General features: G+C 39.7%; 3 protein-coding genes across 6 annotated transcripts; 1 reads left to right on the top strand and 2 right to left on the bottom strand.

The window, feature by feature from the left end:
* Positions 1-4,759: 4,759 nt before the first annotated feature.
* Positions 4,760-24,407, bottom strand: CSE1L (chromosome segregation 1 like). The gene is made up of 25 exons (XM_072350203.1): positions 24,289-24,407; positions 22,492-22,587; positions 21,810-21,952; positions 19,762-19,863; positions 19,218-19,363; positions 18,833-18,923; positions 18,463-18,570; positions 17,477-17,569; positions 16,038-16,205; positions 15,813-15,942; positions 15,093-15,158; positions 13,176-13,378; positions 12,678-12,762; positions 11,910-11,971; positions 11,382-11,518; positions 11,117-11,220; positions 10,569-10,666; positions 9,826-9,976; positions 9,109-9,317; positions 8,357-8,454; positions 8,067-8,152; positions 7,402-7,483; positions 6,964-7,110; positions 5,956-6,187; positions 4,760-5,288 (listed from the first exon to the last, which is right to left on the bottom strand). Exons 2-25 carry the CDS (start codon positions 22,574-22,576, stop codon positions 5,199-5,201), a joined length of 2,916 nt encoding a protein of 971 aa, XP_072206304.1. The 5' UTR covers positions 22,577-22,587; positions 24,289-24,407; the 3' UTR covers positions 4,760-5,198.
* Positions 24,408-26,435: 2,028 nt separating this feature from the next.
* Positions 26,436-58,069, bottom strand: ARFGEF2 (ARF guanine nucleotide exchange factor 2). Of its 2 annotated transcripts, XM_072349962.1 has the most exons (39): positions 57,811-58,069; positions 51,007-51,037; positions 50,121-50,244; positions 49,287-49,433; positions 48,907-49,086; positions 48,284-48,503; positions 47,579-47,650; positions 47,142-47,290; positions 46,639-46,769; positions 46,149-46,383; positions 45,800-45,899; positions 45,431-45,570; positions 44,617-44,725; positions 43,934-44,135; positions 43,346-43,457; positions 42,599-42,804; positions 42,318-42,402; positions 42,051-42,222; positions 40,851-41,002; positions 40,573-40,701; positions 40,200-40,358; positions 39,033-39,180; positions 37,990-38,089; positions 36,943-36,983; positions 36,689-36,858; positions 35,879-36,030; positions 35,583-35,755; positions 34,297-34,457; positions 33,728-33,858; positions 33,510-33,639; positions 32,894-33,029; positions 32,003-32,141; positions 31,850-31,904; positions 31,494-31,608; positions 31,091-31,221; positions 30,499-30,667; positions 29,984-30,122; positions 29,380-29,497; positions 26,436-27,895 (listed from the first exon to the last, which is right to left on the bottom strand). In XM_072349962.1, the coding sequence occupies exons 1-39, from the start codon at positions 57,947-57,949 to the stop codon at positions 27,719-27,721; spliced, it is 5,379 nt and encodes a 1,792-aa protein (XP_072206063.1). In that variant the 5' UTR covers positions 57,950-58,069; the 3' UTR covers positions 26,436-27,718. The 2 variants fall into 2 exon arrangements, with proteins under 2 accessions (XP_072206063.1, XP_072206064.1); XM_072349963.1 differs by lacking the exon at positions 47,579-47,650 and having other exon boundaries at positions 27,020-27,895.
* A 22,348-nt stretch (positions 58,070-80,417) lies between these two features.
* Positions 80,418-212,643, top strand: PREX1 (phosphatidylinositol-3,4,5-trisphosphate dependent Rac exchange factor 1). Of its 3 annotated transcripts, none has more exons than XM_072350010.1 (40): positions 80,418-80,815; positions 143,717-143,788; positions 147,869-147,991; positions 152,843-152,947; positions 156,242-156,343; positions 162,859-163,020; positions 168,047-168,180; positions 171,682-171,797; positions 172,919-173,068; positions 175,995-176,142; positions 180,096-180,196; positions 181,164-181,267; positions 181,973-182,022; positions 183,352-183,427; positions 185,813-185,885; positions 187,152-187,294; positions 188,899-188,991; positions 191,005-191,153; positions 191,856-191,941; positions 192,202-192,338; positions 192,762-192,933; positions 193,664-193,851; positions 194,546-194,707; positions 195,238-195,448; positions 196,497-196,758; positions 197,572-197,778; positions 199,311-199,399; positions 199,761-199,843; positions 200,428-200,518; positions 201,983-202,111; positions 202,614-202,655; positions 204,479-204,696; positions 205,615-205,714; positions 206,230-206,373; positions 206,923-207,037; positions 207,471-207,537; positions 208,269-208,456; positions 209,564-209,666; positions 210,226-210,293; positions 211,532-212,643. In XM_072350010.1, exons 1-40 carry the CDS (start codon positions 80,651-80,653, stop codon positions 211,572-211,574), a joined length of 4,971 nt encoding a protein of 1,656 aa, XP_072206111.1. In that variant the 5' UTR covers positions 80,418-80,650; the 3' UTR covers positions 211,575-212,643. The 3 variants fall into 3 exon arrangements, with proteins under 3 accessions (XP_072206111.1, XP_072206110.1, XP_072206108.1); XM_072350009.1 differs by having other exon boundaries at positions 80,506-80,815; positions 172,922-173,068; XM_072350007.1 differs by having other exon boundaries at positions 80,506-80,815; positions 196,500-196,758.
* The last annotated feature ends 34,548 nt before the right edge of the window (positions 212,644-247,191 follow it).

Genomic DNA, 247,191 nt, shown 5'->3' with positions numbered 1-247,191 from the left:
GTGCTCCGCGCGCGCCACGCTCTCCGTTCCCGGCTGTGGCGGCGGCGCCTCGAGGCAGCGCTGGGCCGGGCGGCGCCGCGCGCTCCTTGTCCCGAGCTCCGAGCTGCAACTGCACGCGTCGCTCCGAGGGGCGGGAGCCGCAGCTGCTGCAGAACGCGGCCCGACGCACGGCACGGCGCTGCCGCTCCTCCCCGCTGCCGGCGGACACGTCCAGGGGGGCGGCGGCCGAGGCCTCGCGAGCGCTGCGGGAACGTAGAGCCGGGAGTGCCGGCCGGGCAGCGCCATTGTGAGCCGGGAGCGGGTAACGGACGGCAGATGGCGGATGGCAGCGCACGGCAGCACACGGCAGCCCATGGCAGCACACGGCAGCCCCGACCCTCACCCGCCGTTGGCAGCCGTGCCCGACGCGCCCTACGGCCCCCGGGGTAACGCGGGCTGCCATGTCCGGCCGTTCGGTCCTGAGCTGCTGGAGGTTCTGCTCCTCAGTCACTGCGGCGGTCAGAGCGCCGTGCAGCTGCTGTGCGGGCTGTTCTCAGGTGCAGGTATCGTAACGGCAGCGCTATCCTTGCCTGCACCATTCCATAACAAATCCACACCAGCAAAGCACCACACCAGCACCAGGCCTGTCTGCCAGGAAAGGACACTGCGAGCGCTTACTGCTTTAGAAACGTTTTATCTTTCCTAATGGTTAAAAACGCATTTTAAACCACAAGGCTGCAGTTAAACCCCGCGGTGTCATTAAATGGCATGCCGCTCATTGCTGCCATTTCCAGAGCAATACAAGCATTTACTGACCCCACAGACGTGACTTCAGCCCACTGGAAGAGAATCACAACCGCCCCATTCAGCAGAAACAAATCAGAACTCAAGAACGGATCTAAAGCTCCGTATCCACGGCTGTGTTTAATACCGGTATGGGTTCCAGAGATACCGTAAAGAAAGTCTGTGATACACATAAAATCAATGGACAACGTGGCATTTACAAACCGTCCTCCAGTACACAGGCATAGACATATATATCCTGTATCACGTTGAAACACCTCCTTGTGTGTTCCTGATGTCTGCTGCATCATCTGTGCTGTTAGAGCCCATTCAAGCAACAGTTAAACTTCAGAAGGAAGTGAAACCTCAGAGTTGCACAATTGTTACTGTAAAGGCTGAATGTTGTCTATTACAGAAACAGCTTTTTGTGCAGCGAGTTGGGGCAAGAGAGAGAAATACAAAACTTATTTTCTCTGCTGCATCGAGTTTCACTACAAGTTCAGTTTTGTTTCAGTTCTTAATGCAGCAGCTGGAGCCGGTCAGGATAGAGGCCTGTTTCCAGCTCACAACTTGTGAGAGCTGAAAGGAAGAAAAGAGACATGAAGGGACACAGCTTTTGGAAATGAAAACACAGTTAAGCTAAATATGCCAAGGAGTTGTGCTGAATCCCCTTCATTCTGCTCATCTGACTCATTGTAGCAAAATAGGTATCTTCGCTTCCTATTAATTACTTCACAATAATGTATTTTCTTCTAATCTCATCTTGAATACAAAACATTAAATCCAGTATAAGCTTCGACCTCACGTGGCTCATTACTCTGAGAGAACACTGGGTAAGCAACTCCTTTATTACCTGATTGTGACCTCTACCTTTTGTGGGTGATCCAAAACTGGTTTAAAGCCATTATACCTGCCGTTGCCTATCCTTACAGCCACATTAAGTCACAGTAAGGCAGTAATTACTTCATTTAAGTGAATAGGGGGAGGAAGCTAAGGGAAAATAAAGCATCTATTCTATTTCTTTTTTTTTTTTCCTCTCTGCTTTAATTTCTTTTCTTTCTTTGGCTGATCTCAGCTGCACTTCTGACCACATGAGGTGTGCAGGCTCAGGACAAAGGGAAGACTGCTTGTCTTCTACAGGGGTGAGCGGACCTGGTGGGAAGGCGAAGAATCTAAACAGATTGCTGTGAGCAGCTCTGAAATCTCACAGGGTGCCTTTCTGGTTGTTTTGTTACCTTGAAATACTGCTCTGACAGCTTGAATCTGGCCGGTCATTGTGACAGCTTTACAGGAAGGCTGTTCTCATTGAAAGGTCACAGAACAAGTGCAGAAGTACTTTCACAATCAAAGAAGTAAGGCTTGGTGGAAGGTACCTTCAAGCAAACTGCTGAGAGCCTAAAGAAAACAATTCTCTGAAAGCAGAAGTCAGCTGTGAGAAGGAAAGTGAGAAGGAACGTGCTCCGGCCTCATCAGGTAATTCTTAGAATGAAACGTCTGTCTGCAAGGATGACGTTTACCTCAGCACATGGTTAAGTGAAGAAAAAAGGAAACGGAACTTTGTAGGTTCTGCTGCCGTTGCAGGAATGCTGGATTCATTCTGGTCCATTCAGAACCCATGCAAAAAGATGATGTAGTGGTCTGGAAGGGTGTTTGGTTTTAACAGAAGACACAGTATTTAGAAACTGAGAACCATAAGTCAGTAGGACTTAAATAGTCCAGGACAGCAGATTAGTTCTGTGGCATCAAGGGATGCAAAACAGATGTCCTTTCACCAATTTTCCATTCAAAAAGAAGTGATATTTTTTCCCTTGAGTACAGGTAATACCGCTATCAGTTACAAGGGAGAACTGGTGACAGCTCCATGATGTGCAGGACTCATCTGAAATCCAAGTAGATGCTCACAGATCCTCAGAAGATCCACAGACAGCAGTTGTTCCCAGCCCGAGCTTTCTGAGGGAACTCGTATCTGTCCAACTGCGTACTAAAGAATACACTGAAGGGCAGCTCAGAGAAGTTCATCAGTCTTCTGAAAACTGTTACTGCCCCGCTTGTCAGTTTCCATTAAAATCAACAGATAAATCTCTGTGGAACATTGTGTTGCTTCCTAAATCTTGAGGACAGGAGATGTCAGAAGTAGCAATAATGTTTCCGCCTGAATAAAGGTGAGGGTTCCGCTATTAACCTTTCCTTGTATGCTGAAGAAGAGATGATCTTTGTGCTTGCACTACACTTGAAAATGTCATTTCCCTGAAAGGTTAAATGTTGTCAATAAACACTCATATGCCTTCTGGAACCTGTGGAGTAATCAGGACTAAACAACATATCATTAACAGTGCCATGGCCACAATGCCTAAGGTAGTCAACATCTTCTGAAGGACAGCTATGCCACTAGCATTCGTTGATCTGAAGGCACTTAATCACACAAGATGTCTGTCCAACAAGAAAAAACCACATCTTGCAGGAAGTGCAATACGGTGAATGTGAAGATAAATTGCTATTCTAATGAGAGAGTTTCCTTGGCTGCTTCTCAGGAAGGTTCTGGCTTGCTGCAGTCCATCTTGAACAGTTCCCTTTCTTACCAGTAAAGTAAGAAAAACCTGTTCACTCTGTGTGCTCAGCAGTGTGTCCCTCAAAGAAACCACACTATAACTGCAAAATGAGGATGATCTGACACAATCAGCCCCTTACTATTGCACTGCACTGAAGAACCCCATTCAAACACACAGGCTGTCTACTTGACCAGATGCCAAAGTGGCGTGTCAAATTACTGTTACATGACAAGCAGTACCAACTTAGTCTTGATTCTTTGAGGTTGATACAAAGAATTGTTCTCCCTATCATCCAAAAGAAAGGCCAAACCGTACAGCAGGCAGCAACCTGAGAGCTTTTTCAGTTTGCAGGTTATGAACATCCCCAGCTCAATTAACACTGACAGTCGTAGGCATCCAGTTCCTTGCAAACATCACACACCTCTCCCAGATGGTTCCAACCTATTTTCATTCTGCACAGCACTTCTGCAAACTTGCAACGCTCATCACAGTCTCACCAGCATTAAGGCAAGTGCTTCTCATGGTCATTGCTGTAGTATTTCATTCTAGAGACTTGCTTTCACTTCATCCCTACAAACAAAGGCAGTCTGACACTGAATTACAGACTAGATTCAAGAAAACCTGTTGATGCTGATTCATATAATGCATTTTTTAGGCACTTAAGCAGTTTAAATTAATTATCTGACAAGCAACTCTTCACACAATAAGGGAGACGGCCAACATGCATTCCCACATGGCAGCCAGATATTACAGAAGAACTGGAAAAAAAGATGATTGTGACTGATGTTTTATCTTCTGTAAATTCAGTAACTTTGATACAATGCCCAGCTTCATCTGGCATGGAAACTTTAAAACCCCAATACTGATTCAAGTCAACTACAGGATCTACGTGGTCAGGTAACTTAAAAAAATACATATATCTATTTGACTTCACTCTTATTCAGGAGTCCTGCAGTCTCTGTAACTCAATGTACCCTGCAGTATTAACAGCATAGCAGTTCAGCACCCAACTACAAGGTAATATGGATGCACTTAGAACTCAGGGCTACCACATCTAATCAGTATATTCATAAGGAGGCAGGGAGAACACCCTGGCTAAACAAGATCAATGTTTCTGCTTCGATACATCACTAAAAATCCACCTGGGAGGCCGATACTGCTGTGAGAGGGTAGGTACACTGCTTGCTTTTGCTGCATTACACTGTCACATCCAAGGAGGAGGGGTGCACCTGTTGATGAATATCAAGAGTAATAGCAGCTCTGGATCTTCTGCCAAGGTTTTACATTTGCTCTCTGTGAACATACAATATCTTTAAGCTATTATATAGGATAAAGAAAAAAATCCTCATATTCCCATTATTTTATATTCTAGTCTATGTTTAAAACACTATCTTCTTTTTTAAAGCCAGCTACACTCTTCCAGAACAGTAAGTGCACAGTGACAGGCATTTTAAACAAGTACTTCTTATTTATTCACAATTTAGATAAAGTTTAAGGAAAGACAAAAGAATTACAAAGGACAACATCAAAATAAAAAGGAATTTTAGTGACCAAAATGAGTTCCTACAGCCAGTGCTCTCCACTCATTTCAAACTGTTACCCAAATGCTGCAGATGCAGATTGCAGACAAACCCCGTAACAAACCGCTGTGAAAATTCCCTTTGAAATTAAACTGGGAATGGAAGTAAACCACCTTTTATCTATGATTAAGCACACCACCGAATTCTTTCTGCTTAAAGCCACGTTTACCTTTTACAAGATGGATGCTGCAATACATTTTCAAAGTAGCATTTTTCATTTTGTCTGAGCGCTGCTATAAAAAAAAGTCACTGTCAACTTCCTGTGTAACAAAACAGCTTTTGATCTTGCTTGCGAAACACACGCAACTCAGAGCAGCGTCACGCTGGCAGCTTGGAGGTATCCTTGGAGATACTGCAACGCTTCTGCATTCAGACTAGTACTCAGCATTGATGGAACCTTGAAATATGACAGAGCAGAAGCGTCAATCTGTGTGTAACTTACAGCACTGCTACACCCTGCGAACCGCCATGCCAATATACAGTGCAAAGTCAAATGACATCTTGTCAGCAACAGGTTTTCACTGAAAATTCCCGATGCTGACAATAGTTTTATGTACTGCTTACCTGAATTATATATGAAAGAAAGTTAGCAAACCATCAGTCATCAAAGCAGAGATTTGGATGCAGCAAACATCAAACCTCCCAGGCAGTTACTTATCAAAAATACTTAAAACGAACATACTTTGAAATAGTTGATTGAAAATAATCAATTTTAACTTCACACGAGTTGCCTGAAGTTTCCTGAATACATACAACTGAACTGCTGAGAAGTGCTAAGCTGTATACCTGCATGTGGAACATTTTTTGGTTGAGAAATGGCACACTAACATTATCATTAAAGTAACTAACATGAAAATATTAGCCTTTCTTAGGCTACTAGGGAAAAAAGCCAACACACTAAAGTGATATTCAGTGACAGTATAATACAAAACAATACTTAGCATTCTGATTAGGACATACTCCAGTCTGCACATCATCATACATAGGCAGAAAACTCATTGTCAAATAAGCATTTCTTCTCCATGCAATTTGGAATCAGCATGCCATGTATGAAAGCCACTTACCCTGCCTGGACATGCAGTAGACAGTTTGTGAAGAGACTGTGCCAGATGAATTCTAGGATTGTTCACCATCTGACCTACAGGATCATGTTCTTTCTTTCCAGCAAAGGCTAGCTGAGAGAATGCAGTCTGATATCCTGGAGTATCTTCTATGTCAATGAAGTGTTCTTCGTCAGGGATAGTGTCGTCCTCAGGCAGCTCAAAGAGGCCGATGAGTGCCTGCAGCAAAGGAGTCCTACATGGAAATACGCAAGGAGAACGTTAGAATGCTGAGAAACATGTCAGGACAGGACAGATTTTAAAGGAATGTTCAAGTTGTTTAAACTCTTCCAACAATCTTCTCTTTGCAAGTACTATCTCAGCTACTGAGAGAGCACAAGCCTAATATGAGTGGAACTTGAAGAGCTATGGATGTGTTTAGTTTAGAAGCATAATGTAGATGCTCATATTAAAAGCATGAATTATGCCTTTATTTTTGATTGGGTAACATAACTAAGAATCTGATATAATATCTGATGTTACATATCTGATGTAACATACCTAGGAAAAAGCATTTGTTTTGTAGATCACATCTTTTCTCTAGTAACATTTTTTCCCCCCTTGTAAATTCAGAAATCAGCCTACCTGACAACATCGACTGCTGGACAATCTTCCCAGATAGCTTTCCCCAGAGTTCTCTGTCACACAACGATCTTACAGCATCTGTCTCAGGTTATCTGCTTGGCTCTCCTGACTAACAGAACAGCTACAAACTAAATCTGTTCCCAGCCTTTCAGAAACAATACAAGCAAGTAATCTGTTTTCTTAAAAGCAGTTCTAGCTAGCCCAGTCAGTGCTATCTCCATCACAAAAGTCTCAAGCCAGTTCTGGCATCTGCTTTGATCATTATTGGTTGAGAAGAAGTGGTGTGAAAAGCCTGAAGTGGTAGCAGGCCTGAAGAAACCACAACAGAATTGAATAGCTCACATTTTCAAAACCAAGTAGCTTCCCTTGGAGAAGTGTTCTACGTACCACAGCTTGGTGTACTCAGTGTCCATCATAGGAGGACATTCTGTTAATATTTTGGTAATGCCAACTGCACAGATTTTCTTTTCAACTTGTCCAGACACTTTCTGTATTTCAGGAATTATGATTTTCTCCAGAACCATTCCAAACATCCTATTATAACATTGAAAGAAGTATTGGAAAGCCTTGTCAGCTTCACAGTGACAACAAAAAAAAGACACAATCATAGTCACCAGGAAAAAGAAAAAATAAGAACTATGAGGGAGGAACTGTGAGCAGCACATCAGAAAAACTGCTCAAGAAAGAGGTGATCTACAGCAGAAGAAAGGTTTGGCAAGTCAGTTTAGTGACAAACATGGTTTGCAACTTCAGCTAACGGAGGCAACCATTTCTGCTTTGATAGATAAAAGCTACAGAGCAGTTTGAAATAAAAGTCATACTCACTTTGGCTGTATGCTGTCAAATATTTCTTGAAGAGCTAATGCTCCATATTTTACACAGTACAAGTTAATGAAGACTAGGAAGCCTGTAGTGAGAAAAAGGTTAGAGTCAGCAGAAAAACACATAACAAGTTTTTCAAGGGAACAGAAATGGTAATCTTTGTAAACGTTCACTTTTAGTGAAGTACATTAACCAGCTACCATGAAGCTTGTCGAAAGCTGTTGACCTTTTTTCATGTTCCCTAACACACTGAAATTTAGGGGTAAGACAACCAGGACAAGGTTCAGCCCCTTTTCCCCGTACAGCAACTATGAAGTGTTAGAAAAGCTACTCTCAAGCTTACGTCACATTGATGACACAACTGCACGGAATATTTAACAGTAATAACACAACTATATACACCATACAGAAGTAGATAGAAATATGGAAGTCTTCCCCTTTGTTTTAATTTCAGTCTTTTAGTTTCAATGTAATAGATGTGCCCCGAGGGGCATCTGCCCTATATACAGACTTTGACTGCACAAATAACTCAAAGCAAGTCACTGATGTTATGAGCTCACTGTTCTCTGTCTGCATAATCAAAGGACACGACTGGACATTTATTTGGTACTGCTTCATGTTCTCAGCTGTTGGTATCACTGAAGCTTTTCATAAAGCAATGGACTTACTTTTAATAAATTTTGTTGTTTTGGAATTCTGAAGTCTTTGGAACAGCAGAATGAAGATCTGTTTCCTGTACTGGTCAACTGATTCACTACAAATTTAAAACATTCGTTATTCAAGCCATACCAGCAATTACCAGAAGTCATACTACAGAAAACATGCACTCAGATTTATTTTACGGACACACATGACATTTTTCAGTTGTTAATTATTAACTTTGAAGTGTACAAACATACCAAGTATTAAAGTTTATACACATTAATTTTGAATGTAAATAATGTCAGCTCATACTCACGGGGGCATATGCTCTATGATACTGTTTAGAAGATAGAATCCTTGATGGTCATTAGCTTTAGAGGCGATCAACTTCTGGAACACACCTAACAGCCCAGGCTGCAAGCAAAGCAAACATAAAACACTACACAGCAGTTCTTCATATATGACCTACCAGAAGGTTGGATCTTATCTAAAACATACGCTGTGGCAAAAGCTTTCACAACCTAAAGCAGTATTCTGTTTCTGCAGGAAGACAGATTTCTCTTGGGACCAAATGATATTCCATTAAGTATTAAAAATAGTCTTAATCAAACAAACAAGAAAGCTAATTTGAAAATGTACGTTTGCTTCATCGCTGGTATTGTGTAATCAGATTAGACTACAGCAGATCACGCAGCAGAATTCACTGATCCCGACATCTCCCAACATTTTAACTCCCCTTTCGTTCACACTTCTGGTGACTCTTCCAAACAGAATCCCTGAGCTTTCCTGACCCACTGTGTTCCCATGCGATGCAAAACAAGACAAGACAACCATAGAAGTTTACCTGCCTGAATAAACTAAGTGCAGTTACATCCTAAATTATAAAAGCAGATTACTGCAGACCCTGCTCCCACCCCCATCCCAAAAGGTTTGTTTTTTTTTAATTTAAAACACAAACTCATACTGCACAAATTCAGCTTTCCACTTGAGGAAAAAGCTCTTTGTAACTTCTCATCTTAAATCAACACATCTGGAGCCATACAGTGCTGCTCCATCAATCCAACTTACAATTTTGTCAGCAGCAGCACTTGCTATTGTGTTGGCACCTCGCTCTAAATAAGCCTGCAGGAGTCGGACTAGAGGAGGAATATTTCCTGTCCTTTCCCATAAAACTGGCTGAAGTAGATGAGGAAACAATGCCATATAGGATGATGGGATCTCATTTTTGTGCATTTCCAGAAGTAGGGACATCACTTGGAACACATATGGAATGAACTCTGCAGAAGAAATCATGACACTTAGAAATTCAGCAAAACCAGACTCTTGTTCATTCATAAGAACCATGGATCTACTGGCTGAGCCTACAACTGCAGGATATTAATACCAAGATTCTGGTAAATAGAACTTGGAGTAAATAAAAGTCATTACTGCAAACATTTGCAAGCACTATATGTATATATCTACATAGACATTTTATTTTCTCTACTGTTTTGTTTTTCAGAACATGAAACATAAGCCACTGGAAACAAGGTAAAAGTAAGATTTAGGGGGTAGCAATTAAGATACTTCTAAAATACAATCTGTTTTTTCAAACAAGATGAGCAATGATGATCCAGTTTATGTACCCTATGGAACAACACAGTTGCTCCCTAGAAGTGCTGTTGAGGACTGAAAACCTTGCCTTCTCACCTGAGTTTCCTATCCTACAGAAGAAAACTGCCGGGATGCAAACAGTGGCAACCATTTACAGCAGAGGGAGCAAAAGAACTACTGGTTTTTACTTACCTTGCACATCATTCTGTAGTATCTCAGTGAACACCATGAACAAAGCCTCCTCAAAGCTTCCAACAGCATCAGGGTTTGCTTTGCATGTTATCCTTATCGACAAGCATATCGATTCGAACATGTAATGGTTAAAGTGAGGTTTGCTTGGGTTCTATAAAACAAGTTATAAACAAACAACCTGAACTCAAAGCCAAGTGAATCACTTTGCAAAACGTATTTATTGTTTCAACTGAAAAGCCTAAAGGAGCAACTGAAAATAAGGACACCACGCCTTACTAATTATGTTGATGAATTTAATTCTGCAGATAAAAGCAAACACCAAAATTTAAAAGCTTAAATGAGTTTTTCTCAATATTTCAAAGCAAACATGTGTTCTTCCAGAAGCTCTACATGAACCAACAGTTCTATGATGTAACAAAAACTGGAAATAAGGAATATCTTTTGTTTGTGTAATTGTCTTGTCAGTTCTTCAAAGAAAAATGTTTATACTTTGTAGCCAAGTTTACACTGCACATAGAAGAAGTTTTTGGGATGGCTGATAAAGGTATTCTAAAGTGTTCCCTAAGTCTATGTTCAAGAACATGACTTTCACTGGAATGCTGCTTTTACATATTTGAGTCAAAGTATTGAACAGCGTGCAGTATTTTAACAGAACACAAAGGAAGTTTAGAACAATCTTTATAAAGATTTATATAAGAAGTAAAAAATGTGTGAACATTTTGCTCATATGGCCCATTCTTTACCTTACTGACAGCCAGTAGCTTCTGTGTAAGCTGCGTGATGACAGAAGGGATGTATGGAATTATGGATTCCTGTAGCAGAGAAAAACTCCTCATGATTGCTGGAAATAAAAAGAAAGTTAGCATCTTCTGGAGCTAAATGTATACAAGGGCAATCAATCCATAATCACAACAAGCAAAGTCTCACTATTCCCATTCTACAGACTGGGCAACCTGTCCAAGATAAAAAGATAAGTCTTCTGCAAATCCTGACACCGTGGCACACTATTAGCCAAACCTCACCCAAACCTCATGCTGACACCGCTCAGGTAGCCATCCTGAGCACCACTACTGCAGATGGCAATCTGACACAATGCAATTACGTTCACTGTTTCTCTTTTGTTTCATGCCTTTATTCAAAGATGACTTAGCACTGCTGGTACACAACGGCAGGCTGTGCATACTGCTTCAGCAAGTTTGAGTAAATTAAGCTGCTGAAGCCCATGGCTATAAGCCTTTACCCTCAAGTTAACAAAGGAACTCTTACAGTGTGAGACTCATTCAGCATTTACCTTTCATTATGTATTCATTTTCTGATGAGCCGGGAAGCGTTAATGCTTTGAAAAGGTTTGTTAACAGCACTTCTACAAATGGTGCCATTTCTGCAGCTGTGATGCTGTAAGAAGAATGCAGGGCTTTAATTATGAAACATATTCACACAATTCAAGCATTTCGCAACAGCATAAAACCACTAAATGAAAGATCCCCTACCAACATTTTATCTGCAATGCTTAAAAAACTACATAGCAATGAATTTACTTCTGTTTGAAAACTTACAGAGTAGTATTGTTCGTCCCTCTCATGGTAAACAGCCTTTCAAGAGCATGTGCTGCATAAGTATGGACCACAATGCTTTCTGCTTGCAGATGATTGATTAAAAGAGGAATAGATAACAACAGTTGCTCTTTAGGTACCTAGAAAATTACAGCAATAAATTATATACTTCACATAGAAATTTATAAATAATACTCAATGTATTTTCTTACAGTATATCACAAATTCAAAGAAGTAGAAGACAGTCTAACAACTAATGCAACGATATGAGCAATCAAGTGTATGGATATTAATATTCACTGCCAGAGCATCTGAGTAGCTCACAGTTCTGAGTACCTGGTGCTCTAGCAGCATATGGACAGCATACAGGCTATATGTTCATCTGATAGTTATAGCTGCACAATCATTTACTTTCAAACCTAAAAAAATCTAAGCACCTGTTGAGTTACAGCCAAGTAAGACAAGTGGCAAGTGGAAACAAATAACTATGTTGTTTATTTATTTATTCATAACCATAGAAGAAAAACTTACTTGGTTTCTAAAAATCATGATATATTTGATACCATCAGCTTTTAGCACTGGAAATTCATTCACTGCAATAGAGAAAATAGGCAATTTTTCATATAAATGCATTTTCTGAGCACATTCTACATATACAGGTGACATTAAGTCATGAATTCCCCATCCCTTGGGGTAAGACAATGCTGTATGTTTGCTTATCCATCTTTGTGTGGGCACTACCCTGTTACATTAAACATACAGTCCAACCCTTTCACATAACCCTTCCCTTTCTTGCTCTGATGTTAACAGACATCAACTGCATATTCCAATACAATTCACTACCCTCCAAACATCATAAGATAATCACTCAAGTATAAAATCATGTTGCTTAAACCTAGACATCTGGAGTCACAGCAACACATGGCTGCAACCTAGACTTCAGTATTTTACCTTCACGAGCATTTTGTATAGCAAAGAAGTTTGCATGTAGTCTCAAATACACAGAAATCAAGTTACTTTGAGTCACCAAGTTAAAGCACATCAGCTAATAGCAGACACGCATGTACATTCTCTGAATTGCACATGGTAATCCACCTTCGTTTAGAAGTTCACTCACTGCTGTCCAAACCAACATGAATCGCCTCCCACGTGCCAGGTGTAAACAAACCCTGTGTCTCAGAGACAGTGCTGATACAGGACCATGTTCTAATTTGTGCTTGAGCCTTAAGAAACAACAGTCTCTGCTAAGGTTCTCCAAACATCCCCAAGATAACGCCTGAAAATAAACAGTAAACTTACCACTGGCTGACTTTAAGTCAGGCTGAATGTGATTCACAAAGAATTCCGTCAGATTAACAAGTTCATTGGCTTGTGTTATTCCATGCTAGAAAAAACAAAACAGAGAAGAATAAAAAACGCACACGCTCATCTTCTGTAATTTGGCCTTACAAATTACTGAGGCACACTCTGCCCCAATACCACACGACAGCACAGAGGTTCTAGGCTGAAGGCAATTTTTCAATGACCGTTTCATACATATTATTAAGACTTGTCAAATGATCACACGTGGTTGTTGACTTCATCCAACCTATCTGAAGACCAGACACCATCAGATTTCCACAGACTGTGCCCATATATTATGGAAAATTTTCCACCTCATCAACATCAAGCTATTACAAATCCAATTATTCTCATTTTAAAGCAGAATTTTTTAAAAGATGCATATATTTTCCAGTCCTCACACGCACTATAATATTTGAATGCATATGGATTGAAACAAATACAATGTTTAACTACCTTCTGTGTCTGAGCCTTGGATGCCAATGACGTAACAAGGTATATAGCTGCATCTTTGTGCTTCCAGTTAACAGATGGATTCTTTGCATATTCCTGAAGCATGGAATTAACGTATCCAGAAAAAATTCCTGTCACTGGCCCTTCAAAGAACTTGCACAAGCCTCTGACTAGATCACAAGCTGCTCTGCGCCTGGTGTCAATATCTGCATAAGAACAAAAGGTTCTTTAGATATGACAAATTGCATAGCTTTTCATACTAATAAACATAATAAAAAGTATCAGTAATTAGAGCTTCTCAAGTTACAGCCACAGCTCAGCTTAATTACTGCAACATTCACAGTAGCGCATAAGAACACATTGAACTTTTTTTCACTTGCTGCAGTAGTAAAAATCATTTGTACAACACAAGGAGGAATGGACATCAACCCATACTGCGTGTGCATTCACAGGTCCCAGTGCCCTCTGAATGTTTCAGTAAGCACAAGGGGGGGAGATTTTTACTGCCTTGCTAATTATGTGCCCAAATGCATCAGTTCTGGTGGTTATGGGTTTTAATTTCTTTACAGCAGTCTGTATGGTGCTGTGCTCTGGGTTGGCACCTTGCTAACACACCAGTGTTTTGGTTATTGCTGAGCAGTACTTACAGCGTCAATGTTTTCTTTTTTTTCCTGTCCTGTCCTCCCAGCAAATTGGGTGAGCAGGCAAAAAGTTGGGAATGGACACAATTTGCACTGCTGATCTGAATGGGTCAAGGGATGTCCCCATGCCATGTAGCACTGCGCTTGGCAATAAAAGCTCTGGGGAGGGGGATCTGGAAGAGGCAGCCGTTGTCTGGGGACACACTGGACATCTACCACATCCCACTTTCCACAAGCAGACTGACTTTCTCTTCTGCTTTCTGCCACCTCCTTTCACTAATTAAACTGTCTCTGTTTCAACTCCTAAGTCTTCTCACTCATGCTCTTCCTACACTCCCCCCCATTCCACTTCAGCAGGGTGGGGACTGAGCAAGCTGTTTTATGGTGCTCAGCTGCTGGCTGCTGCAACAGAACAGTACATTTCTGCAATACATTTGTAAACATTCCCTGTCCCAAAAAAGGGGGCAGGAAAAGCTGGCCTTTAACACAGAACATTAACAAAAGGACACAGGAACACAAAAGAAGTGAATTTAAACACAACAGAGTACGTTTCTGAAGGAGTCCCAGAAGAACATAGATGGTTCAAAGAAAGTTCAAACATAATTTTCCTCTATTTTCAACATACAGAAAGTTCTCAAACCTATTACAAGGCTTCAATCATCTAAAACTGTCAGTCAGTGGCTCAGTGGCACAGAACAGCCCAGACAGGATTGTCACACAGAACTAGGTTTAGTCCATTTGTGCACTGACCTGGCTGAAGACAGACAATCAGAAAATCAAGCAGCTCTGTCAGCACGGCAACGTGCTTTTAGGACAGTTATTGTGTTGGTCTGAACAGTGTCAGCACGCAAAGGCTGCTGCCTCGCTGGCTTTATCATGAAGTTGTATGCAAAACCGGTCAGAGTTTCCAATTTAAACACAACCGAATACCAAATATAGACAGTCTCCTGATGTCACTTACACACGTAGGAAATAAATACACAACTATGGTTACCGCTCAGTGTTGATTTAGAGGCTATGTTTGCTGAAATGAGAATACATGCAGTGCAGGAGATATCAATCTAACTAAGAAAGAAAGTATAAAAACAGTGTTTAAAGCAAAAAGACACTGCAATGGGTACATCATGACAGTAAACTTGATCGAAACCTGGATTAAGTACCCTAGGGAAACAAACCACCAACTTCCAGAGTTCTAAAATAAGTTAAAGAAGCCTCAGTAAAATACTATTTACAGCTATACTTAAAGACCGAGTATTCTTAGTATAAATCTGTGGATTACCAGATCCTTCCAAATCCCTTCTTATATATTCTTCAGAATTATCTTCAAATGCTTCTTCATCAGCAGCTGAAAATATAAAATACACAGGAATTTTAATACTGAGGTCTCTTTTTTTTTATTATTTAATTGATAATGAACCCCCCTTTTTACCAAGTTGTTGCATTTTTCCATAACATTCATAGAAATTATTCAGAACCATCCAGACAGACAATCCTGTTTAGCCTGCAGGCCCACAAACTTCAGTCTTTTATACTCAAAAGCTGATGCAATTCCTGATTTAAAAACCAAAACCATACTCCATACTAAGTGTACTTAAAAAGAGGCTTCCTCAGTCACAGATTTAGAGAGAAGCTTCTTAATCCTATAAGACATCTTCAGTGCTTTTTAGACACTAAGATCAAAGCCTATCAAAGCTTGGAGAAACACACTACAATTCAGTAGGCCATATTATCCATGCCTGGTACTCACTTCCAGCATGAAAAAATTATTGACGGCACATCACTTAGACTTTGTATATTTTTCAATTCGAGATCACAGTAAGACAGAAATTCATGCAACAACTCTACAAAGCCCACAGAACAGCAATTTGCTGCAGGAAACTAGTTTTGAATCTAGAACTAAAGTACATAGGAAATAAATTCTCAACGTTGTAAAGCAAAATATCATCATATTTAGATACATTTTATTGTGTCTTTGAAAACTGAAACCTCATACAGTTACCTCTAAATTCCATATTGGGAACAATAACTTTTTCACAGATGCTTGTCAATGTATTCTGGTCTTCAAACAGGTGCTTGTAATGCGGTCTTTCACAAACCGAGGCCAGAAACTGGATTGCATTACTGACCAACTAGAACAACACACATAAAACACATACAGCTTTAGCACGACTGACCATTTATAGATCATTATTAACCTTGATAAGATTAGTTCATAATCACTTACCAAATCATATTTCACTTCCTGACCTGTTGTGACTAACAGATTCCAGATTGCTGTCACAAAACGTGGCAAGTAGGGCTGAAATTCTTCATCGTATTTTTGAGCATATAAAGCAGCATTATCACAAATTTGAGATTTCAAGAGCTCCAGTAAACCAGCTTCTTCTTCATCCTCACATAAAACAAAAGTAGGTACTTAAACACCCAAACTTCAAGGCTTTAAAATTAAAATTATTTGAAGGAAATATACCATTATTTTATGATGCCTTAAATAGGTCTCAGAAATCCCTCCTGCTTGCCTGGAGCTACTGCATTTTGCCCATGTATACAGGAACTGTACTACAGATTATACATTCATGCTATTATATCCACATTTCAAATGGAAGTATTCCTCCCCTTAAGTGATTTAGACCTGATAAAGTTTAAAACGGAACTAGCTTACAAATGCGATAGGAAAAACATAACACAAGGCACTGTATTAGTAAAGTAAAGAAGCTTAGAAGGCTACTTTAAACTGATAGAGTTGCCAAAAGTAAGCTTTTTTCTCCTTCCCCGTAGCAGCACAGATGTTCATAGAGCCACAAAGTGAAGTGAATTGGAAAAATGTGCTGGAAATTAAAAAATAACACCAAGATCCATCAATGCTCTTTTTTTCCCCCCTCTCCCCTTCTGTTTCAATCCATACCACTTTCCTGAGTCAGCTCAGTATGCAACTGCATGGAGTTTTGTGCTGAGTGACTGCCCACAGGAAAATAAAAGAGCAGAAGAAAAGATGAGCAAGGCTTCTTTTTCTTTTTTAGTAGCAGTGTTAGCTTGAAACCACCACGGAAGTATCAAACAAAATGTGCTTATCATGTCCCCCCATACACCGTAAAGGAATTTATAGTTTCATTGGTTCCACCACCTGGTAAACTACTGTACTGCACCCAAAAGGCAAAAAGCATGTACAGAACGAATGTGAGCTTTGATTACACGGTATGTTTCCGCATGTGAAACGACTGATTCTTACAATTAGCCAGCAGATGGTAAACTAAACTACTTAGAGTCATGGCTTAGATGTCCCAATGTTTCAAGTGCTTTAAAATGCTGTTTTCTAAAATACAGTACACAAACCAGCTGAGAGGTACAGAAAACCCGACTCCTGTGATTCTAATAATCAGGTTACTTCAGCAGATGGCCTCAAAAGAAGCTCCTCATTGATGCGTACCTGAAAGCTGATCTCTGTACACAGCTGTAACCTGTAACTAATACATGACTTCAAGAACCAGGCTCCACATTTCTTAGACAATGGAGCCAGTTCTCTCAACTCCCACTTCCTTTCAGTCATTCTATTTCTTTGTTTACCCAACAAAGGAAACATTGCACTGCTCAGTTAGAACACAACTCCCTTATCAGTCGGCTCTGCTCTGCAGAGGCAAAGCAGGAGGTTTATGCAGTACTTACATCTGTCTGCAGAAGTTTATTATCTAAAGTTAAGAGACTATGAAAATTTGTCATCCAGGTTTCCATGTTATCTTCAAAAAACTCAGGCAAATCCTGTGGAGGAAAAGCACAAATCTACATTTTAAAGTCTGACTGCACATTGTGGGTATCATGCATTCACCTTTTAATCTACAGAGGTACAACAAACAGTGGAAAACGAACCCTCCAAACAAAAAACCATCCCCTTGTCACATCCCCAGAACAGCCACAGAAAAAGTCCTACAGATGGAGATTTGGAAGCACATTTCCAAATATACCAGTTGCTTACACCCTATACACTCTAATGATTAATCTCAGTCTCTCAGAGTATGATAAGAATAAGATAGCACAAGCCTCCCCTTTAGCCCCAGCTTTCTCTTTTGCCCAATACAGAATGGGAAGTCGGAGCAACTGAGTCACGACCATCACACCTGACTCATGCTCATGCTGAAACACTAAATATACACCGCCTCAGCAGTGTCTGGTTTTACTCTTTTTCATACAGTGCGCTCACTTACTGCTAGAAATCAAGATCTCATTCAAAAAACAACAACAAAAAACAACAAATTAAAAAGCAACTCTACACAATACCAGGATTGCTTGCTACCACAGCACTACAGTTACTGAGCTGACTGACTTTTATCTACATGACTGAATTCCTATGAGTACAGGCACATTTAATAAACACAGTGAGTATAAATGAAGGCAAAGGACTCTGCCTCCCACAGCTTGTACTCAACAGTGTTACCCACACAACACCTTCTTGCTATCAGGAGAACTTAAGACTCTCTTCTCCAGCTTTTGTTTAGACAGGGCCAAGCAAAAATGTTCATTAACCCCATCCTTACTGTCAACCTTGAGTTCGGCCATAAAGCATGGCCCTAAAGGCTGTCTCGAATGATCCTATGCAGAACAGCATAACAACTTCGTGCAATCAAAGCAAGAATATGAGAAAAACAGAGAGTCACCTGAAAATTTAAACTGTAGAACAGCTTCGCAATTAGAATGAGAGAAGAAAAGAGAACCTTCAAAGCACTGGCATCGTTTGCATGTGTGCTGCAAAGGTCAATAGTTGCCTAGAAAACAAGAGAAAATTCAGTCAAGAAACTCACACACAAACTGTATCAACAAGAGACACTGAGAAGTATTATTGTTATTAATTTTTAACCAGAAAATACAGCTCCTTTTCTTCCTCTTACTGAGTCTATCAGGTCTCATTTCCTGATTTTAGCTTATGCTTCACAAACAGTTTCAAGAGTTGCTATGTTCTCATTTTGTAGGCATTCACAACCAGCAATTCAGAACACCACAGTTGTTGCAGAAATCATTCAACAATACCTTAAAGAGGTTTGTCAAGGGCAATGCAAAGGCATCAAGGACAAGTTTGATCTCTGTCCATAATTCGTTTGACTTAAATTCATGGCGGTACCTGAGGAGTAGGAGAAATACACAAACAATGGAATACAGCCTTTGCATTTATTCCTAAATTAACTTGCATACAATTGATCCATCAAGATAGGATTTGTTTTGAGGTTCATCAAGTAAACATAAGAACTAAACAACATAGTTCACGGCCATGGAAGGTGCAAAATTTGACAACCACTTAAAGTCTCACTAAGAAGTCAATAAGCCTAAATAGAAGCCACATATGTGAGTATAAACCCAAATTGAAACAAACTTTTCCATTTTAAAACCCACATAACACATCCCTGATTCCCAATACCTTTTAAACAAAGAGTGAGCAGTACGAAGGACGCCATTAATGACATGGAAGTCTCCACTTTGAAAGCGGTTCACCATTTCTGTCAGCAAGTCTGGCCACTTCTGAGGGAAGTCTTCCCGACCAATAATACTGATGGCATCACTTAACTGGAAAGGAAATGTAACCACTGCATGATACACACTACAAAAAACACAGCAGCCATGCCAAATGTTACAAATATCTAAGAATGCTTATTACTCTCGTCAGATTCAAAAATCACTGGGTTAAATATCTACTCTTTTTCATCACAGTAAAGCTCACTTCAAAACCAACGCGTGCCCGCAGTCTGGCTGTATTTAACTGTCTAATGCTAGAATTTAACAATATGTTGGGTATTCTTTAATTTTAAAGTGGGCAGCAGTAACTCAAAACAATTCACTCCGAGTTATTCACATCGAGGTGACATCACTGGAAGGCTACCTCAGCTCTGACAGTAACCAGGGCCTCCAGACACATTACATCATTCTAAACATCTCATGGACACAACCAGAAATCGCCTCATTACCTGCTTTTGAATTTGTTCCGGGCTGCTGAGCATCAAGGGCACTATGTTGGCTTTAATGGCTATCCTGTCTGATTCAAATATTTTGTTCGGTTCATCCTCCACCTACAACAAAAACAGTAATTCAGTCACTGGTACATAAATACACTCTAGGCACTGACTGAGCAATCCCAGTATTTCAGAAGCAAAGTCTGAAACCATTGCATCAATGAGGAAATTAAAGTACCTGCTAAAGCCTACAATGGCTCTCTAAGGGCAATAACTGCATAAAGCTGAAAGAAATCACACAGTTCTGCTAATTTTCTAACTATTTTTCTCCTCCTCTAACAGGAGCAGTAAGGGTGGGTGCATATGCCAGTAATAAATGAGTTTAACTGCAAGTCTATTTCAGCTCCCCAAACCACATCTGTCCTTCTTTCTGCCAACTTCCAAGATTTATTTCATGCAACCAGACCAGAAGGTGAGTGCAGGTGATGCACACAAACTTCACGTTGCCTTTCAGAATCAGCCAGTCATCCTGCCAAGTGAACAGGGCTGAGTGGTAGGTAGTAAATTCTTGTGTCTCTATGGAAGAAGTAAAATAGCAAGGCTTGTCACCAAACACTGACAGCAGGGATAGTCACATCATCAGTGATAACTGCAGCCAAGTTTAAAAACACAGAAGTTACCCAGCAGTCCGGAAAGTAATTCAATGATCTCAACATAGCTGGAGCCAGACAGCACTACTGCCCTCCTTCTCATGTTCTTTTTGATCATCTTTCCATGAATTTAAAAAGAATCAAACTGCCAGAGTAGGCAAAACCATTTTCCTTTCTCTGTGCTTTGTATCAGTCCCAGTGTTGCTAAATTATGCCGTGTAATCTACGTAAGATACCCGTAAGGTTATGTTCATAAAACTGCTTCTAAAAGCTTCGATCTTGGGCAAAATAATGTGTAGCTTCAAGCAAGCTAGAGGCAATCCTAACTGTTCTCTGGATGTACTCAATGCAGAGCACAGCATCTCCGCCTACTCCAACACAATGTCACATCCCAAATCACTTCAGTCATCTACACAGAGGAAGACACACACTCCTCTGTAAGTGACTGGTGTTTCTACTTAAAACACACAACGTACAGAGATGCAGTTTTTGAGGAATGTCTGAAGGCGATACAATGATACTATGATACTATGATACTATGATACTAAGGCAGGACTATCAACACCAGGGCCCAGAAATTTCACGCCAGTGTGAATGTGTTGATTTTACCAAATGTAACCAGAGCGAGGACTGCTGTAGCTTTTCAACACTTGCATGGAGGGAACCCTATGCAAACTCTTGTACCATCGCAAGCTGAGGTATATAACCAGATCATACATTTGACACTCTTTCAGATATAAAACCGTGCTTTCAAGGAGACAAAGCACAAACAAGATGAACTGAAATCTCCCATCACAGGGGAGCTGAACTCTTACATGCGATATTTTACATCATCAGATACATTTCATGTATACTGAAAGCTCCGAATAAAAAAATATGCTCCTGGTACCTTCAAAACAAAGGAGATCAAGGGACAGTATTTCCACTTTATGCCTACAAATACTTCCAGGTGTTGAACTTACAAGGTTTCTATGTCCCAGAGGCATCTATGTGAAAAATAAGTCAGTGCCATCACCTCCAGCTGCAGAGCTGGCTAGAAATGTTTGCAGTACTACATCAACCGAGAGCGGCCAAATAGGTCAGCTCACACATATGGACATTTTCCAATCATTATAACATGAATTAGTTAAACGAGCTGTGAATACTGTGCTTCTTCAGAGAGATGCACACAGCATTAGGAAGAATTCTTCCTTCCCTATTTTTTCACCTAACTTTATTTCTTCCCAATAGAATGGATAACAAGAGTGGAGGCTTTAGTCCCTTATCAATAAATTACATTTTATGTTTGTTTTCTGTATCACCGATCTTCTCTCCCAAAGCACAGACACACATGTATTCTTCAAGGTTATTAAATACTACTGGACCTTAAAAGGATGATTAAACCTTAGCACAACCGCTGCCTGGAATACCTACAATTCTCCAGTTCCTTTTGATGTAATTCTTGAACGTTACCGACGCGCAGACTTTGATGACGTTTTCCTGCGATTTCTCCAGCAGTGTTAAGAGTAGCAACGGGTAATTCTGGCTTCCTTCAACTGTCTCAAGAAACTTTTCCGCTGGAAGAGAACGTGCTAAAGTTAACAAAAAGCTGAGCAGGTTTTAATAACTAGAGATCTATGACTCCTCAAATGTCCATTGAAAATAACACAGACACCTCTTCAGTTTCATAAAAACAGAAGCGCTGGATGAGGAGCAAAAGGTACTCGAGCTTCTTTACTACTAAGCTCTTTAATGCCTCTGCAGTCAGCAAAAGCTCTCAATTCAAAGCAGGCTGTGGAAATATTGCCTCCTCGACACTTTTAAAAGCCACGACCTAAGAGAAGCCAGTCCTGCTTTATTGTTAATAGCACCCCCGTATAAAAAAATACAGTACAAATTTCAGGAAGAAAATAAAATAAGAAAAGCAAATAGGAAATAAATGTATATATAAATCTATCCTTCATTACATTTTGAGGTTTTTTGTTGTTTTTTTTTTTTTTAGAAGGAGGCAGAGAAAAACTGCAAAGTTTTTGCATAAACTGCTGAAGTTTGTTACACACAGACAGAAGAGCTGAGTGGAAACCAAACTTTTGGGCCATATGTGACAACCGCTTACCAGGACGCCTTATTGCAGGATCTGGATCCAGCGTTTTCTTTAGGTACTCAGTTAAGGTCTGTAAATTGGCATCGCTCAGCTCCATTTTGGCAGAAACTACGAGACAGAAGCAGTTTTGTTAATGCAGATCTGTGCTATAAGCTCCACATGCACAAAACGTGACTCCACAGAAGACAGGCATCTGCATTTTTTGGACTGTTCTTCTTCAAGCAGGGACTCGTACATCTATCCAATGAAACAAGCTAAACACAGACCCCAAAACATGCCTCCTGTAGCTGTTGTTGTCTAGGTTACTGAAAGCAAACCAGATTGTACATCCAATGAGCCATTACTCAGGTAAAACCAAAGGGTGATCTCTCACCTTCCATGGCAAGATGAGCTTGCTTTTACAAACTACTGCCACCCAAAGAAACCTATTCCTTGTTGAACAAATGGAATAGTTTGGCCTGGATGAATGTAAACAGAATGACTTGAAGTGCACTGAAGAGCCAAGGCCCATTTACAAATAAATGCTACCTCTAGAAAATTCTCATTTGAAAACAATTTTTAATGAAGCGATGAAAGACTGCGCAAAGCCAAAGGGTTTGTCCAGCCTGCAACATGAACCCAGAGCAGGACAGATGTTCATTCCACCCGCAGTACTTATTACAGAATAACTTTGTGCAAATAAAGCAGATTACTCCTCTCTAGCTACCCTCCCACACATACTCTCATACTTACCGCAGCGATTCATTAACTTCACAGCTTTAATTGGAATAATTAAAATTATACTAACACTGGAATGGTATGAAGACACACTTCAGTGGGCACTTAGGGTATCATCACCTATTACAGAACCATGGGATTACTGGGGTTGGAAAGGGCCCATAAGGCCTCCAAGGACAACCATCACCTTAACACTGCTGAGCCCACAGCACAATATGCTGCCCATAGTCCTCACCAAAAGCACCACAACTCCTTTGCTATATATATACGTATATATAAATAATGAGAAGCCAAATGCTTTTTGTACCCCAGAGTTTCTCTTTATTAAGATAGGCTGAAATTTTCCCAGCCCCATCTTAGATTTAATCTATGTTGACAAACAGAGCAATAGGCACAGCTTCTATTTAAGCACTTTTACAGAGGCTGCGGGTTTTAATGACTGAATTTCTCTCCTATATCTATACATAATAGTTCCCCCTCCCAGAGTTTAAACGAATGTTACTGAACAACCGAGATCCCAAGACACAGAGCAAAAAAACCCACAAAGTTCTCCTGCAACACTCTGCCTTCCCTGCCCCGCCTGCCATCCCCAGCCGACAGCACCCTTACGGAGGGCAGCATCAAGGCACACCAGCAGCATCAAGGCACACCAGCAGCACCCGGCGGCGGCCACTCGTGGGCCTTCAGTGTGATCCCCTCGGCCCGGTGCTGCTCTATGCGGCCCAGCTCCCGCAGCTGCACAGCTCTGCAGGGGCCGCCCGCGCTGCGTGAGGCAGGAGCGGCTCGGGACTGACCCGGGAACCCCGCGCGGCAACGGCCGCACGCAGCCTAACTTGCTACCCCCCCACCTCCACCGACTGGCAGCCGCGGGAGCCAATGAGAAGAGCCCCCGGAAGGCTACCAGCCAATCCCGACCCGCGGAAGGCGGGTGGAAGCGCCCCAGCGTGGTGCGCTGCGCCTCTCGCCGCGCCGCGGGCCCAGCGCGCCGAGCCCGCAATGGAACGGAGCGGCGGCGGCTGCGGGCCGTGCGGACGGCCGGGCTGCGGGACCGCCCTACCCCCGGCATCGCCGAGCGGCGCGGATCAGCCTCACCTGTCGGCCTCCTCCAAGCGGCGGCGGCGGCTCGGAGAGCACCGGCTGCGCTTCACATTCAAACCGCGGTGAGAGGGCGCGGCGGCGGCACAGTGACCGCATCACGCAGGGCGGTGACGCCGTCCGGCCGCCGAGCCAATCAGCGAGCTCCTCCGCCTCGACGCGCCGCGCGTCGAGCCAATCCGTGCCTCGGGTCTCACGTGACGGTGGCAGCCAATAGCCGTGCACTTCCCACAAGGCCCCGCTGCGCGCCGCAGTGCACGTCAGGAGGCGCCTGAGGAAGCGGGGAGGGAAGGAGTGATGGGGCCGGCAATAAGCACTGCTGGAGCCGAGCGCCGCTTCTTCAAACTTTATTGATTTACCACGGCATTAAAGCACGGATATTAGAACAGTATCGTACATCGTATGTTCACGTAGAAAACTTTACATAGGGTTTCGTGTTTTTATAATTCTGCTATTCTCTCTCTCGAAAAAAAAAAAACAAAACAAATGTGTACATCCAGAGGGCAAGAACTGCTCTATATCGTATTAAATGCACTTTTATGGAGCTCCTCGGAAACGTGGGCGTCTTACACACATCCATGAGACACAAACAACGTTAAAGGTGCCATACAAACAAGTTACAGGTTAAAGAGCTGAGCTTCGGGCAGGAGAAGCTGGAAGAGCCCAGGAAGAGGTTCTACAGTGAGCAGCAATAAACCATGCAGCCCCTCTGCTCACCCTTGTAGGTAACACTCTGTTTGCAGCAGTCTAAGAACGGTGGTGTTCTCATTACTCTGTATTGCACGGATCTCCACTGGGAGCTGCTGACACAGAACCCTGTTTCATTCATCATCCTTCCACTGAAGCACACAACTACCCCAGGCAGGTCAGGTCTTATGTCTGCAGAGCCTGAACCAGCAATGCCTGCAGGCGTTTTATGCTCCATTTCAGATGGGCTGTGATCTTCCTGATTGCAAGAGGGAGAACCAACAGCTGATGTGAATATACAATATACAGCTGTTTGTATGCGCTCTGCATACTGCTCTTATTGCTTTAGGATGTACAATCAGTTCCAGAAGGTCATGACAGGATTAAGGCTGTTACAATCCCATTGCATTCCAGTCCCCCTTCTCTTCCATGCACTACAGTAAGTCTAGAATGTTTCTAACGTCACATGCCTAATTTCAGCAGTTTATAAATGGTGTCAATACAATAAAAGCTTAAGTAAAAGAACCTCTCGGAACTAAGGCTGAAAGAAGGGACTGATTCATTCTATATGCAGAAATAGTACAAATGTTGCACATTACAGTAAAGAAAGCCCACAATGCAAATCTAGATATTAAGAGATCTCTTCCAAGACTTGAGATGTGAGGCTTTCAAAACTGCAAAAGAGGCATGCAACTTTAAAGTTGGTGTTCTGAAAGGAGACACAGGCATACATTCAATGAGGCGGTGTCACATTCAAAACCTGAAAATAATATGTACATATTAAAGAAGTATCTAGGACAGGAAGGAAAAATAATGGCTTATTCTTACAAATTTATTACAAATTTAAATAGAATTAAAATAAATACTTCATTTTATTGTAATTAAGTGACATTACCAGGGAACAAGCAAATATACTAAAATGCAACATAAAGTGACATTTCGAATGCAGCAAGTTCAATATTGGCAACGCTTATTTTTCAGACTTTTTCTTATGCTAAAATATAGCCACATATTTCTTATTAAATATTAGCTTACGGATTTAATCTATAGGGTGTTTAAAACTTAGCCTGGCTGTGGCTTTTCTTTGGTTAAAAATAAAAACTTGAAAGCCTTACCAGTACTACTGACTGCAAAACAGTTGCCAAATGATGCTTACATAGAACAGGCTGACTTACTGAAGAATGCCACATGAGCCCTTTGGAAACAGCTCATGAGAAAAAAAACAGTATATATACACATTCCAGTAACTCTGAGGGTAGAATATCCCAACACTACATCAACCATGACTGCCCTATTAGGAAACTCAAAAGGCAAACAAGTTGAACACAGTACCATTCTATTGTTGCTGCTGTTAAATACTGTTATTTCTGAGGTTTGCTGATACAGATACACTTCTGTTTACATGTCTTAGGAAGTGGAACTTCTCCCATCCTGCCATACTTTTCTATTTTTGAAAAGAAAAGTCTCAAAACTTGCAATTAAAGTTAGTCTGAAGGACGTAACTGCACCCTGCAGGACTTCTGTTATTAACTGGTATCATGTGATGGAAACGGCGTCACAAAAAACCTAGGCATGCTGAAGAAAGGAAAATCTCCATGGTAAGCAAAGCTTTAGTGTTAAACTGCATTTGCTTCACATATTCATGTGGTTTCGAAAATACATTGGTAATTGTTACAGCACACGACTGATCTCAAGTTCATTTTTGCTACAGCAGTGGTGGAATTCACATTTCGCAGTAGCAACTTTTGTTCTCAAATTGTAGTTATTTGCAAACAAACAAACAAACAAACAAACAACAAAAAAACTAAAATTGAAAGTCTGCAGTAAAAAAAAAACATAGAAGAAAATTTCATATTAAGAGTAAGACTTCCTAAGCAGACCGTTACCACTAAATACACTAAATACATTGTGCTCAAGGATAAAGAGGGTGGTGGGGTTTTTTTTGAACCCTGTTTTTCATATTAATGTAGATGTTGTGTCCGTGATTTGGACACGAAGTCAATGAGAAGTTTAAAAATTTTCTTTTGGATTTTTTTTTTTTAATGCTTTGAACTCAAGACTAAAGAGCTCAATGGAGCTGGATACTACTGTGTACTCCTGATATAAAACCTTACATAAAAACAAGGAGTCTTGGAAGATGAAGCACTGATATTAAAAAAAGTTGTGCTAAAATGACCTCCTGAACAAGAGGAAAACCCCTTCCCCAAATATCCTACGTGTTACATCAAACCTATAATGCACTGTCTGGTCTAGACATGTGCACAAAGAAAAACCCAGAATGATCTGAGATGGTCATCAGCCACTGCAGCATAGTTTATTATGAGCACATGCTATCATCACAAGGCTATACAGCTGTATTTATATTTATTACTTCCATGGGGAATAACTTCCACTGAGGAATCCAGTTGATTTATAAGATTTGGTTGGGCTGCAAAACTGAACAACTGATAAAAGACTAGAAGAGACAAACTTGATCACAAGGATGATGAGCATGGAAACAAATAGATTTTACATACACAGCACTAATTCTGTAAGCAATAATTTAAATAAAAATTGGTGATAATTTCATAGGATGGTCAGGACTTTTTCCCCCCTTTCCTTCTCCCCTTCCCTCCCCATCGTGTTAAGAGTAACTTGCTGTCCTTTTGATATACCAGCGTCCCATTTCTTCCCCCATCCACTTCAGTCCATCTCTGGAACAGCTTTATGTAGAAGCAGAAGTAACCAGTTCTATTTAGGGCTACCATGAAGGTAAATTTGTCCCAGTTGTCCGTATTTGCTCCTCTGTTATGCAGATTTTGAACACAACACCTATACGCAGGAAAAACTTCCGTAGCACAGCTCGAAGCTCAGGAATCAGGTCAAATTGCATGATTTCACACAAGTATGGGTAATATGTTGAAGCATGTGCCTTAAACTATCAGGAAAGACATGAAAAAAGAAAATTATTCTCTATTCCTACAGGAAAGTGCTGAGTATTTCCACATACATGGCTACACCAACTTATTTGAATGCAAGGTCTTACCAAATCAAAGGCCCTATTTAACAACAGCCATCAAGCCCAGTGTCTATTTTTCACAGCAGCCTTAGTGAATGCTTACAGTTACAGAACATGAAAGCTTGTTTTGTCTTCCTTTCCTTTCCTTTCCTTTCCTTTCCTTTCCTTTCCTTTCCTTTCCTTTCCTTTCCTTTCCTTTCCTTTCCTTTCCTTTCCTTTCCTTTCCTTTCCTTTCCTTTCCTTTCCTTTCCTTTCCTTTCCTTTCCTTTCCTTTCCTTTCCTTTCCTTTCCTTTCCTTTCCTTTCCTTTCCTTTCCTTTCCTTTCCTTTCCTTTCCTTATAATGCTGGGTGTTACTTTTTGAGTTTCTACATGGGCACGCAGCGATAGGACAAGGGGAAAATGGTTTTAAACTGAAAGAGGGGAGATTAGATTAGATATTTTGGAAGAAGTTCTTTTACTCAGAGGGTAACAAAGCCCTGGCACTGCTGCCAGAGAAGCCATAGGTACCCCATCCCTGGAGCTCAAGACTAGGGTGGATGGTGGCAACCAGCCCTGTCAGGGGTGTTGGAACTAGATGATCTTCATGGTCTATTCCAATACAAGGCATTGTATGATTCTACAGAGAAAACTGAGGGGACACTTTTACTGCAAAATCTTTACACTATGAAGGTACTGAGATTGGGTACCAAGGAATCGTTTCTTGCCATTTTATCTACATAGCTAAAACTATTTTCATAACACACCACAGCCACGTGGACATCTCTGAATTGCTGCTATGCGGAGAAACCAAATCACCACTAACACCCTTTCCTTCAAACATCAGTGAGTTGCAATCAAACATATAAGACTAAGCATAAGTGATGTGGAATTGCATATTTTGCAACACAAGGAACAGCTTTAAAAAGGATGTAGTTTAAAAGTAACAAGCAACAAAAAAATACCCACAAACTTAAGCAACCTCTAGAAATGTCTCTGCATGAGATATTCTAGGAACATGTGCATTCAGGTTTTCCTCAGAAAGGCTAAGATTCCAAAGATTATTTTTTTGCCATCACTGCCAAGGAACTACAATTACAGTTATAAAAAGATGAAATTTACCTCTACCATTCTGTGCTGCTATAATACACCGTAAGCACATCCTTTACTGCACACTCACAGTGCTTTATGTGAAAGATCTGCAGTAATATCTCCACACAACTGAACTTCATGGATGCAGTCCCATTTTTACAATGTGAAATGCTTGCCAAAAGAAAGTAAGCATAACTGCTACATTCCAAGGAGAGTACACACTATGTGAATAAGCAAATTAGGCATCTTGTAATATGCATGACAAAGAATGAATTCAACAAAAGCAGAGAAAACACCTGAATGCAAACAGACATGGCATCCAGCCTGTTCTTACCTTTTCATCACTGATTTTTAGTGTTTTTGTTAGAAGCAGCAGCAGGAGATTGGTCCAAGCTTCTCTGTGGCTTTCTGAGTTCACGGTAATAAAATATGCCAGGGCTTCACTGCATACACTGAAGAGATGCCAAGTTCAGACAAACCATAAGGAAAATCCACGTTAAGTTTCTGCTACATGCCCTATTAGTGCTCTCACAGTATATCCTGTTTGCACAAACGATGCATTTCCATGGAAAACTTTTCAATCACATGCAGTAATTTTAAACTACACAAGTTTGTCTGTATTTTCTGTTACAGTTGTCACAGATAGTTGAACTGAAATAGTTTTTATGCTTAAGATTTCTTATCACATTGTGTCTTTGTAATCTGTACCACCACTTTTGTAAATAAAAGTGGGTCAAGCAAGAAAGCATTTTATTTATTTCACATGGATTGCTTTTTTATTGCTATATTTGCTTCTAGTAAAGAGCAGGCAATTGTACAACTCGGTATGCTTTGCATGTCCTGCTCAGCAACTTAAAAATGGAACGCTTACACCCAAGGATGCACTGTGCATATTTTCCTGTGCACACAACAGACCTGAACTAACTTAATTCTCTTACCTAAGCAGACGTTCTTGTATAGCATCCCAGGAGTCTCGGCGGTTTTCATCCACATACATTCGAAAGAGTATTCTCAAGCAACAAGCCAAGCTGCTGGTCTCTTGTTTTAAGAGATTAGGTTTTGATTTACCCTTGAACCCTAGAAATCAGAGAAAGCATTCACAGTTTTAGACACTGGCCAAGAGACAGCCAAGTATCTGTCCATTAACGAACTACAGTAGGTATCTGATTTCTTTCACAGACAGCATTTCTTCCTCCTGGACTTGGACTGACATCCAACTTATTTTTATAAATGCATGTTAAGTGCAGCAGTACTAACTACGCTGCTTTACTTCAATGAAAAATACATACAGAAAATAGAAATAACTCAATAGCAAGGAGAAAAACAGTAAAAGAATACAGTGTCAGATGAACTGCAGAACTTGTTACAATAGTATACTTCTGCAGCTCAATGCTTAAGGCCTGAAACAAAGCTCAGTGCCTTTATGTAGAACCAAACCACACAAAAGCCTCACCTGCTCTCCACAACACAGTTCTTTGTTCATAATTTGAATTAAAGGCTTTTGAAAAAGAATGAGACTCCTGCAAACAATCTAGTAATTTGAAGAGGTGGTGTGAAGACATGTGCTTATACATTCCTTGGTCCTCTGTGTCAATGTGGATGTCTGCATCCAATGCATCTCGCTAAACAAATAAATCAAGGGGAGAACAGTATCAGTAATATATTCTTTTTGTAAGAAAGACTCTGATACTTCATATATCATGTACTATTAACTCTAGGTTCCCAGTGTCAAGTACAAGTGAAACACCAGAGCAACACACTACAGCAGAACTGTTCTGTCAAATGCTAAAGCTGTAATTCCTCTCACTAAAACATTTTCAGGAGAAATTATGGTAAATCCCAGTTGTAAGAAATACTAAGAACAATAAAGTGACTGGTTTTTTTTGTAAGCTATTTCTGCTTTGAATTTAACTACACCATCCCCAAGACACTGCCTGAACGCACTAGCTCCAAACGTCCTGGCTTAGGGCTTCATTAATGTAGACAAATAAGAGCCCACCTTATACTAATCCCTAGAATCAGAATTTTGTGGAGTCTGCTGGTACCTGAGCTGCAGCCATGTGCTCAGCATCTTCCTTCTTGCTTGTTGCTGGATAGAATACTATGTTATCAATTGTCTGTATCAACTCCAACTGTACCACACACTTTATAAGGAGGCCAGCAAACAGTTTCTGGTCTAATGAAACAGAGCAAGAGAAGTTACAAGAAGCAACTTGTAACAATTAATGTACAACAGATTAGCAAAGTACTACCTCACCATTTTCATATTTGGTAATGCTGTGAATTATCTTATAAATAGAAAATTTATCTAGAAGGAATAAATACAAGTTGGAAAGACAAGCTAAGTTTTTCAAATTAATTGTCAAGTGCCCTCAAACTGTCTCTAATTGACTACAGAAGCAAAGTGGCTGTAAAAGTTAATTTAATAAACTTGGATATTATCCTTACTTGTATAAGGACCACCTTTCCAGCTTTCATCTGTTGGATTTGAAAGTTGACTTTGTCCTCTTTCTGAAGCATTCTTATCCACGCTGCTTAAAGACTGGCGATCTAAGTCCAAATCCTAGAACAGAATTTAGAACTGTCCTTACAATTCACAGTGCTATGTACCAACCAGCCAACAGAACTCTGGATTCAAGGAATGCCTGTATCATTCCTTTGGAGTTACTTGATAGCCATGCCAAATACAAGCTAATGTTAATTCCAGTACTTGTCATCAAGCACATCTATTACTTCAAAATATTTCAGAAGCTAAAGCAACACCACCTCTTCAGCTTAGCTTGTTGCCCTGAATTAACTCTTACCAAGTGCTTTTCAGCTGAATCTTCCTCCATTCCTGCTGGCCTCCAAGTAAGCAAGCTTTGCATCAAGATAAAAAAAAAAAAACAAAACAAAATGGTAAATATCGTTGCTTTGAAACAGAGCATTAGTGTGAGAAGTATACCTTATGGACTTACACATGAGGAATGGTAGTTTTGAAGATTTCTAGCATACAATTGCATGTCTGGCCCCAGACTTCTGGGCTGAATTTCTGTCCATTTAGTATTACCAGATTTTCCAGGCAGTTTGTACCTGATCGAGCCAATTGCTCATTTTCTGTGGAAGATATGTTTCATATTTATTAGCTTTAACAATATCAGTGAAACATTAAGTACCCTCAATTACTACTCCATTAAACACTTTTCTCACCATTTTGAGAGGCATGTTAATTCAGCTCAGAGCTTACCTATGAACTATATTACAGTACCATCAAGCTGGGGACCATACTGAATAGAAAACAGTGCTTAAAAATACACCTTGAGAGACTGAAATCCAAATAGGGAAGACGAAGGACAAGAAGGAAGCAGAAAAAGAGCATAGAGTGGAACAAATGAAGGAAAGCAGAAATTTGAAACTTAAAGATTTCACCCATAATCTATGCTAGAAATACAGAAAATTTCAAGCTTAGGCGTCTGAGCCTAAAAAAATACTTGGGAAGACATACCTAGAAACAAGAGGTGACTGAGAGACAGAAGGTGGGGAAAAAATAAAAGGTCAGAGTGCATTCATTTACAGATATGCACGTATAAGATACTCAATCCATGCAGAAAGGCTGCTGGCAAAAGATTAGCAACACATTATTAAAAGCTGTTGCTCTGTCCCAGTAGCACCATAAAGACATTAACAGAAGAGCTGCCTAACTGATTACATAGAATGAGACTCTGGAATACTTAAGATTCTGCTGACATTTATTACATCACACATTCTGATGGCGGCAGTCGTTACTCTTCAAAAATTCAACTAGTTTTCCCCTTAAGCAACGAGTATTTAAAAAATACATTCATCAAAAATGCAAGTGAACTAGTTACCTTGTTTCACACACCAGTGTAACTGTGCAAGTATGTCAGGAAGAAGGATCTCATTCAAAGCTTCATAAAATTGCGTAAATACATCACAGATGGCATAAAGTGCATGGTTGCATGTAGTGGTCATCCATTCAGACTTCTGTGAGGGAAAAAAAAAACAAACACATTTATTTCTACATGGGTTCTTCTGGCCTGATAGAATCTGGCTCATGAATGGCCATTCAAAGAGGAGGTGGCCTATGAGAAGAACTGAATTTAGATAAAACTGGAATACCCCCAATACCTGCTACTTGCCAGAAGGTACTTAGTTGGTCACGTTACTGTTTTGTACAGTACGGGGGTATTACAAAACATGAATGCTTTCCTTGAGAATATTCAGTCAGAGAGAACAGAAAGGATATTATGGCAAGTTTCTACGTGGAAGCTACCAAGCATTGGTCATCTCATACATGCAACAGAACATAATACTACAAATTATCACTACAAATGAAGTTTGTAACAGCATGAGCCGGAATACACTTACAGCAAATAACACAAGCTGCCACCTGGATTGTTCATGTTCTTGAGGGGAAAAAAGGAGATTAAAGTTTGTTGGATTTTGATTTTTTCTTTGTTTTACCTCTGTTTGTTGTTCAGGAAGTTTCATATTATCAAAAATCCGAAACACTATTCTGAACAGATCTTGCCACCAGTGCTTTTCAAAGGTATGGCCATAACTCTTCATTATTTCAAACATCACTGTTAAACCTCTATAAACAAACAAAGATTGTGTTAAAACACGTACCTGTGATCTCTTCCCTAACTGAACGCAGACAAAAACCAGAAAAGCCTTGTTACCTTGTTCGAACATCTAATTTGCAACGATTTATGATACAAGAAAGCTCAAATAAAATGGGGAACCATCCTCTGACCCACACTCTGTCCCCAGGAGCAACATTCATGTCATCACTTGTGTATTCTCTTAATACCTTGGAGATGGTATGGAAAAAGAAGATTAAAAAAAACCTCATTATTCTTCTAGACAGATTAGATACCACTAATGGTACACAGACAGACTGACAGACTTGAAAAATTAGCTTAGTTTCTGCTGTAACAATCAACTCTTGCCAAGTATAAATCTGAGACATATCAATCTGTGTAAGTAAAGGAAAATATATAAAGAAAATAAGTATTTCAATGGTAACAGCTTCAACTTTAAACCAAAAGACACCTTTAACATGTTAACTAGTCCTAGTTCATTACTTATGTAACACCAAAACAGTTCCTAGTTATGAATACACTGAACACAAACTCTTGCTGCTGGGAGACTGAAATTTGAGTCTGAAAGTTCTTAGTTGCAAGAAGAACCTCAGTTAAGATAGGAAGAAGACTGTAAGAATTCACAAGGGTTAAAAAAAATAAAATACCTGTGGTCTTTCTGAAACATATTTTGCACAAAACCGAATAAGTCTAATAGCTTCCATGCTGGTGTCCGGAAATGCAACATTACAAGCAAACTCAGAGAGACATTTTACTGCATCTTGGAATGAATCAATTGCTGCAGGAAAGTGCTGTTGAAAAATATTTGCTGTGAAGAACAAACAAAAAAACATTTCTTATAATTTACTGACAGAAAAATGCACAGATGAACTGACATTGTTCTACTGGAGTCAGACATGGTATATTGCTACCGAAACAACAGACATGAAAGGACTAGATTTTATGGATTAAACGTAATTTCTTTCCTTCTACTCTTCCTTGTGCCATCCTCCCATCCCTAATATATATCTACCACTATCAGAATCTATAAATGTTTTCAGGTTGGGTAACTACTGATTTATAATCTAGGAGTCCTTCACGGCTTCTGTGGCTCACTTTCCTTCCACAGCATATGTCACTAAATCTTATTACAACACCATAAAAAAATAATAGGAGTAGAGTTTGATGCATTTTAACTAAGCTTTAAATTATTCAGATTCCGTAGCAACAGAAGAAGCAGTTAGATTTCCGGTTACGGGACAGACTAAGCACAAACCCAAGCCAGTACGTACCAGCTTTTGAATAGAGTACAACTCTCAATATCTATGCAGTTCAAATTGGACTTGATCTTCATAGCTACCTTTCAACTGAACTATTTTAATTCAAATTAGCAAAAGGTTTCTTGCTATTTGCATTAACACTGTCCACAACTCTTTTCCTCCACACTATTTAATGGGAATACAGCAGGTTCAGGACACTTACAGATGCCACTGGTATTGAAATATTTGAATTGGTTGTCTTTCTGTGAAAGTAGCCATGGTATATTATTTGAATATACTTCTAGAGTAGACAGTCTATATGAACTAAACTTCACAAGTAATCACATACCAGTGTCATAAACATGATCCCTACCACATGATACTGAAACAGCATGGAAGTTCACAAAATCTGTTAATGCAGTTTCCTTAATCTGCATCAATTTACTGATGGGCAATAGAGAAATACTGAATTTTCTCCCAATTTGAAGAGTTCTGCAGCAGGGGATCTATATGCATTTTTCCTATTAACAGGAATTAGGAGACTTAACAGATAAGACTTAGCTGCAGAGCTTAAATGGTTTAATTGGAAGATCTTGCATTTAGCGTTAATGCAAACCTCATATGCGGATCGGCCTTTTATGCTAGAGTTGCAGCAGATAAACTAAAAGTAAGTGCATCTGTGAAGTATTACTTACTAACTATATGTGCTGTAGTTTGAAAGGCCAGTTCCACAATATTCCCATCATGGTCTGATGCTGCTTGGTGAAAAACTGCAAAGATATTTTTCCAGCCTGAGCGAATATTACCAGCTTGAGAGTTCACCATCTGAGCAATACAGCGTATTACCATGTCCCGAATAGTTGGAGATCTTAAGAAAATAAAACAGAAAATAAAACACTACAACAGCCACTTTCAGATGCAAGACAATTAAATCCACACAAAGAAACAACTTTGAAAAGGATTAAATTAAGCTAACATCAGTCCATCACACCTGTTTTTTTTCATAATATGCTCAAAAGGCCTTAAGAAGTCTTTCTGGAAGCGGAAGTTGGCCAGCTCTCCCTTCTCAAGAAATTTCATGGACAGCTGCCTTAATGAGTCTACTGCAAAGATGGCAACATCTTCATTAGGATTACAGCCAACCTAGAAGAAACATATTTTTAAGCACTTACCAGCTAACTTATTACTTATATAAGTATCATATCCATCATACTAATTTCAAATCAGTCCACTGAAAAATCTCAAGCACGCTCTGGTTTCCAGACATTCAGAAAACAGGAGGGCTGTCTGTCTCAGCCATGAGAAATCTAAACAGCCCCATAAATTTTTGCATGCAGAAAGTGCAGAATAATAAGCAGACAGATACTCAAAAACAAAACAAAACACAGGTTAGAAAGGAATGCGGTCCAAGCTCCAACAAAACTAACTTTGTTGTTTCAGGATCACCTGCATATACTGTAGAAGAAAGCTAATTTGGTATTTGACCAAGAGGATAATACAATAGCACAAAGGAAGAAGTATAAATACATAATCATACAATGAAGTGATCCTTCATTATAAAAAGATCCTTCCCATAAATATTTGCATTTTTCTCTTCACATTTTGAAATAGATGCCCCACTTAGCATTAGAAAGTGTTTGCATAAGTAAATGTTAGGATACATATAACCTGCTGAGAAGCCAGAAGACTTCTTTTTCTTTAAAGCCACAACCTGCACCATTCAGGAACATAAAACGATAAAGCAGATGAAAGAAGTCCTTCCACACTGACATATGTTATGTAACCTGGTTTTAAAAAATACCTTGTTGAAGTGATCTCCAATCACTTGCCAAATCCTTGACCACTGCAGCCTAATGCGATTCATGTTGTAATAGGATATCTCCACTATCTTCTGCAGGCTGAACATGCGTGGATGGTGTGGGGAAGCCAGCTCATCCATAGAGACAGCACACAGCCATCGGACGAAGTCAACTGAACATGACAACACACTACTGTAAATTCAGGATGTTACATGGCAAGAATTCCTGTATTGCTCCATATGGTCGGTATACATACCTATTGCGTTTCCATCCAGCCTAGTAGATCCTGTAAATATCCTACAGAAGAAATAAATACGTTGCAGTATTAGCTGCACATTCCCAAGACCAATCAAATCTTAGAGCTGTAAGCAATTGTCAGCAACGTCCTGAAGGTACTTTACAATCACACGTTTTGCTTTCAAATACTCTAAATTGTGGCTATCAGTACAAACAGCAGAAAGACCAGAAAGACTACAGGTTCACCATGGTCCTTTCCTCCCCTTGGCTGTTCAGAGTCTTGAGAGAAGTTCAGATTGCTGATTATGAGGCATACAGTTCACTGGTAAGTACAAACTGTTCCCAAATTTATGATATGGTATATACGTATCCATGTTACAGTAAGTATTAAAAGCCTGAATACACAATTCTACTGACCTGTCATACAGCTTCAATAATTATAAAAATTGCCCTTTTCACCACTACTTCTAATACAAACATCTCTCTTATACAATATTTTAAAAGACAAATGAAAAGGATGATAATTTGAACAAGAATACAGTGACTGACAAATAAAAAGCTGCAAGAGAGTAACTAAATGCTGCAACACTGAAGCTCACGTGACCAAATAAAACTGCATGACTTGATAGAGCAAAGGCATTTATTCTTCTCAGATACCAGCCCACCTTAGACTAACTCAAAATGGGGTTGAGGAAAAGGTCCACATGCACAGATCATTTGCACACAGAAACAGAGGGATACAAAACAAAGATACCTAAATTACTTGTTTACTCCAAGGAAAAGCATTAGAAGCATATGCACACGCAGTGCCCATTCTCCAAATCCACTACACTAGTTCACATTAGCTATTTACACTAGTTCATATTAGCTATTTAATGCTAGCCTTTCTTTTGGTGAGCACTGCATGCCTGAAGCATTATACTTAGTGGCTCCAAAGACAGCATCTAAACATCACCTTTCTCTTGTGAGAAAGAGGCTTCAAGAACAGAAATCCCTGCCAGAGTTTGCAAATAAAGCAAGGTCAGTAGCTTCAAGTCACATTTTCCACAGAACAAATTTTAAGTACCTGTCTACTGCTACCACTACACTCTGGGAGCTGGTCTCTCCTACTGACTCTTGAATGCTCGCCATATGCCGTTTATCAGCACCACTTCCAACAAGATTACCTGCAATAAAAGCCATAAAAACAAACAGTCTTTAGCATCACGTGTCTAGAGCAACCCTAGCTTTATACAAGTAAACAAAGAAAAGCAACAGTAATGTATATGGAGCATTTGGTGCCCTTGTGTGATCTGTGCCAGATTATGACAAATTAAACATGCAGTTAGAGGTGTTCTTTTTACTGAGGGCACAGCATTTTGGTCATTATGTTAATTTAGTTAAGGTGTAATGCTGTTAATATGATTGGAACAGATCAAACATTTTTAAACATTAACTCTATCTGATACAAGCAGCTAAGGTTAGGCAGAGTTCTGCTATATTCAACATCATCACAGAATTATAGAATCATTAAGGTTGGAAAAGACCTCTAAGATCATCCAGCCCAACCGTCCAGCATCCAATCATGGACAGCATTAGCTCCCCACTCAAGTATCACCTTCAGTTTTCCAAAGATTAAGACAGCCTGCTTTCCCTTCTAATTTACAGCTTTCTGTTCCGCATACTACAGAAGCAATAGGAAGCCAAACAGCAAGCCCAAGATGCGGAGATGAGGAATTTCTTTGGAAAAAAATTATCATTAAAACAGTAGAGAGAAACTGTTCACATTCTAATTGTAAGCAGAGAATAAAAAGGAAGAACTGATAACACTGATAAGAAAATTGAAAGTATAGCAAAACACCTTTGAAAACATCACATCCCAAAAATCAATCTGGAGGCATTTTGTTAAATAGCTTCACACACAATTAAAATTATTGAAGTGCAAACATATTTGGTAATTACTAAAATATCTTGAGAGGTTGTGATGGATTTTTTATGCTCCATTAATCTAAATAACTTCCACTAGAAGCAAATGACTAGAGACATTTTAGTATCTTACCACTCTGAGCCCGTAGCCATCATACTTCAATTACATATGCATTCTGTGATGTTTGAGATTATTAATCTTACCTAATCCGAGGCCCATGAACTCTTCCCCTCCAGATGCATAGCCTTTAATGATTCCTTCCTTTTCACGTCCAGCACCAGATAAATACCGAGTTTTTACCCCAGTTCCTGTAAGTTGTGCTAGCTCCAGCTGGCTAATACATTTCAGGATCTAAAACCAAAGATATTTTAAAACATATCTTCTGGATACCATTATGTATTTATTCCTTGCAGGTTATCTAATCTTTAAAAGGACTATGACAACAACAATAACAGTTCTGAGGTAACTTAAACAACAACATTACTAAAGCAACTGTAAATCAAACTGTGCTGAGTGATTCATTCAAGATCACCAGCTGCCATAAATCATTCAACACTGGAGGAAAAAAAAATAATATAGTGCCAAGAAATCTAATTTAGATCTCTAACTACCAGAAATGACCTTTCTCTATATCTCACAGTATTAGCTTTCAAAACTCGAATTGCATAACTGCATTACAGCAGCTGCCATTTAATAATGACAGTGCAGGTAGCAAAAAATGCACAAACTGTCTTGCTATAAAGCATGAGCAGGCCTTTCTGACTCCCCCACACTGCAACAGCCCTTGGATCAGCACAAGCATTTGGGGGTTGTGCTTTAAACCAGGTCCATGCAACTTATCAGCTAGAGCCCCTTTTGGTTCATATTATCACAGTCAAGGTCTAGCACCAGAAAATATAACGCAGCAGGAACATTCCAATTTAACAGCATCACTGATTTAGAAGTGATCAAAGAGTTCTTGAAAAATATACTTTAAGAAAATAAGTATGATTCCTATAGATTATTCTCCCCTTTCCCTCACTAATTACTGTGGACCTAGTTCTTCATGCAGTTGTGGTGTAAAGGCTGCTGAACGCTACAAAGAAGTCAAGAGCTGTGAGTATTTTTTATTGCATGAACAAAAAAGCAGTAGTTTCTGAGTAGAGTTCCATGAACTGCATTGAAATGCAAATTAAGCATAGTTTTAATTATCAAAAGCACCTACAAACACAATTATACACTTATATCCATATTTCAAGCAGAGTTGAAACACATCCCAGGAGCTAGATGTGGTTAATTAAAGACTAGAAATAGTAAGCAAACCAGAAGAACAAAGTCCTGCAGATTTTCAAAGAACAATGCAGTTGCACAAAAATTATTCAAGTTGTTACCTCGTGCCAAGAGTTCCCAAGATAGTTGCCATCTGTGTGAGCGACTGTAATAAGTGTCTTAATGGTATCTATGTTCTTCTGTTTCATTTCTGTAATACTGGAACTGGCAGTCAACAAGGAAAACCGAGCAAGGGCCTGAACATAAGCATCTCGTTCAAGCTACAAGACACAGAAACGTGACATTGTAATAAAGTCCTTGAAGAGGCAGAGAAGGTTACTTGGCCAGTATGCTCATGCTACTTTACTGCATAACTGTCAGTTATATTAGAGCATTTTCCAGGGCAAGAAGAACAGCAGGCAAATTAGCAAGTGCTCTTAATAGGACTCAGCAATAAAAGGCAAGCAGAATTCTTGAGAAAAGTCTCACACAAACCTGCATTCCAAAGATGCAGGCTATTCGAATTGCACAGCGTATGCCTTCCAAACAAAGGGATGCAACCTCTGTGTCATCACAGTTCTGCAAACCAACGCTGTAAGCTGCCAACAACGGAGTCCAAACAAGCTAAAGAAAGGAAGAAATTAAGTTCACAAATCCATTAAGATTTTAGCCTAAAACATTACGCAATAGGGACTAAATACATTTCCCCCACGTTTTTCCATGCTTCAAACTCTTAACAACGAAGACATAACAAGAATTTCACAGACACTCACTTTGAACATGGGCCTGACATGATCCAGATGAGTGGCACTAGTAAAAGGAGCCTTTGCGTGGCTTACTGCCTCCATGAGAGCTTTAGCAGTTTTAGCCATTTGTTCCATCTCCAAGTTGTACAGCAGCCTCCGCTGCTTCTCATTAGCTACACCTAATGGGAACATCACACAGATGAATTGTTGGTTTGCTTTGTTGTTTTTTTCCCCCCCGCATAACAGAAGAATTCGTACCTTCATATTGACAGACATTAAATGAAAGTGCTGACAATGAAATCTGATCTTCCAGAACCATTAGAATTCAGGAGGCTGTCATTGGTTGCAAGCTAGGAACTCCATCAGCAAAATCCACACCCCAATCTAAGACTTGATTCTACACAATATATCTAGATTCTGCCTTTTATTACATACCAAGCACAAGTCAGACAGGCATAGTCTATTAATTTACTCTGCTTATAATAATGGATGTCAGTTTTAGACTGATATCTTCTGTACAAAACAAGCCTTTAACCAATTTAAAAATAAATTACTAACTTAGTGTAAGGATGAATAAACACAAAAGATTGTTTTGTTTCTGTTCTGATCTAAGAAACTTGCAAATACCACGAAAAATACAAAAAACAAAGCACTATGCTGAAGATTCAGAATTAAATGAATGACCGCTGTGTATGAGGAGAGCACAGCTGGAGACACTGCTTTCTACAGTAGACTACACACAAATCTTTGTTTGCTGTGGATGAAAGAAAGCAACTGTAGAATATGACCATACTCTTCAGCATCTCTTTTCTCAAACATTATCATAAGGACAGTGACATTTATTACCTATGAACTGGGACATGCTGCTGATAAAGAAAAAGCACACATCTTATATATAAAAGCAAGAAGCTGATGAAGAAAATAACAACAAATGTCAATTGTTTCTTATCATTTCCCCTGCTCTCATTGAAAAAATGAATCCAGTTTCTAGTGCCTTTCTGCAGTGGAGCTGGATGCACTTACACAGCCATGTTTCCATCGCAGAAATAGCAACATTAACCAAAAACTAAGCCAGTTTCATTCTAGATATCTATATTAGTACACTAAATGTAACTCATATATTGCACAAAGATGTTTTCAAAAGCAACCTGAACTCCACCATGCCATCCTGAAAGTTATGCAATAGTTCAGAACATGTGGTCATTCCAGCCTCTAGATCCTTCTTACTTGGTTTACTACACTTGGTTGTAATTGCATATTCTTTTGTCTCCTTCATGGCAATTTTCTTTCCTTCTATTTCTTCATATATTGTGGATAAATACTCTACTGGCAGGTCTTTACTGTCATTGATTCCTCGATTCATTTTAATGTACTGTTCCTTTGTCATTTTATTCTTTACCTGTAGAAAAGAATCAGGATATCAGGTTTTGAATGCAAATTCTATGGAAATCTGAGCTTCTGCCAGTTTTTTTGTTTGTTTGTTTTAATTTCTACCTGTGGACTGTGTAAATCTGTAGTCAGCATTATGATAGAGTATGCCAAAACATAGGCAGTGTCAGCACTAGCAAACAGCGTTTGCCTAAGAGAAGAAAAAATAAACATGTTATTAGAGACCTAATTCCTCTATCCGTTACCTCCCTTTTCACAAGAAAGAAAACAGACACACCTGTGGAAATACCCAACCTGGTAAGAGTAACAGCTGTACCTCATTCTTAAGGACCATGACCAAAACAGGCATTTTTCAGGCACTTATCCAATACAAAGTTTTGAATTACCGTTGGTTGCACTCAATGTATCTAGCAGCAAACTTCTCCATTAATCTATCAATCTTTTGGGCTTCACCAGGCAGCCGGAAGCCTTCCAGAAATATACGCAGAGCAGAGACAAAGTCTTTCCCACAGAAATCAAGCTGGTCCACATAGGCATACATCACTTCCTTGTTAAACTTGCTGCCTTCCCCAAGAAATTCCCCTGCTTGAGTCTAAAAAAAAAACCAAGAGACAGTTACTACGATGCAATCCAACTGCCAGCTTCGCAAGAAAACTTAAGAGTTGCACAGCATTGAATTCTGTAAGATGATTCACAAAGTCAGCAGAGGAACCGTTACAAGGATGGCAGGAAACCAGCATCTCTAGAAAACAGACACAGCCTGCTTATTCTTGTTTCCCTTATTCCCCCCAAGGTGAAATGTGCATTAACACAGATCCAAGTAAAGCTAATTTGCACCCACTTCATATGCAGCGGAGAATGCTTTGACACTGTGCCACATGAAATTCCTTCACTTGACAAGATAGTGCTAATGCAGATATATATAAACCCTATGCCCCTCAGCACTTCATTGAAAACAGCTACTTCACTAAAACATCTGGGATACTTTATTAAACATTAGAACCCTTATGCTTTTAGTTACCTATTAATTAAATATGAACTCAGAGTGCATACAAAAGGATCAGACAGAAACACTGTAAGAGTACTCTTGTTTTAAAACAATATGAATAATCTTATATTGCCTATAGTCTTACAGAACAGAGACGTTCTTCTTGGTGCAGAAACTGTGCAATGTCTTCTGCTGTACTGCCAAGCATTCCCTGCTCCTGTAGATACTGTATTCCTCTCTTTGGTTTTTTGTTAAACCTATTCAGACAAAAACATGGGTGAAGTGATGTATATAAATTGAAAACCTCTCTCTTGAAATACCAGATATCAGAGAATTTCCATTAAAATGCTGAGAAAGTTCTTCAATTTAATGAAACAGCAATGAACCACTGCTGAGTAAGCACTTCACTGCAACTACTTCAATAACGACAACAAATGGTTTAAAGAGCTGGAAGACAATGTGTCTGCCTACCCAAATCAGTTTCAGTCTAGGTACACGCACACCAAGATACCAGCAAAAAAGGAATACTATGAAACAAGCTCTACTCCACTCAAGAGGTCACTGAATTCCTTCTTAACTACAGTAGCCCCCCCAGTGCTCCCTTCTGAAAGAAGCAAGAGCCTTCAAGATTAAACTGAACAGACACATGACCCTTTACTTGTGACCATATAAGACTAAGAAACAACATGGCTGTACACTATTTATTTATTTTTTTTTCCATTATTGAACTTACAGCTCTATTCCATGTTCAATTATTTCCTTTTGTTGTTTGATGACTTCAAATTGCTCAGGGTCATCTGGGACAGCGGTCTGGGTACCAACACTCCCAACTCCTGATGACACAGTGGAGTCCAATGAACTGATGCTACTTCGTCTCCCTCCACTGTCAAGGCATTTTCCTTCAGCTATTTCCTGTTCAGATGGTTTATATGTACCTATTTATAAACATGAAGAGACTTAAGTCATCCTGTTTTGTAAAAACTGTTAGAAAAACTTCTACTAAAAGTTTATAAGCCAAAATAATAATTTTAGCAGGCTTACTTTTTGCCAGACTACACTGCGCAAATGTTATACTGATACATTTCTAAAGTAGTTCAACAAAAGGAGAGAAAACATCAGTACCTCTAAAGATCTTTCACTTGCACCTGGCAGCTGCGAGATATGTCATACTCATGTTCTACATATGCCAGCTTTTATAGTGTCTGCAATGGCTAAGTTTTAAAACAGACCCTGGTTATTCAAATCTGACATTTGGAGGATCAGCTACTGTAACATTATTAATAACCCTTTGTAAAATACATAAATGGTCACATAAAATCCCAGCATCCACACTAGTGAATAACTTCTGAGCCACAAGGAAAGACAGGAACAAACTTATTTAACAAATTAATCTCCCTATAAGGAAAACAATCTTACCCAAGCTTGTCTGATGGTTGGGGTTCACATAAAGGTCTTTGCTCCATTCTACCATACATTTTAAAATAGAAACCAAACATTCAAGCCCTTTTTTCCTCAGGCTTAATTCCTAGAAATATCCAACAAAAAAACACAATATACTTGTATCCACAAATTTTTAGGATGCTTTACATCACACCATTTAAATCTTACTAAGTTTATCAGCTATGATGATACCAAGTACATTTCTGTCCCTTGACAATTTAGGTTGGACACATCTAGGCCTAAAGCAACCATAACTAGACTGATGCCACATTCCAGCTGCTTTAAGTGCTGGATCTATTCACAGCTGATAAGTACAATCAAAAGGCAATACACCCCAATTCTTAAATGCAACTTAGATGTATGAATGATTACGAACACCCAGCAAGTTTCTATAGCATCAGAGGTCTCCACAAAGACAAGTGTCTCACTACTTTAACTTTACAGTAAACTAGCTCATCCAAACACTGATTCTAAGGTCTCTTGATATTACTTTCATTCTTGGCCAAAGAAACATATGATTAAAGAAGGCTCATTTACTGGCCCACTAAGGGAGAGAGGATCAAAAGAGCACAGAACAAGTTCAGTGTCACAATGCAGACACACTGCAAAACCAAGTAAATCAATCATTCTGTTTCATTATCCAGCTTAAAAACTTATACATATAAAAACTCTAATACAGCTATCTAATAAAAATAAGTAATATCAATAGGTTACAGGCAACATAAACTACAGAAAGTATCAGTAACCTAGAGACATAATTGTACCTCATACTCAAAGCTGTTATCCTTACCTGCAAAGGCGTCATTCCCAATTCATGCCCACTCCGTCCCTGTGCGATTTTGGACAAATCATTTACAAGGCGTTCAAATATATTAGCAGCATTTAAATCACAGTCATAGTTCACATAAATATCCACCACGCACTGGGCATCTTGAAAATAAACGAAAGCACAAGCATTATAGTTCTGTGTGACGGCATTTTTAAAAGTAAATACTCAGAGCAGGCAGTGGGTTTTAATACACACATTCAATTGGAGCTTTAAGGGATCAAATTCATTTTTCCCCAAAGAACTTCTTAAACATGAGATATAGTGTTTTTCTAGAAAATAATTTTCATCTGCTGCCAGAGGAAGAATCTGCTTTTTCGGCAATATAAATACCTGCACAAATTCTAGTTAAAGTCTGAATCACCATCCATTTGTGCTCAAATGAGCTTGAAGAAGTCTCTAAAATATTCAAGAAGATCTCTTTGAAGAACACCTGCAAAATACATGAGGAAAAGGACTTGATCTGAAACTTGTTAGAACTATGTCAAGCATACAAGTTCATTTCTACTCACAATTTCTCTTGAAAAATATAATCTCATGTACAGAAGGACTCAAATACAGAATTAATTTATCAGTATATTATGCAAACAAAACCAAGACGTTAAGTTGCCATTGGATTTTTAATCACTGGAGTGTCCTTACTCGAGAATTAGAGAACAGAAAAATGGCAAAACTTTCTCACCTCGATCTGCATTTTTAAATGAGTCTTAAAATTTGAGAGAAGTGTGAGGAAGATGGCGAGAGAGAGCTCAAACACATCAGGAACAGATGAGACTCCATTTTTAGACAATGCTACACAAAGGTATTGCTTGATTGCATTGATGAACATTTCATGTGTCCTAAAAACTGGACCAGCATTCTGTAGTACTGAGAGAAGGAGCTGGAGAGACACTATCTTAGAACGTAATTCATGGGATCTAGAAAAAAGAATCAAAACAGAAAATAAAGATTTACTGTATCTCCGAATACATACTTGTATGCAGAAATGTTTCGGATACTACATTGTAAAGACATGAATCTAGGACTGACATTTGCTTCATCAAGCAAACTGAAATAAGGGTCCGAGTGATAAATTTTGAATACCCACTTTAGCATACAGCAACTACTTATCCACACCCCCTGTCTCCAAAAGCTACCAGGAGAGAACAGAGTAATTAATACAGTCTCATTACTTAGGATCTGGTGGTCCATCACCCAGTGGTTTCATGGAGAGCTTGCACAGTGACCTGAACACAAGGAAGGCATCCTTTTGCAGAATATGAGAAAATTTGGCAGCAGCTTGATGTCCAGATACATCTGATTCCTAAGGAGTAAAAAATAAAATACTGGATACTCAGTGAGACAAAGGAATAACGCAATTAAGAAAGATTCTACAGCTCTTCAAAGAATTAGTTAATGATTTGCTAACTCATAAATGAAACCTAAACTGGAACCCAAGTGATCTGGACTGCCTTCTCTCCTCCCACCAATACTAAACTACAATTAACAATTAATTTTAGAACAGTCACTTTCAACATCTACTTAAGATGAATTTGCTGCTTCCTCTCTGAACCTAAGCAGGACACGAACATTAAGTCCTCTGTTCCTTGTCTCCTCAAGATCCCACTGTATTCATTAGCATATTTTTTTTTCCTCCTTTCCCATCCATACACAGGCATCCTGTGAAGTTATTTACCAGATTATCAGTAGAGGAAACAGACTGTCCATCATCTGAAATCCCATTTGTTTGTACATTTTCACTACTGGAGCCAGAAAGAACAGTATCTGCAGTCTCTATTGCAGGTAGAGCCTTAGCCATTTCTGTTACTTGCTTCTCTTCAGCTACTAAAGGGGAGAAAGAAAAATACAACTGAAACTTTTTTCAATCCATGACATTTGTGAAGCTCTATAACTGACTGGCACAGAAGCAGCAATAGTAAACTAGAAGATTTTTCAGCTACAAGCAAAAGAAGAATCTGGTAAGATGGTAAAAGGCCTTTTCTTATTGCTTTAGTATGTGTTCTTTACAAGGTACTTAGTAACAATATTAAGAAAGAATCTGTGCTTTTATAACTACAGGAATAAGAATTTTACAATAAACATGCATCTGCTTGATTTCTGAAGATTTGCTACCTTTCACAGCTGACTCAACCACATCTTCCAAGATGCCTTTAACCATTTCCTTTCCTCCATCAGTTGTTTCCTCTGATGAAACAGAGAGATAACTTTGAATTTTGTACTTTTGTTTAGGAAGAAGACAAAGGAAAAAGGGGACAGAGGCAGAAAGGTTAGAGGTAGTAAGTTATCCTCACGTAGTTCTCATTTAAAGCCTTTTCAAAGAAGTCATATGACAATATTCATTCACATTATTTCCACAATTTATTTCCAAGCACTTATATTTTTAATGTAGCATCTTTGTCTTCTGTGTTTATCAAGTGTTATGATTTTTTCTCTTCTGAATACCTTACTTTTCTATTTTGATACAGTACATACACATGATAACGTTCTCATAATACATATTTTTACCACTATCACTTCAGGCATATCATGATTACTTTTCCACTCTCCTTCCCTTCCGTCAAACTAATCAAGTCAAGTTCCAGTATAATTCTATATACTGGAACCAAATATAGTTTCATAAGAATTCTAGGACAAAAGTAAGCCTTTCTTCAGTGGTTATAATACTGCAGGCAATATCTAATAATAGCCTGGATACACTGAAAAGCTGCCAAGAAGATGCGAATGTTATTCGAGCCAATAGCCCCTCTTGTTTCTCCCAACAGTAGTGTAAGAGAGAGTCTTGCAATAGAAATGCAACTGAAAGCAATTCTTGTTCACCTGATGCTGTAGGAACCAAATCCTGCTCGGACTTCATGTTCCCATATCCTGTCCTCTCAGGCTCACCATTAGTTAATTCCACACTTACAGGAGCAGTGCATTTGGCTTCCTGATAGTGCTGCTTTAACTGACCCATCTTTGGAGATCTGGTCACCGCTTGAATTGCAGGAGACTGAGATTTTTGCTGATTTGTTTTTCCCACTTCTCTGGATTCTTGTACCTTGAGAAAACATTGTGAAAAAGAATTATCTAAGGCAGAAAACATAAGGGAAAACAAATAAATACGACAACTGATGTACCCTTGAGAATTCACATACTTATGAGAAACAAAGCAAAACACATTGCTTGGCTACTCCAATGACGAAGACCCGCTTCAGTTCAGGCATCGGAGTTCAAAGCTTATTTGAGAAGCTTTACAAAACTGCTCATCAGAAAGCAAAGTGGTAAAAGCGATAGGCTTCTTATTTCACTCTTAATCAAATTGGTACACCACAGTATGCTTCACTGCAGAATATGACAGCTGTTTTAAGTTACAAATCAACAGATATTAAACTACAATAGACACACAAAAGCATCCTATTAGTTTGTCAAGTTGGAGATGAGCAAAAGTAATAGGTACATACAGATTGATTTTCCATCCGTGTGAAAATGACATTTAGCATCTGTGTAAGGGTAGCTTTGGCAGTTGTCTGATTAATAAGATTTTTACTGGCCAGGTAGATGTTGTAACAAGTTCTAACAGTCTGGAGAACCGTTCCTTCATGAATTTCTATATGCGGAGATGTTACTGCAGTGAGAAGAGCCTGAAAAATTCCAAGAAACAATAGATCTGAATTCAGTAACATCTCTAATGCTCTAAATACAGTAAAATACCTAATGCTGCAAGAAATGGAGAAACTGGATCCTAAGTGGAGTTTCGTGACTACTTTTTCAGCTACAAAAATCAATGATGGAAAAAAGCTAATTAAAATCACACAATCACAAACTGCATCAAATAAAATACCTTAATTATCTGCAGTTGTACTCCTTCATCTGTTTGAGGACCCTGAAAGCAATTGCAAATTGTGTCAACTATCCGGTCAATCAGGCGTTTCCCAGGAGCTCCACTGTCTGGGGCATTGCCAGTGATATGTCCATATGCAATAAGTTTCTAGGTGAAAAGAACACAAGTTAGTTCTATAATTCTGTGATGTAGATAACTGTATACTGTTTAGTAAAATACAGTTGAGTATGCCCTAAAAAGGGGGTTTAGGCAGCTGTAACAGTTTAAAAACAGAAATTTAACATCTTCAGTAGCCTTGTCAGCAAATACTTGTGCTGTTCACACACTTAGACAAAACAAGATTTAATAGGTAATACTGCCACTGGACAAAATTTATTCAGCCTTTGCCTTTGAGCCTTCTCACAACAGAAAGGTTCAGTCAAAATGGCATGATGAAGCTAAGTCACACTTGTTTTTCCTCTAAGTATTGACAGAGGAACAAGGTAGAACAATTCTGGAGTCTGATTTCCCAGCACATCAGAACTACAATGGACACCACGGTAAATATTCTTTTTAAAGCAACGCAGATCAAATATTTTTAAAGAACAATAAAAGAATCCATGAGCTTCAATGAACGTTTGTTTCACTGTAAAACAACAAAACACATGAATTTCTTGCTTCTGCAAGATGAGCCTTCAGCCAAATCTGAAGATAACATACTTTGCAGTTTATGCATTTAAACATCCACAGCACAGCTGTATGTTTTTAGGACAATAATACTTCTCTCTAAGAATGCCAACAGCACACAAAATTTTAACTGCATGTTATTCCATTCCACTCTGAGTTTTAACTTACCTGTAAACAATCCAGTGAAGTACTGACAATGCGGGGTGACTTTGACTGGCAGGCCAGCTCAAAGGGAAGGAAGTACTTATCAGCTTCAATGAAGTTTGCTTTTGGTGGAGCAACAGTGCCTTCTCTAGGTCAGAGGAGAAGAGTTGTTTATTTTTCTGAACATATTATCACAGCAAACTACCCATCCTCCTTTTTCACATTTAAAGCTAAATGGTACACAGAAGCGTACAAACAAAATGCAAGATTCTCTTATGCATACTTTCTTTAAGAAGTTTGATTTTCTTTAAAATCACACATGAAAAATGCAAAGTTGTTTTCATTTTGCATCTGACCTTTTCCACATACTTTCACTACCTGAAATACTGGAGAACAACTTAGTGATAAAACTAAGCCATTCTGAATTACATAAACAGAGCATGAAGTACATTTTTTTTTTTTTTTTTAGTGTATTTTGGAGCTCATTTCAAAATCATTGCACAGTCCTGGAACAATGTTTTAATACTTTAGGTTAATAATAAAATTACATCGGTATTCTTGATCTATGTAATTAAGATCATAGGCTATCAAATTGAAAATTGCAAGCAGCAGCAGCAGGTATGGTAGTAGGCTATATTAAGCCTAGTAATAGGAAGTGAAAATCTAACACCTGTTAGACGTTTTGCAATTATTTCATAGTGAAATTCAGAAGGCAGTTATGGTTTGAGTACCCAGAGCCACAGACATTGTGTAAGAGGGAGATATGGGCCACATCACGTTTTTGGCATAAAGGTGAGCAACTGAGTATTCACAAGTTCACTGCAGTAACTTGGGTGTGCTTCTACATTTCCATTACCAAATTATTCAGTTTGCTGTTTTCTTGCATAGCTTTCAGCAACTAATAATTTACCTTTGTTTTTCCAGTTCTGTCTTTATTTCATCTGGAAGAAAGAAAAAATTCAAAATTTTTAACACCCGACATAACTGACTGACAACAACACAAATACAGAAAGTATCATAAAGCAAAGCAGCTTCAAATCCAAGTCTTACATCTGAGTACTCGCTACTCCTTTTCTGTTACACCCTCAGCCTGACATCACAGACACCACCTACAGGGAGGCATAGCTCTTAACTTCCACATTTAAAAATTATTATTCCCCAAATATTCTTCAGAAGGCATCTTTTAAGAAAATATGTATATATCATATGCTATGTTTATTCTGTGAAAATTAAATAGAGAGCTCAGGTGCGGAGAAGTTTTTAAGCCACTACGTAATCCATTAGTTCAACCTGAGACCCTCCTATTAAGTCCCATGCTGGTTAGCTGACTTCAATTGAATAAACAAAGTCTCACTCAGAGGAGAAATATGAAACAGATACTGTCATCTTGCCAGTAGTTTCTTCTTCTTCATGAACTTAACTCTCTTGGGGATCTTTCAAGAAGATGAAATACAGGAAATAAAAAAGCTCCCGGTTTCTATTAGAAACACTACTAAATCCTTCATATCATAATATGGCTTTGTAAGAATTTCTATAACACATCACCTCAATGTACAACACAGACCAGCCACAGCACAGGTACAAACTATGAACACCGACACACATACCAAGCAGCACACACAGCAAAGAGTGCACAGCTACAGTCAACTGGAACACCACACGGGATCCTGCATCCAGCACATTCAACCTCATACCCACATAACTTGTTTCAACTGCAAATTTGTCAGAAATGTCATTCTATGGGGAGGCACCACTGGACATGCAGAGTTCAAATGACTTCAGTGCTGCCCACAATCTTTAGTCATTTATTTCATCTGAGAAGCATTAATTCTCAAGACAGTACATTAAGAACTGCAATGGATGGATGTTATCAGTTTAAACTGAGAATAAAGAACACCCCTTACAGAGCACACCTTGCAGAGTATACCCTTTTTTTTTTTAGCATTACTGTCACTCCTCTACAGAGAAAGTGGGAGAAAAGTGCCAAGGAAACTCCAAGCTGTGACACACCACAGCTGGGGCTTCCTACTGGTGCCATACTAGTTCCATTAACGAAGGCCACCACAGACAGAAGGCAGCAGTATGACATCCAATAGCAACAGATGATGCAAGAACTGAAGGAACATTATTCACCCCATATTTGATGGAACAGTAAAACTGAAGAGTCACAGATTCTGAGCGGGTCATGGCTCTGTTCAGAAGCCCACCAATTCCTAACCAAGCCAACCATACCAACAGCATGCCTAAAAAAGAAATTCACTAGTCCTTTTGGATAAAAACTAACAAGCCAGCAGTTATCACTTCCACCTACCTCTCACCACTTCCCAGCTCATGAGCTATAACCACCATGAACATTGAAGCCAGGTTTGTTCATGCTTACCTCTGACACAAAACTAGGTACACAAGTGGTTCAAGCTGTTCTTAAAAGTCCCATGTCTGGTTTGTCCCTCCTGCAGATATCAGACCAAAGTTACACACTACTGACAAAGTAAGAAATGCACATCACTGCTGTGTGCAGCCATCAGATCAGCAGCAGTAGCTATCTGGTGCTGGGAAAACTCAAAGCTCACATCCCCCAGAGCAGGAGCCATGAAGGAACTGCCAGACCACCAGCTTGGCAGTGAAGCTCATACCAAACACTTCAGACTCTGATCACTGCATGCTTGCGGTCACCAGGTACAAGTCTGTAATTCCCAAGTGCTAAGCAGATAAGGTTTAATCACCAAGTCTTTGATTGCACCTGGTTCAATAATGTTAACAATAGTTTCCCTAACATCTTGTTTTATGCAAGTGAATGCGAGACAAAAATAGCATCTTTTTCATAAACAGATCAAGTATTATTTAACCAAAACTTGGATTTTACCAACATAAGATAATGCTTACAGCACTTACTCAAATATTTCACTAGTCTCGCATTTTTTTCTTTTTTTTTTTTTAAACAACGGAGATGCTACTTGTACATCTGTCTCTTGGTAGGACTCTCCAGAGACATTTGGTTCTCTTACCAAATTTTCACTAAGAAAAGCACATCTTAATTACAGATACAATCTACCCTAGTAATCTTTCAGCCGAAACCGAAACCTGCTCAGCACCAACTAGTCTGGCCAGCCTATCACCCAAAATTTAGGTCAGCTCATGTAGATGAGCTTTAGCATCCTCCTCTCTGTAGGCACCCAGCTGCCGGCAGAAACAAAGCTGAAGGTCATAGGCGCTGTCTTCACTGTCATGCAGTGCTGGTGGGAGGCCAGCAAGGAAGGCTTGTTGGGAGAAATGCTTGGGGTGGGCTTGAGCTGATTCTGTTTTTTCCCCAAGTAAAAACTCCTCAACCCAACCTTATTTATAAAAATAATAATAATAACCAAGTTACAGTAGAAATATTAAGCAGTGAGTCCTACCCAAGAAAATACTATTTTGTAAAAGGTAATATGCCACAAGAAAACAGGTCTCACTGTTAGGATCTGCAGCTGAGAATAACGTAAGTGCTCAATTCCACATTCAGGGAGTAACCAAGTTATGTGTATTGAGATTCTCTGGCAGGGAAGAAACAACAGACAAATTTTTCTTCCTTTCAAACAAGTCACCTTCATCATATACCAACCACCAGCAAAGCAGCACAGCTAAAGAAGTTTCCAATGTAAATTTCATGAAGATTTCAGCCATAAGAAAATATGACCCAGACCCATCTTAATATTTTTTTATATTGTAATACCTTCACTGTCATTTCTATTAAATCTTTTTTTAAGAAAAAAAGAAGAGTTGTGTTCCTTCCAAGCAATGATAATTTCATTTTCCAAAATCCTCCATACATTTAAGAACCAAATCTAGCAAACAAATTAAAAAAAAATCCCCCCCACAATTTTTTTTTTATATAAAGGATTTTCCAAAGCAGCTTAAAAATGTCTGCATCACAACAACATTTCAGTAAAAAGTGCTGGCAGAAAAAGAATAAGTCAGACAAGGAGAACAAGTTACAGGCATGCTCCTGCTGTTGATTACATCAAGGTCATTTGGAAATGTCCACGTTGCCAGTGCTCATTTGGTGGTCTGACCACCAAAAGTGAATGAAACACAAACTGTTGCCTAACTGAATTCTGTTATGCCAACAGCCACCAAGTCAGACCAGGCACAGCCAGCTTCTAGCAAGTGCCGTACACTTCATCCCACATGGGTGTAAGGGCACAGCTAAGTCACTTCCACAGCTCCAGCACAGTCTGAGTACAGGTCAGCTTAAGGCCATTGCAGGACAAGGCTGACCCTCACCTGATGGTTCTGCTCTCAGAGCTGCCTGCTGCTTTCAAAGCCAGAAGGCACCAGCATGCATCCATCTTTTCAATCAGAAGCACCTCTGACTCCACACCCTGTATGTGCTGCCCACTCAGTGCAGCCTTCCAGCATTCCTACAGCCAGCACAACAGGAGTAGCAAGCAAGGCTCTGCAGCCTTCTCTTCCAGAGCTTCTTGCCACAATGAAAGCAACACCAGGTACAGGCAGAAGGGAACTCCGATACCAGATGAGTGGTTTGCTCATATTGAACACTATGTATTAAAACAAAGGACATAGGATACAACTAACTGTAGGTAGGAAACTATCTTAACAGTCAAGTTCATCACAGTGGAAGCAAACCCATTCGCTGTGCAGCAAATGGCGTCACTTGTCTCCCCACAAGGACAAGAGCAATGTCCTTCCATAGCAGCTCAGAACAGGGGAGAGCAATGCCAATGCAAACACGGAACAGTCCAAACTGCTTTTTGTTTCATTCCATTTTGTGTGAAGTCCACTGCATTGCCTAATTCCAGGTTGCTTGAGATTTAAAACAGCTACAGCAACAACCCAACAAATTGACTCTGATCAACTACAGAAAATCCTTTAGAGGAGGCTGCACAATGGAACAAGATCTTCTTGCTTTAGCCCAGCACTCTGAGCTAGAGGTTCTGAGATAGCCAAGAGGTTGTACTAAACCAACAAACTTTCTCTAGACATGCATCATTTATACCAAGAGATGACTTAAATGCACGCAGATTCCTAAGTGAAGGCATGGATTAAGAGATTTTTTTTTTAAGCTTATTAACAAACTAACTAAACACATCCTGTTGTGTACAAAGCTCCTAGAACATACACAGAAATGCCTAGGCAATCAAAGGTCACAGAACCAGGCTGGCTGCATTGCATGTCGTTAAAAACAGCCCTAATAGGGTAATACAAATAGTTTGAGAGACCCAGGGACACAATTAGCATTTCACCCGCATGAACTGCTGCGATGTGACATGCGCCACGTTCCACTGTAAACCTGTCAGGATACAAACTGTTTCACTACGCTTACCAAGAATCACGTACACCTATAGCTCCACAGAAGTGCTTATTAGGCAACTATTTCTATGCTGGCTGGCTGCTGAAAACCAGTTTTCTTTAAAAAATAAAATAAAAAATTACCATATTCTAGAGCAGAGCAGAACAGCTCCTCTGTTTAGAAGTTCATTTCTCCCCACCTCTCTCGGGATTTACTGGCACTAAGGATACAGGATACAAGTATTACACCTACTGATGAGGCAAGAGGCTGCATGAAGGAATCCATTCAAACTCTGCTTACTCAACATTTGCTCTGTATGCTTCACCGGGGGGAGGTGAAGAGAGCAAAATAAAACCAACAAAAAAACCCCTGAGAACGGGCTTTGTTACCAATCCCAATTTCAAGGACACATCTACCACTGCTTTGGGCCAACAGTGCAAGCTAACAAGCCCTGTACAGTTCAGGAGTAAATAAGCTCTCCTTTCACCCTTCTCATACTTATAACCTATTTGAGCCTATGTTACTTCTCATCGCCATACAGTCACAAAGATATTTTGCAGTCCAAAACTGTAAACTACTGGTTCAGTAAGAAAACATTAGTATTGGAAACAGAAAGAAAGTAGTTTAATGTTATCTACCACCTAGATTTCCCTCTATAAGAATGACAGCAACTGTCAGCAGTAATTTCTCAGCAGTGAAGCACTTCTATAATGTAGATGAAAACAGGACCATCATTCCCACAGCTGGAAATGCATTCTTCCATCTCACCAAACAGAAATTTAAGGCATGTGTAATTAACATAAACAGTACTTCAGTAACATTACAGCAAACTGTAGGAATAGTTGCAGGTTAATTTAATTTGGTAGCTCCAGAATGCACCAGTTCCTCCCTATTTAGAATAAGAATTTACTTATGAATCATGTCTGTGCTTTACAGTTTATAAAAGGTATAATACAACGATGCTCCATTAAAGAGAATACTGTACACAAAAGACAGCACGGTAAACTCAGTGAGAGCTAGAAAGGGATTACTTTAAATATGACAAGGGGTAGAGTGGAAAGAACAACAGCTGACACAGTGAGCAGATCCCTAAAGTGAATCCAATCTGAGAGAAACATCAAGTTACTCGTACTCAGATTTAATTATCAGAGGCTAGCTGGATTTTATTATTACTGGATGTACTGAAGCTCCTTTCTTGAATAACAGTGTGTGTAAATTAAGAAGTCTGGTCTGATTTCCGTAAGTAACATTCTACCTGCACTCCCACATTTACTACAGCACAGGGCTTAATGACTAAGCTAACACTTTTAAAATTAAGTTTTATTTTATAAGCTTAATTACGCTTACATAAACTTCAGTAAATCTGATTTGAGTCAAAAGGAGCTTAATCCACATAAAAAGCTTGAGGAATTTAACACAAATAAAAAGAACTGCATCCATGTTGTCAACTTCAGATGAGGCAACGTTTACCAAATAGTATAGAAATCCTTTAGTACAGAAATCAAAGTGTTGGCAGGCGAGCTGGCCAACAGAAGGTTATCTACTCTTGCTAACCCCTGCGTTAGTCCAGTGAAGTCCATGGACATTCCTTTTCTACCTTTCTCTGGATATACCATCATTACCGTTAGCAGCTACAGAGTTCTTCAGGGTAAGAACTGTGAGTAGGAAAATTGGACAATTTTTCAAGCTTGTTTCTACAGTACATTTGGACGAGTCCTGCATCTGCTCGGCTTACTTACACACTCTGCTCAACTCTCAGTTTTCTGCAAAAACACACTCAAATTAAAGGAAAAAACAATCCATACCACAAGAGATGTCACCTCTATAAAATAAGAAAGGCCACCGAGAACTGCACCTGTGAGAGCTGCACTGCTTCACCTAGTGTTTCCCCTCTACAACATAACACATGCTTTCAGAACTTTAGCAGATACACCTACATAACAAAAGGATGGATTTGTAGCTGCAGATTTTAGAACCAGGCTGCCAAGTTCAGAAGACGTTTCAGTCCTGCAGGACACCACAGCCGGTCTGGGGCTGCACCACAGTTTCTGCCAGCCCAGCCACAAGCTGGAGGAAAAGTACCAGAGCCTATGAGATCAGGACACGAGGATCCCCACACAGCTCATTTCCTATTTGAAAAGCTTGCCATTAATGTTCTCGAAAGCAATCCTAGAGCGGCATACCCAAACCCTTCTGTTCCATACGGAGGCCAGAAGCGAGCAGAGCAGCCAGCAGCCGGAGCTATCCCTCCGCACCAAAGGAGCGCTTCCCCCATCTTCCCTCCCTTCCCGTGTCTCGGCCCACAGACCCCGCCGCGGCACCCCCGGTGTGACACCGCCCCCAGCCCCTGTCCCGCTCCGGGCCCGGCACACAGCGCAGCTCAGGCCGGCGGCTCCCAGCCCTGCGGGTCGGCCCGGCCGGACTCACCCAGCGCCACCTGGCAGGCTCTCCGCAGCTGCCCGTGCGGGGGCCGCTTCGCCTCCTTCTCCGCCAAGATCTTCTCCAGTGCCCGCGACACGAACATGCTCTTGGTGCGGGCGTCCTGCTCGCGGGCCGGGGGCTGCATGGTGGGGCCGGGAGCGCTCAAAACCCATCACCCGGAAGAACCGCGCCTCCTTCAGCAGCCGCCACAGCTCCGCTGCCACGGCGCCGCCATGTTGGCACCGTCACGTGAGTCGGGCCAGCTCCACGCCTTTCCGCGGCGGCCTCCGACCCCTGCGCGGCGCTGGCGGCAGCAGCGGGCGGGGCGAAGGTCCGGTTATCGTTGGTTGGAAGGGACGATAGAAGTTAAATCGCAAGGGCCAGAAATCCAGGCTTCGTGGCCAGTTGTTTCTTCTTATGTCCAGCTGTAGATGTATTTCCTTATTTCCCAGTCACTGGGATTCTTACCCCTTTGAAAGTCATGAATAGACCTTTTGTGCCAAGTTGTCAAGGTGTGCAATTTTTAACCTGAAAATCATTAACAAAGAGTCCAAACGCGAGCAACTGTTCAAAACATCAGTATTATTTCCCCCCTTGTCCCTGAAGGTGTTCAAGGCCAGGTTGGATGGGGCTCTGTGCAGCCTGGTCTGGTATTAGGTATTGGCTGTTGGTGGTCCTGCCTGTGCCAGGATGTTGGGTGTGAGCTGTGAGATCCCCTCTGCTGCCAGAGGGTTTCATGGCTCATCGCTGAATCACAAATAGCTAGGATGGAACCGCCTCAAAGACCTGTCGGTTATATCAGTTCTCTTGCCAATGTTCAGCCTCCCCTAGTATCAGTGAATGTACTGTGTAATAAATGTGGCAGTGTTGGAAGGTTAAAGTCCTTGTATCAGCTGAAGCTCTCATTGGGCAACTGACTTGAACTTTTCTCTACACTGATTAAAATAAGTTTAGAATGGATCGCTATTCTGAGCCAGAATCACTGAAATGCAGGGCTGGGAAGGACTTCTCAGTAGGTCATTTAGTACATCTCCAAGCACTAAGACAGAACATCATGTCTTCTTGAAATGCTCTAATAAAAGAGATTCAGCAGCATTTCACTCTGTTGTCTCCAGAATGTTACTGACTACCCAGTTGGGAAATTCTTCCTAATATCTGATCTGGGTGTTAGCTGCTATCCATTAGAAAATGGAAAGCCTCTATACCATGGTGATGGAAATATCAGAAAAGCTGAGAGAAATAACATAGAAATAGGATAATCAAATTATTTTTTTTTTAAATGAAGATATTTCCAAATCTTGGCTATAGTTTGGATTTTGTTTTCTACTGAATGTCTCATTGTTCCCATATTTTGTTACCATTCCTGGTCTCTTACACAAAACATGTTGATTCCTGTTACTATATGGGTGTGCTGACTTCACTTTTCTTGTAGCCTCAGTAACATCATTGATTTTACAACGAGTAGATTATGCTTCTTGCTGATACTTTGTGTATTAATTTTGCTGTACAACACGGTGAAACTACCTTCCTTGAGCTTCTTTAGTAGAACTAACTCCATTAATTGGTTAGGAAAAATACAGCTAGTGTCAGAGTTGTGAGATTCCCCCTATTTTTCCTGTTGTTTTCCTAGCAGGATTCACCGTGATATAATTTTCAGTTATTCAATTTCATGAGATACTGCAAAATATCCTCTGTGTAAATGCCTTGAAGTTTTAAACCCCATTTGTACATCCTTGTATGTCTGTGATTCCTTAAGTGTGCCATTTCAAGTTGCGCCAGGGCAAGTTTAGGTTGGATATTAGGAAGAACTTCTTTACAGAAAGGGCGGTTAGGTACTGGAATGGGCTCCCCAGGGAGGTGGTTGAATCGCCATCCCTGGATGTGTTTAAGAGCCGTTTGGATGTGGTACTCAGGGATATGATTTAGCAGAGGTTGGTTTTTTTTTTTTTTTTTTTTTTTTTTTTTTTTTTTTTTTTTTTTTTTTTTTGTTGTTTGTTTGTTTGGTTTTTTTTTCTTAGAGATGGGGTACTGGTTAGGCTGCGGTTGGACTTGATGATCTTCAAGGTCTTTTCCAACCTGGATAATTCTATGATTCTATGATTCTATGATTTCCAATTATATCACTTTGGGTGTCAGGTGACTATAGTTTGCAAGCCAGGTAGATAAGTTCATCTGCATTAAAGAATCAAATACAGATACCGTTATGGAGTCTAACAGCAGATTTTAAACATTTCTCCAAAAAGACAGGCCTGAGAAATGTGCTTTTCAGGTAAATGCTGATCCAGTTTGTCTGTGGGGAGGAATTAGGAAGGTGGCTTGCTGTGCATCTCATGACTCAGCTGCCTCCTTTAGTTCCTACTCTCAGCTCTACTGCAGCTCTGCTATATTACAAGCTTTCAAATCCCCTTCACAGGATATCTCACTGACTATCTTAATGACCAGGCAACATCTAATTTAATTTGCTGTGTTCTGAAGGGTAAAAAATTCAATATGAACCTTAAGAGCCCCATTGCTGAACAAAGAAAATGAAAGGAAATGAAAGGAAAAGGAAAAGGAAAGGGAAAGGGAATAATAGGAAAGACAAAAAGGAACAATTCTGAATTTTTGAATTTTTGAATTTCTTCTGTCTCATTTAATTCAGCACATCCAAAATAACAAAAGGTTTAATAATGTCTGTCTATTAGAAAAGGAAAGATGGAGAAGTAGTACACAAAAAAGAAAGAACAGGAACACCTGTCACAGAATCAAGTACTGACAATGAGTGCTTAGAAGTCAAAAGACAGACTGCTTGTGCTTGAACCCAAACTGCTTGTGCTTGGACTGAAGAGTAGCTTCATTTCAGTGCTGAAATCTGCAGTCCAACTATAGAACGTGCCTTGGAGAACATGATGGCTTTGCATTAGGGTCAAGTTAGAAAGGAGTATTTGGATGATGAAAGTAAATCAGTAGTCACGCTACGATGAAAAATAGTCATATAAGGAAGGTGACAGAGAATGTTATAGTTTCCATAGCTTGTTATTTTAAGTAGCAATGGTAGGGCAAGTAAGTGCTGTCTCTTGAAGAGCTACCAGCTTTACCATAACAAGATAAAATGTGAGGTTATTAGAATCAGAAAAGGAGCAGAGAGCCCAGGAGGTAAGGGTTAGTTATTCAAAAAGTGGGGGCTTTCATTCTCAGTTGTGATAAATACTGTTACAATTACCTACATTCTTGCAGAATTGGACCTTTTTATACTTTAAACTCCTAGAATTTGGGTGAGTAGACAGCAACAACACCAGTAAATGTGTAAAATTTATGAAGAAAAAGATACCTCACCTGTGGCATTTGGCTTGTTGTATGGGACAGGAGTTGGAAAAGAGCCACTTACCTTCTTTCTCATTGGCGAACTCATCCAGAAATATTTTAATATCCCTAAACCAAAGGAGTCTTGGAGGATGACAGAGAGTAACACCAATGAGAAAACAAAATGAAAATATAAAGATTTATCTTTCTCAGATAAGTGAATCAGGCTAAAATGCAAATGATCTTTGAGAATGACAAATAAGCCCATAGTCACCCATAGAAACTAACTAAAGGGCTTTCACCCATTTCTTTCAGTTTCAGTTTTTCAGGCTGATCCAGTGGCTTCAGGAATTGCCAGCAGGCTCACAACATCTGTGCCTTTAGTCAGTGACTTCTACCAGAAGTTCAAAATGTACTTCAGTCACAGTAACTTGAGGTGCTGCAGCATGTTTAGTGCGCTCCAAGTGCAAGAATACCAGTAGCTGTCCATCAAATGGCAGTAAATAGTGCTGACGGCACGATGTCATGCAAGGAGGAAAAGGTTTATATGAGAAGCAGTGAATGTCAGGATAGCTTATTTCCAGGCCAGCAGCATTAAATTGATATCCCGGAGTTCAAATTACTGCAGTTCTACCATATTCATCTGTTTCCCTTGGCTGAAGCTAGCTGTGTATCTTACTCAGGATTCTGCTTAATGCTGTATAGAGTTCTAATATTTGTTGAACTGTGCTGATGTATTACACAACCACATGCTAGTATCCTATGATTCTCTTTTTAAATTGATCATTTTAAAATACACTTACAAGCAGGAAAGTGACTGCAAAAAGACTGCCCTAGGAACTGCTGGCTGATCCTTCTTACACTTATGTTCGTTTAAATCAAGGGTAATTCTGTATTTTTTCAGTGAAATTACAGTGATACAGAAGTGACATACCTGAAGGTCCCTGAATCTTTTTTGAGGGGTGCTGACTTAGTTATTGGCAGTTTTCAGGTGCATGTAGCACTACAAATCAATGTAGAATGTGGACTCACCATTGGAGGTAAATTAAATTTGGGCATGAGTCCAAAAGAAGTGGATACATTCAGTTTACAGTAAAATCTAATGGGATAATGCAGACCGTGTTAAGTTTTAGAGGGGGCTGGAGATGGATTTTCTCCTTAAGATTATCATTACAGTAAAAGTTTGGATGGAGATCATTGTTAGTCATTCTGACTCTCCTGAGCATACAAGAAATTGTTCTGAAAAGTATTCAAAAATCAGACATTTACTGGCATTTACTCTTGATGACACTGATGAGCAGTTGTGTTTATGGCTGCTGTAGCTGAGAGCTAACAATGCAGTTAGACTTGTAGCTTGGATTAGGGTTAGGTAACAGATTTGCAAGGGAAGATGGGCTAAGATCAGTCTTTCATTTGCTGAGGTGAAATAAGAGATGTTTGGAAAAGTACTTTAGTTTTGGGGGGAAGGAGGACTGCTTTAGATGATGTAGCACTTAAAGTATCGTTAGTAGCATGCCTGCATTAATTACTAATCTGATTTTTTCTAAAGAGGAGTTAGATGCCCATGCTGAGTAACAGTAGTTTCCATTCGCGCCGTCATTTTCCTTTGAAGTTGTGTTCAGGTTGGGTCGGTTTCCGTTTTTTTCCGATCTTACTCCCCGTTCTAAACAGTTTTTTTTCACTTGAGGGCGCCAAAGGTCCAGTTTCATAACGGCAGTGCCCCAGTTTGTGAGCCGTACTGCTCAGAAGGCACGTGCACAAAAACGCAAACACCAAAAAACAAAGAAACAAACAAAAAAAAAAACCCCAAGCCACCAAAAAACAAAACAAAAAAACCCGACATTTTTTTGACCGCTAAAATGCAAATTATTTACAGTTACATAAACTAACATGATATTTTGAGTGCTAGAGGTGGAAAGAGACTGTTATCATAGAGAACAGACAGCAATGTGTTGTTGTCTGCCTTGGGTCAGAAGATGCCCAGAAGGCATCACCCAGAGGAAGATCATATCGACTTCTCTGTAGGTATCCTTTCCACACAGGTGAGTAGACAGACACATGAATTAGCCAATCAAGCCAAGCAGAGACCTGAAGATTGTGTTTTTATTTGCTTCCATCAGATGTGTACCTAGTCCTTCTTGATCCACGTGTCTGAATTCATAGCTAGCCTTTAGCTCACTTTAGTTCTATGAGTTAATGTTTAATTCAGCAGCAGATCTGGTGAACTCCTGGAGTTAAAGAGTTCACTTCATTTGCATTGTCTTTCTCTTCCCTTTAGCATCAAATTTTTAAGGAAGGGTTGTGTGTGTGTGTGTGTGTGTGTGTGTGTTAATCTAAGTAGTCTTATTTTTTTTAAAGATCTATAAGTAGAGTGTCTACTTTCTGTCTCTTCCTCACAATTGAATTGTCATTTTAACTGTAAATTACTTGCTAAACCCAAAGGGTAACAAAAGCAATATTCCATTGATGTCATAAGAAAAGCCACTTTTCATAGCTAAATCACATATGACTAATATATTTGTCATGCTAATGTGCTGGGTTGTATTTTAAATGTTTCTAATGACATTCTGTACTGCTTAAGAATAATCTGGCAGTTCAGTTGAAACAGTTACATTCTGTTTGAGTTGGCTCCCACCATCAGTTCAGACATTTTAAATACTTGTCCAGGAATTTTTCAATTCTTTTTAGTGATGTCACTAACAATGCTACTGAAATGAGAAGGCAGCAAGAGAAGATGTGTTAATTATTACACATGCAAAATCAGAGCCTGAATTAAGGCTTGCTGTAAACCATGGCTCCTCTTGGTGATGATTTCATTGCTAATATTTTTCATTTACTGTAAACAGTTCCATATTCTACCTGCACCTACTTCCTGAGTTAGGTGCAGGTATATGTCCCAGATAATCTCCTTCCTGCTAATTCATGCTATTATGGTTCAGGCTGACGTCTAGTCAAGGACAAACACTGAGGTCAGCATGTGGAAGAGAAGTCTCCCCTTTCCTTGTGAGGCTTATGCAGTTGCCCATCCTACAGAAACGCAATCTGGATAAGACAGCTTAGTTTCCCACCCACTAGCTGAGACACTGAAGATAGTCACCTGAATTCCCAGTTCTCTCTGAGACAAGGAAAGCTGGCAGAAGATTATAAAACCTGTCAGAACTGAAATGCATGAGGGCCCCGTCTAAATGTGCTTATATGCCCTTTGGCAGGTGAGAGGGTTGTCTGTGCTTTTGACTAAGCAAGGGATCTCTAGTGTGTCTGTGCTTATGTATGGTGATGAAAAAGTATGAAAGCAAATGGCAAGGGAGAGAATGAGCTAAATTGTCAGAAAATCCTGAACTGTCCTGGGTCTCCTGGGTTGAGAAAAGTGAGATACTCAAATAACACACCCTGACATACTGCACACAAGGCAATTAGGACAGCACTGTTAACAGTGGCTGCATCTAGGATATTGATTACAGGGAGAACAAAAGGAGAAGCACAACCTTGCCCCCATTACATGACATGGAAACCACAAAGCAACAAATGAGGCCAGAGGGAAAGCTACATTTCCTTAAACCCACATATCCTTTTTCTGCAGGGTGTCAATATAGTCAGCGTTCCCTTTAACTTCAGTATTGATCAACGAGTTGTACCCACTCACTAATTTAAACTGAGTTGTTGTCAGTGACACATCAGCATGTATGAAAAAAAGACCAGATTTTCGGAAGGTTGTAGATCTGATTTGCATACATAGTTATGGAGGCCACACATGCAAATCATCAGCATTTACCCTCACTGGGTACTTGTGACACACTTGCTAACCAAATGGCATGGGAGAGCCAAACCTGAAGCAAACGTCTATCGGGTACCTTGCTTGGAGAACATTAGAAAGGTTGTGACTCAGGGAAAATAAAAAGGTGAAGCTATGTGAACAAAAGACAGTCATCCATGACGGGATCTAAATAAGTAACCAAAAAAAATTCTGCTTGTAATTATAGATGTAATAAAAGATGAAATCATTCACCAATGTAATATGGATGCTTTCTTACAGTAAACTGCACAAAATCCTTCATTATAAAGGAATTGCTTCATTCTTAGCATATGAAGTGATATAGGTTTTCGTTTCTAGACTTCAACAATTGATTTCTACATAAAGTGTTACTTGATCTGATAATAATAGACATTTAACTTTGAGTGGAGTCCTGTCCAAACCTCTTTCAGATCAGTAAGTTTTCATTGTGTTTTATGCATTATCTTTACAGGAAATTCCAAATGCTTGCAGTGGTTTCATATACTTGTCGTACTAAAACATAGCCCTGGAAATTTAGAAATACATAGGCATATGGTTAAGTAACATTCTACTAAAAATAATAAAAAAGCAGAAGGAGAAAGAGGGGGGAAAAAATGGAACAGCTACTTCCTTTCTGCATCAGCTAATTCAAACAAAGCCAAAACACAACAAGTCATCTGGATGTAGATAACTTAATTGCACTCTGCCCTTCAGTATTGGTCAACCCGATAGGAAATTCCCCGAGTAAAGTGATTTTCACCTACTCAGAAGGTATGAGTGCACTACTATTGCTCTACGGAGATACCACAAGCTGGGTTGCAGTGTTGCAGAACTGTGAGGACTGAGGAGTAGGAGATTCACAATGGTGAGGAAGCAATGTGCACACTGGTTTCATAAGCAATGAAATCCCCTGAAGTTTTATTGGTTGCATTCAGAAGCTGAGAAAGCAGAAGTCTTTGGGGGATTATATGTGCATTTGCACAAATCTATTTTGTCTCCTTTATGCTGAGAGCCATCCAGCTAGCAGAACTAGCAGTACAGCTGCTTTTTGAGGCAATAAGAGGCTGCTGTCATGTAATGTGAGTTTGCCTCAGCTTGATAGAACAATTTCTAGGCTGTGCTGAAACAGAACACATGCTGCAGTACCATCCAACCAAGGATAGGACTCAGAATGAGGCAGGGAGTGGGAATGGTTTATATCAAAAGAATTACTGGCTAGGCTGGTTTAGATCAGGCGCATATTTTATCTACAACCTATAACATGTCTTGGATGACTCTGATAATGGCTCATCCCTATATGTAAATGCCCAACACGCAACAGGCAACATTATCTGTTTTAGCTCTTAAAAGCTTGGATGTGTTCTCCATTTGCCACAAGCCCATACTGATGTGTCAGTCTACAGTTTTTTTACTGCAGGTTAAGGAAGGCAACAAAGAACAAATAAGGTCTCCTATGTGACCTCTCCTCTGACACATAGCTGGAATTTACGTGTAAAACAAACTACAGCTCATATCAGCAGATGGCAAGTTTGTTCATTTAAAGATACAGAAAACAGAAAATGAAATCAGAGTTTCTCTTCCATTCTAATAATGTAATATATATCAATGTTTAGCAAGATATACAAATGTTAAATGCATCCTATGCTTTTGTTTCCTCTGCAAACATGATGTTTACTCAAGAAGTCCTGGGAAGATGACTGTGGTGGATGAAGGTACCCTGCTAGGATGAGAGCAAACCTGGCAACCTTGTTCACTGTGTCTTTTGCACAGTGATAATTCCAAGCATTTAGCAGGAACGTGGCTTCCCAGAACATGAGATTATGCAAGAAGCACAAGATTTTATGCAATCTAAAAATGATATGATCCCTATTAGCTTTCTGATCATAAGGATTCATGTTTTGAAGATATTCTCTGCAATCTCAAAAGCCACGGCTCCACTTCAAATTGAAAGAAGTGCTCTCACAAATCATAGTTACTTTCCTAAAGCAGTAGTAGCATATTTTCAAGAACAGGATAAGTGAAGCTGAGCCTAGAAATAACTTTTTTTCCTAACCAGGATGTCACTCAAAATACCTCTGACTAGTGAGGCTGAATTAGAATGATCTCATCCAGAGATCCCATAAAAAAGTGATCACATACACTTTTTCCATCATTCTACCAACATCTCCGTACTTTGACGAGAAAACAGGAAACACATTTATTTTTTAAATGACCAGAACAGACAGGACAATGTTATGATTCCCACAGTTAACACATATGGAACTTCAGAACAAGTAGGACAGAGAAAACAGCACTTCATCAAAAATAAACATTTATGATCTCCAAAAGGGGAAGCAATAACACGCAGCCTCAAGCTTTAAAATTACCAAGTAGATAACAAAACTGCCAGAAACAGCACTATGAATGTGGCAGACACACATATATCTGTACATGCATATGGTATCTCTGTTTTACAGTAAAGCAAAACATAAAATGTCAAAACAGGGCCATGGAGTCAACCTGGCAATGAAAATTGCCACCAACATGATAATGGTGGTAAAGAGCTCTGCTCTTTACAAGACTAGGGATGGTTTTGGTTAACAGTCTGACATAGTACTAATGGATCACCTATGCACTTTGGTAATTCCCAATTACTTAATAAATACTCAGTCTATAGAACAATGCTTTGCTGAGGGCCACTTTTACCTGAGCACCAAATGAATCTAGGCTTTCCATTGCATGCCATGTGATTTAAATATAATGTCATAATCTTCCAAGACATATAGTTCTAATGTCAAGTCAGATACACTCTGCAAATGCTACAAAAGCAATATAGATTACTTTAACATTACTTTTAAATATAGCACAATGCTATGTACATAATTTAATTGCATCATGCGTATTCATGGTTAGAGGCATACAAGGAAATAAAGCCTTTCATTGAGAACATAAGACAGAAAAGAGAGGAAGAATACATGTGTCTGCATGTATGTTTTTACAAGTGAATTCAGTGCCAGTTACAAGAATTACCATTAAACTGATGTAAAGTGCTAGTTGTAGCAAATATGTCTGTACCACAAGACATAAATCAAGTGCATACAGTGCCTAACAGGTGGACACAGTTCACAGTTTGTGTAAGCCACTTCCTTGGCAAGAAGCTACTCTGGATTTTTGCCCAGGGGCCAGGTGCACCTCACTGATTGACAGGCCTAACCTCAGCACTTCCCCCATCGGCATACTGCTATATATTTTACATTAGGAAGGAAACTTCATCCAAGGAAAGATGCAGCACAGATAGGAATATTCTTGGAAAAACAGCACTGGTCTGCTCAGTAAGCTCAATTCCCAGTGCAGCATTAGCAGAAACTCCCTATAGATCTTTTCACTATTGCTGGTCATTTGAAAACATTTCCATAGGGACCGAGTCTGTTTATTCTGCTTGGCTTCTAGCTTTTGTCTCTGCTGTCTAGTAATGTATCAGTGGATCTCCCAGAGGACTCCACATTTGATTCACAGTCTCAGCTCCTCCAGTTTTATTTTTTTCTAGTCTAACATTACACACCCTAAAGTCAATAGACCCAGAGCTTGGTAACATTACACTTGAGGTAACTGAATTATTACTAAAACAAATTATCAAGTGAGTATCTGTCCAAGAATTCATGTAGTATTAGCAAGACACCTCATCATGAAGCTTAAAAGATATTTTCTCCCACTCATTCCCAGTTTCTTTCAAATCCAGATACCAGAACTTCTGTATTTTTCTGACTAACTTCCTGCCAGGAGTCTTGCTCTGAACTTCCATTCCTACCCAGGAAGGATCTGTATTGAGAAGAGGATACTGGCAAAATAGCTGAACAGCAGCACCGGGCAGTGTTACGATATGAAAATAAAATCATTTGACAGAGCAATATTTGCACAGTGTTTACACAGTGCTGTGCCAGACAAATTATATCAGCTCATATATTGCACTTAACCAATGCAGTGATGCTTTCTCTTCCAGCAAGAAAATCAGACTGATGAAGCTAACATCAGTATTCCTGCAGAGTGCTGATATTTTACTTTTACCTTGCTGTTATACACTGAAGTAATTTACAAAGAACAATAGCACTATGTAGACTATATGAGATTTATTCAGTTCTAAGCCAATCAGAATTAAATGCTGCTTTTCTTCTAAAGCCTACAGGACAGATCAGATTTTCAGCTGCCTCTCTTGTACTTGTAAAAAATGTGCAAAGCTAACATACTGCCCAAACTCCCAAATTTGCATTTCTCATGTTTTCAGCATTTCAAAATAACTGCAACATGTCCAAAGAAAGCAGATACTTCTCACAGCAATAATTTTGTTAAAATTCCATGTTTCTATCAAAAATACATTAGAGAGGATTTCTTAGTTGTTGTTTTGTTTTTACTAGTCCTGGCTGTAGGGGTTCCTTTCTGAAGTCAGCAGTGATCTGCTACCTATGGGGTAGAATATGAGACTCACATGACTTAGTACTGTAAACTGCATCTTGAGACATGCTACAGAGAAGCAGGTAAAGGCAGTCAGTCATGAACTGCTCCATTCACTGACATAATAACAAATAATATATAATAGTAGTAGCATGGTTGGAACCTAATGGCTTTTAGACAACCAGAGACACAATAGAATCTGAAGACCAGATCTTAAATGTAATTGTTCACAAATCCAGATATGACTGTATTCAAGAATGTGACCTATTTTACCTGTACCTAATACTAACTGCTCCCAGTGGCTGACATTAGCATTTGCTTCTTGTGTGTAGCAGTACTAAAACCAGTTGTTTAAAGAAGCTTATCATGCTCAGGCTTCAAAATTTGAGACTATATTCCTTTCAAAGTCTTTCAAACCGCATCTAAATCAGAAAAGTCTACAATTACTAAAATATATGGAAACATCACATACAAACGTTTTTGCCAATCACTGCTCTTGAGTGCAGTGAGAAATGTAACTGAGAGGAAAGACTTGCATGAAATAGTCATTCCCAGCATTCCCAGACCTTGGTGTTTCTGAGAGGTGGAAGACTGGGGGCTGGATAATCTCACCTGCAAGCTTTCCAGTATGAGAGGTGATAATGAGACTTCATTTGCCATGCAAGCACTACCTTGATTCGCGGGTATGTAAGCTGACTTGTTACACATTCTGTCTTGTGCACTGAAAAGCTGTTCTACATTGTTACTTTTCTTTTCATGTAGAGAACACTGTTACTATTCAAATATTCTTCACAGAAAGAATGAAACAATACTATGTAGCAGAAGAACTTGGTTACAATATAACAAAGTTCGGTCAGAATGTCTTAAATTCGAAAGGAGTTCAGTAACATTTGCAGCCTCTTAGAACTTCTGCAGTTCTTAAAGTCACGCCTGAGTCTCAGCCCTGATTTTTTCTTACCAGTGCAATGAACTCAGCCATAAGCAGAGCTATCAGCAGCACTGGGAATTAAACTGTTAAATGACGTTCTCTCTGACCTTTCAGCTGATCTTTGTATCCCTTAATTTCACACAAGAAACTTACAGAATCATCAAAAAATATCTCTGACTTTTACCATTACAGTACAGATTTTACTCACGTGTGTGGAAATCTTGATTTTCATAAACCCATCTGAAGACATTTCCTTGTCTCTTTATTCATATTTAAGAAGAATTCTTAACTTTCCTCTCAGCAGGAAAGGCTTCCTCTCTTTGCTCATTACTGTATTCATTTATTCTTGATTTCTGTTAGGTATTCTTTAGAAGAATCTTCATTTAGACAAAAGGAGCCTTATTCTGGTTTCACCTCTTCTATCTTATGCCTACTGGGCCAGAATTAACATGTGTAACACATCAGAAGTTCTAGTGAGCTCTCTCTAGTCACACTTATTTTATTTAACCTTCACTTTCTTTATCCTTTCCATGTTTCCCAAATACTTGATGAGACTAAATGCTACTGGAACAGAAGAAATAGATACTGAGAAAATTGAAGCAAGTATGTGGGAGAAATCAGGACTTTGGGACCATTTATTTGTCTCCTCTTGGTTCAGTTTATGTAGTGCAAAATGACTTTTTCCTTGCTGTTGTCACTACAAACCTTTCCCCTGCTCATCCTTCTTGAATATCACCTCTTCTTCACAACGGCTTTTCTGGTTTTTCTTTTAAATAAACTACATTTCAGTGCTGTAGTTTTATCCTGTACTCATTACTTAAATTCCCATCTACCAGTTTAAGGAAACTGTCTTTCCAGTAATGTAGCAGCAATACATTGCACTGGCACGGAAGACAGAAAATATAAACTCTTCTGATCTGATGTTAATAGGAAGCATGCTTAATTTGAAACTGAAATCATTCTGTAATTTGTTCAGCAGTTGGAATAGAAAAATAATTTCCATATCAGAGGTCATTCAAGTTAAATGAGGAGAGGAGACTCAGATTTACTACAGCCAGTCCCTGACATCCTTATGCACATGAGTAAAGTCAATGAATACAGTGCGACTATCTATATAATTGCCTTGCAAGCTTAATTTGTTGATGTTGCCTGATGCACATCTAACAGAAATCTGGCCTAAGCCAGAACATCATCTATGAGGGGAATTCCAAAAGTAATTCCTCTTGTTTTATTACAAAAAAATAGCGCTTTGTCATAAGTCATCCATGAAGCACCAGCCATTCATAAGAGAAAGATTTACCTATGCACCCATATGGTAGAATGAGACAAAGATAGTGACAGATATTCAAAAGGTTATTTATGAGAAAAACTCACCAACATGGATGCCTTCACTGGGAAACACTGAGGCAATCTCCACTGAGGAACAATCTCCAAGAGATGCTGCCTTAGTGGTGGTCAGCCCTTAAATGAGCTTCTTAAGGTGCTGTATGGGAAATTGGTAATCACAGCCTGAACCTTTAATTAATCAGCTGAGGTAAGTGTTGGGTCAGCTGTGGGAGCACAGGTGAGAGTAATGTAGCTGTGCTCCCGGAAGGGGTGGAGCTTGACCCCACCTCCTCTAGACTTCATTTAAGGGCTGACCACCACTAAGGCAGCACCTCTTGGAGATTGCTCCTTGGTGGAGATTGCCTCAGTGGTTCCTAGCAGACTGAAGGCTTTCATATGAGTGTGTTTTTCCTATAAGTAACCTTTTGGGTATTTTCAACTGCCATCTTTTCATTATTTGTCACCATATAGTAGCTCATTATCTATATCCAATTCAAAGTAATTCAAAGTAAAAAAACAAACCAATTCCAGCATAGGAAGAAATTCTTTACTATGAGGCTGTTGAGGCACTGCGACAGGTTGTCCTGTGAGGTTGTGGATGCTCCCTCCCTGGAGGCCTTCAAGGCCAGACTCAATGGGGCTGTGGACAGCCTGGTCTAGAGGGAGGAGTTCCTGATTATAGTAGAGGGATCGGAATGATATAATGTGCTGAGTCTACATGGCAATATTTTTCTTTAGTTTGTTAAGGAAAGATTATTTTTTTCATGTCTACTATCCAGACTTTTTACTTTTGGACATATTCACACAAAGTTTTGGCCAAAGTGTAGATTTCTCAAGAATACTGAAATTTTGAAAACAAAGGGGCTGTAGCTGCCATTTTTTGCTATTCTCAATGCAGTTTAGTTGGTAAGAAGAGCTGTAAGAAAAACAGAACTGCCCTTTTCCCTTCCATTTCCAGCCTAAGACGTTCTGTGTGCTGTGTTCTGGACCATTAGTGTTTACACCAAGTTTCATCTTCTGTGGTAAAGAATACTGACCTCCTCCTAACTTTAATCTGTCATTGGCTTCCTGTTGTGTATGATGTTACAGCATTTGTACCATAGTTCAAATGGAAGTCTTTTCCTATTGCATGAATGATACTGTCAGTTTAACAGCATTTTCATTGCTACACTTACTTTAAATGGTTTTCTGAAAAATCAGCATGTAGGGGGAAAAAAGCCCTCGATGATTATATCAATAAGGCAAAACAACCTCTGATTTCTTTCCTCTGATGGGACTGCTGTAGTCAGTTACTATTCTGCTAGAGCTGGGTGTTGTTTTCCTGGAATGTCTTTCTCCTCCAACACTGTGAGCTCACTGCCCATGCACTGATCTTATATAAATGAATATAGTTTCATGGACTGCATCCAGCATTGATGCATGTAGTGGCGTCAGTCCATAGTTTCACAAATTGCTTTAAACTGATTTGCTTTAAACTGAGTTGCTGTCAAAGGAGTCAGTCCCATCTTTCTTTCAACCTTGTCCTTACCATAAGATCTTCCATCTCCACTCGTGCCAGCAGTAGCTCTTAGGGGTTGTACACTGAGTCAGACAGGGAGCAAATCTGTCTGAAAAAAAGGGCCCTTCTGTTCTTTGTCTTCCGGTTAATTTTCAGCTGAATCAGCTGATCTGTTACTGTCACAAAGGAAGTGGTGAAATCATGCAGCAGTGGAGAAAGGGGGGAAAAGGGTTGCCTACACTTAGATTGGCATAAGTCCAACTATGAAACCACAGCCCAAGCTACATGCAGGAGTAAATTTTCCTAATTACGTAAATTCAGCCCCATGAGTATAAATTACATGAAATTACACGCACTACAATAACTACAAATATAGTTTTACTGTTAATACAAGATGTGCAGGGAGACTGCAAATGCAAAGCTATGTGTTATGACAGAGCAATTTATTTTGAGCTAATAAAATATCTAGCCCTCAGAGAAATGTCTTTGGTTTATCAAATGCAGTCCTCCTTTGCTCTTAATATTTAGTGGTGAAGGTTTCACATATCATTTCACAGATGCATATTAGATTACTGAAGTCAATCCATATTAAAGAAAATCACTACGATTGCAGGTGAAGAAAATAAAAAAGCAGAAATTACAGATCAGCTTAAATGCACTTTGAAGCACCGAGTATCAAAGCAATAGCTGATGCAGCACCATGTTGTATGAAGCCTAATTACTTTCACTTACACCAACACAGGAAATAGGCCCTGATATATTCAATCATTTAAACATGATCTGAATCTAAACACATGAATTTGCTCTCATTTGTTCTCAGCATATGCCTTAAGCACCTGTTGCAGTTGAAAGCCAGTGGACAACAGATTGCTGAGCTATTGTCAGTCTCTAGCAACTAAAATCAGGATCTGCATCTTCAGAGCTGCTGAGGCTCATGGGAAAAAGCAAAGAACAGAATGAGGTAATTGGATGAATGGATGGATGCCTGATGCATAGCATGTACTTAATTTATCTAATAGAATTATTTTTATTTAATCTTCAAATTTCTGCCCCATGAGGAAGACTGGCTTTGTTGTTGTTTTTCTGTTTGTTTTTCTAGCCTTAGCTATGAAACTCATGCAAGTTTAGAAGTGGCTGTATAATTCCAGTGTCCACCTCCTCATTTTCTTAATGTACACATTGTTTGTACTGACAAAAAAAAAAGTGGGTGGCTGTTCCTGTAGGAAATCAACAAGACAGAAATGCAGTTAGGAAGGAATAATTCATAAAGAAATAGCTCAGGGCAAATACTTGTGATACAACCTACAAAACCTCCTGTAGCCTCTCAGTACTGCTCAAAACAACAAATTTCATAATAATAATAATTTTTCAGGAAAAATATAAGTAATTGTGAGCTCATATATGTTTTCATATGTGGAAAAAAAATCACTTGGAACAACCCCAATTTAATTTACACCATTTCATCAAAATCTGACAAACCTCCAATTTGCAAATACAAAAATGTTACATATCATATTGCATGCAACATTGCATAAGTCAGGAATCATAAAAATGCTTTTTGCATATCACTTAAAAACTAAACTGCTTAAAAATACCAAGTTATACAAGATCTTTTGATTAATTAAACCAAAACCTCAGTTCAAGAGCCCAATAAGAACCCTTAATCAAATAATTAAAAACTGTGTCAGGAAAGAGCATCATGAAAATCTAATTATGTACTCTTTAGTTATTAGTTTTAAGTAGGAAGGTATGACTGAGTAAAAGAAAAAGGGAAAATATGATAAAGGAGGTGAATGAGATGGCAGAATACTGACAAAAACAACCTTTTGCAGAATGTCTTCAGAAATGTGGTGTCTTGACTTGATTATAGAATGTTTGAAATAAAGTTTGCTTCTTCCTCAGCTAAGCATTTAGAATTTGACTTTATGGTATAAACAAGAAGGCATTCTTGTTGTGATGTCTCTCTGTTAAATGTAACGGTAATAGAACATTTTACAAAATCTTTTGTTTAGCTTCTATGAAATAGTTTAAATATCTCCTTCCTTCTTCTTAAATACTGAATCTCTTTCATCATGCAGTTCTGCTAACCTTTGTTTTTAGTTATGAAATAAATAGGTACATGAGGACTCCAAGGAGCAAAGCAGGTTTCAGGCACTGCTATCTCATTGCACACTAAGACGGTCTGAACAACAGCGTGGTTAAAATGTTAATAGCTGACTGGAAACTTGTGTGACACTGTGGGGCCCCTTTGAGTGTGTTCTGCAAGTCAAAGACAGGAACTGTGAACTCCTGAATTCTGTTTTTGCACATGTTGACACAGCATTCTTGGGCAAGCCACTTCAGCTGTCTATCTCTCAGATACCCCATTTTCAAATGGGCATAATAATACTTATCTTCTTCTGCCACACACTATGCCTCTAATTAAGTGCTTTCAAAGTTTGACTGAATGTGTGTACAATATTATCCTTTAATCAAAGAGAATTCCACCTAGCCCTGCCTAGCAATTCAGTTTCTTTGTTCCCCATGCTCACCCTAAGCCTCTCTATATTTGTTCTCTGGCATTCTGCTGTTAAGTTACCTGAGCATTTTTCTTCTAAAATCATTTCTATGCTGATGGTAAAAAATAAAAAATAAAATAAAATGCAAATGCTCCACTAGCAGTACAGATACCTGCAGAGTGAGAACCTGAGAAATGATTTCTTCAAAGCTCATCACAAACAACCTCTATATATTTTGTCATAAATCTTTTGTAGAAATCTAAGGGATTAATTATCAGCTCGAATAAATCAGCAGTGGCTTTAGTGAAATCACTGAGCTACAGTGAATTATATAGGAGTAGGTGAAAGGTGATTCATGTCCACTATACACAGACCAGAATCTGATTTCAATTATTCTGGTGGAAATCTCCATTCACCATGTTATTTTGAGTGAAGTTTCCAGAATTACTCTGCATATCTACAGATACAGTGACAGGTTTTAAATTAGCTGCTGCCATTCAATAAACTGTGCCTGGAGTCAGAGCTTATTCTCTGCTCAGCAGCAGCCATAAAAGCAAGCAGCACTTTAGAACCTATATGGAAACAATAGACAGAACATCATGGTACCACTGAACAAATCCTTGTCACACATACATCTCTAATGCATTGCAGAAAGCCATTACTACCATCTGTAAGATGATGCAATGGAACCACTATAAGTACAGAGGGGGGCAGGAAGGATTATCAGCCATAGGAAATGGCTTCAATATGAGGAGAGACTAACAGACCTGGGCATTTTAACTTGATGTAGAGACCATTGAAAGGGAACGTATGAAAGGTCTGTAAAATCTTAAATAGAGAGTAAAAGGATCATGAACAGTGATTAAGATCCACTTATCACAGTACTGATGTTAAGGTGCACCCAAGTAAACTGTCAGGTCTGAAATGAAAGAGATTTTTCTAATTAATTCATTTATTTTCATTCAGCTCACTGTGAAATGTGGAACTGATTGCAAAAGAATCCAAGGGTTTAGGTGTGTGAGAGATGATTTAGAAGAATTTGTTGGGTAATAGGGGCCGCTGGTGACTATAAAAGCAATGGTCAACCTACAGCTTCCAGGCTCAAGAAATCCTTAAGCCAGGTAGATCATATACAGGGGAAGAACATCAAAACTGTTCTGGAAAACCACATTTCTACTGACCAGTTTCCTATGTAGACCAACACCTCCATGCTGCTCGGTGAAACTGAGCTAGAGTTTATTCATACACACTGAAATAAACAAAATTACTAGCTTCATATAAATCACATACACAATTTGTATGCAGATAGAAGGTTCACACAGAATGTGTAATGCACTGAATTTCTCTCTGAGTCATCAAGCCACTTTGAAACTAAGCATGAAAGGCCATTTTTTTGATAAGCCAAAAATGGGGATTTGATTCAAAATATCCCAAAGTTAACAGAAATAATACCTGTTAACTTAAGCAAATTTCAGAACATATGCTTTGGTGAATAGTTACTCCTCTCAGATTGGAATAAGAACAAAGGAGAAAAATACCCCCACAAAAACAGTGAGGAAGAGGTAGGTAGATCTGTTACGAGATCTTCCTTGCTAAGGCTAAAAGCTGTAATCTCAATTTAATTAATAAACTCTACAGTCATACTGAATTTAAGTCTTATGCTACAGTGGCCTTACTAGAGCCTTCACAGGGCCAGTACTGCTTTCTTGCACAAGAGGGAATACAGCCAGTATGGAGACAAACACAGCTGATCATTGGGGTTTTTCGGTATTGTGATTACACAGAGACCTTAACACCTTGGTGATACTGTGGTAGACAGTGTATAAATCTAACAGCTCCAAACAATTTACAAGCACGTGTAAATTAATTACATCTTCATGAAAGATTGTGAGTTTCATAGTAATTGATATGTCACTCTCCTGATAATTGACTCCCGGACTCTCTTACAAAGTAGCAGCATTTTTGTTTGGTTTTGAAGTGCTCACTTAAGAAAAACATTGGCAGCAGATTTTCTCTTCAAGACTGAACAGCAGTTGTAAACTACTTCCTTTATAAATATACAAATAAATAAATAAATAAATAAATAAATAAAATAAGCTATAAGTAACAAATTCAGTTGAAACCTTATTCATTCATACAATATCCCTTTAAAAATAAAACAGCTTCCTGGTTAATTACAGATTCTTGTCTTAAAAATGAAAAGCTATGCCAGCAGCTAATAAAACAGCCAGTTTGAAGTAAGGTCCTGCTATACGTCTGAGATGATTTGAAAGGAAACAAATTCAACAGTAGTTAACAAAAAAAAGCAACTAACAAACCAAAATGCACCTTATGGTACCAAAATGATCTTTCTACAGCTTAATAAATAAATAAATAAATAAATAACAGCAAAACAAAACAAAAACCAAAAACTATTTCAAAGAAGAGTAAAAAACTCTCTACTTTCAATGAAAAGTTTTTTCTTAATATTTTAATCTTTCCAGTCATAAGTAGGATCCTGTTAAAAAAGCCGAACATAGTAATGCCTCTTCAACACAGACAATAAGGCTATAAAATGTGTATGTAGATCACACACAACATAAACAAAAAGGCGCACACTAACAGAGTAGTCCAAGCATTGTTCAGGTAGCATCCCACTGATTCTATGGTTGTGTTCTGCCTCAGAATTTACTGAAGAAATGCAGTGATTATGACACTTCTGTAGCAAGCACAGGAGCCACAGTTAAATCATTAACTTTCAAGTTACCAGCTCTCTCCTTCAACCACAGGGTGGGGGCGCAGCTTTGGTGCTGCTGATTTTCCCCTAACAGAACATTGCTATTTAAACTGCTAGGATCTTTTAGCTGATAGCCTTGTCGCTTGTCCCAGGCAGAAAAACCATTTGGTTTTTAAAAATACAGCAACAAGAGACACACTAACTAAAACAATCACAATCACTACAGAGAATAAAAGGTTAAACGTAACCAACTTGAAGTTGAAATAGTGAATTTAGTCTAATCTGACCTGTTCTGAAGTCTTTGCTTCTCCGTCCTTGTCTCGGGCCTGTGCTGTGCTTCCATATCCTATGGTGATCTTCTACGCAGCTCATATCTGTGCAAAACCCAGAATTATCTCCTCTTGCTCCCTTCCCCGCATGTTTTTCCCCCTGACTTCCTACAGTTAAGTACACACGAGCTTTCCAATACTTTTTGTCCTGTTTTGAGCAATTGTGTTTGTGACTGACTCAGAGTGTAGGCAACATTTCTCTCTGTTAAGGTTGCAGACATAAAGTGGTATTACAACATATCATGAGAGCCATGTTTGTGGAGGTGCACATTGTTCACCTTGACCTGAAGCTACATCAAAAGGAGACCTGGCAAGCTGATAAATCGTTATTCCTTGATACAGACACTGTCCACATCTAGGACTGAAAATATCTCAGATACTGTCTTTATGAAGCAGACTTGAAGCCTGTGCAACTATACCTTAGCTGCAGAGCTGGGTTTTCATTTCATGCAATATGATACTCAAGAAGATTAAATCAGTATTCAGGATGACAATTGTGTATGTTGGACTCCATCATTTTCTCTTAAATAGAAAACTTCGTGCTTTGAAGACAGAGATTAGTCATGACAGAAAAACGTCACTGCCAAGTTAAAATACCCTTAAAATACCCGAAGAGGTATTTTGTTTTAGCCTGAGGAAAATTATGATTTATCACATTATTTGTGTTTCTGTTTAAGGTAATAGAAAATCATCTCCATCTTTATGCCACTTAAAGGTTCACATCATTAACTTCATAAAATGTTTTTGTTGAAACATCTCTTCTACTTAATTCAAAAGCCTGGCAGCTTTTCATTGCATAGTGCAGTGAAGACATCTGAGAGAGAATCTCCATCAATTTGAATCAAGTTAGGTTTCTGAGAGTCAGCAGGAAGAACACTGTCTTACAGGACTCTCTTTGCCATCATATGCAATTTATCCAGCTCACCTCTGCTTTTGTCCCTTTGTGCCTTGTGCTAACTTCACATAAGCAGTTACAACAAACCTAAACGTGATCTTTATGATTTCTGGTGCTCACACCAGGCCACATCCCAAGAGGGGTCTGTGTGCATTTAGTATGGGACTGCACCGTATATATGGTGTGTGTGATGTGTGCAACAGTGTGCTGTTTCTGTGGCATGGTATGTCTGTGTTCAGTGTGTGTGTGGGACTAGTGTGGGGGTTGATGTAAATGTGTGATGTAGCTGTTGTTTGAGTATGTATAAGGTGAGAAGGGTCTGAAGCACAGGTGATTATGAGGAGTGGCTGAGGGACCTGGGATGGTTCAGTATGGAGAAGAGGAGGTTCAAAGGGGACCTCATCACTGTCTACAGAGCTCTGAAAGGAGATTGAAGTGGGGTGGGGGTCGATTTCTGCTCTCAGGTAACAGCAATAGGAAAAGAGGTGACGGCCTCAAGTTGCACCAGAGGAGGCTCAGGTTCAAACTAGGAAAAATTTCTTCACAGCAAAAGTGTTGATGCAGCGGCACAGACTGTGCAAAGAGGTGGCGGTGTTCAAGAGCCGTGGAGATGTGGCAGTGAGGGATGTTGTTAGTGGGCATGGTGGGGTGGGATTGGACTTGGGGATGTTAGTGTTCTCTTCCACCCTTAAAGATTCTGTGATTCTAAGTGTGGAGGAATAGAGGTGTGAAGGGTGTATGTGTGTGTGGACTGTGTGTGAGGGGTGCGCGGGCTGTGGTGCTCGCGAAGGCCATCCCGCCCGCCGACCGACCCCCACTCACGCTTTCCCCTCAGCCGCCCCCCGCCGCCGGCCGGGCCGGGCCTCCGGAGGGAGGGCTCCGCTGCCTTCGCCCGCCCCGTCCCGCCCTCCTCGCCCGCCTCCCACTCCCCATCGCTCCCCCCTCCGCCGGGGCTTCCCTTCCTTTCCTCATTCAGCGCCGCTTCCATCGCCGTGCCGCTACCTCGGCATGTCCCGCAGCCGGGCTCCCTTCGGCGAGCGGCCCCAGTAGCGCCTCCGGCCGCGGGCGGGGCGGGGCCGAGGGGCCGGCGGGGGGTGCCGTTGCTCGGGCACCGCGCGGCCATGGGGGGCTCCTGAAGCGGCCGAGGAGTGCAGCGGGAAAGCGGAACGCCACCATGGAGGCTCCGCCGCCTCCTGCTACGGCCGGCGCCCCCAGCGCCTCGGAGCCCGCGGGCTGCCCCAAGGACGCGGACCGCCAGCTGCGCCTCCGCCTCTGCGTCCTCAACGAGATCCTCAGCACCGAGCGGGACTACGTGGGGACCCTCCACTTCCTGCAGTCGGTGAGCGGCGGCGCGGGCGGGGGGAGCCCCTTCGGGGACACGGCGGGAGCGGGGCGGGCGGCGCGGCCTCTCCGCAGGAGGTTCGGGGGCTGAGAGCAACTTGTGGGAAGTGCCCGCGGCCGGGCCCGCTCCGCGCGGGGGGATTCTCTTGTTCTCGAGAGGCGGAGGGCGGGGGATGCCCGCGCCGTGCCGGGGGCAGAGGCACAGCGGGAGCGGCCGCGCTGTGACAGGGAGCGATCCGGGGATGCTGCTTCTTTTCGGAACGCCGCGTCCCTTTTGTTGTTGTAGTTGCTGCGAAGTTGCTCCGCTCTTTGTTAAAAGCTCCAACCTCGTTGCCTGTTATTTGTAAATAAATGTTAGATATATATACTGCTCCAATGGTAAACGTAAACATGGGATCGGGCAGGGTGTGTCTGTGCATGTGGAGGCAATTACAACGCCTTCCGAACGGGCTGGTTCAGAAGTAAACCTCCATCTGGATGTTTTCTTCTTCCTATATAGATATGAAATTCATCAGCATACCATCGCAATCCTGCAGATAACTCTGAGAGCATGCAGTAAAAGTTGCTAGATAACAGATACGCCTTAAAAAGAAAAGAACAAACTATTTGATCTCGCAGAGATCGGCAATGAAAGCGAGGGAAGTCTGTGCAGAGATTTCCATAAGATTGGTCAGGGCAGTAATTCGCTGCGGTGTTTTGCTAGATAAGTGCTAAACCCTGATTCCTTTTAACTGGCTGCAACCCCGGGCTCTTTCTGAGTCGTCTTTCTGGCCGTGTTTGTGTTTGTTTGTTGTTTAAACCCTATTTGTCTTCAGTGTTTTTCAGAATCACCCAAGTGGCAAACTGTCTAGAATAAAAAACAAATGGAAAGGAAGTGGTTGCTTTAAGAACAGCCTCTACTTAAAGCCTCCTTTTCTCTCTCAAGTAGTCGAACACAAAGTCTGTAATTTCAGAAAGCTTCCAATTAAAGTGTCAGTTGGCTTCATGTGAAATGAGGATTCTGTCTCGCTGTAAGGAGACTCTAAAAAAAGCTGTGAGTTGCGAAATGCCCCGTGCTATAGACAAAATAAAATAACAATAATAATAACAAAAACTCAGAAAACTCCTCTGTCCTAAGTACTGAATTTGAGATTTTGTCAACTACAGGCTGGAATGCAGACACAAGCCATGTGTGTTTTCAGCTTCTGCTCCAACAGCTATAAGCAGTCACAGTATTCATAAATGGGATTTACACTGATTCAAAATATCAGAACCAAACAAATCCCTAAATGAAAAAGTATTTGTTGATATTTATCAATGTGGCAGTTTTCATGAGAGCAGTAGTGAGTAATACACCTTAGGTGGTGACAGGAGATCTGTGCTCTCAGGATGGTGTGCATGCAGCAGGGGTTGGCTGCAGTATTATCTCCAGGGGTTGATTCTGATAGTGTTGCTTTACTCCCCCATAGTGTTTCTGTTTCAGTATTTATGTTTGAATAAAGCACTGAGGGATGGGTTCTTTCCTATCTTGAGGCCTTGGTTTAGAGGAGCATTCACAGACAGGGTTAACTCTAAGTGTGTGATGAAAGTTCCTGTGCTCTCCTAAATAACAAGAAGTTTCTTCAATCATTGACCTAGTTCTTATAGGCTGAAACTCTATACAGCCGCATTCAGACAACTGAATGGTATCAACATCATGGAAAAGAGAACGAAGACCCACTGCATTTTGTAGAGGCAAAAAGAGAAGTAGTGGGAAGAAATTTTTAAAAATAAAATATTTCCTCCATAGAAGGAAGGCCTTAACTTAGTGCTTTCTGACAGGGTACCACAACATGCTCTGCCCTGCCTCCCACAGAGGGCAAAGGACATGGCATGCAATGAATAGCATCATCTATATAGTCACTGGAGTTACAGGCAGTTACAGGGCTGAAGTTTTGCCACAGCAAAAGTAGTACTGTAGCTCTGGGTTTCTGTATTCTCAAATCTACTTGTACCTCACAAATTAAACTCACTTTATTCCCATTAGTTGTTTGTTTGGGTTTTTTTGCCTGAGTGCTCTGATGTTACTGCATAGGATCTGCAGCTCCTGCCCCATGGATCTCTTTCTTACTATCTCATGTTCTGTGTGAGTAGCACATACCCAGTGCAAAATGAATGTAAACTATTTCACTTTCTGGGGTACGATACTTGGTTAATGCTCTAACGTGGTTATGCGATTTTGTGGGTTTTTTGTTTTGTTTTTTAATAGTATGAACTGTACTGAAATTATTTTTCCAAAAGTTGTGGGAACAATTTTTTGGCAGCGGTGGAGAAAAGACTGCAGTTCCTCTGTGTGGGCAGCTGCAGTTCCCAGGTCTTACAGAAAGTAGTTCCTGTTGAACACGAGACAAAACATGAGGGCTACAGGTTCCTTTGCTTGAGAAAACCTGATCATTGTGAAAAATAGCAGAAGGCTAAATCTCACATCTTTCAATCGTCAGGGTGTTTTCTTTAAGTAGGATGGGACAGTTGTGCTTTAGAAAATGGTTAGGTGAGGGAGTTTGTGCTCCTTGTTAAATATTTGCTATTGAAGCTTCAATTCTCATTAAGTATTCTCAATAAACAATGCTTTAAAAAGCAAACAACTACATTCTATGGGTTTATTCACAGCGCTGAGCCTGCTTGCTAGCAGAAGCTTCCATGTGTTCCCTAGTAATGTAAAAGAATCTCCTAAGTATTTGACGCTATGCATTTGCAAATAAATCAAAACAACTAAGAGTATTTTTGTCCTTTTTACAAGATCGTGTTAAAAGAAAGGTTTCCTTTTTCTTTTTGCATGCTTACAAGTCTTTCTTCTCTAAGCTACAAAGGAGGTAGGTTCCCTGTGAACACACAGGGACTCAAACTTTCATTTATTTACTTTCCGTAAAAGATGATGGTCTTTATTTTTGCTTCCATGGATTTGTCATGTGGGCATTGGGGAAGTTACAGAATAGGAGGTAGTGCCCTTTTCTCACCATAAAAACAGTGTTAGACACCATGAAAATATTTTGCTGTTGGATTTGAACTTAGAAGTAAAAAAATTAGTAACACTAGTCCAGATGATTACCTATTTAAATAAAAGCAACAGTTGCTAGAATCTATTACCCCATATGTCTAGTAATTATCACAAGAGGAACTGCACCTGGAACGTTAACTTACATGTCTCACATAACTACAGCTAAATGAGGTTATTTAATCTGTTAGGTTTAATGCACCCAGCTCCTTTTCAATCTGCACATTGCTTGTAAAACTTTTTCACTGACTTTTGGACACAAGAAGGCAGTCCTGGTCAATTTTGTTCCCATTCAGTTTCTGTTACTCCTGTGAGAAGTCGCTTTGCAATATTATGTTTCGGAACTGTGGTGAAAATGAAATGCAGTAGCTGTTTGCTGTGTTTTGTTCCAGATGTTGCAAGATGAGGTGATCAGTTCTGAGGGATTTAGCTATTTTTTGAGCAGTCTTGGTTTCGTATTAAAGGGTAGTGTGGTACAGGTATGGTGCTCATCTGCATCATGTGATTTTCATAGTTCCATTTTTTGTAGTCTAAGCCTCAAGTTGATGCACTGTCATACTGAGAAAAGGCAAATGATTTTCTACCAGCCCACAGCTTGTGATCTGACGTTGCTAGAGATATGCACATGCTTTACTGTGACCTATCTTATCTGCCATTTTGTTAGGCAGGTATGATGCCGCAGAAGAAATGCGAGTCTTGGTATTAATAGATAATACTGTAGTTATGCAGGTATGTTGCTAACTTGATTTAAAATGTCCTTATAAAGGCCCATCACACAGAGAGGTTTTTTAAAGCAGCAAGAAGAACTACAGGGAATGGATGCAAACATCCTGCTGCCAACGTCATTAGGAGACTACTGATCTAATGAGAAACAAAGTAGAAAATTGTCTGAAACTAAAGGAACTCGACTAAAAGTTCCTGATGGAGTAAGATAAACTTAAAAGAGATAAAGGCAAATAGTTCTGTTGTAAGTCTCTGAGATCATAAACCATAAGGATTTCAGATCTCCAGACTTCAAGATTCAATTAATCCTTTGCCTCCTTGCAGCCTCTTTGAAGTCACTGCGATTCATGCAGATATGTTTACATCTTGTGTATCATCTTGTAAATATTTCTTCTTTTCTGTGGCAAAACTAAAATAGGTGATGATTTTGTTTAACTGACGAGTCTGATAGATGTTAAAGTGTCAGTTGGTGACATCACTTTGCTAGCATGAAGAGGTTGATGGTGGAGTCTTTGAGTGCTGACGTGTAATGTTGGCACACTGTGGCCTTTAAACTTACCTTTCATCTGGGAATCTGTTCTTCCCCCTGTTGTACAAGGAAAGGAGCTGCAAGATTCCTTGAGGGGGAAAAAAAAAAAGAGTTTTGGTTGGTTTTGAATGCTGTATAATTGTTCTACAGAACTGTGGTCAAATCTCTGATACCGGCATCGCAATGATTAGAGACTGTTTTTCAAGTGGAGAGATGCTTCACACACACTCATCGTCCATCGTTCTATTAAGACAGATTGGATAGTGGGTATGCAATAGTTACATGTCAGTATGTAAAGGTTTGGTATAGCAGTTTGTAGGTGTAATCATATTAAATGCAAGTGAAAGCATAGTAACTGTAACTATCACACTAGCTTGCAGTGTGTTCTGTCACATGCACTTTGTTTTTTCTTTCTGTAGTCCTTTAATTTCATTGTTTTCTTGGTTCTAACTGCATATGCATCTCACACTGCTTTGTCAGGTAATTGCAAGTGTATGAAACCGAAATGTGCTCTGCCTCATATACAAATGTGGCTCTTTCATCTCTCTGAGGACAAACCACCAACTTCTAAATTCTAATATCAGAATGACAGAATGTACTTTGCAATTGAGCAATCGCTGTGTTTGATGGAGGCATGAAAACAGTCTGAAAGTTGAGCTGTCCTTATCAGATGGGTATCAAGTTGGATAACTAATTGTACCAGGATTATTTTTAGTTTGGAATATTTTTGGCGTTTATTTTTATATGAAGATTTGAAGTCTTCTTCCATCTTATCTATTGTGTAAATGTTTCGTTAGGACATGTGCCATCAGATAAATTAACCCACATCCTACAGACTCAAAATATTTGTTATGCTCCCTTTTCTTGCTCGCTTTGTAGTTGTAATTGATCTCGTGTCTCTGGATTTTGCACTCCACCCATCTTGAAATATGATAAGCATCACTTTTTCATATTTCACAATCTTGTTTGCATCCGAGATTAGGGTGCTGATGCTCAGAGCAGCAAACAGACCATTCGTCTCATCTGTAAGGTGTGGCTTCCTGTTCTGCCCCTGTTCTCTGCACGTTTCACCCTCAGGAGACACAGAATACACTCTGGTTCTAGAAGGTGAACTGTGTGATTGGGTGATGATGTTTCTCTGCTAAGAAACAGCTAAAAGAGTAGCTGCAGAGAAGAAGGAGTTGTTTGAAAGACATCTTAATTTGCTGTTTGGTTGTTTTAATAACTCAGATATGCTGACCTATATGGTTGCCTATGATCGAGATTTTCTGCTGTTAGGTCTTAACAACAGGAGATGTTTCTCTTTAAGGCCCAGTTCCTGACTCTTGCAAATTGAGGAAGATGACAGCTTTAAATTTGAAGTGCAAGTTTGCATCCCTTGTGATTGTAGAGCGTGAACAACATCAGCAAACCATAAATGCTCATTAGTTATTAGGTGTTCATGTTATGACTCAAATTGGGCTAGTAACTTTTAGTAGAAGTTTTCTTTTTCAGGTTGTGTGCAAAATTAGCTACTAAAGGATGAAATGTGAGCAGATGAAAAAGTTCTTCTGCTCTGGGTACAAAGAGAATGTGAAGAAAACAGTCTGTAGGAAGTGAAACAGAAGTGAAAAGCAAAACAAAGCAAAGAAAGCTCTGAAAATATTTATTCATCCTTAGGCTCAGAGAGAAGAAAGTCTCAGCTGGTGAAGCTCCAGGGATATCAGTGATGTTGTCAATTTTTTGTAGCAGAGGTTGTTGCTCATAATATTCTGCTCTAAATTAAGAGTTTTATTGTGGAGGGAAGGAGTATGTAATGAAGCACTGCACTTTTCCTTTACTCTGATGAAGAGATTTTTTTTAAAATATATATATATATTTTTTTCCTGTGCATTTTGCAAGTTTCCCTTGCATCCTATGGCAGTCATCTTTCATGCCATTAGTATTCCTATTTCTACATATTTTGAAGATAGGGATCCTTATAGCTTTTACTTTTCTGAAATGCCAGCAAATGATAAGCTCTTCCCCTTCATCATGCCTTTTTCAGTGAAGGTTTACGAACCAAAGGTGTTAGGTGTGCAGCAGATTTGTTTATATGAAAGATGTTATTTTCACACTTCTGTGTAACATCAACAACAAGAAAATACCTGTAAATTCTCTGAGTAGGTTCACCACTTTGCTGACATGCAGGTGAGAACTGAACCTTTCTCTTTGTTTCCTTTAGCTCACTGGGGCTTGGTGTTCATCTGACCCTTGTTATCCTTTATCTCTCTCCACTGGTCTTGTTACATCCTTCTGAATGCAGTGTTTGACCTGACTACATCTTTCTCTCCTCCCAACTGCAGAGATGCCATCAATCAGCCCTTCTGCCATTTGTCCCTCCCTCTCGCATTGGGGTGCCAGTTGTTGTCTGAACATGTGCCGGGATCTCTGGGGGAAGGGAGAGAGTGGCTGCCCTGTGCTTTCAGAACTTGCTTGTAAAAGCAGTCTGGGAGCTGAGTAAGTGTATGTGAAGGACAGAGATGCTGGGCTTCAGTAGAAAAGAGCACATGGATCAAAAAGTGAAACAGGAATCACAGACAGCCAAAAGGATTTGAGTAAATTAGTCTACATGTAGCTGAATGCATGGCTGACTTTCACAGTTTTTGGCTGATTTTAGCAGAAGGCAGATGTATACCCATTAAGAGAGCTCGTTTATCTCGTTTATCCCTAAGCATAGGGGATGGCTTTTCCTGATTCTTAGGTATGCTTACTTTTAGAAACATTACATTCTGTAACATCTCATCTTTGTGGTTTTTTCTCAGCGAGCACAGAGGTGGTTTCTTTGTCTTTTCATCAGTCTCTCAAGTATTTCATGGCTATTATCACGTTTGTTTCAGTCTAGATTTAATTGTCAGACTTTCAAAGTCTTTTCCCACAAACTGTTTAATTTTACCTCAGATAATTTCTCTTCTGTTTGGATTCTTTACTAATCCATATATTTCTCAAAATCTAGTGCTCAAAGCACAGGTACAAGACACAAATCTGTAGCTGTGCTGAGTTCTTGTATTTTCTACAGGAGTATTATTACTGCACAGAAGCATTAAAGAAGGTTTGCCTCAATTTGTACTTGTTATCTGAGAACACCTTGATCATACAAGTGACAGCAGCCAGGCGTCTGCACAGATACACAGGAGCATCTTGATATTTTGATTTAGATACTTCAGGGATGTATTTTGGAAAGGCAACACTGTGACTTCCTTATGGGGAAGAGAGCAATGATGTCCTGAAGCCAGCTTCCCTCTGCTCAGATCCTGGCCTTCCCAGAGGCTTCCTATTCTGGAAGGGTATGTGAAGCCTGAAAAAAGAGCAACTCCCAAGTGCTCTGTCTGCCTGCAGGTATCCAGATGAGTCCAGGACAGATGAAGCTGTCAACAAATTACTTGTTTCTGTTGCGTGCCTATTGTTTCTTTAAGGCATTTGCCTCTCTCTCTCCATTTTTTTTTTTTTTTCTTTCTTTCCAGCTTCAAATTGGATCCTCAACCTGAAATGAGAGTTTTCTTGATAAAGGTCTTGCAGTGCTGTAGTGGGTTTTAAGACATAAATTACTGTGTACGTTTTGATTTAGGTGATGCTTGAAATCTCCGTGCAGTGGCAGTCTACACTGGTGGGTGACACAGAGCACCGCTGACCCACAGCTGCAAAACAGATCCTTCATTACCTGCAAAGACTACCATTATTCTTATTACATTATTATTTGCATTAAGACGGGATTTAGTGACAAAGCCTTACAGAAACCTAGTTTGACCTCTTGGACTATGTTGGACCAGGCCTCTCCAGTGGCAGAGGCTTTCAAATCTTCTACACTTAGTCTTCTTGCTTGAAGCTCTTGAAATTAGGAAATGGAAAAAAATCTTGTGAACTTCTCTACTTTGTGACAATGTTTTATTTGCAAGTAGCAATTGTCATGCTTACAGAAATCTGTCTTCTGCAATGAATCTTTAAAACTGGTCTCAGTGTTTGTCCCTCCTAGTTTTTTGATGTGATGGTAAGTTTCCTTTGGAGAAGTCTTTCAGCCAGATTCTTTTGTTTTCTGCTTTAGATGGCATTGTGAAAGAATGCATAGTTCATTCACAGTTAATGCTCTTGTTTATTCCTATCCTCTTGGTATTGTGATGGGACTCTTAATTCAAATTTACAGAGCAGTATTTCCATTAAATGCCCTAAATTGACAGATGATTTCTTGATTAATGCAATCAGTAAAGTGGTACTGTTTCAGAGTGCATGAAGGCTGTTTGAATTAAGGACATAAGCAGTGGGGGTTGTACTTGTAGCACAGGATGGCTGCTATTTCTTCCTCTGGGGTGACTTTGATTCATTCCCCCTCCTTTCCTCTTCTTTTCATTTCTGTCTCAATATTTTACATTGTGTTTTCAACTTGTGTCAAAGCAACCAGTCCTGCTTTTCCAAAGGATGGAATGGAAACACCATTATCTTATCTATTTGGAAGAGCTCCCATTTTGCAGTGGGAATGACTGCAGCATTCTCAGCCTTTAACAGCTAAAGGCAAAAAAACAAACCGACCAAACAACAACAACAACAAAAAAACAACACTCCTCCCCTGCCCCCCAAACTTGCGCAACAATGTCATTTTTCAATCAGCTACCAAGTCTTCACTGTGGTACAATGAGATTCATGCAGAGCTATCTCATACAGAGTCTTTTGTGCTTTTGTGCCACCTTTTACTTTCATGCTGAATCTAATTGAGGTTTGGGATGGGGATTACACCTAGAGTCTGTGTAAGACTTGAAGAAGATTTTGGACTTAAATGTTGTTGTAGATGAAAACTATTGCTTGATTGTTAAACCTAGCCAAGCCTGATTCTGCACAGATAGTTGAGTCAAGCTGCATTGGTGTCATAGTTTTGTGGTGCTGCTGTCAATATTCCACATCATAACATCATGTGCAGTATAGATCATCCATACTCCAGTTCCGTAGAATAGTAGCATCCCAGGTGCTCAGCTCTCGGAGAAGAACTACATATCCCAGAGGACGCCACGGCCAGAGATAAGTCACGGGAGGAGGACATCTATAATCTCACTCTCAGGCTGGAACTCTCTCTCTCCAGAATAGTATTATACAGAGCACGGTATGCGTAAGCCAAACCCCAAATAATGTTTACCTCCTTAGATTGCTGCTACTGTTTCATTTTCCCTTCCTTTCCGGGGCCCCGGGAGGGGAGGGAGGGGAGGCCCTACGGGGCGGCTGCCCTGTCACAGATACAGGTAAATCTAGATAATCTGTGACAATTGGACATCCAGATCTTCAATAAACCTGTGCTGGGACGGACCTTCAGGGTGGATGTCTGAAGTAAAATGCCTGGTTCCCCTCTTTGCCCTTCTATTGAAGCCACTCATCTGAAGAGGCCTCAGCTCCCTTTGAACTGTGTGTCTCAAGACTAGGGTAAAAGAAAACAGTTTTGTGGGGAGAAAACAGTTCCTTCCCTCTTCCTAATGAGCCCTCCTCTTTGGAAGAATAACCGATTGCTTACACAGCTGATAGCCATATGTCAAGCCACCAGATAGTAACTGCCCAAAACTGAATGGGAGCTCTGATAGGACCCTGCAAACCTAATGGCAGAAAAGCAGATATTGGCCATTCCTGGCAACTTGATGCCGATGTGCTGCTAGCACAAGGACTTGCCACAAACTGGACAGCAGTGCCACTCCCAATGGTTCTGACATTGTAGGCACTTTAATGTGCCTACATTGCTGGTTTGCACAGCGGGTGATAGATTTCTATGCCCTGATTATCTAAAGATTAGGGGATTACTTGAATGATGGGACAACAGATCTGAGTTCAAAGAAATTTTATGTTCCTGTATGGATATTGGACCAATTTTGTTGTTATTGCCATTGCTATCACTATTTCATAAAAGAATATCAGCTATACAAACAACACCGGGCTGCAACCCAGCTGACATCTTGTGATTCATTTGAGTAAGTTTTCTTAATGCTTCATTCCAACTCTCATTTTTTACTTCTGGTTTTTCCTGTGGTCAGTTCTTGTGTCAGCAGGTTAATTTGTTGATTTCCAAACACTTTTGCTTTTAGTCTTTTAGTCATTAAAAACATTCAGATATGCCAGCTATCGTTCAGTTGGCTCAGTAATATTTTAAGTTAAAAATAATATTTTTTATTAGAAGAGCGAGCAGTCTAGTAGGCATGTTACTGATTATGTTCCCCATGGATTCATTAGTTATATAGTTGCCAGTCCTTAAGAGTTACAGCCAACCTTTTCAAGGCTCCTTTGAGTATATATTGGGAAGTACTTGTCTGCCTGTTTTGGGTGTGAAATTTGATGTGACTGGTCTGGGACTTGCTCAAATCAGGTTGCTGATTTAGTTGTGATGTTGCTGCCAGTGATACCAACCACATGTCCTTTCTGATGCATGGGCTAACGCTGATTGCTGGAAGGTCACACTGCTCACACCTCCCTTGAGAGGGCCACTTGTGAAGAAATAGGCCAGCATAGCTCTTTACAGCTGCTGCCCGGACTGCTGAGATTGCCACCAAGAAGCAGTGCCTGTCTTTGTGGTGTGAACAACTTATTAAGAAGCAGCTTTGAACTTGTGAGATTCATTTTACACCGGAACTGCTGGATGGCTGTCAGATGTTAACCATTTCTGTACTTGATAAAGCGGGCTTAAATTTAATTTAAAAATAATTTTTTAAAAAGTGTAATGGCATCATCCTCATCTATTTATACATTTGCTTATCTACAGAAAATCACTTAAGTGATAACACTTCTTCTGTCTTGGAAGTTTTGTCTGCTTCTGTTCCTGTCATCCTGGTGTGAGTAACTTGGAACAACCCATCATAGGATTCATGAGGGAAATATGTGTCAAGAAAGAGAAATCATTGAAGACTTAATTCAGGGATTATTTTGGAGGCCGAGGAAACTGACAATGAGAAGAGTTCCCCGATATTCAGAGTGCGGTGTGTAACTGGCAGAGGGCCTTGGTTTGGGGACAGATGCCTGATAAGAATTTGCATTTTAGTGAGTTCTTATCTCAGATAGGTGGGCGGACTTTAGCTACACTGCAAAGTCTGGTCTCAAGGGACTTTCTGTCTAATCTGACAGCTGCTTTAAATTCATCACCTTGCAGGGAGCCATTTGCTACTAACCTCATCTCTAGATGGCTAAGGAAGCCCCTTTCATTTTGTTTGAAGGGGCAGTAACAGAAGGCTGTAAAACTTCTGACCTGGTGAAATGTTTTGGACCCTGAAACCTGATTCTTAGGCAGAATCTGGGTTGTTGTGGGAACAATGGAGAAGCCTGACATGGATATATATCAGTGGGCTGTGGACTATTTCATATGTAGGTCACAGCGGGGGAAGATATGGAGGCATAACTTTATCTTGTTCTTGTTAGAACTGATCAGTGGTTAATGCCTCACATTGTTAAGCAAGAGACTTAGGATACAGATGTAGTAAACAAAGTAGTGCCAGGCTTCATCCTGCAGCCCTGAGGCCAGCTGTGTGTGTCTGGTCTGGTCCTGTCTGACTGAGTCCTGTTCTTTTCGAAGTAGGATGGCTGCATTCAGAGTGCCCACTGAGAGCAGTCCCTGCCCATCCCAATGCTGGCACTGTGCCTGGGAATTGTTTGGGAGAGCGTGAGTGGTGGGTCCACAGGGTGCCAGGCACTTCTCTAACATTCTTCTAACAGTATTCCAAGGCTCAGGCTGGGGTTCCGGCACTGTTAGCTTTAGGCTAGATGTAGCCTGAGCTCCTACCCTAGTCTGTGGCACAGTACTGGGGTAGAACAGCGGTGCCTGTGGCAAGCACTCTGTTGTTACATGGAAGTTCTAGTTGCTAGGCCAGAAGTGTTGGAAATCCATTCCGCCAGCCTTTCTTAGCTAGTTTCTGTCAATACTGGCTGTTGCTGTTATAGCCTGGTGTCTTTTGTTTTCTTGGTCTGTGGAGGAGTGAACAGAAGAAATGTGGCCTGAATGGGTGAGGGCTGCTCCAGGGCAGTGCAAAGGGGAAGCAGACAACAATTAGCTAATTCTGAGTGTCATTACTGACAGTCGTGAGCTGAGACTGAAAGCACATTGGTCCTTCACATGGAGTACTGCTTGCTCATTTCTGTTTTAGTTAGTTCCCTTTTTATTGTGGAAAATGGGAGGATTCAAATGATAGTCACCAGACATTTGCATGGGAGGTTTTATTGCCTCCTGTCCGTCTGGATGCTGGTGGTTCTGTCTCTGTCCTTCTCTGTCCTCTGGTGGCACTGTGCTCAGAAATCAGCTCAGATAGGAAGCAGTTGTTTGTGAGGAGAGAACGTAGACAAGACAGAAAAAAAGGAAGAACAGCAGGGGAAGATTTCCAAAGAGAGCTATCTCTTAGCTCTGAGCAGTCAGACCTTAGAGGTACCACCCCTCAATAGGAAGAGAAGTAATGAGTATTGGAAAGAAACTTGTTCCCAGAATTTTGTTCCTTTGTCATCTCTTAAAGCATTGTGTGTGCCAGTATCCCTGCTGCAAATCAGTGTCTCCTTCTTTGTGTTGTCGCAAATGTTTTGTTCACATGTGTAATGGAAAAGTTCTGAAAACTCGTTGGTGAGCAAATAAGATTTGGGGGCTGTTTGAGCCAAAGGTGATTTCTTTGATAGAAACAGTTGAAAGGTGAGATTTGCCGGTTATGTTTCTTATAGAAGATGAAAGTACCATTAAATGGTGCAAGGTACACAAAATTATTTGGTGTTGTGGTATTTTTTTGTTTGCTGGATTTTCAGAGGCAGACTTCCATATTCACTGTGTCTGAATTTCTAGTATTTTGTATCCAGACTTCTGGCCTTCACATTGCACCCAGATTCTTGGTTTACTATTATCTTGTTTTGCAGTGGATTGCAAAGCCTTTGCTCAAGGACAGGTAATCTTACTATGCAGTTGTTTTTTGTTCTCTTCTGTGCATTCCTCCTTCTCTGTTCAGCACTTAGAAGCAGTATTTGCCAGAGTAAGTAAATTTCTGAATTAGGGAGCAGGAGGAAAAGCATTTAGAAACAAAAATGAACCAATACAATTAGTATGTAGTGAATCCTTTTGAACTAAATGCTACTGAAAGGAGTATTGGTTCTGAATGGATGGAAGAAGTCAAAATGGACAGCAGTACTTCTGGTATTCGAGCAGTTCCACGCAGACACATTACATGACTTCATAGTCCTTCAGTATTTGCCAACCATGAAGTTTCAATGAATAAATCAGCTCTGGGCAGTTCCTGTTACTATAAATTAAAAACTGTGTACAATTTTTCTTATTACTTTATTTTCTGGTTTTTGGTTGGGTTTGTGTTTTTTGTATGGTTGCCAAAAGAGGCAAGACTTTCTTATTTACTCAATCAGCAAAACGTTCCCTGAAGAAACATGTGTTTTTGTTTCTTATTTGACTATTAATCCTCTTTTGCCTTAAATATTTGATGTACTCTTCTGCGTCTCAGTTGTAACATGGGGAACAGGTCAAGCTGGTGAAACTTCGCCTAGTAGATGGACTTGTTGAAGTGTGATGGGACACTGAGTAGCAGAGGAAAATGAAAAAAGAAAGAATAGTCTAGGACAATATTCTGTGTTACATTATGTCTGATGGAGCATCTTTTGAGGATTCCGCTGTCTCTGCATGCTTCTTCCTGCAGGATATTGAAGTCAGGAAGAGCTGAGGAAGCCCAGCCTGTTCCAGCAGGTGCTTGCACCTTGCAGCATCAGCCTTTTGTGCATAGAAAGTAAACATCACCAACAGCAAGGCACATCTGGAAACTTCACCCTGACCTGTTTCCTTCATTTAAAAACAGCTTAATATGCATCTTGACATGAAACCAAGCTAAAAAGAACAGCCAGGCCTTTGATTGGTTTTGTCCATTATACTGTATATGGGGCATATATGTACATATGCAACATAGGAAATCCTTTTGCACAGTAGAGGAGAATGTATTTTTCTTGAGCAGTTGCACAAGAAAAGCCACAATATTTGGAAAGTAAAGTATGAATCAAAGTTTTACAGCACAAAACCAGAGGAACTGAAATTTGCAATCAGCAAGCAAGAATTAAAAGTGCAGAGGCAGCAGTTGCTGTGTCCAGGTGGTGCATGTTTGGAGGCAAGGCTGCATGACATAAGTTCTCTTTTAATGTGGTTCTGGATGAGCTGCTGGGGCAGCATGGTATCAAAAAACAGCTTAATCCAGTGGAAATAAAAGTTTCAGGCTGTTTTTTTCTCTAGCCTTAAAGAAGAAAACTTTGCTTTGAAGTGCATTAAGAATACAAATACTGGTCCATGATTATGCAACTCTTCTTTGGCTGTATTCCCTCAAAGTAGAAAACTTGGATTTAGCAGATGGAGAAACTGAGGCACAGAAAGACAAAATGTATGGTCCAAAGGTTGCAGAGGAAGTAACTAAGAGAGCCAGCAGCAAAATATCCTGCCTTCATTCCTTACCTCCATTAGGAAAAGACACAGAGCAATAGATATCATGGAAGTTATGTGTCATCCTGGTGGAAAAAGTGCAACAAGAGTTTTAATTCTTTAATTCCATCTTCTGGCAACAAGCTGACGTGTCCTTGGCAGTTAGTGCTCAATGAATTGGTGGTCTTGGCTTGGTTCCAGGGGGACTGTTAGGTGTAACCAGAAGCAGTATTGACAGCCTCTATTCACAGACCAAAAATCAATGAGTATAGATGGGAACATCAATAATTTTCCAGTTCTGGGAATACCAGTGCTGGATGCAAGAGACTGTGCTAGGAGAGTTTTCCTGGTGTAGCCCTCTGATGCAATCATAAAGTGTTGAACATAAGTCTCAGCTCTTCAGGAATTGCCCGTCAGCAGCTTCCCATCACTCTCAGTGAGTAATAAAAATGTAAATAAAGAAGCTACTTTTATGTCTTAGAATTACTCAGTGCCAGTTGTCTGAACAGTTGTGCTTATTCTAGAATCTCAACAAGTGCAAGTGCAAACACTCAGACATCTGGTTGTTTCACGCTTGCCTAGTCTGCTTGTGTGTGTTAGCTGCTCATCTCAATGCTATGCAAAACTACTTTATTAAGCAGTTGGTGCAAGTCTGAGCTCTGTAATCAAGCCTATATTGAGCACAAAGGGTGTAAATGACAGAAGTGAAGTGAAAATGTCAGTGGTTTGAATGTACTGCTTATACTGTCCTTATGTTCACTGTGAAAGGCCAGCCTGTTCCGGGGAAGTACAACTGAGGCCAAACTGTATCTGAGGGGAGATTTGGAAAAAGTTGAGTTATAACTGTTGCTATATACAACACTTCACTCTTGTGGCTTCCTTGTTCTTCTTGATTTTGGCAGGGGGCTGGAACTTCGGAGATACCACAGAAAGGAAGCTTCTTCTCATGTAGTTTTTAGCCCTGGGGTTTAGACTTTAAAATAAGAATCGAGTTAGTTGTTGAATCCTGAAACTCACTGTACAAACCCATGTTTGGATGCAGGATGGTATGTTTTGGGCCTCTGCACAGTTCTGTTCCCATGGTATGAATGAATGTTCAAGATTTCTGTCTTCAGTTTTTATAGTCTACAGGTCAATGTATAAATTCAGACTTAAATGCTTAGTTGTAGGAGATGGTGCTTTAGCAACAGATGCACATTCTGTGCAACCTTGTCTAAGACAGGTGTAACCTTCAAGAGAAAAAGGAACAGAATAGAGTACAAAAATTACGTCAGCCATCTCATTTAAAGTGGCTTGTAAACATGAGTCACAGCCCTCATCCTAAGTGTGTATTAATTAGCATTTTATGGATATCAGTAGAGTCATATTTTGAGTTGCTGAGAATTAAAAATTGTCCATTTTCCAGAAATACTCTAGATGTAGTACAATTTAGGAACACGGTGGAGAAGATATGCAGGGTCTCTGAAACACAACACTTGCCAGCTCTTGTGATGGAGACCTGGGCTGGTGCTGTGTACCCCTGGCTGGCTCAGTGCCATGTAGACATTGCTTTTGTTTGGACTCTGAGAGCAGTGACTATGAGGGCAAAAGAGCTCAGGCACGGTGTTGCTTTATGGTTACTTGTGTGTAGACCAAGCTGGAGTGCCTCCTCCAGTGTTGTGCTGATGACCTGAGTCATTACAATGAACCTCTGGCCATAAGAATAGAGCTTGCTTTCTGGAAGAAGTACTAAATACGGATGATGTCTGAGTGACAGTTTCAAAGGAGGAAGAGAAATGTGCTGTCTTAATCTGCTTCTGTTTTCCAGGCTTATGGGTTTTTGTTTGCTGTGTAAGCAAGTTCCAGCTAAGCTGGTGTAATTGGTATGAGAGACTGAGACTTTTGGGTGAAATGGAAAGACTTTTTCAGTCACATTTCAGCTGTGGCACTAGTAACATCTATTCTTTGCAAAGCTCCTTATCAAGATATTTCTTACATGTCCATTCTAATGTGCATAAGTGTAATTTAGCTAAATGAATCCACTCCATCTTCATTCATTATTATATAAATATATTGTCTAATTTTTTTAAGCCAGCTTGAAGTTTAAAAATAAGAAAGGTTTTCCCAGCAGTGACTTGAACCAAACCAGGTACAAGATGTGTAACCTGCAGGAACATTTGGGAACATGGTACTTAGTCCTCAGACTTCTGTGTCTCCCTGGGGCAGTTCTGATGCTGTCTTTAGAAACTTCTGGATAGAACATTCAATGCCATCCACGGGGAATCTAGCTCAGTTTAGACACCCAGCATCTTTTCCAGCATCAATTTAGTATGAGTCTTTGTAATGTCATGGTTCTGAGATGCCTCTCCAAAGGAGTAGTCTGTTTTGGAGTACCTCTAAGAAAAAATCCAATGCTACATGATTACCTTACCAGCATCCTTCTGAAAACTGGGGAGTTTTCTTTTCTTTGCCTGACGATACAGTCCTTTTGTCACTTTATCCTTTGTGCTTCTTGGTGGGGTTATTCTGTTTGTAGCAGCAAGAGAGAAGGAAGGGATGATATTTATCAATTCCACATTAATTTCCAATGTTAAGTTCTGATATGCAATGAAATCCTGTGGTGTTTTCTCTCCCCACAATTCTCTTTAGTCAGCACCGAAGGGTGATCTACGTGAGATGTTCAGTGTTGGGCATGCCAGTATTTCATGCCCAATAAAGAAGTTCTCATTGGTTTTAGGCATAATGTAGTTCAGGTTCTGTCTGTGATAGAAATATAGGGGATGGTTTTTATGAGACAGAATTATATAAAAGTTTTTCAGCTCAGAGACTATCAAGTAGAAAAGCTTTAAGGGGTCCTGAACTTGAGTGATGTAAAGATCTCCTGTTTGAGAAAACTCTGAGAAGTTGCTATAAGACAGGAATTTCCTGCCTCGGTATTTTTATATATATATATAAAATATGTATGTATGTATGTATATGTATATGTATGTATAGTATTTAGTGTTACTTGCACAAACTCTGTGTTCATCTGTCTTCACTATTCATTCACTAGTATCCTAGTATCTCTGGTACTGATTTTAACCCTTAAGGTGAGAAATAGAAGAGTGTGAACTGGTGAGAAGTATTTCTTCCTTCTGTAATGGTCTCAGTATTTATGTTTAAAAGGGGAATATGCACCAAAGGCTATAAAGAAGATGGCAACAGAGCAGATTAGACAAGTAAGATTCTTAAAACATATTTCAGATTCATCTGTAGTCTGTATGTATGTGCAAGATGACTTTTGCAGGCTGTGTTACCAAAGCAAGAGTGGTGATATTAAAAAAATCACATTTCTGAAGTGCTTTCCTTTGCAGTGATTGGTGAGAAAACAGCAGAAGAGGGAAGGGGTTCAGGTAGCTTTGTACCAGCACAAATAGGGATGTCGCATACAAATAGAGGCCAGGAAGGTACTTACCCAGGAAACTGCCCAGAGTGAGCACAAGATGAGGCTTAGTAAGAGTACCTAAGTGTCTTTTTGCCAGTAAACTGCTGCTAGGTTGGAGCAGTTTCAATCTTAACATCACAAAATAATCATTTGCTTTCTGTTTCTAGAGCTTATGTTAGAATAGTTCCTCCTACACCATATATATTCTTTCTCCAATTATTAACATGGTATACCTTCTAGACTATGATAACATTCTGGGATTCGTGCTTGTTGGTAATGAATTCCTGACTGTTACTGATGCAAATGGAATCTTGATGAGTTTACATAGCAGTCATATCTCCAAGTGCATAATGCACTGATGTGTGGTACCAACTGTTAAAGCATGCATGAGCTGGAAATCTTTATAGGGTCTGCAGCACATTATGGAGGATATTCATGCGTAAAGAGAGTGATACTAAATATTAGATGATGCTGCTCATCTTCAGTAGCTCATTGCTCCCAATAGAGCCAAGAGTAGGCACAGAAAGGCACAGGCACACCCAGGAAAGCAGGAAGAAGAATTTATTGAGGAGAGAAGAAAGGCTGTGTAATCCAATCAGGAGACTCCAGGAACTGAGATATACTGTTTTTTATAAAAGCAAAAGAAGTGCTGTTAGCATGGAAAAAAAAACTGAAATGTAATCTGTCTTGCTTATTTCTTTATATCCTTTCCTGTATGCAAACCAAAGTTGTATACAATAGCATGGCCCGTATGAATTTCCCTGTTTGGATTTGCCACCTAGAATGTACTGCTTGGACACTGTGCTTTGGCAGATGCAGTCTTGGCTCTGCTGCTTAAAAAATGAGCATGATGATCATAGCATTTGCAGAATAAACAGCTGAATACCATCATCTGTTTTTTGTTTATCTGCACTTGTGGCAGACACAATCATCATATACAAGGACAGGGAAGGCTGTGGGAGACAGCGCAGACGCAGGAAACAGAGTAATCAGCTATAGGGCAAGAACAGCTAAGTCCTGAAAAGTTATTTTGCTTAACTTAATGCTTCACTTTTATCTTGCTGTTAAACATCAGGCACAAGTACTAAATTTTCATACTTGTACAGCTAAAACACAGAGAATTCCTAAATTCTTAATTCAGCTATTGAAGTTCTCTGATGAACAGAGTGATGTCTCCTTTTGTGTCCTAGCTTCACAAATTGCTGTGATCCAGCAGAGAAAAACAGGAATGTTCCAAAGCATAAACTTAAATGAATTTGAACTGGCCAGACAGAAAAATGGAAGTTCAACAGGGCATACTGAGTCTTCAGAGTGTATAAAAGAAAAAGTGTTGCTCGGATGAAGGTAGTATAACCTTTTGTGCATCTTTTTGTTGATAGCAGTGACTGAAATACAGGTTAAAGAAATGAGGACGTAGCTTCTAAAAGTCAGGCTAGTGAAGCAGCAAAACAGATAGATAGGGAATGTTGTTAAGCATCCAAAACTAATTACCGAGAATGAACTAGGCAGACTGCAGATGGAAGTGTAATAGATACTGTGCTTCTGCTTTGGGGTAGGGTTAGGGTGGCATTTTGATCTCTTCTAGTCTTGTATTCCTCCCTTCTTTGATTTTTAAACAGTGTAGAGGAATAGGTCAAATGCACTTATTTATTACTTTTAGGCAGCTTCACTTTCTGACTATTCTACCTTACTGTGCATATTCATAACCCTTACCATTTGTTTTCATGGGAAGTTGTGAAGGCTCTTTAACCCACCTGCATGAGCAGTCAGGGGCTTTAGCCCCATGTGCTTCTTTGGTGCCTTGAGCTAAGCTGCCTGATGAGCACAGGAGTAGCTCTCACAAACTTGCTTAGCTGTGGTAACCAATTGGCAGGGGTTCTGTTCTCTCCTGCCTGATTTAGTTTTGTTCCTCACTTGTTTGTTCCAAACCTACCATTTCAGGTTGCTTCCAGCACAGTTCTTTGACAGCAGAGGTTGTTTGTGTTACCAGAGATCTGCAAATAGCATCCAGTTAAGTGGTGTTTCTTCTGTTCAGTAGTTAGATCATTTCAGATTGTGTTTTCTTCTTACAGCATTGAAAGGTTAGCTTAGCGGCTGCTTGCATTTAGCTACCAAGGCACGTAAAAGAGAAAATTATTTGTGCTTATAGCAGCTTTCATCACACTTAGTCATTCCAGGGTAGGCTATGCAAGCACCTTGCAAGTATTCTCATTTAAAACATGCAAAGAGCCCTGAAAATATGTGGAAAGAGGTTTTGAGTCAAGTGACAGCACAATCTCCATCTCTGGTTGTTTGACTCCTGATATGTTCATGGAAATGGAATGTTTTTGTAAATAAGCACAATCATTGAGTTCCATTAAGGAATTTTCTCTTTAAACTGGCACAATGTGCAAATTTCTGGGTAGTCACTTAGATGAAAGGAGTAACAACATGTTGTGTTTGTCTGAAATCTCAGAGTTATAAATCACTGGACTATTTTCAATTGAACCTTCAAAACTTTGTTTTAAATCCTTGTAGAGGATCTAGATGTTGTGAGGTTGGCTTTCTCTACATACTTGTTTCTGTTCTCTGCTCAGAGGAGCACCATAACAGGATGAAGGTTTGCTGTGCAACCAAGATAATTTTGCCCACTGTTCATAAGTTACAGTTTGGCTTCAGAACATGGCTGGCCTCACCTTCTTCCAGTGTTGTTGGCATCATGTCTCATTTCCAGTCATCTTTGTCCTGGCTGGTTCCATTTTGCTGTGAAGTGGCTTCCTTGCACCACTTCCTTAGTGGTACAGCTGTGTTTTTTGTTCCTGTAGACAGCATTTTCCCCTTAGCGCTCTTGCCTCTCAGCCTGATATTCCCACACTTTATAAATACGCTTGCAGTGGTGCCGTAAGTTGTCCCTCCTTATTTATGGATAGAGTTGCAAATTTGATCCAGATGGTGCTGTTTTCTAAAGTCTGCTTCTGAAATCTGTTTGCAGGATAAGATCTGCTTAAGCATATGCACAATCAGCTGCTTTTAGGAGATCTCCTTTCAGGACTCCCTGTGATTTTTCTGTACCCAAGTTGTGATTCCTTACTTGCCTTGAGTCAGTGGGATTGCATGCTTTTTGTTTGCTGCAGCAGCCCAGGCAGACTCTAAAAGCTGCTTAGATTTAATTGTTATTTTGACTTAATTATTTCCAAGAGACTTTGTGCTCTTTGAGCTTAATGAGAACAAAATATTATTTTATGATACATGGTATAATTAATTGTCATTTTACTATTAGTAATAATTACCAGCTTTGTACCAAAGATGTTTGACAGTAGCTCTGACTAGAATAAGGAATATAATTTCTCAGAATGCGTAGCAGGATGCCAGCCATATTTAGTGGCAGCGTGCTGTGTGTTCATGCTGCTCAAGCCCACTCTCAGTTTGTGTGCTGTCCTTCTTGTGGACTTTATCTCATATTGTTCAAGTTGCCTCTTCTCCTTCTTTCTCTCCTTATGTGATTATATTCTTTTGTTGTGAAAACTGAAAGAATATCACCTGTGGGGTGGGCCAGAGCAAGTTTTCTCGGGTATGTGAATCATCACAGAAGGCATTGAGGAAGTTTGTTTTACAAGGTTGAATCTGTGGAGAGCAGACTAAGAAAGCACAGTTGTACAGCGGAGGTCTGTAATGAAGTAGGGTGAAGCCTGAGCTTCAGTCAGATTCAGTTCAGCTTGTGGAATGAACGTATGAGAATCTGTCAGAAGCAAGTTTGCTTCTTTGTGAGCATAACACCAGGTTCAACAGAGAGCTGACATTGGCTGACCATTCCAAATGCTGTCAGATGATGGTTAGGAATCCTTCCTAATCTTTGAGCCTACAGTGACATATCCTCCGATGTTTAGCAGAAACAAGAGTCTAGAGTTACAGATGCTGGAAGCTAGTCTGGCCATTCTGGTCTTACAGAGGTCAAAAGAAGTTTTGTTACTTGTGGGTTGTAAGTTTTGCAAGCAGGTTCTCTTCCTGCCTTTGCAGTGGATCTGTAGATGGATTAAAACAGGCAGCTTGCAGCAGGCATAAGTACTTGCTTCTGTCAAACAGGACATTAACTGTTGTACAGAGTGGTTATGAAGTTTACTTAATAATTAACTGTAATATACTTTTATATCTTTGGAAGCCCTGTAGGAGGATGAGTTGTAACATTAGTGTTATGATTTTTATGAGTCTGAGGTGTAGTGAACAAAGATCATCCTGCGCAGAATGACAGTGAGAAAGAGCAGTGCAATGGTAAAATCCATGTATACCATAAGGTTGCCTTTTTTTTTGTGTTCCTAGGTGAATTCTTGGCTAAAGGCATCAATTTCTGCATAAAACCAAGTCTTTGTAGCTGGTGGAAGAGCTTGAAAATGTGACATGGAAGAAAGGTGAAATTATGGCAAACATATGGCACAATTAACTAATCAGATCGATAGACTTGTGTCAGGTTTCACTAGACATTAGTTATTGTTTGACGGTGGCATTTACTTTTGACACCAGATTTTCTCTATTTGATGTAGCAAGTAAAATGTGTTGAGTCCATCATGTGCTCAGGGTCCTGTCACACTGACACCTGTTGCAGTGTTTAGTTCCTCTCTCTCTCTCTTCTTTTCTTTTTTAACACCACAGACCAATGTTAAAGCAGCCTTATGGACTGAAAGATGCATCACCGCATCCACGGTTCAGATCTCAATGAAGCACCAGGTGTGCACTGTTCATCTTATTTCTTCTTACACTCTTCAGTGACTCCACATATGTTAAACGTATTCAAGCAGGGAATGTGTTTGTTACCCATCTTTTTGTTTCTCCATAGCTCTCTATTAAAAAAGTTGAAGCTTAGTATTTTCCTTTGAAACTTACCATACAGCTCAAAGGTTGTCTCACCTTTGCAGAGGTTTCGCGATCACTGATGCACTGTTCATGTGCACAAACATAAACCACTCTGCCCACATGTTCAGCATGAAGAGCAACAGGGTTTTGATGTACGCTGCCCGTGGCCTTTGCTGTGGACAGGGAATTCCTGGGGAAACCTGGGAGCTCTTTTGGGAGCCGGTGTGGGTGCTCAGGAGCTCTGCCTTCCCTTATCTGCACATCATCTGAGTGGTGTGAATTTGATCTATAGGGTAAGACAGAAAGAAATGTAGGTTGGGAAAGTGAATGGGAAAAGCAAAACTGGCGAGGAGAGAGAGGGGGTGGGGAGAAATAGCCAAGTGAAAGGGAAACAGAGAGACAGACAAGACAGAGAAAGAACTGTTTCCCCTTTTATGAGGAAAAGAAGCCTTCAAATCAAGATGACTTAGTTCAGCTGTGCAGGCCTCTTAATACCCATGAACTTGCAATTAAATGCGGAAGTGGCAGACAAGAGACAAGCTAAAAGAAGATATTGTTAAATACTCAGCATTGGATACAGGGGGAAACTCAGAGAAAGGACAGAGCCCAAGCCATGAATAAGCACTCAGTTTCCTGGGCTTTTGCTACTGGTGGGAGGGGTGCTGGAGGTGCTGGAGGCCTCAGCCATTCAGAAACACTGCAGTGGCAGAGGGCCTTTGTCCTTCTCCCCTGGACACTGCCACAAAGGGAGGTTTTATTCAATTTCATCGTGCTGAGTCCACAGGCCCCTTTCTGCTGAACGGAGGGTGTCTTCCCCAGGCCAGACTCTCAGAGAGCTTTGCACTGAGGCCCTGTGAATCTCGATTGTTGTTTAGTTTGGAAGTGCATTGTTTGCTGCTTGAATTTTTCTTGATGTTTTGCCTAGATAACCTCAGTTGGTTCCTGTGCAGATTTGAAAAATAAAACGTGCTCAGTCAGTTTTTCCTGGATTGTTTTAAAGTACTGAGATACCCAAAAGGAATTGGAGCTGTTGTGTTGTGGACAGAACAGGAAGTTCTCATGTCTTTGTTTTCTTTAGAGTTACATGGTAAAAGCTCACCTTCCCTTCTGATGACAGCTTGCACATAACTGCGCATTTTTCAAGTAGCATCTGCAGGCTGCTAATCTCTACTTATTCCTGCAAATCTATTTTACCCATTGCTTCTATCCTGAAAATGAACTTTTGCAGCTGAAAGATCAGTAAAAGCTTGTGAAGCATTTTGGGATTCTTTACACTAGAAGTTGCTGTGGTTGTGTGAGGGGCCTGGGAGCCAGCCTTAGAGGGAAGCTTTGGGGACACTCCAGAATGCTCTGTGACTATGGAGCAGATAGGCTAAGTACAAGATTTAACACAGTTTTAATGCAAATGTGTGCTAAAGGATGTGGTCTGATCCATTCGTCTGAGTACAGACAACAAAGGCCTATTTGTAGCCTTGCTGTTATATGGATGTGCAGTTTCCATCATTTCATTTATCTGCAGCTATAATTTGCAGTACAACTCTAACTGCACCACTGGGAGCCTGATCTTGATGTGCTTTTATCCAGACCTTGTGCACATACACAAGTCAAATTTAAGAAATGATGCCAGTGGGAAGAATATGTGTTGCCTCACTGAGGAAGACAGCAATCACAGGAACCTTCTTTTCCTCCATATTTCCTGCAAGTCACTGGGTGGTTGGATGCATTTTGTGTATAGTGCTAAGCCTGTTACGGCTCTAAGTTGAACACTCTGAGGTGGACTGAAATCCACGACTCATGTTTATAAGAATTTTGATTGCATTCAGTAGTCATTGCTGAATGGGAGAACCTAATTTTCATTTATTTATTTAAAGTCTGGTGTGGTGAACAGTGACCACCACCTTCAGGTGTAAGAGGCCACGTTCTAGGATCTTGCGAGTAGAAGCAAGTGATTTGCAACTTCTAAGATTTTCTGTCCTACAAAAGAGACAGCACAAAGCTGCCACATTTGCCCCACTGAAAGCGTACATTTTGGGGGGCATCAAAACTTATTACTTGAATCAGTGGTAAGCATCTGAGATGCTCATGTATTAAAGATGTTTCTGCAAACTAGGTTATTGGGTTTTTTATTACTCTAAGGACTGAAGCTCTATTCAGATTATAGCACATGATTTAATCTGAAGTGTGTCTATTATTAATAGCGACTAAGATGTGCCCCAGCTTGTAGAGAATGAAAGTAGGTCAATCAGACTCCTCCACAGCATTGCAACTCCACACCAGTTTGCTTGAGCACATGAAGAGGTGCTGAGGGAAGCCCTTGAATGGGGTGATTCTTTATGACTGGTATTCTGACAACATTCTGCCACTTTCTTTTTACTCGGTTCTTCTCCAGAGGCTGTGTATGTGTTTTGTTTTCCTTCTTGTTGTTCATTTGAAATTATTTAGAAGGTTTTTTTTATATCTTTCACTCTTAGAGGGCTGGATTGAAGAGGCTGACCTATGCTGATGCTGCAGTGGAAGGGACAATGAGCAATTTGTCCTGCTATCATTTTGCAGGGAAGAGATTCAATAAGCTGCTGCAGAGCTAGTAGTTCTTTTTGTTATTGCAGTGCTGTGTGGATTAGGCATTGTCATAAAGGAGACATTTGGCTGCCTGATACCAGCTGTCTGCAAATTGTCTCTGAGAGGTAAATGTTAAATAACTCTGTTGCATTTATAACTTCTCTACTGGGTATACTTGCTTTGGGTAACATACTGCACTGCCCACAATCAAGTATAGATTCCTGTACATTCCAGACATCTGGTAGAACCAGAACTGGATTTGATTCTGTGCCCAGCACACTTTGCCTCCCACATAATGCCTTCTCTCAATGCCAGAGGTTCACCCAGAGGTTTTAGTGGGCATGACAGAAAATGTGTTGAATAAACCATGAAGTAATTGGATGTCTGAGGATGACATGCAGTCTGAAGCAGAAGTACCCCGAACTGTTAAGTGTTTACTAATGAGAGATCACTACAGTTTGCTATCCATCCCTAATTTGATGGCTTGCCACCAGCAACAGGAATTGTCGCATATTTTTCAAGACCTGGTTGTACTCCTGTCACTGGCAGCTGTTCCCAGTGAGCAGAAGAGAGTCCTAGTTTATGATTTTGAAATAGTACTTTTCAAATTCTCTTGGCCATAAATGAAAGTTTGTTTGTTTATTTTTAAAGCAGAAAGCAATCTGCACTAATGTTAGGGTAACCCCAGAACCACATTTTGTATAAGTAAGTAGAAGAGTGAATTTCTGCTACAGTCTTCGCAGAGCATTACTTTCTGCTTCATCACTTCATTTTTATGGGCTTCTTAAATATGTACACTGAAGTTTCGTCAAAGGTGGAAATGATGTACAGATAAAAGTGGGTAGGTTAGGTTGAAACAATTCTACTGACCTGAGTCTGCTTGGAAGCTTTGACATGTGAGACCTGGGGACTTTGGACCATCCCATCTCTGTAACATTTCCAATTGCTGTTTCACAATGAAGCTAATGTGTCTGAGTATGTGAGAGGGAGTAATCTGAATATGCACAGCAGAAGGGCAAGTCTTGTTGGAACAGCGGCAGAAGGGAATAGTGGAAGTAGAGGAGGAGCCAAGGAGGATGATCTGTGAGCCTGATAGAATTCCTTTTCTTCAGGGACATATGGTCTGTTGGGTAAGGATGCAGTTTGTGCCAGTCAAGTGTGCAGTGCAGTAGTCAGGAATGCAAGCTGCTCTTTAAAACAGCTTTGTGCATCCTACCATGTATTCTCTCTCTCTCATCCTGAGGCGTTCAGCCTTGCACAAACAGATTAGCTTCAGTGCCATCCTAGCAGAGCTTCAGCAGCTGAGGGCAGGATTCAACCACAAACGGTTCAGGTTTTGCACTGGGCAAGCAACAGAAGACAAACTTTTTTTTTCTTTATATATAAATAAATAAATATATTGACTGGAGAAACCCAATAAATTCATAACATTTCAGGTCTGCATAATAAGAATTGGGTTGGTCATCAGAAAAAGGATGTGTCTTAAGGACATTCTATCAGTATACAATTCCTGGTTGTAATGAACACTGCAAAACTTGGAGGGAATAAGACAAAGCAGCACCGCAAACTGGAACTGTTCATGTCTCCCGAACTTCTGTTTGTGGTTATGGAAAGCACCGTTGGGAATCTGACTCAGAGTAGTTCATCTCTCCCATCTTTTAGCTCTCAGTACTCCTGGCTAATACGATGACTTGGCTCTTCTGCAAAGATTACTGTCTAAGCAAAGAAGTGTCTGTTTATAATTTTTATTTCTTTCCTCTCTGTTTTCAAGCATATGGAAAAAATGTGGAATAAACAATGTTGAATAAATTTGCTTTCCACTGTCATCTCCATGATTTAATCACAAACTACAGGGGCTGCATTGTGCTTTGCAGGCATGAACGTTTTGTCTCCTGAGACCTCTCAGGCTGCTGCATGAGTTGTATTTGCTGCCTGAAACAAATCCCTGGAAAGGATTATTGCCCTGTGGCAGGCAGCCATTTGAGTGTTTCTTGAAATGCCCAATTCCAGTTGCTGGTTGTACTTCTGTTACTGTGACTTTGCTGTGTGCATGGGAAGGAATGGCTATTATTTGCTGAAGAGGAGCTTTCAAGCAGTTGCCATGATGAACAGCACAGCTCTTATTAAAGACAGACTGTAGCTGGCTCATACATGACAATCCCAGAGGCAGTGAGCAAGAGCACCAGGATCTTCCTAATCTTTGTGCAGGACCCAGGCAGAGCCCATTCCCCTAAGCACCGGGGACTGACAGTACTATCTCAAAGTACATGATGAGAATTGCATGAATGAAGCTGCTCTTCCTGCAATACTATGGCTAATGACAAGTTTGTTTTGTCTTACTTTTGTCATACTCTCACATCTTCCAGTGCTGCTTCTGTGACGGCAGGGCTCATCTTTCCTCACTCAGCATGCAAGGTGTTAAATAGTTGGATATCTGAAGCCTTCAGCTTAGCCATAGTCGCTTTTTTGTCAAATCTCTTTTTAGCTCATTCTCTTTATTTTGGTTTCTTACTGCATGCAGTTTTTTGGTCCATTGACTTTTTATCTTCTCTGTCCAACCTGAATGGAAAACTTACTTCGGATTCAGGAACTAAAAAAGTGTGAGAGCCATGGTTTGCTCCTCTATTGCCCAGCGACCCCAGGAACAGACTGTCCAGAGATTTTCTTAGCCCATGTGCCATGCTTTCAGCATGCCAATTAAAAAATGAGTTTAGCAGCAATCTTAGCCTTCTGGAGCTCTACTCATGGCCATACTGAAAAAACACAGTATCTCCAAATAACATGAGAGCATTCTCCTGCAGAGTATTAACTTTTCACCTTGGAAGAATGTTTTTGCATGCCAGGCTAAGTTCAGCCATCGTACACCTCTTTCTGAAGATAACACAATTATGCTAGGGATGAATTTAGTTCCTTTAGATTTGGCAGTGACAGGTGCTGGGAGACCTGAGTTTCTGTTTTTTCTTTTCTTTTTTCTATGATGTTTTTCTTTCTTGCTTTCTGTCTAGTACCTGTTAACTAAGTATCATGCAAGTGCTCACTGAAATGGTCATTTGGATGCTCTGGGTGATTTGGATGCTCCTGTGTGTAATCAGCATGCTCACAGAAATGGAAAAGCAGTAATCATAAATTGTTCTTCATAGGCTGTTGTCACCAAGGGTACTGATGATTCTCTTAGTTCCTCTGACTCGGGCAATTGAGCCAAAGAGGGCATTATTCTGTGAAGCTTTTAGACACACTTCTTGTTTAGCAAGGCACTTTCTCCACACCCCAATCCCTACATGGTTCACATTTGGTGGAGCAAAAAATCTGTGTTCTTGACAAATCCCAAGACTTTTTTTTCTAGTTTTCTTTACCCAGTGATTAAACTGGAATTTCTGGTGCCCAGCATGTAATCTATAATTCTGCTGGAGTGGAAACAAACTGGTAGAAATGAGCAGTGAAATCCCGAGAGGGCAGGATGAACAATTGGAAAGAGGACAAGGCTTGAGGTTAGGGTGGGAGGTAAAGGCAGGCAGAGGGAATGATCAGTCTTGCTCCTAGCAAGACCAATTACACAGTAGCAGCTGGAATTGACATGTGTTAAAGATGTCTCTTGTTGCAGTCCTGCACCAATAGCCATGGCCATATGGTAGCATCGTGAAGGGGCTGCACTTCAGGCAGACTTCAGCTGCCCCTACCTTCAGTGGAATTGTTGTGCTCCTTCGCTTTGATACAAACAGATATCCTTCCCATGGTTATTGGGATTTCAAAATAAGAACAGAGAAATGAGTTTCTTGGAATGAGTTTCTTGGTTTGGGTAGCATTTTTTACTTTTTTCCCCCCCAGGCAAAAAGAAAAAAAAAAAATAGAGAAAACTGGCAACAGGTATCATAAGTATGAAGGAACAATGAGAAAGAGTGGGATAAAAGGAATCAAGAAAACAATTTTTTCATTTTGTAATGTCAGATATCGGTTCTGGAGTGACTGGGATTTTAGCTGGGAAAACTGAGTTGAATGTGATTTGGTGATCTTATTTCAGTCCTGAGTGAGCTGCCTGGTGTTCTTTGTTCATGTGGCACATGCATTTTTAAGTGATCTGGATCTTACTTCACTAAATCTGCGTTGTTCTGATACCCCCAGACCGCTTTTGAAAGCTGAAGCTCAGCAATGGGCTCACTTAGCTGCTGTCGGGTGGAGCTCCCCTGGCACCCGCTGTCGCTCATCTGTTGTTGTACATTATTCAGAGGCAGCCGAGTGGAGACAGTTTTATACAAGTTCACAGGAAGAAAATGAGGGCAAATCTCTAGGAGCTGGTTCTAGCGGATAGTAAGTTCTCCCAGATGAGACCACTGCAGAGAGGAGCTGCTCAAAATAATTGCATTTCCTTCACTTAAGTTACTTGTTACAGACACTGAATCAAAGCGAGCTCAGGAATCAAACAGGAGTTTTTAAATCCTCATATACTCCATGCATCTTAAAGGCCTTTTGTAGTTGTTTAATGTGGCAGTTACAAGTTTTAAAGTTGTGTCTGCAGAGATAATAGTTTTTTTTCAAAAGCCAACAACTCAGCAAGACCTCGGAGTTTGGAACTGAATCTTTGCTGCTTGCTGGGTTTATCTCTGCTAATTCTAGAAATTGAAAACTAAAGAATTAACCCTGATTACAGCAAGCAAAAAAAAACTCCCCAAAACCAAGCCAAGCCAACAACAAACAAAAACAAAACCTTATTAATGTATAGTCCTTGCTAACAGATATATTTTGGGGGCGAGGTGCCACAGCTTTGCCCTACACCTTTTTTGGTGGAAAAAAATGGTCATTTGAGCTTAGCAATCTTCCTGAAGAACTTTGTAGCTTTGTCAACCGTTGAACTAAATGTAATTTCATTACTAGCATTTTATATGAAAGGAAACTGGTGACTGAGTCCGGTCAGCCAACTCCAGATCTCATCACTGAGAAGGATGTTAGCATGTTTGGAATGAAAACAGAGTGACTCTGACCTCTAGGTCATTTCACCTCCCAGGTGTGTTATTTTCTCTTGCACAGTTGTATGAGAGACCTAATGTTCTCATACCTGCAGCCTTGTTCTGCATCTAACACTAGGTGCTACATATTAACTGTAATGATTTATTACATTGACCAATGTGAAGAGAGCAATTGTATCACTGTAAAACATAGGAGCTATATAATAAAATGACATTTTCATTGCTTGCAATTGCATTGATTCCAATGGGCCAAACAAAACTAAACAGATAAAATACCACTCACAGAAATTTTGGAGCCATCTACATCTTCCCTCATTCATTTTCTGCATGCATGTATCTTGCTGTAATCATTTGTGTGTCAACTGTGTTTCCAGGGCCAGATTCAAAAAAGGTGTTTTGTATTCTAAATCATGTTGTGTCCTGCAGGCTGCTTTTGTAGTTAGCTTTGATTTCATCTGTGTTGATGTTCAGCACTTGGTTAGATTGCTGTCAGAACTGAATAAGACACATTCTTTGTAGCCTAGTAGCCAAGGGAAAGAGACAAAGACAGACCTTTCTCATCTTTGATCTTTAGCAGAGAGCTACTGAAAAGAGGAGGTCATCTTGCAGTTACTGAAACAAAAGAAGAAACTGGATTTCATGGGCTCTTCTCCAGCCATGCAAGAGAATCTCTCCGTAGCTTCATTCATTGCATAGAAGGGATTATTATACATCTTTTGGGATTTCATCATTTGTAGTTAAAATCCTATTCCTCTCCACCCCCCTATCCCCCACCCCCCCTTTTTTCTTTTTCTTTTTCTTTTTTTCCCTGTGTTTCTTTTTTACTGAACCAAACTGGGTGTCAGGAGAACTTCATAATTCCTTTAGAAAGAGTTTCATATGGCGATGTTGAAGAAGAATGGAGCACATCATGTGTGACCAAACAGCCTGCCTTTTAGTTCTGAGTGACTTTCAGTATTCCCCCTCTGCAGGGCAGATGCATATTTAGAGGGACTGGAATGACAGAGAAACTACACAGGGGTTTTACAAGGAGGGTGTAAGTCAGGAATGAAGCAATCGAGGAAGTGAACCAGTGGTGAAATGGACAGGGGGTGCTCTCCTGCTTTCATATGTGCCATTAGGAGTAGTGGAAGTGAGAGAAAAGAAATGAACCTGGAGGAAAAACATGTTCACATACCCATGCTTGAATAGATTTTGCTCATGGCCCACCTGATTTTTGCTGTTTTTTTCTTTTGCCTGAACCAGCCTTCCTTAACATGCGGTGGAGAAAGGTTGCCATCCAGGGCTGCTGAACAGCAGCAGTATAGCCAGTATGTCCCGGATGAGTCCCTCAGTGTACTCCAGTTGTGCCTATGAAAGGAAAATGTATACTTAAAAATCAGAAAAAAAATAACCTTCCTGGTTATCAGGTTGGAAACCTCTGGCTTAAAGCAACTAATGGTTCTCCTTTCTCCTGGGCAATCCCTTCAGGAGATGCTTGCCCAGCCTTTGGCCAGCTGGTTGTTTTTCTTACCACAGAAATCTTGGAACTAGTTTCCCTGCATCCTTCCTTCATGTTTTCTGTGTTTCTAAGTACTGTGGCAGACCTAATTCCTCTCACCCTGAAGGGTTAAATAGGATTTCTTAGGAACTGCTTTGTGTAACACCTCAGCCTGGGAGAGTCCTTCTTTGTTATTTCTTGCAACTATTAACTCAATTCAGATGAAAACAGGCCTGAAAACCTGGGCCTTGTGCCTATCGGGTAAGTGCTAGGATCTCCCCCTGTGGAGCTCTGTGTTTGACATCGTTCACAGCTTGGCCAGACTGCATTCAGGGAGCAGTGCCATCTCTAGTGGTGTCAGAGCAGTGTCTGGCAGTCTCTTCTCCTGGTGTCACTTGTGATAAATCCCAGTGTCCTTGTAGATATGTGTTGCCTCACTGTTGTTGCAGATTTGCCACTGAGGGCTCCACATCCGTTCAGCATGGGATGGAAAATGTGGAGCTGGGGGTAGTGCATGGGAGCTGCTGGTCAGACAGCTCCGTAACTTCGTCTCCTTTCTGTTATCCTGTAACAGAGTCCTCAGTGCCCAGCTGCTGAAACAGTGGACTGGGTGGAACCGGCTTCAGAGTGCAAGTACTTCAGACCAACATGCATACATTTGATGCCACATCATAGGCTGAAGTATAAATAGAAGAGTTGTGATGCTGGAGTATCCTAGGGAGCTAACCCTAAATTAGAGGTGTGGCTCCAAAACCGTTCTCACGTGGAAAGAATAGGGAAAGAAGAGAACTCCAGAACACATAACTTTACTGTTTAACCCCAAATAGCACTGGTGAATGCATGACATTTATGGAAATGAAACACAGAGCAAATTAATGTGGCAGTTTGAAGGAGAGAGGGGGAAAAAGGAAGATTCAGGTGACATTGATCAGTGGGCTACAGATTACAGGGATCTGAAGTCTGTTTTTAAGTGAGCACTAACAAGAGCATAAGGAGCAGCCCTGTGTTGACTTGTAGCAAACATCTGGCTGCACAGCCTGGGCATCTTTGAAAGTAATTTTATTTCTGCAGAAGAAATTGAACTGACAGAATGCAAGAGCTCGCTTGGAGTATTTTATGCAGAGGTTTGATTTGATCTGGGGCAGAAGAGAAGCTGCCATGGCTACTAGGTGTGTCTATGCTCACTGAGGTAAACATGGTGGGCAGAACAGACCTTGGCTTTTATGCTTGCAACTCTGCTGGGATGCTTAAAGGCCCCATGAGCATATTGGAGTGACATAAAGAACCAGGCCTAATGATTTTCAAAACAAGGTGAAAGCTGAAATGCTCCCTGTCCTGTTTGGTTCAGAGAAATGTTTGTGGCTGCAGCGAGGAGAGCTGAGGCATGAGGCAGTGACTGCGTGGGTGTTACTGGAAGAGTTTTGGGCTCACTGTTCCCTGCTAATGCACTTAGGGCTGTGACGCATTAAAGGCTGAACATCTGGCTTGGGTTTAACAGGCATCACTAGAGTGTCATCTTCTCCTGAGGTGTTAAATTCCACAAAACACTGTAATTCTAGCCAAGCCTGAAAATTAACCTCTGCAGCATTGTGAAGCTTGAACTTGTGTCTGTTTGCATCAGACTGGGAAGCAAACACATAGTGTTAATTGTGGTGCCACTAGGGATTTGTGCGGAACTTAGCAAGTCAGGTAGCTAGTAATTCTTCCCTACTTCCAATCAGTAATGTTCCAGGTGTGCCTGAAAATTATATCCCCAATCAGATGATGTTTTTGTTAGTATTTTGCTTGTTTCATGTTCTTATGGTTCTGTTGAGACTAATGGATACTTTCTGGAACAGAGGCCTTCTGTTGCAGCAGTGCAAACGCAGGCATTGGCAGCCCACTTGAACCAATACTATCTGCAGCAGTACTGGTTTTGAAAGAATTTGTTTCTGTACTACTATTTTCACAAAGGCTCTTAGGCATTTGCCAAGTGAAGGAGAAAAAATGAATATTGCTAGGATGAGCAAAACTTTACTTGATGACCAGTGTTAGAGATTTTCTTTACCATCTGTAAGTCCCTGATACACTTATTCATCTCTTCCCATTGTAATTATGATTAACAGCTCTACAGCAGCAGAATGTGTATTAGCTTGTGTCTTCTGTTTCTGTACACTTGTCTTGCCTCAGGTGAGAATTACAACTACCTTGCTTCTGAAGCAGTAAATAACCACATTACAGAAGAATTCATATTCCTAGAGGAATGGAGAGATCAAAGTAAAATGTTAGACAAATGATGCTATAAACCATCACAGAACGTTTGTGGTACTTGCTTAATGTACCTGTGTTCAGCTGAATGTTATGGTACAAAACAAATTCTCTTGGCTACCACAACAGTGCGGTGTCGTCAAGAAAAGCGTGCACTTTTCAGGTGTGAGTGCCAGCAGTTTCATAGGCAAACCATCAGTTTCAGATGTAAAACTATCACTGTGGCACCCAGAGAATTGTACTTCTTACTGAGGCAATGCAGTCAAGTTTCTTTAGGCAACCTTGATTACTTTTAACTCCTATTGTTGTTGTTTATTTTTTTTTTCCCTAATTAAACAGAAGCAAAGTCTAATGTTTAATGGGAAATTGGGTTGAATGGTTCTGTGTGTGCAAATATGTTGTTATGTGCAAAATAGGATGAGTTGATTCATTTTGTGGATCTTTGGGCTTCTCTGATTTCCTCTGGAAGTGATTGCCCATGAGATGGGCTTTAGTGAATGCTGAAGAGAACTCTAACAATGGGAGCTTTTGTAAGGCACAGAGTGAACAAAGCAAAATGATAAATTGACATGAGCATCTTGTCTTCCTCAAAGGATGATTTGGTGTCATGTTTATGAACAGATTATGAGGTCAATTCTGTGTTAGAAACAGTAGATTTGTTACTTGGAAGCTACTTCTATAAAACAAAACACCTGAAAATGACAACAAAATATTTTAAAATAAAATATATTTAACGTATGCATATCTATATCAATGACTTAAGGAACATACCATAGCTCAATAAAAATACACAGCTCCTGGTAAGCCAGAGAAGCATTCTGGACATAAAAGACCAGCAAAGTAAGAACTGAAGTGGTATTGGGTAAAGTAGTAAGATAGCTGCCCTGGGTGGGGGGTCCTGGATCTCACCACAGCCCTCATCATTCTGTCCTGTACTGTACATTCCCTTCCATTTGCTTAAAAGATAAGGCACAACTTAAACTCTGCATGAGCAACAAGGAAACAAACCAATGAAGAAAAGAACCCCAAGCCATGACATGTTCATGAGGCAGGGTGGAATGAGTGTGAACCCAGCTCGCTAGAAGCACAGTCATGCAAGGATTCCATATAGAAAGGGGAAATGAAAAGGGGAAAAAAAACAGCCCCAACATTTATGAAAGTAACTGCATGATTTTCAGAGTAATTTGGTTTTCAGCGGGTAGCACCAGTGTCAACAACAAGTTGCATGCTCAGGATGTTAAAAATTAGATGTGTGAAGCTGGCTGGAGCCAATGAAAGTTAGTTTTGTTTTAGAAACTGCTGTCTGTCAGAAAGTCCTGTTTCTATGTCATTGTTTTTCTCTGCTAGTCCTACTCCAAGAGAATAAAGAATAAAATTTACAGGCTCTTGTAAATACTGACTGACTTTCAATATTTCCTTACCATGGAAATAGAGCTTGTACTGCCTTCATAATAGTTTTTAAAAAGTATTTTCTTGTGAAACATTTGCCTTAATGCCTGACAATGTTTGTTAATTATGAAAGCATTCTGTAGCACTTCCTGAGATGAGAAAGAGAGTGAATGCGCTTTCATGCGGATCCTCTACAAAACACTGTGTCCTCCACTGCTTGTTTTACAGAATTGAAGTTTCATTCTACACTAACCTCATTAATTTCATTATGCAATCCTCATCTCTTCCCCAGAGACTTGCCCATTGTCAAGGGCAGCTGCATTTGCTTATTACAAGGACCTCAGTCATTAGTAGCATCAATACAAAGCAAAGCTCTTGATAGAGCCCCAGATTACAGTTATAAATCAATAGAAATTTCTTTTTAAGTGCAGCAACAATGTACAGCTTTGGATGCATTGGTCTTAGGGGTGCTACTTCTGTATGTTTTTGTTTTTCTTAAAAGGGGGTAAAAGGAATAGGGTTATATAGATTGTATTGCTTTTCAGGTTGGGTGGGTGAAATCAAGAAGAATCCCATGTTTGGGGAAATTTTTGTCTCAGCAGTTCTCAGAAGTAATCTGGCGCGTTGCTATGAAGCAGACTAAGTATCTGATGTGCAGACTGTAATTCATATTATGCATTTCAGACCCCAGAATTCAGATAGATCTTCTTATATGTTAAGGTGTAATATCTCAGAAAGTTCCAGTAGGCTACCTCTGAAAGGAGTGGGTTCTAACATGAAGATGAACCAATGTTTCTTCTGCTTGCTGTGGAGATGAGTTGCTGTCAGGGAGCCACAGCTCTTAAGGTCAGTTTGGCTTTGCAACATGCTTCTATATCTGTTTAGGCCATTGTTTAATTTTGAATCACAGTATTTGTTTTGCAAAACTGGAGTTATTGCTACAGGTAGCTGATGCACAGTACTAACACGTGGTAGTGCTCATGTGGTAACTAGGACAGCAGAATGTGAGAAGGCAGTGCAATGCAAGCTCTTGGTCTCTGTCCAGGATAGTGAATTGTTGTGTTAAGGGGAAACCTAAAGTGTCTGGCTGTTACACCATCCTTCTGGGTCATAGGAACTTTGCTTCCTGCCTGTTGTGGAAGAGAGAGGATAAAATTTCTCTGATTGTCTCCCAGTACCATATACTAACAGTATGACGGAACTGTATATGTACAAGCAAATCTAAAATCTCTAGGGGAAGGAGACCCCGCACATCAGAACTGAATTCAACTTTCCAGGCATGTTTCCAAGATTCAAGTTTTACTGAATGCTTTGGGAAGAACTTGGAGCTGACATTTCTCTGGGAGATGTTAATGAAAGGAAGGGGGTGAGAGGTGGCTGGTTTCCTTAGGAACACAAAGACCTTAATCATTCCATTTTGCATTCTTGTATTGGTTGCATGTAACATTTCATACTGTCTTCAGGGTTCTTTTACACTCATTGTACTGCAATAACTGAGATGCTTGGGAGCATTTGACTAACATTCTGTCATTGGTAGTATATTAAGATTAAAATCCCTGGATTATTTAGTATGTACCAGTTTTATTATCACAACAACTTATAACCACATTTCTTGAAAACAGACTTGATTTTTCTAGGGACATCTGTGCTGATCACATGCTTATTTATTTATAACAAAACTTAAATAGTGTGTGCACTTCTTTTAGGTACTGAGCACTAGTAATGCTGCTTGCATTTAGTAGTCAGATGTACTGTGGCTTTCTTTTGTGGGTACTGAAGATGTAAGCACATTGATAAGTCTTCAAACATAAAGATGAACACAAGCCATCAGCTGTGTACAGAAACACTGCAAGGAGTATCACTTGCAGGGAGACTTAACTCCATCTCTTGGAGTCACAGCAATGTAAAATTGATGCTTCTGGGTCAGTGACAGCTTATGTTGCTATGTGACACTTTGGTAACAGAGCTGAGTTGTCTTTGTGAGAGTGCCTTGCAGCTCTATTTCCCCTCAGTGGGGACATACAGAAGGCAGCTCTCACTGCACTATTTGATGTGGCAACAACTGCGTGGGCTCTCAGGAATCCCGGTGTTGCTGTCAGATTGTGTCTTCCTTCCTCTGCGTTAGGGAAGGACGCTGCTCAGTTACCAGGCATGCTGATGGGACCTCAGCTTCCACGAGCTCTCAGATAAACAGCCAAGGCCCAGCTAGGCATTCTTACTGCTTTATTTTATTAGATAAACCCCTCAGATCCTGGGAATGCTAGAGATCAGGAGTGCAAGCTTCAAGAACTGCATGAGTCCTTGGGCGTTTGAAAGAGAGCAGTGCTCTTTTTCACCGTCTGCATGCATTGTCCTTAATGAATAACAAAAGAGCTGTGAAACAATGAGGAGACAGCTGAGTTGGTTGTGAGAGGGTACCTGCAAGGTAGCATCAATTGTAATGGTTGCTATGAGAGAGTGAGGGCTGGGATCCATTTCTGTGTTGCTATGTGACATTGGTGTGAAGCTTGATACCTGAACATTAGCATTGCATATTGTATTTTGAATGCCTTTCCAGGTTTTACCCCATAAATGGAACCTTTGAGAATCAGACCTCCTGAGGAAACAGCATCATTGTACATGGGAGCTCTGAACCTGGGCCTGAGCTGAATCTTGAAGGAACTCGTAGCAATGCCATAAAAACATCAGCCCAACAAAAGCTCATTCTCTTTGGTGTTCTCGTTGTAACTTAAAGCAGAAATTGAAAGGCTGGATAGAGCTGGACTGTGACTCTTTAATTTCATACAGCCCTGTATAAAAAAGCATTCACTTCTCTGATGCATTTCAGCATCCCAGACTGACTGCTGACTGCTGCTCTCTCTTTACACACAGTCCTTGTTTACTCAAACAGATGTGCTCCTGTAACCTGAGAAGCAATTTTAACACAAATCACTTCTCTGCTGCAAACCCCTTTGTGGCAGTGGCTGTTTGCAGCTCAGCTTCGATCAGCTGGGAACAGTTTAAAACTGCCCTGACATGAGAGGCTTCTATAAAAATCAAAGCATCTGCATAGAGGCCTGCACCTGCTTAACTAAATGATCTTAAACCAACAAGGTCAAAATACTGTCTTTCTCTCACATATCTAAAAAATCTAATACTTCTTCACTGTACCTTGCAATCTAGATATGAGTGATCGCTTCTGCTGGGTTATTGTAACCGCCCTGCTTATGGGCTCAGTGCAACTCTGTTCTTTCCTGCTGGCTGTTCAACATTTGCCAGAGTCAGGTCAGTGCATCAGTAAAATTAAACACTTGCAAAGCATTACTCATAACTTCCTCAGCAACCCGAGCAGTGAAACTGCAATTTTGGCTTGGTGAAAGACTTCTTAATTTAACTAAACCATTGTAGACACAAGTACAAATAATTCCTTAAATTCACAGCATGAGCCGAAGAGATTGAAGACTTTAATAAACACGGAGGAGTTCAGTGGCTTCTAGATAAAACCTCTGAACTTTTCTCCACTGCAAAATGTGACTAGAAATGGCTTAAACTCTCATTAGGCTTCATTGTGATGTTGCTGTATTTCTGTAGTTACATTAGCAACACTGAAGCTTAGAGATGTGAACTTGAGGAGTAAAGAGCATTACATCATCTGTACAAAATGTTACACAATCAAATCTGATGCTGACTGCAGACTCCATCTTGAGGGTCAAGTCTGGTGGCACTTTTTGGTCATCAGGCCCTAATTCCAGTCTGGTACTGCTTTTCCTTCCTGAGGAAGTGTCCTATACCTGCTTGTTGAAAGCATGGCTGTTCAGCCTTCACTGGGGGGCTGCTTTCCTTCTGTCATTACCAGGGTAAATCTGGGTAGGTTTGTGTTATTTAAAAATCTTATTGTAAAGTTGCTACTGGTGGAAATTTATTTATTTATTTATTTATTTTTTCTTTAAAAAGGAACATCTATTCAGAAATTTTATTGAGAATTTAATCTTTCCATCATTCCTTTTCTTCTGAGCAGAACTTTCATCAAATGACTTCAGCTCATTCCACTGCATTCTGGAAATGACATGAAGGAAAATGCTGAAGTGTTCATTGCCTTCCATTTCTGTTAGAAGGGAAACGTTTCTGCTGTTGGATACTATCATTGAGCTTTTCTGCTTTTGTAAATAATAACATTTACTATGATTAGCTTCAAAGGAAATGTTAGCAACAGGAAGTCGTGAGGCCAGTGATGAGGCTAAACTGTGATGAACTGACTTCATACAGACATCTGCAGTTGACTTTGTAAGAAATGTTAAATCAAGTTCCGGCCAGTTTATTAAGGAGCAGAAGACCTTTGTTTTAGAAGAATCGTTTTCTTGAATGGATGCGTGATCCCACGTGTAGCAGAATACTTGTGTTACGGTGTGTGGCACTGCAGCGCTAGATTTCCCTGCTGGAGAGTAGGACCATAGTTTTTCCCATCACAGACTTAGTGTGGATTTGCAGCAAGTTGAAACCATGACTGTTGCGGACAGCCATGAAGTAGCAATAGCAGAAGTTGCAGAGTAGATGAGCTGATGACTCTGTGCTGTGTCAATGAATAAAATGTGATGCAATTATTTGGAGTAGAGGTTCTGAGTTCTTAAAATAGAAAATATTTTCCTGTATTTTCTGCACAGGGACAAATATGGAAATAATATACTAGAAAGAGACCGCTCTTAGTCCTCTATCATGTTTTGTAATTGTCAGGCTAAAAGGGTCCGTGTGGATTTCTGTGATGACTTAACTGTTCATTTTAGCAAACTGGTTTAACTTTCTATACCACAGAGCAATGTGTGCTTATTATTATTATCAATATTATTATTTCTGACTTAGAACCCCTTTGTTGCAGAAGTCCAGGATCTGTAAAAGAATGATTGCTGTTTATATAAATTGCCTTGAGTACTGCTGATGGAAAACTCAAAACATGGAACTATTTATTTTTCTTCTTCTTCTTTTTTTTTTTTTTTTTTTTTTAAATGGAACTGAATTAATTCCCCAAACATCAGTATAACGTGTGGAGTCATTCCAGTAGCTGACATTACCTCAGAGTAAAAATACCTGCTTTTATCTCTTGTGTTCTCTGCCAAGATCCTAGATAAGGTATTTCTTTCTTATGGTGGGGCGATGCAAGTGCAGTTCAATGCTATGTCATCCTACCACTGGTACGCCTCATGGAGAAAAGAATATTTGGTTTGTGCTTTTAGCAGCCAGTATGTTGATGGTATCAATAAGAGCCCAGGGGTAATGTGGAATTAGGGATTTTAAGAGCATCTGCTTTATGCAGGGAAGCTGTAAATCTCAGAGAGGCTTGTCATTCCTGATGTACACTGTGGGTAGAGCTTTGGGTTTCTTACAGAAAATATTGCTGCTTCTCTATCTACGCATGCTAGAAGCAATCTAAAAGATGATTTACAGGAGCCAATCGTAAGTGCATGTCTTACCAAAACTGTCAAAAACACAACTTGGTGGAATACAGGAAGCAGAAAGAATAACTTGTCACAGAACTGTCTCTGGAAGATATTTAAATTATGGAAAGAGATTCTACAGTAATTGAAGTTTAATTCAGTGACTCTGGGCATTTAACTGTATCCTTATGTGACCCTCTGGTGTTACCTGGTGTAAACATTGCCACGGTAAAAGGTCATTGTAATGAGCTCCTTACAAAAGGGCATCTTCTACCCTTTTATCCTGTGCCCTACACAGTGGATGGCTATATACTGTGTAATGTGAATAATTCTTTTTTTAAATCTATTAACATGAAGTTTCTTTATAGAAAAACCATTAGAAAGTGTTGTTCCTCCTTTATTCCTTTACTGCTGAAATTGGAGAGCATCAGCAAATGGTGTGTCCGCTCAAAAGGAGGTGGTGTGGTGGGGATGTGCTGTTCTGGGAGCTGCGCTCTTACTTGTGTACTGATTGAGAGTCAGCAATGAAAGTTCCCCTTAAGGAAAGCAATATTTCCTTTTATGTCTGAAGTAGGTAGCTTCTATTGCCTGGCAGTTCAGCCATATCATTTTATATTATTTTCTCTCTAAGAGTTTTGCTTTACATCCTGAGGCTGTTAAAATAGAAAAAAAATTTAAAAAATTGCAAGTATGGCTTAAAATTATTCTTGGTGGGCTGCACAGTAAGAATGAAGAATTTGAGGATGACCCTTTTGCAGACGTAGTCTATTACCGTATTTTTAGATGTTTCTGTGGTGTACTGTAAGATGTATGCTGATGAATTTAATTCTTTCCTGGTTATGGAATGGTTTTGAAAAGCCTGACTTCCACATTGTGATCAAGCAGCCTTCAGAAAGGCATTGGCTTTGATAAGTTATACCATCAAAGATCCATGGTGACAGTAACAAGTAGAAGATCCATTATTAGCAGATGTATTTTGGTGTTCATTTGTGAGGTTATATAGGTTATATTAGCTCTGGGTTGTCTTTGATTTGGTTCTCTTCTGTTACCCGGGGAGCACGTTTACTGATCCCCGCCCAGCAGCTAAATGCTGATCTTTTATCCATTCCTAAGATGTTTTCTGTTCTTCTTGGACCTTTGTTTTCATGTTCTCTTACTGTGTTTCTTGTGTGCCAGAAAAAATGAAAAGCAGAGGATCTTTTATTTATATCCTCTCCAAAATCTGTATCTTAAAACATTTCTTTAAGAACATAAGTAATGGAAAACAAACTGCTACCTGGGGATAGGAAGAGCTCTGCAATTAGAATGGCTGGAGACTAATTCGAGCTGCACTGCATGTCTGATGTTTGATTTGTTGATTTTGCATTTTGTGGCAAGTTTCCATTTTCATTTGTTGACCTCATACACCCAGTACCCAATTTCACTGGTGGCCACTGTCATGCTTGTGTTCAAGTCAGTATGAATAGGGATAAGGGCTTGCTTTTGTGTTCTTTCTTGTACTTGTTCTTAGAGCAACTGCTTGGCACTGTAAGAGACAAGGTAGGTACAGTCTGTCCAAATTCACATAACATTTATGTTGTCACATTGAGGATGCATGGATAACTGGTGATACTTTCATTTCACAAATGAGGAAACTCAAATGGAGAAGTGACTTAATGCAGGTTATGTCAAAGAAAAGGTGGCAACAGTTACTGCTGGGATTTAAATTCAAGCACTGCTAGTTTGTAGTTCTGTGTTTAACAATACTATAAATAGATTGTGATTAGAGAACAATAAAAATTAACCCTTGATGCTGAAAGACAATGACATTCTAATCAATGCCAGGATATTTTTCACTAAACAATCCTGTGTATTCTGGCAGGCAGTGAGTAATTCCCTTCTTTTGGGCCACTCATGTTGATTTAAGAAGCTCAAGTCTCTAGAAACAATACACAAGGGGCACAAAGGGTAAGAATGTGCAGGACCCTCAGGAGAAGCAAATAAGGGAAAAAATCCCTTGCTGCTTCCTGTGCAATTCTTTACCCCAACAAAAGTCTTGGTCAACTGAAGAGCGGCTTAGAGAAAGTCACAGTGCATACATGTTTGTGTACTTGTTACAACAGAAAACACAAGGCATGATATAAGCTGACAGAAGCAAAGAATGCAGACACACCAAAGGACAGAGGGGAGAGCACATGGATCCTGCGAGGATTTAAAGCTAGGAGTGTACCTTGGAGTGATGCAAGTTAAAAGGGGCAGGCAGTAAAATGTCCCTGCTGTCTCAGAACCACCCTTGGACTGACCACGTGGAGCCAGAGCTGCCTGTACCCATCCGGCCTGGGAAGAGGCAGGCACAATAGGAGAGCAACTTCCTTCTGATAGAGAAGGGATGCATGTGCTCTTCTCTCATCACTGAACTGCAGTAAACCATCCTATCATGTGCTGCAACCCACATGCAAGAACTTCACAGCTGTGTTTATCAAAGATCAAGATGAAGAAACACTGGAGCATAAAAATCATGGCATAGGATGTGACAGTATTCCTGGGCAATGCTTATATTGTCATCATAACTTATTTATCATGTCAAACAGCATTTATTTCTGGTTTGGGTTGGAATTAATTAATGATTTCTAGGGAAGTCTTTAGGTATGGACTACGTTTTAATTGAGAGTTCTCTAAAATCATTTCACTGCAGTGTTGCCTGGGTTGTTGGCCAGTGTTGTTTTATGCCAGGGCAGTCTGTGAAACTTTGCAGGGAAAAGCTGCCCTTCAAGTCACCTCCCTTATTTCTTTACAGCTCTACATTTCTCCTTCACCAGTATTCTCCATTGTTCTCTCTGCTGTGCCTGGAAAAGGCTGAAGGAAAGGAGTTTGAATTCTGGGAAGGAAATTGTCACCCGTGCTGTGCCTCCTTTTAACAAGACATTTCTGATAATTGTGATTTCCAAGTGAAACACATATATCATAAAAACCCACTGTTCTCATCAAAATAGCGTAGTGTCTCTAACTTGTCTTTGTCTGTGCCTGGCTGTACTATTATTTCTTACTTTGTTATTGTCACGGTTTTGTAATGTTGCTGTCAATATTCCACATCATAACATCATGTGCAGTATGGATCATTACAAAACCATGACAGTTATCCAGTTTTGATCAAATTTCTTTCTAAAATGACCTGAAAATGGTTAATTTCTGCTTATTTTAGTATGATCCATTCTCTACTAATTTTACAGAAGGGTGTGAAATATTCTATTTTTGAGTAGAGTTTGTTGGAACTGCACCATTCCTTCTTTGCAAATTAAGGGTGATTTATTAAGCTTTTGCAGGAAAGATAACAAAACCAAGATGCGCTGAAAACAGATTTCACTGTAATAACCCATGGGTATTTTGTAGCTTCAGTGTTCAGATATCAAAAGTGAATTATTTGAATTAAATTGAAATGTTTATTGAATAAAATGCTTACAAAATAATAATAATTTAAGTCAGCATCATCCATGATGAAGAAACACATTTCATAGAAATTGCTGTACTTAATTTAGAGAGTGAAGCTTAATAGTATTCATTGGAGTAGTAAAATTTTCAATGTTATTTAATTGAAAGCAATGGATTTTGAAGGGCATAATGGGAAGACTTTGTAAGTATGGGGCTGTAATTAATTGTCTAGCTTCTGAGCAGTCGTTGCCATTATCTTCCTGCCTAATGCATAAAGTGCCAGGAGCACTACAGTATAGAGGAGGACCTTGGACCTGGGATCGTGGGTTACATCTCAGAAGATTTCTGGTATCTCTGTGTGTGTGGGTCATTCTTTTAAGAGTTCTGCCCTAAAAACCAAGTTTGCTTTGTGACGGTTCCTCTGTAATTAGAAGCGTTGCTGGCAGCTCCAGGCAAGTGATAAGATAAAGCTGAGGTATCAGCCTGCTTCTGCATCCAGCAAATTGACAAGGTATCAGGAGTGATGTGATGAAAGCTATGTAAATTAGTACTATGATAATGAACCAGAAATCCCATCAGTAGGAAAGGAGCCGCCACCTTTAAGGCTGAGGTCAACAATTTATAATCCCCTAGAATTATTCCAATTTAATCAACGTATGCATTTAAAACAGAGATTGATTCTTCATTGCTAAGCAGGGGGGTTGAAACTACATGATCCTTGAGATCCCTTCCAACCCGGGTCATTCTGTGATTCTGTGATTGCATGGAGCCAAGGAGGGAAGAGCAACAGATTAATTTAGAGTCGATGCAGACAGCAAGCACAGTGTAGTTCACGTTGGCTGAAGTGTCTCAGGTTGTGCAACTCAATTGACTCTAAATATCTTTCCATCTGACCAACATGGCTTTTCAAACTAATAAGTGCTATGTATTTTGGTGACACGTCCACATGAACAAATGGCCTTTCAGACTTGTGTTCTTATGCTGCTGGCATTCAGACGCACCAGAGTTAGAAGAAAACATTCGTCAGAACAAGGAGAGAGGAAACCACAGGGGAGAAGAGAGGAGGGAAGAGCAGGAAAACAGAACGTCTGGAGATCTCTCTAATCTGAGCCTTGTTTTTCTGTTACTGGAGAGAAATTCCCATATAGGAAGTTGTACACTGCTCTTGTTATTTGTAGTGCTGGAGGTGTGGAGCACAATGGCTGGGACGCAGTGCTGGCACGCTGAGTGGTTTGTAGCCTTTCTTTGAAGAATAGGGTCTGCTTTTGATCAGTGCGATGGGTCTCCTTGTCTTTCTTAGAGGAAGTTCTCTCATTTTGTTAGTATTAAGCAGAAGTAACTGTTCTTGTCAACCAGTTTTCTTATTTGTAGCTCACGCAGTGTTGTGGGATGGATACTTGCTGATGATTCCCCAGTTCACCTGCACAGCCCTTTGGCACAGAGCGGTCAAGCACTGCTTTACAGCAGTCTCTTCTGGGTAAAGAGGCTCTGTTCAGTTTCTTTATTTAGCAAGCAGTTACAAAATGCTTTGCTTTTACTGTTTTCTGCTCCAGTTGCTAGAATTCATAGAACAAGAAGTATACGTTTGTCAGTAATTGCATCCTACCACACAATGCTTTTCAGAGCAAGATGTCAAACTAGCAAGACTTCAGATTCTTATCTGGAGAGATTGAGGCATCCCTGGGTAAGTCTGAGTACAGCAGCAACCCTTTCCCTCTGTGATGTCCTGCATGGCCACAAGGCCTGCACTGCTGATGAGGAAAAAAGGTAAAGAGAATAACAGACACCTTGCCAGGTGTATAAACGGGTTTGTAATGCTGACCTCTTACTAGTGCCACTCAAATCTAGAGGCATCTGTGCTGTGATCACATTTTCTCTCACATCTGAGAAAATAGTAAGCTTTGGTGCCTTACATGGGCACCTACCTATGATGGGGCTGTATGGCCAGCTGTGGGGCCTTTTCATAAGACATAAGGAACGTGTCCTCCTGAAGGAGGCTTTGGTTTCTTGGAAGAATAACTGAAATCAATACAAAGATTTTCTGTGACATCACGTGCTTGTTATTTCCTGCCGTTAATTCTCAGTGTTTTGCATGGGTGGCTGGCAGCAAGAGCAAGCCTCTGCTCTTCAGCGTGCCCGTTGTGTTGTCAGGGCTGATCTGCATTTTGATCACCAGATTTAATTTTGTTTTTTCAAGGTTCAGTTAAGTGCCCTGAAGGTTTTTCTCTTTTCTCATTTTGTTTCCATTCTTCCCGTCTTGGATAAAAGCTGGGAATATTCGCTTTCTGTCTGAGCTCCACTTTCCAAACATCCAGCAGAAGCTAAGCCTTAAGCCACACTGGGGCCATGGTTTTGCTCTGTTTCAAAGCCATTGCTAAGCAATCTAAAGGTGCACCTGTGCAATCCTTTTGCAAAGGTTGGCAAGAGCTTTGGGTTCCCTAACAAAACCACACTAAGGCGCTCAAGTGTGGCAACTGGGGCTTGCAACAGTTTGTCTTGTGTGCACTGGGTTAGAACAGGATGGATGTTCTGAGTCTGGCTGCCCAAGGACCCAACCAAAACCAGTCTGACAGTGTGGGTGAGACCTGAATTAGATCTCCAAGCCTTTCTATACTTAATTGTGGAAAGCAGGAAGCATGCACCAGGAGTTATTTGTGCTTTGCCCACTGTTTTGTGCTGCAGCTTAACAGGTACAGTGAGATGTTCTCAATGGAGAAGCCCAGTCTACTCGGTGGGGGAAAAAAAATACATAAGGAAGATGAAACAGGTGGCACTGCATAGAATGAAATGGGGATGTCTTATGAGACTGAGGGAAGGTCTTTAGGTTGCTGAGAGGCACAAGCCAGCTCTAATGTAGGGACAGGCAGGCTGCCATTTTAATGAAGGAAAATCCAACCTACAGTGCCGAGTTGAAAGCAGCTCCATATACTTGAGATGAAGAAGGCCTGACTCAGGTCACGTTTTTTCATTTGAAAAAGTTACAAAAAGTTCTATGCCCTTCAGCTCCATGAATGTCAAGCCATGCTTCTTGCTTACATGTACTTGCTACTCAATTAACACTTCTCATGCACATGCCAGCAGGGTGTTTGCCACAGGATGTCACAGTGAAACTCTGATCTCTGTTATTTACTTCACTGTAGAAATGCGTGCGCATTAGTAGATTAGTGTGGCAGGTTAGTATGTTCTGATGCAGGACTGGTGCTATCCAGGGTATGTTTAAGAAAGAACAGAGGGAACTTATGGGTGTAGCAGCTTCAACTTCTTTAATTTTGTAGAATGTGCTTATTCATATCAGCACAAGTGCTCAGGTGAGTTTGTGATACGTTTCAGGAAGCTGAGGTGACTGCAACAGAATTACTTAATTTTTGCATGGTTATTGTTTGGTTGTTTGAGCAACATCAGCTGCCTGCAATCAGGCTGCAACTGCCAGTTGCATGAGCAGCAGTGCAGAGGAGTTGAATGTAATTGGCTGTGGAAGTGAGCCTTGATTTCCATCTTGTATTGCTGCTTTAAAAGCTGAGTGGGGAAAACTCCTGAGAGCTTTACGTGATGAAAATAGGTGGAAGGAGGAAGATGGGCTCTTTCTAGGTCAGGGAAGAATGGTTCCCTGAGTATGGAGAGCAGGCAAACCCACCTGGGCAGCAGCAGAGGAGTAGAGGGGCTGCTTTGATTCCCCTCTCTGCTTTATCAGCCATCTGTAGTCCATTAAACACAGTTTCTTAACTGCACGTTTTTAATAAAGGATGCTCTGTTGAGATTATAGTTGATGGAGCATCCAGAATTCTATTCTTGGGATTTTCACTGCTCAAAATGGATAAAAGAAAGTCTCTAGAAAAATGACTGCCTTTTGTTCAACTCTGTAAGATTTTGGGGTAATTTTTAGGAACGCTTATTCTAAAAGTCTGGTTTTTGTTTTATCTCTATTATATTTTCTATGGGGATGGCTAATACTTCAAAAACCAAGTGTCTAAATGTGATTTTGTAGGCACAATTTGCCTTGAAGCTCTTTTTTATGCAGTTGTTGTTCATAGATATGTAAATTGGACGTGTTCCCCTCCCTCCCCTTGTGAACAGTCAGCTATTTAGGGAAAGTAACTGTGTGAAAATATACCCACAAATGCAGCCTATTTACAATCCAGGACCTCTCATTCATTTTGTGTAAGTAAAATTGATCACTGTTTTAATACAAAATGGAGTTAAAACAGACATTTATTTAATTGGCAGAACTTGAAAGCCTAGCTTTATTTACACAGGGAATTCCGAGCATCTGAATAGATGCACCACAAGTCACTGGCAATCTGAGACTGTTTCTTTTATTAAATTCTGGGGTGTTTTTCCACTCTAAATATTTTACTACAAATAAAAGCCCTGCTATGTGTGAGCACACAGTAACTGGCAATCAGCTGGCTTCACAGATGCGGTTGGGCCTACTTGCAAAGGCTAAATTCAATCCAGTGTGTAAACGTGGTGGATGAAGTGTTAAGTAAGCTATTTGCTTTGGCCCAACGCAAGATGGAGGCATGATGCAGAGGGGTGCTGGGCTTTGGCAGAATGTTTAGAGGTTTGTTCTCTGGGCTGGTAGAGATGGGCCATTGGGGAAGCAGTGCCAGCAGTGTCTGAGGTGCCTGCTGATGAGCTTGGATGCAGCACTCCTGCCCTGACAGATAGGCTGGGTGGCAGGGGAATGGCTCCAAAGGGAACTCCTTGTGAGAGTTTCTTGGCTAGACATTAGGTGCTACTATTCAGTCTTCAGTGAAAAGGTATCTGAGGGGAAAATATTCAGGAGGGGAAAATGGCAGCTCTAATGAATGGGCTGCTAAATGCCCTGGTAGGTGCACTGGCATGCAGCAGGTATGTCAGTGTATTGGCAGGGACAACGCTTCTGCCTGGATGGTCAGCGGGTCAAAGCCATGCACAATTCCAGCTCCTCTAAATCTGCAGGTACAAACTGTCTTGCACTGTAAATAATTGTTCTAAAACCTTTTCTGAGGTCTGTGCTCAATGAGGCCCTAAGCTGTAGGCTTGTTATTGTAGTGCATGGGCAAAACCTGCAGCATTAGTGACAGAAGAGGAGGTGGCAGAAACAAAGCTGGATTGCTCTTGGAAAGACGTGCTGGGAAGATCTTCTATTTAATAAGCACAGCCTGCTCCATGAATCCAACCAACGTAACTTGGTTGATCTCATGTGAAGGGAACTCAAATTTTAGCTGTTTTTCATTTAAAAACATCAGGGTACTTTGAGCAAACTGTTTTGATCACAGAGTTACTGCTGGTAAAATTAAAATACTATCAACTTGTTTTACATTTTCTCATCTGTACCTCTGTGAAGAAAGCACAAATACATACTACAGCTCTGATTTTAGCTTTGCTCTAGATGCACATAAATTAGCAACACAACTGCCAGTCCATGCTCAGCACAGCACACAGCCTTGGTCTGTGAGATCTAAAAGTGCAGAGTTTTGTGAAGTAGCTGTTCCCATGTGTCCCAGGCAGTACCAGTACATCACCGTGGACGTACAGACCCCAGGAAGAGGCCATAGCAGCACAGGGAGAGCAGTTTGCTGTCTGGAGCCATTCAGCCCAATGTGTGTGCTAGCAAACCTCTCTCCCTCTCTCTCAACTTCCCCTTTGTGTTAAAATATAATGGTCTAATTCTCTGCTATGATTCAGAGGAAGCTGGGGTTTGAGTCTGTGTGTGATATGGCTGTGTTCTGCAAAACCGTGTGCAGAGAAATGCTGCAATGAGAGGGAGCTTTCCTTTGGTCTTTCAAAATAAAATCAATGTGCATTAAGGGGAACTCAGCTCTTCAGCTGGCACAGGGCAGTAGAACAGGAGATATTTTTAGACAGTGCTCTTGTCTGGCTCTTTGACCTGGCAAGATGATGCAGTTTGCCTAGGAAGGAATGGGGCAGCTTACTGCTAAGCACTGGATGTGGTGCAGAGTGTAGGGCTGGCTACACACCACGAGCTGCTGCTTTGTTTGTTTTTTTAACAACCCAAATATTTCTAGCTGGTAAAACTGGGCAGGAACCCTACCATGAACTGGTTTACTTTGGGGGCTACTCAGGTGTTCTGTGAACAGGGGGCAGTTCCAGACCACTGTGTGGTGTTGTCACGGTGAGCTTGAGCTTCTCCGTGGAGTTCAGGGATGCAGTTTTAATTGTGGAAGTGGGGGGAGGGGGAGAGGAATAAACCAAACAACGCCAGAAACCAAGCACTGTAAACGACACTGTCTGTCTCCAGAGAGGTTTCTTGTTTGGTTAAAATTTTGGCATTGCATTTCATGAGGATTTTGCCCTGAATACTCATCCATTTCAGTCCTTGACTGCTTTATTCCAGTATAGGAAAGATGGCTGGGAAATACCACAACAGCTGTGCTCAGATGGTGCATGCTTTAAAAACAGTGCAGACAGCATGGGATTGGGCTCAGTTAGGAAAACTAGCTCAGATCAGCTACTGCACTTTAAGCAAGCAGCTCTTCATCAGCTAAACTGTTTGTTTCTGCTCAGTGCCAGTGATGAAAAATGTGCTTGTGAGGTTAATTTCTCTAATTCCTCTTTTAGCCAAAATGTGAGACAGGCTCTTTCTTTTTTCCTCTTTTTTTTTTTTTTTTTTGGTGTGTAAATAATTGCAAATACACCAAGGCACATTTTGCAAGGTGCAGCTGTGTGTGCAACCAGCTTTCTCAATAACTAAGAGTAACTGGAGGTGGTGTGTGAGCAGTGACCAAGGGCAAAGCATATGCAAAGTAGCAGCTCTGAAGCCATGTCCTTTTCTTTGCTGTAGCTGGAAGCTGAGACACACTGTGTGCCTTGATCAAATCAAGTATTTAAATGTGTACTGTCAAGTTGCCTTGAGATGGAAATAGCCTCACCTGAGGTGAAGATATGGTGCAGCTGAAGCCAGTGGTAAAACCCCCTTGTTTGTTGGAAAGGTGAATGAAGTCTGAGCACTTGTAGAGAAAAGGCAGTTGTTCCCCAAGTGCGAGGTAATTCTTGCAAGCTTATTCCCTATGCTTCCCTGAGATGTGTGCGTGTCAGAAACCAGGGAACCAAAGCTTCCTTCCCACACTGCTTTCAGGGGCTGCCTTGAATAAGCTGCACTATTCCCTACTCATTTTTGCTCATCCACAAAGTGAGGACGAGAATTCTTTTCTTATGAAGTAGGCTTAGTAAATCTGTATTCGCTGAAGTTCCCAGTGTGCATACTCATCCATGGACTTTATGGGCTTTGAGTATCTGTCAGTGGCCTGATTATCACATAGACTGATGCATGGTGTAGGCTCTCTACTTATAAAGCACCTCTTACTGGTCCTGTGTCAGAATGCGATCAACTACTAAAAGGTTATAAAGATAAAAATGTAACTGCAGCATGACAAGATGAACAGAGAGAAGTGGCAGGAGGTATTAGATAATGATTTAGTGCAGTTCAGTGCTGCAGTCATCAGTGAAACAAGACAGCACTTGAGCTGACCTTAAACAACTCAAATATCAGAAACAGTCTGCCTTCAGCATGGAGAGCTCAACTTGGGCTAACATCCTACTGAGAAGTTTCACAGGCTGCTTGCAGTACCAAACTGAACTTAAACTATTAATAGGATCTATATTTCAGCACAAATATATTCCAAAACTTGTGACAGGCCTTGCTGTGCTTGTAAGAGCAACTGTGTGCTGGGACGGGGAGCCAGGGAGCACACCATAGGGACAAGCACCTTACAGAATAAATACTAAAAAAGCAAATAAACTAGAAATACTTCACTGAACATCAGAAATTTTCTGTCTGCTGTTTGAATTGGCCTGAGTTATTCCCCAGAATGATATTGTTAACCCTTTCACTCTTGTTGACAGCATTAGTGAATTCAGTGAAATATGGAACTGCAATGCAGACAACAATTTACTATGTAGTCAAAATGTAGAAGTGTACATGTCTGTAAATAGCTGCTCTTTTCCCAGAAAACATATAGCATGGCATAATCAGTAGTTTGTGTAAAGACAAATTAGAGACTTTGCTTTCGCTCATTTCAGAGGGGTGATGTGTGCCAATCTTGCAGCCTTTACTTGGGAAGGACAAAAATCTATACTGGTGTTCTTGAGTGCCGTTTTCCTTTCCATTTACCTGTAGGTTCATTGTTTCAGCTTGCACTCTAACAGACAGCTTTGAGGTGAGGAGTTCACAGCAAGGAAGACTTGACAGGCTGCTCACTTCTTGAAGCTTCATGTGCTTGGGCAGCTCTCATCTTCGTGTTCTCGTGAGAGGGGGAGCAAGCTGATGCCTTTAACATCAGCCAGGCTTGTCTTTAGCAGAAAAGGCTTGGGGTAGTGGGAATTCCCTCTGCTTACCGTCTGGACACAGTCATACACCTTCACCCTGCTGGGGTTCTGCTCCTTTCCACCAAATCATGTGAAGTTCTTGGAAACCGTTGAAAGGCTGTGGAGAAACAGCCCCTCTTAGGATCCAGTGGTGAGAATCTGTGAACGGTCACGGTCTTTCTGGAGTCTGTTCTCCTCTGCAGAAAGCTGCTTTCCTCATTGTCACACCACAGGCACTTATGCAAATCTCTCCCAGCAGGAAATCTCAGCCGCTGAAGGCCAGGAATGCTAATATGTGCTGCACGGAGCCCCAGTTGCTGGTCATGAAAGAGCAAAAGTTCCCAAAGTATTTACAGCCCCGGCTAGGGAGCCAGCACTGACACTGCTTCACAGGCAGACACCTGGACAGGCTTCTAAATGAGAAATATAACCTTTGAAACCTTGACACCTGTGTAGAGATTGTCAAATGCAGCCATTACTGCCTGTACACCTGGTTTTAGGAAATGAAGATTCTTTTGCTAGGATTTCTGGTATTGAAATCTTTTCTAGGAAATGAGCAGTGGAACTGACCAACGCTGCTGCCAATTCCAAAACTGTTTTTCTTGTGAAGGCAACTACAGGATTCAATGCTTCCCATTTTCTCCCCTTCTAGGGGCAGCAGCCTCTATCACGGATAAATCTAGATAACCCGATTACACTTCAGTATAAAGTCTGGCTAATAGGACACCTGTGAGCACGTAAACATTCCTGGCAAATACTCCTGAACACCTCAGTAAGGTGAAATGTGTGGTTTGGAGACTTTAATTCTTTAATAGCTCTGAATATTATTAATTAACAAGGTATAACTATGTTTGATCGCCTTGTAGTCTTGTTTTTTTAAGAAATTATTAATCAAGGTAGAGAAATAATGCTGTAATTCTTCTGTACAAGGGTGGAAACACACCATTGAGAACGCCAAAGTATTTGCATCTGGAGTTTGATTTGACACACAGCCCAATACTAACCCAGCATGTGTAAGTCACAGTGCACAAAGACTGTCATGTTGGTTCAGCTTGCGTACACATGAACTCAGATCAGAATGACATCTCCTTGAGAAGATACCCAGAGAAGGAATCTTAATACTTCCAAAATTCCAAAGGCTGATGCTAAACTGACTTAGGAGACTATTAGAGTATGCATCAGCCAGATGTAGGCAACACATTCCTAGTTGAAGTAGCCTGTATTGCATCTAAAAACATCCATGGATTTTAATGGCACCAGATCTAATCTTCAAACTTTCAACTTTGTCTATTAGTGTTTAATGTATTAAGACACCGTGACTGAAAAGACAGAGAGGGATAGACTGATCTTTCTGACATCGAAGTTTTTTATCTTAGATCAGAAGCTTGAAATATTAACTGGAATATTAACTCTTTGCAACAACACGCAGTGTCTGAATGTTGTTGGTGGCATGGATGTTTCCGGACACTCTGGTGATTTTATACACCTCTTGGAATTGGAGTGGCTGTGTAGAGGCTGAAACTTGATTAAACATCACCTGATACTGATCAGGCCTTGGTATTTGGAGACATCAGTAGTTGAGAACTGCCTACAGACTGCAAGCTTTTTTCAGTCCCGAACACAGTGAATCCCAATTATTTGGGTCAAATTCTGAAGTCTTTATACAGTGTTTATGTGGTCCCGAAGCAAACTTCTGTTAAGGTAAAGGCTAAGCAGATGCAGACTTGTCAGGATTTGTTCCTCTAAATAAAAGTGAAATGAAATAAAACACACTATTCGAACATACTAAAAGCTTTTTGAAGGATTCCACAGTGCAGTCAGATGCTGAAAATCATCTCACAATTGTATAACAGTGAGAAAGATGTGAAGAGGCCAAGAAAAGGGTGAATATTCCAAAGGCTTAAGAGAGTTAGGCACATATCTTTCGTAAGCTCCATTGAAAATCCAAACAAATAATTTCTGATGACATTAAAAATGGACTGGAGTCAGACAGGGATATCCACAGAAGCGCTTGCTTGGGGGTTGTGTGCAGTGAAGAACGTTTGTTGTTGATTTTTTTCTACAGTGAGAGTACTTTTAAAGGTTTAGTAGTTGTGTTGGAGAGGAGGGAGAGCACGAAGATGTGTTGGAAGGAGACAGGGTGTAAGCAATACAAAAAATGAGCAGAAACGAATCCTGAAGGATTTCAGATGAGAGAAACCTGGGTTGTGTTGAACCCTGGATGTTCAGGCTTGCCTGAGGATGCAAATATTGGTGACCAGCGGGAAGGAGGGGTTGTGGAGGTCAGCGCGATGGTAGAGGAGAGACAATGGGCTCTTTTGCAGCACCAGCCTGCCTTTCACTTCACAAAAAAAAGGTTTTTGTAATTCAAATGAAAGCAAACCCTCCTTAAGAAAGGAATCCCTCTTTGGAGTGAGAAACACTGCGATATATTTCACTCTCACTTCCCTTTTGGTTTCACCTTCCTTCATCAGTTAATGCATGAATGAATTCAGGCTTTTTTGTGTTGCTGCAGCATTCAGGTGTAAACATCAGTACAGCCAGCAATGCAGATGCAGTTGAGGGGTTTTTGGTTTTTTTTTGGAGCTATGTTTTGTTTTGTTTTTTCTGGGCAGTGCTGTTAGTGCTCTTGTGATGAGTCCCAGAATACTACCATGCTGAGAGTGCCTAAGCACATTAATTTTGCATGTATTAATTCTCAGTGCAACCCCAGCATTCTTATGTTCCATGCTGAGACACACTCACTGCCCTGGAACTTTGTATTTGCAGATACTGTGAGACTGTTATGGGCAAGGAGGGTGGTCTGATCTCAACTTGTCACCCAGGCTGTCTTGATGGGAAGAGAAGGCATTTCTGGAGTGTAATTCGGCCTTTCTTAGACACCACTGCTGGAGTGCAGTGACTCATCCCCTGGAACTGCCTGCCCGTTGTTTCCTGTTGCACAGAAAGAGCCTGTGGCACTCACTTAGGGTTGGCTACAACTTCCAGGTGGGTGCAGTTGGATGAGGTGAACTCTAGACGCAGCAGTGTGATGAATAAAACTGCACTGCAGTCCCTTGTCCAGAGGGGTCACAGAATGTCTGACTCCCTTGAGTACCACTGAAACTCCTAGTGCTATGCAATGCCAGTATTTTGCAGTGGTTATTATTTAAAGTGGATGTTATGGACAGTAAAACTCTCAATGGCAAGACAGATATAAATCAGCCATGCTGTAACTGTATGGGCCTTAATGCAAGATTGGTTAAGGGCAAATCAGTTGGGAACTATCTCAAGCATAGTTTACATTAGCAGGGGCCCTTGCTCTTATGTAGTATATAAAGAAATAATCTGGTTTGTTTATTCAAGTGTCTTAGTCATGCATACACTTCTATGATTTTAAGCAGCTGAGTTTCTGAATGCTTCTCCGTACTTCATTTAGTGTTTATCAGGATTCGCCGTATGTCAGACCAAGGAAGTAAGGAAGAACTTTCAATCTGCCAGCATCAGTATTTTATCCACAATTATTAAGTTGTGAGCGTTAGAGGTTTTGTAATGTTTATAGATGTTTCAGGTGAAAGCATCTCTCGATGTTACATCTGGGCTTTGCAGCGTAACCTGCAGTTGCTTTGTGATGGTCTTCCCAGTTTCATCTGAGAGGGGGAGTCTACTTTTGCATGTGCTCATGCAGTCTTTCTTAGGAAGAGATGATTCATGCTGCAGCATCCATGGATTTGTGTGTGAAATTGTTGTAAATGACAACACATGAATAAAAAGTTGTAGAAGAAAATGTGGGGGTGGGGGCTACAGTTGGGAATTATGAAGAAGGAGGACATTGTTCTCAGGAATATGGGAGTAAGAATTACAGACAGACCTTCATATTTGCTTTACAAAGACAGTTAAATGAATATCCCAGCGTGTAGGTGATCAGTATCAGTAGTTCATCTCATTTCACATCTGATGTAGCTTATGCAAGGGTGGTAACTTTTGGAAAGAAGTGCAATGAGAGTAGATCAGTAGAGTCTGTTTGACCTTCTGCTTAGCAATAAGCAGTGGTGCAACCTCACAGTAAAGGCTACCTGAAATGTTTGTAGAGAGTGTATATGATATTCTCTAACGTGCATGACTTCTTTTATTTGATTATTTTTCCTTGAAATCTTTTTGGTTAGTTAACAGTTTAGTTCCTCTTCTAGTGACAGGTCAAAATATAAACATGTACCAATAAGCTTTGAGGTTTTAAAGCCAATTCGATGCACAGGAAGTCTGAAATTAGGGCAATAAAGGATATTTCTGATGCTATTTCCTCTTATTAAACACCTCTGCCTACAAGGCAAGTCCCTGTTCAGCTGTTTTCTGACTACTAAATTTGGCTGCAGATCTGAGTTCTTTGCAGGATTGCTCTCTCACAGCTGTGCCTCTTTATTGTTTCAAAAGGTTCTAAAGAAAAATGGTCTCCATAAGTGAAATACCTTCTGCAAGAATTTCATTATAATGCACTCATCTGGTGCTTAAGTTATTTATTCCTTTACCAGATACTGATAACCTAAAATGTATTTTTATAGAAGTCTTACTACAGCAGCCAGTAATTGAGCAGTGAGTGAATCCCAGATTGTCGATTTACAGTGTGAGAAGTATAGCAATTTACTCTCTAAAAGTAATAGATTCGTTTCAGTCTTGCTCCACTTTACTTATTAGTAGTGATGTCAAAGGAGTTCCTGCTGACTTAAGCTTTTCTAACCGAAACTTCACTACTAAAAAACCTGAATCACTCCTAGCATTCTACATAGGTATGCAGGCTTTTGTCCAGGAAGGGAAGAGATACTCAAAGGCTAACTGAGTTTATACCAAACTGACTTTATCAGTCTTTAAATCCCATCTGTCAGTAGATTCGGGTTAATAGCGTGCACTGCTGCACGGCGCTCTGGGGAAAGCAGAGATGAAGCAGGTCCATCTGCAATTGGAATGACTTGATAATTTGATAACTCAAAGCTGTACTAATATTCAGAAGAACGTCTTCATTCAGTACTTACAATGTTCTTACATTTAGTTTAGACTTAGTTTGTTATGGACAAGCATGCTTACTTGCTCTGGCTAATAAAAAAGATCTGATGGGAATTATATTGTATAAATAGCCGTGTATTGTCATTGTTAGATTATTTTGAGATTATTTACTGCATTGTCTTTCAGGCCTCAGATCAGGGGAGAGCTGCAGTTCACATGTGGGATGCAGGATGTTTTCTGTCATTTGTGCTGCGCTTTAGCTTATAAATTGGGTATCTGGTGGAAAGCTAAAGAACGTGATCAGGATGACAGGGTTCAACGCTAACAATTGAGTAGCATGAACAAGGATGCACCTGTTCTTAGAACACAAACTTCAGCAAATATTCACTTTGCATCTCTGGACTATTTTGGTAGAGCTGTGTTCCCACAGAACTGTCAGGTGGCTTTGCTAAAGACAAAAGAATTTTATTTGTATATAACTGGTACTGCAATGGGGTCAAAACCATATCTAACAGCCACACTTACTTATTCAGGTAATTTTTAAAGTAGAATTACACTTTCAAGTTCCAATTCGAGTCTTTCTAACAGATTTTACTTTGTATTTTCAGAGATGGATTAAGGTATATGTGCTTCACTATGGTTGCACAATGAAGATGCTAACAGTGATCAAATGGGGACATTCACTGCTCACCTCACCTCCTCAGTTTTTCCACTGTGATGTTGTTTTCTTGAAATCTAAATATCAGCATTTGCAAGGAGTTTGAAGCAGTTGTTGTACAAGTGCAAGGCAGTTTGGTTGTTTTAACACTGAATATACTAGGGACGTATGGATCCCTGTGTTATTCTCTACTGACTGTTACAAAATTGTCCATCACTTGTTGAAACTGCAGTCACCTGTTCAGCAAACAGGTTTCACAGGACTGTGCTTTCATCTCTTGCTCATAGATACACTATCCAGTTGCCTCAACATTGCTTATTTCTGTTCTCCCTTTCATTTCCCTTTGGGTTATGCAGTTTGCCTGCCTTGCTGTTTAATGAGAAATCTCTTGGTATTTCTGAACATTTGAGGAAGTGTCTATTAAACTCGAATCTTAGGAAGGGGCATGAGCAAACCATCACTGCCTCATCCCCAGGATTAGCCATGTGTTATGTTAGGACTACAAGAACACCTTCAACAAAAGCTGTTTGAAAAGCACTTAAGAGAAATCCCAGCTGATTAAGTGTGCTTTATGTGAGAGCAATTTACAATTAGCAATCTCTTCCCTTACACTGTGCTTCTTGTTTCTGTGGTTCAGAGATGCAGCAAAGACATTCCACAAGCAGTGAGATTTCATTGCAGCTATGGATTTTAAGAGTAATGAACTGCAGAACAACACATTTTAGGGACATTACAGATATTCATTTGGTAAAATGAAATTTTGTACCTAAATTGCTTTCTGGATTAGTAACGTGTTTCTCTTGGTCTTTGTTGGAAGGAGATGGCTGTTTCTCCAGCCATTATGAACTTACTCAACATGACACAGTGCAGAAAGGAAGCCTTTCTCTGTGCTCATTCCAATTTGTTACAGGTTTTCTTAAGTCCTGCAAGGCATTTGTACTGTAAGACAAAACTAGAAGCTGTGTTTCTGCATGACATGAGGAGCCCTCATCCATGGCCTGCTGGGTCTGGAAGCAGCAGTTCTCTAGGGCAACAAGTCACAGTGCACAAATAAATGTTATGTTGATGCAGCAGCAGAATTTTAAACAAAATCCCCTGTAGGCTGTTTTCCTAATGATTAGCATGCACACATAGAAGGTGAGACCTTCATGGGGCTTTGTCAGGATAACAAAAATCTACCAGCCTGTTTTCCCACTTTTGCCCTACATTATGCAGTGACCTGTTTTTGCTTTGGACCCATTGGCTCTACCAGTCCTTCTCCCTTCACTGATGTGGCAGCAGCAGTTTGCCCTACAGCTTGGGTTGCTCAGAGACCTGGGGCTGGCCCAGTGGGAGCACAGCGAAGCACTAAAAATGGCAAGAGAACAAAATCAGCAACTGTGAGCATAAGAAAGATGTCAAATTTTCATCCGCCATCCTTCTATCTGTGAAATTCTAACCTTTTATCAATTACGACCAGCATACAAAGGGAACAGTCTGCTTTTGTTACCTATCAATTTCTTTCTAGCTCTTCAGTAAGGTCTTAACCGTCTGATATGTGAGTTTTGTTTTGGCACAGAGTGCATCATTAGTTGCTGTCCTTTGTAGGATCCATGCTACTTTGTACATGTAGGAAACTGACAGCATGACATATAGAGAATTCTATGGATTGCACAGGAAAGATGTTTGTGGTCATCCTGCTGTATCCTAGGAACAGTTGTCACAGCCCTCTAATACTTCTTAAGAAAGCTGTCCGCCATGCTTCCACATATCCTTTGAGGTTAGTGAGCCCATTTTTGCAGAGATCAAAGGTGTTATGGATTAGGAGAGAATCATACTGAAAGTTCCTCGTGGCAAAGGTTTAGGACTGGATCTGTTGCATTCATGTATGAATTGTCCAGAATGTGAAGAGGTCAGTGGAGATGGAACAAATGGTGTTTGCCTCTGTAACATTTCAGATGGCCAGAAAAACTCTTCTTTAAATACTTACTTTTCAATGAAATGGTATGCTGGGGAATATAAATAAGATATGGGCACGACACACTTATAACATGCTTCTCTCAGTCTTTCTCTACTTCCCCCACCTTTGTTGTACCTTGCCCCAAGTATCTGTCTGACTTCACAGATGAATCAGTGGGTCTGGTGGACAATCACACTGCTCCCTGTAGCTGTGTTTCCTGAGGGTTGCCTACTACTTATGTGGTGGGGCTTAGAGCCTGTGTCACCAGGTGAACAAAGGGATGGCATCAGTACAGATGAGCTGGGAGCCTGGTAAAGCTGGTAGCACAAAAATAACTTGAAGTTTGGAAAACACTGACCTAAATGTCAGAACAGCATCTCTGGGAAAAGGGCTGCTTTTTCTGAGCTAGAAGTAGTTTGGAAGAAAAGCAGTGTTGTCATGTGAACAGGGCATGCAACATTAACTCCATGGGCTGCTGTTTGATAGGCTGTGTTTATCATGCTTTTAATATGAAAGACTGTTATGCAAAAGATTCTGTTTGCAGATGAAAAGGTATTGAGCACTGGGGAACAAACAGTTCTGCATCCGCTAAGTTCAGAGCTTTGAGGGCTTGTGTTTTGGAAAGCACACTACTGAGTTTCCAGAACCAACCTCTCTTGGAGCTGTCTTGTTTTAATATTAGTGGAGAGACTAGACTGCGGCTTGTGCACAAACCAGAGGCTGCAGGAGGTGTGACTGGCTATCTGAGGAGTTGTTGGTCTCTTCCCCTGTTGTGTATTTCATCCTTACTATTCTCTCTCTGCTTCTGTGCCTTTCTCCCTTTTTCCCCCCTCTTGTTTTCTCCATTTCTCATGCTCCAGTTAAATGATCTTTTCAGACAAGCATCACAGAAAGGCTGTTTTTTGGATTAACACAGACTCAGCTTCTTATATTGACTGGCCTGAAACAGCTAATGTGATTTGCACTTCTGTTTAGCAAATCTCTATTATTAGGCCAAACACACTGAGACTAATATGCAGGTAAATATAAGTCACCAGTGGAGCTACTAATTGGGTAGATTAATTAGTCATTCCAATTGGATTTGTTGTCTCCAAACAGACAAGATTAAAGCAAGGAAAGATCTCTGACTGGCTTATCTTTTGTGGATAAATGACTTCAATATGACACGCTACCTCGTATAAGTCAGATGGCTGGTTATTAGTGCCTGGATATCACACCCAGCAGTGAAGTGGGAGGGCAACACCTCCTGTCAGTCCTCCTGCCATTTATCATTATGCCGAATACTTCATCTCAGACAGCTCCCTGACTTCTGCCAAGATTCTGGGCAAGGCGGATGGGCTGCTTTTCATAAAATGGCTGTTCTGCCACTGGGACACGTGTCCTGTGCCTTTAATGCAGGAATCTGTTCTTCAGATGTCTCAATCCAAGCAACCTGCTCCACATTCTCTGTAACTAGCTGCAGTCTAGCCAGGATCCCCTTCCTGCTTAGTGGTACGAGAGGAGGAATGTTCTTGTGGTCCTTGACATCTGTTCACAAAAAGCAGATTGAGAACCCAGGGTCCAAAATGTACAAATGTACAGTCTGTGTGCCTCTTATTTCAATTTCTTTCTTTTTTTATTGAGGTCTGTCCTGTAAAGACTGAATAGGTGGAGGGAAAAAGAAATGTTGTGTGCATCAGCTGACATGGGCATTGCTCAGGAGTGGTTCAACTTTTTAAAAAGACTTCTATTATCAAATTGAAACAAAGCTGCTTTGTACCATAAACACAGAGAATGGACCCATTTCCCCTGTGTCTCAGGTGGCTAAGAAAAGTTCTGTCCCTCTTTGTTAGTGGTGAACCCCAGGGCTCACCCCTCTGTGTGGGAGATGACATAGAAACCACAAAGCAGGACTGAGAAAAGCCCTCTCCCCTTCTGCGGATGGTTGTTGTTTGTTGGAGCAGATTCTGTCTTCAGTGGTTTCCTTTCACTGTCACCTGCAGGTATTTCCATGTCTCTTTGCTGACTTCTGTGAAAGGCAAAATTCCCTGCTTTCACTTCAGAAAAGCCTTTTAGCCCGTGGTTGCTGAGGAAAGGGGAAACCTGATCTAGATGAAGAGTTCCAGCATTGTTTCACTGTTTTTAACCAGATAAAGCACAGCAAACAGGATAATGTGTCCCATGCATTGTCTGGAGAATTTCATTTCCCTTCCCTAATTATTAAGTCTGTTGAACTTGTCCATAACTCTCATCCACAGCTCTGATGTCCATCAGCTCCAGCACCAGGAATGTCCTTTCTTAATGTTTTATTATTTGCAGTCTGTTTCACTGCCATCCATCCCAAAGTCAAAACAGCTGCGTCTCAGAGAGAGGGGAAACATCCAAAGGAAATAAAACAGCACAATCAGAGCCTTGCTGTGCTCTACTGGTAGCAGATAATTAAGTCTAAAAATGTCAGCAGAAGGAAGACATTTATTGCCAGGCAAAACCCAACAGTGCTTTAGGAAATGTCTTTTCTATCATCCTAAAGGCAGCTCTGAGTCTAAGAACTGTGGTGATTTGATATGTGGTTATATTGTTTCAGGTAATCAGGCTCACTGTGTTGTTGGAAAGCAAGGGGATATAAAGAAGTGAAGTCAAATTGTATGAAGATATTTTAACATTGCTTTTCTCTGCAGGCATTTCTTCATCGGATCCGCCAGAGCGCTGTGGACAAAGCTGAGAAGTACATAACAGAGGAGAATGTTAAGGTATTTCTTCCATCTTCCTCACTGTTAGGGATTTAATCAGTAATGAAAGGCTAGATTCAGGGACGTGGATATCAAATATCCTTTTACCTTTCTGATGATTGTAATTAAACTGCTGCCCAGAGGAAAAGAAACTCGCACTGATGCTTTTTCAGCCTGCTTGCCCATTTGTTTAGCTTTCACCTTCCAACATTTTTTTTTCTCCCACCAGCTGATTGCAGTAAATTTGATAACAGTGTTGTCAGGAGCTAATTTTTGGCAAGGCTTGTGAAATGGTAGAGGACACAGAGACCTCATTAGCATCTTGAAGGGAAAGTCACAGAATGCACTGCCCTTGTGTGTTTTGCTTGACAGTAATCAGTGAGCCAATTTGCATCTGTTGTCTCTTACAAATCTAAAATTGACGGGAGTTATGAGGAGGTGGCAGGGATATCTAATTGGGTTGTAGTAGGAAGCAATTTGGTCTCCTGTGGGAGAGCTGAGCAATGGAAGACCCTTGCATGATGAAGTTCCTGCATGAATTTTGCATTGGAAAGACACATAAGATACAGAAAGCGGCTGTGAAGTATTAGCTCTTATAATGCCTATGGTTGTAGGAGGCTTGTTGTGGTTTATTTTCATAAAAATAAGCAACACTTTCATGTAGCAATTTGACTTATAAGTGTATAGCAAGGAAAGTTTTGTGTGAGACCAAAATCCTCTTTGTACACATGCATAAATGAAACCTCATGATTGGTGGGAGAGGATGCAGTGTCTGCCATCAGAGGCTTGCTTTTTGGGCTTACCTTTGATCTCACAGCTCCCAAATCAGCAGAGACTTTGCCCTTTACGTTAATGACAGCACAGTGAATCAATAATAGGTATGTTATACAGTCTAGCACTACTGCAGCTGGTGTGTATTTCCTCAAGTCTGGTTCATCAATTTTTACATAGTAGTATTACCAGAAAGTCTAGAAGTCCAAGCAGGGATCCAGCCTCCATTATGGTATTCATTCACTGGATTAACAATACTGTACTACTAATTGAGTGGCATCACTAGGTGGTGGTAGCAAGAAGATCTGGAGGACTGGTGGGCTAAACCTCCTTGCTGTCTTCAAATTTAGAAGTTCCTGGTTACTGGAAGCTCACTATTTACAATCTGGAGTAAGTTTAGAGGTAACTGGGGGAAAAGCAGACAATGGCTATTGGCCGTAGGTGCTGTGTGCAGTGAAACAGAAAAATTAATAAGCTCTACTGAAGGAATAAACCTACACAACCATTTGCTAATTTGACAAATAGCTGCAGAGGTTGATAAAAGTTGGTAATTCTGCCATTATTCATGTATTCTTATGACTGCCGTGTACTCAGATGCAGTGCTCACAAGACCCATGCAGAAAGTCCTTATTTTATCTACTGATTAAATGTATTTATATTCTAAAGTCCATCACAACCTCTGGGGAATTACTACTTCATTTCTGTGTCATTCTTGAACTGCCTGGAGCTGCCTTGATGAGGCCACTGTGAGACCTCATTAATTCTATTACAATATTCAACTTATAATAACACAGCTTCTACACTTACCAGTGGTGAAGTAGAAACACAAAGGCATGCTTTTTCTGATCAGTGTTATCCCTTTCCCTTCTCAAACAATTTAATTGTCCTTCCTGCAGTGGAAAGATGATTTGTTCTTTCATTCTGCAAACCTTTGCTTGTAGAGGCAGGACAGACAAGACTGTGTTGGGACTTCCAATAAGTCCACCTGCTATTATTAAGTATCTTGAGTCATTAGGGAGCTGTGAGGTGGCTAGCAACAGAAAAGGTGGCAGCAGAGAGTATATAAATGATTTGGCAGCTTATGTAAAGAAAATCTTGTATTTTCTTCCCTGTCTTCATGCAGCAGGAACGTCTAGAGGAAAATTCAGGATATTCTGGCAGACAGTCTCCTCTAAGCAAAAGGAGAAAGTACTTTTTAGTAGAAAGTACTAACATGAGATATTACTCCTGGTATTATTTTTGCAGGCTTCTCCTGCTGGTGCCACTAAGCCTTTCTTAGAGTAGCCTTTGGTCTCTGTATCCCCTTCTAGAAAGGCTACCTTGAATCCTATGCCCAGCAAGGATTTATAATTCCTTCAGTGACAGATGGCTGCAGGAGTATCAGCAAAAATATGATCACAATTTGTTCCCTGCCCTATGTGAAGATAACTGCTGATATGTTAGTATGATGCTGCATGCGCAGTAGGATGGTGATGTCATTTTACTGATACAGAACAGTGAAGACAGTACAACTTGACAGTGTACACAAGCTGCTGGACATAGATCCTCCCCATGAGGTTTATAAATGGTGACTGCATCAGATGTAAAAGCAAATGTAGCTAAGGCCTTTCTGCTGCCTTGATTTTTCAAGTAACTTTTGTTACCTGCAAAATCTGCTGCAAGCAGAGCTCTGCTGGCCATCACATAATTTATTGGACTACACAGGTATTCCTTGAATCACAAGATATCCTCCTGAAGACTGCTCCTGAAGGATCAAATCATCCCTGACAGATGTTTTCCTCTTCCTTGTTAATCCCCTTTTGGCATAGCTTCTGGCAAAAGCATGCAGGCAAAAGCTAATGTGTCATCACATCACTTTCAGTCATGCTATAGAATCATGGGCCCTTCAGATTTGCAGTGCAGGTTTTCTGGAAGCAATCAGTCCCAGCTTCCTGTCTTATTTTCTGATGGGCTCAGAACCCTTTAGTGCAAGTACAGTGTGTTGGAATCTTCAGTTTATTCAGAGCCAGGAAAAGCAATGAGGCACAAGTAGGCACATGTGTAGTGAGGACTGCCATTATCTTGGTGTTTCTGAAGTGAGAGGTGAGCAAAGACAAGACAGATGCCATATGCTGTGCTTTGCACACACAGCCAGCTTGCAGGGGTTTGAGGAAGAATGCTCCTTCCATCCTTGCATAACACAAGGTGTAGAATTGTATCTGGGTACATGCACAGAAGGATCTTTAATTCCTTACCCTGTCTTCTACTCCTGGAAAACCAGAGAGAAACTGATTTTAAACTGAGTCTGGTTTTATCCCTCCTTTAAGGATTAGATTTAGTTCACAGAATTTTGTAATTACTGCTGCATCACCATCCAGCAGGCAGAATCAGTGTCTCACCTTGTGCCTAAGTCCACTGCATAAAGTGAAAAAGTTTACTTTTACTGTAAGATGCTTTGGGAAGTGTCAAAAAATCTCCCACCAAATACCAGGAAGCTGAAGGCTGCTCTGTCAGGCTCTACTCTTTGGGATTTGTAGCAGTGACACATATGCTCTATAGCAGCCCTGAGAGGCTGCTTCTAATATGAAAGCTGGTTTGACTACACTGCAAATCTCTTTGCAACTGGCGTGGCTAAAGCAAAGTGATGGACAATGCTGTTTGCAATGTGTATATCACTGCAGTTGCCAGACTTTGGTCTGCTCATTCAAGCATTCCTCTTGTGGCTGTCAATACTAATAGCTGCATCATACTGCATCAGGACCTGGAAGTTTATTTTCCTTAGCACATGTATGTTAAATTCCTAGGGATCATTTAGCTGTGAGATTGTGCAATTTCCTTTCAGTACACATTGAAATTGAGGCCCTGTATCATGTTACAGATGCTTTTTACAGTCACAGAAGTTGGTGGAAGGGAACGCTAAAATTCTGCTCTTTTGGTTTAGAAATACTTTACACTGTAAACATCATGTAAGTGAAAAGCTGGCTCCCACATGGCAGAGATGTGGTTTACAGGTACATCCTTTGAGTGATAATTTCGTGTTCCTGACAAATCAGTTTGGTCTTTGTGGTTTCTTTCACATATTCAGTTTCATTGGAGACCTTCTCTAGACTTAAAGGAGGTCGTTTACATTCATCATGCTCAGGTGCTTGGAAAGATGACCTTCATTTAGGGTAGGTGCTTCAGTAGGCAATAAAGATTTCCATAGGAAAGAGACAAGATAGCAGTTGTCATCTGTGCTTTAGGTCCTTTCATGACTAAGTCTAGAATCAGAGTAGTTTGGTGCTAGTACTTTAATGTGCCCAACAGGGTTTTATTCATAGCTGACACTGGACTTCACTTTATGTATTTCAGATCTTATTTTCTAACATTGAAGACATTCTTGGTGTTCACAAGGAGTTCCTGGCTGCCCTGGAATTTTGTTTACAACCAGAACCTCAGTCTCAGCATGAACTGGGAAATGTTTTCTTAAAATTTGTAAGTACAATGACTTAACACTATCTGAAAATGCAGTTTCCTGTCTTAAGCTCCCATGCCCCTTAACTATTCCTAATCTCTAAGGCTTGTAGCAGTACTGTGACAATGTGTGTCTTGAATAAAACTTGAAGGTAGGGTGGGAAAAAACTTGTGAATGAGGTTAGAACAATGGAAACCACACCAAACTCAGCTAAACAACAAGGTATTTTTAGAAACCCTTCCTTTTCCCATTGAATATTTTTTCCTTTTTTTCTTCACTCAACTATTCACACAATTGCTGAGAATTTGCCTGCTTTAGTTCCAAATATTTCTGAAATGCGGCGCAATCTCAAATACATGAATAATGTTGTTTGTATTGTAAAATAAAGGAAAGCCGCAAAAGACACCGACTGCATCTACAGTAGTGTCTGTGCATACATTTGTACTTCAGTAAATGAAAAGCAACATGAGATAGATTACCTTGCACTTGATGTAACACAGTGCAAGTTACCATACACGACCTTTTACCATGGAGTAAATGAATACCTGAGTTATGTACCTCAAAAGTACAGAAAATGTGGTGTTTAGACTCAGTAGTAGATAAGAATGCCGCAACTACAAAATACAAAGTAGCTGTGGTTGCTGAAAACATTTTGATGGGTTATTTCTGTGTCATCTGACTTTGTCTGATAGTTGCGCTATTTGTTCTCCTATGCATTCACAATATGATTAAATGTGCCAACATGATTCAGTACCAGGTTGGTACTGCCAGGTGACCCAGGAAGGCACAGACCTGTAACAGGGAACAAGAAATTGTGGAATTGGAAATGAGAGAATCATGGAAATCAGAGAACCACTGCTTCTCTCATTATAATTTGCTTCTTATATTGCAAACTAATATAAGAATAGAGCACACTGATTGTATATGCAAGATCAATTATTACATATTCTTAGTCGTGAGATGAACTCATCTAAATGCAAAGTTACCTGATTTACATGTATAATAATTCAAAGCTGCAGATTTTTTTTGTATGCAGCTGCCCTCTTGAGATGTCTGAAGAAATTAGAAAACATCTATATATAATAGATATTCCTCCAAATTCTTATTAACTGCATTAAGCCACAGGCCAACTTCCTATCAAAATATGTTCCATTACACTTTCCTAATCATAATTCATCACGTTTGAGTAGAAAGCAATTATGTAGCCATTCTTTACTCGTAGATCTTTACCAACTATTGACTTTATTTATGTTGTGACACTTAAAATAGTAGCATATGTAGTGGCAGTAAGAATGTATTGAAACAGCGCCCATAAATTGTGTTCTCTATGAGAAGTGACTGTCAGATGCTGCAGGACATACTGATGTACTCAGTAGAATCACTGCCTACCAAGAAGATATCCTATACTAACATAGTACTTGTTATCAGTGGTATCAAAATGGATGTCTCCTGAGCAATGCTGTCTAAATATCTACTATTCTTTCAGAGTGTCATCAACTAACCAGAAATGCTAACTGCTTGTCATTAAATTGAATTCAAACCTGATATATGTGGTCATCGACAATATTTTCTTGTATGTGAGCACAGAATTTATAACAGCAGAATTTAGTAAGTACATGCAAGTCTGAGAAGCAGGGAACATTCAACAAAGCAGGAATTATGGAACTATAAAGCACAGAGATGACTGCTGGTGAGAACTGATCTTCTGATGGAGGCTGTTTGACTGAGATCAGTTTACATTGCAGTCTGAAGTGCATTGCAAATATGGTGTACATTAAACACTTCATAATCCTCTAAGGAAGAGAACCTACAGCTTACTCAGGAGGAAGTCAGACATCTTTCAGTTGGAAACATGTGGAAGAAGGTGGTTTCATCCATAAAAAGTGAAGTATCCATAAAATGTTACAATAGCATTAGAAGCATTATGGCACTTCATGTCTTGAATAGGGAAGAATCAACAGTAAGTTATGAAGAGAGGAAGGAATGGCATGTCTTGTGTACAGATGGTGCCTGTCTTTTAGAAAACTAGCCTCACTGTAGGTATTTGCATGTGAGGGATATGGGATTTGTCGTGTCATGGTACAGGCTTTCACAGTGAGATTCCAGCTGGAGATGCCAGCAGCAATTGTGGTTCAGAGCAAGTTCCACCAGATTGCAGTTTTTGGATCCTGTCTGTGAGATCTTCGTATCCTAAATTTCTTCTAATTTCTTCAATGCTTTTAGTTGAAATGGGCCTCTGGGATCATAGTTGATCCACTCACATTCATGCTAGGACATCTTTTCCCCCGGGTGTTCAACGTGGCAGGATTTGGATCTTGGCTAATGTTTGAAATAAACAAGCCAACATTGCAAGGGCTCCAAAAGAGCAACCATTTCTCACTGTAACTGCTGCACATTGACTTTTGGAAGTCTTTTAACAGATGATGAAATGTGCTTGCTCTGATATACAGCTGTGGAAGATTGTTTCGCTCTGGAAGACAGATATTGTTTGTCCTAGCGTACTTCACTTGATCAAATGATTTTAAGAAGTTAATTCTGATGTACTGGAATTACTTAAGAAGTTGCAGTTCAATAACAGACATGTGGATAGATAACAACAGATATGTGGACCATAACAGACAGTAAAGAACACACTTCAGTCCAAAATCAAATCTGCTGCTTGAAAAATGGGACATGTAGAGCATATCTTCAATATCTAAGAGGTACGAGGTGTTGAATAATTACACCTCATCAACATGAGCTTTCATGTGCAGGTCATGAAAATATAAGACTGTCTGCAGAGCAGAAGGGCAAAGGACTGACTGATACCTGGTTTCTGTCCTTGCTGTATTGGTGGGGCATTGGCAACATAGTAGCTGTAAGCTTATTAGAGTGAAATATGTTTTCAACTCATTTTTGGGAACAACGCTGCCTGAATGCTCAGCTTTTACTATTTAAGTCATCGGGAATCTTGTTTTGTTAAGAAAGAAATCTTATCTTTTATTTAAGTTTTTCATATTGACAAAATAGATTTTAGCCTGCTTTCAAAGAAGAAAATGTCATGGTTCATTAAAAATACATCCAGATAGAATGATTGCAGTTTACCCAGTGTGTCTTTCATGAAACTTCTGTCCAAAACCTGTTTTTAAGTTTACACTAATTTGTGGGTTGTACTACTAGATCCAAAATGACATATGGATGATAAACTAAGCTATTGGATTAGACTTCTTAAATGAACTAAGAACAGCATAGACTTATTTTTGTCACCAAAGTCAGAAGGTCTCTCTGTGTATCCAGCAGATTTGCTGAGTAAGAATGTGCCATTTTTATGGGGTCATTTTTCTGACCATAATTACTCTTTAATACAGTGTAACTGCAGGTTCCAAATTCCTGGGCTAACATCTGTAATTATGTAACTGATAATTTCCTCACCAGGAGATGGGGAGTCCAGGACTGATTGTCACCCAGAGAGGAAATTAAACACTTCAGACACTGAGTAATTTAAAACATAGTTGTCATGTTTGTGGGCCTCATGCATGAGGGGCAGCTGGAAAAGACTTGATGAAAGCACTCTGGTGTGTGCATAATTATTGTACTGTCTTGAGTTTAGAAAGGGATTTTGTCATGGTCTAAATATATCCTCCCCGAACTTCTGGCACTCAGAGCTGCAGTCAGAAACCTGAGCAATGACATTTTGTGTGCACTGATGCAGCGGATGCTGTTGTGTTAATGGTTACTATTTTTAGTCTCAAGCAGGCTGCTTGTGTGCATCTAGGAAGACGAGGGGAGGTGAGAGGAGGAAGTGTAGGAGAAACTTAATAAATCTGTCTTGTCACTCTGCAGCTCTACAATTTAGGGATAAAAAAAATCCCATGTCTCTCAGTTCTCTCTTTTCTATTGTGCTGTTGATGCAGCCATGCCTTTCCTGTATTTGGTGGTCAGGATCTTTTGTTTCTTTCCAGCTTCCCAGTATTAGACTCCATTACTAATACAAACAGCTGTAGATGAAAGATGTCTTGAACATCTGCATTCCAGCTCTTTGTGCCACATTTGATGGTTGTTTCATTTATTTTGTACCATTGTTGCTGTGTTTGGTGATGCATCTTTTTATTCTTAATTCTTCCTTTGGAGGCATAAGGAGAGAAAACAATTTCAATGAATTACTAGTAAAAATAAAAAATAATAAAATAAAATTTGAAAAAGAAGCAGTTTTCAGTTTCTGAGCACGTACATCTGGTCCTTGAGCACCTGACTAGAGCATCAAAGTCTTCTAAGCTGGTGGTGGCTGTGACATGGTTCACTGTAAGGACCTCAATCTGGTTACAAAGCTACCTTTCTCCTCCTTGCATTTCATTAATATGTTGGTTATTTTGTATTTATTCATCAAAATGCTTCCATTCAGGAGAGATGTTGCGGGCAGCCCTGTAAGACGGGATTTCCAGCTGGTAGCTTCTTCCAGTGCTTGGCTTTTCCCAGCCACCTTTGCAGCATAGTTCAGAAATGTCAGTTCCATTTATGTTCCCTTTGCTTCTGGCTTTACTTTCCTTCTGTCTGCTTGTATGGAATATCCTGGCACATGAAAGTCCCTGAGATAGCAAAATCCATTCTTTCAGCAAAAGATGTACTATTTCAGTGATACGTTGAACGGAAAAGTGCTGGGGAGGTCTGTGGTCAGAAAACTGATGCTAATTCACAAAAGTAAGTTAGGAAATAGGGGAACACTTCTATAAATTATTTGCATGTGGAGATAATGGTGCATATCATGTGAAATGCAACTCTAGCACCCTAAAGGAGAGTGCACATTGCTTTGTGTAAAGAATTTAGTACCAGACTTTGGCAATACAGACAGTCTAGTTTTCTCCAAGTCAATAAGTTAATGCTTTTTCTTGCAGAAAGACAAGTTCTTTGTGTACGAGGAGTACTGTAGCAACCATGAGAAAGCGCTCAGACTGCTGATGGAATTGAACAAGATCCCAACAGTGAGAGCATTCCTCCTGGTAAGCACCTTCTCTAGCACTCTTCACTTAATGGTCTGACTTTCTACTGTACTCAAAATGCTCCTTTACTATCCAAAGAATGCCAAACATTTTGCAGACATGATTCATTCCAGCTATGAAGCACTTGAGAAGGATGGATATTGAAATAATTGGTGAATTCAAGTACAGCCATGGTATGAATAATTCCAGTGGATACAGAAAAGAATTTTAAAAACCATCAAGAATAAAAAACAACAGCAGCAAAAACAACAGAAAAATTGAGCAAAGATTGTGAAAGAAGTAATGTAGTAATTTATCAGCAGGGCTGTGACTGGTTCCCTGCTCAGTTCTCTGACCGATTCACCATCTGCAGACCCAGCAGAAACATGTGGCCTGCTTCTGACGTCCTTTGCCACATTGAAGCCACTTGGGGGCAAGAATCATAGACAAGATGAACTATTTTGGTGGCATCGTTGCTGCTTGTATAAAAAATGGCCTAAATGGTCATCCAACCTGTGCATATATTAGCATGTGTTGGGAGGAAGCGTGACATACAGCCTTTTTAAGGGCTAGACTGCAAAGAGAAACAACCAGTAGATAGAGGAGAGAGGGGCAGGTGTTTTTCCTTACAGCTTCCCCTCAATTTTCCTTGATTTTAGGTGTTATTTTCCTTGCTATGAGTGGAAGGCATTTGGGTCGGGGATGGAGTATAGGTGAGGGACCAGTCAGCACTCTAGTTTTCTGTCTTAGTAAATGCTGTGAGGTGAAAGAAAGGCTGTTGTTTTGCAATGCACTTGATTCTGTTCTGTTTTCTGCTCTGCCTTTTTCCATTCTGCCAAAGGCATGCTGTTTCCTAATACAGTACAGCAGAAGAAAACTTCTTCATAAATGCCTGTCATAAGCAGGGCCAGCACATTCTTTTAGCCACAAAATATAGACCTTGGAGGGAGGAGCAGGAACACACACACTGCTGGGTACTCAGAATTTCTTTATCATATCTGAGTTTCAATAAACCCTGTTAAAGCATTAGTTCACCAAATGAGCCATTGTTGTTCATGATCTACTGTGAGTGTTTCTGTTGAGAGAAACTTAAAGACAGGCAATGAAAGTGGATATAAATACTACCCTTCCCAACATCCAGAGTGTTCTCTGCATTTCAGCTGGATTGGCAACAAACTCCTGTCTGTGTTGCCGGCAGCAGCTGGCAAACTAATTATGAGGCACGTTAAAGATGTCGCACTGTCTGCTGTGGCTTTGCAGCAGTACCTGAATCCAAGAGATTTTTAAAATAACAGTTACTATGGGAGGAGAGGCTGTGCTGAAATCTTTGCTTTGTTGTGGCTGTTGTAATTTCTTCCAGGCCTTCACTCTTCTCTCCACTGCCTCCTAAAGCCAACACTATAATGCCACCATGCAGAGAGCTGCATTAAAATACAAAGCTTTGCTTGTGAGGATGGATTTGGCCCGATTACCCCCTTGCAGCTGCTGAAATACAGAATGTGGGAATGTGTTTGAAAAATCAGTAAGTGTTAAAGGGCATTTTTGAGTCCAGAGCTAGAGGGAGAGCTGAAAGGAGAGACGGGAAGGACTGAATCACCCGAGACTTGGAAAATTGGACAGGGAGCATTGTGAGCTGGTAGCCAATGCCACAGATCTAGAATAGCCCTGGGGAAGAGTTATTTTACAGACAACTGTCTGTAAAAATACCACTTAGAAATAATGAGATTTATGTCAGATGTCTATGAACAGTTCTTGAAGAAGAGAATTACTGAACTACGGCCAAAAGCCCACTATATTTCAGAGTGTATCTGAGCCACAGCACACATTTCACAGGGGAAAGTGCTATCAGTGATGCCCCAAAGCAAGCACATCTTGGCTGAAATGGATTTTAACATTTAAACTTCATCCTCTGTTAGCAGAGCAGGTTTGCAACTGGGGTGGTTATTGGAGCAAAGTTATCCAGATTAATGGCTGAACATAGGAAAGTAGCTTATCTCAAATAGATTTGAAGTTGATCTGAGTCCATTGCCTATCTCTGGCAGTGGGCAATGTCAGCGTCTTCAGGAAAATATGTAAAAACCTTACGTAAAAATCATCAGTGATTATTTATCGCAGAGACTGTGTATTATTGTGAATAAGGGGATGGGTATTTTTTTATATACCATACTCAGTTCTTATATTTCCCTTCCGTATCGGTCCTGAGAGATGAATTTCCATAATCTATCAAGAAAATGAGCATCCCTTGTTTTGAGGTAGTGTGCGCAAACTTACCAGTGAAATGATTCTTACCAAATGCCCTTCTGAATGTGTTAGAACTCCCTGTGTGAGTATTGCAAGAGTTGATCAGTTGCTTCACCTGATTTTCAACCTAAAATCTGTTTGTACTTTTGTTTGGTGTTTTGGTCCAGTATTATCTTGCTTAACATGTTAAAGCAACACTGGAAGAGCAGTCATTTCCCTGGCTGGAGAAATGCCCTTCAACTTCTCTGTGAAGCCTTCTGGTTTCCAGACAAAGAGCTAATGCTGGAACACAGCAGATTTATTATTATTATTATTATTGTGGTTATTATTTGTGAGCATCAGAATTACAGAAATCTGTTTTCCTTAAGTGCCGTTGCTTTTTGCATCAGTGTTCTCCTCACACAGTAGCCTTGCCTGCACAACCCAAAACTTCTTCAGCATTATGTACAACTGCTTCAGGGCTACATTTGTGCTGTTCAGCCTGCCAGTGCATCCCTACTGTTTGTCCAGCTGGGCTTAGACATAATGTTTTGCCAGAGAATTGGTGGATGAGATGCTGATGACTCATTTGTTTCAGAGCTGCGTTTGATTTCCTTCAGACATAGAGACTGCACTAGAGTTAATTATGTGATTCTTTATTTATACGCTTTATTTTATCCTTTGAGTATTCTGAAAGATGTGTGCAAACCTTGCATGGTGCATGGAGAAAAATGGCTGTTTTGGTTGTGGGGGTAGATTGGATTCCTGAAGGTAATGGTGCATTCTAGATTTGCTGATTGTCAATGCCTTGTTATGATGATTTTTGAGTCACAAGCTACATAACATCTTGGTGGGAAGAGACCTTTCTTTGCAGCCACTGCTATCCACAGCAGTTTTTCTTTTGGTGACTCATGGAGAACTTTGCAGCCTAACTTGATGTCTGTATTTCAGTGGAGAGTGAAGTCCCATTTCTTTTATCTTAGGAATGGTGAAGTTCCTTGTGACCATAATGTGTATTACAGAAACAGCAAGCAATGTCAAAGAGCATGTGAAAGTGTTGCCTGAGTTAACATTAACTTCCTTTTTTGATTATAGAGTTGCATGCTTTTGGGAGGCAGAAAGACTACAGACATTCCACTGGAAGGTTATCTACTGACTCCAATTCAGAGAATTTGCAAATACCCACTTCTGCTTAAGGTAAACCAAGAAAGAATGTCTTTGGCTGGTTGTTTTACTCTTGGAGTGATTTTGCAACTTTTTAACCCTGGATTTCCTGTCACTGCTATCATCCTGACTTGTGCTTTTAGAGGTTCAGTCTTGTCTACAAAAAATGGCTTTTTTATGGATACAGGCAAAAGCTGGCTGATGACACTGTCAAATCTTGTAATGGTGTGGGTAAACCAGGCAGGGTAAGGTACTCATCAGTTGACTTCAGATTTCTTCTGATATTTATTGAGACCTGACTGCTATTTTAGCCACTTCCTGAAAAGCTGCGTGCAAATGGAACTGTATCAGTATTCTAAGGAACTCCGTGGCTCTTGGGGATTGGAAACCAGATACATCTTTCATCACCAGGTTTTTAGTTTGAGCGTATTCAGGTCAGTAATGATCAAAATTCTTCATCATCTGACAGCTCTTTGGCAGCTTGTTTGAAAACCATTTGGTTGTCTCAGACAAATTTCCACTGGACAGGTGTAATTACAGAAATGACTCCTGCAATTTACACTAATTGGCCCACTTGCTAGCTGGCGTAGTGTAGGTGTTAAAGAACTAAAGACATAAAAAGAGCCAACTTACCTCTTATTCCTTCAGGTCAGGGCTGGGTCATTTACCTGGTGGGAGAAGGAAAAGGAGAAATCAGTTTCTAGGAGAGCTTACATCACCAGTAGTATTGTTGCCACAGATGTTCAGTGATGTTCAGTCTCATATTCTCAGAGTAATGGTATATTTAATAAAATACAACTAATTCTTAATAAATATAAGCAGCAGCTATTTCTCATCTCAACAGAATGGCCCCTTCCTTAATTGTGGAGGAAAATAATGACAAAGTGTACGTCATGTAAAATTATTGCAGTACTGTGTCTGTAAGTTCAGATTGAATAAGGACTTATAAAGGTCCAGGGTGGTTAGCTCAATACTCTATGCTGATGTTTTTCCTTTAATAAAAGTCCAAATTCATCTGATGAATATTTAACAAACTGATCTGTGGTAGTGCTGACCAGGAAAATGTAGCTCTCCAAGAAAAAAGTAAAATAGATCTAAAAACAACACAACTTTCAAATTAAGTATTTGTTCTCCCTTTGCTCCTGAACTGCAGCTGTTGCTCCAGAAATAGCTGTTTTGTATTCATGGGAATTTCATCTTATTTTATCTAATTCCCAGAGCAAACACATGCACTGTATTCAGCTGATTAGAAAAATTGACACTTACCCACTTTCTTATTTGATTTTGTTTCTAATAGAAGTTTGTGAACATCCAGATTTTCTGATGACTTTGATATGACCTTGTTATAGTATAGTTAGTATAGCTAAGCAGTTAGATTTGATAAAGATAATATGAGTGCAGTAGCTCAGACTTGCCAGTGTTTGAAAGCCAGCCTAAATAATAAAGCACATTTAAATGTGATAACTGCTTTTCATTAATACTGTATGAAAGCATTGTTCTTTCAGAATAATAGCATCCCACACAGAGCCCATTTCAGTTACTTAATTAGGAATAGGATACTGGAATATCTCCATATACAGGTACATTTTAAGCAAATATTATCAGTAATATCCAGTGTGAAGTATGGCATCCTGTAATTGATAAACTTATATTTTATTATCCTCTGTTGAAGCTTTTTGTGGTTTGAAACATGGGACTCAGACTTTGCCATGCTGTTTCACCATCTCTGCACTAACTGAGCAGCAGTGGTGTTAATGTTTTTGTTCCCCGTACAGTTTTTATGTGCTCCAGAAGGCACAAGAGAGAATTAGCACAAACTCACTGGTCAGTAAGTTAGTTTTACCCCCAGTCTAAACCCTCCCTAATGTGACCATCTTCCACCTCTTTACTTGCTGTTGTAGTGCAGTGGGGGATTTAAAGTCCATTTGGGTACATAAGTGTTCTGAATACTTGTCTGTTAGTGAAGAGCTTTGTCAGAAATTTTCTTTAAAAGTGAGAAAGAGGCTTTGAGAAAGCTTAACAAAACAGAACTATGTTTGTTGTGATGGGCATTATGGTTTGTAAGAAGAAAAGAAGCAAAGGCAAACAGGTGAACAAAATTTGAGAGCATAGACTGAATGAGTGACCTACAATCCCAGCACGGATGTGGACACTGGAAAGCTTACTGAGCAACTATTTCTATCAGAATGCTTTGGATTAAGGCAGCTCTTTCTCACTGATAATAATTACGACTCCATATTAATTAGCATTAACTATGCTTCTTAGTTCTAGAAGCAGATGTTGTGTAAACCAACCTCTGAACAAAAATAGTCTTTTTCTCCTTAATAAAGAGCATTTATGTCAGCAAGAGGAAAACCCTAAGGGAGCAGTGATCATGAGTTAATCACACCACTGGGGGTGGGGATTGGATGCAGTCATTTGTCTCCTTCTTCTTCCCAACACACAAGAAATGTACAGCACATGATAGCTGCCCCCCATGGGCTCTGATAGCCCAGTGCTCACACAGGGGCTATTTCTTATCTGATATCTATTCTCTTAAGGAACTGATAGGTCTCCAGCCATAAATGCACATTCCATTTCTGATCCTTTAAAAATATAACGACTCCATGGAAGATTTAGTAATTATGTATTGCTTCATGTGATGGAAGACTCACTGGCCCTAGGAGAGAAAGGAAACCTAGAGGCAGAAAGCTGAGCATCCAGCCTGAGAGCCTTCTCAAAAGGAAGAGCTCAACAGCGAGGCAAACACAGACTGCAACAAGTGTGGTACTTGGGGTGTGGAAGGGAAAATGGAAAGCTGGTGGTGGATGAAGGAACTTGCTCTCCCCACTCTCCATCTCCCATATTCCTCCCAGCACCGTTTAAGGACGGAAATCTAGTTTAGCCATAATTGAATATGCTTAATCTTTGGGGTTTTGTATCCCCTGTTCAGGAGAGTGATGTTGCACTGAGATTCATTATACTGCCTGGTTGAAATCCAAGTCTATGTAGCACAACATTACAACATTAAAAGTTATATATGCCCTACAGAGCTGTAAGGAACACTGCCAATTTATAAATCATACTACTGTCTTCGACACTTCTTATATATCATATTGAATAACTGCTAATATATATAAAACATGTTTTTGTTGTGCTTTAAATTGGCATATATTGCAGATTTGATGGTACATCTAATGTCATCAGTTTCACTGATTTACTGTTGCTTGGTTTTTACCTTGCAGAAACAGCTACAGAAGTTAAACAATTTAAATGTATACAGGATAAAAAAAATCTGCTGTGATTGTCAGAAGCAGAGCCTGGAGTAGCGTCTATTTTCTGGTTAGTTTAAGTGGAAAATAGATTTTTAATACATGCAAATGTTAAAAACTGAAAATACAAATACAAGAATCCCTGAAATAGAAAGGATTGGGATTTTTCTGAGCTTTTTTTTCAGGGGTGGGGGGAGCACAGTTTGGAATTGAATCATTTCTTACCACATCTCTTTGAATTGATAAGAAATAGGGTGTCTTTGTTATCTGTAATCCCGAGATGTTCACTAAGATAACTAACAGATGCATCCCAGAAACCATGTTTTATGCATGCACTGGTTGTAGTGCGAAGCGACACAGCCTGGCAGGCAATGATTTGCTCGACATTAACAGTCACTGCACGGAATTAGTGTTAAAACCATGTGTGGGTGACGAGAAGAGTATGAATATAAGAAGAAGGACATTTAAAATACAGGGACTTAGATATTTAAACTGCAAAATGTGTTCGGTTGTCAGTTTTAAGTGCACAATCATTTTCTGTGTAGCAACCGAGGACACGGGGAAGGATGGCAGACTCACTTTCTTTAAAAAGATCAGTTAAGCAGAATAACATCCTTTCTGCTAGGAAATATTAAAATTGTGTCTACATTTGAAAAAACCTCTCGTTTCCTCTGCCTGCATGCATTGTTTGCTCTCGTCCCTCCTGCTACCTCTTTGCATCTCCCTGTGCAATGTTTGTGATGCTGAGCTCTCTCCTCACAGTTTTGTTGTTGTTGTTCTGTTTGGTTTTTTTTGTGTGTGAAAAGCACAATTAGTAGGTAAACATGCCAATGTGTTGTCTTATGTGATTACTTCTTACATTTAGGTTCTATTCTATCTGGAACTCTTTTAGCCATAAGCTATTTAAAGCTGTATATGATACTGAAATACTTTAGTTGAAAATCCTATTCCTGCACTGTATAATTGAAGATTGACATTTCTATGAAGAGTTCTCTTTTCTGGGGGGAGGGGATACAGTTAATAGGAAGTAAGATAGCATTCAAATCTCTAGCATTGCATTTCTTATATAGTTACTTCCTATACTATAACTATAGTTATAGTTGCTAGACAACTCAGATGGAACTAAGAAGCCAAATAATCTTTTAGAATCCAAATACAAGAGGAGACAGTTTTTATTTCCATCTTAGTTCATTACAGGTTTTTTCTTCCAACAAAGTATTTTTGCAACTTTTCTTTTTTTCTTTCCTTCTCTTTCTCTGAGGGAAAGTGAGAAGTCAGAGGATAATGCCTAAGAGGAGAGAGACTGAAAAGTACCAACATTTCTGTTCCCGACTGCTGGTTAGTCTGAAGGATTAACAGGTCTGTAGGTAGAAAGTCAGTATTTTATGAATTAGTTGAAGACACTCTTTGCAAGGAATAGTTTTCTGTAAGTGCCAGCAACCTCCTGTTCTGGGCCTTGTAGTGCATAAGTTGCAGCACATGAGACAGTCATTCCAGACAGCATTATATGTGAGCTTTTTGGAGGACAGGTCAGTCATACCCAAGGTTTGCCATCTGGTCTCTCTCTCAGCTGCCTTTCTAAGTGTTGGCAAGTGCTCTCATAGTTTACACATCATAAATCTGCCACTCTAATAAACAAATACCCAGATCTCCCTGGCTGTATTTCAGAAACGCCAGGCTGTGTTCTTATAGGGAATGCCAGTGTCAGAGCAACAGGGCTCTTCCTCAGGTGCTCAATACTAAGCAGGAATGGGGGCAAGCAAGTCACTGTCCCAGTGACCCTCTGATTGTCAACTGCTGCTGTTGAGAAAATTGAGTACCCATAGCTAGTGCCCTCCCTGCCTTATCCAGTCCCCTCTCCTGCTCTTGTTCAGTACAGCAGGTAGCTAGCAGGAGCAGGGTAGGTGTTGCTTTCTGTCCTGCCCTCTTCAAAATCTCCATTGGATACATACAGAATCTTCTTAAGTCAGAAGATGGTTTCTTGTCTGTGTTTGCAGCTGTGGCTGTAGCAGGCTTCAGCAGAAGCTGAGCTTCAACCCACATCCCTTCACTGACAGGCTCTGGAACCAGACCCTAAAAGTACCAGTTAACTTGAGCTAGCGGTTGTGTGAACAGAAAGCAGTTTAGGAACAGTGCTTGCATTCCATGTTGTGCCTCCAAGTCAGGGGAAGCAAGCCCCTGTAGTGCTCAAGATCACCTGAAATCTGAGTTGGTGTCAAGCAAGACAGTGTGGCACAAAGATCTTTAATGTCAATATGGCAAAAGTTAGCGTGGAGAAGAGTCAATTGCTTAGGTTAATATGTGAAGAATGTTGATGTGAAGAAGCCAAAGACAAATCAGACTACAGAATAAATGTTGTTGGAGGCTATGACCAGCATTTGGGGATTGTAATCTCTCAGCCTGGATGATCACCACCTGGAGCAATTAGGTTGTCTTTGCCCATACTGGTGGGAGCTACGGACTGCATCAGTTTGGCTCTGGCCAGATCACACCGCACACTGCTGTGCAGGCTCTCTGACTGCGTTTCAAATGCTCTCCTCTCTCATGCAAAATGATGCAGTTCAGCAGCAGTTTAACATTTAGTCACAGGACTTTAAAACAACCAAATACTATGTTGAGGCAAAACATAACAGGGAGAAATATTTCAGGCAATCTGAAAATGTGGGTCTTAAGTACCATATTATGTATCAAAAGGAAATTACCAGGCTTAGCTAAGGTTTCTTTAATGCACTTCTATCCCTTTGTGGTTGACTATAAAATAACATCGGTCTAAAAAATGATTAATTGTGTGTTGACATTGGTTGCCCCTTTGCCAATCTGGTAGATGTTGTCAGGTCTCAAGTTTTCCCATTGTTGTCCTTCGGTGGTCAGTGTTTATGGGATGCTGTGCATTGAAACAAGTGAAGCAGACTCTTAGGAAATGCTTTGCAGACAAGTTGTTTTCTACATTGCTCACTCCAGTCAAAGCACATGTCACTCTGGCATGTTTGTCTTTTGGGGAGCCCATGCCTCTTGCCATGTGCCTGTCTTGGTCATGCCAGAAACAAATATATGTGGCACAGCAAAGCAGATTTGGCTTGAGTTCTTTCAATGTGATGTAATTAATGTAGTGATTCCTTCATTCATTTAGCAGCATTCATATAAAGCACCAGCTTTTCAAGTGTGAGAAGCAGAGAACACTGTCTACAAAACCCATTAAATCTGGAATACTTCTGGCATTTTCCTACAGGATTGTACTTCAATGCTGTGTTTGGCCTTTCCACAAGCTACATCTAACCTTTATTTTTATTTTTAAAGGAATTGGCTAAGAGGACTCCCTCTAAGCATCCTGATCACCCAGCTGTCCAGAATGCACTGCAGGCGATGAAAACAGTCTGCACAAATATCAACGAGACCAAGAGACAGATGGAGAAACTGGAAGCCCTTGAACAGTTGCAGTCCCACATTGAAGGCTGGGAGGTATGATGCAGCACTAGCAAGCTCCCTGGAGACAATTCATTGCACAATGCAGTGGGCTGAAGTTTGGTGACGCATACTGTGTGCAGGGATTTCTGATGTGTAAATGCGCTTGGAGGTGTGGGTGGTATCACTCTGACAGGTTTAGAATTCAGTGTTTATTTTTGAGCGTGTGGGCTGCTGCTAAATTGTAGCAGAAGATGTGGATCTTAAAAGGGGTAAAGTTGTTAGAAGTGGGGAGGACTGAAATTTCAGACCTGCAGGTTTTGTTTGAAGGACAAATCCAGAAGTGAAGTCAGGATTGGTCTAAACAGCACCAACTTCTCCCTCCATTCCTACAAGCCTTTAGTTTTTGTGTGAGCATTTTGAAAGTTGGCATCATACAGATTTCCCGTATAAAAAAAAAAAAAGTTAGATTAGAAAGTAACTATTATGTTTGTGTTTTCTCCAGTTAAGTTTCTCATGGATGTGTTTCTAGTGAGGTGTTTCTCAATGAGTGGATCTGTATGGGCAGAGTCACTTAAGTATGAAAGAGAGAAAAGTAAGAGAGATAGAGAACTGGGATGTGAAGCCTGGGGAAAGAGGAAGTATGGAAAAAGAGTCACCCAGGAGGAACACTGCTAAGTGTGGATGGTGCACAAAAGAATTGGCAGCTTATCTTGTGATGATTTCAGTTGAGGCCCTTGAAATGGTGGAGCTGGAAGCCTCTGGGAGGTGCACCACAGGGAGTCAATGGTGTTAAATGGTCTCATAGGGAGACTGGCGTCAGCTTTTAGTAAGACTGACATTTAAAATGTCGAGACTGATCATTGCCAGCTGAGGACATCTTTCTAGAGGTCATGTAAACTTCCTCATGTTTGGACTCTTGGGTGCTCTCCATGACTCTTTTTTGGGTTGTTTTTTCTGTCTTTCGTGTATGTTTTAAACCTTGCTCATTTTCTCCCCAAAGGATGTTCTTGGCATCCAGCTAAAGACATGAGAGCAACCCAGATATCCAGCTGTGTATTTTTTGGATAGCGAGCTCAGCAAACAAAAAAGTCATACACTGTTCTGTATAGGAGGACTTTCAGAAGCAGTCAAAACCATTTCAAATGCAATGCAACTCATAGGTCGTCTAGGCAAGAGTCATAGTTTGAACCTCAGGGCCTGAAGCATGACTCCTAAAGTGTGCATGATGTAATAAATGAAGTAGTGTGAAACTTCATGCAATTTGGGGGCAGTGGATGAGGGGAGGCTTACTAATTCACAGCAACAGTGTGGGTCTGAAAACACTTTCTGATTTGTTTATATACATTGTTTTGAAAGAGTCACCTATGTTACTCAACCCAAAAGCTCAAAAAAGGAAAAGTGGTTTTCATTCCCAGTAAGCTGTGGATAGTTTCTGAGTCTTGTAGTAGCTCATTAAAAGGAGGAAAACCAGCTTTATAAATGCAGACTAATGCTAAGCATATCACATTTTTTTCTATGTGCACATTAAGCAATTTGAAACAGACTGACAGTTTTCTATTTTTGGGTTTCCACAGTACTATGTTCTTGCAAATTATGACTCTTGAGCAAAGAGTTGTTTGTAAATAGCTGGTTTTAGTTCTTTCAGATGTATTTCATGAAATATTCTGAATGAGGAGGATTCCTAGCTCCTGTTCTGTGCAATGTTGCAAATGATGAATTAAGAGCATTTTAAACATAGTAATGGAGGGATACAAAGCACAGAACTGTCTGCAAGAGAAAGTATATAAGGCAACTTTTATGTTCAGATTTTGAGTTTACCTAATGGAAATCTCTACTAGGAAACAGTGAACCTCTTTTGTCCCTTATTGTGGTTATAGATATTGAAACATTGAAGCCCTGTGTGTGTGTTCATGCATTGTATGTACTAATCTGGTAATGCCTATGGTTTCCAACAGCTTTAATACAAAGCATCTAAACTGTCAAAAAGTAGCAAGCATCAGCTTTCATATGACCATGTCTTTTATGACTGTGAGATGTAGCCCAACTCTGGGGTGTGTGCAAACAGCCCAACTTAGAGTAACTTAATTTCACTTAATTTGGAACAGGCTCCACTTTTTCTAGTGTTTCTGTTTAACTATATCAGCACAATTTCACTGGGTTCTGTAATGATTATTTCTTTAGATTGCCCCAGTGGAGCCATCCTTGGTATGATCTTCATCCTATTGCTACCCTCAATATTTCCAGTGTGAAGAACAATATAAAATGATTTTGCTTCTGCAGTGCCTCATTTTCTTGTTTTAAGGGTCATCTGGAGTTTCACTAAGAACTGTTGTTATTTTTTTAGATAAATTTTCTCAGTTCCACTCTTCTTCTTCACTAATCTCTTTCTCCTTCTAACACAACCCTGTTTCAGTATCAAGCACTGAGCATAAACTGATATCATCCTATAAGACTCTTTTGGGACATGACGGTGGGTCACATTAAAGTAGGCCAAATCTGGGAAGCATCTGAGAGCTGCAGCTTGATCAGAGATTTGTTCATCTAAATTAACTGTGCTCAGATTCACTCTTCTGGAATGCACAGAATCCTGGTAGGTGAATGTTAGAGAATAGTTTCAGGCAGGTCAGTCTGGCTTTGGATAATCCTTCTGTGAAACAAGTATTAGTTTATACAGCGGAAAGAAAGTAAAGAGTACACAAGAAGTCCAGCTTTTATGTAGAACATTTCTGATTGTTTAGCGAAGGACCATTTAATATACCGCTTTTATTAATTGTATATTGATTATTCTGTGGGATGAGCTCCTCCTCATGAGTTATTTTCCCTGAATAAGGAAGAATGCACACATTCTCCAGTCTGAAATGTTTACATCAACAGAACACCCATCACGGAATGGAATGAGCTGTAAGATTTGTTAACACTTAGGCAGATCAGTCACTTCAAAATTGACTGCAATTTGCAATTCTAACCAGCTATGATGTTTTGTTTTCTTTTTGCCCGCAGCTCGGTCCCACTTAGAAAAGTGAGAAATCCTGTTTTGTCTCAGGAAACATCAAATCTTCCTGCTCTGTTTATTACTACTGAAAAATCTCTCAAATGGGTGTAAATGAGAAGTAGGTAGGTTGACAGGAAATGCATCAACAGGAAATAGATCACCAGTGTTCAGATACCATCATGATGGGTCTGGCAGAAAAATAAAGATTTTTAGATTTTGAGAAGCAACTGTTGCAATCTTTGCTTTGATTTCCTGCACAAAATAGGCCAGATAATTTTTCCATGTGGGGAACATGCTTTAATATTGTACGTTTGGATGGTTTCTGTTCCTATTTGCATATGTGCCATTGGTTATAATTCTGCCATACTGGTATTGCTCTTGGAGGTAGTCACAGTCAGCAGGTCATTTTCAATATAACAAGTGAGTGTTCCTGGACACGTGTTAATTATTTCTATGGATGGACTAAGAAAATAAAATCATACCAGAGCAACGGGTGGAAGCGTTGCACCCAGCTAGTTCATATGTGATTGAATCAAAAAAGATACAGACACATCTCAACACTGGTGTCCATTCTTGGCAGCCTTTAAAGAATGGCTTCTTCCGTGTTAGTGAAAAGCAAGCGACAGCACAGCTGGCACGGTTTGATTTAGAAAACTATGTAATTAAATCTTCATTCACACCTTTACAGCAACTGCATTGCATTTGGATAAGCTGATTTAATTCATCTTAATGGTAGCAGAGTTGATCTGAAGAAAATTCACTCATGCAATGTCTAAGAACATTCCAACAAATCCTTCTGGGTGGCTTTCTAGATGGAGGCAGACCTCATGTCTGCTCACAGAGATGTTTTCAGTTAGGTGGGATGAACTGCATTTTACAGATCTTTCCTGGTATTTGTGAATATAGACTTAATGGACCTTTGCAAGTCAAGCAGTTTGTTGATACTGGATATCGTGCAATCTAAAGTGAGTTCTGTTTTCCAGTAAGACTCGAGAAAGAAATCTCATTATCTAATTTACTTCCTTATCTACATGCAGACCATGGACGGAACCCATGGTGTTACTTTAGGTCGTTCTTCCTTCCTAATAAGAAATGAATGCAGATGTTCCAGAACTGGGTGGCAAATGCTTCTTGTCTGTCTGTGTGTTTTTCTAAAAGACCTTCTTCAGTAGGATCCTTTGAAGTAATACTAGACCAAGGAACTTTGCACCAGTGACTGTGGTTTAGCCAAACCAACCTTTTTTGGTCTGCAGAACATCTGAAGAGCAGATTCACAACTGTGTTCATTCAGAATGTGGAGATACTTGAAATTTGCCTGTTCTGAGTACAAACCAGGACACGGACCCCTAACATGCTCTATTTCAAAGACTTAGAGATAGCTTTTGCTAGAAATAATCATAATAACCATTTGTGGAATTAATGGCTTAGTGATCTGCTTTGGTTGCTATGAGCTTTGGGGATCCTCATACACTTAAATGCCTTGAGCATTAAGCTCAGTTATCTCCGTGTCTGTTAAATGCATGTAATAATTTGCACATGACAGCTAGGACTGTGTTTGGGACCCAACCTGTGATTTTCATGGCTACATTTCTAACCTGCATGTATTCTTTAGAACTCCAGTAAGGGGAGCAGCTGCAAACACTTCTATCCAAAGAGAGAGATATACCACTAAGATAACTTTCCAGAGGGATGGTTACTAGTGACTTACATGACTATCAGAGCCAAAGAAGTACCATTGTTCTTTTATAAAGCTTTTTTAAAGCCATCAGTTGTCATACTTGCAGTGATAGCATGGGGTCAAAAGGGAAGATTAATGGGCTTGGGAGAGTGACAATATGGCTGCTTTAAGGACAAATCTCTTGGAGCTAGGGAAGATTTATCACAGTGTATGGAGATTCCAAAACATTTGTAGCCCAGAAAGGCGTGATGTGTTTGGCTGCAGTAAGAAATAGAAGATTTCCTCTTCATGAAAGAGTCAATCATTTTGCAGTTTAATAACATGCAGATAAAATAACAGCATTTTAGTAAGAATGTTTCATTGTGTGCACAAAAAAGTGAAGAGTAAACAAGATCTCTTTTCTGTTTCAGGGGTCAAACCTGACAGATATCTGCACACAGCTCTTGCTCCAGGGAACTCTGTTAAAAATCTCAGCAGGAAACATCCAGGAGAGAATGTTCTTTCTATTTGATAGTCTACTAGTCTACTGCAAGAGGAAATCCAGGTAAGTTCCACTGCCTTTATGGCTTTATAAGGGGACTATTCTGAGGTTTTGTACATAGGAAGCATGATCATTTACTGAGCACTCACTGTGTTCCCCGTTGCTATGTAAGGCTGAGTCATAGTTGTGACTTTCCTCTGTTCTTGACTATTGCTATTGCTTATACTATATGAGGAGGAAATTACAATGTGATGGGATAAATCTGCTGGAGATTAATGGGGTCCCCACCCTGAGAAGCACACAGCCCAAAGACAGAAGTTGATACAGTACAGAAAAATCACTAAGTGAGTTCTTACAGCTGGAAGGCTTCCCAGAGCAGATGGGTCTCCAGGAGTGATGTGAAGAAGGAGGCCTTGCCAGCTTTCTTTGTTAGGTTATTCTAAGCAGAAGAGGGTGACGTGAAAATTGATATAAAGCCAAAAAAGGGGAAAGAGGACTAAAGGAACATTTAGTAGCTGCAGGACACACAGGATAGAGGAAGAGATGAAGATCAGCAGCCCATGTGCTCTATGAATTGTCTTGCTTTCTTATCCTAGTAGCAATTTTGGCATCATTTTACCTTATAAAACTCGAGCATTATTGACATCTACTGCTTATTTTTAAAATAGCACTGGCTCTGTGGATGCCATTTTTTTTCTGTTGCCATTATACTGTAATTCAATTCTTAAGCTTTTTGTCTCCACATTCCTCGACTCATCCTGGTCTTTTCTGGATTTACCATCCATCTTCCACTTTTCAGATCTCCTCCTGCAAATATCCTCCCTCTTCTTCAGTTTATACCTCTTTACTGGTGATGGCCAACCCAGTTAGATCTTCTCAAAAACCAGAGAGTTTAATCCAAGGAAAATACTTAATTTCAAATTTGGGCATTATTTTCAGTTTGTTTGTTCAATAGAAATTTTGGAACTATTAAACTGGGGAAAAAATAAAATAAAAAATCATGTCAATAATGCTCGTACTTTTTGTGTGAATAATGGTGAAACTATATAAAAAGCAATTTGTTAGATGAAATCTACTTTAGAAATTATTAGAATGTAATATAAATGCTTAAAAGAAAAAAAAAAAAAAAGGACACAAATCTTAAATAGCTTCTATTCTAATCTAATCTAACAAGCATTCTGACATTGCTGAAATGGAGCAGAATCACAGAATGGTTTGGTTTGGAAGGGACCTTTAAGATCATCTCTTTCCAACCCCCCTGAGGGACACCTCCCTCTAGACCAGGCTGCTCACAGCCCCATCCAGCCTGGCCCTGAAGGCGTCCAGGGAGGGAGCATCCACAGCCTCACTGGGCAACTTGTAAGAAAACTGAAACGTTTCGTTTTGACATTTTACCAGTTTGCAAAATCCACACTTGTGAAAAAGGCAGTTCAGAAACTGAAAACTTTTAATTAAAAGAAAATTTAATTTGATATGTAACCTTTTCTTCCTTCAGAGCTCTTAAAAGCTGTTTCACTATTTCTCTTTGTAGTTCAGGTTAGCGTAGCTCCTCCCGCTGCCCAGGCACATTTCCCGGAATGCTAAGATTTAGAAAACAAAATGTTCTGCTGCCTTTCAAGCAACTCTCTGTTTTTTGTACAGGGATGTCACTGAGCTTCTCTGTAGTTTGGCGTAATTTTGGAGGAGGTTGCTGTAACACTTAGATTTTCCCAAAGGATCAATATTGTTTATCTTTGTCTAATAATATAGCTCGAACTGATGAAATGCCCAGAATCTGATTTCTATTAAAAAACTGAACATTTTATTAAGTCTACTGGGAATTGCCAAATGTGGAAGATAAATTTAGGGATTGTTACATGACTTAGTTTTGGATATTTCCCCTGTCTAGCTGCTATTTATAATTAGCCCAGAATAGAAATGCATTTATTTCCAGTTGTGCTGCCATGATCATTTGAGCAGTTGCTTGACAAACAACCAAGGTGGAACACAGGTTTGAAAGAAAAGCAAAGACTGCCCGTGTCAGTTCCCAACTTGAAACTGAATTAGATGACTCTTATCACACTTGCACTATGCTGGTCTTATAGAAGTCAGTGGAGTTTTCCTGGATCAAAAAGTGGAATCAGAATTCAGCCCTAAATCTTCAGTAGATAATCAGTGCTGCAGCCACTTTAGTTTGGGGATCTCCTTAACACTGATAGTACAAATTAGAAGTAGCTTTGTTGTGACCATTTTAAAATGTGTTTAGAATCAGAACTAGATTTGTCATTTTAGATCTCAGATTGCGATCTCAGCTTTTGCAGAAGCTTTGGGAAACCTGCCAAACTGATGACATAGATTTTTATTTTTTTATTTCTTTTTCAGAGCTGAGTGTTGCTTTGTGTTCTTGGTGGTATCACAGATTGCTGCTTAAATTGATTCCTGATGTTAGGAACAATATGTTTCATGTGGGGAAGTGGGCTGAGTATTTAAAGGGTTTTATTAAGGCTGCTAGGACAGCTTTCCTTTTGACTCCAACAGACATATTTAGGAAATGATCTAATAGCTCCTAGATCTCAGGCCCTGTCAGGCTGATTAGATGTTAATTTATGGTCATTACCGAAGGTATATTTGTCCCTAAAATGAGTTGTAAAAAGGAAAAATTGTTCAAAAACCCGTTGTGTTTCTCATCTCGCCACAGTTATCACAGATATTTCACTCTGACAAAAATTTCTCCCCAGCTGTTTTTTATTGCATTATTCTTTGAATTTTATGGACTCCTGGCAGGTTGCCACAGCAATCCCTCCACTGTGCAGAGTTTGGACACTTGCCATCTCAAGCGGTGATCATTTGACCAGTCATGTTTTGGTTCATATAGCAGGGTTGTTCTTAGATATTAAAGCTCAGCAGGTGTTGGTTGTGTAGTTTTAAACCTATTCTAGACATAAAAATCAGAACGTAAATAGTAATGAAAAGTGCTTTCCTGAAGTTTTTTTTTTATAAGATACTTCAACAGAAACTGAAAAGCTTATGGATGAGGACATAAACTCTAGTGCAAAATTGCCACAGCAGCACTTTCATGAGTGCCACATGCAGAGACACTTAAGACACACGTGAAGGCCATGTGATGGTAGCTTCATTGCACATTTTGTTGTACATTTGGAATGTACCACAATTTCTTCAAAGCTGTAGGCCAGTTGAGGAGGCAAGTATAACATTTTTGCAGGTAGGATTAAGGGTTATATTGAAAACTCATATTCAATTCAGTTACATCCTCAAGAATGTAAATCTTAAAGATACCCTGATCCCCGTGTAATCATGCAAAATAAGCTCTTGCTGTACTGATGCTGTTGCAAACTTCTCTTTGTAGACTAATTGAGTACTTAAAATCTGAGAAGTGGCAGCATGCTACAATGCACTAGACTTGATTCCTTTTTTAATACTCACATTGCAAGTTGATTTTTGCTGTTTTCTGTGCCCATCAAATCCCAAAAAAGCTGTGTGTTGTAATATACGTGATGTATGTATGTAATAAACATCTTGCTTTGGTTGCTTATGCATAGCTAACCATCTGAATCCTAATTGCAGGGTTGCTGGGAAAAAACCATCTAAACGGACAAAATCAATCAATGGATCCCTTTATATCTTCAGGGGTCGAATAAATACAGAAGTCATGGAGGTAGAGAATGTGGAAGATGGAACGGGTAAGAGAAAACATACCATTTATTTTTTAAAACAGAGCAAGTCCAAATCTTGTGTGGGAAGTTGTTACAAAAGTATTCACCCTACTCCTTCAATGAAATCTTTGATAAGCTGTGTAACATCTGATGTCTTCATTCTTAGGCCAGCTTATAAAGTTGAAAGGCTGGTCATGCTTTCAGACATGAGTTCTTCATTCTGAACTGACCTTTTAAGAGCTTATGTATCTAGAAGCTTGTCTATTTTTTCTCCTAATCCAAGTTAATTTAGTAAAAGATACTTTATCTTTTTTCCATCCTTTCTTTTCTTAGATCTTAAGCCATTACAGCTATAATAACAGAACTTCTAGATCTTCTTCGCATTTAGAATACTACCAAATATTAGTCTTAGCATCAAGTCAGTAGCATGGAATGTGGCCATGATGAAACATGGGAAGGGCTGTTGTGTTACTGTTCTTTTGTCCTGACACAAGCTGAAAGAATGGATGGGGTTCTGACTTCATCCACAAAGGCTGCACCACCTTCTACTGTTGTAATAAGTCAGGAATTAGCATTCTTTCCTTTCAACAGGTGACATTTAAAGAGATTCCATGTTCTGTGGGCAAAAATCCTTACAAGCAACAGCCTACTGTGCTCCAAGGAAGTTCAGAACAAAAAATCCAAACAAGTGTTATAGACTTTTTCACCAGTGCATTTCCACATAGGATATTTTAGCTGTTCTGAGGTGAAATTACAAACCATCACCATAGGGCTGAAGCTATAGAGAAAATGGCTTTGTGGGCAAAGTATCATGGCAAGAAATATGAAAATGCTGGTCTACTTTGAATGGAACTTCAGTCATCAGTGTACTCAGTGTGGATTTTCTCTGACCTGGCTCTAGACACAAAAAAAACCTTCCAGGGTACTTCCAAATGTGAGGTTCCCTCCCCTCAGGTTTTCAAGCTGAACAGCCTAACCATAGATACTTCTTTAATACTTATACGAACCGTTAGTAAGACTGATGCATGAGGAACACCTCCAAAAATGAAGCTTTCCAAATAAGAATATTTTAATAAAGGTGTCACACACTGATCTGATTAAAGAAGGCCTTCCATTCACTGTGTGCGTTGTGCTTTGGGCTTTTACAGCAGATTACCACAGCAACGGCTACACAGTGACAAATGGCTGGAAGATACACAACACGGCCAAAAACAAGTGGTTTGTCTGCATGGCCAAGACTGCAGAGGACAAACAGAAATGGCTGGATGCTATAATCAAGGAAAGAGAGCAGAGAGAGAGTAAGTGGATATTTGTTTTTAACAAATAGGATGAATTTGTGTAAAAAGAAGAAATGAATACGCATGTATAAATCTTTCTGAGAGAAAGAGAAGATTGCAGCCTTTCCTCCATGTTTAGAGACTTAAAATCTGTCCTTAATGAAAAAGAAACTCGAGGCTGAAAACACACATTTCTGAATATTGTGAGATGATTTGTTTCATGGGTGTGTGTCATTAATATTTATCAACATTTTTTCATTTACAGGAGGGTCAGTTTCTATCACAAGTTCAATGAAAGCAGAGAATCTAAATCCTTTAATGTTCTTTCCAATCCAAACTTTTGTGCTTTTCTGTTGGAATATTTTGCAGCAGGACAACACCTAATCTGCTAGACATAATGCACATTGCAGTGTTACTGTACTATAGAATGTGAAACATTTCTGACATACCTTATCATGTATAAGCCCCATTGCATTTTTTTCTGATACTAAGGATACTACCTGCCAAATGTAGATCAGGCATAGCGTGAATTCAGAAAAGCTCTCTGGGGTCAACAGAAATAATCAGTTTTATTTCTTATGGAAAAGAAGAATTTTAACATTCTGAGCTGATGATGTGTATTCATTGACTAGTTCTGCATGTTTTAAATGAAATACTTCTCTTGGCTCTTAGTTTTTCCCTCAGAGTGCTAAATCATGTCTCTAAAAGATCCGGTGAGTCTTCATTTCAGAGTGAGTTTTTGCTTTATGAGGTCACCAGCGCTCTGCACAGTTTCCTATGCATCAAGTAAAATGTGTGAGGAGACAGTTTGATAAGAAGTAAAAAAAGAGCGAAGTAGAAAAACCAATCACATACTAGCAGGACTTTGAGAATAAGGAAGGAAACTGAGATATCAGGAAGGGAAAAAAGAATAACTCCTTAATAAAAAGTTTTTTCATTTTTTTCCATGCAATGTTGGGTATTCTTGAGTGTTTTGTTTTTTTTTTTTCTGATGCTTTTTGTCACATAGTTTTATGACCTGGCATTGATGACAGGAACTCAGGATAAGTGTGGATATTCTGGCAGTCATTCCAGACTATATTGGAAAATCTCCTTTGGATTAAAGTAATTGTAAAACCACAGAACTATCTGTGCTTAGATTAGAAAGATTGGTGAGGTTCCTGATTCTCTACGATGAGTTGGGTGGAATGTGCGTTCCAGTTTGCCATTTACATCAGAGCCTGGGGAATTCAGTGATGTAAGACCAGCATGAAACATGTGCTATTAGACAGGCTGCTTTTTATCACAAGTTCATGTTGCAAATTAGCCTCAGTTACATGTGTCAGCATTTGCATTGAGTTGGATCACATTACTGGACAAAGAGAATGGAAGAATAATGACAATAAACCAGGGGATTTGCAGAGCCAAAACCTTTAGCTAAATATCAGACACATGAAAGAAACACTATATTTAAAAGACAAAACTTAGCATGGGACCAGTTTCTGGAACATGCACATCCAGCCTCTTAAATAAATGCATTAAGCATTTGTGAAGAGCTAGGAAGCATCTCCAATGTGACAGAAAAGACTTTTCGTTCACTATTTTGTTAAATTCATAAAGGAACAGAATGTACACACAGATGGGGTGAACTATTCCTAAAGAATGTATAGTTTTCATTTTCTAACCTTATGCTGAACACTTAAATTCTGCTCAGTGTCAATCCCCGTAAAGGTTAGGCAAATAAATCAAACAGCCATTCAGCTTTCAGACTAATCTTAGAGATCTCCAAGCCCAGGGCTCTTCTTTGGACTCCAGAATTCTCCAGATTTGGGAGTGGATTTTTGCTGCCCATATTGAGAAGTATCAAGCTTGTGATTCAGAAACATGATTAGCAGACGTTAGTTTTGAGTCTTGCTTCCTGCTCTGTCGATTACTATTCAGTAACCATCGTAGTGCACTTAGAGTTTGGTGTTTTCAACACTGTGCACACCAGGCAATTTTTTTTTGAGAGATACAGGAAAGAGGAGTTGGGAAAAAAGGGCAGAATGAGCACAACAGCATTCGGAGCACTTGTCTGAAAAGCACGAGACCCGGATCTACATCCTTCCCACTGAAAACTTTTCTCATGTGCTGTCCTAAAGCAATTTGCCCTTTATTTCTAGGTGAAACACATTTTCCAAGCTTGTTTGACAAGTCTATAAAGATGTCAGAAAACGCCAGTGATGATGACAGTTGTTGCAACACAGAAACCTGTACTTTTAGAGATATTCTCCCTCACTGTAGCAATTTTCAAGCTAACAAGTGCTATGAGGAAATTCATACAAATCAGAAGTGAGATTTTCCCTATATCCAATATATATCATTTCTTAAAGCATTCAACATTTCTTTCATTCACTGAATAATGTGATTTTCAGGCTGTATTTTTAGCCCAGTTATATTGATAAATAGGCAAATTAAGAAAAGATGAGAAAATAATGTTCCCATCTACCTTTGACTTACTTAAGGATGTGAATTTGATATCAGCAGTTTTGTGTTTTTGGCTTCAAGTAACAGAGCACTCAAAAATGATCTACTCTGCCAAGCATTCAGCTGTATTGAACAATCTTATGATGGCAGATATTTCAGGGTGTAAAGGTGAAGTTGCTGCAGTTTCTGGGGATGTTTTATTTCTCTTCATTTGGAGCTTTGCCACATTCTGTAAACTGTTCTACTTTTTGTGCTGTGATGGATCCACAAGTTTAAAGCTATTTTAATATATTTTAATATTTTAATAGAAAGAAAAGGTGTGAACCTGTTCCAGGTGCTACTCTCATAAACAGCCACTCTTTGCTCAAGTCAATGAGTGGCTCAGTTTCCCCTTAATCTGGAAAACAAGTGTCTACCACTTTGTTTGGCCTCTGCTTTTAACTTTGTAGAAACACATTACCGGATGATTTGCATCTGAAGGAATTCCTGCTTTGTATTCCAGGTTTGAAACTGGGAATGGAGAGGGATGCATATGTCATGATTGCAGAGAAAGGAGAGAAGCTGTACCAAATGATGATGAGCAAGAAAGTGAACCTTATCAAAGACAGGAGGAGAAAACTGAGTACTGTTCCCAAGTGCTTTTTTGGCAAGTAAGTAGCATTCGAATAAAAAAGGCACTTTCATGCTAATTAAAAGAATGAACTGTGGATTTTCTGACGATCACATTGTAAGGGCAGATTAGATGCACTTTGACAGAGCTTGATTGAAAAGGCAGTGAAAGCCTCAATTTCTGTTTTGTGACATACACAAGCTGTACAGTGACAGCTCATTCTATTGTACAGTAGTAACACATAACAGCTGCTTCAAATTGGCCAAAGGAATAAGAAAGAACACCTGAACTCCCACAAGCATGAGGCTTTTAGTGGCATAACCTGTATCCTCTTTTGTATACAAGTAGATGCAGACCAGGTCATGTTTAAATTTAGCAGAATCAACCCCATTTCAGTCTGACAGTGCAACTGACACAATTAACATTCATCAAGAAACCTGATGTATTTGTTAAAAGAGATTTACTGTCTGGAAAATATCCCTCTTTCATTTAGGCTAAGTATTACAAAATAATTCTCAAGTATATCATGTATGAGGCATTGGAAGAGAGACCCCATGAGTGACTGAGATCAGAGATCAGAAATGGCAGCGCTGGGGCTGCTGTAGGGAAGTATCCTGTATGGCACAGAGAGATGCATCAGTTGACCTGAGAAGACTTTTCTGCCTCAGCTGTTTATGACTGAAATAATCAGCTGTGCGAGGAAAGAAATTCCGAGTGGCTGATTATCCATGTGTTTCCCTCCCTATGGTCTCTGTAATAGCATTCTCTAGGTATTATTACTTGTGTACAGGGTGTGGAAATGATGCACTGTCTTTCTGCCTGATAAAAGGCAGTCTAGTAACATAAACTGATGATAATTTTGCCATCAAAACCTCTTGGTTTTTGGAAAACCCTTCTCTTTATTCTTTTCTTCTCCTTCAGTTATCTTTCAAATTGAAATGTCTAAGCTGTGACTTGGAGGCACAATCTAGCATTTCCCATTTTCCACATAACAAGATGTCCCAGATCAGAAGTCATATATAAATATAAATATATATAAATATATATATACAAATCTGTTGTGCATTTTCTGATTTTTTAATAGTCTCAGCTCCTACATTTCTTTTAAAACGTTTGTCCTCTTACATGCTCTGCTATTTTTCCTGCCCATCACCCTCAGTTTACTTGGTAGTCACGTGAGACTCCACTAGTGAGGGCTTGATGCTGCTTTGCCAATATTTGAAGCCAAACTGAGATACTTACAGGTATTCTGGCCTTTGACCACAGCATTATTTCTGCTAATGGTCCATCCTATCCTATTAAAAATAATAACAAAATCTGCTGATGTTTTCTTAAGCTGCCCATCGATACTGTTCTGGACAACTCACTTGAGTGCAACTCAATCAGTGTAATCCATTCATGACTTGCAGACGTTTCATATCATTCCAGGGGCTTCCCCTGAGCAATTTGTTTTGGCTGTGATCTATTTATTTTTTTCAGCTATTCCTGCCAAGGGGAGACACTAAGAACTGTGCTGAGATGTACTTAGTGGTTTTCTGGTAAATGCAGTTGAGAGTAGCAGTAAGGCTGCAGAAGCAGTTTTTCTCTTGGCCTTTGGATATTAGAGATAATATCTAATGATACAAGAAATAAAATGTGGTTGTAGGGGAAAAAAAAAAGAGTATGAAGTACTACTAGTAACTTCAGAAATACTGCATGCATCTACTTATGAAGCTGTTTATTATGCTGGAGCATAAATCCGTTTTCCTCACCACACTTCAGGTGTGCTGGTGTTCAGGCATGCAAATACAATCTGCAAGCTGAGTGTTGGTGCCAAAATGTGTAAATTTTATGCAAGCTGTGCTTCATTTCAGCACTGCACTAAACTGATTGCAAATCACTTGAACTGTGCTATACATGCAATAGAGAGGATGTGTTAACCTCAGGAGATTCCAGACATATCTGATAATATTGCACAAACCTGGTTGGGCTGGATTTTCTTATGTGTTTCTTGTATTTATTTCTTGAGTCAAAATCCAGCTATTTTCAGTCCTGTAATTTCAGAGATATAACTGGTAGATGGTATCCTAGCTAGCATGCCAAATGAAAACAGCAGGACAGTGCTGGGCAGTGGGGATGCTCTCATTTATACTGAGAAGTACTTAGAATGAGATGGGGAAACAAATCAAGTTTTGCCACAAATTTTTTGAATGGATGCCTTTTAGTGAGTCTCTCATATCCTGGAGAAAAACAACAGCCCTCTTGGAATATTTCTGGGTCAGGCACTTTTCAGTGTTTATAAAATTTTCAGGCAAATAATTATTGATTTTGCTTATGAATCAAATGCCACAGAAGTCTTAAAATGGCTTTTAAGAAAGCTATCCCATAGTGATGAAACTTCAGAGCACTGAGAATAGTATCCATTTGTTTTGCTTTTTCAGCTATCCATTTCAAACTTTAAGATGATTGCCTCACATTTAGAATCCCAGTGAACTCCAGGGACACAGTTCCAAATGAAAGATGTAGGAAAGCTAAGAGATCAGCAATGTTCTGCTTCTGTTTTGGGCAGTGGTTTAAGTGCTACAAACTGTCATGGATCCATTGTGCTTGATGGAAAATATATAGCAACCTGGGCATCTGCCCTGGGTGCTTAATGCGATTACTGTCATTGGCCAGTACATCTGGGCTGCAGCAATCCAGAGAGTATGCTTTGTATTCCCAGTAATTGATGCGGAGGATTCTTCTTTCTTCTCCTCCCTTCCCTTATGAGATACAGAGCCTGACTCAGCTTTACAGTAGTCTGACTTTTAGGAGTTTTACTGAAGTCTGCTGCTTTCCATGGGATGCCCTTGATATAGTTGGACAGACTGTGCTGCTTTTTCTACATTAGGAAAGTTACAGAGTAGGACCTCAGCAAACTCAAGTTTTTGTTACTGAAATTGTTGTTTTTACTGTAAAGACAAAATGTAAACACTACCTACAACTAAGATGATTCAGCTCTGATAAACATGAAGAAACTAAAAATGCTTCATTTAGAGCCCACAGTTGGAGGCATGGATGCTGATTTTGATGAGCAGAAACCCACTGCACATGGGCGAGCACCCAAGTGGTTTATTGAACTTAGATTTCCCATATGTTGTTCTACATTTATATGTTCCTTTTATTATTTTATTTTTAATTTAACACATTTCTAGCTTAATTACTAATTAACCTGGGAAAGTCGGGTCCCCTAGGGCTTTGGCAAGACTTGCAATATCCGTTTTTCTGTACTTAACTGTTTCTAATTGAGTAATATCCTACCTATCCATTTCTGGCCTTTATTCTGCCCATATGGACAGCTCTGCCACTCACCAGAGAGAGGTTTTATTTCACACTGTGCATGCAGACAGACTTAGCACTTCTTGTCTGTAAATTAGAAGCACCTTTTATGTATCTCCAAGGCACCAGCTTTAGTGAATGACCTTAAATTAAACTGCTGGGGGGGTTGTACTATTCTACACTCAAATTCGTTGAGTTTGAATCTTCTGTCCTAAGTCCTACTGTGATTTCATTGAAAGCCAACACAATTACATGATTAAGGGAGAAAAAAATCAGAGCCAGAGAAGAAAGGTGAGCATATATAATTAAATGAGACAGTGAACACAGCTTGGAGAGATAGCTTGGACTGGAGTTGCTGTTTTCTGTGCAACTTTTTGTTTCTAATGTCATCGTGGCTCAATAAAGTAAGAATCTGCAGCAGTTTTACAGACTGTGCTAGGTCTTCTTCCCGTTCGTGCAGGATGACCTAAGGGGAGTGTTGGGAAAAGTCACGAATAGGAGATCTGGATCTTCTGCAGACTCTTATACCAGAAATGTATGAAAATGAGCCACACAGAAGTATCGCTCTTCACAACAAGTTTCACATTTGCTTCAAGGACGGCACTGCATGCATTTGACTGATGACTTGCAGAGGCCTGTGTCTGCTTATATTCAGAGAGAAAAAGATAACTCTTTTGGTTCTGTTTTCCTTTTCAGTGAGTTTGTATCATGGCTCACAGACATTGGGGAGATAAGCAAACCAGAGGAAGGGGTCAACCTGGGACAGGCGCTATTGGAAAACGGAATTATTCATCATGGTAAGTGTTCTGTGCCATAAAGAGGTGCCAGATTTCAGTAATGCCTTGTGAATGAGGGTGGACAATGGACTGTGGCTGTTCACATGATGTTCAAATGCTCTCCTGTATCATACCCAGCAAATCCTCAGTGGTCAGTGACTTTTAGGATTAATGGGAGCAGGCAAATCTAAATCATGAAAACAAAATGTGTATAGCTGCACTGTCAGTGAGACTTGCTATTCATGATGACTGCTTACCCTGACATAATTACATACTCTGCCCCTTTCAGGACCATTCATTTTGTCTGAACACAAATTTATAGCACAGAGGAAACTGTGCTGATACATGCACTGCATCTCTCACTGAAATACACCAAAGAAGATGCATCTGATTTGGTTTTAATGTTACCTCTGGTTAGAGTTCCTAGCTGTTACTGTCTCTAATGGCAGTTACTGCTGGACATTAGAAGGTATTTGCTATGCTTGATTTCGTTAAGGAAATGTCCCTTGAAATTTTGATGAATCACTAGAGAAGAACATTTTTCATTATGTGCCCCTTAACATAGCAAGAACTTAAAAACTAAGCATCATAATTAAGCAGTTGCTCCTACTCTACATTATACGACCTTTTATCTTTTGTTTTCACTTGGCGTACCATTACTGTCAGGTAAAACCTGCTGATCTTTTAGCCTGCCTGCAAAGCAGGGTCAGAGAAGACTGCTAAGTGGCAGAGTGCTGATCTCCATTTCCTTTGTGTTTCTGTTTATTCTGTGGTTTGTTTTTTACATTTCCAGTGTCTTACATAAGCTGAATGTGCAAAAGGAAGAAATTTTGATTTTAGAAAGTTGCTTTTGTTGGTGGAGCTATTCAGAAACACACAAAAGCATCTGTATGTAAACAAGACATCTTAATTATAGAAGGACCAGCTGGCCTATGAACAACATGGTGGGGGAGAAATATTGATTTTAATTATCATACTGACGTTTTAGTTTCAGATAAGCACCAGTTTAAGAATGAGCAGGTGATGTACAGATTTCGCTATGATGATGGAACATATAAGCCAAGAAGTGAGTTGGAAGACATCGTGTCCAAGGTTTGTGTTACAGTTCTTACTTGAAAACTAGTGATTTGCATAAAAGCCCTCAAAAGAGTTTCCTCTGCCTCTGAATGTCAGGGTCACGTTGTGTCAGAGATCCATAATACTGTTTACCTTCATTCTACTTCATTCTATTCAGTTAACTGTAATAATGTCAAAGAAGTCATTCACTCCAGGGAGTGGAAACAGAGGTTAGCCATAAATAACAATAAAGTTGTCACCGCAATCAAGACTGCTGATTAAAATTCTGCTATATTGTAACAAAAGGTCTTAAGAGAAAATAGTACGCCACAATGCAAAATGCCTGTTGAAAATCAGAGCAGTATGATTCAGGGCGACAGAAGCCATCAATATTTAACTGCATTTCCTGATGAACATATGTCAAATGATTTCTGATGACCCATATCTGCCCATAAGCCTTTTAGTACATTTCATTTCTTCTTATGGAAATTAGATCATGAGTTAATTGGGAAGGAAGATTAATGGAGAAAACGTTGGAATGGAGTTGGTTTGGGGGTTCTGAATGCTAGGAAAGAAGAAAGAATTGTTTGTCAGAGGATAAGGGATTTGTTTTGGAAAACAGTTAATCAGTAGATAGTTCCAGCTGAGCAGAGACATCAGAGTCCAGGTTTTTCTAGCTCCAGCTAGTCAGTTCATTTGCAAAAGAAAAAATGGGAATAACATCCATCTTTCTCTCTTCAGGGTGTTAGACTTTACTGCCGACTACACTGCCTGTATACTCCAGTGGTAAAGTAAGTTCACCCTCATGATTCTATTGAAATCTTTCTTGGGATAAACTAGAATAAGCATTTTTGTTGCTCTTTTATCAATATGCTATTTATATAATAGAATCTCAGCTGGAGAATCTTCTTATATCAGGATTAATTTGTGTTAGTAACGGCACGTGTCTGAACTGTCTTTGACTGGTACAAAATTGCAAAATCTCTGAAGTTTTAGAATCTGTCTGGGTAGAATTAACATTTTCAGAGTGTTCAGGATTTCCTACTGATCCTTCCTTTTATCTCCGTGTTAGAAAACTGAGTTTCCTGGGCTCTTATCTTTCCATGTCTTCTGTTCATGTCTTTTTGCTTCTGACAATCCTAATGTTTCAGGAGCTAGCTATTATCTATGAGCTAGCAGTTAGTTGTGCAAACCCCTTTTTGCTTTTTGATCTACCTTTTGACCACTGCTTAAGTTGGCATGTTCAGAGTGCTGATCCCTGCAATCCTGTTAGCAGGGCGGGAAAGATCTACTTATTGTGTTGCAACATTCCTCATAGAAAAATAGGAAAATGACTTAGCACAGTTAGTGCACGAACCAAGAGGAGCTGGAGGAATCAAAGTTCTCAATTCAGTTATTTTGTGGAGAGCCTTGGAATATGATTTTGCTTAGCTTTTCCCCAGCCTATTATCTTTATAATTTTCTTTAAGTAAAGTCTAGGTTGGTATCTGCATGAAAATGTGGACAGTTGCCAATCGCAGTCTGGAAACCCGAACTCATTGGTACTGAGTATTTTCATGTTTTCCTTTATTGTTCTGACATTTCAAAAGCGTATTTTCTCAAGATAAGATTGTACGGACAGAAAACTGCCTGGAAAACTCCCATAGTTTTGTGCTGGGTTTAGCACATTGCTGGAAGACAACGTGAAAAATGCGTGTAAGCACTACGAGGAAAGTTTTTGTTCTGAGAGTACATTTCTGGAAATGCTGCCATGTTGTTTGTTTTTATTGTTTGCTTTTTTCCAGAGTTCCAAGAACCCCATTTCTGAGTTTACTCACCATGCATTCTATTTTTCTGTTGCATTTACTTATAAAAGGAAATTGATTGTACTGTTATCTGTAGGTGATTATTAAAAGGAAAAGTTGAGTGGGATGAATTTCACATGGTGGTTTGATATTATATTTTTAGAGAAAAAGGAAATATAAAATTATGTGGTACTAATGAAGAGGTTGATTTGACACAAAGACTTAAGACTTCCCTTGAGCTGCCATTACAGATACAAAAAGACTGTGAAATGGTCACAGTGGCCACAAAAGTTTCCTTCCTTAGTTACGCCTGATTCTCTGAACTCTCTTTTTTAGAGACCGTGACTATCACCTAAAGACCTACAAATCAGTAATACCTGCAAGTAAGCTGGTGGACTGGCTTATCGCACAGGTAAGGATTTTTTAAGACATTGCTGCCAAGTAGCTTAATTTTTCAGTTCCACTTGAAAGTAAATAAAACACATTTCTCTAGAGGACATTTCAATATAACTGAATATATTCTATTTCTTTGAACTTACACTTTTTTTTTTTTTTTTTTTTTTTTCCCCAACACTCACTGCCATGGAGTCTACTGCATGTTCTGGTTTTGTCTTAAATGATGGTCTGATTTACGATCACATCGAGTCCTATACTGCCAAAATGGCACAGAATGCAGCTAGTTTGAGTTAGAGTCAAGCATCTGACTACCAGGGATGTTGTCTGTCAGAGATGTTTCCTGTAATTGCAGTTGACATCCTTCTATATTAACATGATCACTATAATTTAAGGATGTTCTGTGCTAAATAACTAAATGAGAATGGAGTAGTTGATCGTTTTCCTATTAAAAGCATGAAGGAGAGCAAGCATGTTTGTACTGAAATAGTTGTATCAGTCATATTTAACCGTCTTCATGGAAAGCTGAGGGAATAAATCTTGCTTTGGCCAAAGAACAGAGTTGTGATCAGGCTAATCTGGCCGTTACAATAGCTAATCAGTACCACAGACAGTAGAAAGACCCAAATGTCAGTGTAAAAGATCACCTCACACTCTGGGAAAAGGTTGCTCATTTCCTTCCCCATTTTTTTTCCCCTTCTGGTGTGTTAGTATGCTATTAGTTCTCTATTTACTGAACTTTTAGATTAAGATTGAAACAGTCCGTACTAAAGCCTGAACAGGAGATATAGAATGCTGTGTAATCTGCATTATGTACAAATGTCCATGCATACACATACATTGGTACAAGGATGAGGGAATTTCTTCTGTGTTTATGTTAAAAGGGAACATATTGCTTAGCTGAATTCCAGTCTTTGTAGCTAAATCAGTTTTTACTTCTACATTCTTACAAACAGTAGTCTTCAAGAGGAGCTGCTTGGATCTTTCATACCTGACTGAATTATTCTCAATTGCTATACTGGCTAACAATAGATTTTAGCAAGAGTTATTGAATGCTCAGCTTTTTGCAGATCAGTGTGTTTATTGAACTGCTCAAATATCAACGTGTCAGTTTAACATTAGGCATCTGTTCTTGAAAATACTGGTGATGGTGTCTGATTTGATAACTGCCTGTTACTTTCTCTAATTAGAATGTGCTGTTTTGCTAGAGGAGTGTTTGAGGTCAAGCATCAGGAATAACCTGACATAGTATGAGTTGCATATGTTTTATGGCCTTCCTACACACATTTTGTTTGCCTAAAACAAAAACAGATTCTAAAGGTTAAAGAAATAACAGTAGGAGTCTCTTATCTTCCAGTTTATTTACAGTTGAAAGAATAAATTAGATTTTTAAGTCCCAGCCTCTGTAAAGTAAACTACCCGTTTATCCCATAAATTATTGTAGAGTAAGCCATGAGAGCTGTCACATGGCAGGCCGTTAAAAATGAGGAAAGACAGAGATTGAAATTAATTTATAATAAGAATTAAACTGAGGTGTACTGAAGTCCTTTGCTTGCCTCTCCTTGTGTAATTACATAATCCTGCAGTTCCTCCAGAGCTGCTCCAGTCTTTTTCTTGCCTATGTAATAGTACTTAGTTCTTGATCTGCAAATGCCATGGCTTTTTCTTGCTCTCATAAGGTCCTTAAACAAGAGCCAGTAATTCAACTGACTGAAAGAACTGATAGTGTATTTAAGTACTACCTGTACACCATAGTATTTCTCTGCCAGTATTTGCCTGACAAACAGCTACCGCTCCACTTAATGAGGAGGTGAAGCCTGCAAAATTTAACGTTGTTTTTTCAAAGTAAATTTGTAAGTCACCTTTGGTACCTATTTTGAAATACTACACTCAAGGCTTCAGGTAGTGAGCAACCGAATCCTTTGTTTGTCAGATTGCTGTGCAAGGAAATAGAGCGCTGCTGCAGTTATAACCAGCCCGACCTTTGGAGTTTGCATGCAATATGCTTTGTTTTTTTCCCTTGGGTTCTGAGTATAGATAAGATCTCCCAACCTCTTTGTCTAAGAATGAGTTCTATTGTCTGTGCCTAATGGGTCTTGAAGTCTGACACTATAATTGAAATAAGAAGTCTTTACTTTGAGATAATGTTATACCCTTTGTAGGTTAAACAGTTATGTTCCAGACTCCTGGTCTTTGTCCTACTAATTTCTGTCAGAGGGAAAAGATGCACATATAAGAATTAATGCTATTTGGGCAAGGGGGGGTAGCTATATTAATTGCTTGCTATTGTTCCCTACCAAGAGCATTTGTTAATTTAACAGAGCCACAAGCCATGCAATGGGGAGGGGAGATAAATTTGTTTAGGAAGTTGTCTGAGGTGTAACATTTATTCTCTTGTTTCTAGGGAGACTGTCAGACTCGTGAGGAAGCTGTTGCACTGGGTGTTGGACTCTGCAATAATGGTTTCATGCATCATGGTAATGCACCAATATCCCTCCCCACAGCCAGTTAAAGGAGCTCTTCAGTCATCCTAGCTGACAGTGTTTGCAAATCCCTTTTCTATATACTGTACCATATATATACTGACATGCAAACAACTCCTGGCATCACAGAAGGTCCATCTTAAAACAACCTTTGAGCTTAACAGAAAATGTCTGAGCTGAGTACTCTCCCAAGTAAATCCCTTTGATATTGGTTATGGTGAACACTGCAGTGTTGGACAAGCTAGAGGGGGAATATTTTTTTTGCTGTATCTCTTTCAGAGTCATCAGGTCAATGCAAAAACTAAGTACTGTACTGAAATGTCACTCAGGGAATGTCCAGTACAAAGTAAAATTGCCTAATTCCTGCAGCTTGGACAAAAAATGTAATCCTTGAAGCTGAAGCTCTGAAGCTTCAAAATCTGAAGTACTAAACTGCCAAGTTAGGCATCAACCATCCTCAGCGCTGCTGCTGTTGAACTGAGGAAGTAAAGAAACCACAGCTGTATTGGTATCAGATTGCAAAGTCCTCAGAGTATAATAATAATGCTGTTGCATTTGTCCAATAAATTATCCAGCTTAAGTCATAAATAACAATTTCTGTCTTTTTGAGAGCAGAATATTTTAAGTAATTAATAAAAAAATCTGTGCAGTGTTTGACAAGGATGTAAGAATAATTGATTTTCATTGAAGAATTTGATCTCATTTGAGTCCATGTTAACACTTGGCATTTACAGCATAGTTTGGCAAGAGGTTCCTCAGCAAAATTTACATGAATGAAGAAGTAGTTCCGCAAGGCCTTCAGGGTCTCATACTTGAAAATACGTTGAAGAATTCTATCATGCCTTCCAGAATTTTGTAGATCTCTTTTTCCTTTCAAATCATTTTTATTGAAAAGTCTTAGTCTGTTTAGCTGTCACTCTTACTTTTAAACAGATATTTTATCCCTCTTTCTTCATTGTATGGTTTTTGAGTAGCATCTTTCTTCCAAGAGGATCATTTGCATTTTGTATAAAATATATTTGCCAGGGAAGTCAAACACAAGATGATGAACTACTCTGCACTGCAAAGAAAAGTATGCCCTTAAAATACTGTAGTAGCTTAATAATACAGAGCTGAATCGTTGACTGCATCTGGTCTTTGGTCTGTAAAGACAGAGGAAACATTTAGGATTTCCTTTAATTTTCTTTTTTTGTTGTTGTTGTTTCTGTCTTTCTTTCTCTGTGTAAATGCTTGTATGTGTTTCATATATATTGTTTCCAGTCCTGGAGAAAAGTGAATTTAAAGATGAATCCTTATATTTCCGCTTTTATGCCGATGAAGAGATGGAAGGCACCAGTTCCAAGAGCAAACAGTTACGTAATGACTTTAAACTTGTGGAAAACATCCTGGGAAAGGGTCTTCTGGTAAGAAATACATTAATGCAAACTTTCATTTTTGTGTGAAATTGGTACGGTTTTATGCTAGAGAATGAGAAGGAAAATAGTGATAGAGTAGAATGAAAATTGGAATTACAGGAAGTGAGCTGGTACCTGGATATTGTCTTAATAGTCCTGGAGTCTGCTAAGCATGCACCACAGTGTTAGTGTTGTGGAGCAGAAATCAGTGGGCACTATCTGAGGAGTGATCTGCCATAAAGCGTAAACACAGTTTAAGCACCTTTATATAGAAAGGAGATTCAGATAGGAGTTAAAAGACAAATGTTTCAAGACATCAAGGGATGTAAATATGTCCTGCATTGCTGAATCAAATATCAATCTTGTTTACAGAAAACAGTTTCAAGAAAATATTGTTCTTTATGTTAATTCTTTTGCAACACTATTGTTATCTCCATATTCCCCACCTCACTAAATGCCCTTACAATCCCTACAGTGCTTGGATTATTCTAATGCTGCTTTGCACTTGGTAGTTGGATTGTGCATGCTCTCTGTTTTGAGATCCTTGTTTACTACCAGTGGCTTCAGGCCCATCTTTTTCTCCCTTTGAACAACAGCAGAATGCAGGAGCAGGATAAAAGCTTGAGTCAGAAACTACAAAAACCAGAATTGTTGAAAAAGATCCAGAGGTCCATTACATGGGAAAATTTTCCCTGTGGTTCGCATGAACTTTACTGTCTCACTGTTGCCTTGGGAGACCAATTGTGTTTGTCTCAATGGCAAGAAGTAATATTTAAAGCACCATGGCACCTCAGAATTGTTCCTCTGTGCATCCTGCGCTGGAGACTGGAGTGTCAGACCAATATGATTATTCTCCAGGAGAAGTGCTGGAGAAAAGGAAGCAGTTAAAAGGTGTTACACTTTGGGTGCTTTTTCTGCTGTGATTTGCAAAGCACTCAGCAATCAGTTTCAGACTGAATGATGTGAACTGTCATTGTTCAGGTATTTTTAGTTTTCTTCCTCATCAAAACATGACAGAAAAAAAGAGATTGACTAGTATCTTCCACTTTTTTCCATTAGTTCAAGGTTATCTGTTCAACAGAAAATTCCAAAACCAAGCAACAGTATGTTAGCCTGAAATGAGAGATTTAAAGCTGCTTGATTCTGTTTTCTGTTAATGTAATGATCATTTATTAGGATTCACTAAAGGAACAGAACAAACCAAAGCCTCTTAAGCAAAATGCTTCCCATCCCTCAGGCCCACCATAGGAAGTTTAATGGTGTTTCTTCAGTGCTGTTTTTTGAGGCATACTTTTAAACCATGAAATCTTTGTTGGTTAGTAAGACAAATCCTACCCATTCATCTAAATTGGCTTTATCATAGGAGAGCCTGAAAACAGAAAACAACAGAGGCTTAGGAAAGGGCTAGAATTTAAAGCCAAGAGCAACTGAGAAATGAAGCACCCATTTTTAGTGGGAGATTGATTAACCACTGGAACAAACTCTCAAGGGGCCAGAATACATTCTTCACTACTTAATGACTGCAGATCACAACTGGATAACTGCCAAGGAATTCTGCTTTAGGACACCAAGGGGATCAATGCAGAAATAATAGTGTTGTTTTTTTATTTAAGATTTTACCTGAGGAGGATGACTATGGATTTGACATAGAAGAAAAGAACAAAGCAATTGTGGTGAAGTCAGTTCGAAGAGGGTCTTCTGCAGAGGTAAGGCCTGATAATTATAAATATTTTGGTTTCCCAAGCTAATAATGTTTCAATGTTTTCAAAAGGTATAAAAGTATCCTATTTGAAGTCTATTCCTCTGGTAATAAGCTGTTTATGTAAATTACCAACAGTTCTGGCATCTTTATGTGACTTCTTTGCTGAATATTTCTGATTAATGGCAGACAGCATCAGTATCTTTATGTGAAAGTAAGATAGGAGACTAAATCACTTATCATGGAACTGTGTGGCAGTGCACACTGGCAGTATTTTCAATTAAAAGTTCAGGACAAGTGTTACAGGATTTGAATGTCTACATTCATTTGTTGATCCCATCTTTAGGCTGCAGGTAGGCCAGGATGACTGACCAAATGCAAACAGCTGACTTGAGCATGCTGATTTTAGCAAGTAGGGAATCACAGAATTGTAGGAGTTGGAAGGGAATGTCAAACAGGAAGGAATTTTGAGCTGAAGCTTAATACTGACCTTCCCCTCCCTCCCCCTCTTTTTTTTAAAGTTTAATAATTAAATAATCCCAGTATTGCTGATTCTTATTTGTTTTGTGGTCACCAGAGAAACTGATTCCATCCTTAAAATCAACATAGGTTGGCCAAAAATGTTATTAATTTAAACCTCCACTGTAAACCATTGCCTGATAGATAATCCTGCTGTCCTTGCTTTGGCAAGCTGCCTGTGGAATATCCTTCATATCTGCTTGTGCTTTAAAACAACAGAAGCACACAGTTTTCTAAGGAATCTTTCTCTTTATCTTCCAAGACAAATTATTTGTGACCAGAAGCCCATCTTTTCAACCTCAATATAAAATACTGCTTGAGAAAAGAACTAAATCTGCATGTCTCTGAATTGGAGGCTCATTCTGGAAAGACCTCAAGTCCAACAGCAATGTATTTAATTACGATCTTGGGCTTTTTAATGGCTTTGTGATACCAGAAGGATATCCAGCATGTAATTCTGTGTGGCTCAGCAGCTGTAGGACATTTACAGACCATATGCCTGCTGTCATACTCTGCAGGGACAAAAATGAAGACATACAACTTCGCTTCACAGTGCCCACCACAGAGCATTACATTCATTAGCACTGTCAGACTTCAGAGCAGAGTATAGTTCCAGATTCACCAACTGAAATGTGAACAAATCTATAGCTTGCACGGATTTATTAAAGATCAGTACATTGCTTTTCAGTTTGGCATTTTGATCTCCCACTACATCAGGATCAAAACAGATGCACAGGCTGTGTTGGCACACAGCACTGAACATCATGCACGTGCCACAAGTGGCTTTTCAGATTTAGATGTGGCACATCCCATGCCCATCACAAAATCAAGTGTCTTCAGAAATACATTCTATAACCAGTCAGCATCTCCTCAGTTTGGACCTTACCTTCTTCTCTAAGCTAGCTCACTTGTAGGTTAGTTATAGCTGGACTTATTCCCCAGCTTTTAATCATGGAGCTGGTTTATGAATTCTGTTCTATCAGAAGGAAACAACAGTAAGAAAAATTATCCTTTTGGGAGGTGTAGTTGCTGTCTTACTGTGAACAGTCAAGTGATGAGCAGATGTCTGGTGTTTGAACAGCGTGTGTTCGAAGAGCAGCCACTTGGCCAGTGGCCATGCAGATGAATCGCAAAGAGCAAGCTGCTGGTGTGTGGGAAAATACAGTGGCCTGGATCCAGGCAGCTGCATTGAGTTGTCATGAGGAGCATCCATTATCCATGAAGTGCAAGTGCTGTGACATTGCAGGTTTCTACTCTTAAGGCAGGTTGTAATTTTGTTTTTAGCCTGGTTAGTTAAATCCCAGTAGAGTAACAGATGTTTAGATGAAAGTTACTAGTTTGTAGAGATCCATATGGGGCTGTGTACCTCAGACATTCATGGATTTTCTATGATTATGTGTGCAAGGTAGGTTTCCACATGCAGAAGCAGTAAGTGGAGTCTGAAATTTCAGAGATACTGCCAATGATCCAAAGTCTTCTGTGGTGTTGGTTTCATTTACAGATGGCTGGCCTGCAGGCAGGAAGGAAAATCTATTCCATCAATGAGGACTTAGTCTTCCTACGCCCGTTTACAGAAGTGGAAACCATTTTAAACCAGTCCTTCTGCTCACGAAGGCCACTTAGGCTTCTGGTAGCCGTCAAATCAAAAGAGTAAGTGCCCAGCAGGGGGTTATTTTTCAATTATTAAATATTTGTTTTACAGTTTGTGTAGAGAACTGTGTAAACTCTTTCCAATAAGAAGCTGTTCAACATGAAAACAAGGAAATGACAGAAACAATGGTACAAAAGTCACAGATTGTTTCTAGTGATGAACTCCATGCCTCTAAAAATGAGTTAGGATACATGTTCTGTATATAGCAGTTAACTTTTGGCCTATCTGTGCACAAAAAAACCCTCTGACTCGTAAGGACTGTCATTTTGTCTCAGCTATAGAACATCTCAGACTCTAATACATCTTCAAGCAGAAGTAATTTTCATCCTGTTGAAGCTTGCCTTACTTTTGGATGATTAACCAACTCCATCAGTTTTTTTTCAGTCCATTATGGAATTTTATTATGAGGTTTAATTCTGTTAATGTCTTTGACATCGTTAAATTTTGTAACCCCCTAATCTGCCATGGAATTTGACCCTCTCAGTTATCACTTGATGCTGGATTCTAGTCTATTTATTTTTGTTGCAAAGATTCTCAGCTGCTGTGAGTCAGTATAGCTGCACTGAGCTTTTCCTGGAAATGGAAATAAATATGGATATGAGCACCATAGAAAGTTTCTGCTGCTTAAAAATTAATAAATTTGGAAGTGTCAAATTTTAATTAACAATTAAACCTTTCTCCTCCTCTTGATCTACCTGCAGGATCATTAAAATCCCAGATTGTCCTGAAGCACTTTGCTTTCAGATACGGGGAGCAGCACCACCATATGTTCATGCAGTAGGAAGGGGTAAGTAAGAAGACTATGGTATAATTAAGGTGCAAGTTTCTTTTTTTCCCAGCAATACAGAAATTGTGAAGGATAGAAACATAGTGTTTGTCTCATACAACTAAATTCTCTTCAAATAAGGACTTAGCAAATGCCTGACAGCAGTTGGCTGTTTTTAATTCTTGCTCTTCTTTAACAGAAACCCTTTCCAACCTTCTCAATTTTCTCTTCCGCAGTCGGTCGGCTTTTCTGTCTAACTTCCCTGCTGTTGCTTTTATCAGGTTCCGAGGCTGCAGCTGTAGGCCTTCATCCAGGACAATGCATTTTGAAAGTCAATGGGAGTAATGCATCACATGGAAATTATATGGATGTTCTGGAGCACTTTACAGCATACAGGACCAAACAACAGGAAGTGCTGGTATGAATACAAAACCTCAAAGTGCATTCATTCCTCCTGTTCTTCTGTGTTTTTATACTCTCTAAATGTTCATAAGAGTAACTTGCACAAGTCTCTTTTAACTTGCTCCCATGCCAAAGTCCTAGCGTAACCAAGGGAGCCGCTTATAGTAAATCCCAGTTGTGTATAGTTGCAAGAGCATATACCAATAGCACGTGTGTCAGCTCATGCACTGCTAAATATTACTAGCTGCTTACTAAGACTAGATGTGCACCCAGATACTGATCTCCATTTTCTAGTCTCTGAAATTCAGAGGAATACTGGGATAATGTTAATATTTCAGCCAGTGTAGAAGATAAAAATAAATTGGCAGCTGGATTTACCTTTGTAGTCCAATGTTATGGACATCAGGCATTTTTTACTGGGGTCATAATTTCTTGAAAGGGATTGTACCAGTGGGTGTACAGAACACATGAAGATGCTGAGGAGGACAGAGTTCAGCAAGCAGCATCCAGTGCGTATCTGAATGGCAGTCATTCAGGGGCCAACAAAGAAGACTCTTCACTGACAGGAGATGAAGATTTGGATCCACTCCAAAATATCCACCAGGAATCAGGTAAAGATTTTAATGGGGGAAGGAAACCCAGGGAAGATTTAGGGGCTTAGGGAAGGAAAAGTGCAGTAGAAATATAAACTGTAATGATTATTCCAGCATATCTCTTGTGCTAGTAAAGCTTTCTAATAAAATGAGGTCTGTCAGAAGAAGTGCTCTTAGGCTGCAGTTTATTTAGTAGAATAAAAGAAGAGATACACATAGAAATAATATCCCTGCAGCTCTCTGAAGCTGTCTGCTCTTTTCTGAACAGAAAATATGATTTTAGGATCACTAAATGAATTCTTAGAGGTTTGTTTCTTGCTAGTACCTTAGAGAATCTTTATAATACATAGCAATGTCATTTATTATGTAAGTAGAGGAAAAAAAATCTGCTCTGAAATTAACCTATTTCACTTCCCTTTGAAAGTTTCTGTGAGGGACTATTTATGTGAGAGCTGAGCAGAACTACAATGGTGTCCTGTGCATGGATGTGCAAGTGCACACTTGGAAGAACATTAGAATCAGAATTGGAGCATGTGGATTATCTAAAACTCTCTTGTAGTTGCCAACAGCAAATGCCTTCCTCACAATACCCTCCCAGCCTTCAGCAGTCTGTGGCTTAGAGACTCCTTGAGCCAAAAATTGTATCTTTGCGTCTTTGCATTTAATACCTCTCAACACTTCTTTCTTCTCTACATGCCAGTATTCATATGTGCTACTGAATGCCTCTAATAACTTATTTTGTTTCCAGCCCAGGTACAACAGACCATCAGCTCTCCACTGATAACTGGTGAAGAAACACTTCACATTAGCCTGACTGTGGATAACACACACCTGGAGCATGGGGTGGTATATGAATATGTCAGCAGTGCAGGAATAAAATCCTTTGTCCTAGAGAAAATCATGGAACCAAAAGGTTGCTTCTGTCTCACAGCAAAGGTACCTGACCAACATACATGGCCAGCTTCATTCCTGAACGGAATTGGGAAGGAAATAACATTGGCATTTCTCTGTCAATTGTCCTGTTACTTCAAATGAGGGAGCACGCAGCTGTCTCAGCTCTGCCTGCAGTTTTCCTCATTAGAATGGATTAACTCATACTAGATCTTGTTTGCTGTGGGCAAGTGAGCAAAATCTTCCTAGATTTCAGCTGTTGAGGAAGAGATAGGAGAGTCTCTCTGGAACTGAGAGGCTTTGGAATTCTTGCTATTTTTCTTCCCCCATCTGATGGACTGGATGAATCAGTGAAGGAAGGAAACACGGCTACTGGAAGTCAACAGTGCTGTTTATTTTGATCCATCTATGCACAATGATGAGATAATAAATGTTTCTGTCACATCCCAGTGATGTTATTGTTAAGTTCAATGAAAGTCAAAGCGTGCCAGAGCCAGCCTACCTTGGCAGTGCACAGTGAATATTTTGAGCAATTTGTTGTTCTGAAAGTTTCTGAGAAATGCTTTGTTTTGCTTGTTGGAGGAGTAGACACGCTAATGGCTCTCAGGTGGCCATAAAAGCAACTTGTTCTGAAGGCAACCTTACTCAGTCTGACATTATACAGGATTTGCCATTTATTTGGTGGAATTTTTCCTCACTGTCAAGTCTCACGTAATTAAAATTCTGTCTTTTTGTTTAGATTTTAGAGGCCTTTGCTGCAGAAGACAACCACTTTGTAAGGAATTGCAAAAGGCTTATATCCCTGAGCAGTGCTGTGGCCACCATGCCCCAGTATGAGTTCCGGCAGATCTGTGACACTAAGCTGGAAAGCATTAGCAGGCGGCTTGCAAACTACCAAGAGGTACAACCCTACTAGTAATTGGTGAAGTCTCAAGATGGTACTGCATAGCAATAACTGGATTTTGATTTTCTTTATTCATGGATTTAAACTGCTCTATGTATTATTCAAATTACATTTTCTGAGGAAAAAGGACCTAACCTGTAAATCACTCCTTTAGTTTGTCAGAGCTGTGAGTTGGAAAATATTACTGTGGGCTCATCTCCACCACATCACTGTATAAAGGTGGCCACATGAAAATGATCAATGTTTGATTTGTAGAACTAATACGAGTGTTATGTACAGTATATCAAAGTGTAAACAAACTACGTGTGGTCTTTTGTGCAGTTACCTGAGCTGTTTGAAAGGAGGGCCCTAGAAAACACTGCTAATTGCTTTCATTTGCTGTTTTATGAGCACTTTCAGGGGAATGTACTGTTCAGCTGCAGCAGAAATCAAATGATTCTGAATAAGAAGCAGGAAGAGGATTATCTACATTGCCTCATATTCTTTTTTGCAAATGAAGTAGCAAATCCTTGCTTTATTTCTCCCAGTTTGCAGATGTATTAAAGACAAAGGTGAGCCCAGCCTTCAAACAAGCCATCATGGAACCACATTCCCTCAACAGCATGGATTTCTGCCCCACCAACTGCCATATTAACCTCATGGAGGTGTCATACCCCAAAAACACTACCTCAGCAGGGAGGTCGTTCAGCATTCGCATTGGACGAAAGCCCTCTATTATTGGTCTTGATCCAGAACAAGGTGATATTTAACTTTCCAATCATACTGATTTTTATTTGAAAGAAAGTTGCGTCTTTACACTGCCCAGTGAAGTCAAAATTAGTTTCAAAGAAACAAAGTGTTGCCAATTGAAAACCCTTGTTTTCTGTTTAAAATTTTATAGTAAAATAATACCTGCTTGTGCTGTAATAGCAGTGCTAGAAAAGGTTCTACACTGTGAAGAGAGGCTACATTCAGGCTGAAAACTTGTTCAATTGGACTGTAATACTATTTTCTTCCCTAATTAGTAAATAAATTCCATATCTTGGAGCTGGAATTCTCTACTCTGTCTCAAGGGGATTTACTTCATGAAAAGTAGCTGTTACATAACGTTTATCCTGCAAACTGAATATTTGAGTTCCAACATTTCCTCATCGTAGTTTCTCATACTGTGCTTCTGATTCATTGTCTGACAAAGTCAGAGTGCAGGAATGTCTGGAAAAGACACAGTGAATTGTAATCTAACCAATCCACTGAAGAATACATTGCTTTTGTTCAAAACGAAACCAGAAAGAGGCCCCACTTAATTATATTAAAAATATATTCCATGGTATTTTAAATATAACCATATCAAAATTTTCAGCACTTTAAAAAGAAAATGTATTTTATCCTCTGTAATTACATCCTCCTATTTCTTGATGTATATATGTATTCATATGTATGTGTGTGTGTTATGTAAATGTTTCTAAATCTGGAAGAATAATAACACAGACCAACTGCCAAGAGGCTGAATTCATTAACAACAAATGCATTTAGATTCTCAAATGGGCAATACGGATAGTATATGAGTAGATACTTGCTGTCATTACTCCCATAATTTAACTTGTCTCTGGACCGTGCTACATTTAGTTGTTCTGATGGGGAAAATTGAAAAAAAAAGGATAACAAAAGATTTTGTAATGGAATACAATTACAGAAAATAATCATGTGACATTTTTCTTTTTAAATTCTGCCTGTCCTAAACTAGCATTATTGGGCAGGATTGTGGACATTCATGAGAGCCTTACTAACTAGACCCTTTAACGTTTAGTAGGTACCGTAAATCCAGTCTCATATACTCAACATTGCATCACCACTATGGCTGCACCATCCTGGAGATGTCTGACCCCAGAAGATGGAGATCTCGATGGTAGTTTTGGCCAGCAGAATGGAGGAACAAGTCAGGAAGAAAGGGGACTCAGTTTTCTGCTCAAACAGGAGGATCGAGAGATACAGGACTCATACTTGCACCTTTTTAACAAACTTGACATTGCAGTGAAGGAAATGAAGCAATACGTCGTTCAAATAAATAAGTAAGTAAAGAATGAAGTATGAACTGCTGAGAACAATTCTGATTAAAAGGGAGATATTAACCCCAGAAATCTCATTATCAGCCCCTACTGTTATACTCTTACTACATTTGCATTACAGCTCATTGATTCTTATGAAGTATCAAACCTACCCCACGCAGATCCACCCACATATTTACTGTTGCCCTTTGCACATAAAAGTCTACCTGAATTCAACAGCCTCTGTTTTGCTTAATGTAAACTATATTAACAGGTAAGAGTGCTTTGTGTGCCAGTGGTTTTGGAGCTCTGTACAGACAGAGTGCCTTGCCTTCAGGTTTTGTCTGACATAAGGCAGACCAAATAAAATTTTTAATTTCCAGCAGCTTTCTCCTTGAAACTTATGTCTTTCTTTTACTTTTTTTATCAGCTCAGGTCTCCTAGAAATGGTACTAAAGGATTGGAATAGTTGGTCTGTGCATTGGACATAACTGGAAGGGATTTGCTAGCAGGTGCTGCAAACCCAGTGCCTGGGATGGAGAAAGTGCAGACTTTGTTGTATTAAAAACAGAGCCCTTTCAGGCTGCATTGTTACAGCGATTAAATTGTCCCTTGTGGAGATAAGGATCCTGCAGAAACAGAAGTTTTTGTGAATTGAGATAAACAGATTTCAGTGAACCTCTCTCAGAGCTCGCAGTTTTACATAGCTGTAGTCAATGCACAAATACCGGCAAGATTGTCTTTGATTTCACCTAGTTGAATTCTGGTCAGAGACATTACAGCTCATCTATGAAAGTATCCACCACTCCCTGACAGCCACATGTTTTACCCCCGCAGACTTCTATCCACCATAACAGAACCTACAGAAGGCGGTGCCTGTGAGCCACCATCCACTGAGGAGTCGTCTCCACCTTCCCTGGGAACAGAAGAGAGTGATCCTGACAAAGCTGAGCATGGTGGCATTAAGAAGGTCTGCTTCAAAGTTTCTGAGGAGGACCAGGAAGACTCAGGACATGACACAATGAGTTTCAGAGACTCCTACAGGTCAGTCTGGAAAAATGTTTCATGCCAAAGCATCAACTACCATGCTGAACAATGCCAAAATACCCACACTTCTAGGATATTCAACAAAATGAAGTAAATAAGTCCAGCCTGACTTTTCTATAACACTTCAGAAGCTTAGCAGAGTGTTCAGCCTGGTAATAGCTGCCATTATAAAGGTTTTTTCCATTCAATTCTGCAAACAATTTTCCCAGAAATTGAAGACACTGAGAAACAGAATTGGGCATTCTTTTTTATTTTTCCTTTTATTCTTAATGGGCCTCTGAAACCACAAGTGCAAATGTTTATTCAGGTGTCTTGAAATCTTGTTTTTGGGACACAAGTGTCTACTGCTTCTGGAACATTTGCTACTGAAGGAAATTTCACACATTCCAACTCTAATTCTTGGGAGGTAACATTTGAAAACTTCATAAAGAACGGAACAAGTTGCAATCATGTCTGACAATTGCAATTTTACAACCTTAATAGGTTATTTTTGCATCAATAGGAAAGCCATAGGACTTTTCCTATGCAAAGAAGTAAAAATACCTTATAGTGAGTTTGCAGGATTTAGAATAACCTGAATAAATGATACGTCGTAACCACTTTCATGCTACTACAGGCATGATTCTTTACCAGGTGGTGGTTTTCTATAATACTGCTCGTGGTACCATGTGGCATCCATACAGGTCTGCAGGAATGACAGAATCAGAATAGTTTACATTGCAGTGAACATCTGGAGCCCTCATGGTCCAATCTCTCAATCAGAAAAGGCCAAAGAAGATGATTTGCACAGGGTCTGGCCCTGCTGAATATGGAGCATCTCCACAGACAGCAAATAGCCAGTCAGTAACGGATCAGAACTAGCACTTAGAATATTGAGATCCACAGTATCTATTTGTGGTGCTAGATTTAAGTCTACACATGCTCAGGAGCTGCTTTATTGAAATGTGAAGTATTTCCCTCATTGTTGATAGGAATCCCATGAACAGCTTAGTTTAAACGATTTCTTTAATTGCAGTTAATCTAGCCTGAGTAACAAAGTGACATTAAGAACAGCGCCTGCGGATCTGTCACTTGTTACAAAGTTTTACACTTAAATGTAAATTGAGAGAGATTATTCTGTCTTTATTAGACAGACAGTTATGCATATATCACAGACAGCAGTTATCCAATAGGGAACAAAGTGTGTTTTTATAATTTCGATCTGAAAAACTACTGAGGAACTACAAAAAAAAACCCACAAAAACAAACAAACAAAACCACACAAAAAAACAAACAAACAAGTTACAAATAAGAAAATATTTTGTTAGCGTTGGTAGTGCTTCGTAAGGATCATAAGTCACGTTTCATAAGGGCTTATATTGTGATATAGATGCTATAATTTATTAATTTTTTTTGTAATTAGGTTTTCTTTTGCATATGCATAAGATAATTTGACTTGGGGATTAATGCCAATGATAGTTTATCATAGGCCAGAACCTCCTTTGCTTCAGTCTGGGACCTTCAGTCACCCACTTTGTTTTTCTTTCCAGTGAATGTAACAGTAACCGGGATTCAGTGTTGTCTTACACCAGTGTACGGAGCAATAGCTCTTACTTGGGCAGTGATGAGATGGGATCAGGTGAGTACATGCCTAGGTAACATGTATATTTTCTCATAGCAGACCTTTTCGTAGGGGTGATAAGTCTTCGCTGATTATAAGCAAATGCATCTTTCAATTACAAATGTGGTTTCTTCAAACTAATCAAAAGAATATGAAAAAATAAAGATTTGTTCTTTTTCTAACGAACCACGGGAAATTTGGAATATGGAAGAACTATGAAGTCTTTGTATTAAGTGAAAGAAGTCTGAGTATTTGGAATTTGAGATAAAGCAGTGATCAGTTTTCACCCACTGCAGTGTGAGGATGTGCTTGTGTCATCTCTGGCCTCATCACAGACTGTGCTGATAAGACAGCTAAAAACTTATCTTTGTTTCCTTAGGAGATGAGCTTCCCAATGATATGAGGATTCCTTTAGACAAACAAGACAAACTTCATGGCTGTCTGGAGCATCTTTTTAACCAGGTACGAAAAGGATTATTATTATTACAAAGAATTCCCTTCTCTTTATCAGTGTCAGCGCAGGAATTTCTAAGCATCAGATTGTTCAATGAAATCATGTTCTGAGGCAAGGAAGCTGGAAGCACATTGTGTGGCAGTTTTATCAAACAGTTTTGTCAACATTCAAGTTGTCTCGTGTGATATAAGCAATGCTGAGCTGGCTTATATGAAGCACTAAAGAGAAAAAAGCTTTGCTGAAAAGGAGAAAAGATGATGAACAAGATTCTAATACAAGCAGAGTCTTGGTGAATCACACCTCTAGATCTGAGGAGAGCTCTCACAAGTTTGGTCTACAGATGTCTTTATAGATGGTTAGCACCAGACAGTCGTTTTGTAATGGGTTTTATCTTGTCAGCATGTAGCACGTTACTTGTGTAGAACATTATTGAGTGTGAGGTTCTCGAGGGTAATTCATGGTTAGAAAGTCTTAATAATATTTGTTAACTAAGGGGAAATTGTTCAAAAATATGAGTACTGCAATGGCTTTTGCATTTTTTCCAGAAGATTTCTGTTCAGATTTTATTCCATGGAAAATATTTCTATTGTAGGTTGATGCAATTAATGCACTTCTAAAAGGACCAGTAATAACTAAAGCCTTTGAAGAAACCAAGCACTTTCCAATGGACCACAGCTTGCAAGGTAAAGAAGAAGGCTGACTATTTAAAAATATTATTTTTAAGGACTTAGGAGATTACCATGAATGCACACGTGCCACACTGCCACACAGAGTTACGTAACTGTGCAGCTGTATATCAGGAGTTGTGTATTATTGATGATCCTTGTGGACTCCTTCCAGCTCAGGGTACTCAATGACTCTAAGGGCAGGTCCAACACCTGATCACTGAAATTTTGCACAAATTCTTTTAAAACACACAGAACACTTTTCTGTTATATGCTACTGAATCCTTACAGCATTTTCACAAGTATCCAGATCCATCCTGTGATGTGAGCACACAGATACGTACCTCAAAAGGTACAAGGTACAGATACGTCATATTCAAGGTGAGCGCTCTGATGAGCTGGTGAGGGACTGACTGCAGATGTGAGGCACCAAAAGATTCCGCCTGAGTTTGCTTAATGACTCCTGCTTTTCTTCAGAGATGGGTGATTGCCAGAATAAACTCATCCTCACATGTCACTTATTTTGAGAACTGATTCCCATAGAGAGCAAACAAATGATACCATGTTTTCTTTTTCTTCAGGGAGCGTGTTTAAAACCTTTGTCTTACTGGTTTAGGGGCCTGGGATGTGGTTCCTTCTCTCACTGAAATACCAAAGCTTCATTTTCTGAACAATTGCTGCATTTCCTTCCCCACTTGAAATCTGAACTGTTTCCTACTACTTCTAATATACTTAAGGCGCAGCAGTTCTGGGCCTCCCTACCTTGACAAGTTCTATTCTTAAGACACAGTGGCAAAATCTAGAGGAGTTTCTTCTGTGCTTTCTTATTTCCTGATTCCAGCAATAGACCATACGAAGTTCTGTTACATGAACTCATCTTTACAAACACATCTATGTTGATTATTTGTTAGTCCTTAGTGCATTGTTGGAATAAAGTGAGGAAATCACAGATACCCTGTGTTCACTTCCTTTATTTTGTTTCACTTAAATGGAGTCTAATTAATTACAACTAGATTAATTAGACTGAGAGGGTCTTTTAGTTAACTGAAGTTAACTGATGACTGCACGTTCATTACACTAAGAAACACAAAAGCACTGTTTACAATTGGAATCCCCTGACCAAAGTATCTCTTTAATCGCTCCTGCAGACACCTTTCAGTGACAAATGTAAATTTGAATGCTTATCCTGTTTCTGTTTGGCGCAGTTATTTGGCACCATTTTTCTGTTTGCTTACAGATTTTATTGCCAGCAATGGGCTTTTTAGCTTAGCTGCATAGCTAAGTCACGAAGAATAGATTCTCCACTCTGTAACTAAACAATTAGCTGCCATCAGGTGAAAGAAAGCAGAATGGTTCCTAACTTCCCAACAGTCTCATGGGATGCAACAGCTGCAGCCAAAAGGCTGATCTGCACATTATGAATCAAAAAACCACTCTATATTGCACTTCCTTACTGCCTAACAAACTCTTATTTTTTCCTAGAATTTAAGCAGAAGGAAGAAACGACAGTGAGGTGCCGGAATAATATTCAAGCCAGCATCCAAGAAGATCCATGGAACCTTCCATTGCGCATCAAAAACCTTGTTGAAATCATACAAAAATATGTGGAAGGTCTGTAAATGCGGTTAAGATTGTTATCAGTTTCAGAGGGAAAGGACAGCTCTGATCTAATGGAGTCTAGCAGTTCAATTTTTCATTTTTAAGTCAATTTGTAATAAGGCTGTACTGTGCTCTAGAGAAAAACAGGTCCAACAGCTAAGTCATTGTAGTCAGGTTGAAGTGGAATAGGCAAACTGAATCTGATATTTGCACATCAGTGCAAAGCACTGCGAGAAGTTTCTTCGTTAAGTATTAATCTGCATGTACAATTTGTTTCCAATAATTCGTAGCAGTTAGTACAGCATTTAGCTTGTAAAATTCTTTGATTTACAGCTTGTTTCTTTTTGTATGATTAAAATGCCTGTATGAGTAAGAACTATTATAGTACATAGAAATAGCTATGCAGGGGATGAAAAGAGGTAAAAATTGTGGGGAAATAGGAGACTGTTAATCCAATAGAATCAGATCTACATTGGTATCACATTGATTTCCTTCTTTTTCTTCACTGCTTTAGATGGGAAGAATCAACTGCTTTTGGCCTTGTTAAAATGCACAGGTAAGGTGTTTTGATTTCTTGCGGTACAAGATGGTACATACATGTCCCTAACAGAGCTTTATGTGACTCCATGTGCATACCTCTGACTGTTATTTCCTGAGCATTTAGCTTTAGTCTCAGCATTTTATGCTAACATTTCTTGTGCTCCGCATCTGGGACAGCCTTTTCACGTGTCTGACATGTATTCTTCAGTTTGTGTTGCTTCAGTTCCGTGTAGGCCGCAGCATTGCCTGGCTAGTCATTGATGTTGCACAAGCACTGTTTTTCTGTCTTTTTTTCCTTTTGTACAACCCTCACTCCCAGATGGCCTTCACTGTTTCCTTCTGTGGTGAAAACATGCAGCAAAAATGAGACGTGTTGCACAACTTTCTGTGAGAACACAGACACTGACATCTTTCCAAACAGAGCAGGCAAGTCAGGGATTTAGGATTGCATGTACTGAAATCATAGCTTGGAGCAGACTAAAAGCCTAAATGCAGAGACAGCACATAAATACACTGTGAATGGATATTGATATCTGTTACCATGCACTAAACTTTGTACTTGCAGATCAAATGACAGGCCTTTCCCAGGAGCAAACGTGTAGTCTCCTTTTGTGATTGAAACTTGTAGTTGGTGTATTTTTGTTTGCAAATGAGGTAATTCATGACTGAAATAGGGTGTCATTAATTTGCAGTGCCAACTAGATTCTCAAGCCTTCATGGAATGAAAATGGTAAATTCGTATGGCTCTGTCGCCTCTGGTCCTGCCAGGGCTGGTCCATGAGTCTGTCAAAACCTGCCTGCAGTGTCAGCTTAGCATCCATAAAGGCTGTTTTTTTAATGACAACAGATGTAACGATTTCATAAGTGTCTACCCCTGCCCTATCTCCTGCACCATTTTCCCTAATATCCTCTGGAAGGAATGGAGGAGCAGATGGCACTGAAGAGGTTATGCCAGCTTTGTGGAAACTGGCTTTTCCCTTGCTCTGAGAACAGACGTTTCTATGCTCTCTTTGCCTTACTTTGGTAGTACAGAGGTGTTCTGCTGGAAGGACTGATTGCCTTTAAACTGAAGATATGGCCTTGTGTCTGGATTGTAACAGTTAGTTAATGTACTGTGCTCAGTGCTTCACAGAATTATCCAGATCTTCAAAGCCTCTGAATGGTGCCTTCAGCTTCTTTCTCTGTGGAACACTGCCTTGGCAATAACAGACTGCTGTACTGTTGGGAGAGCCCAGGGTGCCTGGGAAGGAGCTCCTCACTTATTCATGTTCCTCTTTGGCCTGCAATCCCCTTAAATGTGACGAGGTTGTTTGGACCAGAATGTGGCTGCCTGGCAGCCAGACTGGAAGGAAAATCCTCCCAAGAAACAGAAACCAACTGGTACCCTGTGGGCAGGGCAGTTAAAGCATTAAGCATATGGGAAGCCTGTGAAATACAGTTAGATGAGGGGAAGATGAATCTCTAATAGCCCAGAAATGAAGCAGTGGCAGAGATCCTCTTTCATGAATTCTCTTGCTTCTTTAAACTTAAAAAGAAGGGAATCAGTCCAGATAGGGCACGAAGGAGTTAGAGCTCTTCCCAGAAGGATGAGCATGCAGATGGCAGACGTAAAACAAAGAGTCAAGTGGTCTAGAAAATGTTTGGCAAAATTTTCCCAGCAATGCTGTTATTATTTCTACACCCAGGTCACACAGCAAGAGGATGTTATCTATTACAACTGTATAAAGCTACAGCAGAAGCTAAATATCTCACACATACATAGAAACTGCCTCTTTGGCAGTGAGATAAAAGACAAGTATTCTCATGACTTCTTTACGTGTCTCTCTCCTTCTCTTGCAGATACTGAGCTACAGCTGAGGCGAGATTCCATCTTCTGCCAATCTCTTGTGGCTGCTATTTGCACCTTTTCAGAGCAGCTACTGGCTGCTCTCAACTATCGATACAACAACAATGGGGAGTACGAAGAGAGCAGCAGAGATGCCAGCAGAAAATGGCTGGAACAGATAGCAGCCACTGGTGTTTTATTGAACTACCAGTCCCTGCTCTCCCCTGCTGTGGTAAGATGAAGAGTTGTGGCACCCTGGGCTCTGTTCACATTTGCATGTATGCTTCTCTGCCACTCACAGCACAGCCAGAGTCCTCCACACTAGCAGTGTGTTGAGATTGATGACAGCAACCTCAGGAGACCCTCACTCTGACAGCCATATCCCAGTATTTTCCATATCCTATTATTTCCATCTCCTCACAAATACTCATTGTTACACCAGACAACAGAGTCTTTGGGAATCAGGCTGTCTTTACATTTGGAGTGATGTTGTAGCATTGGGGAGGAGGTTACTGCTCAGATATTGATGAGCCATGGGTGGCCTGCCCTCTTCTGGTGGAATGATGCATATCAACAAGTAGGCAGTAAAGTTGAGCTTAAGCTACAGGCACCAAGTCTACAGAGGAGTAAGTGCAGATATAGCAGACAAGCTACAATAACTAAAAATGTTAAGAAAAAGGGAGGATAAGGAAGGCAAATTATTATTACTTTACAGAGAAGTTTTGAACGTTGCAAACATAATATGTTGAGTGTGCCTTTTAAAAATAATCCAAACCATATGCAACTGTATTATTCTACATTGCCTGGAATGTATGGACACCTATTTCACAGTAACCAATCAGCTCTTCTCATATTTGTAGATATGAGATAAAGTTTGGATAAATAGATGCCTTTAAAACTATTCACTCTTTAAACCTCTGCACTCTCTGTGAATCAGGTCAAACAACATCTAAGCAAAGGGCAGCTCTGTTTGTATCCCAAAGTTAAAAAGCTATCAGCAATTAATTACTTGGTGGGGAGTTAGTGGAAATCTCTGTATTCTGCACTAGATCTCCTGAACCAAAGCACGCCAGCAGCAACTATATTGTCCTGTTATTGATCTCTTCCTGGCAGACAGCCACCTATTCATATCTGGTTCTCTGCCCTACAGAAGGAGGAGCGCACCATGCTGGAAGACATCCAGGTCACTCTGACAGAACTGGACAAAGTCGCCTTCTATTTCAAGCAGCTGGATGAAAGTCTTGTAGCAAGTGAGTACACTCCGTTTCTTTTGAACTCTTTTTTTCTTGTTTGTTTTATGGATTGCCATCCTCCATTATTATAAATATAACAGACTGTGTCAGGGCTGGAGAGTATTGAGCAGCATGCTCAGTGATTTGGAGCTATGGTCTGTGCCACAGCACCTTACTGGTATGATTTTTACAGATGTTTGTAATTCACCTCACCATCAACAGTGTAAGGAGTCCCTCACTAGCTCATGTCTTCTGTGTCACCCTACTAACTCTCTTTCCATGCTTACTGACTACAGGATGCCAGGAAACAAGATGAGATTTTGATTCTTAGCCATGTTTGTTGTATTACTGCTTCAGAAGATGCAGCTAGCACGATAATTCAGAACTTATTTTCTCTCAATAAAGCCTCTCCCTTATTAATTTCATGGTGGAGATGTGAAATGTCAATAGATGATCTAACAAACTCAGGCAGCAATGGTTACAAATTTCCCCCACTGTGGTATTGCAACAAGTTTTTATCTCTATTTCTGCAGATACTCATGTCTTCTACCACATCGAAGGAAGTCGTCAGGCCTTGAAGGTTATCTTTTATCTTGACAGCTACTACTTCTCCAAACTGCCTTCTCGCTTTCAGAACGGAGGAAGCTTGAAACTACACACGGTGCTATTTACAAAAGGTGTCTATAAAAAGCTTTCTTAGAAAAACAAGCTAACTGATGATAGCAAAAGATTCAAAATAAAGAATGACCATCAAACTCTTAACATAATGGAGCTGTAAACTACAGATATATTTAATATGCAGGTGGTTCTATTCTGAGACACTCCTAGGAAAGTGATTTGAGATTCAAATAAGACACATTCTCATAAGAGAACATGATATGCCTGCTTGGGGCTGTTTTTATGCCTTCCTCTAAAGCTTCAGTTCATAAAGACTTAGTAGACTATACAAGGACAGTCTGATCTAGTATGGTACCAGGAGCTGCTCTGAAGCTATAGGCAAATCTTTTTAGAAGCATGTACTGTGACAGAGTCATCCAGGCTGGAAATGAAGGAATATTGACTAGATAAGCAAATATTCCCACCAAAATTATATTAATGGGCAGTAATCAGCCTTGACGTGATCCAACGGTCATCTGCAAAGCAGTGAAATGATGTAGAGATAAATAAGAACTTATTAAAATGTTACTATTTGAACATAAAATATAATAAAATGTTTTCTCTTTTAGCTCTAGAGAGTACGGAGGGGCAATCCCAACCAGCTGGCTTATCTCTAGAAGAACTTCCACAGCAAATTAATGGTCTCTCTCTTGAAAAAGTGCAGCAATACTACCGCAAACTCAGGTATTTCACATTTCTCCTTAACTTTAAAATATGTCGAAAAGAGTGCTTGTTGCTAAGACATTAAAACCAGTGAAAAAAAATCCCACTCCTGTTGATTTCCTGCACAAGTCTGATCCTTGGAGATCCTCATTGTCTGAGAAACCCATTAATTTTCTTCCCACAGCTAAGCTTGTTCTGAAGCACTGCACTGAACAGGATGAGATTCCTATCTGATTTGATTTCAGAAGTTTGAGCAGTGCTAAAATTAATAAAGTGTTTCAGGAATATTTCAGTACAGACCATACAAGTTTTGGCAACAAAATGCTTCAGTAAGAAAGCACATCTTGAGGTACAAGGCATCTCTCATAGTCCTTTCAGAAGTTCTACAGAAGTACACATACATGCTTGAAATGAGACTTGCTGACTACTGTAGTTCTTGCTGGTCTTTTTGCAGGACATTTTATCTAGAGAGGTCAAACTTGCCCACTGATTCTAATACAACCGCAGTGAAGATTGACCAGGTATTGTTATTTTGTTATTAGTTTTGTTTCTACATCTGTTGGTCTCTTAAACCTCAGTCTTATAATAGCCATAAAGCAGGCCTGTACAAACCCAAATATAACTTAAAAGAATTCCCTGCCCTGAAGAAATGCTGGGAATTTCTCTGGGGCTTTTGTTTGAAAAAAAAAAAAAAAAAAGCATGGGCAACTGGAGTAAACACAAACCCTTTAACTTAGGCACTAGTAAGACTTCATATTGCCCTGATGGTCTCCTTCTAAATGGGGTAACTGATGTCAAACAGAATTAATTCATTCTTCTCTCTCACTGATGTATTAAAAAAAATGAACAAACATTCACTTGAGAAATTAAATGTTATTCAGAAAAATAGAAGGAAACACCAGGACCATAGCGCTTCCCAGCATCTCAGCTAGAGGCAGTCTAACTGGGACAGGTGACAGGGGAATATTTGCACGTAAGGCAGTAAGTACTACTGCAATGAAAACAAATCAGACCATCTTTATCATTGTAATGTACACTGTAAACAATCTAAGCTATTTGTGATAACTACAAACAATGGCCCCACACCGAAGTCATAGCTTGTCTTTTTCCACTTTCAAATATTTGTTATTGTGCAGCAGTCACTTGTGTATTAAAGACGGTATGTTTGGAGACAGGATAAATAACTGTAAATTTACAACTGCAAGAGCACATGTGCCACTGATGTTTTTCTTATTCTTGTTGCTTTGTTTAGCTTATTCGCCCCATTAATGCAATGGATGAGCTTTGCAGGCTGATGAAGTCCTTCATTAGCACAAAACCTGCCCCATCAGGATACTCTAGCAGTAACACATCAGGAGCTGGCCTGCTACCTATATCCTCTGAGCTCTGTTACCGACTTGGAGCCTGTCAGATTACCATGTGCGGCACTGGGATGCAGAGGTGAGAATTTAAAAACATAAGGGTTAGTGTTGCAATGCAGATTTTGGCCTTTTCTGGAGATTTATTTGATTCAGTTTAAATCAGTAGCAAGGTAGATGTTAAGAGACTGTAATAAGTAATTTAAGTAATTCTGTTAATAATTAGTTTTGACACATAAACTTTGTTTCAGTGCATCAACTAATGCAATCCACTAAATGAGTACACTGCATATAACTTGCAGTCCACGTTGCCTTCAGTCACACAATAAAAATGTAAGAACTTGCCCAGAATAAGCTTTGTGAACTTGGAGTGTGCCAGCATTGGTTCTGAACACACCCTCATTCTTCAAGTGAAAAAAGAAAAGATGTGTCTGTGAATGTCATAGAATCACCGAGGTTGGAAAAGATCTCCAACATCACCCAGACTGACTGTCCACCTGCCACCAATATTTTCCCACTAAGACATGTCCCTTAGTACAACATCTAAACACTTCTTGAGCAACTCCAAGGGACAGTGATTTCACCACCTCCCTGGGCAGCCTGACCACTGCATCCTGTACCAGTACCTGACCACTCTTTCAGAGTAGAAACCTTTCTAAACATCCAACCTCAGTCACCCCTGGTGCAACTTGAGGCCAGTCCTTTTAGTCCTATTGAGGTTACATGGGAGAAGAGGCTGACACTCCCCCCCCCCCTTCCCCTTTGTCACAACCTCCTTTCAGGTAGCTGTAGAGAGCTACAAGGTCTCCCCTAAGCCACCTGTTCTCTAGACTGAACAATCTCTCAGTTCCCTCAGCTGCTCCTCATAAGACTTGTGCTCCAGACCCTTCACAGCTTCATTACTCTTCTCTGGACACGCTCCATATCTATGCAGAGATTAGTGCAGAAGAGCAGTGCATCATAGTCTCTCCTCTTCTGGAGAATTGAACAATTGCAGGAACCAAGTGAAAAGAGACTGAAAGTGCAGGACTAAAACTCATTTTACTGTTTTCAAAGTGGAAAAAGCTAAGTAACATACAAAAAAGCTAGCTAATAGAATCCGTACTTAATAAATAAGTGTCCTATACTTGCCTCTATGTACTTTTTTAAGTATGATCAATGATTTAGTATCACTTGTTCCCATATTCAGAAGTACATTAAGTGTGTCCCTGGAGCAAGCAGCCATACTGGCTCGAAGTCATGGACTTTTGCCCAAGTGTATCATGCAAGCTACAGACATCATGCGAAAACAAGTAAGTATTAAGATCTGTGTGTCTCCTGCAAGCCACTACCTTTATTCCAATAAAATTCCAGTAATAGTAAAAAACACCTATTTATTTCAGCAAGGCATTGTATCTTGTTCACTATGAACTCATAGAGCCAATCTATTGTAAGAGTTTGAACAGCTACACATCTTTGACACAACAAATCAACTTTTGCATGTAGAGCCATTTACAGCAATTATATGCCTCAGTATGCATTATTTAAAGTATGTGCCTTGATGGTTAGAAAGTAGAGACCAGTTAGAATACTTGAGGCAATTTCTGCATGTACAAAAATCAGAAGTCTCAATCAGTGTTAAATTGTAGAAGCTCCCTAGTGGTAGACAACAGTGCTTGTTGAAGTGCTTTGGGATTAATTTTATCTTTTCAGTAAACACAGATGACTAATGTATCTACCAATAGATTCCAACTTTTCTAAAAGAAGTTAATGGATTCTCAGACAGAAAACATACTCCTATTACGCTATTTTCCCCTAAGGATCAGATGCTTTATCAATATCATCAGTACCATAAATTCTTTGTTTCTTTAGGGACCAAGGGTTGAAATCTCTGCCAAGAATCTGAAAGTGATGGACCAAATGCCGCAGTGCGCACCTCGGTAGGTTATTATGTATTATGCACGCTATCTGAAATGCTTGTTTTATGTTTCTGTAACAATTGTGCAGATCCTGTTGGAACCAAAATCTCTGGTAGTAATAGCAGGAAAAAAGGATCGTGTTCTCCTTTCTCATTGTACTAAATTAAGTGCAGTGTATCTTAATAAGCTCAGCCTGTTACAATTTGCGTATCATTAACTTCAAATGTTTCTGCATTTTCTAAAACAAACGAAAACATCACTGAAGAAAAAGAAGGGTCTTTTTCAGACCACTGCTATGAGCTGCTATTGCTGGTGATTGACTGCCATCTGTGGAATGCTGAGAGAGAAAAATTCCTGACAGGCAAATCTATCCGTTCAGATAGAGCTGTCTGCGCCTCCAAGTACTTCTGGCAAATTATTTTAAACTTGAGAGACTGTGATGTTCCTGTAACAGCGTGGCTGTGGTTTGTTTTCTCAGAGCCTTTAAAGTGAAAAATATTTGGTGTTTGCAACCTTGTCTTTCTGTTGCAATTGTTCTTTTGAAAAAGAATGAAGTCTGGGTTGGCTCCCGTGCCATATCCCCAGCGTTGTGCATCAGCATTCTAGCAGTGTGGTGGTTACTTTGCCTTGTTAATGACCTTCGTTACTTTGGTTCCATTTCTATGGCCATAACAACATGCTGTGTATAAAAACGAACAGCTTTACAAACAAATAGGAGATGTTTCTCTGCTTTGGTATACACTTTAAATTCCAGGACTATTTGCTTGCATTATTTCAGGGTAATGAAGTTCAGATACATTTGTCCCTCTTGGGTTCCACTCTGGTAATTTGAAACAAAACTGAACAAAGTTAAAGGGAGACCTAGTGAACTGTTAATTCTCAGTATACATTTCCTAGCAGTCAGTTTGTCAAGCTCTGTAATAGCAGTCTTGAAAGTCTTGAACCCATTTACTGCACCGTATTTATATAGAACAGAAAAAGCCAAGATAAGGGTTGCTGAAGAGACAAATTGGGCCAAATTGGAGTGATACAGTGTTTCAAATAGTATTTAAACAATAATTATAAATATTTTAGTTAATAAATAGAGTTAATAAAACTAGACACGCTTCTATATTTGCAACTGTGAAAAATAAAAATAGTGGTACTCTTGCTATTGGCTTGCAGAATGACAAAGGAGAATCTAGCTTTTATATATTATGCCAGTAACTTTGTTATCTTTCTTATGACATTTAATACCATACTCTTAATCTGCTTTAAAGACTCTACAGGCTGTGCCAGCCACCTACAGATGGGGATTTATAAACGTGACTGAGGCACCTACATCGTGGCACAACTAAAACACGCACCAACAAGCAGCCCTGTCTGAGGACCCATGCTAACCAATGCTATGGCACTGAAACCAGAGAGGAGGAGACTTTGCCTTTGCTGGAGATAAACCTGCTGGCCCCAGGCACCAGGAATCTGCCTCTGAAGCCCTGCAGCACACGCAGGGATTCTTGTGCTTTTTTGACCTCTTGAAGAAATTCTTGAAACAAACACCACAGAACTAAGATGGGTGTTACTGCCATGTGGTAGATGCCTGGAACAGTGACAGTTACGCAACAAGAAAGTGCAGTTTTACTGATAATGTTTGTGCTGCCATTTAAAAGCCGTGGACTTCAAGACTTGGGTTGGTTAAGAAAACCCAAGATGACACCTCTGTCTCTCCCTGTACTGTATCTGGCATCCATTTAATTGCCAGCATAATTTTGGTCAGTGGCCTTGAACAGTAGCTTCACAAACACCACTTTTTAATGTACTGACCTGCACTTTGGATCAACAAATAGCACAATCAACGGTTTATTCAGATGCGAACATAAAGAATTTCTTCTGGAGTCATTTTCCACTTCAGCCCCGCGAGAACCAGTCTCTCTATGCTGCAGAGTATGCATTCCACAGTACTTCTTACCATTACTTCATTTTACTTACTGTAGCCTTCAGGTTTGGGATTAACTCTTTTTACTAATGCCCTATTCTGTACTCTGGAAATACAGTAATAATTAAGGGGAGAGATTGGAGTGAAAGATTTTAAAACAAACTTTACAAAGGAAAAATACAGTCTTAGAATCTGATTATTTGAACAGATGTAGTTTAAAAAACCCGGTCAGAAGAACTATACTTATTTATGTGGAGTGGAATATGTGTTTTGGATCATGTTATTATATATACAAGATTTAAATAAAAACTATATTGTTTAAAATGGGACCAATACGCTGGCAATTACACAGCTACTCCCAGTTTACTGAAAAGAAATCTACATTATTTAAAATTGTTCGATATTTAAGTAGTCTTTAATACAGTTATTAAGATGTATTAGGGATGCTTTTAAGTTAAAAGAAAAAAGAAAAAAGAAAAAAAAAAGGAATCGTGTATATAATGTACTTTATTTTTCCTTGTTTGAAATGTTTTCCATCCTGTCAGTATTATCCCGAGCACAGTAATTTTTTCCAAATTACTGGCTGAAATTCATAAAACACGGCAGCAGTCTCAGGACAGAAACAGGGATATTTTAGAGTGAGTGCCTTAATATGACCACCCATCCATAACCAGTTTCAGCTGTAGCAGGTGGCAGTAGGACAGCATACAGGATATTCACCATTCCTTTGTTCCCCCACAGTCTCATTTTAAAGAGTTAATTGTTACGAAATCCAGAAGCGCTTTGCAGTGATGTATAATTCTAGGAAATAAAGGTTTGGGATTTTTTTATTTGTGGGATTGTTTGTTTTTCAGCTGGCTTAATTTTATTAACAAAACCCAACCAACTGAAATCTTAAAATTAGAGTCATTCAAGGTGTGAAAGAACTTCATATCCATTTCCTAACCTACACATCGACACAAAACAGCTGAGGCCAAGTTTGAGGATGAAAATTCTCAGTCTTGTCTCTGAATTTTTGAAGTATTTTTTTTTTCTTGCCTTGCAGACTACAGTAATTTGGGATAAGGAACATCTTTGTTTAATTTCTCACTTCTAATATTCCATCTGACCAGCAGTATCCTGTTGCAGGGAACCAGGACAGCCCAGCATTAGCCAGCTGTCAGATAGAGGGGACTTTTACTAGAGTAGCCATTCTGTACTGCAGTAAGATGAGCAAAGCATTATTTCAATGCACTTTCTCTCTTTTTTCCTTTTTTCCTTTCAATTTTGTGAGTTATTCTCTCCATTTGCTGTTTGAAGAAGAAATGGATGTTTCTTTACTGAATCATCAACTTAAAATATACTTAGTGTTAATCAAAATAAGAACTGTAGGAACATCCAAATATAAAAAGAACACTTACAAACTCAGATCCTCACTTTGTCTACATCAGTTCCATGCAGGAGAACTGCAGCAGTTTATATAGCCTGGTGAGGATCATTGCCCTCATTTATGCAGTCACTGTAGAAACTGAAGATGCATAGAAGAGCATCTAAGGGCATTTACACTATGCACTGTTTTACATTGAAATGTACGTGTTATTCTCATTGAAAACAATAGCATTTTTATTATTAAAAATTGATTTATATTATAAATCATGAGGATATGATCTTATTTTTTGCTATATACCCCTTGTTTCTTTAGTGCTTTAAGTTTTGTTTAATGGTTTCACAGTTCCATCTGATATTTGTATGGAGCTATGAGGGGTCAGAAGTTCAACCTATAAGGGAAAAGTTGCTTTCAGTATCAGCTTGAGCAGGCAGTGTAATGCTCAACTCTTCCTGTTAGTGAAGTGTGGGCTACAGATGTGGTTTCACTGTAGACTTCATATTAAAGTAGAGAAGAAAACCTGTTTTGATGGTGTAAAATTGCAATGTGCGAATTTAGAGCTGGAAAAAAAAAAAAAAAAAAAAAAAAAAAAAGGATTCAAGTGGGGAAAAAAGAAGGCAGTACACAAAAGGGCCTGCAAGTCAGAAGAATGGATAAGGTCTGCAGAATTTCTGTGGCTAAAAGCAAAGAATGAATCAGGTTTGCCACAACTGAGCAAGTGATCTGGAGCATCTGATATGCTGCCATGTGTAAAAGTAGATTGAGATGGAGAAAATGGAAACTCGCAGCATGTTTATGGAGGTGTGTAAGCAGCTGGCTAAAGGAAAGGAGGAAAGACCGAAAAGAAAGTGGGGGTTGGGTGTCAGTTGCAAGTGGAATTTCTTACATATCAGTCTTGCGACTGAATAGGTTTAACTTTTTCATGAATCACTGAAGCACAGGTACTGCGAGCCTGGGACTGATGTGAAGTTGAGAAGCACTGATCTAGAGAAGGTTCAGGATACACACAAAAAAAATCCCTAGGAGACTTGGAAGAGAAGTTTGAATGGGATGGTTACAGTACAAATAGTAGCTCATGCAGTTGAAAATCAAAGTATTTTTCTATATTTCTTGTTAATTGATAAAAAAAAGAGCCCGGTTGTAGAGTTTGTTACAAGATGACTCAGATTCAATCTGATAGTCATAAAAGCTCAGCTGCACCCCAAGACAGATTTCCTATTGAGAACTACTCAAGCAACTGCGCAAGGGCCTGCTGGGTTCCTGACAGACAGCTGTGTACAGTTATGGACACCAAACTATTAAGCAAAATTGCAGTAGCTAGAAGAGAAAACCCTGAAATGCCACCAGTAACGTGAATAAAATTCTGCAAGATACAACCAGAGGAACTTGATGATTTTTTAGGCTAAGACACAGCTGTATCTGATGCCTTTATAAGAAGGTAGTTGTAAGAAAAGACAATTTAATCTAATAAATACAGCTACAAGGAGGAGTGCAAGCAATTAGAGATAACCATTGGCTGAAAATTATTCTGAACCTCAGAAAAACTTTTCTTACAATCAGGTGCTGAGAAAAAAAAAAAACCAAACAAAAAAACCCCACAAAAACAACAACAAAACAAGCAAAGCAACAACAACAAAACAACATAAAGCAAAAGAAAGCCCCTTTATAAACAAAGCTGTTTATAAACCTCATAAGGAACTGTAAGCAGCAGTGCCTACGGCTAACTCTCTGCAGGGGGTCAAGTAGGCCTTTCCCAATGCAGCTGTGTTTGGCTGCACAAGCTGTATTTGTCTACGACAGAAGATGGAAATGGTTCCTGCTTTGCCCCATTTTGTCCATGGCACTTCAAAGCAGAAAGGCATTTTTCAAAACCCAGTCCAGATATCTTTTAGCATTACGCAGGTTCATATTCCACTATTCATTTATGACTGAATTACTAGGATTTATAGATAAGAAGCCACAGGCTCAGACAACTCTCTTGCATTCCCTTTCAAAATAAAGGAGCACTGAAAAACAAAAAAACACCTCCAGCTGGGCTCTGGAAAATCCCTTCATCTCTGTCACATTTTCTTATCAGTAAATATTGCCAGAGAGCTCAATTATACAGTAGCTGGAATATTCTGAGCCCTAATTATTTTATGGTCCTAAAGTGATTTGAAGATATGAAACAATAGTTGATGACAATAAGAATTTCAAATCTACTTCAAAATAATTTGAAACTCTCCTACTTCCTTAACAGCACACACAGTACAACCCCAGCCATATTACGTGGCATTATAAGGTGCAGCTCCTAAGCATTTGGCTATTATTGAGTTGTAGAAGAGCAAAAAAAAAAAGAACAACTAACAGCTTATGACCTCAGCTTCTTCACAAAAGCACTGCGTGCAGGCTGATACGGTATCAGAGATTAATGAAATTAATCCAGTACAATTTGTATATAAAACTAGCATTGTGTAGCACTGCAGTGACAGAATATAAGTTCAAACAATTGAGATAAGTGCCCAGGAGTTATTAACCTTCATGGGGAAGAAAGGCTTTTCAACAGCAAATTTTTCTTTCATTGTAGAGTGACAGCCCTGGCTTTGATGCTAGCCTTTGTCATACCATTGGGGTTCCATATTGCTCTATGCACGAATCCATTTTTTCCTGTTAAAGAACATGGTGCAATAGCAGTTTTGATGGTGCTGTCACACATTGCTAGGCCACATCACTAGAAGAGGCTTTCTGCATAACAGAAACAAAAGAAATCCTACTGTCCTTAAGACAAGAGTTTGAGTGTTCTGCCTCTATGCCCATTTTCTTTTGCTGTACTGAGCAATTCACTTTTCTCTGTTGGGGGAAGGAACCAGGTAACTAACTGTTGTCACTGAGTCAAAGAACTGCAAACTGGTTTGAAACGTGACAGTGTTGTACATATATACTGTAGAAACAGAGAGCTAGATAGAAAAAATAGAATGTAAGGATATATATAGAAACTTCTTAGAACAACAGGTTTGCTTCTCATAATTAGCCTTTAACAGATGTTTCTAGGTGAGCTAAGACTCTCTGGAAAATGCAAATGGCTGCACTAATCCTGTGCTGTAGAACACAAGTCCTTTAAGATGACAAAGGACTTTTGAAAGACCTTTAACTTTTACACTTTTTATGAAGCACAGGAATGGCTGCACAACTCTGACCACAGATCAGACCAGAATTTAAAAGGCTTTTGAAAGTAAACTGGTGAGCAACTATAAGAGCACGAATAAGATTGCTACAGCATTCCTGCATTTACAGCTCATTTTGCACCTAAGATCAATTACCTCATCTAGGCAGGGACGGCAACGCTGAAATGACACAAGTTGTACAGTATGCTCGTGCATAAAACACACCTTTACATGGTTTTAGGAAAGTGTTCCAGAGATGATATTTTTATACCAGTTTATAGGACTGGCATTTTCAAATGTTTTGTAAAGAGAAAAAAATGTACAGAATATTTTAGAGTTGTTTTCCAATTATGTTTGAGGGATTTTAGTATGCTAATAGTGTTATATTTTTCTTCACGTTCTGTATTTTTAACTAAACACATGTATCCTGCATTAAGATAAAAGTCTTAATATAATTTGTTCAACTTTTTGTGTTGTATTGTCAAATCCATGTTGTCATTTTAGTATTACTCCTCTGTGTATCTGGTATATTTTCCGCTCTGTGTCCGTCAGAGTTGAAACATCTTAATGATGGCCACGGATGATCACAATGTTGGATTTTCTATCAGAGGGGATCCGAGCACTCCTTTTGGGTTTGAAAAGTTGAAAAACGGCTAAATGTGGGACATTCCTGTTGGGTTTTTAAAATTACTTGGGCTATTGCTGTTTAAGCAGAACCTTTTGGACTTCATGAAGAGTGAGAAAGTAAATGGAAAACTGCCCATTTTGTTTTATGAGACATGGGACAATTAAAAAAAGCTCTTTCCTGCTGTGTGTGAACTGCATTGCGTCTGCATTGGAACTGGAGCTGTTTAGTCTGAGGAGGAGGAGGTTGAGGGGAGACCTTATTGCTCTCTTCCAATATCTGAAAGGTGCTTACAGCGAGAGCAGGGTTGGTCTCTTCTCAGTAGTGACAGGACTGGGGGAAATGGCCCCAAATTGCACCAGGATAAGGTTGGGTATCAGGAGAAGCTTCTTTACTGAAAGGGTTGTTAAACACTGAAATAGGCTTCCCAAGGAGGTGGTTGAGTCACCATACCTGAATGTGTTTAAAATCTGTTTGGATGTGGTGCTCAAGGACATGATTTAGCAGACGGTTGTTAGGGTAGTACGATTAGGTCGTGGTTGGACTCAATGACCTTTAAGGTCTTTTCCAACCTGAACAATTCTGTGATTCTGTGTCTTTGTAGGTTGTGAAGTAAAGAACTAAATTTCTTTCCCTTCCTCTGAAAAAAGAGAGACAAAATCTGGAGCCAAGAATATGCATTGCTGCCATTAATCCCCCCCAACTGACAATGCAAAATTTCCTTTGACTATAAAAACAACCCTGAGTCTTCCCTCTGAGTATTAAACTCAAATTTGCATTCAGAACAACAAATTTGGTGACAAAATATATTATTTCCATGGTGTATGTATGGTATTAAATGCATAGCAAGAGGAAATTCTGGACAGACAGCCAGACTTCACAAATCAACTTATTTTACTTCTAAATGCCTTCTGCCTCTGATCTACTTAGATTGTCAGTGCTCTCTACTATCTCTAGCACAGGAACTCTTGTCATTTTCCAGTCTATCCAGGGGCTTGCATTTAGGCAGACATTCTATTCACTGGAAGACTTACTAAAGAAATTAAATATGCACATGTGAAAGGATTCAATAGCATTCCGATTAAAGAGAGGATAACATAAGAGTTCAATCCCCTCACTCATGCTTCTGATCGACATAACAACCTTTTTGGTTTCCCTCTCTTCATAGCAATAGAGAGAAACATTGTCAAACAAGAAATTAAAAACCTGTTGTATCCTGCACATCCTCTGTGGTGGAAAATAAAGTTGTTTTGTCCTGCTATTTGCATTAGCAAATTTCTTACATTCTGAAAGTCTAGTAGCCTGAATGTTATGAGGCTAGGACAAGATTCTAGTATTTACCATTGGTTTGAACAGCAGTTTTATTTCCACTGCACTTGCAAGAAAATATATAACACTGGAACTGAAACCAAATAGAAGCAAACTGTGTCAACATGCCAAAGATAGAAGCAATAAATAATGAGCTACTGTCCAAGCAGTATTTTAAGCTGGAGAAAAATGATAGATATCAAAGAATGAGGAAGTTGGTACAGACCTCCCCTATTTCCCTGACAAGTTATGCAGAGATGTGTGGTCACTCCTCCAGCTTTTAGAGAAGTATTATGTTTCATAGGTTGTTTTACCGAAAAAGCCTACATAGGAAAATCAGAAAAATAAATAGGCATAAGGAATTCAAATTAAGAAACAGCTTAGCATAGATCACAGACAGAATTAATCTGACAGATCTGCATTAAGATTCCTAGCCCAATGTTCCTCAACATAAGAGCTCTCTCTTTTATTCATCTACATTTCCCACTTTACTGGCATCAGTTTTTATGAATTTCCTGTTCTTTTCCCTGGTGAATTTGACCAGTTTACTCTACAGCCTGCTTTCTCACTCAATCCTATTCACCTGGGCAACCAGATAGTCACTGGAGAAGGAATTAACTGCTTGCTCACTGGAAACCAATTAAGACGTCTGCATTTTTTTCATGTTACTTTTCAGCAGGGACAGAGAGGCAGGGACTGTGACTCTGCCAGTTCTTTGCCTTACAAGTCTTAGCAGTACATTCAGTAACTTGGATTAATAACCTGCCTTGAACAAAGAGCAAATACCAACAGAGAAGCTTCAGAATTAGAACTTCCAATAGTAGTGCCAGTTCTAACTGCACCTATGGCTAGCACAGAGTGACGTGAAGGAAAAGCTACCTGTAACAGTAGTTCATCAGGAGGCATGTTGCTGCTGCTGAAAATGCCAAAGGGCAAAGCTAAAGGCCTGCCAACCAACTGTGCTGTGCTTGCTGTCTGCTCTCAGCTCACCAGCTGCTATGATCACCAACAGGGAGACAGCTGCAGCCCAACCAGACCAAAACTAGGACACGCCAGAGGCCATTTGCTTCCAAATTTCCTCTACAAGGAGAACTAGATTTTAAATCTGCCATGCTGGAGCTGCCCTTCTGCTGTAAGCACAGGTATACAAGAAGAAATTATGGGAAGAATGCAATAATACTTCTTCACCATTTCTACCTGGACACTCCATTGGCTAGACAGTTTTTTCTACAGATGATATATGGCCTTAATATTCAGTGTTTCTACAACATTTTTATTGTTGCCCTGTGCTCATAAAAGGTTGGGAGTACTCTTCGGTGATTTAATTGTTTTCATCTTACAAATAGCTTTCTATTAACATAAAGGTCTATCTGTCTTACATAGATTGCTGTTTTACACTGACAGTTCCACCAATGCATCACGCTTTTGCTTCTTCAACAGAGGATAATGCTCGAGCTCATACACTGGTCTCTACACAGACTCATTAACACAGTTCAGGCACAGAAAAATGGTGTTTGGACATCATGTTTGCTGTACTGCATATTTCAGGTGCTATTTTTAGTTATGTCATTCTTCTCCCAGGATCTTTTGAAGACTGACAGCATTCTAAGATCAGTACAAAATAATAACTTCTGCATGGAGCAAAAAAAAGAGCAAAAATTACCTTTTTGTTGGTTTTTCTTCACAAAAGAAATGGCTCCTTGTTAAAACTGTAGCTTTGTTGATAGCAGAAGCTACGTCCAGTTCTTTGATTAATATAAATTCTCTGTGAAAGAGAAGAACAAGGAGGGTGAAACTGGGAAGAGTAGAAATGTAGACGGAGCATGAAGAAACATTCTTAAGAGTTGAATTGATAGAACATTGCTGCAATCCCTTAGGAACAGTTCTGACCACTTGTATCTTACAAAGCATACGACTTGAGAGACCACAAATGAGCTAAAGGAGCACATAGTGCAATCTTAGTTTGCGCTGTACATTAGATAATGATCACAATGATCCCACTGGAGCTTAAAATCAACTGTGAGAAAAATTACTGCCACATTAACGTGACTTCTTGTAATATATCACATAGGACCACTTAGCCATTGGGTTTCACAGTTACTACCAAACGGCAGTCCTTTCCCAAAGGGAACCACAATCCAAAACTGTTAGGTTTTTTTGAAGAGCAGTGTACTCAGAGCCTAACAAAGCACTGTTAGCCTAGACAAACTACCACCCCACCTAGAAAATAAAGCTACACCTACCAAAACTCGATCCTGAACGAGTTGTTAAGATTATAAGTCAATTTCTGATTTGTCTAGAATAAAAGCAATGAAACTTCTGAAGCAGTTTTAACAGTTTCGATTTATCCTGCAGCAGTTTGTCTCAGCAAAGTTGTTTACTTTAGGTCAGTTCATGCGCAGCTCATCCCTACTGCCAGTAATTAAAGGTAGTTAGCAGCTCCCTGGGTGCTGCAGGCAGCTGTGTTACAGCCGCTCCTTCAGTCACAAGCAGAGGAACTGCCGTGCTGCTGAGCAGGCTGCATTTTCTAAATGGAAGCTCCCTTGGAGCTCCTTCACAGTCCTTGGTAGCCACGATTCACTGTTTGAAAAATGCTTCTGCATGCCAAAATAATGACTCATTTTGCAAGATGTCAATTAATGCCCTGCAGTCTGCAAAAAATAAGTCAATTTTTAATGAATTAGAATTAAAATTAGTAATTAATGTTTGAATCAAGTGATTATTTTCTTGATCCTGCTTAAAATTAAATTTGGTTATAAGCACTTTGAAGGCGATGAGCAAGGAATCATTATTATTTAATCAGGTTTAAATTACTTACATAATTACCTACATGAATGACGTATTTTCATCTCGAGATAATTCAAAATAATTAGTATGGCTTTATCACAATTTTAATGTGCAAAAACCTAACTCAGATTACCAGCAGTGCTTGAATGCTTGCTTTTTTGGGATGGAACTTATCTGGAAATTATTGCACCAAAGTTAATGAGGCTATCATATGAATATATTGTGTGGAAAGTGATTTGGAAAGGATGCCTCATTTATCTCTGATTCCACATGAACTCAGCTCTGCTTTATTTTTCTTTTTTCTTTCTTTTCTTTTTTTTTTTTTTTTAATTAAAGTTTTGTGAAATAATAAGCAACTTTACAGCCAGTACAACTGTTGTCTTGCTGCAAAAAATAACAAACCTTGGGCCTTGTTTCTATAGCCTCTTTGGTGTAAATCAAGGGTATCATAGTATCATAGTATCGTGTGAGTTGGAAGGGACCTAGTTTCCATGTATTTAGTAGAATCATGATGCTACACAGCACATACAACCCCAGCACAGATTTGCATATGCTAAAGTAAAAAAAGCAGTTTTTTAAACAGCATGGACCAAACGTTCACCAAAAGATCAAATTCCTGTCTGTGTATACAGAACCTCAGGAATCACAGCTACCTAACTGACCTTGTTTAGGTATGATGAAGAAATTAGGAAAGTATCTGAAGTATTTTTACCTTTTAAAGCAAGCTAACTTTTTAAAAGCCAACTTGACTGCCTTTTAAAGGAATTAACAGATGGTGATAAATCAGAGGAGCCAGTGTAATATCATTAGCCAGAAGTGCTGTGTAGACCACATTTATTAAAATTTCCCATTAGAGAATTCCACGAGGGTTCTGAGATGCAGCCTAGACCCTGGCTGTGGTTAGCTTATTTTTATAAAGAGGAGATAATTACAAAGTTCAGAACAGAAGTTTCCCAACTGTTCATTATCTGTGAGGTTTTCACACCTCCTTACAGCAAAGAATCCTGAAGTGCCAACATATTCTTCCACATTTAGTAGCCAGTGTTTGCCTTAGTTCAGTCTCACAGTGGAATCTTCTGGGGGTCTATCTGTATTACTGGACCTGGAAGGGACTCCCAGATCCTCACTGTGCATGACTGGGCTGCCTTCATGCCCTCCATGTATCTGGTTCCCCTCTGACTGCACTTTCAGACTAATTTGCAATAATCTTGAAGTATCTTTATCTTCACAGTGTCCCTACAAAGCAGAAGTACTGTTTATCTGCTGTACAGATGGAAAATGAGAACAAGCTCTGTGAGATATAATTCTAACTGAAATGACTGCATTAAAATCACCTGACAGATGAGAAACTAGTGGTATTTTTCACATAGGATGGGGGTTACCAGCAGTGCACTTCTTGGATCTGCACTCGGTTCTGCCAGGACTTGCTCACCAGTGAAATGAAAAGAAGAATAGGATTAACAGACTTGCATTAAAAAAAATCAAATGACAAAATGTTGTATAGGGTGGCAAAATACAGACATAGTTGGAAAAGGCTGATGAAGAATTTTGCAAGAATGAGCAGCAGATGTGATTAAATGGGAACTAAAATTCAACATTAGTGAATGTATAATATTGGTCACATGAAAAAAATGAATAAATTAGATATGGGATGTATGAGGTCAGACTTTCAATTTGATATGCAAGCTGTGGAAAATCTCCCAGAGTTTCTGCTCCATTCTCTAGAAACATTAGCAGTGAACTCAGAGGCAATCTTAGTGGGAAATGGCAGAAGAAATCCTTATTAATTCCATGCTACGCTAGTCCTCATAAGTCTTAAATACTACAGGAATTATCCTTGTAGTTTAGGCCTCCAAATATTCCTGGAGAATCTAGAGAATCTGCAAACAAGCATTGTTACACCGCATAAAACAAATCTTTATCATAGGAGCCTTGCTTTCTTCTGCCCACTGAACCTTCCTTTCAAATGCACTGCCTGCTCCTTTTCCCTACCTTTCCATATATCCCCAAGAAGGCTTCCCATTGGGCAGTTCTGGGCTTATCCCTCTATCAAGTGAGTTTCCTGTAGTTCATTGTTTTGGTTTGGTTTGCTTTCCCATAAAAACAAATCAGAAATACTGTATGGAATTTGCCACAACTATCAAAACCTGGTCTCAGAGTGATGGAAAAAAGCTACGTATGTTTAGCTTAATCCCTCATTACTAGATAGTTTTTATTTGTGGATACTTGTGGAATTGTAAAATATATGAAATCTCATGGAAATATCAGTATTTAGCAGCAGCAAGTGAAACTCCTGCTGGCTTCAATTGAAATAACAGGCTTTTTTTCAGACATGAAGGTATGCAGGTACAGTTAACAAGTAACCATGAATTGCAAAACCACAGTACTATTTAAGTATGCTTCTTGATAAAGGTTCCAGGCAAATTCCCAAATTTCCAAGCAGCAGCAGAATTAAAGCTACAATTTCAGCCTAGTTCTCTTAGCAATCCATATTAATAAGAGGCTGCACGCTTATATGGGGAATTTAACTAAAGAGAAATAAATGACATGACTGTGTTAAGGCAGCAAAGGAGGGAGCAAGTTTCCTCTCTTCTGCAGACCAAGGCTTTCCCTGCTGGGCTCAGCCACCTTGCTCATAGCATTAAAGGTTGGTCAGCATACAGTCCATCAGGCTTTATCTTCTCCCAGAACAGCCAACTACCATCTAGCAATTAAAACTGTGTAAGATCTTATTGCAGTTCAAAATATACTTCTGAATTCATGTTCAGGGAAAGTCATAAAATGGCAAGTGCATCCTGCCAAATGAATTCTGTGTTAGATGTGAATCCGAAATTTGCATCATCAGACTTTGCAGGAAGGCAGGGAGTGAGGAAATAAAAGTTAAAAAGCACTAAATTTAAAAGCACTAAAGTTAAAAGCACTTTACAATTATGCTGCCTGTATGTAAAGCTGAAAGGAGAACGCATTAAGAGTTCTAGCCTGTGTTTTCAGTGCTGCCTGGGGTAGTTGGAATCCCAAAAGCACAAAAAGAAGTAAATTCTCTGTTAGCTCCTCTGGGGTAAATTGCCTGTTTTTGTTGGTAAGACATTGAAGCCAATCCATTCTATTCAAAAGAATAATCCATATAGCTATATATACACATATGTAATAATAAACTTTGCAAAACAAATGCACATATAAAACTCAGCTTTTCTATGTAGCAAGGGTGGAAAAAGGTTTCAACAGGCACTGTATGAGTTAGCTGTAGGTGTTAGGTGAGTTAGCTGTAACTGCCTTAGACTGGTGCTCCCAGCAGCATTCTTACTGCAGCTGAGTGGCACTCGTACAGATGTGAAATTGTTTCTAACCTTTGAAAGCCAAAGGAAATGAAGTCTCCTCCTCCAAATGAATTTTCCCACTTATTAGTATGAGTAAGAAGCAAACATGCCAGCAATCACAGGAAATGGATTTAAGAAAGCTATTTCTGATCAATGCAGCTGAATGATGGCTATTAAGAGTGATTACTAAATATGAGTTTCAACATTCATATCTTTTTGCACATTATGCCATTCATGTGATTTATTGTAAATATTATTTTTTTTCCCCAGTTGCTCATCTGGAGAAACCACAGATGATGGACTGCAGGAGAGACTCCCCACAACTAGCTTCAAACATGTTCAGCCTCATTAGTTTTAGACATACTGGCTCATAAAAATCTTCAAACATACTGAGAGGTTCCATGTGTGTCCCAAAACTAATATACACAGCAAACTGCAATCTGTGTAAAATTGCAAAATCCCTCAAAATAGATTTAAAAGACAGCGCAAATCTCTACTCCTACTCCTTTCACATTACAACAGGATGACTTGAATGCATTCTGAGTGCTATCACCAGAAATGGAGGCTGATGCTATTGGGTGCTGAAATGTAATGTCTTTTCCATACACTCCAATTACATTAAAGTGACAAAGGTTTGGGATCATCAAACTATTTGGTTATTGATTGGTCTTTGGACAGAGAGCATTTGTTTCGAGGTTCTCCCTCTAACCCTGTGTTCCATTAAACTCACTGAAGTTAGCAGTCAGAACAAATTGCTTTTTGGAAGATTAACTAAGTTAGATGGTAAGGCTAAGTGCACAATCTATTCTCTCTTCCCAATCACTTACAGTTCATCAGCTTCTGTAATAAAAAATGGGAACGTTAAAAGTCCCAGAAGGAGCAGGGCTAAAAGGGTACGTCATGTTTTAATCACTTGATTTTTTTCCCCCTTTTCCACATAATATTGAAGAATACAGGACTGTCAAAGAGAAGACTGAGACTTCCTTTGGTTTCCCAATTGAAAAAAACCCACAAACATAAGAGATCAGAACTTCACAGCACCCTCTGAGGATGCGTTTTTTCCTGTCAAATTCAACTGAAGAAGGATTATTTGATATAAAAATAAAAATCATATTGATGCATCAATCTTTAATCAACAGTTAATCCCATCAACAAATGAATCCATCAATAGAGAATTGTAAAAGCTTCAGGCTAATTCTTTCTTAAATGCATCCCTGATAAAAACATAGAAAGTATAGCCAGTATGGGGAGAGAATAATTTGGTTCCCTGCATTCTGATCACCCTGTATACAGCTTTTTCAACTCAGCAGTGAATATTGCAGTATGATTTAATTTGAGATGCCACGGAACAAAGATCAAAATATGCCAGACAGAAAAATGACCATTTTGTTCTTATTTATATTTTCTTTGCAATCATTTATCTTATATGGAAGACATTTCCAATAAAAACTTCTGCAGAACCATAAAATATCATCCCTCTATACATAGGAGAGGGAGAAAGGATGGCTTGGCATTTCCTGCAACAGCCTGAACCACTGAAATCTTTAGCTCTGTTTAGAATTCCCCTAAACAAAACTCACAAAGAAACCAGCAGATTTCTACCCACTTAATTTGGTTCCCTGAAAATCCCTTAATTTGATTCTAGATACTGCTTGGCAAAGTAGTTGTTGTGTGCTGAAACACAAGGTCAAATGTGTTGGCTGCCTAACGAAGAGCAAGGGTACATGGTGTACATGGAGAGATGCAGCTACAGCCAAATGAAGAGGCCCTGCTGTATGGCTCCTGCCCCATTCTGTGCCAGCTTTGGCACACATCAGACTTTTCTGGGAGCTTATTCAATGTGCTAAATCAGCAGAAAGCCATTTATCCTTTCACTGGTGTGTTTCCTGCTCAGTTAGCAAGCTGAATCAGCTCCCAGCAAGGTTCAGTGCATCAGTACAAGGCAACAGGACAGCAATGAGTGGGGAGCAGGATGTCCTCTGACATACTGGCTTCCCAGCATTGGGCAACCTCACTCAGAAGTACTTCAGTAAGATCTGCTAATGACCTTTCTGGAATCTGGACACAGATGTTGTACGAAAGAGAGGAGTTTCCTTGTGCCAGCTGATGGATGCAGCCATAGACTCTACCTTGTGATGAATGCTGCTGGCAGATATTTCCCTTGTCAGGGACTCACCATTGCCTCTCTGTAGCAGCTCAGGGCCCCGTATCTGAACCAGTACTTCATGAAAGCATTTCTCACCTCCTTCAATGCAAAGCATGAGGCCTCCCCACTTATCCCACCACTGAATGCTGTTTAGTGAACTTGGCTGAAGTTGTGACAATATGTACAGTGAGTGCACAGCTAACCTATGCTATCAGCTCTACATGTGGACAGAGAAGCCTCCATCAAATGCAGTGAGAAAACTGGTGGTATTTGTCACTTATACAGAGATCACAGCCTCCAGTTTTATATGTGGGGGAGGAGAGGGGAATGAATGCTGAAGGGAGTGAAGGGAGGAGGAAAGGAGAGGAGGGGAAAAGAGGGGAAGCTGAGTGAAGGACCCTGTAGAAAGATTATAGCAACCATGGCTTCTCTTTCCATAGAAAGGACATTGCGGAGCCCCATAACATTTAGAGATTTAGTAAAGTATAGCCTTGACAGTAAGCTTGAAGGATGAAAACCATCAGGATAAAAATCATCCCTGTCTTCACTGGTTTCAACCTCTGAACAAGAGAAAAGCAGGGTGCTATAGAACAGAACAGGAAAACAAGTATAATCTTCTTTCACTGACTTCCAGCTCAGCACGAATGGCAAGTGTTGTTTTGAAGTGAGTTTAAAGATCAATTACTAGGTTAGAAGTGAAATCTTTTGCAAATTCTATAATTGATGAGCTCCAGAGAGTTCTTTTGTTAGTTGCACCACATCAGATCAGAACAAATCTTTAGATGCTGCCAGTGAACCAGAAAGCAGCAAGAGGATTTCACAGGGGGGAAAGAATAATCTTATGAGTCTCTGAAATGAGTGCCCTGCTGGTCTGCTGAATGTGGGCAAAAGCCATGATTAAGTCTGCTGCCATTCCTACTTTGCTGTTGTCAGGCTTTATATCAAAGACAGATCAAAACCTTAATCTGCATTCATCTTGCTCAGCTATTCAAGCTAGTAATAGAAAAAACAATCTTAGCAGGGTCAGGTTTGATTTCTTCTAAATGAATTTCCTGGTGATAGGCTCTTTAAAATCATCTGTTCTGCTGCATTTATTTTATCCTGCATTATGGAACATTTGGCTAATACACATGATATAAACATGTTCATCTTCAGGGCATAACAAAATGCTCCAAGATCATTTATTTACTAGAAATAGTTAATGGGATGAGCAGAGGCCTGCTGAGCATGTGAAAGAATGCCCATAAATTACCCCATGCTTTTTAAAAAGCAAGAACATGAAAACCATTAAACACAAAGCCCTTTATCCTGAAATACCCACAGACTACATGAGGAGGATGAAAAGACTGTGGTACTTCTTTATAAATATAAATGGAGATAATGAATAAATGTAAGTAAGATTAATATTGCTCCTAATCTTGCTCTTGAGAAGAAGCATCAACTTTTGGGGGAAAAAAAATCTTGCATGAAGATTTGGAATTAGAGATTTTACATAAGGGGATGACACGAATTGCTGATCTGTAACAGCCTAATGAAAGAATGTTTAAACTGTCCTCCTTTTATAGAACGTACCCATCAGACCTACGCAGAGTTCAGTATCCCTCTGTTCCCCGAGGGGTCAGATAAACAGTGTGTATGATCATACCCGGATAACCTGCACCGAACCCACGAGGATCCCCTGCGGGAAATCCCAGCTGCCAGCGGCAGGAGGCTGCGGCTCACCGCGGGGGAGCGCGCTTCGTTACTCAGCCGCCCCTTGGCCAGGAGGTGGCGGTAATTCACTGTGCAGAGGGAGGAAAGCTGGACCAGGCGCTCAGAAATGCAGACAGTGCGTGTAGGGGAAGGGGAAGAAAGTCAGAAAACAGACTGCAAGGGCTTAATAAATAATATTGTATTGCAGATAATGCAAGGAATATAGCTCTTTTCTCGTTTCTGTTGTTATTTGAACACTTTCTTTTGTTTCTAAAATAATGATAAATAATGGAAAGAAACACACAGCTTCCTGATCTTTCAGCTAGGTATTATTTTTAGTGCTAATCACATCTGCATATGGCAAACAGAACAGCACATGCTTCTAGCTGCCATTCAGCAGCTGTATGTTAATGTTATTTGTGGAAATGTGCTCAGAAGCTTGTGCAGAAGAAAGAACGTAGATGTGCTGAAGGAATCGCTGTTCCCCCAGGCACCTCCACCATAAAACACACAATATGCGAGAGCACAGTGTTGTGCCTGCAAACCACGTAGCTTAGCAGCACCGTGCTACTGCCCCTTTGCATTCCTTTCCCCCCATTGCAATCTTCCAGATAGATCACATCAATGATTGCATTCTCCTTACATTTTTTATGGGGTGTGTTCCCCAAGTCCTTTTCACATTGGTGTCAGCCAACCTGTCACCAGATTCACATCAGTCCTGAACTTTGCAAGAAACAGCATCAGAATTTCTGTGCTTAACTCTGAAACTCTCATTCTCTGGCTTTCAAAATGCATGTGCACACACACAATATCCAGGCAGGGCTGTTGGAAGATGTAGTGAATTTCTTACGGTTATTAAAATGTATTAATGATAATCACATCCCCAAATCATATTTGTTCTGGAAACATCCATGTTATAAATTTATTAAATTACCTTGACAGATCCATGTGAGGTATAATTAATGATGCCCCAGTAATCCCAGTCTAAGGATATATGCTGATATATCCAATAGAGAACCAGGCAGAACAAGAGGGGGATATAACATTCATCCTTTGTCCATTTGGAAGAGTTTGCATTTCAAAAGTGACGTGGAACATTCCTGGCAAACAGATCACAGAAGCTCCATGAGAGAGATTTTTTTACATCATATGTTCATTACCTCATTACAAATATACATCACAAGTTAATCAACACCAGTGCACTAATGAAAGAAAAGGCAAAGGTCCTTCTCTAAATCATGTCTTCTAGATTTTCAAAGCGTTATGCAGGACAGAGCATGTAAGGTTTGTCACAACAGGACTTTCTTTGCATCTTTGCTTTTCTAGTTTCTATTTCAGATAGATTTCAGTTTGATTCTGTTGCTATTTTATTCTCATAGAATGAGTATTTATCCCTGCCTTTTCAGTTCTAACTCCTACCAACATCACCAGACAGAACAACACCTCCTGGTGTCTTTTTTCAGACTGACATTACCTAAGCTCTTTGTGTCAGCCACAGCCTCCTGTTTGGGGCAGACTATTCAAAGAGGTCGCGGTATCAGCATTTTCAAAAGCTGATAATCAGAATTTTGTGGCAGAAAACCCTGAGCAAAATGTTTGGGAAAAAATCATGTAAACGTATCATGGTCTAATGAGCAGATCTACAGTACGTTCTGAACTCTGGAGGTCATTATGTTGTTCAGATTGGCAATCATCAATCTGGAGCTTGGAAGGTTGTCCTTTTTAAGTACCATGCAAATTAAACACATGCTGGTTCTGCACATCCTTGTGTGGATGCTCACAGAGAATGTGAGATCCTCGTTCTGCAGCCTGATTTACTCTGAAAGCTGTCTTTGAGAAAAGAAAAGTTCTGAGACATTCACTAAGATCTTGAGAAGGCTACTTAATCCTGAACCTGTGCATACCTGGAATGAAACTTGATGGGTGCCACAGCACAACATGAGCATGTCAGAAATAATAGGAATAGAAGGCAAAATGAGCAGCTCCAAAAAACTATTGCCCACTGCTGTTTTATTGCAAGCTAATCTGCATATTCATCAGCTATCCTGCATATTCATCAGCTATTTATGACATGACTGACAATAACCTGGGAAGTGGTGTTTTTGTTGGATACGATTCCTGTAACTGCAGTAAGGTGTGCCACAGTAACAGCAAATATTATTTAACCACAATATTTGATCATTTGAAAGAATTGTTTACCTAAACTACCATTAACACCAAATCACATTTTTCCTTTAAAAATACCTATTTTGTTATCTATTCCACAATTAGCAAAAAAAAAAAAATCTCCTCTTTCATTTGCTCATTACAAAAGCTAAACTTTGTGTTTTTGGCCAGACACTTGTTGTCTACTTCTTTGATCGCTGTTAGAAGTTATATTTACAGCAATCCTGTATTCTTAAAAATGTAAACCCTATGAGGTTCCATGACTTGCAAGCTATTAAATATGTCATCCAATAAAATGATATCTACTTCAATTTAATCCAAATTAACATCTCCTGTTGTACACTAGAACACATCTGGAAATCAGAATCATGGTCACGCTCAACATCAACTTTTTTCTATCCTAACTTTCAGTTAATGTTATTTCAACCTGATCACAGGCATCAACAAACATGACCCCTCCTTTAACTGCTGAGACTTTTCCAAATGGCCTCTAATCGGGTTGGCTGTCAAGGTGCAGGATAAAAAAATAAATCTGTCAATAAACATAGCTTCAGTCTCCTAAGTCCTTCTGTAACTCTCATTCCAGCCAGTGCCAGAGTAATTGCAGTTTCAAATGATCAATGTCCTAGCCCAAGTGCATCCTCCCATCTGCATAAATATGTCTTGATTTGTTTTCTCACCTAGCCCTGGGGGATCAGTAATTGTTTTCTACAATAAAAGTTTTACCATTTAGCCTCAAGTTCAAGGTGTCTCTGAGTTACCATCCATGTGAACACATTAGTCTGTTTTCAGCATAACGTCCTTCCTCATTTATACTCTCATCTCTCCATCTCCTTTCTCATTTAGAAGCACCTATCCTTAAGCTCTGTATCTAGGTAATGTAATATTACAGCCCGTTTCTTGAACTGGCCACATTCTGGTTACTGCAATTACACCTGATTTGTCTTTAAGCAGCAGATGTCCTTTCTCCTACAATCTTGTTTGCTGTTTCCTTCCCTGCCTCTTTGTGCCCTGCAGCACACAAAATATTCTCTTGCTTAAAAGTAAACAGGCTGGTCTTGCCTTATTCAAGCATTTTTCATACCTGTCTAAATGGAAGAGGGAGTGGATGTGCAGTTAGTAGCTCTGAGGAGTAGAAATCTAGGATCTTTTATCAGCTAGGAGATTCGTCCCACTTTCCACCAGCAGGAGGTGCTCAGTACAACCCTCCATATACGTAGCTGACTAGTACTCTTAGAGGGTCACCTGTCATTTTTTCAGACTTCAAAGAGGCCAATACCCCAAGCTGTGTAAAAGCACCTATATTAGTTTCTGGTCATCGGTTGTTAGAAGCTGAACCAAGCCTCAGTGTACCCGTGAAAAGATGGCTCCAAAAACCACACCTATACTGAAGATTTTTGTTTCATCTGCATGGTATCTGGATCTCACAGGCAGGCTCTTTGTCATACAGCTAACAAGGTATTTTTTGCCCTTTATTTCCTCCGACGGGTCTGCATTAGCAAGAAGACCATAATGTGTCCTCCCTTTGTCCTTAGACTGGAGCAATTACAATCCATCTGTCACTCTGCTTTTTATTACCAGGGGCATAGAGACGTAGTCTTACATTATCTCTATTATGTCTCTGGTATCCTGGCTGTACTAGTGCTGCTTTAAACACCAGAGGCCTCTCCTTCTGCTCTAGGGAAATACAGCTTTACACCCAAGCTCATCAACTTCGATCATAAAAATGGCATAAGGTTTTCCAGTTCACACACTCACTGCACATTTTATTTCATTTTTATTTTACTTGAATACACGTAATGCATATGCATTACACAGGCTATGCCAGAAGCATCATTCCAGAAACATATTTAACTCGACAGCCCACTCAAGTGGAACAGCAGTGTTACTCGTTACACACTGGACTAAAAGTCCTAGCACAGCAGACTTACAACAGCTTTCCATCCCCACTCTGAGCTACCAAGAACAGAGGAACTGCTACTTTCTCTTCCAGTTCACAGCAACACATCACAATGTTGGATCCAAAGTGGATGTTGTTGTGATACGCCAATCCAGATAAAGGAAAATTTTGTTGCTCAGAATATGCAAAGATGAGTAAAATTATAATCCCTTGCATGCAGCTTCAATAAAAAGGAAACTGTTTGCTCTCATAAGTGTTATTTTTTGAGCACTCTATGTACCAAGTTTAAATTTCTGATCTAATTACAGTCAAATTACAGAGAAATGGCATGTATTAATTTGTCCTGTAATTTCTTTAATATGGGAAATATGTTTTGTCTCCATTTTCCTGCCGCTATGAAGCATTAGAACAGTAGGCACTTTAAGTGCCCATACATGAGTTGACAGGATGCTGAGAAGAATACATATCAAGACCATGATTAGACACTTTACAGCTGAAACAGAGGTACTTCCAAAGCATCAGAGGGTTTCACTGTGGTATCTTCGAGGGAATTATAAAATACCTCAGAGCTCTGAGAAAGAATAGCTAGACCACTTGGCAATTTGAAACTAGTTCAAGTAAAGAATATTACTAGAAATATTTTTTCACAAGTCTAACAAATTTATACAGCTGAAGAGGATAAGTAATTTCAAAGGTACAATGAATATAAAATATCTAGCTCATATTAACTCTTCTATATAAAGAGTAGTTAAGGGATCCTTACAGCTCTCAGGCTAAACTATTAGATCACAGATCAGGTACATGGACACCTGATTCTTTCTTACTCAGCCCCTTAGACTGGGAAGCAGAGGATACTCTTCCTTGGATACAAAGGATGAGGGCTGGGGGGGAAGGCCATCTTTCTGCTGTTTCAATCGTAACAGAACAGAGAGACGGATATAAGGAAATTTGTTTCAAGAAATGCCTTACGGACTAGCAGGATGTGCACCCATATTTGAGGCCGGTCTGCCCTCTAGCAGCTAAGTCAGCTTTCCCTTTCTGTGCCTGGTTTGTCTGTCACTATGAGGTCAGTGTTACTGCAGTGACGGGTAATTGCAGTCCCACTGCATTTATATCACTACAGCACTAAGAAAATTCTCTCAGAACCAGCACTCTATGTAGAACAGTAAAATACTCATCTGAAACAAGAAAAGATCACTGTCATTATTTTTGTTAATTCTACAGGTACTAAGAGCCATGTCAGAAAGACTGTTCCAACACTTCCCAATTCTATGTGTAATTTGCTCTGTGCTCCTAGCTCACCAGCGCAGGGCAGTGGAGGTCTAGGCAGTTTCCCTGAAGCTCATGTTTAACACAGGGTGATTTTGCATCACATGTGCTGTGCACTCTCAGAAGCAAGAACAAAAATTCTTATAAAAAAATGTTAGCTTATGTTTCTGGATTATGATGGCCACTCTTAGTCCTGACTGACTAGAAAAGAGATGGCAAGCGTTGCCTTTACCTCAAGATTACAAATACTTCCTGTTGCTAGAAAGATGTGATTTCCTCCCTAAGAATAGGTTTCCTTGGTTTCCTGGCAAGAAGTGATTATATATTTATAATTCTAAGACTCTCAGTCAAGTATATGTTGCTAAACATTCATGTCCTAGAAACGCTGCTGTTTCCGATTAGTTATTACACCAACAATGTATAATGCCATATGGACTTAATAACATGCCTGTCACTTTCAGAAAGCAATTACTTCAATTTTGGCAGCATTAATCGGCAATATTTGCTGTCTCTTTGGATGACATTGTAATGGTGCAATGCAAACGTGATCAACATCTCCCAGGCTGTGAGAAAGGCAGTGTCTAAACAGATTATGACTTGAGCAAGGAAGGATATTTTTCTAGAAATACAATAAATTATGTTCATTAGTGCTATGTTTTGGAACATCTGGGAGTACAGAAAGGGACTGCATTGCCTACAGAGAGTCTCTAAAGTCTGTAAAGATTTAAAGAAAAAAACCCAACAAACCAACAAAGAAAAACCTCCACAGGAAAAAAACACCCTTCCAGTTTCCAGACCACTCCAAAATGTAAAAATTAGAACTGCTAAGTTAGAAAATATAATTCATGATTATATCCTGTTGTCAGCAAACCAGCTAAGAGCATTACTTATAATTCTAGGTGGAGTGCAGATTTTAACACACCGTGCCATCTATTTCAGTAGGAATCTAATTTTAGTTTCTGGGTAGAAGAGATGCTAAGGCTTTGTAACTGGATAGAGACCTTCCACAGAAGTCAATGAATGGGATACGTCTGCCCTGTAATGTAATTCATAAATTAGTGAAGCAGCAGTTTATACGTGACTAGTCATATCCATCAGTGTAGACTTATTTGATCACATTATCCATGTAGTGAAGTGACGTCTGCCACTATTTTAATTGCTTGCAAATCTTAGAAGTGGAAGCAGAAGCCAGCGTTTGTTAACCTTCACAGACACAAAGTAGAATTAATATGTTGAAGGCCTGACCTTACGTTCACTTCGTCCTGTGCATATGTGATTTAAGATGCTGTCAAGACATAATACATATATGTTCATTATTGTGATTAGCAATCCTCCTTATTTTAATAGGAAAAAAAAAAAATAGTATCCCAGTCTGTAAGCAGAACTGGGAACAGAAAGAAGTTACTATAAAGGAAGACAAAAAGCTCAGAGACAGTACAGGGCTTTATCTTATCACATCTGCCACACAAACTATTTGCAGAAAACAAATGGCATCAATCACAGGTTTGATATATGAACATACTTAAAACGATCATCATATGATCATACTTAAAAATGTCTGTGTGTGGATTTTTCAGGGGGCAAAAAGAAAGCCTGCCTCCTGTAAAAGATCAATAAAGCCTTCATGTGTCAGTCTGTTGTCTTCACATGCTCAATCTTGACCATAAGCACAACACCACAATGCATCTGTACATATGAAACAAGATGTACTGAGTAGCCTGAATACTTACACACTCAAAAAGTCAATAGCCATGTATGTACTTATGCCCATTCACCATATTCTATGTGTTTGTCAGAGCATGGACCTAATCTAGATTTTACATTTTTTTTTCACTTGAATGAATACCTTTGCAGTTACTGTTCAGGGATAAATTGCTCTATGACAATCCAATCATCAATGATCACATTAATGGGGAAAATAAAAAGCTATACACAAAGGCTGCTTTGAAAGTAGTGCCTCCTAGTTTTATTATTCTGGTCTATGACATCAGAGGCAGGTGCTGATTGTTCAGCAATAGAAGTTGAACCTTCCCACCAACACTGCATTACATTTTGTTGCTGTGCAACAGGTGGCAGCAGAGGGGCAGCATGACATGGAAGTGTGCATGAAGCAAAGATATGTCCATGTAATTCCTCCTTGTGGAAGAAGCTGCACCCACTGGCATTTACCAGTTCTTGCTGAACATTTATAAAGACCAGACAGTGACCAACCAGGTGGTGGGTGGTGCAGGTGACAGTGGGTCACCTCTGCTGATGCAGATTTTTACGAGCACAGAATTCAGGCCCTTGTTCATTATGTAGCTAATGGTGGTGACTATGCTGAAAATGTGTGTCTTATGGTTGAGAATTTGCTTTATCAAATAGTGCTATTGTGCCCTTTGTACTTATTGAATTTTCCATGGAAATAAAAAGGAAGCATTACTTTCGGGGTGACCTACATACATAGTAACACAAGTGATTTGCGTTCCATTGGAAAGGAGAATTAATCCTATTACATACTATGTTAATCTGTTAGCTAGACATTAGTGGAGAGGAAATCTCTAACAGGGACACAATTATTGCATTTGCACAGAATGCAAGTAATTACTTGTCTTTACCAGAATACTGGTCATTACTCATGGAGAACATTATTTCTGCACTGAACGGCAGGGAATTCAGCTCTTCAGCACAATTCTGCTGTTCCTAATGATAGAAGTCACTTCTGATTTCCAAAGATTCCCTTTAAACTGAGTGGTCTCTGTCCCTACAGAAGGAGAAACAGACTCTCAACAGCATATGAAAAGAGTGATATCACAGCCCTTGTCTGATTATGGAGAAGTCATGAGTTTATTTCTAGGCCTGGCAGTTGATCATTATATACATCAATTATCATTTACTCTGCCCAAGGACATGATGATCCACTTCTATGTCCCATCACATATTTCACTGTAAACAATGAATAGAGAAATTCCGTCAGTGTGGCCTACTTTTCATAGACTGCCACTCTTATTTCTGACACTATCATTACAGATTATGGTTTTTGGATAGGACAGAGCAATTAATCATTTTTGTGAAATGGCACAGGTTGATAAATGAAAGGCAGAAAGTACTTTGGCACAGAAATCCCAAGCCTGAGTGGGAGCAAACCTACAAAAAAAAGAAAGCACTGAAGACTCTGAAAGCAAGTAAGCTGTCACCAATTTCCAGTAACAAAAATATTGTTACTAGTTTGTAACATAATGTATAGAGAAAGGGAGCCTTTGTTTGGTAGCATTTGTTATCAAATTCAGTGTCAAAATTCATATTTGTTTTCCTGGATGTGTTCTATACAGCAGAATGCCTATACTGCATACAATCCTCTGCTGCTGTTTCATTGCCCTGCTCTGTGCTCTCCTAAGCTCTCAAGGACACTGACCTGCTTTTCATGTCCTCAGATACAGTCAAGCAATTCCTTAACAGCATTTCTATGCCGTTTGATTTAATCCTGTGTAAAGATTTTAGGTACCTTTGAGCTCTAAATCCTGCACAGCAGAAGTCACATAATCGTATTAGTGTAGCTCTCCAGGCAGGCTAAGCAGCCTTGTTTAGAAAGACTGCTAACAGGACTTCTCATTGCAAGTGTAGCAGCTCCCTGGTGGCACTCTGCTGTGCAGATGTCCCTTTGTTCTCCTTACCATAAGATCTGGATCACCCTCAGCTTCGCCTGTGTGGTTCCTTTCCCCAGTCTGACTTGTTCTCTTTTATTGCAGAAATATACTCCTGGTTTATGAACATGGCTGCTGTCAAGACTAGCAGATAATACTAAAAACTCCTAAATTTCACTATGAAGAGCTGCTGCACAACTAAAAAATGAACAGGTTGTATCCAACACACTATACAAGACAGAAACATGCTATTTTAGGATCAATTTTTTGTGATTTAAGTATTCATTATGCATGAAGTAACTCTACACTGAGTTTTCAAATACACACTCTTAGCAAATTGCAGTTTTGATGTAAATCAGAGTAAGACTTGGTAAAAGATGCTTAATTCTTGAGTAGGCATTTGGAACAGGCTAAAAGAACACATGTAATTTTACTATCCTAAGAGGTAACTCATTAAGCCATGGTAACTCAAATGTATGTAAGATGTGTAAATGTGGTTAAATGCTAATTATCACTTCTTGCATATTACAATTGCACATTTACCTTCTAAATCAACAGAACCTGTATCCTTCCAAATGTCCGAATGATAGAACAGTTAAAGCATATTTACGTGAAAGGCTAAATTATTGCAGAAAATCAACTTTCCTGTCTAAATAAAGTTACATAAATGTGAATTGTATATCTAATTAAAAGTAAGAAAAAGAAAAAGAAAAACAAGCCTGTCCCTTAATACCCTTTTGTCCCTGATGTACAGTTTGGTACAAACTGTACCCAAGTTACTTTTTTCATTGAGCAGTACTGAACACCTTTCCTGAAGATGGATGCAAGCACAGGGACTGTTGTTTCAAGGTTGCTGTTAAGAGGGAAGAAGATCAATGGTATAGGTCAACACAGGAACGAGAAAAGGAATGCAGCACCTGGGTGTAGGGTGTAGTTAGTAATGTTTACACTTAGCCAGCTATCCATTTTCTACAGCCTGCAGCAGATGTCTATAATTTCCCAGGACAGATCTGCCATTACACACATCACCCAGCAAGTGCAAACAGGAAGATTTATCAGCATATTAACAAATGACTTTATGAAGAACAAACAAATATTTCCCCCAGTGAAATTAAAATTAATTGTCAGTGGCATGGCTGCCAAATGTTCATCTGCACTCAAATTAGTTTGTACTGAGAGCGAGGATCAGGTATTTGTTCAACAGTTCTCTGTCTCCTGAGGGTCAGACTATGGAAAAGGGACCCAAAGATGAACTGAAGTGTAAGAAGATAAGAGAATAATAAAGCAGAAGAAGAAAATAAAGATTATTAGCGTTAGCCAAAATCTAATAGTTCTGCAAAAGCTTGTAAGATATCAATACTGTACAATTATAAATCCAAATAAGAGTCAGTGACATTCCTCATTACCACTGTTTTAAACACCAAAGAAATACACTTTGTTATGTGTGATCTTCAAAAACCATTTCTAACATTAGGTAAAACTATGGCTACATTTAAACACTCCCAGACTGACACAGTGGCACAGTTTGGTGTGCCCACCGTCTAATCACTCTACGCATGTAAACAATTCGTTTTTAACAGATCTTTCTGCAAGCTTATTCTTATGTGCATGAAAAAACAAGATAAAATGTTCATATTTCCCTTGCTTGTGTTATAACTAGAGAAGTAGTAGTACATGTTCATATCAGCCTATATACAATACATTCACAATAAATAACCTTACAGGTCCAATGCAAAGGGACTGTGATCCCTCCAGTTTCTCTGTATGAAATCTAGCTGGCAGCTTCTACTATTAGAAAAAATAAATAAAATAAAATAAAAATCCTACCAAAACAGCCCTAGAGTGAAACAGTTGTTCCAAATGTAGCACTGCACCACAAATGCAATTAAACTTCTTAAAATCTCAGCTCTCTTCATGGGCATCTGTAAATCTTTGCCCTTTAGACCAGAACTATCATACATCCCAGCTTGCTAAGCCCTTTTAATTTAATGCCACACATTTATTTGCAATGCTGTGGCAGAAAATCTTCAAAAGCATTACTTTGGCATTATTTCACTGTGAGAAATGGTGGTTTGGGGTCTTCTGGCCTAATTAGATTCCATTTTGTTCAGTCATCCTCAAAGGCAACTTCTGTATTCAAAGGATTTTGGGAACAGTTTTCTAAGAAAAGAGAATTTATAGTATATATGGGACAACAGTATAAATGGAATTTAATAGCCAAATGCCAGTAGGGAACTGTCTAATTTTTATCAAATGCTGATTAGCAACTGTGGATTTCTGGTGAGATAATGAGCTGTGGGCTGGCTTCTGTCCAGTTCTCGACATTGGCACAAATATACATCTGCTAATTGTTGAGGAATACATATAATAGCTGAACTTCAACTAATTAGTAGAGATTCAAGCCAGTCATTGAAGTCTATCTATGAAATTTACAAAAATGTCAAGTCTGATCATCACGACAGACACTTAACATACATTTAATGCACACCTTAGTCTGTTTATACAAACAAATTAAGAAAAAAACTTCCAGAATTGGCAGCCTCCTCAAAAAAATTATCACTGCAACACAAGAACACGCTACAGTCACTTTTATCGACTAAGAACAAAAACCTGGGCCAAAATGAATAAACCCCTCACATCTGGAGTAATTTCAGATCCTCACAGCTGGATCTGCCTGGGAACTTCATTATCATGTCCTGAAATTTCAAGTTACCAAAACAAAAGAACCAAATTCTGATAACCTCAACATCTAGAACCACTTCTTAGTCTTCACTAGGAAGACCACCACACCAAAAACGAGAGTTGAAGTTAGACACTCATTTGCACTGCCAAGCACAGAAATATATGTGCATTTCCAGAACCCCAAAGTTTGTAAGCTTTAGTATTTTTAACTGATTTTTTGTCTCCTTTTAGAAATCCCCAAAGCATTTCATTTCTTTAACTGCTGATACACATCTAAAAGTTCTTTACTCTGCATTCATGACTACAAACATTTTTGCTACAATCAAGGTATGTAAAAATGAAACTCTGACTGCTTTAACCTGACACAAGATGACAAAAAACTGAGCCAGTACAAAGAAGAGATCCTAAGCAGGGAGGCAGAGAGCAGAGACACGAGGTACAGGAGAACAGTGACTTAATCACGCTGCCACAAGCTCACATTTGAATTTCTCTGCAGTATTCGCTCACACTGAAGCCGTTACAATATGTTGCAAAGTCTTTTGAGCTATAGTAGGTTCACTACAGAACAGTAATAAATAAGCACATGCACTGAGAAAATTATTGAAGGTTTGCTAACGCTCTGCAGGTTTTTCTTATTTGTCTACCCTTCTGCTTATCTACCTCTAATTCAGAAACAGGTGAGAAGAGGCTGTTTAACCTTACGCAGAGATGAGCGAGTAATTTCATGCTTAATAGCACACAAGCACTACAATTTTATAGGAAAAAAAAGTCTAAAATTCTTCTGAAGTTTCTCCAAGATTTGTATCAATGGCATCATCTACTTAAGTGACTAGTATTGACTTCAAGGGACTGAGTCATTTCCATCTGTTTTTGTGCATTTTGGTGTTGCTTTTCTTTTGGCTATCAACATATTCAGTGCCTTTTCTTTTGGTCTTTCAGCAAGCTCTAGTAACAGAAATGACATTAAAATCTCAGTTCTGACATCAACATTCTTTTAATGTCTTTTCCCTATTTTTAGGGGGATTATTTTATTTTTCATCAAAATAGAGATTGTCAGAAAAATGGATGTCAACTGCACTTTCTGCTCTTGTTAAAGTTTGTTGTGTAACAATATGCCAAGTCATGACTATTTAATCACTGATATTTCCTTGCTCCTCTGGCATATTATTTTGACAAGCGCAGAAAAAATAGCATCAACAACGTTCTACTTCCTTGGCACACCGAGAAACACAAAACAGAAATTGAACAAAATGAACAGCGACTACTGAGACTTGGCTATCATACCACTGGGTCCTCATCATTCTCTGGTGACTGCACAGACTTATCTCCTGCCATCTGTTCCACCTGCTAGGGCTGGCTGGGTAAACATTTTTTTTCCAGAACAAAAATTTACTATGTCTTGCGCAGCCTCTAGGCTACACTTATTAATTTTCAGGTCTTCCTAGCACGTTGCTTCACAAGAACAATATATACCAATCAGGGGAAAATAAGGTAAGAAATAATTACCTACAAAAAATACTCCAAAAAGACAGTTCTGAACACCTCATACCTACTTTCAGAACATTCATTTTCGCTAATTGGTCTCCAATTTCATTGAAAAAGTAGCTTTTATAAAATCAAACTGCTTTGAAGTTTATGTTATGGAATGAGCACTGATGGAGTGGGGAGACTTGTCCTTCTTTTCTCCAAAAGGAACAGAGGAATGCCTGATAGACTGCTTCCTTTCTGGCTTAGTGTTTTTGCAACACTTCTCTGCCTTTAAAAACAATTCTGAAAGTTTTGAAAACACAAAGTTATATTCATTTACCATAATAGAGCACAGAAATAGAATATTGATTTGCACAGAATAAATAGACACTGCCCATCCATTGACATCAATATATGTTCAACAGGCACAGCAGCAATGCTTGAATACTGGGCACTCAATTTCATTCAGCTAAGCTTCTGAAGTGATGAAAACCAAGGTACTGTATTTAAGATTTAAGTTTCTCTGAAATTGTTTTTTGCCTTGGTTTATTACCATTGACAAAGCAGCTTTGCATTGTTTATAATGTATAATGAGTAATACAAAGGCCTGATACATATTATACACGAGGCAGTAAGTTACATGATAAATGGAGATCAGTTTTCTTATATTGTTAATTCAAAGACTAGAAATGTATTGCTGTATCAAATAAGCTGCTGTATTTTCTGAGTCTTTGACCATATATCCTACATACAGAGGTTATTTTTTATTTCTACTGCACCACTGGTGTACATAGCTTCTTACAATTACTGGTTATATGACAGGAAAAAGATTTCAGTCAGTCACAGCCAAGAAGAAAAATGTTGTTGTCCCACCTCTGCTGATAGTTTTATTAGCATTGGGCTAAATTCATTCCTAGGTAACATCACTGATTCCAATGGCACCACAGCACAATGAATTATGTGCTCACACCCCATTTATTTCTCTGTCCTTTCAGAGTTAGCCACCACAGCTTATCTCTCTTATGCCCTGAAGATGGACAGTCCAATTCTTAGGGTGCCTTATTTAAGAAATGGAAGACTTTGGTTCATTTCACTATGCACTAAATTAACTCAGCCGAGCTTCTTAAACATCAGACTTGTTGCCAATAAGATAAAAAGGATCTCTTCAACTCTGCATTCACTACATAAAGTTCAGTTTTTTCCATCAGATGGAAAAGCCTCAAAAGAATGCCCTCACTCCCAATGCACCTAAAAGCCTACTGGGCTGGGCAGTCTGCCATATAGAAGAAAGGGATTCGAGACCTTACTATAAATCAGGACTGGTCTCACATCATAGAAGACTGAATGTTCTACAGCAGTGTCTCAGGTCAGATGAGGGACAAATATAAGTCAGTCAGCCCCACTAGGTATTATACTCAGCTGCTTTCCTTCTCCACTCCAAGACCCAGCCCTGAAAGCAGCTATCAGATTGACCAACAAACAGAAAAAAAGACCGATTTGAAAATCTCACAGGGATTTCGGTGTAAATTATTTCTGAGCATGTTTCCTTCTCATGTCAAAGCTTCAGTGTGTTTTTGCTGCAGAGAAGCTTGTGTTTAGAAATCCCAGCAATGCCTCAGTGTTTTTCCCAGACTTGGAAGCGATAGGTAGATGCTACTGCAGAAACTGAGAGGCTTCACTGAAATATAGTAGCTTTGGTAGAGTGAAGTTGTGGCTTTGCTTTGCTACAAAGGTTGTTAGTTTTCTGCCCCAAATTGACAAGCAAATCTCCGAAAATTATTCAGTAATTAAGATATCTTGGATACAACGTTGTTGCTGTTTGATCTGGGCAGAAGAGTAAATTATTTACTTAATTATTTTAAATTCTAATTTGTAGTGACTGAAATTTAATTGCTTCTTACATTTGGAATTTGATACCTTGTATATTTGACTTGTTGATGAACTACTTTTGTTAAGCTGAAAAATCTGGATATGGGTCAGTGAGAGCAAAAGCTGGTGCTCTTAATAGCAGCTTTCATATAGGGAGCATTCAGTCTGGGATTTGTTTCTAAAGGTTTGCTGCCCATTTAGCTTTTCAGCAAGAGATATTCGGCATCTTCTTTTGAACAGTGAAGTACATCACTATCTTTCTTACTTTATTTGATTAATGTAAATGATTTGCCTGCAGCAATCAGGCTGTGTTTGCCAGGATAGTCATTATACTGTGACAGAGATTAGTGAGGTACTTAATCAGAACCAGCAGTGATTGATACTCTGTCAGTTTTGGTCTTTAATCAGTGAAGCTTTCATCCAATCATCAGCCATTTAAGAGTCTCATTTGTCTGATTACTTTTGGAATATTGGACTTACTTAAAAAAGAAATACATAAAAGTAAGCTATAGCCTTCCTGTGACAATACTCTGATATATGACTGTGGTTGCTTTTCCAACTTAGAGCAGGGAGGAAAAAGAACACACATCAACAATCATTTACACAGGATGGCTGGAAATGGGACAGGGAATTTTTCTGTTCAGCTATAGCACAAGTAGAACTTAGCCCCAGGTCAGCAATGACCAAAACTCATTTTCTTTTGATAGCCCTCTAGAGGTCTTCTGTAAATGAGTTGGTGGTCTCAGTCCAGTTTCTAGAAAGCAGTAAAGTTGCCAATAAATTTGTCACATTTCATTTCATCTCATAATAACCCACCTAGATTATAGATTATAGGATGGACAAACCAAGTGAAATAACTTTTTTTTTTTTTTTTTTCCAGAAGGCTCTGTGTGATATAGTGTTGAGAGAGTCAGCTCCTGGATATAATTTATTCTCAGCTTTCTCTGCACATTAGCAAAAAGTCCAGTCTCTACAAAATGGAAGATGTGTCTCATGGTGTGTGCCATGAAACTACATAAACCCCAAGCAATTCTTCAGGAGTTTTAAGAATCTTCCAGCTTTGATGAATTATGGTATAAACAAAGCCTAAATTGGACTGTCAGGTAGTGAAGAGTTATTACAGAGAAATAACTTAATGCTCAGTTTTGATGCATAGAGAGCTGCAGAAACAGCTGGTGATAATTGTATGGTGGATGTAGATCCAGCAAGAGGTAGAGATGTAAATAAAACTACCAGAAATCTCACTTCACATCAGTCACATTGGAACAAAACGGAAAGATAAATAAAGCATTAAGTAGCACTAAGTATAAAAGGTGCCAGAAATAGAGGACACAGACTGATTGAATGCAACCTCAGGATTAGGAAAAATATTCTTGTTTCACTTTCTCAGAACTGTGTAGTTTTTAGAACGAGTGTCAGTATGTGAAATGAGCCCAGTGTTGCATATATCCATGGTATTTCCAAAAGAATTGATACTCATTAGCATACATACTTTTCACAAGAAGAAATGCATGTGTAGTCCTAAAAATCCGAGCTTTTAGCCAGAAAACGTCTTCATGCACACTCTTGGTGTAATTACATAAACAGTAGGTGAATTTACATAGGTGGAAAATGAGAGTATTCCAGAAATTGTGGATGTTTACATTAATTGCTACACAAATTTCACTAAACTGAGAAGATCAAAAGCAGACAGGGTTCTCAGAAATTGAATCAGAAGATAGTGCCAGTTACAGCTGAACTGAAGAGAGCAGATCAGAATGACCCTTTGAGATCTTACCAGAGTAGACAGAGATAGAATTGCACTGCAAGATTGAAATAGGTGAGGATTGTACTGACCTCTGGTGTACAAGCAACACCAGGGCACACCAGGAGAAACTTCATTGAAACTGTTTGCCTGGTTATGCTATAAGAAAACCAGAAATCAGACTACATTAGGGCCAGATTATTGGGAGTAAAATCCTGAAGTCAATCAAGTTAGACTGATTCATATGAACAATCTCAAAAATTACTCATTCTAATAAAGAGAAACTTGCTACTTTGTACTGGTAGATGACAGAAGACTACAAAGCTTTTCTAGTTTTCTGCCTTCCCTAGACATGCTTTGTCCATTTGAGACAGTTTTGTAGTCAGTGCATAAGAAATTTCCAGCTTCCAGCCTTCTCTTCTAAAGTAAGACTCCTGTTTTCTGTGTTGTCAGACCCAGTTCCATAAGGAACTGTACCTCTTTCAGCAATCTCATTTAGTAACTTACTAATGGTCTGTGCTATTACTTATCAGTACTGCATTTTCTTGCCAAGGCTTAAATGAGACACACAAAGTGACAGAGACTAAAAATGAAACTTACAACATTTTGATGTATATAGCAAACAAAAAAGCAAGGGTCTAAATCTTTCTTTCATGTAAAAAAAAAAACAAAAAAAAACAAAAACCTTGTATAATCTGTCTTAGGGTTCTTTTCTTTCTCAGACTTCTTAACAATACAATCAGTTGTACAGAACTTTTTCATCAGTAGATCTCAAATTGCTTTACAGCAGAGGTCAGGATCATTATGGCACTGGTCAAAGCTGAGTCTCAAGGGAACATATCAATTTCACCAGGCTTCTGGTTCAGAATCATTTGATGCTGGAACGCTACATCTGATGCTTTCATCTCACAGAAACTTTCTTGGCTGATCCCCTCCTACCCACGCATTATAAACTTTCTATATTTCCCCCTTCTCCCTCAGATAACAGTTAGTACCTTCTTGTTCATTGCCCTGGGTAGGTGAACTCCACAAGGTAATTTACCTCAAATAGGCCGTCCCTAAGTTTTAATGGTCTATCATTCCCCCCAGTCTGTCAAGTTACTCATCTTCCTTCAGGCTATTCTGAGGATGGCCAGAGTTGTGAAAAAAATGTTTATGAAACAACTGAATTTCAGATTTTTAGATTATAGAAATTCATCTTCCCCATTTCCTCACGTGTTATTTACAGTGCAGAAGCACCCCAAACATCACAGAACAACCCTTAACATCCGACTTTTTACTTCATTACACAGATGATTTAGATTAAAAAAAAAATAAATCTACTGTGTTTAAACTGCAGCACAGTTTATGAACATTGTTTCTTACATTATTTCTTTAAAGTCTGTTTACCATATCATTGCTATGTATGGATATAAGGAGCACAGAATAAGACATTTTTCAGCATTCCAATATATGACACTCAAAACTTGATGCAAATAAATATTTGAACAAGCAGTGTGATCCAGTAAAAGAGCACTTAGTTGTCATCACTGTTGGAATACATATGATTAAATAAAGGGATGGCGAATTTTATCCTTCATGCATTTCACATGAAATTCCACATTTTCTTTCACCTGTTTTCTGTCCAGTGTCATCACATACCCAAAGACAACACACACATCCTCACAAATGCTTGCAGCACATGATGTATAACTAACAACGTTAGTTATATCACTCTTGACTATAAGCATAAGTACGTTGATAATCCTGAAGAAAGACAAGTGTACAACTTTCAGATAACAGAATTATTGGAAAGAGAACCTTGGTGATTCTAGCACTTGATGTACAAATGATAGTACTGGATCTCATTAACTTGCCCTGCTAAAACAGTGGGAGAAATTTAACCAGCTGTGAAGAGTAT

The sequence above is a fragment of the Excalfactoria chinensis genome, chromosome 15 (genome assembly GCF_039878825.1).
Source record: "Excalfactoria chinensis isolate bCotChi1 chromosome 15, bCotChi1.hap2, whole genome shotgun sequence".
In the NCBI taxonomy this organism is placed as follows: Eukaryota; Metazoa; Chordata; class Aves; order Galliformes; family Phasianidae; genus Excalfactoria; species Excalfactoria chinensis.
The sequence above is the reverse complement of the archived record's forward strand: the minus strand, read 5'-3'. Positions and strand labels throughout refer to the sequence as shown.

Bases quoted from the DNA above. Each gene is read 5' to 3' on its own strand.
- CSE1L (XM_072350203.1), bottom strand. From the start codon at position 22,576: ATGGAGCTGAGCGATGCCAATTTACAGACCTTAACTGAGTACCTAAAG. The intron at 6,188-6,963 runs GTACGTAGAACA...ATTTCCATGTAG, and splicing joins ACTGAGTACACCAAGCTGTG to GACTCCTTTGCTGCAGGCAC. The intron at 5,289-5,955 runs GTAAGTGGCTTT...TCATATTTCAAG, and splicing joins CTACTGCATGTCCAGGCAGG to GTTCCATCAATGCTGAGTAC.
- ARFGEF2 (XM_072349962.1), bottom strand. From the start codon at position 57,949: ATGCAGCCCCCGGCCCGCGAGCAGGACGCCCGCACCAAGAGCATGTTC. The intron at 44,726-45,430 runs GTAAGGATAACA...GGATATTTCTAG, and splicing joins TGGGAATGACGCCTTTGCAG to GAATTAAGCCTGAGGAAAAA. The intron at 30,668-31,090 runs GTACCAGCAGAC...TTATTTGTTTAG, and splicing joins AGCACATGGCTGCAGCTCAG to CGAGATGCATTGGATGCAGA.
- PREX1 (XM_072350010.1), top strand. From the start codon at position 80,651: ATGGAGGCTCCGCCGCCTCCTGCTACGGCCGGCGCCCCCAGCGCCTCG. The intron at 163,021-168,046 runs GTATGATGCAGC...TTTCTGTTTCAG, and splicing joins CCCACATTGAAGGCTGGGAG to GGGTCAAACCTGACAGATAT. The intron at 171,798-172,918 runs GTAAGAGAAAAC...GGGCTTTTACAG, and splicing joins GAATGTGGAAGATGGAACGG to CAGATTACCACAGCAACGGC.